Source organism: Salmo salar, chromosome ssa01, assembly GCF_905237065.1.
Source record: "Salmo salar chromosome ssa01, Ssal_v3.1, whole genome shotgun sequence".
Classification (NCBI taxonomy): domain Eukaryota; kingdom Metazoa; phylum Chordata; class Actinopteri; order Salmoniformes; family Salmonidae; genus Salmo; species Salmo salar.
This window is the reverse complement of record NC_059442.1, coordinates 132,965,442-133,253,799: the sequence shown is the minus strand read 5'-3', so window position 1 is coordinate 133,253,799 and position 288,358 is coordinate 132,965,442. Positions and strand designations below refer to the sequence as shown.

Here is a 288,358-nt window from a genome sequence, read left to right as displayed (position 1 = left end):
TTGATGTTGATTAATGGGCATTGTCACCTATAAATAAATAAATAAATAAATAAATAAATATGTATGAATATGTAGGCTATAGTTTAGGTGTATTAGTTTTGATAGGGTACAGTAGGCTATAATTTAGGTGTAGCCTACTGTAGAGCTGCATTTCAGATACACTTGACACCGTGTCATATCTATCTTGTGTTGTTAAGCTATATAAAACGACGGTTGTTGTATGGCTGCATTTCACATACATTTATGTACATTTGAATGTTGCAGTAATAGGAGCTATAGGCCTACAGTAACAATAGGACATTTATTCATATTCTGTCTGGTGCTTTTATTTTATTTTTTTTAATAAAAAATATTTAAAAATCCCCCTTTTTTTCTCCCCAATTTGGTAGTAGTTACAGTCTTGTCTCATCGCTGCAACTCCCATACGGACTCGGGAGAGGCGAAGGTCGAGAGCCATGCGTCCTCCGAAACACAACCCAACCAAACTGCTTCTTGACACATTGCCCATCCAACCCGGAACCCAGCCGCACCAATATGTCGGAGGAAACACCGTACACCTGGCGACCTGGTCAGTGTGCACTGCGCCCGGCCCGCCAGTCGCTAGTACGCGATGAGACAAGGATATCCCTGCCGGCCAAACCCTCCTTAACGCTGGGCCAATTGTGCACCGCCCCATGGGCCTCCCAGTCGCGGCCGGCTGCGCCAGAGCCTGGGCTCGAACCCAGAATCTCTGGTGGCACAGCTAGCACTGCGATGCAGTGCCTTAGACCACTGCGCCACCCGGGAGGCGTGTCTAGTGCTTTTAGAGTTTGAGAGAGAGGGAGGATGATTTTGATGGCTGGCACTGCTCCGAAATGACTGAACTGTTCCCACATGGAGATAAAGAGAAATTAGGATTTTCAGTGAATGTATGTAAATCACAAGGCTCATTTGAAATTTCCTGATGCGCAGGGGGAAAAAATGTGACAAAAGAGTGATCAAATTAAGATCGGACATCTGTAGTATACATATTGAGCAGCTACGACTGTTGGTATTTGTAAGATCAAACACAATGTCAGACTTTCAGCTGGAATCTGATCTGTTGATTGAATGCTAACCTGCTGTTCTCCACTAGGTACATGACAATCTTGTCCAGAAGCTTCTCCATGAGAGCAGTGCGGATCCATAGGTTCCTCAAGCCCTGAGGGGGGAGGTTGGTCACTCCGGGTTGCTTCTGAACACTGCCATTATTTAGTTGAGCCTGTCTGCTGGAGAATACAGAGAGGATTGTTTGATATCCATTTTGTATTAATTTATGGCATATTGGTGTGTGGGGGGGGCTTAGGAGTAATGACTAGCCAAGATCAATGTCTTACTTGGTCTCGATGAGCTGCTCTAGTTCCTGGACCTTCTGACAGAGTTCCTCCGCTGGGGTGAAGCTCTTCCCCACCTTCATGAAGAGTGCTGCTACCTTATTACTGCAAAGGAGGCCCGCTGCTCGCCTCTTCAGCCCATGGAGCACACATGCCTCCACTACAGCTGTAGACACACGGACACACATAATATTGAATATACAGACACCAACAGTACACACAGAGTGGTTTCAAAACCAACTTTCCCCAAAGCGATATTCATTAAGCTATGATTGCATACATACACATGATTGCATACACTGTAAACAACAAGTAAGCCACATGCAGAGTTTGCTAATTAGATTTTCAGGCGCACCCAGTGAACACCCTTGGACAGTCTGAGTGCTACTGCAGGGAAGCAGAGATGGGTTAGAGGGCAGGTGCAGGTGGCTCTCAGCAGGACCAGAAATAGACTAAAAACTGACAAACGCTGTTTACGGTTGCTAGGATATCCATGGATGTGTGGAGGTGTAGTATCAACACCTTTGCATAGTGTCTGCTGTCAGTTAAATGTAACACAGATGGACCTACACATCTCTTATTCTTTACTATGGCTGTGGCCGGTGCCAACCTAAAATCAAGCTGTGTTTGGTTGAGAATGTGACCGTACACAGATTGGGGTAGTAGGAGGTGGCAGGGCTTGACATTTCAACTTCGCAGGATGATGCCCAATGTCACTTGCTCTGTAAATGTCAATGTAGTCATGAGACAAATTAATTTTAAAAAAAACATGTTCTGACTCAGATTTTTTTATGTGAAATTAACATAATGTCTATGGCATTTACCTCCGCTCAATTCAACCAGCAATAATCCACCTACTTTTGACTCCATAATCTTACTGCTGTGCTCTTAATGTAACAATAATCCTATGTGTCACATCACAAGTGTGAAATGTGAGGCTGTGACACCAGAGGGATGGGGTGGAGGACAATTGTGAAGAGATTACAAAGCACTAGTTCAAACCAACTGTGATTCTTTAGTTAACGGAGAATATCAGCACTGCTTGAGTCTGTGATGAGAGAGAAAGGTGCTCTTTGCTTTTAGTTTTTTTATTAACTTATATTTGTAGTATATTTTCAGGCATAGCAATTCCTAATAGAGGTAGTGTCAACATAATTGTCAGTGTCATCATTATTATTGTCTAGCTCCCCTACCCATTCCCCAAACTAACTTGAGTCAGTATGTGTGATCTCCGATCAGCAGCGGGGTCTGGGTCACTGCGTGTCCAGCCCCCATACCCTTTCCCAATCACTGAGGAGATTCCCACTTGGTCTTTGCAGAGTATTACTCTATGTCGTGACAGCAATAGATTGGTATAGTTTTGTAATTTATTAACTACCAGTTGCCCCTTTTTGAGTATTGATAAGATGTTTTTCTATGGGAGAGGGCTCACCCTTCATTTTTACCCAGTTGGGGTGTTTCAGTAAATAGTCTCTTAGCTGTAAATAGCTAAAGAAATCTGACTTTGGCAGATGGAAGTCTGAACTTAGTTCACCGAATGATTTAATTTGGTTGTTCTTCAAGACTTGGTGGACATATTGCAAATGAAGTAATAACCAACTTTGGAAACCTGAATCCAGTGATAATGGGGAAAAATCTGTAAGATCTGCAGTACCAGTTAGGGATGATATGCCCATAGGCAGATGGAGACTACGTTGAACTTTCCTCCAAAACTGGAGCGTATGCTTTGACCACGGGTTCTTACTATCACGGTCTGTCCTCTTATCCAAGTAATCATTGGTTGTAATTGGGTGGCCCAGAAGTACCACCTACATTTTGGTAGATGCTCTTTGGAGATAAGGTTACTTTCATCTCACCCCAAAAAATATAATGTTTTTCTTGCCACGATCTCTTACTTCTTTCTATCCACTCTTCTCTGGCTCTTATTACAATAGTAATGGTCTTCGGTCAAAGATGAAAAACCAAGCAGGTAAGTATCTGTTACACATACTGTAAGCCAAGCAGTCATTAATTGAAATCAACACTTCGACCTACCCAGACCAGCTATGCAGCTAGGCCTGCCCATCAACCATGGCATGCACCCTCCCTCCCATCCAGTTACTAGAGCACAGCACTGCCATTTGGCACTAAAGTCCTTCAGTGGGCTTGTAATAATTAAGTACCTCACTGTGATTGTTTTCAATTTAAATGGTCAAAAAGAACAAAAATAGCTTCTTAGCAAAGAGTTATTTCTCAAGCAAGAATTTTGCTAGGAGGGGAAAACTGAAAACTAGCTGTTATTGGCAGAGGTTTGGAACTCTCTTTCTTATTTGTCTATTAACTAATTTACCATCTGGTGATGTCACCAGGCAGGCCAAAACTCCATCCCACAAAAACAGGGTGAAATTTCAGGTCGTCTTTTTAAACAGCTCTTACACTAGAAGGGAAATATCATCATTTTCACAATATTATTCCAACCTCATTATGTGGAAATATATATAAAACACAAGACTATCACTGTTTTGACTGCACTGGGCCTTTAATTGGGGGTTAACCAACCATAAAAACTCCAAAATGAGCAAGTAAAAACTCCAATGAGCCATATGAACTGTAAATTCAATAAGTAATATATTACTACATGAACACACTCACCACAGAAGGATATGATATGGCTGCTGTCTGCATGCACAAACTTCCGAGTCACTGACTCCTCCATGATCTGTTTCACCTGAGAAAAAAAGAGAGACATAAAGGTGAGGTGGGATTTGATTTGACAGGCACTTAAAGAGACAGGGTCTGACAAGAGGAGGAACAGAAAGAAAATAAATCAAAGTGCAGGAGACAAGGATGGGGAGTGATTTTGCAACAATAGATAATCACGGGTAAGCGGAGGGAGGGTGGAGAGGGAATGCAGATCCTGAGTGACAGACTAAATACAGACAGGGTGGGAGATGTTTATCACTTCAGACAAGACAGAGCTTGACCAGGGTAAAAAGAGCGACTAAATTGTATATTTTCAATGATTTTCCAGTTAAATAACTCTGAGAAAGCTTTTAGGTTGTTTGATGAAGATGCCTATGTTATTTTAGTATCTCATACAACCACAAAATAAAACACGACAAACACAGAATAGTGAAATATGGTATGACCAATTCCCAGATTATGAAATTATACAGTGCAGAGAAATTGCGAGGAAATTTATAAAAATTGAATCAAATCTACTAAAAACGGAAGAAAAAAAGTCTGGGTTTGAGATACAGTATACATTTACTATCACCAACTAGGACCCTCTTCCTTGCTGCATGACCTGGTGCTAGTCATGTCCCTTGTGTGATGTGGCCTCCACATGCAACCGTCACACTCCTGTTTACCCTCCCAGGGGGCATGTGACCAATGATTGCCTTCATAAGACGGGAAGAATTGCTGCCAATAACTTGGCAGAATAAGAGTGTTTCTCTTGCATGTGCCTGTGTGCATGTGTGTGACTGCCTGTTTGCTTGTGTGTGCGTGTGCGTGTGCGTGTGCGTCTGCGTGTGCGTGTGTGTGAGTGTGAGAGAGAGAGAGAGAGAGAGACTGTTTTTCTATCATCTAGAAAATGGCACAAAGATGGACAGGGCTATCCATACAAATTAGAACACAATACAATATGCTGCTAATAATGCCCTTTTACTTTTAGTTTTCTATCAGGGCAAAATAAAATAACATCTCATAAATGGAGCTAGAACAGAGGACACACCAGCATGCAGCTGCAGGGAAAATAAGCCAGACAGGGAGTTGGTCTCTTCTCTCCCTTTCAGGTTCCTGTAGTGCTGCAGCCCAACTATACCATAAGCCAGACAATTTTCCTTTGAAGAATGGTCTGGCTGTAGCTAACAGATAACTGCGAGGAGTCCCCAAATAATAAACTGTGACTTTATGTCACAAGAGCAACATCCTTATCACTTTATTTGGATAGTCCATCTGTAGATGCTCTACAAACAATCTACCAGTAACATTTCAACTTACTATCTACTAATCCTAACCCCAGCCATAACCCTAACCCTACATTTAACCCTTACCCTAACCCTTATTCTAAACCTAACCATAACCTTAGCAAGCAGTTTCTTATCAACAGATAGTTTGTTGATATTATGACCATCTGTAGAGCATCTGGAAGATAAAAATAAAGTGTTACCACTATCTGGACTATGCAAATAAAGTGTGACCACATGCTTTAGGCCTAATTTCTAGACACAGGATGAAGCAAGATATCATCTGATCAATTGATTACGTGTGTTTTATATAAAAGAGAGAGGGGTAATAGGCTATCCGAGATATGAGCATGCCCAGTGAATTGAGTTGCCCTCCATTACAGCATTAGCATTCAGATAAAAGAAAAACACACGTAAGAGCTGTTATCAATAATCCTAATGATGCTGCTCTTGGCTCTGCACTGTGACATGCACACGTATTCACGTCATGCACAGATAACAGATCCATTACTGCTACATTGATCTTGGCGTTATTGCCTAGGCCTACCTACTGATACCAAATAATTGCTATGTCTCTGTATATATACATGTATTTCAATCCATGTCGGCCCTGAACGCATCCTTTATAATAAAATCACGACCCAAAGAATATAATATCCTATTAGGCTACATGTATCCTTATGATACATTTTATTCAAGCTTATACATCAGACTTCCCAGTGTCTCTGTTTTACAATCTTATGTTGGGCATCCAAATACAACAGAACTGCTGCCAGCGATCCATGACCAACGGTTGCTTCTAATAATTTGTCGTTAAAAACATTGCAAATACTGAAGGCACTCACCTCTTTCTTCACATTGCGCAGCAATTTCTGACGCGTCTCGGCCTCTGGAATGAAAAAACATAACGGTATCATTGAAAGTTGGTAAGGCATTCAAGCCAATTTTGATATTTTATAACATAGCCTATTCAAATCGAAAAACCTAATTTACCTCCCATTGCGCTCCGCTGTTGCTGTTGATTCAATCGCACAAGGACAGCTTCAAATGAGTCCCTCTCTTCAATTTACACTCTGGCAGAATGGGAATATGCGACCGAACGCCCCCTTTAAAGCGACACCGTGCAATACACAGCCAATTCTTGATGATAGGGCTTGTATTTGCAGTCTATGGTTGATAAAGAATGCACGGACGCACGCAGGTAGGCTACACACACAGGCAGGTACACACGCACGCTCTCTCACTCTCTTTAACACTCACTCACCCATTCACACAACATAAGGGGTGAAATGTGTGGGTTGAAAGATATTCCACTGTTCCAAGGTATTCTAACTGTCCACTGTTTTATTTTGCAGTGTAATCTGTGATTATCTCCAACTAATATATTATGAGAGTATACCTAATCTGCATTAGGTTTACTAATATTGTCAAAATTACAGCTAATGAAAATTAAGATATAGCCAGGCCTACAATTAGCCTCAATGTACCACTATCTCCATTGTAGTCAATGTGAACATTTGACAAATATAATAGGCTATAATCACGCGGTGTATCAAAATAAATTAGTAGTACTACAATTTGAGGTAAACATATATATAATTTTGGTGTTTGCGTTTTCAATGACAAACCAGATGCCTCTCGCTTTCTGTTGTTGACGTCAGATAACGGGAGGGAGCCAGGGAGGGCTCTTTGGAGAGGGGATCTTGATGATAATGAGATAGCTAGACAGTTAGCATTTTACCTTATCAAATTCTCTGACCTCGTCGTTGTAGCTACAGTAGATACTAGCATAGTGTGTCTCATGAGTTTCCGTTGAATTGAATAGTTTAAAGGGCTTTCTCTATACAACCAGCTAGTTTGCGCGCTAAAGGGATGTCAAAGCGTCTGCGCAACAACAGAGACTGTCAGGTCTGCGCTGATTGTAGCGCCCCGGGTAAGCTAAACGATGGCTGGCTAGCCTTATGAATTTACCGAGCAAGTTAGCCATCTTATGCTAGTAGTTGTATTTCATGGAATGATAACCCAAGCCCTTTTACTCTTTGGTTGCTTGATTTTCACTTTCAATAGGATTCACATTCTTGAAACGTTAGTTCCAGCAATGCATAGCGTTGCTTGCAACTAGCTACATACTTGCTGCTATGACAATTATATATCTACGTTAAAAAAGAAGAATGGGGAAGTCAGCTACAGTAGCCTTAGCTGTCTGTTGCTAGCTAGCGGCTCTCAACTTTGTTATTGTTCCTAGCTAGCTGGTTAGCTTAGCTAGACTTTACAAGAGTCTTTTTTGTTTTAGCTTGCAAGCTAACGTTAGTTGGGGTGTATCTCGTTTGTATTGTGTAAAAGTAAAATAGTTAGCTATGACATTTGTAGCTAGGGAGTTGCTGTCTGGCTGAAATCATAAAACAAGTATGCATGAAGAATGATTTGTACACTCAACCTGGTTACAGAGCATTTCGTTTTATTATGTACGTAAAACCCTTTTTTTGTATGGTTATGTATGGTATGTATTAATTTGTGAATATTTCAGTTTCACCTATTTCGTATGATATGTTATGAATTACAAATCGTATTTTATGTTATGCCTTTTCAAACATACAATATGTTTGGCTCCCAAGTAACGCAGCGGTCTAAGGCACTGCATCTCAGTGCAAGACGCGTGACTACAGTCCCTGGTTCGAATCCAGGCTGTATCACATCCGGCCGTGATTGGGAGTCCCATACGGTGGCACACAATTTGCCCAGCGTCAGCCGGGGTAGGCCATCATTGTAAATAAGAATTTGTTCTTAACTGACTTTCCTATTTAAATGAAAAATATGAATTTGCTAAAGTTTTATATAACAGATTTGCGAACATAAAATATGTTATGTATTTGCAAAATTTGTATGTCACAAATTTGCTAAACGTATACGCTATGAATTCCAGCTAGGTTGCTAACATTAGCGAGCTAGGGGTTAGGGTTAAGTTTAGGAGTTATATTAATGGGTTAGGGGAAGGGTTAGGTAACATGCTAAGTAGTTGAACGTAGCTAAAATGCTAAAGTTGTCCAAGATGAGATTTCAACTTGCAACCTTAGGGTTGCTAGATGTTCGTGTTATACATCCACCCTGACCAACCAACATACTTTCATTTTTGCCTTAAGTAACCATCAGTTTTATGTAACCATACCAAACGCAACATATCACACTAAATGGAATGTCTCAGATTTACGTACAGAATAATATGAAAAGCTCTGAGAACAGGCTGGTGCACTGGATGCATGATTATTTTAGTCTTTATGGTGTTTGTGTGTGGACTTGGAGCCTTTGCGGTAATATTGAGTCTAATCTTGTGTGTGTGTGTTTTCCAGGCCCATGTTGGGGCTCAGTGAACAGGGGTGTGCTGGTCTGTGATGAGTGCTGCAGCATCCACCGGGGTCTGGGCCGACACAGTTCCCAAGTCCGACACCTGACCCATACACCATGGCCCCCCTCCCAGCTACAGGTGAGCACCTCACACAAACTCACACAGCCTCACACAGCAGTACTGACACAAGAACAGTCAGTGGCGTAAAGTACTTTGGTAGTACTTTAAAGTCATTTGACTTAAATTGTTCTTTTGGGTATCTGTACTTTACTATTAATATTTTTGACAAACTTTAATTCACTACATTCCTTAAGAAGATAATGCACATTTTAATCCAAACATTTTCCTTGATACCCTAAAGTAATCGTTACATTTTGAATGCTTAGCAGGACAGAAAATGGTCCAATTCACGCACTATCACGAGAACATCCCTGGTCATTGCTACTGCCTCTGATCTGGCAGACTCACTAAACATGCATGCTTCGTTTGTAAATTATGTCTGAGTGTTGGAGTGTGCCCCTGGTTTGCTGTCTAGTTTGCTTAATAAAAGTATATTTTACTCAAGTAGAATTTTACGGGGTGACTTTCACTTCTCCTTGAGTCATTTTCTATTGTGGTATCTTTACTTTTACCATCGGAGAACAGTCGACTTCTTCAAATGTTGTTTTTCCCCTACTAATTGGTTTTATTGTTTGCTTTCCTTTATAGATGGTTCAGACATTGTACAGCAATGGGTCCAACTCCATCTGGGAGCACTGCCTTCTGGATCCCTCGTCTATCTCGAGTGGGAAACGCAAGGCCAACCCCCAGGACAGAGTCCAGTGAGTGGAACACATTTCAAACTTTTTGTTGAAGGTTAAACAATGGAACTTTCAACAATGTCATAACAAAGCATAAGCATCTAGTCTCGCCATGATCTATCACCATCAGTGTGGGCCTCTCTGTTGTATTAAAGTGCCATTGGGGTGAGGTTTGTCTGGACAGTCTCAGAGGTTTATATGTGTGTGTGTGTCTGTTCCCTTTCCAGTCCCCATAAAATGGAGTTCATCAAGGCCAAATATCAGATGCTGGCTTATGTCCATCGGATGCCCTGTCGAGAGGATGACAGTGTCACTACGAAGGACCTCAGTAAGGTGAGAGATTGCAGCCAGAACATCCCCTGGATTGCAAGCTTCGTTGCCATTGAGCTCATTCATTTGCCAATTTATTATGATTATTTTTTTGAACCGTTAGCTAACCAAACCTCTCTTTGGTGTTGCCTCTAGCAACTCCACTCCAGTGTTCGGACTGGGAACCTGGAGACGTGCCTGAGACTGTTGTCTTTGGGAGCCCAGGCCAACTTCTTCCACCCGGTATGTAAAAAAATTGCCTGAAATGTATCAATACATAATAGAATGATTATGAGCCTGCACATTAATACGCCAGTGCCCACACAGTGTCCAGTGTCTTATTGTGTTGGGGTGGTGGCCTGTTTGTCCTTCAGGAAAAAGGAAACACTCCACTGCATGTAGCAGCTAAGGCAGGCCAGGTGTCACAGGCAGAGTTGCTGGCTGTGTATGGGGCGGATCCCGATGCCCTAGACATGGGGGGTAAGACCCCTATTGACTACGCAAGGTAAAGCAGTCTTCATACTCTTTTATACTGCACGGGAGTAATCCATTACCCCTGATTGTTGCACAACTCTTTCACAGAGACCGGTTTATGAGGCTGCCTAGTACTAAAGTTTATTAGAAGAATATACATGATTACAGATGTGTCAACTCACTGAATAAATTACAACTTTACCACCCTTGGCTTTATTGTAGAGCGGTCTTAAAAATAAATAGTGCTATGGTTGGCATTTACAGTAAACAGAAATTGACCTCACCGCCGCTAATATTGATGTGGAGAAGACTCATAACCTTTTATTCCTGTTCCGCTCAGACAAGCAGGGCACCAGGAGCTGGCAGACAGACTGGTAGAGATCCAGTATGAACTCACTGACTGCCTGGCATTTTACCTCTGTGGGAGAAGGCCAGGTAAGAGTGCAGAGGGAGGGCGGTTATAGGGAGATGGTGATTCATTGATAAATTGAACAATGATGTTTGTTTGTTCTAATCTGACTGTGTTTGTCTACTAGATCATAGAAACGGACAGCACTTCATAATTCCACAAATGGCTGACAGGTAAGAACTGAACCCAACACCATTGCTTGCTTATGGAGTAATAGAATGCTGTTCAGGCATCTTTGTAACATTTTACAAAAACCTCTTCTCAAAGTCTGATAAGCCAAAATGAAATGCATCTGTGTGTATCCATCCAATGGATTAGTAACTGAGGTTAAAACATAATTCCTTTATCACACCATTGTTTATCTCCCTTTGCTGTCATATATTGATGGAAAAGAAATGTGTAAGTATGTCCACTGTTGGCTATAATTTATTGTCTTGCATTTGCTATATAAACTGATGATATATCACACAGCACCAGTCAAAAGTTGGTTGGTTGAGAGAATGCCAAGAGTGTGCAAAGCTGTCATCAAGGCAAAGGGTGGCTACTTTTAAGAATCTCAAATATATTTAGATTTGTTTAACACTTTGGTTACTACATACGATTCCATATGTGTTATTTCATAGTTTTGATGTCTTCACTATTATTCTACAATGTATAAAATACAAAAAATAAAGAAAAACACTTGAATGAGTAGGTGTGTCCAAACTGTTGACTGGTACTGTGTGTGTGTGTGTGATTTATATATTATTATTTTTGTCCACAGCAGTCTGGATTTGTCAGAATTTGCAAAAGCTGCAAAGAAAAAACTCCAGTCTGTGAGTGAAATTAACTTTTTGTTTTATTATGGTCCTTTTAGACATACCAGTGATGTGATGTTACTGTGGCTTGTGATTTCAGCTCACTAACCACCAGTTTGAAGAGCTTGCCATGGACGTTTATGATGAAGTGGACAGAAGAGAAACTGATGCAGGTGAACAGATACAGTGACATTTGATTGTTTGTAGTAGGGTTGTTCTTGAATTGCGGTGGCATTTGGTGGCCCTTGCCTATGCAACCATAAAAAAAAAAACACTTTACAATGACAAATAGTTACACATCACATGTTTGTTTATATTGAACTGTTTATCAAGGATAAAACATAATGCAAGTATTTTTTTTACTGCAAAATGTTATTTAAAGTACTTAGGGTAAGCAAATTGGTTGTCACAGTAGTGACGTGTAGCGTTATGACATGTTTTGGGGATTTAGAGATCTATTATTTTGAATGCTAAAAGGTGAACAAAAGTATTTAATATATTGTATATTTCAATAAAAAATGAGTAATGTCTGTCCCTCAGTTTTATGTCATTGGTGTTACTGCCTTGAAAATCACTCATTAAAGATCTACAAGGACCTTGAGCATTCCCTCCAGCGGCAAACTGTTATCGGGGGAGGGGTCTATATTAAAGAAAATGATTAGCTAATCACACTATCTTTTATCATGTCGTACATTTGAGGATTCCATTGATACTTTGGTGTGTCTGAATCCAAAGTGTCACTTGGTGTTACTCTGTTTTGAATGAAGAGAAATAACAATGTGAGCAAAATTATTAATGGTATCAGTTAGTTAAGGGACCTTAGATTTGGGCATCTGTGGCCTCCATTTTAAGAAGATTTTTAATAACCTAAAATGTCTCATTGGCATTATCATCGTTAGTGTTACTAGCTCCTACTGGTGGCACAATGTTATTTAAAGTAATTAAGCTGCCATATCATTTGACTTAGAATGGAAAGACGTACCCAAATACATTTAAATTAAAACATTTTTTTTCTAAAATGCCATGCCCAAATGCCACTGCAATTCAAGACTGACCCAGTAGGTTTAGCAGAAATTGTGATTGCTTATAAGTGTTTGATAAAGGTATCACTAGGTGTGTTTAATAGATTATTAATATGAAACAAATGATGTATATTTATGGTTTGTCTTTGCTGTATCAGTGTGGCTGGTGACTCAGAACCACGGCACCCTGGTAACAGACACAACTGTGGTGCCTTTCCTCCCTGTCAACCCTGAGTACTCATCCACCAGAAACCAGGCAAGTCAACTAAAAATGGAATTCAATGTTATGTCAAATTGGTGGGTCTCTTTTCCGAGCCTTTAGGTGAGATTTATGCATTTAATTGAAGAGTAAACTTCCAAAACAGCTGCTTCATAATGTTGTCTTGTTTTGCAGGGCCGGCAGAAACTAGCGAGGTTCAACGCACATGAATTTGCAACACTCGTCATTGATATATTAACTGACGCCAAACGTCGGCAACGGGGGAACTCCTGTAAAAGTCCCAGAGGTATAGTACAGTAATCTGAAGCGACTTTACTTACGTTTGGCACTTTAGAACAAAGCTCATTACTGTACCCACCATGGCATGGTTGTTGCGTGGTTCACTCCCCTGACCGTTGCTCTCTCTCCTCAGAGGACATAGAGCTCATCCTGAAGGGAATCAGCAGCCGTCATGGGAGTGATAACCAGGATAATGAAGACCAGCCAGATTATGACAGTGTGGCGTCTGATGAAGATCCGGAGCGGGAACCAGCCTCTGGGAAGAATGGGAAAGATGGCAGGACCAAGGTAATACCATGTTGGTTGTTTTTTTGTTTTGTTTTTCATTACCATTAACATATTATTGGCAAAGACATTATGTGAAACTGACACCATTTTAACTACTTTGCAGATATGAAACAAAGACACATTATCATTCAAAAATATCAAATTCAGTTTGTTACAAAACCAACATTTTCTAAGATGTTTTAAAAATGGGTTCTATTTGCGTAATTCATATAATTCACCAATACATTGCTTGGTAGACTAATAAATATTTATAATAGTTGTAAATCACGGCTTGTACATTGTTTGCTGTCTTCAGCCGTTCGGATGGAAGTAAGGTGCGGGTCTCAACACAAACTAGCCAGGGCAATTATCACAAGTCATAATGTGGCTAGCTTATCTATTTAGCTATGTATTTATTTGGCAAGCTGAAAACACAGAGCCTCGTAGCTAGCAAGTTGGAGGGATGGGATGTCATGTCATACAAGTGGGTGAGTGGCCGCTTCGGTGGCTAGCTACAAGTTGCAGGCGTCATTTGGTTAGCTTGCATGTGACTTGCTTTGCTGAACTTGAATGACTGTTATCCACAGTTAGTGCATATCCCTTAGTTGTCAATCAAATGTATTGGGAATGTTTTTTTTTTGATAGTGTGTGCGGGACCTATGTGTGCACGCCCTTTCATATTTTTTGGGCATAATACTAAAGACGTAATTTAACTGTAAAAAAGTAGGCTATAATACCTTTTAATGTGACATGAACACCACCCGGCATGATGTTTTCATCAAATCACTTCGAAAAGTAGGCTACCTGCGCATGTTCGATCCACTCCATAAGGATTCCAGCATCTAAAACGATGCACTATGCACCCGCCATTCACCTTAAAACACCAAAAGTCGAATGATGTTTATCGATTGTCACTAGGTACACGTGTAGCCTATAATGATTGATTGATTGATTGCGTCCACTACTGTCTGAACACGTTATGGTTCCAGCTAGTCATCTCTGCCTACTCAGGCTACTTTCACCCCATATCATTTCTGACATTTGGTAGGCTATTTGTTAGCCAACTTGTCTATAATTAGACAAGCCTATATGCAGTTTCTCTTCTGTCTTTACTTGTTGCTCTAGAAGACAAAAAAAAACTAATTATAGAATGCAATAATAATAATAATAATTCGCCTAATCAAATTTATTTATTTATTTATTTATTTATTTTTTAATTTTATTTTTTTTTTTTTTTATATAGCCCTTCGTACATCAGCTGATATTCTCAAAGTGCTGTACAGAAACCCAGCCTAAAACCCCAAACAGCAAGCAAAGCATGTGAAAGAAGCACGGTGGCTAGGAAAAACTCCCTAGGAAAAACTCCCTAGAAAGGCCAAAAACCTAGGAAGAAACCTAGAGAGGAACCAGGCTATGAGGGGTGGCCAGTCCTCTTCTGGCTGTGCAGGGTGGATATTATAACAGAACATGGGTTAAAATGTTAAAATGTTCATAAATGACCAGCATGGTCAAATAATAATAATCATAGTAGTTGTCGAGGGTGCAACAAGCACGTCCGGTGAACAGGTCAGGGTTCCATAGCCGCAGGCAGAACAGTTGAAACTGGAGCAGCAGCACGGCCAGGTGGACTGGGGTCAGCAAGGAGTCATCATACCAGGTAGTCCTGAGGCATGGTCCTAGGGCTCAGGTCCTCCGAGAGAAAGACAGAAAGAGAGAAAGAGAGAATTAGAGAGAGCATATTTAAATACACACAGGACACCGGATAAGACAAGAGAAATACTCCAGATGTAACAGACTGACCCTAGCCCCCGACACATAAACTACTGCAGCATAAATACTGGAGGCTGAGACAGGAGGGATCAGAAGACACTGTGGCCCCATCCGATGATACCCCGGACAGGGCCAAACAGGCAGGATATAACCCCACCCACTTTGCCAAAGCACAGCCCCCACACCACTAGAGGGATGTCTCCAACCACCAACTTACCGTCCTAAGACAAGGCCGAGTATAGCCCACAACGATCTCCGCCATGGCACAACCCAAGGGGGGGCGCCAACCCAGACAGGAAGACCACGTCAGTGACTCAACCCACTCAAGTGACGCACCCCTCCCATGGACGGCATGGAAGAACACCAGTAGGCCAGTGACTCATCCTCTGTAAAAGGGTTAGAGGCAGAGAATCCCAGTGGAAAGAGGGGAACCGGCAAGGCAGAGACAGCAAGGGCGGTTCGTTGCTCCAGCCTTTCCGTTCACCTTCACACTCCTGGGCCAGACTATACTTAATCATAGGACCTACTGAAGAGATAAGTCTTCAGTAAAGACTTAAAGGTTGAGACTGAGTCTGCGTCTCTCACATTGGTAGGCAGACCATTCCATAAAAATGGAGCTCTATAGGAGAAAGCCCTACCTCCAGCCGTTTGCTTAGAAATTCTAGGGACAATTAGGAGGCCTGCGTCTTGTGACCGTAGCGTACGTGTAGGTATGTACGGCAGGACCAAATCGGAAAGATAGGTAGGAGCAAGCCCATGTAATGCTTTGTAGGTTAGCAGTAAAACCTTGAAATCAGCCCTTGCCTTAACAGGAAGCCAGTGTAGGGAGGCTAACACTGGAGTAATATGATCAAATTTTTTGGTTCTAGTCAGGATTCTAGCAGCCGTATTTAGCACTAACTGAAGTTTATTTAGTGCTTTATCCGGGTAGCCGGAAAGTAGAGCATTGCAGTAGTCCAGCCTAGAAGTAACAAAAGCATGGATTAATTTTTCTGCGTCATTTTTGGACAGAAAATTTCAGATTTTTGCAATGTTACGTAGATGGAAAAAAGCTGTCCTTGAAACAGTCTTGATATGTTCTTCAAAAGAGAGATCAGGGTCCAGAGTAACGCCGAGGTCCTTCACAGTTTTATTTGAGACGACTGTACAACCATCCAGATTAATTGTCAGATTCAACAGAAGATCTCTTTGTTTCTTGGGACCTAGAACAAGCATCTCTGTTTTGTCCGAGTTTAAAAGTAGAAAGTTTGCAGCCATCCACTTCTTTATGTCTGAAACACAGGCTTCTAGCGAGGGCAATTTTGGGGCTTCACCATGTTTCATTGAAATGTACAGCTGTGTGTCGTCCGCATAGCAGTGAAATTTAACATTATGTTTTCGAATGACATCCCCAAGAGGTAAAATATATAGTGAAAACAATAGCGGTCCTAAAACGGAACCTTGAGGAACACCGAAATTTACAATTGATTTGTCAGAGGACAAACCATTCACAGAGACAAACTGATATCTTTCCGACAGATAAGATCTAAACCAGGCCAGAACTTGTCCATGTAGACCAATTTGGGTTTCCAATCTCTCCAAAAGAATGTGGTGATCGATGGTATCAAAAGCGGCACTAAGATCTAGGAGCACGAGGACAGATGCAGAGCCTCGGTCTGACGTCATTAAAAGGTCATTTACCACCTTCACAAGTGCAGTCTCAGTGCTATGATGGGGTCTAAAACCAGACTGAAGCGTTTCGTATACATTGTTTGTCTTCAGGAAGGCAGTCAGTTGCTGTGCAACAGCTTTTTCTAAAATTTTGGAGAGGAATGGAAGATTCGATATAGGCCGATAGTTTTTTATAATTTCTGGATCAAGATTCGGCTTTTTCAAGAGAGGCTTTATTACTGCCACTTTTAGTGAGCTTGGTACACATCCGGTGGATAGAGAGCCGTTTATTATGTTCAACATAGGAGGGCCAAGCACAGGAAGCAGCTCTTTCAGTAGTTTAGTTGGAATAGGGTCCAGTATGCAGCTTGAGGGTTTGGAGGCCATGATTATTTTCATCATTGCGTCAAGAGATATAGTACTAAAACACTTTAGTATCTCCCTTGATCCTAGGTCCTGGCAGAGTTGTGCAGACTCAGGACAATGGAGCTTTGGAGGAATACCCAGATTTAAAGAGGAGTCTGTAATTTGCTTTCTAATGATCATGATCTTTTCCTCAAAGAAGTTCATAAATTTATTACTGCTGAAGTGAAAGCCATCCTCCATTTGCGAAGGCTGCTTTTTAGTTAGCTTTGCGACAGTATCAAAAAGAAATTTCGGATTGTTCTTATTTTCCTCAATTAAGTTGGAAAAATAGGATGATCGAGCAGCAGTAAGGGCTCTTCGATACTGCACGGTACTGTCTTTCCAAGCTAGTCGGAAGACTTCCAGTTTGGTGTGGCGCCATTTCCGTTCCAAAGTTCTCTTCCATTTCTGCTTTGAGCGAGGATGTGTGGGGACCGGGGAGAAAATACATTAGCCTAACTAAAACAGCAAAAAGATTTTCGCTACAAAACTTTCAAATTACATGAGTTGGACCAGTTTCAAGGATATGAAAAGCTGTGAAAACGATCCAACATGAATCTGATACATTTAAGTTAGACTTGGATGCATATTTTATGTGGTTGAAATAGGCTATTGTCTCCTTTTATTTCGCTGATAAAGACTGCATGTTTGCACGGTCCCTAACCGCGCATTTTCATTATCTGAAGATGCTGAATGAAAACATATTTGTGTTCAAAAAATGTAAAAGAGTTCAAAACACTTAGATCTATTATTATTCCTGAGACAATTTTACATTTGGTGTATAGTTTCACTGCAAGAAATACTATGCTGAACAAAAATATAAACGCAAAATGCAACAATTTCTAAGATTTTACTGAGTTACAGTTCATATAAGGAAATCAGTCTATTGAAATAAATGACCTTTTTAATAAAATGCGTTTAAAAATAAAAAGGTAGGGGCGTGGATCAGAAAACCAGTCAATATTTGGTGTGACCACCATTTGCCTCATGCAGCGCAACATCTCCTTCGCATAAAGTTGACTGTGGCCTGTGGAATGTTGTCCCACTCCTCTTCCATGGCTGTGCGAAGTTGCTGAATATTGGCAAGAACTGGAACATGCTGTCATACACATTGACCCAGAGCATCCTAAACATGCACAATGGGTGACATGTCTGGTGAGTATGCAGGGCATGGAACAACTGGGACATTTTCAGCTTCCAGGAGTTGTGTACAGATCCTTGCGGCGTGGGGACGTGCATTATCATGCTGAAACATGAGGAGATGGCAGCGGATAAATGGCACGACAATGGGCCTCAGAATCTCGTCACGTTATCTCTGCATTCAAATTGCCATCGATAAAAGGCAGTTGTGTTCGTTGTCCATAGTTTATGCCTGCCCATACCATAACCCCACTGCCACCATTGGGCACTCTGTTCACAACGTTGACATCAGCAAACCGCTCACCCACACGACGCCATACACTTGGTCTGCAGTTGTGAGGCCGGTTGGACGTACTGCCAAATTCTCTAAAACGAATGAAGCGGTTTATGGCAGAGAAATTAACATTAAATTCTCTGGCAACAGCTCTGGTGGACATTCATAGTCAGCATTCCAATTGCACGCTCCCTCAACTTGAGACATCTGTGGCATTGTGTTGTGTGACAACTGCACATTTTAGTGGCCTTTTATTGTCCCCACCATAAGGTGCACCAGTGTAATGATCATGCTGTTTAATCAGCTTCTTGATATGCCACACTTTTCAGGTGGATGGATTAGGAGAAATGCTCACTAACAGGGATGTAAATAAATGTGTGCACACAAGTTGAGAGAAATAAGCTTTTTGTCCATCTGGAAATTTCTAAGATCTTTTATTTTAGCTCGTGAAACATTGGACCAACACTTTACATGTTGCGTTTTATATTTTTGTTCAGTATATATTATATTATGCTACAGTCAGTGTCCATATTTTCAGTAACTACAGTAGGCTAAAACACATTTGTATTTTTAGTTCAAAGGAGCTGTTGCACCCTGCAACCCTACTTCCTCCGTCAGCCAGGGCGAGTAGGCTACTATTCCTAATCGTATCAGTGCAATTTGGACTGCCAACTAGGACCATATGCTGAAAAAGTTTGAGCCGGTTTAACCCTCACCAGATTTGAGCAAATTCGTTGTTGATGTGCATACAGTAGCCGACTGAGGGAGAGAGTTTGTTCAATAGAACTGTAAAGTTCTCCAAAGTAAGATGACTCCCATGGTATGTACATACTGTATTTAAAGAAAACCATTAAGGTGGTTTTTGCGATTTGCTTTTTTAATGATCTGAAGTCACGCTGTTGCTGCTCCCTGTAGTGTAAACACACAGTCCAGTTCGAAGTGAATAGCACGCCTTTTGTTTAGGCCTACTGAACTCTGATTGGTAATTGCCCACCAGTCTATGTAGAGTACGGGCCTGGACAAAACAGATACGTTTTTATTTACTGCAGTGTCTATTAATTGCACAGACGCTTTCCCATTCATATTACCATATAATTTTCACAAATACCCGACTCTACGTCATTTCCAAACATTTGATGAATGTACAAAAACAAAGTCAGCATATCTATGTGTTCGCTTGTCTCAAAATGAGAAAAATCTGTCGTAGTCTTCCTCAGGGTGTGTATGAACAGATTTTAATAAAATGGAATGGTGTTAAATCTGCATCTTGTAAAATCTCCATCCCACCATCCTTCAGAGCTCAGAGTCGTCGGACTTGTCTGATGGCCCCATCACGTTACATGAGTTCATGGAGGTGAAGAGCGCCCTCACGGCCTCTGAGGCCAAGATACAGCAGCTGCTCAAGGTCAACTGTCACCTGAGTGAGGAGCTCCAGTTGATGCAGAGCAAGGTACGTTTATGACTTTGGCATTATAACAACCCACCGATCCCACAGTAAGTCTAGTAGCTTTGTGCTGATTCAGATGTTTGCAGACCCACAAGAACTGCTCACTTGTTGTGTTGGTCCTTCTCATGTTTCTTATGTTGTCAATGCAAATAGGTATTTGGGTATTTGGTTGAACACATTCAAATTGTAATCCATACATGACAGGAACCTTTAGCTCATTCAAGGAAGCAGCTGGTTTGTTGTTTTCTCATGAGAAGTTGAGAACAATAGTCTGGGAGTGTCCTTCGTGACCAGACCAGGGCTATTTACAGAAAAGGAAGTGAAAACACAGTGGAAGTGCAGCTGCCTGGTCATGGAGAGTCTGGATAGAGAGATTTTTCTCCATCCAAACCTGCACTGATATGCTCACATCCTCCATGGTATGATTAGCCCTAGGTTTCACACACAGGCCTTTTTTGGGGGGGGGCTATTACACAGAAATAAAGCTGTTCTGAACTTCTGTCCCCTCCAGCTGAACTCCCTGCAGACTGAGAAGTCCTCCCTGAGATGGCAGACACCCAGTGGCCAGCAGCACCCCCAGGACCTCTCCGGCCGCCCCCCTCTCCCCGGAGGCCGCCCCATGTCCATGTATGAGACGGGCTCGGCCATGAGGCAGTATCCCCACAGGGGCGAGCCTCCTCGCCGTGACGACAGCCGCACCGTCCAGCCCCTCCCTACAAACGTAAGTTCAGAGGTCGCTCACACCACTCCCTCCTGGACTGTTCTATGCCATTCACTGTGGACCGTTGCCTTCAGAGTTTTTGGTTTGTGGTAATTATTTTTAAGCATATTTGGTTTGGTTTGTGGCAATTCAGTTATTGTTTGTGCATTTATCCCCGCCCCCTCCTCCTGTAGGATACAGTCAACGCCCTTTATGTAAACTTGGTTTGAACCCTTTCTAGATTGGGAGGGGTCCTTTGGGGAACGCCTCGTCCTCCCTTCCTACCTTCCCCTCCTCCCTGTCCTGGTCGCGGGACGAGCGAGCTCGAAGGGTTAAGTACCGAATCTTCCCTCTGAGAGGATGGGGGCAGCTGCCCCAGGGAAGGGGTGCTATCCCCTCTGCTTTTTCACTTCCGCTCCTCCTGTACCACCACCTCATACTCTATCCTTCAACTGCTGCTGTACCTCACTGCCTCTCCTCTCCGCATGGTATGGCTGGCTGCATGCACCACTTTGCTGCTGCTGTTCTTCACTAACCCTTATTCCCCCAGCCAGCACTGCCGTGTCGAATACCTGAAGAAACTATAGAGCTATACATGGGTGTCTGTGTGTTTTCAAAGGCCCCGAAACACGACATGTACACTGGTGTTTCCATACATCCTGTCAGAAGGCTACAGGGTTGTTGAAACAGACAAGGAATACAGAATGTCATGGTTCATTGTAGTGTGAACAGTGTTTACCAGCCATAGGGGGTGGACAACCATCTGTACTGAAGCCCTTACCCGTACCGCAGGAATCTTGATCTCATTGACTGCTTAATGCCACACAGAGCTGGTCCCTGGTTCAAACGTACTACCTCATTTTCCTCTCTGCTTTTAAACCAGTTGAGGTCTGGTTTAATATGAAATGGCTTTTTAGGTTCAGAGAGCATGATTCTGATCCGTCTGCTTCATCAAGCACGTTCAGACTGTGGTAACGTTTGTGCGGCTGTTCAAATGCTCTCTCACCAGATTCAAAGGTTGTCTGCAAACTAAACTAAGAGACAAGCATCATCTTACTTGATCATTTATCCCATTGTAGGGTTGTAGCCTGGAGGGACAGAGCCGCATGCTGGAGAGTGACTATGACAACACACCAAACCACACAGGACTGGAGGAGTCCGGGTAGGACTTTTGATTTAAAACATTATAGTAGAAAATATTGTATATTTCTGACTTCCGTATGTAAAATGTGTAAGCATTTTAGCAGTCGCTCATATACAAAGTGATCCACAAGTGAGGGAGTGCCTAACCATAGAACCTCTCCTCTCCCCATGCAGTATGGGCAGGAACAGCAGTTGGCTGGGGGACGGCAGTACAGCAGAGCAGGGGGAGGATGGGACTGAGGCTGACTCCACCCTGCCCTGCACAGAGGACGTCATCTGTAAGACGGAGCAGATCACCAAGAATATTCAGGAGCTGCTGAGGGCCGCGCAGGAGAACAAACGTGAGAGGTAAGGTCAGGGGAACACAGAAAACTCAAATCAGCAGTTAGAGAAAAGGTCTCTTGACTTAAAGGTTTGTGTGAAACTTGCCCTATCGGTTCTAAATACGGGAAATGGTGCTGCTCATATATTGTTCCTTCACCTATCCATCCTTCAACCTTCAGTAATTGTGATATTCAGAGGATGTATCCTGTTTTTCTTTCTGTTCTTCTCCTGAGTTCGGTTTTAACTGTCCTGTATTCCCACTCTGTCCTCCCCTTCCTGTCCTTGTGTCTTCCTGTCTGACTTTCTTCCTCACGGTGTGGGCTAGCTCCAGGCCAGGAAGTCTAGGCCACTTCTCTGGCTTGCTGCCCTGCTTTGAGGGGGCCGGCCGCGGACGGACTTGTCTCTACAGCCTGGTGCCCTGCTCTGACAGGGCTGCCCGGGGCTGTCTATCTAACCTGCTGCCCTGTTCTGAGAGTGCTGAGGAGGCCCCTGCTTCCTCTCTCCAGGCCCCCCCTGGCTCTGGCTCCTGGTACTCTGGCCTCGGTCCCTGTCTCCCAGGCACTATCACCGTCTCCTCTGTCTGTATGCTGAGGGGCGGGGGCGTGTGTCAAATGCAGCTGGCAGGAAACAAAGAGGACGATGTCTCAGATTCCCCTTTGGAATGCCAGATACAGTGCATTCGGAAAGTATTCAGACCCCTTCCCCTTTTCCACATTTTGTTACGTTGCAGCCTTATTCTAAAATGTGTCAAATAAAGCATTTTCCTCATCAATCTACACACAATATCCCATAATAGCAAAGTGAAAACATTGAAAAAAATATTTTTGCACATTTATTACAAATTAAAAACTGATACCTTATTTACATATGTATTCAGACCCTTTGCTATGAGACTCGAAAATGAGCTCAGGTGCATCCTGTTTCCATTGATCATCCTTGAGATGTTTCTACAAGTGATTGGAGTCCACCTGTGGTAAATTCAATTGATTGTAGAATTTTTTTAAATATTAGCTGGCGCACACCCAGAAAAATTATTTTATGTGAATGTGCTAACGGCGAATAAACTATAAAAATACAGTCATACACTCCATATATCAACTCCCAGTCATTTATTGGGTAAATCACCAACGTTTCGGCATCACTGTGCCTTCTTCAGGGTCTTTATTTTTATAGTTTTTAAAATTCAATTGATTGGACATGATTTGGAAAGGTACACATCTGTCTATATAAGGTCCCATAGTTGACAGCGCATGTCAGAGCAAAAACCAAGCCATGAGGTCGAATTAATTGTCCGTAGAGCTCCGAGACAGGATTGTGTCGAGACACAGATCTGGGGAAGGGTACCAAAACAGCATTGAAGTTCCACAAGAGTACAGTGGCCTCCATCATTCTTAAATGGAAGAAGTTTGGAACCACCAAGACACTTCCTAGAGCTGGCCGTACGGCCAAACTGAGCAATCAAGGGAGAAGGGCCTTGGTCAGGGAGGTGACCAAGAACCCGAAGGTCACTCTGACAGAGCTCCAAAGTTCCTCTGTGGAGATGGGAAAACCTTCCAGAAGGACAACCATCTCTGCAGCACTCCACCAATCAGGTATTTATGGTAGAGTCCCCGGACTGAAGACACTCCTCACTGAAAGGCACACGACAGTCTGCTTGTATTTTGCCAAAAGGTACCTAAAAGACTATCAGACTATGAGAAACAAGATTCTCTGGTCTAATTAAACTAAGATTGAACTCTTTGGCCTGATTGCCAAGCGTCACATCTGGTGGAAACCTGGAACCATCCCTAAAGGTGAAGCATGGTGAAGGCAGCATCATGCTGTGGGGATGTTTTTCAGCGGCAGGGACTGGGTGACTAGTCAGGATCCAGGGAAAGATAAACAGAGCAGAGATCTTTGATGGAAACCTACTCCAGAGCGCTCAGGACCTCAGACTGGGGGCGAAGGTTCACCTTCCAACAGGACAACAACCCTAAGCTCACAGCCAAGACAATGCAAGAGTGGCTTCGGGACAAGTCTCTGAATGACCTTGTGGCCCAGCCAGAGCCCAGACTTGAACCCTATCGAACATCTCTGGAGAGACCTGAAAATAGCTGTGCAGCGACGCTCCCCATCCAACCTGACAGAGCTTGAGAGGATCTGCAGAGAAGAATGGGAAAACTCCCCAGATACAGTTGTGCCAAGCTTGTATCGTCATACACAGGAAGACTTGAGGCTGTAATCGCTGCCAAATGTGCTTCAGCAAAGTACTGAGTAAAGGGTCTGAATAATTACAGTACCAGTCAAAGGTTTGGACACACCTACTCATTCAAGGGTTTTTCTTGTATTTTTACCATTTTCTACATTGTAGAATAATAGTGAAGACATCTCAACTATGAAATAACAGTTATGGAATCATGCAGTAACCAAAAAAGTGTTAAAACAAATCAAAATGTATTTTGTAATTTAGATTCTTAGTAGCCACCCTTTGCCTTGATGACAGGTTTGCACACTCTCTTGGCATTCTTTCAACCAGCTTTACCTGGAATGCTTAACCAACAATCTTGAAGGAGTTCCCACATGCTGAGCACTTGTTGGCTGCTTTTCCTTCACTCTGCGGTCCAACTCATCCCAAACCATCTCAATTGGGTTGAGGTCGGGTGATTGTGGAGGCCAGGTCACATGATGCAGCACTCCATCATTCTCCTTCTTGGCCAAATAGCCCTTACACAGCCTGGAGGTGTGTTGGGTCATTGTCCTGTTGAAAAACAAATGATAGTCCCACTAAGCCCAAACAAGATGGGATGGTGTATCGCTGCAGAATGCTGTGGTAGCCATGCTGGTTAAGTATGCCTTGAATTCTAAATAAATCACAGACAGTGTCACCAGCAATGCACCCCCAAACCATCACACCACCTCCTCCATGCTTCACGTTGGGAACCACACATGTGGAGATCATCCATTCACCTACTCTGCGTCTCACAAAGACAAGGTGGTTGGAACCAAAAATCTCACATTTGGATTCATCAGACCAAAGGACAGATTTCCACCGGTCTAATGTCCATTGCTTGTGTTTCTTGGCCTAAGCAAGTCTCCTCTTCTTATTGGTGTCCTTTAGTAGTGGTTTCTTTGCAGCAATTCGACCATGAAGGCCTGATTCACGCAGTCTCCTGTGAACAGTTGATGTTGAGATGTGTCTGTTACTTGAACTCTGAAGCATTTATTTGGCCTGCAATTTCTGAGGCTGGTAACTCTAATGAACTTATCCTCTGCAGCAGAGTTAACTTTGGGTCTTCCTTTCCTGTGGCGATCCTCAGGAGAGCCAGTTTCATCATAGCACTTGATGTTTTTTGCGACTGCGCTTGAAACTTTCTAAGTTCTTGAAATGTTCCGGATTGACTAACCTTCATGTCTTAAAGTAATGATGGACTGTCATTTCTCTTTGCTTATTTGAGCGGTTCTTGCCATAATATGGACTTGGTCTTTTAGCCCTATTTGGTATCTTCTGTATACCACCCTCCCTTGTCACAACACAGCTGATTGGCTCAAACGCATTAAGAAGGAAAGAAATTCCTCAAATTAGCTTTTAACAAGCCACACCTGTTAATTGAAATGCATTCCAGGTGACTACCTCATCAAGCTGGTTGAGAGAATGCCAAGAGTGTGCAAAGCTGTCATCAAGGCAAAGGGTGGCTACTTTGAAGAATCTGAAATATAAAATATTATTTGATTTGTTTAACACTTTCTTGGTACTACATGATTCCATGTGTTATTTCATAGTTTTGATGTCTTCAGTATTATTCTACAGTGTACAAAATAGTACAAATAAAGAAAAACCCTGGAATGAGTAGGTGTGTCCAAACCTTTGACAGGTACTGTATATAAATGTGATATTTCAGTTTTTTATAAATTTGCTAAAATTAGTAAAAACCTGTTTCTGCTTTGTCATTATGGGTGTAGATTGAGGGGGGGGGGGGGACAATTTAATTAATTATGGAATAAGGCTGTAACGTAACAAAATGTGGAAAAAGTCAAGGGGTCTGAATACTTTCTGAATGCACTGTACAGGCTTATGGGGCTTTTACATGTCAACACACAGGCAATCCTTGATTCTTATATTTTAGTCTGTGTTTGGGGTGGGGGTTCTGTTTTTATTAAATACAGATTCACACTGGCTATTCATTCAGTGTTTATACAATCCACTTGAATTCACACTGTTGTCTTTAACACAAACCCTCACTATTGGCCCCCGTTTGACTAAAGCTGTGTCATATTTGCTTAGCTTTTTCTCTTGTGTGCCAAACCTCACTCCAGATGGTGACCACAGAACACTGCTGAAGAATTTCACCCTGCCAATTTGAATGCGTCCTCAGTCTACTGGGTTATAACGGAGACATTGTTATTGATTTGAAATGGTGGAAAGTTATGATGTATTCCATTATCTGATTTCTAAGCCATGTGTTGGTTTCAAACAGTGATTCATTGTTGATTATATTTTCAGGGCGGAACAGACTCCACTACATGATATAGTCTACGGGGGAAAATATGGGTGGTTCTTGAATTACGTTGGCATTTGGGCTTTTTTTTTCTTCATTTAAATGTATTTGGGTACATCTTCCCATTTCTAAATTAACCTATAGGGTAACTTAATTACTTTAAATCATTTATACCATTATGATAACATTGTGCCACCAGTAGGAGTAGTAACATCATTGATGGTAACACCAATGAGAAGTTTTTAGTACATCATTTATAAAGGATTGAGCTTCCATTTCAGAAAATCCCAATTTACCAAAGTGATATGAATAATCAATTTGCTCACAATGTTATTTCCCTTCATTTTAAATTGACTAACACTAATGGACACTTTGGGTTTAGACACACCAAACGATCATTGGAATCCTCAAATTTAGACAGACTAAAAGGGTGTGATTAGCTAATAATTTTCATTAATATAGATCCCTCCCTCTAAGTTTGCCGCTGGAGAGAATGCTCAAGGTCTTTGTATAACTTTGTAATCTGTGATTTAAGGCAATAACACCAATGACAGTAAACTGAAAGACACATTGTATTAGTAAAGAAAATCTGTATTTTAATAGCCTTTGATTTTATTGATGTATACAATATATGAAATACTTTTGTTCACTGTCTAGCATCCAAAATAGATCTCTAAATACACCAAAGCATGTCACAATTCGGTTTGGGCGGTATCCAGATTTCATATCATACCGTCCTCTCATCCCGGTATTTACGTTATTACTGGCTTAGTACACAAGAGGGTGGCAAAAAACTCTTAAAAAACAAATTTAGCACAAGTAATAGTGAATTTCCATGGATGCTGCTAGCTAAATATGCTAACAAGCCAAAACGGAAATAAACAAATTGCAAAGACAGGCAATCCAGGTCATAAAGTTATACATGCAGTACCAGTCAAAGGTTTGGACACACCTACTCATTCAAGTGTTTTTATTTATTTTGTACTATTTTATACATTGTATAGTAATATTGAAGACATCAAAACTATGAAATATCACATATGGAATCATGTAGTAACCAAAAAAGTGTTAACTTCTCTAGGGCCAGTGGGACGAAATCGTCCCACCTACTCAACAGCCAGTTGAATCCCGTGGCGCGTTATTCAAATACCTTAGAAATGCTATTACTTCAATTTCTCAAACATATGACTATTTTACACCATTTTAAAGACGAGACTCTCGTTAATCTAACCACACTGTCCGATTTCAAAAAGGCTTTACAACGAAAGCAAAACATTAGATTATGTCAGCAGAGTACCCAGCCATAAATAATCAGACACCCATTTTTCAAGCTAGCATATAATGTCACATAAACCCAAACCACAGCTAAATGCAGCACTAACCTTTGATGATCTTCATCAGATGACAACCCTAGGACATTATGTTATACAATACATGCATGTTTTGTTCAATCAAGTTCATATTTATATCAAAAAACAGCTTTTTACATTAGCATGTGACGTTCAGAACTAGCATACCCCCGCAAACTTCCGGGGAATTTACTAAATTACTCACGATAAACGTTCACAAAAAACATAACAATTATTTTAAGAATTATAGATACAGAACTCCTCTATGCACTCGCTATGTCCGATTTTAAAATAGCTTTTTGGTGAAAGCACATTTTGCAATATTCTCAGTAGATAGCCCGGCATCACAGGGCTAGCTATTTAGACACCCACCAAGTTTAGCACTCACCAAAATCAGATTTACTATAAGAAAAATGTTATTACCTTTGCTGTCTTCGTCAGAATGCACTCCCAGGACTTCTACTTCAATAACAAATGTTGGTTTGGTTCAAAATAATCCATAGTTATGTTCAAATATCCTCTGTTTTGTTTGTGCGTTCAAGACACTATCCGAATGGTAATGAAGGGTGACGCGCACGACGCATTTCGTGACAAAAAAATTCAAAATATTCCATTACCGTACTTCGAAGCATGTCAACCGCTAAAATCAATTTTTATGCCATTTTTCTCGTAAAAAAGCGATAATATTCCGCCCGGGAATCTGTGTTTAGGTTCAAAGACGAATGAAAATAAAAACATGGGGTCGACTCGTGTACGCGCCTCAGCCCATTGTCCTCTGATAGAGCACTTGCCAAAAGCGCTAATGTGTTTCAGCCAGTGGCTGGAATTACATCATTCAGCTTTTTCCCGCCTTCTGAGAGCCTATGGGAGCCGTAGGAAGTGTCACGTTACAGCAAAGATCCTCAGTCTTCAATAAACAGAGTCAAGAAGCTCAAGGAATGGTCAGAGAGGGCACTTCCTATACAGAATCTTCTCAGGTTTTTGCCTGCCATATGAGTTCTGTTATACTCACAGACACCATTCAAACAGTTTTAGAAACTTTAGGGTGTTTTCTATCCAAAGCCAATAATTATATGCATATTCTAGTTTCTGGGCAGTAGTAATAACCAGATTAAATCGGGTACGTTTTTTATCCGGCCGTGTAAATACTGCCCCCTACCCCCAACAGGTTAAACAAATCAAAATATATTTGAGATTCTTCAAAGTAGCCACCCTTTGCCTTGATGACAGCTTTGCATACTCTTGGCATCCTCTCAACCAGCTTCATGAGGAATGCTTTTTCAACAGTCTTGAAGGAGTTCCCACATGCTGAGCACTTGTTGGCTGCTTTTCCTTCACTCTGCGGTCCAACTCATCCCAAACCATCTCAATTGGGTTGAGGTCGGGTGATTGTGGAGGCCAGGTCATGTGATGCAGCACTCCATCACTCTCCTTTTTGGCCAAATAGCCCTTACACAGCCTGGAGGTGTGTTTTGGGTCATTGTCCTGTTGAAAAACAAATGATAGTCCCACTAAGCGCAAACCAGATGGAATGTCATGTTGCCACAGAATGCTGTGGTAATGTGCCTTGAATTCTAAATAAATCACTGACAGTTTCACCAACAAAGCACCTCCTCCATGCTTCACGGTGGGAACCATACATGCGGAGATCATCTGTTCACCTACTCTGCGTCTCACAAAGACAGCGGTTGGAACCAAAAATATTACATTTGGACTCACCAGACCAAAGGACAGATTTCCACCGGTCTAATGTCCATAACTCTAATGAACTTATCCTCTGCAGCAGAGGTAACTCTGGGTCTTCCTTTCCTGTGTCATTCCTCATGAGATCCTGTTTCGTCATAGCACTTGATGGGTTTTGCAACTGCACTTAAAGAAACTTTCAAAGTTCTTGAAATGTTTCGGATTGACTAGCCTTCATGTCTTAAAGTAATGATGGACTGTCGTTTCTCTTTGCTTTATTTGAGCTGTTCTTGCCATAATAAAATGAAATATTAACTTTAATTAAAACAATAGGAAATGTAGCTGGCTACATTCCTTCTAGGATACAAATTAGAAACATGATGTCCATGCATTGTCTTTGCAAAAAATACCTTTTATTTTTCATTTACTTGCCAAATAGCGTTGCACTTCTGTTGTCATCTGAAAATGAAGCTATTGTCCTGCGAATGTTTTGCACTAATCTATTTCTGAGAAGTAAAACTATACTTTCATGTCCTTGATCATTCTATTGAAGCAAAAAAACACTTGACTTTCAATATAAAACGCTACCCATGTCATTTCACAGCTGGACTCACCTGCTCCCTCTTTCTCCCGTTGTGCCATTTTACAAACAAACACGTGACTCGCTCAACTGTTCTGGGGAACTACGGTAAGCTTCATAATGTGACGGGTGAAATGAAGAACGCAATCTGCTAAATCTCGTAACTTATTGCTCAAGTTGACTACAGGTATTTACTTAAAAGTAGCTACAAATATTATAATTTATAGAAAAACTTTAATAGTTTCAACGGTATTTACAGTATTAAATAATCATCTCGTGGCCATTTCCAAATACCCTGGTATATACGGTGTACCGCCCAAGCCTAGTCACTATACTTCTTCACATCAGCAACCTGCTAGCCCCTATTATTTTCTACAGTACTTCGGGGCTGACACCGCCTGAGATCAAACGCCTCAAACATGTAGTGACGCCTCAAACATTGTGATGCAGTGCCTCAGACCGCTGCGCCACTCGGGAGAACTCTTATTAAATAAGTTAAATAAAACAGAAAACACATTAGTCATGTTTTTGTCATTTTTCAAAGTGTTTTTACAGGGTGCCAAAGTCAAGGGACAGCATTTACCGCCATAATTCAAGAATTACCCATACAGTACCGGTGTTCAATTTCCTCAAATGGAGCACATGGTTGCTATTAATGAAGACACTTCAGTATATTCTATTTTGTCTGCTCCATGGTGGACATAACCAGGGCTGCTCATTCTCTCACTTGTCCACTAATAAACCTCCACCAGGACATGGCTTGCTGATTTTTGTTCTTTAAGAAGTGTCTTTATGTAGTAGGGGGATCAATGGCTTAGCAAGCTTCTGGAAACATTCCTAAGTATTCAACATATTTGTTTAACTGTCTTATTGAGAGAAAGAGAACTGCGCCAGAGTTTTCTACTAACACTTACGTTGGAAAAAGGATCACTTGATTATTTGACGTTTTCTTCCTCCTCCCCCCTCAGCTTTGTACCATGCTCAGAAAGGATCCATGTGGCTGTGAGAGAGATGGCCATCCTGTTTCCTAAGGTAAGCTGGGATGACCTCCAACTGAGACACTCCTCCTTTGTATGCAAGAGCCGGAGGGTTGTTTGTTTGGAAAACATGGAAGGGAAATTAATGTCCTGCATCTTAGCTCAGCTGGTGTTCTGTTGTTAGATGTTGCACTCTTTTCTTCAGGGTGGTGAGAAATGTTTATACAATCACACAAACAATGCCAGTAAATCCACTCCTTACCCTGCAGTGTTAATAGGACCGTTAATGGCCTATGTTTTGCCAACAGTACCTCCTGCCTCCTCTCTCCTTTACTCAGAGGCCATGCTCAGACACAGTGCGAGGGTCCCTGCGGCTGCTCACCTCTAGTGCCAGCCGGCTCCATGGGGAGTGCCAGAAGGCCACGCCCCACAACCCTTGCCCCTCTGACATGCAGCTGGTCACGCAGCAGGTCATCCAGTGTGCCTATGACATTGCCAAGGCTGCCAAGCAACTCGTCACTGTGACAACCAAAGAAAACAGCAACTGATTTTTTTTTTAACCCAAGGACTAACATCCCTCTTAGATATTTGATAATATATATATATTATCAGTACTAATTTCAAGTTAGCGTTTATCAGTGTTACCATTGTTATTTGTATGCCACCATTTTTATTTAAAGTACTCAATTGGTCTTAGTAAATTTATAGTGAAGAACGTTTACAGAAAGTGTACCTTGCGAAATGTGGGTCACCCAAGGGATTTGTCCATCGGTTTGTCTGTTAGGCAGGTCATCATACTCTATCAGTATGAGTATATCTATCTGGGATTACCTCAAAAGGAGACATTCACGTTACTAAACAGTTTTGCAACATTACACATTTAAACAGCCTTGGATCAATTTCAGGTGGCTGAACATTTGTGGTTGCTGGGAGTGCTTGCTCTTGGTGCTCTCTGCTACGCAACAAGGACAGTTGGCTGTCCAAAGCTTTCAAACAGTTCGCTTTTAACTTCTTTATTCAAGGCCAAACACATTGGGATCTTGAACATAGTCAGATCCATAATTATTGGCACCCTTGATAATGATGAACAAAAAAATACTAAAATAAATACTTATGACCATAGCACTGCCTGGAGTTTGATAAACGGCATTGGCACTTGGATTGGAACTAGTGCCATTGTCAGATGACATACAAATAGAGCTCTTTGGCCACGCACACCAGTGGTGGGTATGGTGTTTAAAAAACAGAAAAGTACCTCATACCTACGGTAAAATATTGTGGTGGATCTTTGATGTTATGGGACTATTTTGCTTCCACTTGTCCTGGGGCCCATGTTAAGGTCAACAATAATCATGAACTTTACCCAGTACTAGGGCATTTTAGCCAAAAACCTGGTTGCCAATGCCAGGAGGCTGACACTTGGCTGTAAGTGGATCCTCCAGCAAAACAATAACCCCAAGCACTGATGAAAATCCACGAAGAAATTGTTAATTGATCACAAAATCAACATTTTCCAATGGCCATCTCATTCTCCGGACTTGGACACCAGTGGTTTAAATTGAAGAGGGCACTCCATAACAGCACGAGGAATGGTCTAAGATCCCTCCCAACGTGTTCTCCAATCTCATAATGCATTTTAGCAAAAGGCTCAGTGTCTATCCTCACAAGGGGAGGGCGATAGACTATTGAAAACAGGGGTGCCAATAATTTTGACCTATTTATTATTTTTGAGCCAACAATATAGCTCAGTATTTGTATGTATTTGATACAGTATTTTTTTAAATCTTTATCAAGGGTGACAATTATGGGCCTGATTGTAGCTTAGTGGAATACTGAGCCGTGATGTGTCCATTACAACGTTTTCCTCAAGGTATTTTCCATTAATGCCATTTTTATGTTTCATGTCAAAGCCATAAAGGTGAGGACAACTGCCAAGTCAGTTTTCCATTTTTTTAGTTTCTTTTCGTAATTGTTTGAGCTCAAAAGGTATAGCCATACCTCCAATGTAGCCATACCTCACACACATGCCCAATATCAATTTTGTTTTAGTGTAGTGTGTATCTTAAGACGTTTATCCCAAAGGGATACTCAAAACAGCCAACCCAAAATCTATCATTTGTTTTGTAAAAAAATGTACAAACCATCTATTCTGAATTCATACAACCCTTATCTATATTCTATGTATTCATACAATCTCACACTTGACAAATTGTCAACATTCTATTTTCTTAAAATGTTTAACAGTTAAAGTTCCCTCCTATATATTCTGTGCTGTTTTAAGGCATGCAAGTTTTCATAGTGGTGATGTCTTCTATACAGCGTTTGTATTTCAATATATCCACAGGCAATCAGATGTGCTTGTGATCTGTCTCTCTCTGTGTGTGCGTGTGTGTGCTAAACACAGCCTATGTGTGTGTGTGTGTGTGTGTGTGTGTGTGTCCCATGATTTACATTGTCTTTATTGTGCTGCTAGTGGTAAAACATGTGCATCTAATAGGGTTTTAAGATGTGTTAAAAGCATTTGTCCTTTTTATATGTATTATGGGCCATACAGTCATGTGGGGGTCATGTGTTGTCCAGGGATGTAGGAGTGAGGATCAATTGTGTGCCATTGCGTGTTATGAGCCAGACAACAGTCATACAGTTACTTACATTGTGATTGAAATAAAGAACTGCCTTTTAAAGTAATAAACTTGAATTTATAACTCGGACTATTAGTTTGTTTTATATATTACTCAATCTATAAATAATGAATAGGCCTACTTCAACAATTAGGCTACAGTTTGTTCTGTCATATATCCTTCCGATTTTCATGTTCCATTCTTTTTTTTCTTTATTGATAATTTTATCAAAGAGTAATGTTTTGTACAGTAGCGTTGCCCATTGAATAAATCACAGGTGTGTTCCGTGTCTAAACGTGAAATGCCATTCGCGTATTTCATTCAAACATGTTCTTATTTGTTTGTTTTTTAACTCTTGAATGGACGTAAAGTGAGAAGCACTGCCCCGCCAAATTGGTGCGCCTTGCCAAAGTATACAGTTCAGTTGCCTTGCACAGTGAACACGGAAGAAAGCAATTGTGATCATTCAGGTTTGTATTATTTCAGAAAACGATGGCACTATTAATGGATAACCAATTCGGAAAGCTTCCAGCCGACAACGCAGTGAATACAAAGTTGTTACTAGAGTCAGTGGCGTATCTTCCACCTTTTTTGGGTGAGTAGACCACCTGCCTATCCTTGGTCTTCATGAAATTGTAGTCGCTCAAGCTGTCTCAACGATACCTTTGTCTAGAACATATCGTCGCTTCATTCTCTTTCTCTCTCACTATCCATGGTTGTCTAACGACATTTTGAAATAAACTAAACTTACATTGTTATTTAGTCTTAACAAAACACAGGTTTGATATGCCACGTTCATGTCATGTCGGAATTTCTGACTTGCTAACCTACTCGGAAGAGTCAGATCGAGTTACGTATATAAACCTTGGATTGCTCATGCTATGTAATGGCCAATGAGAGGCTTTGAAGCCACCGGCCGGCCATATTGGCACTCCTCAGAAAAGCAGTCTTCCATAGGAATGAATGGAGCTCTACAGTATTTCATTTAAATGTTTAATGTAGACTATTTAAGTATTGTGTTGTAGTGGGGGCAGTAACAGAACTTTATAAAAGTTATACTTTACGCCTCGAGCACTGAGATGTAGTGCCTTAGAACGCTGCGCCACTCGGGAGCCAATGACATAGGTGAATAAATAACAAATTATGTGGAGTGAGTACAGCGTTATAATTACTTGGACAATGTCAGACTTGCAAAGATTACCATCACCCATACTAATAAAGTACCATAATAACCGGTTATGGAATTTTGAATGAGACGCAAATAAACTATCTTTGTGGATGGCTCAATCATAGGCTCATTTTGGGATTTAAATGGGCTATTGTCTGTCGTAACAACCTTGCACAATGTTGTTTTGACAGCTTGGACATTTCAATGAATAGTCTAGGCATAAAGTTTACGAATCTGATTTTAAAACCAAGGAAGGTATTGTATTAAGGTAGTGAAACCAAAGGAGTGAAACCCCAGCGCAAGAAGAACCATGTGAATGTGGGTTTGTATGGAGCTGCTGTAGCCCCTCTCTTTCCTCCCACACTACACACTGCATAGACCTTCTTGTGACTTCAGATTATATGAATGGACCCTTTTCTCTATTGATTGCCCAACAAGAAACAATCATAGAATTCCCATAAGCATTGTGGGAGAAAAATTCAATTTCTAATCTTTCCTCCCCCCAAGAAGGTGCCCAGCTACGTCCAAGATGCTGAGTCTGCATATACTCACAACTGCTTCGTTGCGTTTCAATTCAATGTTTCATTCGTCTCCTTCTTTCCAGACTGCCTGGGGTCAAAAGTATTTGCTCCTATCAAATCAGACATCAGTGGCAATATAACAGTAAGCATGTTTTCCACACCGTAATTGTGCTTTGTGTGTAACCCTACTGCAACTTACGTCTACAACTAATGCCTAAGCCTTTACATTTGGATGGTAATATTTTCCTTCCAGAAAATCCGAGGTGTGTTTGACAAGGACCCTGCCAAGTATGCAACACTACAGCAGATAGTGGAGGCAGAGAAGGAGACACATGGCACAGAGTGGCCCAAAGTGGGAGCCACCTTGGCCCTAATGTGGCTGAAGAGGTGAGCTCAGAACCACCACATCTGAATGTGTTAAACAGAGGTTTGTACTGCCTAAAGGTTGTGAAATTGTGTGCTTATGCCTAGATAGAGATCTACACTTCATGAATAATGGTGGGACTGAAATCAGGTGAGTTAGCTGATTGTCCTCTCCCACAGAGGTCTCTGTTTCATCCAGATCCTGCTGCAGAGCTTGGCAGACGGAGAGAAAGACGAGAACAACCCTAACCTCATCCGTGTTAACATCACCAAAGCGTACGACCAGGCCCTGAAGAAATACCACGGCTGGCTCGTGCAGAAGATCTTTAAGGTAAGACCATGTGACTAAAGTCTTGTGGTAGCATAGTCTTGATCTCCTTTGACCCTTGACCTGGTTTTCTACTTAACCCTGGTTCTCAAGCACCTCTGAGTGTATTGCTTTCATATTGAACTTCATTCACCCAAAGTAAAACATTTATAAATATAATAACTGAAAACTACATAATTGAATTTGAATGTATATGAACTGCTCAGTGAAGGTGTACTAACTATGTAACAGACCTGGGTTCAAATACTATTTAGGGTATTACTTTCAAAGACATTTGGAAGTAAGTATTTAGAAAAGCTTTATTTGAAAAGACAAGTAGTTGAATATGGGAATGTATTTGGAAATACACTTGGAAAGTATTCGAATATACTCAAATACACTGACTCAAATACACTCCCGTGCATTAACCCAGGTATTTGAAAATATACAATCTTCCCGAAAACATCTGAAACCCTATCTCTTCAAAGAAGAGTGTATCTTAAATAATACATCTGTCTTACCCCCCCCCCCCACACACACACAAAAAGGCACATATTTTCCTACTACTACTGACTTTGCCGATTACTTCTTTATTGAGAAAAATGTACTTAATACAACTGTGATATATTGTTGTCCCACCGAGCTATCTTAAGATGAATGCACTAACTGTAAGTCGCTCTAGATAAGAGCGTCTGCTAAATTACTCAAATGTAAACTAATATTTGAAAGAAGTATTTGAAAATACTTTCAAATAGTAGGCTATTTATAGGAAATTATGGTAACCCTTTACTTGACACTCAGTGTCATAACACTTTCTGACACGGTCATAACCATGTCATAACTGACATAACTTGTCATAACCTGTCATAATAGGGTCATAACACTGTCATGACCCATATATTTACACCTGTTGTGACTTATATTGCATTATTTTGTGGCTGGTTATGACACCTACATAAGAGTGTCAAAACTCACATTTCTTTAAATTTATTTTTTCCCTGCCAAGAAGTTTCCTTTCATATGAAAGTTTGTTTCTTAAGGCCTTTGTGGTTGTTTAAAATCATATTTTAAATAAGTTGACACTGTCATAAAGCATTATGACCATCCTGTGTCACTTGGACTAAGAAAATACACTTTATGACACTGTCAAGGATTATGACCATCATAGGCCTGTCTGGCTTATATGATTATCACGTACATGCCCTTATGTCAGTCGTCAGTCATCAAGAGGGTGTCTTGTCCTGCTCCTGAAATCTGCTCCAGCATTCATCCCTGTCATCCGGAACAGAGCATTTGGGTCGGTGCATGTCTGACATCAATGTGTGTGCAATTACAATGATAATTTAATATGGTCCATTTCAGAAAATGTTAAAATAACATAAACATACTGTTGACAAGTAGGCTACGGTGTAATGAACTGTTTGGGCCTTGTGTGGTAGGTTATGTGGGTTTTGACACTCTTATGTAGGTATCATAACCAGCCATAAAATAACGCAATATATTGTCACAACAGTCCTAAATATATGACAGTGTTATGACCATATTATGACAAGTTATGTCAGCTGTTATGACATATTATGACATGGTTATGACCGTGTCATAACCAATGTTCCCTCCAAAAAAATTAGGCACTGAGCAAATTTCAGGTCTGCTGAGCGCAAACTTGAACATTGAGAAAATTCTGTGCAACTTCCGGCACGCGTTTAGGGAAATGGAAAGGGGGATACCTCATCAGTTGTACAACTGAATGCATTCAACTGAAATATGTCTTCCACATTGAACCCAACCCCTCTGAATCAGAGAGGTGCGGGGGGCTGCCATAATCGACATCCACGTCTTCGGCGCCCGGGGAAAAGTGGGTTAACTGCCTTGCTCAGGGGCAGAATTACAGATTTTTACCTTGTCAGCTCGGGGATTCGAACCAGCAACTTTTCGGTTACTGGCCCAATGCACAGTGGCCAAGTAGACTACTGTAGCTATTTGATCATAATGTAGGCCTACCAGAGTGGCCTACCATCAAAAACAATGGAGACAAATGCATCCCATAACATTTTAACATGGAAATAGCTGTTCTATCATTCAGCCTACAGTAGCGGCCAATGTGTGGTGTTCAATGTAGGCCTACATACCATGAGACATTCCATGAGAACATGCAGGGCTTGACATTAACCTGTTTATCCTTCAGACAAGGAGGTGACTGCAAATGTGATGTTTGATGCAAGAAACCACTTTAAAACATTTTTTTAATTATTATTACTATACCATTATTAGAGAGAATCAGACAAATTATGCTACCCTCTACCTATTGTCTATTTAGCTTATTCAAGACCGCCTCAAAATACAACACTACCCCTTTACCTGACTAGTTTTTCAAAGATGGATAGAAATGCACATATTTTGTGCTCCTGTAGGAAGCAATCACTCCCCCATTGTTGACTAGAAATTAGCTATAACTGGGCTAAATAACTCACTAAGTAGCAAAGAATATGAACAAATGTGCACAGGTGGCTACATGCAGCTCTCGCTTTGATATCAAAACAAGCTCATCTACTCGTGACGGCTCATGCTATAAACCCAATCCAGTTCAAAGTGAATGTCACAGATCCATATATGGAAATGGCTGTTTATAGGCCTACTGCAGCTCTGATTGGTTATAGTGCACCGTTCTGTGTAGAGTAGGGGCCTGAGTAGTGCCTGTCACTGCAATAGAATCCTACTCCAATGCACTCTGCCCACATGAAAATCTCTTGCACAGTTAGTTTTGCATACTAAAACTTGCATAGTTCGTTTTGTTTTGGTATGTTACATTGAAAGTGGCTAATATTGCGTTGATTCGACCAAAATTCCCACAGTAGAGCAAAACATTGATAGTGTTAACTAAAGGGGAAAACAATACAAAATTAAGTGAAGTTCAATCTCGTGCTTCTCTGCGAGGGCTGATATTTTTTAGATGTAGATGCTTAGATGTAATATTGGTCATAATGTGTTATGACGTTGGATGTCAAGTAAAGTGTTTGCGAAATTATTTGATAATACTTTAAAATACTGTACTTCCAATATAAGTAGTTGATTCAGGCCATATAATTTGAAAATACTCAAGTACACAGAAAATAATTATTTAAATAACATGTACTCAAATACACACGTATTTGAGTACACACACACAACTGTATTTCTCCCTGTCTACTCCAGGCGGCATTGCTTGCAGCACCCTACAAGTCAGACTTTATCAAGGCCCTGTCAAAAGGTCAAGAGGTCACAGAGGAGGACTGCATGGCTAGTGTACGCCAGTTCCTCATCAATTTCACGGCCACTGTGGATGCCGTCTATGAGATGTACACAACGCTGAATGCAGAGCTGGACTATAGCGTTTGATGTTGTCCCCCAAACCGGACTGCAGCAGCATCCTACTTGTTACTTTCTTTCAGTCTTCTGTTTTTCGTCTTTTCTCTCAGGTGATGGAACATTCCATCTTTTGAGGCTTGAGGATTCTATTTCAAAGAAGACGTTTTTATCCGTGTCACCATTTTTATTATTACTCTTCTGTCCCTCCTTTTAAATCCCTCCCTACTGAATGTTGATAGTTTGACCCCTGATGAGTTGCTACTGGACAGAAAGTGGCATATTCCGTGTTGTATTTTTTAATTTGTACAGGTCTACCACAGCTCTTGGTGCGGTCTGATGCTGTTACACATGATTCACCACAGGTAAGAGACATTCAGAAGTGATATACTGAGATCTGATCAGTGTTATTTTAATACAGCATCTCTTTCTCTGTGGGAGGGGAGAATATTTCTGCTATTGATTCGCGTTGCACATGACTCATCAAATTCCTACTGTAACTCTGCCCTGAAATGTGAGATAGTGCCCTCACTGCCTGGTAGCTACTGGGAAGTCAACTATCCCATGCCTTTATCCCATGCCTTTAGAGATTATAACCACCATTAGTGGTTTTAGTGACTTCAAATCAAATGTTATTAGTCACATGCACCAAATACAACAGGTGTAGACCTTACAGTGAAATGCTTACTTACAAGTCCCTAACCAACAATGCAGTTTTTTTTTAAATACGGATAAGAAATAAAAGTAACAAGTAATTAAAGAGCAGCAGTAAAATAACAATAGCGAGACTATATACACGGGGGTACCGGTACAGAGTCAATGTGAATGTAGGTATGTGCTCATCGGTGGGTTTCGGTAATATGTTCATGTAGGTAGAGTTATTAAAGTGACTATGCATAGATGACAACAGAGAGTAGCAGCAGTGTAAAAGAGGGGGGGGGGGTCAGGAAGCTTGGCCCCAGTGATGTACCTGGCCGTACACACTACCCTCTGTAGTACCTTGTGGTCGGAGGCCGAGCAGTTGCCATACCAGGCAGTGATGCAACCAGTCAGGATGCTCTCGATAGTGCAGCTGTAGAACCTTTTGACGATCTGAGGACCCATGCCAAATATTTTCAGTCTCCTGAGGGGGAATAGGTTTTGTCGTGCCCTCTTTACAACTGTCTTGGTGTGCTTGGACCATGTTAGTTTGTTGGTGATGTGGACACCGAGGAACTTGAAGCTCTCAACATGCTCCACTGCAGCCCCGTTGATGAGAATGGGGGCGTGCTCGGTCCTCTTTTTCCTGTAGTCCACAATCATCTTCTTTGTCTTGATCACGTTGAGGGAGAGGTTGTTGTCCTGGCACCACACGGCCAGATCTCTGACCTCCTCCCTATAGGCTGTCTCATCGTTGTCGCTGATCAGGCCTACCACTGTTGTGTCATCAGAAAACTTAATGATGGTGTTGGAGTCGTGCCAGGCCGTGCAGTCATGAGTGAACAGGGAGTACAGGAGGGGACCGAGCACGCACCCCTGAGGGGCCCCTGTGTTGAGGATCAGCGTGGCGGATGTGTTGTTACCTACCATTACCACCTGGAGGGTTGCCCATCAGGAAGTCCAGGATCCAGTTGCAGAGGGAGGTGTTTAGTCCCAGGGTCCTTAGGTTATTGATGAGCTTTGAGGGCACTATGGTGTTGAACGCAGTGCTGTAGTCAATGTACAGCATTCTCACATAGGTGTTCTTAAGTTGTCTATCAAGTGATGTTTTGTTTGCGTGGCTTTTGCATGCTTGTTTGAACAACTGAACGTTTAGTTGTGTAGGGTTGCACTTCTTTCATGTCTTTTTGTGTTAACGATTTAAGTTTGTAAGAGTTTCCATTTGTGGAATCCATATTTTCAATTCCTTCAATTTTGTCAACACAATACCAAACAGTATTTGGCACATACATTTACATGTCAGTTTCATTCACTATTGGGTTGTCATACTTCATACTATTTTGAAAGCATTTTTTTTTTTTTTTCAGGAAGGTTATTTCAGAAATTGTAATGTATTTGCTATTTGTTGGAAACTGAGCGGAGTCATTCTATAGTGCTGGTGACATGGTTTTGGGCCAATCAAAAGAACAAAGTCAATGCATATCATTATTTATTTGCAAGATACATGCTTGGGTTTGTACTGTATATATACCTGGAATAGGGTTATGTGCATTGCTCACATCACAGTGATTTCAAAGGATGAACTTAATTTATATTGCATTTTAAAGATTAAAATGTGAATTGAAGTATTGTGTATTGAGTCACGGTGTCCTTCGTCACTTTATACCACAAGCCAATGGATAAAACCAGCTACTGCCTACCTGTCATAAGAAGCAATTCACTTGTCAACCTCATGGGGGAGGACATTTACCAAATAAATGTTAATTCATTGACTGCCCTTCTCATGGGATGCAGTTGCAACTTTTATCCAACAGAGGTCACCTTCTGTTTATTTACACACAACATAAAAATTGTGTACATACTTTATGTACTGTAAAGAAAAGGCCATGTATTTGATAACATACTGGAACACTTTCACCCTCTACATTTACTTAGCATTTTTATTGCCAATAGTGTTATGCAGTCAATGTAATGGGGTGACCGCTCGAATGAGAGAGCCTTCCCCTTTTCACCGACCCCCATTATCTCCCCTCTCTGTACCTGAGGGACTGTGGTAGTGCTAAAGGACAGAGTGGCTCCTGTCCCTCTAATCCTTTGTGAGCGTGTGCTGTGCAGGTTGAACAGGCCTCTTAATCCTGTAGGTTTATCAGCACAGCTGCCTCAAAGCCCAGCCAGGAGCCAGGACACAGACAGCCAGGATAGACAGACAGACAGCCTGGGAGGAACAGGAAGGGAAGCCTCCTGGCAGGGCAAACAAAAGATCAAGAACAGACAAAAACACCAGAGACGGGGCCTCACCGACAGCTCCACCTTTACGACAGGTCTACTCAGCACCTAAACACTGAAGAAACAAAGCTAAATCAACAGCCCCTATTCACAGCAGTAAAACATGCGGTCCTGATCTGATTTATTGCGGCCCCATTTGTGCGCCTAACATGAATGAGCTTTTTACATACAGTGCCTTCAGAAATTATTCATATTCCTTGACATTTTGTTGTGTTAGTCTGAATTCAAAATGTATTATATATTTTTTCCTCACACATCTACACACAATACCCCATAATGACAAAGTGAAAACATGTTTTTTGAGATTTGTGTAAATGTATTGAAAATGAAACACATAAATATCTAATTTACATAAGTAGTCACACCCCTTTGCTATTGCACTCCAAATTGAGCTCAGGTGCATCCAATTTCCTTTGATCGTCCTTGAGCTGTCCATACAAGTTGATTGGACCACCTGTGGCCAATTCAATTGTTTGGACAGGATTAAGAAAGAAACACACCTGTCTATATGAGGGTCCACAGTTGACAGTGCATGTCAGAGCAGAAGCTATACCATGAAATCCAAGGAACTGTCCATAGATTTCCAAGATTTATGTTCCAACAGGACAATGACCGCAAGCATACAGCCAAAGCAACGCTGGAATTGCTTCAGAACAAGAATGTTAAAGTCCTTGAGTGGCCCAGCCAATTCCATGGAAAATCTGCTCACAATCTAACTCAACAAAGCTTGAGAAAATCTGCAATGAAGAATGGGAGAATATCCCCAAATCCAGATGTGCAAAGCTGATACATTCCCAAGACGACTCAAAGCTGTAATCGCCACCAAATGTGCTTCTACAAAGTATTGATTCAGGGGTGTGAATACTTATGTAAATGAGATTTCTGTATTTCATTTTTAGTAAATTTGCAAATATAAAAAAATAACATGTTTTTACTTTGTCATTAAGTAAGCACAATGGCAATTTTAGCATGTAAATCTTGGTGGGGCAAAAAAATGTGGGATGCATGCCAGCAAAGCCACTACACAACACAACACTAAACAATACATTAATTGCACCACACCACTGCTACACCAGGATATCAGTTGAGCCTTGTCTGGCAGTGAAACAGTTCATTCAGCCTCATTTACTGCCTTTAAAAAAACATGGCTGATATGTTTGACTTGCTTAAACAAATGTGGTTTCTACTGACAATTGAAATGTACACACTATGGCATAAGGGGACGACAAGCGGATAAGAGGCAATTGACTTGCTTAAACAAATGTGGTTTCTACTGACATTTGAGATGTACAAACTATGGCATAAGGGGACGACAAGCAGATAAGAGGCAATCCGTAATTTTGATAAGACATTTATGAGCATTCTCGGACGGACATAGTCAATATAACTATTTGTTCAGCACTTTTGAAATGTACAGCGACAGAATTCAGAACATGGGCCATTCTTACAGTGTTCTCCCTGTACACCAAGTCAGAACCGTAGGATAAATAAAGGGGACATATAAGCAGACAATGAAAGCTCTTACAATAATCGATGATTACATTTCTCAAAAACAGGTTATAGGCTACATGTGCACCACCAAGTCAGAACAGTAGGCGAAATTAAGAGGTGAAACTTGGTCATTAAGGTCTGGCATTCTCTGGATTTATGGTGCTTTCAAGACAACTGGCAACTCAGGGAAAAAAAGGTTGAATCATGATGACGTCAGTCATCTTCGGGTCGAAGCTCTAGAAAGAGGCCAGAGTTCCCGATTTACAATTCCGAGTTGGATGAAAGTTCAAAATGTATTTTCCCAGTCGTAGCTCATTTTTCCCGAGTTCCCAGTTGTCTTGAACTAACTAAAGTCAGATTTTGCCGTTCCGAGTTAATAGTTGTTTTGAGCGCGGCGTAAATCATGCTTCATTGACAGTATGGCCAATGTTGAATGTTTATAATTTTAAACAAGGAAAAGAGACCCTTAATCTTAGATTTGGGACCACACAGCCACTCCACTGAATAGCAGTCTAATGATTGCTTTGCTATGCTTGCAGTTAGCCACTGATTCCTTCCAACTTGTTGTGTAAGCCTTTATGTCCAATGGCTGATGAGCACCGATACATTTTATCTAACATTTCTCTTCATTATTTCTCTTCATATGACAAGGATTAAAAATCATTTGCCAGTAGATTGTCGACTTGATTCATGATGATGACTGCTAGCTAAGATTTTGAAAGTATGATGTTGTTTGATCCGTATGATCAAAGCTACTGTAGATATAGCGTGATTTGACGTACTTTTATCTGTGTCCAATGACCTTGAGCCTTCTTGGATTGACACTTCTAATGTAACTCAATAGCAGAACTCAAGGGAATTGAATTTTCGAGCTCTACCCTTAGACTTGGCGGTGACGTAGTGTCCCCATGAGTGACAGAACACTAAGCCAATCACAGTGCAATGCTCCGTATCTTCTACTGGCTTGCCCCACTGCCACAGAAAGCACTGAGCAAGGCTGGAACATCTGCATTTTAGAGCTGCCTTACTCAAGAAAACAAAAAAGAGACCATGTTTGTTATGCAGCTTTATTAACTCAATGATTTTTTTTTTACATTGTTTGCAAACTGATATGTATTAATGCCAAAATAACAAGCAAAACAGGCTCTGCCCCACCTGCCCTGAATGACGGGTCAACCACCGTGTAAGCAGAAGTGTTTTTCTTTCTATTTCAGTTTTTTTTTACACTGACATTTAACCCTTTTCCTGATGTTTGCGTTAATAAAAATGGCCAAACTGACTGACATCCCTGATTTACAGGTATCATCAGATCTTTTGTGAGCTGACATTTTGGGAATGATGCAAACCAGTGCTGAAGACACAGAACCTCCGGCTCCAGGCTAAATATTCAACAGCTCAGAATTGGCTCGCCCATTTCTGAAGAATGGGATAATATACATTATTAAAAGTAATATATTCTTGCGCATTTATCCTGAGGAGAGCATGCATTTTTCACACACAAATGCAACACTGCAGGGAGAGGAGTGAGGGAAGGCCTATGGAATTGTATTTCCATATACAGTACCAGTCAAAAGTTTGGACATACCTACTCATTCCATGGTTTATCTTTATTTTTACTATTTTCTACATTGTAGAATAATAGTGAAGACATCAAAACTATGAAATAACACATATGGAATCATGTAGTAACCAAAAAAAGTGTTAAACAAATCTAAATATATTTTATATTTGAGGTTCTTCAAAGTAGTCACCCTTTGCCTTGATGACAGCTTTGCACACTCTTGGCATTCTCTCAACCAGCTTCATGAGGTAGTCACCTGGAACACATTTCAATTAACAGGTGTGCCTTGTTAAAAGTTAATTTGTGGAATTTCTTTCCTTCTTAATGAGTTTGAGCCAATCAGCTGTGTTGTGACAAGGTAGGGGTGGTATACAGAAGATAGCTTTATTTGGTAAAAGACCAAGTCCATATTATGGCAAGAACAGATCAAATAAGAGAAACGACAATCCATCATTACTTTAAGACATGAAGGTCAGTCAATCCGGAACATTTCAAGAACTGAAAGTTTCTTGAAGTGCAGTCGCAAAAACCATCAAATGCTATGATGAAACTGAAAAAGGAAGACCTAGAGTTACCTCTGCTGCAGAGGATACGTTCATTAGAATTAATTGCACCTCAGATTGCAACCCAAATAAATGCTTCACAGAGTTCAAGTAACAGACACATCTCAACATCAACTGTTCAGAGGAGACTGTGTGAATCAGGCATTCATGGTTGAATTGCTGCAAAGAAACCAATACTAAAGGACACCAATAAGAAGAGACTTGCTTGGGCCAAGAAACACGAGCAATGGACATTAGACCGGTAGAAATCTGTCTTTTGGTCTGGCCCAAATCTGAGATTTTTGGTTCTAAACGCTGTGTCTTTGTGAGACGCAGAGTAGATTAATGGATGATCTCCACATGTATGGTTCCCACCGTGAAGCATGGAGGAGGTGGTGTGATGGTGCTTTGCCGGTGACACTGTCTGTGATTTATTCAGAATTCAAGAAACACTTAACCAGCATGACTACCACAGCTTTCTGCTGCGATACGCCATCCCATCTGGTTTGCGCTTAGTGGGACAATTATTTGTTTTTCAACAGGACAATGACCCAAAACACACCTCCAGGCTGTGTAAGGGCTATTTGACAAAGAAAGAAAGTGATGGAGTGCTGCATCAGATGACCTGGTCTCCACAACCACCCGACCTCAACCCAATTGAGATGGTTTGGGATGAGTTGGCCTGCAGAGTGAAGGAAAAGTGCTCAGATAACAAGTGCTCAGCATATGTAGGAACTCCTTCAAGACTGTTGGAAAAGCATTCCTCATGAAGCTGGTTGAGAGAATGCCAAGAGTGTGCAAAGCTGTCAAGGCAAAGGGTGGCTACTTTGAAGAATGTAAAATATAAAACATTTTGATTAAACACTTTTTTTGGTTACTACATGATTCCATGTGTTATTTCATAGTTTATGTCTTCACTATTATTCTACAATGTAGAAAATAGTAAAAAAAATAAATAAAAAATAAACTTGAATGAGTAGGTATCTCCAAACTTTTGACTGGTACTGTATATGACTCTTAAGGTTGCACTAGCTCCAAGCTACCTCAAGCTTTTCCAGCCATTGCAGCTACTGTAATAATAGCCACTGAAGAGAATAGAATCCCCCCTTCCAAAATTAAAAAGCATCCCATTTCCCCAGTCCATAGTAAATCCTTAGACAATGATGCTATAATCATGTAATCGATGTGCCGTTTAAAAAACATTTTAACCTATAATTTTTTTATGGGTTCACACTCAGTGACAGAACCTCAGTGGCCATTAACAGTCCAACCACTTCCAATATGTAGTATACTCCCCCTTTCTCCAAAGCCTAGTGTTACAAAACCAATAACTAGCCCGCTGATTTTGCTGCTCTCATTATGCCAAAGGCCTAGCTACATAGCCTGTAACCTGATTTGATGTGTGCTTAATGTGTGATGTAAGCGTTTGCGCTGAGGTGTTGGTCCAGGGCCAGCTCCTTCTTGACCTCTTGGTCAGCCAGTCCAAGCAGATTATTATTTGTTCAGATGAGGACGAAACATAAATATGTAAAAAAAAAAAAAAAAGAAAACGGCATGTCCAAACTATAAGACTCAAAACCAAAAGGAAAGCCCTCATGGCCACCAAACAAACCAGCAGCCTCACGGCTCTACAAGCTGGCACTCTGACTGACGATCACCTTAATTGGCAGCATCTGATGCGCTTACATGTACTAGATCTACATTGAGATCCAGTACGTGCACTTAGAGATGTGAGCTGGGTTGATTGGGTTGTTAGCAGTTGGGTCATACTGAAATCGGATTAGCCTTTGATACTTAGGTCACTGTACTAAGCCTAGATAATATTTTGAGGAGCCAAATAGGCTCAGAGAAACGGAATGTTTGTGTTGGGTCTTTCTATGTCCCGCACTCCTCAATATTCTTTAACATTTTAATTTTATTATGCCAAGGTGTGTATCATATATATATATATATATATATATATACACATACATACATACATACATACATACACACACACACACACACACACACACACACACACATACATATATATATATATATATGATACACACCTTGGCATAATAAAATTAAAATATTACACTTCAGAGAAAAACTTTTTCTCTCTAAAGACCTTTCTCGCTTGTTTGCAACTGTACTTTATCTGAACGCAGTTGAGTCGAACCGCTTCCTTGCCTGCAGTACTTTAACTTGTGCACCAAAAAACAACAACTGAAACAAAGTGCTGGGTTTAGATTTTTTTATTTGACAATCTTAATTAAGAATAGGGGATTGGATATGGGAGTCTGGGGTCATACATGTACTCATGTAAATGTAGTAATTTCAACATGTTTGTAGAGGCCTCACTGTTCAATATTATAATTGCACTTCATAGTCATTGAGTCGGTTACTTATGTTGTTAACCAACATAAATCCTGACTAACTGGTTGAAGAAAATAAAAAGCAATTATCTTAGACAGTGCTGACAAAGAGATTCTTTATATAGCCATACTTCTCAGGCCATCAAATAAACCACTAATCAAATAAATACATCTAATCTTTAGAAAGAAAACATTGACAGAAAAGCAGTGAATGTATAATGAATGCCTGTTCTCCAGTGATTGTGAAAACAGGGACACCCATCCAGTGAACGCGACTAATTTGTAAATCAAATGGTCTTCCATGGAATTTGATAGTCATGCTTTCACAGTTCTCCTGTCACCGGGAAACTGAGGGACTCCTGCAGATTAAGGTAGTATTTTTGTCATTCAGACCTAAAGGATGAATGTCAACAAAAAGCTAAGAAAATAGCAAGATGTGAACAAATTAGATAATCAAATGGCACATCCTGTCCTCAATGTCTCAATGTTGTTTTGGGTAAAACCTAATTCTGTCATTCCAATAAATTAAATGATCAAACATGAATGGTGATGGCTTGGAGATATCTGGCCTGTGACATGCAGCCTAGCAACAGCCTGGTAACAGACAGTCAGTAATCAATCAAAGATCAGACAAAACATCAACAAAAACAAAAAAAGGTCAATCATTATATAAAATACATTATGCTCCATTAGCAGCCAACACAGGTTATGCCAAACAAAAATACAAACGACAAAATATATTCAAGTTTTTATTTTAAAATAACAGATCCCAGACACCTTTCCCCATGTCTAACCTATTCTTTGCCATTCTTACAGCAGTGCATTATAATCAGTGACCTTTATTGGTCAGTTAAGTGTAAGGGTTAAAGCATGACAGTCTTGAGCCCTGGAGCTGTGCCCTTGTATCCCCTAAGTATAAAATGTTCCAGTTTGGCACTTTGTAAAGGGCAATAGGAGGATTGCCTGCACGTCACCTTTTCCCCATACTTGAATCTACAACATTTTCAAATGGTTTAAAAATTTAACAATGGACAGATGGAAAAATAAGCCCCAAAACACAATTCTGACATAGTGCACAGCACTGGAATCTTCTGAGGAACTTCCAGAAGATGTGAACTGATATGATTGGTTAACAAACCCTCCGAAATGAAAACATTAAGATGTCAAATGAGATGACCCTTTAGGTCATGATTATCATTACCCTTTAAAGGTTTAAAACACTTGATCACATCCAAACCACATAGCCCTCTACCAATACAACCCACACACATACACACTAAATAAAAAGGTACTGTACATTTCTCATTCTGAGGTGGTCGCTTCAAAATGAAACGCTGCATCCATAGAGTTCCTGTTATACAGTATATTTCCTGTTATACAGTATACAGTGCTTTCAGAAAGTATTCAGACCCCTTGACTTTCACATTGTTGTTACAGCCTTATTCTAAAATTGATTAAAAAAATGTTTTCCCCTCATCAAGCTACACACAATACCCCATAATGACAAAGCAAAAACAGCTCTTTATAATGTTTAGCAAATGGGCCTCCCGAGTGGCGCAGCGGTCTAAGGTACTGCATTGCTGTGCTAGCTGCGTTACTACAGAGCCTGGTTCGATTCAGGGTTGTCGCAGCTGGCCGAGACCGGGAGACCCATGAGGCGATGCACAATTGGCCCAGCGTCGTCTGGGTTAGGGGAGGGTTTGGCTGGACGGGATGTCCTTGTCCCATCGCGCTCTCGCGACTCCTGTGGCTGGACGGGCGCATGCACGCTGACACGGTCGCCAGGTGTACAGTGTTTCCTCCGACACATTGGACACACATCCTTTGGCAGCGATTACAGCTTTGAGTCTTCTTGGGTATGACGCTAAAAGCTTGGAACACCTGTATTTGGTGAGTTTCACTCACTCTTCTCTGCAGACCCTCTCAAGCTCTGTCAGGTTGGATGGGGAGTGTTGCTGCACAGCTATTTTCAGGTCTCTCCAAAGATGTTCGATCGGGTTCAAGTCCAGGCTCTGGCTGGGCCACTCATGGACATTCAAAGACTTGTCCCGAAGCCACTCCTGCGTTGTCTTGGCTGTGTGCTCTGGAGCAGGTTTTCATCAAGGATCTCTGTACTTTGCTCCGTTCATTTTCCCCTCGTTCCTGTCCAGTCCCCCAGTCCCTGCCACTGAAAAACATCCCCCACGGCATGATGCTGCCACCACCATGCTTCACCATAGGGATGGTACCAGGTTTCCTCCAAACGTGACACTTGGTATTCAGGCCAAAGAGTTCAATCTTGGTTTCATCAGATCAGAGAATCTTGTTTCTCATGGTCAGAGTCCTTTAGGCAAACTCCAAGCGGGCTGTCATGTGCCTTTTACTGAGGAGTGGCTTCCGTCTGGCCAATCTACCCTAAAGGCCTGATTGGTGGAGTGCTGCAGAGATGGTTGTCCTTCTGGAAGTTTCTCCCATCTCCACAGAGGAACTCTAGAGCTGTCAGAGTGACCATCGGGTTCTTGGCCACCTCCCTGATCAAGGCCCTTCTCCTCCGATTGCTCAGTTTGGCCAGGCGGCCAGCTCTAGGAAGAGTCTTGGTGGTTCCAGACTTCTTCCATTTAAGAACAAAGGAGGCCACTGTGGTCTTGGGGACCTTCAATGCTGTAGGCATTTTTTGGTACCCTTCCCCAGATTGTGTGCCTCGACACAATCCTGTCTCAGAACTCTACGGACAATTACTTTGACCTCATGGCTTGTTTTCTTCTCTGACATGACCTGTCAATTGCAGGACCTTATATAGACAGGTGTGTGCCTTTCCAAATCAATTGAATTTACCACAGGTGGATTTACCACAATTTACTACAATCAAGTTGTAGAAACATCTGAAGGATGATCAATGGAAACAGGATGCACCTGAGCTCAATTTCGAGTCTCATACCAAAGGGTCTGAATACTTTGGAAACATTTAAAAAAAAAATTTCAAAAAGTAGCTAATTTAAAAAAAAACAATTTTAGAATAAGGCCGTAACGTAACAAAATTTGGAAAAAGTCAAGGGGTCTACATACTTTCCGAAGGCACTGTATGCCCTGTGTGGATATGTCCCGTCTTATCGGAACACAGGCAGCTGAATGTGGGTGTGCTGTAGGTTGTGGTCCAGTAGCTGGGGCATCCCCACCGCCTCATAGCCCCGTCCCAGCATGCGCTCCTTAATGCAGGGTGGGTGGATTTCACTGATCAGGCACTCCAGAGACTGCAGGCTGCTGCTCAAAACAGAGGCGTGGCACAGGCTGGTGCTGGGCAGCCCAAAACAGAGGCCCAGGCTTTGGTCTGTGGCATAGGCCTGGGGGTGAGGGTGGGGGTGGAGCTGGCGGTTGGGGTGATGGTTTGGATGAGGGTGGGAGAGCCCCATGTCTCTGGGCCGGACGATAGAGGAGCCAGGCACCAGCTCCTGAGGGTTGTAACAGTCGCTGTCCGGGGTGACCAGAACACTGTTCCAGGGAGGGGCGAAGTACTGGCCCACAGAGAACTCCCCATGCATGGCAGCACAGTTCAGAGGGGAGGAGCTAACCCGGTCCTGCCCTATCCCTGCTCCTGCCCCGTTAGTGCCTGCACTGAGGGGGTGAGGCCTATAGGAGAGCTGTGCCGAGCAGGCCAAAGGGAGACAAGTCTCTGGAGAGCGGCTGACCACGGCACCTCCCCCGCTGCCCATCCGAGCATTGTTGTATATCCTTAGCGCCCCCTGTTGATAGTGCTGCTGATGTTGTTTGTGCTGCCATGTGCTATAATCCACTCTGTCCAGGTAGCCAGCCTTGGCCATGTCTGCACTCTGGGTGGGCAGCACAGCCCCCGAATATGCCAGACTGCTCTGGGGTGCTATTCCCAGCGTAAAGCCAGAGTCTGAGCAGGCTACAGCGGCCACAGCCTGAAGGGAAGGGCTTGGCTGGGCCCCTCCCCCGTGCTGCAGGGCCTGGCTGTGGGTGTGTCTGTTTATCTGCCTCAGCAGGCTCTGGACGTCCAGGTCCGACTGAGGGGCCAGAGTCTGCCCTACCGGGGTGGGAATGACTGACACAGCCCCAATGATATTAGAGGGTACAGACACATTTGGCCCGTCATGAGGCTTGCAGGAGCCTATGCGGTAGCTCTTCTGCTGCCCGTGTCTGTTGTTACAGAAAAGGTTGTATGGTGCCGCTGCAGTTTGGGCGGGGGAATGTTTAGTCCTCTTGCCCTCAGAGTTTTTCAGCACGCCTTTGACCACGGAGACGGAGGCCTTTACAACACCCAGTAGGCCCTGGTAGCCTCCTGAGTAGGGACTGTAATGCTGGGTGCATGTGGTGTCCAGGCCGTTGACCGTCCTGTTCAGCTGTTTGTGCTGCGGCACTCTAATGTTGGATGGGAAGATCTTGATGGACAGGGGGCTGCTGGCCGTCTTCTGGGCAAAGGCATCCAGCTCTGCAGGGGATGGATACCGGGGGCCATTCATGGAGACCAGCTCACCTGCAACACAAACACAAACACACAAAGAAATGGTTATACTTCCATAAGAGTTCTCTCACACTATGTGCCTGGTTATAAAGTACAAGGACAGGCTTGATGATACTTGCCAGCTGGGACTAAAATAAAAACAATCAATTGACCTTTCCACAAAGGCTGTTCTGCAAAAACCCTCCTCGTGATAAATAATCAAACAAATAAACAAAGCATGTCAGAAGAGAGAACACAATGTCCAAGGAGCAGAGCTGAGACAAGACCAATAGACCAATAAAAACACACTTATTGTAATGTCTCCTCCATTTCCCTTTCACAATCTCCAGTTTCACCCCCCCTCGTCAGGAAGATGAACCGTCGACATCTGCATCTCTTATAAACTCATTTGGGGGAGGGAAACACCTACGGCACTGTTTGATCAGTGCTTTATAAAATTAATTTGGACTTATTTCAACCCAGAATCGGATTACCCTGGGAAATCAGGGAGTGGAGCAGGAGGCAGCGGGGGGAGAGAGAGAAAGCCAATTTTGTCGCAGCGGCTCAAGTGGGATTCATTTGGTGACATTTGGCCATGAAACTACCGTCGGATGTACCCGAGTTAAAAGCTGGAGCGGATGGGACTGGAAGTGAAGAAATTACAGCTGTGCTCATGTGTTTATATTGTTGGCCAATCTAAAACAGAAATGTAAAGCTGTTGCGGTTTCTCATACAGTCTGAGAGCCAATATCCTTGAAAAAAATCTGATGAGAAGAATCATGTTTTTATTCCTTGTAATTTCTCACTGTTACATCTTCAAATTTCACTGATACAAAAAACACTCATGTTTTACCATGTAGCCCTATATCCAACCATCTCCAATGTGACTTGAAGATGAAGATCGCTTTCAAATCTTCCAAGGCTGCCTACCTGTAAAGTAAAAATTCAGCTAGCCTCTTACAGACCTGTATTAACTGCAATGTAAAAGCCTGGAGCTTAAACTGTGAGAAGTCAGGGCACACTGAGAAAGCGCAATCTCCACAGGGAAGGCTATTGAATGGTCTACGGGAAAGCTGAGGGGACAAACCAAGATTGGATTTAAAACACCATTATTCAGGCAATTTCATGGCTGCTTAGCTCACAGCGACAAAGGAGACGCGCAAAAGGCGCTCCATTTAAAAGCAATAAATCACCTGACAGAAATTACCACCGCCCCTCTGAACGACACTTATGGAATTCCTGACATGAAAAGCAAGAGTGCTGAAATTAACCTACTCTATCGTCAGCGAAAATCACTGCCACAGCACACAGAACAAGGCATAGAGAGGCGACAAAGGGAGCGTGAAAAACAAAACACTTCATTTCGTTTTCAATAACAAAACCCATTTGAAGAGGCACTTCAGCCGTGCAAGGGAGAACTCACTTGTTGTGCCCGTTCGGAATTGATTGGGGAGTTAATTTCATTTCAGGCCCACAATGAGCCTCCAACTGTGAAAATGATTCAATCTACAAGATCCATCTCATAAAGGAAATACAATTGGGTGTTTAAAATGGAGGAAAGAGGAGAGGTGGAGTGTTTTATCCATTCAAGCATCTCCCAGTGGAGCCAAGGGAACAGAACAGAACAGAACAGCACCGCAGCAGTGCCAGCAGCAGCCAGAGTGAATTCCACAGAGAAATGCAACAGAGAAAAACACTAGTTATTTATGTATCACTATACACAAGTGGTAAAGAAAACAAGGACATCTGGGAGTGTTAAACAGATGCCTACTCAACCTCTAGACGTCTAAACAACCCTGTGATCCTGCATGAGCATCAAGTCTCTCATTAAGGTGAAAAAACTAATTCAGTAAGGAGAATACTTATTGAAGCGGTGGAGTTACTGCCTGGACTTGTCCAATATGAGCAGAGATTTTCTTTTTCCGTTGCAGAATGTTTTGATACAGTGTGCCACACTGAACAGGACCCTGGAGTGTATAAAGAATGAGCTGCCTTTAACTGCCTTCTGGTCAAAACAGGGCGAGAGTTCATGACCCTTCGACGGGTATAACTAGAATAGATTAGTGCTTTCATGTTCACCTGAAAGCGCTAATCTGCTCTACGTTAATGAGTTGACCTACTTCAGTGATATAATATCTATTATAAACCCAGTAGTTTGGGTCCTGGATGCTGACTGGCTGAAACAGCATTTCAGCCATGTGTAGGCTATGTCAGCAAATATACCACGGATATGACGCAAAGATACTTGTTCACTCTTCTATTTAGGTTGGTAACCAGTTTATAATGGCAATAAGGCACCTCAGGGGTTGTGGTATATGGCCAATATACCATGGCTAAGGGCTGCATCCAGGCACAACGCGAAGAACAGCACTTAGCCGTGGTATATTGGCCATATACAAACGTTTGTGGTCATACACACGTCCTTTAAAAACGCAGGTGCTGGGCTAATAAAGAATACTTGGGAAGAACAGGAAGCCCCGCACACTGTTTATGCTCCCAATTCACCGCTTTATGGACCACACACACACACACACACACACACACACACACACACACACACACACACACACACACACACACACCTCAAGACTTATTGGTTAATTACGGAAAACCACTTCAAGGCATCGTCAGCATCTTCCATCACAACACACCAGCATCAATCAGAAGTACTGTACCACACAAAGAGAGATCTATTCTGCTCCGAATCATTTCTCGCACCCAATTACCACAGCGAGATAAATATTGTGAAACCAATCACGGAGTGTCGTTGGTGCCATCCTTGTTTGGTATGGAGTCAATGTTTTGCCCTGATCCCTCCAGATTGGCTTGGTTTTCCGTAAACACTTCAAAACACTCTGAATGCTAACTCATCTTCAAAGGCCGTCTCGCTCCATAAATCCACAGATTACAGCCCTGTCAGCGGCACAAAGACGCAGTGTGGCCATGCCACCACAGTAACGGGCTCATGTGGCAACACACAGGCCTCTGCTGGTTTGAAAATCACCCGCTCAAATATTAAAGTCACTTATCAATTGAATACCATTGGCAGTGGCAAGAATGGCATATCACAGCAGTTAGGGTGGTTCAAATGAATGTGGAAACCTGGAATTATGTGGATTGCTGTGCTGCTGTGCACCAGGAACTGCCTCAGTGTGAACTCAGTGTTTCGGATCCGAAGAGAAGCTATGCCAGAGAGAGAGCTAAAGTCTATTCCTCTAGTTTCTCTAGAATTTCTCCATCCAGAATTAACCACAGGCACATTCTGGAAATCAAATGAACAATTTTCAGCAGCCTGATCCCATGTATCTGTATGTGAGGAGTTGTGTGTGTGTGTGTGTGTGTGTGTGTGTGTGTGTGTGTGTGTGTGTGTGTGTGTGTGTGTGTGTGTGTGTGTGTGTGTGTGTGTGTGTGTGTAGGCCTAATAGTTAAGGTTTACAATATGTCAAACATAAACTGTGAATGAAAAACAGACTGGTGAGATGATGTACACAGCGTTAAGTATTCTTCACCATGCCACAGTCTTTTGTAACCCTGCACCGAATCCACCCCCGTACAATCCCACACCACGCTTTCAGTCGCGGGAAGCTGGCTAATCTTTTTTCCCATGGTCAAGCTTAATGCAATACCCCACAGATCAGAGTGGAGACCTGGTTGTTTTGGAGCGGTTTGAGTTGATCACTGATTAACAGGCAAAACAAGCCCCTGAGCCAGGGCTAAAAGCTGCAGTTGGAGTGGCTCGTTGAATTTCCAGTTCTACAGAACTGCTCTTCTATCTCACAAAACACCAAGACCAACAAAATAACCTTCACATCTCCCTCCATTACAATGAACATGAAAACCAGTAGTGTAGTCCTATGCTTGGTGATTGTCCTTGTGCAACTATCACAAAAAGATCCTTAGCAGACAAATTTGGAAAAACAGGGCAAGAAGCCCAGAAGTCTAGGTTGCACGAAAGGTATTTGGTGTTAAATTCTTTTAAGATGAAAATGTTTGTTTGATAAACATGATTAATAGCTAATCCTCGCTGGGGACGCGCCACACTGCAGCACTCACGGAGGTTAATTAGTGCCGTTCTCAGAAATCACCAGCAAACACACAAAACACTCATTGCCAAACATCGTGTTACACACCAGTGTTTCACGATGGCAATCCAAAAATAATATCAACACCACTATACACTAACCGTACCTACCTGCCTTACACAGACTGTCCTTGACAACTAGGCAGATTAACACATTAAAAACCTAGGCCTCTGCGTTGCCATGACAACCTCTGGTACGAGCACAGTTGGCCCTAATAAGCCCACTCATTAGGGCCCATGTAATTAATTGACCCTGACTCCATTCAGCTCCTCGCGCCAAGGCACTGTAATTGACTACCCCCCCCTGCTGCTCAGGCAGCGCAAGGACGCTTCGTATCGACTATCTGGACCTGCCTCACGTCCCACACAATACAGCACAATACACTATACAGCTCCACATGGTTACTTTACTTTCCTTTCAATTTGACCGAGGCATACAGTAACTGTTGTGAATGAAAATGAAGTCAGAAACCTCATGCATGCATTCAATATCCATGAGGGGAGTGGGGATCTAGGGCGTCTTCTGGATCTTACAGTAGAGCATCTGAATGGTGTCTAGCTGTGCACAAGTCGGTGCCCTTATAAAGCAGAGGTATTGAGATGCAGCGCCTGCAGCGCTCTTCACCTCTGTATCCATATTAACATGCATTAATATTAATGGCGTCTGAGGTTAGCTGGGTCGAGGCTGAGGCCTCCTCACATAGATCTGGAGTGAGAGTAGAGAGAGGCTGGACAGAGCCCCTGTGTTCCAGTCCTCTGTGTGCAGACCTACATACTCAACTCCACTGAGGTTACAATTCCTGAGCTCCTGACCCTGGCAAACCAGAGGCTCATCAGCCCCAAGACACAGAACGAGAGAAAGACAAAGCTGAAGGCACTGACACACACACACACACACACACACACACACACACACACACACACACACACACACACACACACACACACACACAGAGCCTAGCACTCCATTCAGTCTACCGCTCCCTCGCTCTCATTAGTTAGTCCTCTTCGTCCCGGGTGGGACATAAGGCCGCCCGCTCTCATACACACATGAAGAGAAACTGCACTCATTCAACCCATTAACATCCATCCCTCGCTTTCTCTCTCTCGCTCTCTGTAATCTCTTCATGAGGGGTGTTGGTCGTGGAACAGAATAACCTCAGTGGTGAACACTTAGTTATTTGTGCTTGAAGAGACTCAGGCGGGTAACTCTTTACGCGAGTGTCACTCCCCATTTGTCTCTGTGCCACTCTGCTCAGCAGCCCCGGGGAAAGCAGTGCGCCGCTCTAAAAGAGCCCTCCCGAAAGACAGGCCGGCAGCGTGGGAAAAAGCATTCCCGGCTCTGATCTGCCGTTCAGGCCAAGAGCAGAGCACTCATTAACTTTCATCACATAAACTGTCGCACTCAGTCACTCATACACACTTCCTCATATTTAAGAGATGGGTTGGCATTGTCAGGGATTCCTCTGTGAAACCAAACCACAGACATCCATTAGAATGGTTCGTCTATCTAAATCTGTAACCTCTGAATCCTCTGCGAAAGCTTTTCAACAAAAATCTGCGTGAAAACCACTCTTTCAACACAGAATCCCAATGGGAAAAACATCAACTCAAAAACCTTTTAGAGAACTATTCTGGGTCTAATCAAGTCCAACCAGCAGGCTCCAATCAGTAGAGCAGTTTGTTTCATATGGATGTGCTTGAAATGTCAGGTTAGTGCTGGAGGGAAGGGGGGGATGGATGCTGCTCCACACAGACACCACTGGCATCCCCCCCCCCCGATAGCATATGAACACGTCAGAAGCAGTGACAAAAAAAGCTGTAAAACTAACATTTTCTCAGCCTCATTGCAAAATGTGTAGAATTGTAGGAAATTAGCTGTTTTGTAGTACGCCACTGACACTGACACACACACACACACACACACACACACACACACACACACACACACACACACACACACAGAGCTCCAGGAGGGAGGAATGATTCCTGCAGGTAAACAGGATGTGAAAGGCGCCCGTGGTTCTGCCTGAGGCAAACTAGGTCCTTCTGTTCCAGCATTTAGCAGACAAGTGCTCTACTGATTCCCAATTAATATTTAATAATGAGACAAAAAGGGGTGTTTCACCCCGGGAGAGAGATGAGGGACATGGGGATATGAGATAGGGAAGAGAGACTGCTAGTCTCCCAGAGAGCATTAGTGAAAGGTTTCAATGTGAAGGAAAGCTGGGGGACACACAGGATTTGTTTTCATGGCCCAAATCTGACAAGTGAAGCTAGAGAAATACAATATACATTACAAATCCATCAGCTTGCATTTAGTCCGAATGTCTCCACACAATTACTCATCGGCCTAGAGGTTAATCACTCAGACAATTTATGCATTTTTCATAGGCAATTTATATCACCAAAAAAAAAATGGAATATGTTATTACGTTAGCTATGCGGGGATAGGCACGGCGTGATATGCGGTTTCCCATAAATTCATGTCATAAACTTCCACAGAAATCTGACAGAGCAGTATAAAACACAGTGATTAAACATTATCTCTGAATTGAATCATGGAAATATGATACGTAAACTCATAATGCCCTGTGCTGGTTTCATCAGCCGACAACATATACTCTCATTAAATCTGATAATAATGTGCACTGGCAGTGGGAATAATAAACACGGTCTTTTGAAATCTCTGTTTATGACATGGATAACATGGCTCGCAATCACTTATCAACTGATTAACACATGTGCTTGAGCAAGCATTTTCTTTGATCCAAGTTCAAAAGGAAGATCCTCAATTGGTTAGGGAATGAGGTCATCTCTAGCTTATGTTACATAGGGGAGAGCGGGGTAAGTTGAGCCAAAGGGTTAGTTGAGCCATCCTTTGTTTGTAGGAAACAATACACAAAATGAATCATGTGACCAAATATTTAGGAAGAGGTCATTTCATGGAGACTATGAAGGAAGACATGGGAAAAGTGGTAAACAAACGGATTTTCACAAAGTCAAATGAATTTGATGTGTTATAGGTTTCATGACGCTTGTAACTAAACCGAAGTAGATCGTTTTATTCATCAGTTGGGGTCTCTCTAAGCTACAATATGAGGTCCTAAACCTAGCATGAGTGCATCCTTGTAGCTGTCAATGAAGACAACGAACATGTAACTGTGCGAAAGACAGGCTATGATAGAGTAGCAGAGTCACACAAGGTCTTATCTGATTACATGGAGTCTGAATTTGCTAAACATATTAAGAATCTTGCGGACCATTTTAATGAACTTAGTAGCCTCAAATGCAGAAAACTTGCTTACGAATTGGCATATCAAAACAAAAGCCCTGTTCCAGAAATAAGGGTAAGTGATATTGAACAGAGAAGTCTGAATGAAGGCATACAGTAAAGATAGGAATCATGCATCAACACACATGGAATCATGTAGCAACCCCAAAAAATGTTAAACAATTATATTTTATATTTGAGAATCTTCAAAGTAGCCACCCTTTGCCTCGATGACAGCTTTGCACACTCTTGGCATTCTCTCAACCAGCTGGAATGCATTTCAACTAACAGGTGTGGCTTGTTAAAAGTTAATTTGTGGAATTTCTTTCCTTCTTAATGCGTTTGAGCCAATCAGTTGTGTTGTGACAAGGTAGGGTGGTAACAGAAGATAGCCCTATTTGGTAAAAGACCAAGTCCATATTACGGCAAGAACAGATCAAATAAGCAAAGAGAAATGGCAGTCCATCATTACTTTAAGACATGAAGGCCAGTCAAACCGGAACATTTCAAGAAATTTGAACGTTTCTTCAAGTGCAGTCGCAAAAATCATCAAGCGCTATGATGAAACTGGCTCTCATGAGGACCGCCACAGGAAAGGAAGACCCAGAGTTACCTCTGCTGCAAAGGATAAGTTCATTAGAGTTACCAGCCTCAGAAATTGCAGCCCAAATAAATGCGTCCCAGAGTTCAAGTAAAAAGACACATCTCAATATCAACTGTTCAGAGACTGCGTGAATCAGGCCTTCATGGTCAAATTGTTGCAAAGAAACCACTACTAAAGGGCACCAATAAGAAGAAGAGACTTGTTTGGGCCAAGAAACATGAGCAATGGACATTAGACTGATGGAAATCTGTCCTTTGATCTGATGAGTCCAAATTTGAGATTTTTGGTTCCAACCGCGTGTTTTTGTGAAACGCAGAGTAGGTGAACACATGATCTCCGCATGTGTGGTTCCCACCGTGAAGCATGGTGGTGGTGTGATGGTGCTTTGCTGGTGACACTGTCAGTGATTTATTTAGAATTCAAGGCACACTTAACCAGCATGGCTACCACAGCATTCTGATGCGATAGTCCAACTAACTGCAAACCAGATGGGATGGCGTATCATTTGTTTTTTAACAGGACAATGACCTAACACACCTCCAGGCTGTGTAAGGGCTATTTGACCAAGAAAGAGAGTGATGGAGTGCTGCATCAGATGACCTGGCCTCCACAATCACCCGACCTCAACCCAATTGAGATTGTTCGGGATGAGTTGGACCGCCGAGTGAAGGAAAAGCAGCCAACAAGTGCTCAGCATATGTGGGAACTCCTTGAAGACTGTTGGAAAAGCATTCCAGGTGACTACCTCATGAAGCTGGTTGAGAGAATGCCAAGAGTGTGCAAAGCTGTCATCAAGTCAAAGGGTGGCTACTTGGAAGAATCTCAAATATTTTTTGGTTACTACATGATTCCATATGTGTTATTTCATAGTTTTGATGTCTCCACTATTATTCTACAATGTAGAAAATAGTAAAACTAAACAAAAACCCTTGAATGAATAGGTGTGTCCAAACTTTTGACTGGTACTGTATTTGTTAGAAAGAATAATATATTTTCCTTGACGTAGTGATGCTGAATGTAAAAAAAAACTCAACATACCCCACTCTCCCCTATGTCATTTAGGTCTCAGAGCGAGAGTGGCCATGACAACAGGGTTTTCTTTGACCGCGTGCCAGCCACATAATGCAGCAAAAAGCTGCATAAATAGCAGAGAACACCGGAATAATAAACTGTAAGCACTGTGTGTTTAGAGTTAAAATGGCAGAGCGTGCAAGTATGTGTGAAAGAGGCATACAATAAGGTAAGAAGTGTAAAATAGTTATATTGGCAAAAGTTCAGGGCTGACTAGGACAAGGTGGGGGGGGGGGGGGGGGTGCTAGTATGCCCTTGGCAGGGCAAACTCTCATCATCAGCAACAACAACAACAACCGAGCCAGCCAACATAACAGCGTTCCGCTCCATCATTGATCAGTGCTCTTAAGAATGAAATGAAAGAGTGCAAGATGACTACCTGTGATAAGACCCAGAGGATCCACACAGATCTGAGTGGGAGATATCAACCCTGCATGGTTCTCTTCTGCAGGCCAGACAGCCAGGCAGGCAGCGGTAGATAGGCCAAGGTGAACTTGCCCTTCCTCACCACAGAACAGCCCTGTGGTCTCCTGCTCCGTAGCCCCGCAGGCAGGACTCCACACCTCCGATGCAGCATAGAGACGAGCGGCGTAATTGAAGCCAATCAACTCCATCAGATGGAGGCTCATTGGTACAAATGGTTGCTACAGGAGAGTCTGGTTTACCCGGGTGCAACGCTCTACTTCTCTGAACTAAACTACAGTTGTGTGTGTAAAGTGAAACTTTACTTTCCCCCTAAAAATCTTATACAGGGCTTTCTTTCTCGAAATCCGACTACACAGAGATACAAACACAGCGCCACAAATGAAACAAAATGGGTCTCTGTAGTGAAATGTAGAGTCAGAGGCTGTTGTCAAAAGGAGATGATTGTGGACTACAGGAAAAGGAGGACCGAGCACGCACCCATTCTCATCGACGGGGTTGTAGTGGAACAGGTTGAGAGCTTCAAGTTCCTTGGTGTCCACATCACCATCAAACTATCATGGTCCAAACACACTAAGAGTCGTGAAGAGGGCACGACAAAGCCTATTCCCCCTCAGGAGACTGAAAAGATTTGGCACGGGTCTTCAGATCCTCAAAAGGTTCTACAGCTGCACCATCGAGAGCATCCTGACTGGTTGCGTCACTGCCTGGTATGGCAACTGCTCGGCCTCCAACCGCAAGGCACTACAGAGGGTAGTGCGTACGGCCCAGTACATCACTGGGGCCAAGCTTCCTGCCATCCAGGACCTCTATATCAGGCGGTGTCAGAGAAAAGCCCTAAAAATTGTCATTGTTATTTTCTATTTTTCATTAACACTTTTTTTTAAAGCATTGTTGGTTAAGGGCTTGTAAGTAAGCATTTCACTAAGGTCTACCTACACCTGTTGTATTTGGCGCATGTGACAAATACACATTTGATTTGATTTGTCCTGTGCTGCTGAGAGCAGAGACACGGGGACTCACTTTTTCGTGTGCTGGGCTGCTGCTGCGGCGGAGCATCCAGGATCTTGGGGGTGCATACCAGACGCTGAGATGAGAGGTTCTGCTGCCGTCTCTGTAGGCAGGCTAACATGGCTGCTGCTTTTCTGGGGTTCTACAGCCGCTCGGACCTTGGGGGATCCTGAGAGAGACAGAGAGAAAAAAAAACACATCAGTTAGACTTTTGATCATGTATTAAATTATAAGCAGCTGGCAGCTGAACTGAATGCAAAACCTTTTATCCAATCTTAAGTCAAAGCCCTGAAAGCAAACTGCTACCCATGCTGATGGATGTTTTGCCCCTCAGGAGTTTCCTGTGCTCGCTCTCTTTCCTTTTAAGCCCTAAATTTAAAAAAAAAAAAAATCCCACTCGGGTCTGTAACACCATATTCAAACTCAGCAACCCCCCCTTCGAACTACAGAGGCTACACATCTAAGAATGTAATATCACTTAACATCAAGTCAACTTCCCCCACTCTGCTCAGATGCTATGATGGGTCTTTTCTGTTCTCCATCTTACTCTGTTGCAAATAACACAGCGCATTTACAAGGCCTGTTGTTGCTGTCGGCTGTATCCTTTACCCAGTCACTAGCCTGGAGCTCAGGAAGTCTAAAATGTCTATGAATTGATGCTGATCTAGATCAGGAGTGAAAAGCCAAAAGTAGCCCTTTCCCCCAAATGGCTTCAGCACACACAAGGATACACTCCCCTCCATATGTACAGTGCCTTCAGAAAGTATTCAAACCCCTTTACTTTTTCCACATTTTGTTGTTAGCCTACAGCCTGGATTTAAAATGTATTACATTGAGAGTGTCCATGATCTACACACAATACCCCATAATGTCAAAGTGGAATTTTGTTTGTAGAACATTTTAGAAATTAATCAAAAATGTAAATGGCTTAAGTCAATAAGTACTCAACCCCTTTGTTATGGCAAGCCTAAATAAGTTCAGGAATATAAATGTGCGTAAAAAATTGCATAATAAGTTGAATGGACTCATTTTGTGTTCATTAATAGTAGTTAAATGATTTTTGAATGACTGTATCTCACACATACAATGATCTGTAAGGTCCCTCAAATTGAGTAGTGAATTTCAAGCACTGATTCAACCACAAAGACAAGTGAGGATGTGTACAAATAAAAAAAGCAGACACTGAATTTCCCTTTGAGCATGGTGAAGTTATTAATTATACTGTGGATGGTGTATCAATACACCCAGTCACTACAAAGATACAGGTGTCCTTCCTAACTCAGTTGCCGGAGGGGAAGGAAACTGCTTAGGGATTTCACCATGAGGACAATGGTGATTTTAAAACAGTTACAGAGTTTAATGGCTGTGATATCAGAAAACTGAGGATGGATCAACAACATTGTAGTTACTCCACAATACTCACCTAAATGACAGAGTGAAAAGAAAGAAGCCTGTACAAAATAAAAAAATATTCCAAAACACACATTCTGTTTGCAACAAGGAACTTAAGTAATACTGTAGAAAATGTGGCAAAGAAAGTACATTTTTGTCCTAAATACAAAGCATTGTTTGGGGCAAATCCAACACATCACCGAGTACCACTTCATATTTTCAGGAATGGTGGTGGCTGCATCATGCTATTAGTATTCTTATCATCGGCAAGGACTAGGGAGTTTTCTTTGTAAAAAAAATGTAAATATAAATGTAATACAGCCATAAGCACAGGCAAAATCCTAGAGGAAAAGCTGGTTCAGTCAGCTTTCCAACAGACACAGAGAAAATTCAACTTTCAGCCAGACAATAACCTAAAACACAAGGCCAAATCTACACTGGAGTTGCTTACCAAGATGACATTGAATGTTTCTGAGTGGCCTAGTTAAAAAGATTTGACTTAAATCTATGCCAAGACTTGAAAATGGTCATCTAGCACTACCTAGCATAGTGGTTAGAGCGTTGGGCCAGTAACCGAAAGGTTGCTAGATCGAATCCCCGAGCTGACATGGTAAACAGCTGTCGTTCTGCCCCTGAACAAGGCAGTTAATCCACTGTTCCCTGTTAGGTCGTCATTGTAAATAAGCATTTTTTCTTAACTGACTTGCCTAGTTAAATAAAGAAAATAAAGTCAACTTGATAGCGCTTGAAGAACTTTCAAAAGAATAATTGCCAAATATTGTACAATCCAGGTGTGCAAAGACTTACCCAAAAATACTCTGTAATCGCCATCAAAGGTGCTTCTGCAAAGTATTGACTCAGGGGTGTGAATACTTATGTAAATTAGATATCTGTATTTATTTTTCAATACATTTGCAAAAATGTCTAAAAACATGTTTTCAATGTCATTATGGGGTGAGAAAACAATATAATCAATTTTGAATTCAGGCTATAACAGCCAAATGTGTAATAAGTCAAGGAGTATGAATACTTTCTGAAGGCACTACAGAAGCAAAAAATATTTGGCTCTATGCCCCAGAATTTGAGATTTGAGGTAGAATGTTCCATATTAGGCAACAGTACAGAATGTTGAGGGCATTTTCTTACATATCGGTTTTACCGTTTAGAAATGAAAGCACTTACGACCTCTTCAAATGGAGGGGGGGGATAAAACTTAAGTGCTTGGACAAATTAACTTAGTGTATTAAAGTAGTCAAAATGTAGTATTTTGTCCCATATTCCTAGCACTCTGACTACATCAAGCTTGTAACTACAAACTTGTTGGATGCATTTGGCGGTTTGTTTTGGTTGTTCTGGATTGTGCCATTTTGTAGTAATTTCTATTGTAAGTAAGAAAGATGTTCTGAACACTTCTACATCTATGTGGATGCTACCATGATTATAGATAATCATGAATTCAAATCGTGCGTAATGATGAGATGGTTACAGAGGCACAGTGATCACACCCACAAAGAAACACTAACCTCCCCCGTTATTGGTCAATGTGAGAGGTGTAGCCTCTAAACAGCATCTCACTCATCAATATTCATGATTCATTCACGGCATTATCAGGATTAACTTAGAAGTGTTCAGAAACATCTTATCTACTCACTTAGAAAGAAACTTACTTCATTCACTATTCAGTTACTATTAGGCAAAAACACAACTGCAAATGCATCCAACGAGATTCTCGCCACACAAGCATGAGGGTCATTGCGTGCAAAGAATATGGGACCAAATATTGAACTTTTAACTGCTTTGATACACTAATAATGAATTTGTCCAAATACTTCTTCACATGGGGTGGGGACTAGTTGAATAAAGTGCTATCATTTCTAAATGGTAAAACAGAATGAAAATACCTTCAAATAAAAAGGTGAAATATTTTATCTCAAATCCAAAATATTTGAGCCAAATTCACAAATTTAGCTTCATTGTCTAAATACATATGAAGGGGAGTGTAGGTGTGTTTGTGTATGATTGAGAAGTGTTTTACCCCAGTATCTTTGATTGTAGTTATCATTCTGAATACTAGACTTAAGCAGAGTACTATATTCTACTCTCTATAGATAGGTGCATAGGCCTATATACCGGCAACAACATCTAAAAATGGTACTGTATGGTCAGCAAATATTTTACTTCTATCCAAAAAACAGCACCCCTGAAGTTTCAATTCAAGTGAATGTCTTGCACACAGCTGTCTCAGAGCGGCTTCATTTCTTTATTCTTCCCGTCTTCCTCTTTTCTTTTACAATTCTTTGGCTTGTTTTCATTTCTCCCTCAATGTCCACAGGCCAGCTTAAGTGAGTCAGCCACAGGATAGAGAGCTCAGTGACTGGCTACAGAAACATGATTACCTCCACCCCAAAAGAAAGGAGGAACAGAGTGGCTTTCATTCTAGTCAGGTGCCTGAAGAGACCCCCCCCCACCTGCCTCTCCTCTCACAATGTGACAGCCCCACTTCAAACCACCCAGCACAGCCTCTTTCTCTCGCTCTCTCATCTGATCACACACAGCTGACAAGCTAAAAGCCTCTCTATGGTCAGACTCCATTTTGAAAAGAATACCAATTTCACAACAACCCTTCCATTACCACGCATTTGTCAAAAGAGGGTTGAGGAGAAAAGGCACAGAGAAAGAGAAATCTCCAGGGAATGCCTCCACTACTTTACTGTCGAAAAATGAAAGAGACGGGTATCAGAATAACTTCCATTACTCTCCCAATTTTCTCCTGATTAAAAATGCATCAAGGCAGGCATTATTCACAGAGAGAGGCCGCTGCTTTATTTAAGCAAAATTAAAAAAGGAAGCAAGAAAAAGGAAATGGCATGCATAACTGGCAGAATGTTGTTTTCATCCCATCAAAATGTAAAAGTAAAATAAACAGTTATTTTAGGGCTCTAAAAGTACTTTTGCATTCTCAATTAGACTGCCTTTAAAAAGGACAGAGTACAGACAGATCAAAAAGTGAGTTCAGAGAGTACCAGCGCCATTGAGATAAAGGGCTCCTTCTATTGCCTGTCAGACCTTTTTTTTCCCAGCTCCTACTCGCTCAGTGATATCCCCATCAGTTCTCATTACTTTAGATGAGATGCATAAAAAAATAAAATACATGAAACTCAACAGCTCATATTGCTAAAACTGTAACTAAAACCCAAGATATCTGAAGTTAATTGTCTCTGCTAACTGTCAATCACTCAGCCATCTGCCAGCATAAAGACAACTGTCAAGGTACAATGATAGATTCATCGACACAGCTCTACTCAAGCCTTATGACTATGACCCAATTGGGATTTCAAGCATGGCAATGGTCATCTAGCCAATTCCCCACCTGCTTTATTTTTTTCCTTAGCATTGCCGACATTCACAAAACCTCAAACAACTGCTGAGTGCTGACCAGATTTTTCTCAAATGAACCATGCAGTTTAACACCAGCTAATATGTACCTCAGCTCCTGATTTGACTTAAAAACCTCAGCTTAATCCCATAAATCTACTCAGCTCCTCCTCTTCTTCTCCCAACCAATCGCCTGGGAGCTTTATGCTCCCTATTCTTTTGTCTGCAAGGTCTCCACAGTGATGGATAAAAAAATAAATAATAATAAAAAAATTTAAAAAATGGGACAAAGTTTGAGTGGCAAGGACAGTAAATCCTTGCCACTTTGGGGTGACATCAGTGGCTGCGATAAGAGGCGTTATCAGGCGTGATGCAGGTCCGCTGAGGGTATGCCACATTGATAAGACCCCTGGCTCTGCACTCCATCTTTTGTCTCCCAAGGTTTCCCCTGATAAGGACGTTTTGGCAGACAAATTGGCCGCTCCATCAATGATGGGCTAAGGGCTAGTTTTTTTTTGTGGGGGGTGGGTCTGCAGGAATGGCATTGGAAAATAAAATGTCTCATTTTACAAGTTATTGCCTTTTGTCCTGGGCTCAGGAAGAAAGAGGATTGTTTATTGGAAGATAACAAGGTCACTTTGAGAGGGAGAAGGGTAGTGATGGGGAGCTAGATGGCTGTCATGGTTTAAATGAACAGAGGTCTAAAAATGATCCTCTTATATTCTTACTGGATCCAGATGGTCCCCCAAGGACATGTAGTCTATCCTTCAGAGTAGCCTACCCTCGAGAGAGCAATTGATAAGAGATATCAGGTTTATGTGCCTTATCTAGAAAGTTTGCCTTAGATTTACTGAAATCATTTGTCAGGCTGAAAATGTCTTACACCAGGCAAAAATATTTTCCGTTTTCAGAATCACACAGTTAAAGTGACTTAGCCTAATAGTTTGTTTGTCAGACAGTAAACACATCAATTAGGATTATGAGCCAGGAATATTCCTCAAAATTAGTTTGTTTATCTAAACACCAGACAATTGTCCTTTCGGTCAAGCCATGGCTGTTTATCTAGGAACCTGGCAGAAAAGAGTTTCCTCCTCAGCTTCCTCCCTGATTTCTGCATCTATCAACAGTATGAGAGTCAGTTAGCGACTGATGAAGAGTGGGTTGACTTGGTGGCTGGCTGTCATTTGTGAAACACCCCAATGGATGAGGTCAGCGCTTGACTTGTACTGAAAAAGGTTCCAGTACTGTTTATTTAGGTGCAGGAACTCAACAATGGCTTTGACCTAATATTCACATATGAAATTCAGCACCCTGGTTCGGCTTCCTGAAGTGTTTGTGAGAATTCTACAGAATAAGTTTTGCTTTCACAAGATCTTAACATAACCGTTTCAGGTTGCGGTTAGCAAGATGCACATTATGTTAGCGAGCTAGCATGTTTACAACAGGCAAAAAAGGTTCCACGCCACTCATGCTGCCGTATCACACTACCTTCTGGTCTTGGATCCGCTACTCCCGCAGGTCCAGGATTAGTTTCAGCCAGAGTTCGTTTGCATTTCACACATGCTTCATTGAACAGATCAGGGTACCAAATGCTCCAGGATCATAAAAGAATATGTGAAAGCGCCCTAAGAGGTGCAGGAACTCAAGCAGTAGATCATTTGAGGTGCCAGTACTTACTCTGTTGCATTAAGAAAGCTGGCTATGCATTGACACTGGAAGAAGAATATTGATGTATGATCTCATACGGATTAACCTTGGAGTGTCGAAGACTATGGTTTGGACAATTAATGGAAACATTTAATGAAAAATAGTGCAAGATAAATGTAAGAATCTTTCCCTCAAACAAGAACGTGTTGAAATAAACAACCTCAGAAAGTGTGAAAGGCCATTCAGATTTTTTACTTTAAAATGTATGCCAAACAAAAAACATTGATTTCCAAGGTTAACAAACCATACAACTCCATGCACAAGGACTACTTAGAACAATTTACAGAAAACATTTCACAAAAACACATTCACTAAAAGAACTGCGTAGATGCAAAGTTTGTAACAGAATTACAGTAAAATCTCCCTCAGTTTTTTTATGCTTTCATGTTTTCCCAAAGCTCTTAAATATCTGCTCCGAATTAAAGATGCAAATATGTCTGCGGAAAGAATGGGGTGTCAGCAATGACATTACATGACACCTTGAGTTTGAAAAAAAAAATTGTTATTGAACTACAGTAAGTGAAGTGGATTTACACCCGGTAACAGAATTACGGTAACGGAATTTGGTGCAGAATTATATATCATGGGTCCCTGATCTGTACTACACAGAAATGTATAATTATGGATATAAATGCCATTCTCTTCATGGTGACGTATGCTATGCACAAAGTTAGACATATGCAAGAGCATAATTTGCATATATACAGTGCCTTGCGAAAGTTTTCGGCCCCCTTGAACTTTGACCTTTTGCCACATTTCAGGCTTCAAACATAAAGATATAAAACTAATTTTTTGTGAAGAATCAACAACAAGTGGGACACAATTATGAAGTGGAACGAAATTTATTGGATATTTCAAACTTTTTAACAAATAAAAAACTGAATAATTGGCCGTGCAAAATTATTCAGCCCCCTTAAGTTAATACTTTGTAGCGCCACCTTTTGCTGCGATTACAGCTGTAAGTCGCTTGGGGTATGCCTCTATCAGTTTTGCACATCGAGAGACTGAAATTTTTGCCCATTCCTCCTTGCAAAACAGCTCGAGCTCAGTGAGGTTGGATGGAGAGCGTTTGAACAGCAGTTTTCAGTTCTTTCCACAGATTCTCGATTGGATTCAGGTCTGGACTTTGACTTGGCCATTCTAACACCTGGATATGTTTATTTGTGAACCATTCCATTGTAGATTTTGCTTTATGTTTTGGATCATTGTCTTGTTGGAAGACAAATCTCCGTCCCAGTCTCAGGTCTTTTGCAGACTCCATCAGGTTTTCTTCCAGAATGGTCCTGTATTTGGCTTCATCCATCTTCCCATCAATTGTAACCATCTTCCCTGCCCCTGCTGAAGAAAAGCAGGCCCAAACCATGATGCTGCCACCACCATGTTTGACAATGGGGATGGTGTGTTCAGGGTGATGAGCTGTGTTGCTTTTACGCTAAACATAACGTTTTGCATTGTTGCCAAAAAGTTCGATTTTGGTTTCATCTGATCAGAGCACCTTCTTCCACATGTTTGGTGTATCTCCCAGGTGGCTAGTGGCAAACTTTAAACAACACTTTTTATGGATATCTTTAAGAAATGGCTCTCTTCTTGCCACTCTTCCATAAAGGCCAGATTTGTGCAGTATACGACTGATTGTCCATAGGACAACAGTCTCCCACCTCAGCTGTAGATCTCTGCAGTTCATCCAGAGTGATCATGGGCCTCTTGGCTGCATCTCTGATCATTCTTCTCCTTGTATGAGCTGAAAGTTTAGAGGGACGGCCGGGTCTTCGTAGATTTGCAGTGGTCTGATACTCCTTCCATTTCAATATTATCGCTTGCACAGTGCTCCTTGGGATGTTTAAAGCTTGGGAAATATTTTTGTATCCAAATCCGGCTTTAAACTTCTCCACAACAGTATCTCGGACCTGCCTGGTGTGTTCCTTGTTCTTCATGATGCTCTCTGTGCTTTAAACGGACCTCTGAGACTATCACAGAGCAGGTGCATTTATACGGAGACTTGATTACACACAGGTGGATTCTATTTATCATCATTAGTCATTTAGGTCAACATTGGATCATTCAGAGATCCTCACTGAACTTCTGGAGAGAGTTTGCTGCACTGAAAGTAAAGGGGCTGAATAATTTTGCACGCGCAATTTTTCAGTTTTTTTTTGTTAAAAAAGTTTGAAAAATCCAATAAATTTCGTTCCACTTCATGATTGTGTCCCACTTGTTGTTGATTTTACACAAAAAATTACAGTTTTATATCTTTATGTTTGAAGCCTGAAATGTGGCAAAAGGTCGAAAAGTTCAAGGGGGCCGAATACTTTCGCAAGGCACTGTAGGTATTATTTTACATACTGGCTATTATTCTAATGAGTTCCTTCCCCAAACAAAACCAAATTTGTTAGTCAGGAACAGTCCAAATCTGAACCAGTCATAGACGTAACGTGTTACAGCCTTATTCTAAAATGGATTTAAAAGAATTATAATAATCCCTCGTCAATCTACACACAATACCCCAGAATGACAAAGCAAAAATAAGGTTTCAATAAAAAAAATTTTAAACGGAACCATCACATTTGCATTAGTATTTAGACCCTTTACTGAGTACTTTGTTGAAGCACCTTTGGCAGCGATTACAGCCGAGTCTTCTTGGGTATGATGCTACAAGCTTGGCAAATCTGTATTTGGGGAGTTTCTCCCATCCTTTTATGCAGATCATCTCAAGCTTTGTCAGGTTGGATGGGGAGCGTCGCTGCACAGCTATTTTCAGGTCTCTCCAGAGATGTAAGATTGGGTTCAATACCGGGCTCCAGCTTGGCCACTCAAGTACGAGACTTGTCCTGAAGCCAGTCCTGCGCCACTCCGTCTCCCGAGTCGTCCGGGTTAGGGTAGGGTTTGGCCGGGGGGGGGGGGCTTTACAAGTAGGCCATCATTGTAAATAAGAAATTGTTCCCATATTTCCTTCGATCCTGACTAGTCTCCCAGTCCCTGCCGCTGAAAAGCATCTCCACAGCATAATGCTGCCACCACCATGCTTCACCGTAGGGATGGTGCCAGGTTTCCTCCAAACGTGACACTTGGTATTCAGTCCAAAGAGTTCAATCTTGGTTTTATCAGACAAGATAATCTTGTTCCTCATGGTCTAAGAGTCCTTTAGGTGCCTTTTGGCAAACTCCAAGTGGGCTGTCATATGCCTTTAACTGAGGAGTGGCTTCCACCTGGCCACTCTACCAAAGGCCTGATTGGTGGAGTGTTGCAGAGATGGTAGTCCTTCTGGAAGGTTTTCCCATCTCCAGAGGAACTCTGGAGCTCTGTCAGAGTGACCATCAGGTTCTTGATCACCACCCTGACCAAGGCCCTTCTCCCCCGATTGCTCCAAGCTTCTTCCATTTAAGAATTATGGAGGCCACTGTGTTCTTGGGAACCTTCAATGCTGCAGAATTGTTTTGGTACCCTTCCCCAGAGCTGTGCCTCGACACAATCCCGTATTGGAGCTCTACGGACAATCCCTTCAACCTCATGGCTTGGTTTTTGCTCTGACATGCACTGTCAACTGTGGGACCTTATATAGACAGGTGTCTGCCTTTCCAAATCATGTCCAATCAATTGAATTTACCACAGGTGGACTACAATCAAGTTGTAGGAACATCTCAAGGATGATCAATGGAAACAGGATGCACCTGAGCTCAATTTCCAGTCTCATAGCAAAGGGTCTAAATACTTACGTAAATAATATATGTCTCAGCCTCCAGTATTTATGCTGCAGTAGTTTATGTGTCGGGGGGCTAGGGTCAGTCTGTGACATCTGGAGTATTTCTCTTGTCTTATCCGGTGTCCTGTGTGAATTTAAATATGCTCTCTCTAATTCTCTCTTTCTTTCTCTCGGAGGACCTGAGCCCTAGGACCATGCCTCAGGACTACCTGGCATGATGACTCCTTGCTGTCCCCAGTCCGCCTGGCCGTGCTGCTGCTCCAGTTTCAACTGTTCTGCCTGCGGCTATGGAACCCTGACCTGTTCACCGGACGTGCTTGTTGCACCCTCGACAACTACTATGATTATTATTATTTGACCATGCTGGTCATTTATGAACATTTTAACATCTTGACCATGTTCTGTTATAATATCCACCCGGCACAGCCAGAAGAGGACTGGCCACCCCTCATAGCCTGGTTCCTCTCTAGGTTTCTTCCTAGGTTTTTGGCCTTTCTAGGGAGTTTTTCCTAGGGAGTTTTTCCTAGCCACCGTGCTTCTTTCACATGCATTGCTTGCTGTTTGGGGTTTTAGGCTGGGTTTCTGTACAGCACTTTGAGATATCAGCTGATGTACGAAGGGCTATATAAATAAATACATTTGATATATTTTCGCATTGTCATTATGGAGTATTGTATGTAGATTGATGAGGACTTTTTTTTAAATCCATTTTAGAATAAGGCTGTAATGTAACAAAATGTGGAAAAAGTCAAAGGGTCAGAATACTTTCCGAATGCACTGTATATGTATCATCACAGTAGACTAGAGTACAATAAAGTTCAGTATATTATACTGTACTCGTGTGCGCTACTGTACTATACTTTTCTTTACTGTACTCTATTGTGCTTCACATACTGTACTGTCCAAACATGTAAAACATAGACGTCTATGATTGGTTCAGATTTGGTCCGGTCACCAATCATGGACGCCTATGCTTATTCAAGGCCGGTCCAGACCAAAAATCAACGTCTGTAGACGCAGAAATCAAGGCCGGTCCGGAATGACGTCTGTGGACATTGAAATCAAAGCCAGGATGGACTGACCAAATTTCAATGTCCATTGACGTCCGGTGTCGGTCGGTGCTCAGATGCTGGTTACAGTAAATAGAAAGGGGGGGGGGGGGCATGGGTAGGTATCAGTAAGAGCCGGGAGAGTTAATGTTAACTGGAGAGAGGGAGGAGTTGTCCAGAATGTTTTCACACTCTCGCTTTGATGACCATACAACAGAAAGAAATCAGTTATGAACTGAACATAACAGAATGCCAGTGGAAGGTAGGACAGTAGCAGGTGACCCAACTGCGAATACTAGGATTTCCCCATTGTAGCCAATTCAATTGTATTAATTCCATTACTATTTTGTCCGTAATTATGTTACTGAACTACACATTTTAAACACTTAATAATGCATAAACAAAAATTGAGATCAGTAAAAATACTAAGTAATTGGTAGGTCTACCTTTACTTACTTCTGTGAACATTCATTATCCTGTCTCTTCGTGAAGGAGAAAAATTTGAAAATATCTTAAAAGATGCATGGATTTTTTGGTAATGGAATTACAAGGCACAAGGCAATGCTTCTTAAAACTTACAGAAGGCAAAAAAAGTATCCAAAACTAAATATAAGTGCTGATATTAGTTAGCAGCAGGGTTTTCGTTAGCCGTCAATTGCTGGCTTTTGGACCAGCCAAAAAATGTAAAGCTGATAAATGAAACTATTCCCGGCTAAAATGACCAGGAGAAAAAATCCCATTGCAAAATAATTATTTTCATTGATTGATGTAAATACATTTGACCGTCATGCTTATCGGTCTATATCGGTCCACTTTACAATGTGAGGTGGAGGCAGTATGCATTTGGAAACATACTTAATTGTTTGAATGTTCTATTTCATATTATTAGGCATGTCTTACCTTGCTTTAATATAGCCTATTGGCAAAATATGACCATGGAAACGTGGAGGCAATTCATTTATAAAAACACTTCAGAGCGCATGAGTTTCAAGTTTGGGGAAGCTTTATCCTACCATTTCTACCATTCTGCGTACCAGTTATGATTTTCATATGCGCATTTTCGTGGAACAGTTGTTTCAATAATAATATTTTCATTTCTCGAAATCATTGAATTAAAATTATCAAATGTAAAAGTCAACTAATGTGATATCACCAGCCTCTGCCATATGCACACATTGATACACCGTGATCCATTAGTGGCTAGAAAAAAAAGGGGGGCATGGAACTCATTGCCTAAAGGCCTACATCTGCATTGGCCTATAACTTCCATTGCTCTTTCACACCGAGTATTGGTGATTATCAAGAGGGAGATTGCTAGAAAGATTGTTTCAAATAGCTTACTGTGAGGAACTATCATTTTAATATATTATAATTTGCAATGGATGTAAAAAAAAAACACTTTACTACATTTCCAAGCAGGACAGGTACTTCTATGCGTCCTCAGGTGCGTGTGCTCCCTCAACATTAACAGGACAGAGAAACCAGACATGCTCATTGATCACACGGAGTACTCCAAACAAAAGACAATGAAAAAAAATTGAAAAATCTCAAATTATTGTTATGAAATAAACCAAAACTTGCAGAAGTGTAGCAGGTTGTGAACTCTGCAAACAATGTTGACTCAGAATGAGAATTGTAAATGACTGTAATTACATGTATTAACAGAAATGAATGCAACCAAATGACAGGGATTAACGGTAGATTTACTACTTGTGACAAACTCGGCAAAAAAAGAAACTTATTTTTTTTCAGGACCCTATCTTTCAAAGATAATTAGTAAAAATCCAAATAACTTCACAGATCTTCATTGTAAAGGGTTTAAACACTGTTTCCCATGCTTGTTCAATGAACCAGGTCGCAATTGTAAATCACAACTTGTTCTCAACTTGCCTACCTGGTTAAATAAAGGTGAAATAAAATAAATAAAAAAACCATAAACAATTAATGAACATGCACCTGTGGAACGGTCGTTAAGACACTAACAGCTTACGGACGGTAGGCAATTAAGGTCACAGTTAGGAAAACTTAGGACACTAGAGAGGCCTTTCTACTGACTCTGAAAAACACCAAAAGAAAAATGCCAAGGGTCCCTGCTAATCTGCCTGAACGTGCCTTAGGCATGCTGCAAGCAGGCACGAGGACTGCAGATGTGGCCAGGGCAATACATTGCCATGTCCCGTACTGTGAGACGCCTAAGACAGCGCTACAGGGAGACAGGATGCACAGCTGATCATCCTCGCAGTGGCAGACCACGTGTTACAACACCTGCACAGGATCGATACATCCGAACTTCACACCTGCGGGACAGGTACAGGATGGCAACAACAACTGCCCGAGTTACACCAGGAACGCACATTCCCCCCCATCAGTGCTCAGACTGTCCGCAATAGGCTGAGAGAGGCTGGACTGAGGGTTTGTAGGCCTGTTGTAAGGCAGGTCCTCACCAGACATCACCGGCAACAACGTCGTCTATGCACACAAACCCACCGTCGCTGGACCAGACAGGACTGGCAAAGAGTGCTCTTCACTGACGAGTCGCGGTTTTGTCTCACCAGGGGTGATGGTCGGATTCGCGTTTATCGTCGAAGGAATGAGCGTTACACCGAGGCCTGTACTCTGGAGCGGGATCGATTTGGAGGTGGAGGGTTCGTCATGGTCTGGGGCGGTGTGTCAGCATCATCGGACTGAGCTTGTCGTCATTGCAGGCAATCTCAACGCTGTGCGTTACAGGGAAGACATCCTCCTCCCTCATGTGGTACCCTTCCTGCAGGCTCATCCTGACATGACCTTCCAGCATGACAATGCCACCAGCCATACTGCTCGTTCTGTGCGTGATGTCCTGCAAGACTGGAATGTCAGTGTTGGAATGTCAGTGTTCTGCCATGGCCAGCGAAGAGCCCGAATCTCAATCCCATTGAGCACATCTGGGACCCGTTGGATCCGAGGGTGAGGGCTAGGGCCATTCCCCCCAGAAATGTCTGGGATCTTGCAGGTGCCTTGGTGGAAGAGTGGGGTTACATCTCACAGAAAAGAACTGGCAGATCTGGTGCAGTCCATTAGTAGGAGATGCACTGCAGTACTTAATGCAGCTGGTGGCCACACCAGATACTGACTTACTTTTGATTTTGACCCCCCCCCCTTTGTACAGGGACACATTATTTAATTTCTGTTAGTCACATGTCTGTGGAACTTGTTCAGTTTGTCTCAGTTGTTGAATCTTATGTTCATACAAATATTTACACATGTTAAGTTTGCTGAAAATAAACGCTGTTGACAGTGAGAGGACGTTTATTTTTTTGCTGAGTTTATATTATGGGGAATTTATTTAAAAAAATAAGGGCAAACAATTCACACAATGAAACAATGAATGCGAAAGAACAGCTGAGCCATTCTGGAGAGAGAGAGAGAGAGAGAGAGAGAGAGAGAAAGAGAGAGAGAAAGAGAGAGAGAAAGAGAGAGAGAAAGAGAGAGAGAAAGAGAGAGAGAAAGAGAGAGAGAAAGAGAAAGAGAAGGGAGAAAGAGAAGAGAGAGAGAGACACACTCACCTATATCGTTGCCACACACCCTTCTCTTCTTGTCAACATTTGAAATTATACTCACGACACATTATCATCACAGATATTTGATGCTTTTAACGTACAGCCGCAACTCAATAATCAGCTAGGCCTATTGTCACACATGCTGCCCAAATTGCGGCCTTCCCAAATACGCATACGAGCTTGTGATTTGAAACAATCCACAGCTATTTAAAGAAGCAAATGATCATCAATTCCTCTGTGGCTAATCCATGCTTTCTGGTGAAGTATTTTATTTATTTCTGTATAAAGAGGAGTAATTATATAATTTTGGCAAATGTATTTTTCCATTTACTCCACTATTGGACCCACCGCTATGCCATTTCTCTCCTGTTCTATTGGTTTTCATGTAAACTTGATTTAGTTGTCCAGAAGCCAATCCTAGTCATATTAATAACCTATCCTAGTTGTTGCATCTTTAGATCCCCCCCTCTTTTCTTAGTTTTCCCGCGAATTGCATTTTGGCAAATGTTTGAAAATTACATTTTATTGGCTGCTTCATTACATGAGTTGCATGTTCTGTTCAGATGCATTACCAGAATCTACATGTGATTTCTGTCATTCTGAGCACCACGTGTAGACGCCCTAATTTGTTATGAACCCAATGCATATGGGTCCGGAAAATGTCTCAAATAGCCAGTCAATTTAAATATTCCCTGTCACGTTGTCAGGTGCCACATTTTCCTAACAGACACCCTGGTTGGCAAGGGTCGTCGCTTCAACCTTATTGCGTTTTGATGTATTTCTAATAGACGGATTGGTTGTTTAGAAACAAAACCGACACGTGCGCATCTAATGGGGCAAAACAGACAGGGTTGGCGTAGATTGTTGCCAACATGTAAATTATATTTAGTCTCCAAATACATTTGCAAAACGAGCACTTGTTGTCTATCAAATACATCGTCGCTGTTGTTAACTAGCTAGCGAATTTGTCATATTGGCATCGACATAAAATCAGTCAAAACAAGACATGGTATCAAGAATATGATAAAAAAAACTTGCTGAAACGAGCCACCTACGATTCCCCACATGGCAGCTTCTTGTGATCTGACCGTTCAGAATCATAGCAAAGCACAGCTTCCGCCCCATCGATGGGCGCACATCATTTTTCGTGACGTTTTCAGCCAACCCTTCTATCTTTTAATACTTTTTCTGGTAGATGATGTTTTCTAAGACCCCTTTTCCTATCTGTTTGACTAGAAAGTAAAGCCATTAATTATGCCATATTTTTAAGATGGAAAATGGTTGAAAAATGTATCTACAGCGAGGGAAAAAAGTATTTGATCCTCTGCTGATTTTGTACGTTTGCCCACTGACAAAGAAATGATCAATCTATAATTTTAATGGTAGGTTTATTTGAACAGTGAGAGACAGAATAACAACAAAAAATCCAGAAAAACGTATGTCAAAAAATGATTAGCATTTTAATGGAGGGAAATAGGTATTTGACCCCTCTGCAAAACATGACTTAGTACTTGGTGGCAAAACCCTTGTTGGCAATCACAGAGGTGAGACGTTTCTTGTAGTTGGCCACCAGGTTTGCACACATCTCAGGAGGGATTTTGTCCCACTCCTCTTTGCAGATCTTCTCCAAGTCATTAAGGTTTCGAGGCTGACGTTTGGCAACTCGAACCTTCAGCTCCCCACACAGATTTTCTATGGGATTAAGATCTGGAGACTGGCTAGGCCACTCCAGGACCTTAATGTGATTCTTCTTGAGCCACTCCTTTGTTGCCTTGGCCGTGTGTTTTGGGTCATTGTCATACTGGAATACCCATCCACGACACATTTTCAATGCCCTGGCTGAGGGAAGGAGGTTCTCACCCAAGATTTGATGGTACATGGCCCCGTCCATCGTCCCTTTGATGTGGTGAAGTTGTCCTGTCCCCTTAACAGAAAAACACCCCCAAAGCATAATGTTTCCACCTCCATGTTTGACGGTGGGGATGGTGTTCTTGGGGTCATAGGCAGCATTCCTTCTCCTCCAAACACGGCGAGTTGAGTTGATGTTAAAGAGCTCCATTTTGGTCTCATCTGACCACAACACTTTCACCAGTTGTCCTCTGAATCATTCAGATGTTCATTGGCAAACTTCAGACGGGCATGTATATGTGCTTTCTTGAGCAGGGGGACCTTGCGGGCGCTGCAGGATTTCAGTCCTTCACGGCGTAGTGTGTTACCAATTGTTTTCTTGGTGACTGTGGTCTCAGCTGCCTTGAGATCATTGACAAGATCCTCCCGTGTAGTTCTGGGCTGATTCCTCACCGTTCTCATGATCATTGCAACTCCACGAGGTGAGATCTTGCATGGAGCCCCAGGCCGAGGGAGATCGACAGTTCTTTTGCGTTTCTTCCATTTGCGAATAATCGCACCAACTGTTGTCACCTTCTCACCAAGCTGCTTGGCGATGGTCTTGTAGCCCATTCCAGCCTTGTGTAGGTCTACAATCTTGTCCCTGACATCCTTGGAGAGCTCTTTGGTCTTGGCCATGGTGGAGAGTTTGGAATCTGATTGATTGCTTCTGTGGACAGGTGTCTTTTATACAGGTAACAAGCTGAGATTAGGAGCACTCCCTTTAAGAGTGTGCTCCTAATCTCAGCTCGTTACCTGTATAAAAGACACCTGGAAGCTAGAAATCTTTCTGATTGAGAGGGGGTCAAATACTTATGTCTCTCATTAAAATGCAAATCAATTTATAACATTTTTGACATGCGTTTTTATGGATTTGTTGTTATTCTGTCTCTCACTGCTCAAATAAACTTACCATTAAAATTATAGACTGATCATTTCTTTGTCAGTGGACAAACGTACAAAATCAGCAGGGGATCAAATACTTTTTTCCCCTCACTGTATGTATCATTTCCTCAAAATATAGACAGCCTTCATTTGACACCCAATTTGACATCTTATGAACTCCATGTTGGTGCTCATGGGTCCTTTTACATGGAAATTACACAGATAAAAAGGCGGTGATCTGCCTGACCTTCCAGACGCTTCTCTCCTCTGAACGGCCTCCAGGGCCTTGACTGGAGCAGAGTAACATTGCCCTGTGACCCTTCCTTTCAATAAACACTAAAACACATAGACAAAAAAAGACACACACACACACTCGCTAACTCCCCTCTCTCAACCCCTCCACCTCATTCCTCCCCCAATCCTCTCAGCTTGTCTTTGCAGTTCTTAGAATCCTCAGTTAATAATTAGATTATCATGAAAAAAGGTTTAGGCTTAGCGCCCTTTTCACTCTCTAGTTGGATTCATTAGAGTGCTATGCCAACGTCCTTCCTTCCCTAACCACTGACATCCCTGACAGGTCCAAATGCAAAACACAGACACAGGAGGAACAAACTTCATACAGTAACGTTGACCTAATTTAACTTTTTTTTTTTACGTCTCTACACTGAGTGGCCTCCTTACAGCGTTATCACTCTGAATAACAGAGCTACAACCTTGCAAAGAGCGGTCAGCCACCTACAGGCTCTTTACAACCTGAAAGGTATGCAAACCGCATCAACGGTGTTACAGTACACTGGTAAAAACATTGGATAAGACTCACCATTAGTGATACGGTCACAAAGACCTGCAAAACCACAGGTTCTGTTTGGGGATGACAGTAAAAATGGGTATTAAATGACTGCTTTAAAAGCACTGAAAATGCAGAAGGTTTTGTGAATAATTCATGCCAAAAGTGAGCCCTAAAGTATTAACAACAATTTCCATCAAAGACCTGCAATGCCAGACTGATATCTTGCAGTCACACTTAAAGACTATCTACTGACTCTCAAAGGCCTCCTCTAAATGGACGCAGGATCCTGTCAAAGCGATGGAGCCAGGGAGACAGGGCAAGCAGTCTAGTCTGAGTCTAAAACAGACTGACAGACAGCACTGCTACTGCAGCTGCTGGTTTCATCTCTGCACCCCCTCATGCATTTTTAATGGAATCTATTACTCCCGGATTAGCCGATAAGAGCCATCCTGTTTAAATTCTCTAATAGTTTCCATAATTGGTATCAGAACATGGTTGGAGAGAGACAGATTTTTCCTCTTATGCCCTATTTTTTTTTTTTTTTACAAAAAAGACAACAAGGTTGAACTGCAGGACATCCAAACAACCCAGAACAGCTCTGCTCCACACAATGAGCGTGCACAAGGCCTGGGGCCGACAACAATGAGCCTCATTTCCATTGAGATTAGCTTCTATAAAAAGGTATTACAACAGTGTTAAGCAGGGTTTGGAGGATTGTTATTTCTATACAATGCATGCACTTGCTCGAAAATGTATGGAAAATAAATACAATGGGTCGATATGAATATCCCTGGAGAGACTTCTGGCAGATGCATTTTGAGAGAGCCATAAAACCTTTGAGAGCGGGAGGGAATGACAAGCCTAGACTCAGTAGAATGTTCAGATTCATTTAAATGTTTCATTAGACCTAGGCCAAGTACATGCAAAACCCCCCAAAAATACTAAATCGCCAACCAAAAATAAAATTCTCTACTAGAATGAAAGAAAAATATATATATATTTTACCACAGACACATTGTCAACTTGGGGGGGGGAGAGTAGGTAACCTGAACATACAGCCCATGTAGGCTAATCATAAATCCCATGAACTCATTCAGTTCTGTCAGGGCATCATTAATGGTTCTCACAGTAGGGAGCCTTGGTACAGAGCCTTGGGCTCCCTCAACCCTGTCCTTGCACAGGTGCCAAGGTAAAATCACTGCTCATGCTTTGGGCATGGAGCCTGGCAATAGCCGAGGGAGCATAAAAAGTAAACAGGGCCTTATCTTATCCTCATCCCACACACCGACTGGATAACCCTGGGGAACATTGGCCAACCTTGACTTCTAGTGTGTGTGTGTGAGATATATATATATATATATATCTCACACATATATACACACACCTTTAGTGAGGCAGAGTGCACAGACAGATCTCTCCTGTCTGTTGTCCATACAGATGTTCGGCAATAAAAATGCCCCATTCCTGGGCTTCCCGTCCCACACCACTGCCACTTTGTATTGGCTGCATCAGAGATCATTATTTAGTCTGCCTCTATTAATAGCCAACAATAATAGTTACGTCGATACGCCCGCTGTGTGCTCTGCATGTAAATGTCATCATAATATAAAAATAAAACGTATTTATTAATTGTGGACTACCACATTGGATGGCCTTGAATTGAATTGTGAATGAATGCTTTCACGACAAAATAGTTCCTCTGTATGACATGTTAGACTTTGTGCTTCCCATAAAGCCTGCTCTTTTACCATGAACAGTTTCTGACAGGTTTTAAATGGGTGTGGGTGGGCTGACAAATGGGCAGAGAGAGAGGACTGCTCACTGAGGGCACTGACAAGATGTCTGGATCTAATCAAAACACACCTTAAGCTATCAGACCACAGCCCAACAACTACAGCCATAACAGAAGTTTGTTTACAATGAATCAACTTGAGAAATGGTCCATGCCTTACAAAAACATTCATATTATGCTGCAGGTATTCAAGCTTTCTGACAGAAGAAGCTTTGACAAACAAAGAAAATCCCAAGTTATTGCAATGAGCACTGTTCAAAAGCTAGCTAGGGTTAAAACATACACACAACGTCAGAGCAATAACTATCCGTTTTGATCTACAGATGCTTTGCGTCTATGATCCGCCCACTGACTGCCAGTCTCACCTGCTGGGAGTGGAAACCCAAAAAGATGAACCCAGGCAATAATCAAAAGGCCTGTCTTTGTCTTTAATCAGTTAGAGCACACATGGGAGACATGGAAGCTTTTCTAGTCAAAACACAGTGACAGATGTTCTTCTGTCTCTCTATACAGATTAGCATGGTTGGTGAAGAGTCTACAGAACCAGACTAGACTGGACTGGCCTATACCAGACAGGGCAGACTAAAGTCAAGTTAGACCTCTCATGAATATTCTCATAGACCATCTCAAGCAATCATTGTTACTGGGCTCTACAAGTACGTTGATTGAGTTTATGCTCTCAATCTGGCCAAGAACAAATCCTTTAACTAGTCTTTGTATGTCCTTAGGGTTTAATAATCATTTTTCCATCATAATCCTAACTGTTTGTTTTGCTTACCCACCCTCTAGAGACAAAGTGGCAGCTATGCCTGCCTGATGAGATTTTGTCTACAAAGGAAAAACGTTCCTACAGTATAGTTTTGGCTACAGTGCCTTTCATTGCCAAACTCCTCCATACCCACCCACCCACCACTCACCAAGCCCTCCCCTCTCCTGTCAGAGCAGGCAAGGCCATTCATTATGCTGTTAAGGGTCACTGATTCCTTCAAGTCATTAAACATTTTAATAAAAACAGAGAAGTCATGAGAAAAGATTGGCAAAATGCTCCCTGCAGGGTACTCACACTGGAGAGAACTCCTTTTCCACACTTAATGATAAGCTCTGGTCCTCACAGGGCGGCATGGAAAAACCAAACTGTTCTTGGAGAAAGAGGACTTTGGTCCCTGGACTAATCCAAAATGACCTCTGCCTGCTGCCTTCCCAGTAAGGGCAGATAACATTGCTTCGCATGCAATCAGCCAGTATGTGTATTCTTTGAGGTTTCTGAGCACCATAATGTACACAAAACAACAGACTGTTTCAAATGGTAAACACAGCAACGACAGCCTCCCCAGAGCTCCCCCTCCCCATTGACCCCAGAGACCCAATCCTCTAACTCCCACCCTTAACCCCCTGTCTCTTAGCCTCCTCATCCCATCAAAATAAAAAAAAGACCAATTAGGCAGATTTCAAAAGATGGCAGCTAGCTCATAATTACACATGACATTGTTAGGAGATAAAAGGTGATTACTATGGATGCATGGGAGAAACAGCTTAGCAACCAAGCCATTGACAATATCCCTTTAAGCAGAGCAGGGTGATTGGCCGTCCATGCACTCTCTGAGGTCACTTTACCTCCACTGACTCTCTCCATCTCACAAACACAAAAAGAGCAAACAGTCACTGGGCAGGAAACACAAATTCCCAATATTAGGTTGACATCAACAAACCATCTTGGTAATAACAGCCATTTTGTTTTGCCCCATGACTAGGCCGAAAAGCCTAGCTGTGTGTTGGATATGAAGCGCAAAGGACTGCATAAAGGGAAAGACTGGTTGAACATATCAATTCTATCTTACTGTTCACCAGCACATGAGAGTGGGTGGGCCTGCTGCACAGAGTAGGCAATATAGCCTCTTGCAGAGTAACTACGGGATACATAATACAATGTGATATTCATGTAGCCCTACCTGTGGTGGTGCAGAATTATTTTCAATGTCTTTTTTTATCATCACTCTTTGTTTTTAGCCGGTGGAGAAATTTGGGATGTGCATGTCACCTACACACTCCAAAATAATTTCCAAATCTCTTGGTGAAATGATAGTAGCTAAGATATTCATAGAACTCCAGGCTAAAAATGCACACACCTCATTGGTTTGAAACCTAGCAGAGCATAACATGCAACAAAGAGGCATAACATACAATCAATCCAGTATCCCTGCACATTGTAAATATGGTACTGAAACTGACCCTGTATATATAGTACGCTTACTTACTTCATCGTGTTCTTCTTATTTCTTGTGTGTTTTTGTTCTACCTTATGTTATTTTTAGTATTGTTATTGATTACTGCATTGTTGGGGTAAGAGTTTGCAAGAAAAGCATTTCACTGTACTTGTGCATGTGACATTAAAACTTGAGTGGCTAGACGAGTGGACTGGGGGGGGCCAACGCAGAACCTTCAAAAGAGCTACTCCGATGGTGACCTGTATGGAGAGCAGAGGGAAACAAGCCAGCAGATGACAAATCCCCATCATGGAACCGGAGAAAAAATGCTGATGGGTGTGAGGTGATCTGTAGAAAACCCCAGGGAGATGTGCACATGACTGTTTGTAATTCTACCCGCTAGCCTCTGATACACTGACTACAGGCTGGCCAAGCCATAAAAAGCTAAGCCTTTTAACGGTTTCTCAGATCAAGAAAAAGCACAAGCCAAGCCAATATCTAGAATGTTAATTAGAGCAGTGTATGCCGATATATCAGTTTTGCTACTAGGCTACTCAGTAAAATGTCTGACATCCCCACTAGGCCTGGGTTATATCAATCCAGTATAATAAACACAAGGACACTTTCCATCCTCCAACCCAAATGTTCCCCAAAATGAAGGATGTTGTCTGTCAAAACCAATACAGACATTACAGGCAAAGCCAAAGCAATTTCAGAGTAATTACATTGACTTTATGCTCAGTCATATATTAAACATACAGCACTACACACAGAGTGGCAGCTGAAAGTAAGATTTTTTTGCCACTGCTATTCAAACTGCAGACTTGACAGAATTATTAAAGTAGAGCCCAGTCAAACGGATTGAATGTCAACTCAAGATGTGTGAATAAAGCAATTTCCTTAGTGGGGATGTGGGGGAGGGTAAGTCAGAGCATTTTTCATTTAGTTTAATTACATTCGCTCTACTCAAAAGGCCATAATGTTTATTTCATGATTTAAATATATTCAGAGGCAATCCCATAATGATGCTAAATTATGTGAGTGGGCAGGAGTGAGAGCAGGCCCTCCCTAATTTTGTTTCAGATGCTTTATGGTATAACATTTATACAGACAGAGGCCTTTCAGGTACTGAGGCAAGAGACATGGAGACGGATGGAATGAGTTCTTAGGACTATTCATCATCAGTGCTTGACTTGGGCAGGAGCTCACTGGAGCGGAGTACCGGCACCTCAAATGTTCTACTGCTACAGCTTATAGAATATTATCTCAAAAGTATTGTGGAGCTCCTGCACCTAAATATAAACTAAATCAGTATCAGCACTTATTTCAGTCCAAGTCAAGTACTGTCCATCATACATATGGCCTGATGGGCTTTAAAAGACTACACTAAGAACATAAACTGAAAACATTGCATTTCAGACTTAGTCTGGTTAAAATGTGCTTTTAAAAGATGTCTTCAATAAAAAAATGTAAGTTTAGTCACTGGCAGAAATTCAGATAGTAGAGTAAGTTGTTAATTTGCCATGATGTCTCTCTTTTAATGCTAAACCTCAGATGGGAAGGAGATGTGACCACTCTCTACCCAATAAATGATCTGACACCGCCAGGAAAGCATGCAGGATAGAATTTCACACCTCGGCCTATTATCGATGGCCCTTTACTGCGGCCAACCTTCAGCTCTGCCTCTAGGTGCAATGAGGTGTGAGGATTCCTCCTCCGGCTTTGCCAATAGACGTGGAAGATAGCCTTTGGATGCAGCTTTGAAGGGCCAATAATATACTTCAAAGCATTTCCTGTAACCACTGGGTTTCTGACACATAAGTCCTCCTTTATTGCAGGCTGTACATCCACCAAAAAAACATTCTGCTCGCCTCAGAGACAGAGTGGAACTTCATGCCAGACTAGACCCGTTTGGAGCTTTCAATCAGGGACTGGTTCCATAGCGGAGGGAAGTAGTTTGGGGGTGCTGTGCTGAAGACCTCTATATTGGTCCGCTAATACAGGACTAGTAAAAGGCCCAGTAGACCACTTTTTTGGAAAAGTCTGATAATTATCTGTACAAAAAAGTTACTGATAATACTTGTGGAATATAAAAACAATAACTTGATATATGTTTTCCAGTTTCTTGAAATACTTTGCAACTTATTTCTGTGAAAACTGAAATGCCTTATTCATTCCTTTTCCATTTTAGTAGATGCTCTTATCCAGAGCAATTTACACTAGTGAGTGCATACATTTTCATACTGGTCCCCGCAGGAATCAAACCCACAACCCTATCATTGCAAGCGCCATGCTCTACCAACTGAGCCACATGAGTACTCAATTACTGTATTGCACATTGTTTTTCTTCATGGTGATGGAAAGTCTACAGGTACAAACCTAGATGACCAGCCTATGTACAATACAGTAATGTACATTTACATTGTGATTTGTAAAGACGGTAAATTAATACTGCACAAAACATTGTTAGGGTTTTGTTCTTTCTGGATTCCATTAGAATGACAATGGCAGAAAAAAGGACAGGGCAAAAACTAGTCTGCTTATACTAGTAAAAAAAATCTTTATCAAAAAATATTTTTTTAAATAATTTTTTAGGGGGTGGAGCAGTACCCTCCGCACCCCTAATTTCCGCAGCTATGACTAGTTCCAAATGCGCACAAAGGTGGAACTGAAAAATGCTAGTCTAATACTCAACATAAATTTAAAGAATAAACTTAGCAGTTAGGTATCTGGATATGCCTTAAAACGGAGCGGACAATCAAAAACATGAAAGTAGCCTTCCACCCTGTGTCCCAGTCCAATATATTTAATATTCTAGTATCACTCAAATCTGTCCCACAGTCTCTCGAACTAGGTCCAATAGATGCCGCATTCAGGGGCAGACTGTTTCCATAAAACAGTTAATCCAAAGGAAAGTAATTCTAGACTACAGGACAAATAATGAACAAGTCTAGACTGGGTCTGGGACCATACGCATATTAGTGGGCTACTGGTCTCATTGCGCACAAGACATTGATGGATTAACTGAATTAATTCACCTTTATTTGATCCAAGTGGAACAATCTAGGCTATATAAATGCACCACGTTTCATAAAAGGAGATTGATTTCCCTCCCATTCACATCATTCTTAAGGTCTACAAATCTTAACCATAGCCTAGTAAAATGAATGCACCTGCTGATAACCGCAAACAATGCATTAAACTGAATGGATAGCCTGGCGAGATTATGTCAAATGAAGTACTGCAATGAAGACTAGAATAGTACATAAAAACTATTTCTTACATACAGTGTTCAGTGTTAACATAAGGCTTGTTTATCTTTGGCTCGCCACTGCTGGATGCTTGTTCCCCTGTTCGGAAGGCGTATTTCCTTTTCCAAAGAGACGTTGCTGAAGTCCGATGAGACTGGGAATTATCGGTCTGAAAATATCCATGAGAACCACTTTTAAAAAGTATGTTCGAAATGCCAAATGGGTTGATATTGAAAATAAATTAGTTTGTAGCTATATTCAGTTCAATTTGTCTCCCATGTCCTCTTCTCTCCCCAAAGCCGACCGAAATGAAAGATGTCGAAGTGCAAGGAATGAATTCTCCCGACTGCACAAACCGGGCATCCGACCAATCAATTAAGAGTAAATTTGAATATTCCCACGGCTCAACCAATCGTTTGAAACAGAAGGCGGTAACCACGGTGACGCCGCAAGCGTCTAGGTGAGCACGTTGTTATTTCGCGGAAAAACTTAAAGGGGTATTGCATGGCTTCTGTCAGGGTCTCGCTCTACAACAAAGGAGATTAAAATATGTTTAATTTACTCATTGTTGTTCGATTAGCACATGATCGAACACAAATGTAACATACACAAATAGATACATGGTTTCTGAAATAAGACGTTTTGAGTGTCATCAATTAGGCTAACACAAAAATTAAGCCTCTTCTAAAAAGCTTTCCAGCTGGCCTTAATATGGCGTCAGCATGCTTCAGTTCAGCTGGCGCCTAAATTTAGCTAGCCAAACCGAACGAGTGTGCTTGCATACTTCGTTAAAAGACCTTAGCTAAAACATTTTAAAAAGCTACATTAGTACTGTTTGTCCATTTTGAGACCCTGTAGCCAGTATACACTTCCTCAAAATAGTCCAAATTAATCTAACTCAAGAAATCTGTCATTAATTTTGAAATTTTTGAAGTAATTTGAGAAACCAAGGCTGTTGAGTCTGCCGATAAGAATGCTGTGATTGACAGAGTCGAAAGCCTTGGCCAGGTCGATAAATACGGCTGCACAGTATTGTCTTTTATCGATGGCGGTTATGATGTCGTTTAGGACCTTGAGCGTGGCTGAGGTGCACCCATGACCAGCTCAGAAACCAGATTGCATAGCAGAGAAGGTACGGTGGGATTTGAAATGGTCAGTGATCTGTTTGTTAACTTGGCTTTCAAAGACCTTAGAAAGGCAGGGTAGGATAGATATAGGTCTGTAACATTTTGGGTCCAGGGTGTCTCCCCTTTTGAAGAGGGGGATGACCGCGGCAGCTTCCAATCTTTGGGGATCTCAGACAATACGAAAGAGAGGTTGAACAGGCTAGTAATAGGGGTTGCAAAAATTGCAGTGGATAATTTTAGAAAGAGAGGGTCCAGATTGTCTAGCCGGCTGATTTGTAGGGGTCCAGATTTTGCAGCTCTTTCAGAACATCAGCTATCTGGATTTGGATGAAGGAGAAATGGGGAGGCTTGGGCAAGTTGATGTGGGGGGTGCAGAGCTGTTGACCGGGGTAGAGGTAGCCAGGTGGAAGGCATGGCCAGCCGTAGAAAAATTGTTATTAAGATTCTCAATTATCGTAGATTTATCGGTGGTGACACTGTTTCCTAGCCTCAGTGCAGTGGGCAACTGGGAGGAGGTGCTCTTATTGTCCATGGACTTCTCAGTGTCCCAGAACATTTTGGAGTTTGTGCTACAGGATGCAAATTTCTGTTTGAAAAAGCTAGCCTTTGCTTTCCTAACTGCCTGTGTATATTGGTTCATAACTTCCCTGAAAAGTTGCATATCGCAGGAGCTATTCGATGCTAATGCAGAACACCACAGGATGTTTTTGTGCTGGTCAAGGGTAGTCAGGTCTGGAGTGAAAAAGGCTTATATCTGTTCCTGGTTCTACATTTTTTGAATGGGGCATGCTTATTTAAGATGGTGAGGAAGGCACTTTTAAAGAATAACCAGGCATCCTCTACTGACGGAATGAGGTCAATATCCTTCCAGGATACCCGGGCCAGGTCGATTAGAAGGCCTGCTTGCTGAAGTGTTTTAGGGAGCATTTGACAGTGATGAGGGGTGGTCATTTGACCACAGACCCATTACGGACGCAGGCAATGAGGCAGTGATCGCTGAGATCCTGGTTGAAGACAGCAGAGGTGTATTTAGAGGGCAGGTTGGTCAGGATGCCCGTGTTTATGGATTTGGGGTTGGTTCCATGATAAGTTTAGTGAAATTGAGGGCATCTAGCTTAGATTGTAGGATGGCCGGGGTGTTAAGCATATCCCAGTTTAGGTCACCTAGCTGAACAAACTCTGAAGATAAATGGGGGGCAATTCATTCACATATGGTGTCCAGGGCACAGCTGGGGGCTGAGGGGGTCTGTAACAAGCAGCAACAGTGAGAGACATATTTCTGGAAAGGTGGATTTTAAAAGTAGAAGCTCGAATTGTTTGGGCACAGACCTGGATAGTATGACATAACTCCGCAGACTGTCTCGCAGTAGATTGCAACTCCACCTCCTTTGGCAGTTCTATCTTGGCGGAAAATGTTGTAGTTGGGGATGGACATTTCAGGAGTTTGGTGGCCTTCCTAAGCCAGGATTCAGACACGGCTAGGACATCAGGGTTGGCGGAGTGTGCTAAAGCAGTGAGAAAAACATATCTTAGGGAGGAGGCTTCTGATGTTAACATGCATGAAACCAAGGCTTTTACGGTTACAGAAGTCAACAAATGATAGTGCCTGGGGAATAGGAGTGGAACTGGGGCTATAGGGCCTGTGTTAACCTCTACATCACCATAGAGGAGTAGTAGGATAAGGGTACGGCTAAAGGCTATAAGAACTGGTCATCTAGTGCGTTGGGGACAGAGAATAAAAGGAGCAGATTTCTGGGTGTGGGAGAATAGATTCAAGGCATAATGTACAGACAAGGGTATGGACATTAGAGACACAGACACGATACACAGATAGACACATTAGAGATACAGACACTATCAAGAATCAAGGTAAGACCCAGATGCAGACTGTCGAAGTAACAATGTTTATTGTAGTAACAGGGGCAGGCAAAAACAGGTCAAGGCAGGCAGGGGTCGATAATCCAGGGTAAGGCAAAGGTACAGGACTGCAGGCAGACTCAGGGTCAAGCAGAGTTCAGTAATCCAGAGGTGGAGCAAAGGTACAGGACAGCAAGCAGGCTCATGGACAGGCAGAGAGGTCAGGCGGGCAGGTACAGGGTCAGGACAGGCAAAGTTCAAAACCCAGGAGGACGAGAAAAGAGAGGCTGGGAAAAGATCAGCGCTGACAGGAAAACCACTGGTAAGCTTGAACAAGCAAGACAAACTGGCAACAAACAAACAGAGAACACAGGTATAAATACATGGGGGATAATTGGGAATATGGGCAACACCTGGAGGGGGGTGGAGACAAGCACAAGGTCAGGTGAAACAGATCAGGGCGTGACAGACACATTACATAGATACAGACACAGTACATAGATACAGACACATTACAGAGATAGAGACACATTACAGAGACACATTACAGAGATACAGCCACATTACAGAGATACAGACACATTACAGAGATACAGACACATTACAGAGATAGAGACAATTCTTACAAGCTTGTTTGGCTGGTAACTTATTCTTTAGATGTTTGGGGCTACTGGTGAACCGTGATGTGCAGGCATTATCAGTGAAACTGGACTAGCCCACCTGCAAGTCTTTAGGGTGTCTATAACTAGATTTCCATTCAATTGGCAACAGATTTTCATGTGAAGATTCGAAAATCTTCATAAAAGCAATAAGACATTTCAGAATTTCCTTTAGGAACACTTTGTGCCGGTCAACATGACCGGGAATGATTTAATTTAATGGACATCCATATGAATTCAGATCCAAAATGGCGCACAGCGCCATCAATAAATGAGGGATGTTGACCAAATGAGCCACATTTATGTGTCCTTAAAAACAGCCTATAACAAATTACAAAAACAATATTCCTTGTATTTCGATGAGTAGCACATACACATTTTATAATCTATTTTTCTTGGGGGGTTTTAGGCTACTTTCCTAAAACAATAATTGTCCACATCATGGTTCAGCTGTCAGAGATTTGAGCACTAAATGTATCAGGGCACTGCAATGCAAAGAAAGGCCTATAGGCTGAGGTATCCACTGAATGATATTCATATTTTATTATATACAGTTGAAGTCGGAAGTTTACATACACTTAGGTTGGAGTCATTAAAACTCATTTTTCAACCACTCCACAAATTTCTTGTTGACAAACTATAGTTTTGGCAAGTCAGTTAGGACATCTACTTTGTGCATGACACAAGTAATTTTTCCAACAATTGTTTACAGACAGATTATTTCACTTATAATTTACTGTATCACAATTCCAGTGGGTCAGAAGTTTAAATACACTAAGTTCACTGTGCCTTTAAACAGCTTGGAAAATTCCAGAAAATGATGTCATAGCTTTAGAAGCTTCTGATAGGCTAATTGACATAATTTGAGTCAATTGGAACTGTACCTGTGGATGTATTTCAAGTCCTACCTTCAAACGCAGTGCCTCTTTGCTTGACATCATGTGAAAATCAAAAGAAATCAGCCAAAACCTCAGAATTGTAGACCTCCACAAGTCTGGTTCATCCTTGTGAGCAATTTCCAAATGTCTGAAGGTCCCACGTTCATCTGTACAAACAATAGTACGCAAGTATAAACACCATGGGACCACGCAGCCGTCATACCGCTCAGGAAGGAGACTCGTTCTGTCTCCTAGAGATGACTGTACTTTGGTGCGAAAAGTGCAAATCAATCCCAGAACAACAGCAAAGGACCTTGTGAAGATGCTGTAGGAAACAGGTAAAAAAGTATCTATATCCACAGTAAAACGAGTCCTATATCGACATTACCTGAAAGGCCGCTCAGCAAGGAAGAAGCCACTGGTCAAAAACTGCCATAAAAAAGCCAGACTACGGTTTGCAACTGCACATGGGGACAAAGATTGTACTTTTTGGAGAAATGTCCTCTGGTCTGATGAAACAAAAATAGAACTGTTTGGCCATAATGACCATTGTTATTTTTGGAGGAAAAAAGGGGAGGCTTGCAAGCCGAAGAACACCATCCCAACCGTGAAGCACGGGGGTGGCAGCATCATGTTGTGGAGGTGCTTTGCTGCAGGAGGGACTAGTTCTTCGGCTTGCAAGCCTCCCCTTTTTTCCTCCAAAAATTTTCCTCACAAAATAGATGGCATCATGAGGATGGAAATGTATGTGGATATATTGAAGCAACATCTCAAGACATCAGTCAGGAAGTTAAAGCTTGGTCGCAAAGGGGTCTTCCATATGGACAATGACCCCAAGCATACTTACAAAGTTGTGGCAAAATGGCTTAAGGACAACAAAGTCAAGGTATTGGAGTGGTCATCACAAAGCCCTGACCTCAATTCCATAGACAATTTGTGGGCAGAACTGAAAAAGTGTGTGCGAGCAAGGAGGCCTACAAACCTGACTTAGTTACACCAGCTCTGTCAGGAGGAATGGGCCAAAATTCACCCAACTTATTATGGGAAGCTTGTGGAAGGCTACCCGTAACGTTTGACCCAAGTTAAACAATTTAAAGGCAATGCTACCAAATACTAATTGAGTGTATGTAAACTTCTGACCCACTGGGAATGTGATGAAAGAAATAAAAGCTGAAATAAATAATTCTCTCTACTATTATTCTGACATTTCACATTCTTAAAATAAAGTGGTGATCCTAACTGACCTAAGAAAGGGAATTTTTACTAGGATTAAATGTCAGGAATTGTGAAAAACTGAGTTTAAATGTATTTGGCTAATGTTTGTTTAAACTTCCGACTTCAATTGTATATTTATATTTGTATATATATATATATATATATAGACTATAAAAATGAAGAGAATCTTAGGCCAATATGCATTTCTTTATGTCAGATGGCTACTGTGTCTGCTACACAGATATAGACATACAGAAGGAAGGTCATTCGTACATTTTCTATAAGAATATCTTGTATAAAGATAAGCATTATATTGTTAGATTATAGGAGTAATTCTGGTAGTGCTGAAACAGACTTCCTCACCTGAAGTTCAACTGTCAGAGTCAGTTGGAGCGCCGGGGCACACTGCCTTCATATCATAGACCTGCAGTAGCTAAAGCTTAATAATAGCCACACCACACCAAACCTTCACAAACGTTTATACACTTTATTAGGGTAATATAAAAAAGTAAGTCAAGCCATTATTTATAGGGAAAAAACAGAAGCAGAAGAGCGAATGTAAACCAGGGAAAAAACACGCTACAATCCCTAATGTTGACCAATCACCAGCTAAGGGGCGTAGACTTCGGCTCCGATCTTCGACTTCCCTCTCGATAATGTTTTTGTGCCTGAACACCGGAGAAAAAAAACACTCACTGAAGTCCTAAACGAACAAAAACGTCACAAAATGTTGCGTAATATATGCATGAACTCTACCGAACTGTTTAGGCTGGGAAGCACGCGGGCGACTTTATTTAGTACACTTCGAAAGGGCTTTAAAATAAATCTGAGATCAAATATAAAATTTACTGTAGGTAGGCTGGCCTACATAGATAGTATTGTAATATGTGGAATGGGAGCTTTAACTAAACAGTAAACTTCAAGCTTACACACCTGAATGGGAATTGAAGTCAGACGTCTGTCAACCTTTCCATCGCAAATTATAATTTCATCAGCAATATGGCCTTACAGCTTTCATTCAAAACACAGTCTCCATGGTAACTATTGATAGCTGCTTGTTATGGCTTGTTGCTAGAAAATGATTACTTTCTGATGGTGCGAGGGACTTGACCCCCCCTGCTAGATAGAGGTACATTGAATCCTTTTTGTCTGACAGAATTACAGCTCAATTTGAATTTCTCAATCTCGTCATACAGAACTCCACTTCATGCTATCAGAAAATGTGTGAACCCTTGCAGGCGTGTATGTGTGTGCATGTGTGTGCATGTGTTTGAGCTTGACTGAATTGAGCATCAGCTCAAAATGCACCACAGGCCAATCATAAACAGATTGGATTGGATTGTTCACGAGGTCGTTGAGTTCAGCCTGAAGTGCCTCAATCTTTTATACATGTATTTTATTATACTCACAAAAGGTTTGAGTGCTGTGTTCTTTGTCTGGTATGCTGTGTATGTAGGGGTTTCAAGGTTGTGTGATAACTAATTGACTGTAACTGTATTGGCGATTCCAAATGAAATACCACTGGCACAAGCCAAATTGCTCCTACAGTAATTGTAGTATGAACAATTTAGATTTTTCACATCGGGGCTACATGGGGCTATATTTATTGCAAACAGTATTTCCAAGCATATGTAGTATTTGCAAGCTTTATGTGGGTGGTTGTCTTTCATCTCTAATGTTTACGTCTAATGGCAACACAGCAGGGGCTGTCTGCCTGAGGGATCTAGGGTGTACCTGTGTGTGTGTGTGTGTGTGTGTGTGTGTCTGTGTGTGTGTGTGTGTGTGTGTGTGTGTGTGTGTGTGTGTGTGTGTGTGTGTGCGCGTGCATGCGTGTGTGTGTGTGTGTGTGTGTGTGGGTGTTTGTGTGAGTAAGTGTGTGCATGTGTGTGCGTGTCCAGGCCAATGCTCCTGCAGCTCATACTGTGCTCTGCTCTCAGAAGGGACTCTACTCCCACTGGCTGGCTTTTAGGGTAAAACAGCTGCACCCATCTCTGCCCTTAAGCTTCCTACCCCCTACCCCGCCATCCTGCATCTGTGACCTCATTTCCTATTTACGCAGACATGCAGAAACACCTCATGACCACATCATCATTTCATTTGCAGTTGCTCAATTAGCCTTCAAACAGCCCTGTCATTTTATCCACATATTAAGCACATCACAGTTCACTCTGTAGCACAGATAGGCTTACTGCTCACCTCAGTGAATATTTCTAACGCTGTGTGAGCCAATAACACCTTAAAAAAGACATACTTGAAATCTGAACTTTAATTGTGCCCTAAAGTAAATTTGACAGCTGTGTTCTTTAAAAAAAGGAAATTGGACCCTCATTATGCACAATGTCATATAAATTACCATTTGAAACCTACATGTACAGCTGCTTTCATGAAGAATATATATAAATAAGAATATTGAAATATGACAATACCCCTGAGAGTGCCATTCTTCAATTTTAAAAAGGGCTTCCAATGGCAAATGAGGTTACCATGCCAACCCTGGTTCTATATGATATACAATACATGGAGAAATGTTATCCTAGTAACTGTTGTTGCTGCCAGCCTTACACAATGCAAAACACACTAATTAATTTATAAATAAGCGGATTGATCAAAGGGAAATTTCTTTGATCCCCTTGAGCTTGTGACAGCAGAATAATTTGGAAAAGGGTCCCTCTGCTTTTAGTCTATCAGGACTCCTTATGAAAAATGAAAAAATGCTTTTAGGCTTACTTCACTTGTGTTAAACCACAACTTACAGTTGTTACTGACAATACTGCAAATGTTGGTTGTCAATCATAGACAAGGAACAATACACCCTGATTGTAATACATTCTCCAGGTCAGTCTTTTTTCTATAGACATACAGTAAGAATACCCTTGCATAATAAAATTAGTGTAGAAATAGAACATTTACTCTTTGGATGAATTTTAAAATCCTTCCTTTGAATCAATCCATGTGGAAAAAACACAGTGGGTATATTCCTCTTCAGTTTTCTTTTTTTCAATGATCTCCTCGATTTGATGTTTCATTACAAAATAATGACTTTCCAAAGCAGAATGACGTTCATTTAGAAACTAAGCACAACCAGCAAGGGAGAGCATTAAGTGAATTTCAACAGTAAAACTCAAAGAGCAGTCACTCATCTGAACGTGTGTTTAAATTTACATCAGATTCTCAAACAGACTTTTGCAGCATGTTAATTACCCCCTTTCACTCAAAAAATATTCTGCTACAGTATGTCAACATGTTTACAATGCTGTGTCTATTTCCATGTTATTTTGGCAAACTCCAGTTATTCATCCTAATGTTAATCATATGATTTTCTATAGTCTACAACAGAAAATGAAGGGACACATTTTCTGATAGCATGAAGTGGAACTCTACAAAGAGATTGAGAAATTCAAATTGAGATGTAATTCTGTCAGACAAAAAGGGTTCAATGTACCTCTAGCTAGATTTAACACACACACACACACACACACACACACACACACACACACACACACACACACACACACACACACACACACACGGCTGAAATGGTCTATATAAAAAGACAATTCGGTTTTAAATTAATGATTGAAAAAGCGGTGAAAAATCTACATCTTGTTTATATTGTTGTTTTATCCCCGAAAAGAGAAACAAGAAGAGAGACTGAGATCATTTTTATCCAGGAAGCCGCTTAGCAAAAACAATAGCATGTCCAAGTGGGCATACTGAGGGATGTAAATATGGATACATTTTGTCTGGGACATACAGTATAACAAAGAGAAACAACATGCGAAAGCTGCCTGTGCAATCTGTGAAAGTATTTTAGGGAATGCAGGAAAAATGAAATTCTAGATTGAAAACCATCCACGTGATTACTTTTACCCTGAAAGGCTGAGACAGATGTCTTTGTGCTTATATTAATCAATCAAAACATGATGATAATCTAATCACTGCATTACCATGTCAGATTTCCACATTCAAAAATGGGTGTTATAAAAGCGTATATGAATATAAACCAAGCCAGGATCCTAATCTGGCATTTCTGGCAAAATCATATTTATTTCATACAGCAGACAATATCTGCTTGGTTTGAATAATCAACATGATAAAGTATGTTTACAGACTTTTGTTTAGACTCAGGCCTATTCACTGACAGATGTTCTCAAAATATTAACCATGCCCCCCTGTGCTCTCCCAACTCCCATATAGTTACATCCTATCTCAGCCATGCCATTTGCTGCTGCCCTGGACTCTTCCACTTCCGCTAGCTGTCTGTCACCACTGAGGACTCAGGCAGGCCCTCCCTCTACAGAGTGTCCTCATCAGAGCAGAATGAACCTGGCGCTGACACTAATAAAGAATACCATCTGTGCCTGGCAGGCGGAAGGAAAGAGGCGAATGAACCAATGAACTTCTCTGTAGCATCTCCTCTCTCACCACATGCCACTGGCTCCCCTCAGCTCTGTCATGATGAAAGGGGAAGAGTGCAGGGGTAATTCAATTCCAGCAGGGGTCAGGGGCGACCCCGGTAGAACTATCTGTAAAAGGGTCAGGAGAGACATTATGACTGTGAGGTTCAGAGACTAATGGGGGAAGAAGCATTATCTTCAAATTGCGCCTTCTGTCAGACCGTCACATCCAGTTCAATAGGCTATGGGGAGGAAGACAATAGCTCCTAGTCTCAGGTAGTGGAGAGGTGAAGTTGAATTATAGCCTACATTATCTCTGAGAGAAGACTTCTATACATGATATATACATACACAGATACTAGGTCTACATGTGTGTCCATGGTGCCTCTTATTTATTTTCTGTCTTCTTGAGAATCCACTTTCAGCTTAAAATAAAAAATAATTCTCTCACATGGATTTGGGATCATATGAGAATATGATTATTTCATAATGTATATTGCCACCTGCTGGCTAACATTGCCTCTCATAAAATCATACTGCACTCCACAATGACAGTTTTAGAACATTACACATCTTGAATACCGTCTGATTGGAGTGTGGACCAATGGGTGTGGAAAAAATGATCAGAGTTGTATTCATTACGCTGATTCTGATTCTGTTTACTGAAAATGGAAAATGTTTTGCAACGAAAACGAGAGTTTCTATTGGTCAAATGGTCCTCCCCCCAAAAAAGGAGAAAGCACTGTGCATGTACAAATAATCCACGCATTAAGTGGAATGTTATGATTATCGGAGTAGGGAACCGATAAAAGGTGTCATCTGGCGTCTCGATGGATATTAAGCCGTCATGGTTAAAGATGAACATGCCAGGAATAGTTGACGTCGCTTAACACACACTGTGAATGGAAAGGAGGAAAGCCTTTCTCTATAATTGATGTTTGATGAAGAAGTTATCCCAACCCATATAAAGCTGGGATATATGAGATATGCGATGCGAGTTTATGTACAAAAGCCACTTCAATGTCATAAATGTAAAAAGTTTGGCCACTTGTCAAGTGTTTGCAAACGGAATATCATTGTTGAAGAGTCTGAGGATGCACGGTGTTGCAATTGTGATGGGAATAACGTTCCAGAGTTCCCTGAGTGAAGGTCAAATTAGGAAGGATCAGGGCTGTCGAGAAGGTCTCCTATGCAGAGGCAGTGAAAATTGTCGAAGCAGCGAGTAGAGATGATGAATGCAGTGGATGGCCAACAGTCTGTGGATGTCAGTCAGTTGAGAAATCTAATTGTGAATAAGGGAGATTTTGTTGCACAGGAGATAATTGCACAGGTCAAACTTACAAAACATCTAAGGAACTGGAAATCATTGTAAAAGCTGCTGAAAGATTCTTGATCTCCAGGATTTTCACAGCTGAAACATCGCACGGAATACTGTCTAACACACCGACAGCGTCATTGCATTTTGGTACACAAGAATTACATACATTTCTACATTACATTCGGTGTGGTGCAAACGTTGGATTTATCGAACGTATGCGTCAAACTGTATGCATAGACGGCTTGATAGAAATGGTATCAGAAGGTGTATGTTGAACTTTTGTTGCATACATTTCCAGATTATGCTGCATACTATTTTGCGACAAAAACACTGTCGGTTTGTTCGAAGCATATGCACCACACCGAACGCCTGCAACTGCCTCTGCAACGCAATGGTGCAAGGCAAACGCAGCGTTTCATTGGAAATAAACGTAATTTTTGTGTGCCAAAACGCAAATTGCACTATCGGTGTGTTCGAAGCGTCAGGCCCCAGAGCTTGTGTAGGGATCTGAGTACATTTAACGAAGTAGAGTACATTTACTTTTTTTCGTTAAATTATCTACGTTTTTACCCCACCCAGTAGGTTGCGGCAATACATTTTTTGGGATATAGTTCTCCAATAAACCCTTGAAGAAGAAGAAGGTCCCTTCCCCGTTTCGTTTGATCTGTTTGCTTGGTCAGTGCTATCACAACTAGAACAATGAGACAGATATTTCACTGGACGTATAAATGTGAAGCATCCGCATGGTGTTTCCAATCCCTACCAAATATGGTAGTGAGAGAAAGCCCAGTGGCCGGAAGTGGGAGAAGATGGAATGAGATGGATTTTGGCCGACATTCTGCAAATGTTCTTATTAATGAAACATTTGATCTCAGTACAGTTTTCTGTTCCCAAAATTATAATCTGTTTCGAACAGAATGGACAATGTTTTGTAGACTTTACCCTTCGCCAAAGTAAAAAAAAAAAAAAGCGTTGTTTAGAAGGAGTGAAAATGCGAATTGAGTTATTGCACACGCGCACTTCACAGTGCAGGCGTTCCTAACGGAAATATGCAAATGTTTGCTAGAACTCACCAATAGGATCTCGCTATCTCGTGCTTGGCTCTGATCACCTTCTTGTTTGTTCTGCCCACTATGACTCACTGGTTCCCATTGGAAACGACTATCTTAGCTATACAAATCTTTGGTGCTATCCGTTCTTAAACGAGTTCCGTTGCCCGACGTAATGAGTACACCACAGGAGGACTACAAGCACGAGTCTGTGAAGTAAGATATTATTTGAGTGTATTCGAGAACGTTTACGAGTCCATTTAAGTTAAATAAATGTCTGGCACGTAATTGAATCAGGTCTTAGCTGCCATTAGCTAGGGTGGCTAGGGAAAAGTTAGCTGTTGTAGTACATTCCTCAATGGGAATATATGGCCTAGCCTTAGCACTATAAGTTTATCATAACTAATGATTACGGGGCAGATATTGTGAGAATTGGGTCATTATAAGTACGTATCGTAGCCTAAATAATACATATGTAATTATCGATTGTGTACATGCAAATGCCCTAGAGCTTCAGCACGTTGAATGTAATGACATATCATACATTATTACAAACGACAAACTATTTGTGTTATGAGTCATATTGGAAAAGGCGGGGCATCGTTTTGTTTGAAACGACCAATGAGCTCGCGCCCCGATAGGTAAACAACAGGCGTAGGTATACAGAATACGTTCTCCAGCTACATTATTACAATATTCTCCACATGGAATTGTTCCACATCCCAAAATATATATACACGTAGGCTACAATGGCGTGTAGTAAGTCTTCCGTTTTAGACCATCGTTTTGCCAATTATGCATGTGATTTTGAAGAGAACGTGGCCAGAGTGATTCAATAACATTTTATCTTTAGCCTATGACACAAGTGGTTCAATAACATTTTATCTTTAGCCTATGACACGAGTGGTTCAATAACATTTTATCTTTAGCCTATGACACGAGTGGTTCAATAACATTTTATCTTTAGCCTATGACACGACGTACCATTTTATTTGATGGTTATCTGCTGTTTTAAGGCCAGGAACGACGAGTTAAAGTGTCATTTCTGATGCGAATGAGTAGTATGTTTTTGTGCCATTTGACTATGTTCTTCAGAGTATATTTGTAACATGACTCTTCTCTGGGTATGCCACATTTATTTATCCTAGGTAGTGACAGCAACATGGAGGAAGTCATGAGCAGGCTGCAGGCCCTGAACCCAGATCAGCTACGACAGGAGATTATTGGGGCAGGGCTGAAGTGTGGCCCCCTTACCACCACTACAAGAGCCATCTTTGAGAGGAAGCTGGCCAGATCCCTCCTGGAGAAGCAGGGAGGGGATGGAGGGGTGTCTGGTGGAGGTAGCTCCTCCAATGCAGAGTCTAATAGACCCTTAACAGATACAGTAGAAGCAGACCACACCCTGGAACTCAAATCATCAGCAGAGGAGTGCAAAGAGACAGAGGAATTGGATGAACCAGAATCTCCCCTTGTTTACTATGGTGTATGTCCTCATTGGGAGGAGTCAGTGGTCACTGATGGTAAGACCTCTTTTTATCCTATGAATAGTGCAAGATAGAGATTGTCTCTGAGTTCAATGTGTGGTGAATGACTATGTTTTCCCCACCAGACAAAGTCCATGTATATGTGGACAGGAAGAAAGCTCTGAGAGCCATGATGACAATGAAAGAGTCCAGATTTAAGTCCTTCTCAACACGAGAGGAAGCTGAGAAATTCTCAAAAGGCATCAATGAACATAGCCCAGCTTTAGCCAGCACAACTGCACCAGACGGGCCCCAGGGAGTGCTGCAACCTGTTGTCCACACAGGTGTGTCTGCTTCATAGCATAACTTTATCTAATATAGAGCCACTATATAGATAGAAAGCTAGACGGATCATTCACCTCTTGTGTCATGTAAAATTAGCAAGAAAAAGGTTGACCAGCAATGACACTCTTGTCCTCCCAGGAAGCCCTACCGCATCAGGGACTTCACCTGTGAACCTGGAGAGGGCTAATGAGTTCCGCAGCCCCCGCACCCAGGACCTGACAGCCAAGCTGAGAAAGGCAGTGGAGAAGGGGGACAAGGAAGCCTTCAGCAAGCTGGTCTGGGCCAACCCACGCTACCTTATCGGATCTGGAGACAACCCCACCATCGTGCATGTATGCCTTTGAGATAATTATTGTTTCTGTCATTTCCATGGGAGCAGAATGGTGCTTCACATTCTCTGGTGTGGAATAACTCTGTATTCCTGTTTTATAGGAAGGATGCCATTATAACGTCCTGCATGTGGCGGCCAAAGAGAACCAGTCAGGGATGGTTCAGCTCCTCCTGGACACCCTGGAGAGCCCAGACTTCATGAGACTCATGTATCCCGATGACCAGGAGGCCATGTTACACCAACGCATCCGCTACCTCGTTGACCTGTACCTGAACACACCTGACAAAGCAGTGAGAACTTGCAGTATATGAACCGTAACTTTGTAATACAATGGGAGTTGGTAGTCAGCACAGTGCACGCAGAAAATATAGTCTGTTAGCGTTAAAGTGTGTACATAAGGTATTCATGAGATGTATTGAATGTGTGTGATCTCCCTGCAGAGCAATGAAACTCCTCTTCACTTTGCCTGTAAGTTTGGCTGTCAAGACGTGGTCAACGTGCTGTGTTCTCATCCGGCCACTGATAAACACCGGCAGAACAAGTACAACCAGAAGCCCTCTAGTGTAAGCCACATTACAGCTATAAAGAACCACTTCATTTGCACTAAAACCATTCTCTTAGTAAAGCATTCCATTTCTGTTCAGTAAGGTGCAGTATCCCCTGAATTTCATGCCAGAAAAGAGATGATTCTGAGGACTAAATACTTGACTTTATAAATGCCTTTTACAGGTGATATGTGAGAGGAAAAACAAAACCCCTGACATAAAGAAGAAGATCAAGGAATATTTGGAGGGTACGTTTAGATGGTTGCCAATGCTGGCTGTAAAACCTTTTTGCATGTGCAAATGCCAACTTGTGAACACATTGCTGACTTTTTCCCTTTTCTGACAGAACGGTGCTATGTTCCCTTGCTGAGGGATACAGACAACAGCTTCCAGCCTGTGATTGGTTTGCCATGGTCTCCAAGCCCACTGGAGGTGGATTTTCATTCGCAGGGATCAGGAGTGGCTGGGAGTCCCATAGACCCAGTCATGACTGTGAGAGCGTATGTGGGTCCCCTCAGTCCTTCAAAGGTAACCTCAATACCTTGGAGTATTGTACAATGAAAAAATCCATCTATAGAGGCTCATAGGCCTTTGTCTCTAAACCCCATAAACCCGTTTTCTGTTTTGGTCTTACAGGCAGATGAGTTCCATAGACTATGGAGAACTCCACCCAGGGATCGAGCAGAGTATTTCCACCGTATTCTCAAATCCGACCCTGACAGGGGTGCAGAGCGTGTGGGGAGGTAAGTGAACGAACAGTGGACCTGTGACCTTTTATTAAAGGTCAAATGCAGCTGTTTTTATCTCAATATCAAATCATTTCTGGGTAACAATGGGTAACCTTTTTGGGTAACCTTACTGTAATTGTTTTGAATTAAAATGGTTCCACCATCACACCAAAACAGGTTGAAATTTCAGGGGGTCTTTTCAAACAGCTCTTACACTAAAAGGGCATTATCATAACTTTCATAATATTGTTCCAACCGTATAGTGTGGAAATACACTGAGTGCACAAAACATTAGGACCAGCTCTTTCCATGATATAGACTGACCAGGTGAAAGCTATGATCCCTAATTGATGTCACTTGTTATATCAACTTCAATCAGGGGAGAGAAGGACGCAAGTTAAAGGATTTTTAAGCCTTGAAATAATTGAGACATGGATTGTGTATGTGGGTGAATGGACAAGACAAAAGATTTTGAAGTGCCTTTAACCAGGGTATGAGGTGCCAGGCACACCGGTTTGAATGTGTCAAGAACTGCAACGCTGCTGGGTTTATCACGCTCAACAGTTTCTTGTGTGTATCAAAAATGGTCCACTGCACAAAGGACATCCAGCCAACATGACACAACTTTGGGAAGCATTGGAGTCAACATGGGCCAGCATCCCTGTGGAACGCTTTTGACATGATGAATTGAGGCTGTACTGATGGCAAACGGGCATGCAACTCAATATTAGGAAGGTGTCCCAAATGTTTTGTGCACTCAGTGTATATGTAAAGCATAGGCAAATATAGTTTTTGACTGCAGTGAGCTTTTAATAGGCTAAACTCTAAGGAAACAAACAAGCAACATTTTATCAAGTAACCATAAACTTGCTGACGATCGATGAATATCATGTCAAGGAAAAATGTAATAGCTACAGTTGGCATATTTTCTGATCGATCTGATCTCTCTCAACAGGGAGATTGCACATGGCATGGGGCATCCTTGGGCAGAGTACTGGGACTTCCTTCAGAGCTTCACTGACCTGTCTACAGAGGAGGGACTGAAGAGGCTGGAAGAGTATCTGGATAGGAAGGACCGAAGTGAGCTTCCCCGAGAAGAATATGGGAGGACAGAGGAGACCGGTGGTGGATTTAAAACATCAACACCCTCCAAAGGTAAGCACTTCCATAGAAAATCTACAACCTTACAAACATGTTATAACATATTTCATGCTTGAAATTATACAGGGAAATCCCCAAATAATTTCACATTCATGTGTTTGCCGTCATTTCAGAGGAGCAGAAAAACCAGAGCCAAGCCCCGTCTAACCACATCCTGAATGACAAGAACTCAGCACCAGTGGAGAACAGTTCCCAGTCACCTGTGTGTAACCTCCTGCCAGAGTTTGAGAAAGCCAGTCTAAATGTAGCCTCTGGCACTGTGGAGGACCCAGAGAAGGCATGTCTGGCTCCCTCTGTACCTTGGAGAGAAGGCCTGGACCTGGGGGACGGTAGCTTCTGGAGGACCTGGGAGAGGAGTCAGGGGAAGAGGCAGGCGGAGGAGCTCTCTAACCCTAGCTCTGAGGAGTATCTGACTGCAGACGAGGGCTCAGACTCAGAGGGCCCAGATGGTCCCAGAGATGGTCCCAGAGATGGGGGAAACAGGAGGAGAGACTCAGGATCCTCTAGCGAATCTTACAAATCAACGGAAGGAGACACCGCTGAAGACACAATTCTGATGACGGTCACCCCTACAAGACGAAGACAGGAACTGTTTATGGATGGGTAAGTCTTTGTTTATTTACTGTACATCAGTCAACCTGTCAAAATGATCTGTTGCAATTTAAACTCGCACCACAAATGTTTCTTTGTAACAAAATGGAAATGCTAACCAATGTTCTTTGACTCTTTCTTGCAGGGAATTTCCCACCAAGTTGGACAGTGAGGTCCTGTCTGCAATGAATAACATGGAGATTGACCTTGAGAGATACCCCTGCATTACTAAGTGGAAGAACACCATTCTGGCCTATCCCTCTTCACAGAGGCTAAGGTGAGCTAGATACCTATTCTGTTTCTTTATGCTTTGTCAGCAGACATACAGTTGAAGTCGGAAGTTTACATAAATCTTAGCCAAATACATTCAAACTCAGTTTTTCATAATTCCTGACATTTAATCCTACTAAAGGTTCCCTGTCTTAGGTCTGTTAGGATCAACACTTTATTTTAAGAATGTGAAATGTCAGAATCATATACTGCTCAAAAAAATAAAGGGAACACTTAAACAACACATCCTAGATCTGAATGAAAGAAATAATCTTATTAAATACTTTTTTCTTTACATAGTGGAATGTGTTGACAACAAAATCACACAAAAATAATCAATGGAAATCCAATTTATCAACCCATGGAGGTCTGGATTTGGAGTCACACTCAAAATTAAAGTGGAAAACCACACTACAGGCTGATCCAACTTTGATGTAATGTCCTTAAAACAAGTCGAAATGAGGCTCAGTAGTGTGTGTGGCCTGCACGTGCCTGTATGACCTCCCTACAACGCCTGGGCATGCTCCTGATGAGGTGGCGGATGGTCTCCTGAGGGATCTCCTCCCAGACCTGGACTAAAGCATCCGCCAACTCCTGGACAGTCTGTGGCGCAACGTGGCGTTGGTGGATGGAGCGAGACATGATGTCCCAGATGTGCTCAATTGGATTCAGGTCTGGGGAACGGGCGGGCCAGTCCATAGCATCAATGCCTTCCTCTTGCAGGAACTGCTGACACACTCCAGCCACATGAGGTCTAGCATTGTCTTGCATTAGGAGGAACCCAGGGCCAACCGCACCAGCATATGGTCTCACAAGGGGTCTGAGGATCTCATATCGGTACCTAATGGCAGTCAGGCTACCTCTGGCGAGCACATGGAGGGCTGTGCGGCCCCCCAAAGAAATGCCACCCCACACCATGACTGACCCACCGCCAATCCGGTCATGCTGGAGGATGTCGCAGGCAGCAGAACGTTCTCCACGGCGTCTCCAGACTCTGTCACGACTGACACATGTGCTCAGTGTGAACCTGCTTTCATCTGTGAAGAGCACAGGGCGCCAGTGGCGAATTTGCCAAACGTCCTGCACGGTGTTGGGCTGTAAGCACAACCCCCACCTGTGGACGTCGGGCCCTCATACCACCCTCATGGAGTCTGTTTCTGACCGTTTGAGCAGACACATGCACATTTGTGGCCTGCTGGAGGTCATTTTGCAGGGCTCTGGCAGTGCTTCTCCTGCTCCTCCTTGCACAAAGGCGGAGGTAGCGGTCCTGCTGCTGGGTTGTTGCCCTCCTACGGCCTCCTCCACGTCTCCTGATGTACTGGCCTGTCTCCTGGTAGCGCCTCCATGCTCTGGACACTACGCTGACAGACACAGCAAACCTTCTTGCCACAGCTCGCATTGATGTGCCATCCTGGATGAGCTGCACTACCTGAGCCACTTGTGTGGGTTGTAGACTCCGTCTCATGCTACCACTAGAGTGAAAGCACCGCCAGCATTCAAAAGTGACCAAAACATCAGCCAGGAAGCATAGGAACTGAGAAGTGGTCTGTGGTCCCCACCTGCAGAACCACTCCTTTATTGGGGGTGTCTTGCTAATTGCCTATAATTTCCACCTGTTGTCTATTCCATTTGCATGTGAAATGTATTGTCAATCAGTGTTGCTTCCTAAGTGGACAGTTTGATTTCACAGAAGTGTGATTGACTTGGAGTTACATTGTGTTGTTTAAGTGTTCCCTTTATTTTTTTGAGCAGTGTAGTAGTTATTTCAGCTTTTATTTCTTTCATCACATTCCTAGTGGGTCAGAAGTTAACATACACTCAATTAGTATTTGGTAGCATTGCCTTTAAATTGTTTAATTTGGGTCAAACGTTTCGGGTAGCCTTCCACAAGCTTCCCACAATAACTTGGGTGAATTTTGGCCCATTCCTCCTGACAGAGCTGGTGTAACCGAGTCAGGTTTGTAGGCCTCCTTGCTCGCACACGCTTTTTCAGTTCTGCCCACACATTTTCTATAGGATTGAGGTCAGGGCTTTGTGATGGCCACTCCAATACCTTGACTTTGTTGTCCTTGAGCCATTTTACCACAACTTTGGAAGTATGCTTGGGGTCATTGTCCATTTGGAAGACCCATTTGTGACCAAGCTATAACTACCTGACTGATGTCTTGAGATGTTGCTTCAATATATCCACCTAATTTTCCTGCCTCATGATGCCATCTATTTTGTGAAGTGCACCAGACCCTCCTGCAGCAAAGCATCCACACAACATGATGCTGCCACCCCTGTGCTTCACGGTTGGGATGGTGTTCTTCGGCTTGCACGCCTCCCCCTTTTTCCTCTAAACATAACGATGGTCATTATGGCCAAACAGTTTTATATTTGTTTCATCAGACCAGAGGATATTTCTTTGTCCCCATGTGCAGTTGCAAACCTTAGTCTGACTTTTTTATGGTGGTTTTGGAGCAGTGGCTTCTTCCTTGCTGAGCGGCCTTTCAGGTTATTTGGATATAGATACTTTTGTACCTGTTTCCTCCAGCATCTTCACAAGGTCCTTTGCTGTTGTTCTGGGATTGATTTGCAGTTTTCGCACCACAGTACGTTCATCTCTAGGAGACAGAACGCGTCTCCTTCCTGAGCGGTATGACGGCTGCGTGGTCCCATGGTGTTTATACTTGCGTACTATTGTTTGTACAGATGAATGTGGTACCTTCAGGCGTTTGGAAATTGCTCCCAAGGATGAACCAGACTTGTGGAGGTCTGCAATTCTGAGGTTTTGGCTGATTTCTTTTGATTTTCTCATGTCAAGCAAAGAGGTGCGTTTTAAGGTAGGCCTTGAAATACATCCACAGATGCACCTCCAATTGACTCAAATGATGTCAATTAGCCTGTCAGAAGCTTCTAAAGCCATTACATTTTCTGGAATTTGCGAAGCTGTTTAAAGGCACAGTCAACTTAGTGTATGTAAACTTCTGACCCACTGGAATTGTGGTACAGTGAAATAATCTGTCTGTAAACAATTGTTGGAAAAATTATTTGTCATGCACAAAGTATCGGTCCTAACCGACTTGCCAAATTTAGTTTGTTAACAAGATATGTGGAGTGGTTGAAAAACGAGTTTTAATGACTCCTACCTAAGTATGTAAACTTCTGATTTCAACTGTATCTCATCTTCGATTCTCTTACTACAAAGTAGGATTATGGAGTTGTCTTAATATTCTGATGTAATTTTTTATTTTGTAGAAAGATGCGCTTGAAATGGGCATGGTCTAATTGATTTAACAAAATAAAAAACATATTGAAGTTTAGCTTTTTTTTTTTTTTTTTAATGAGCCAGAAACTAACAGTTGATTTTATGGTTAACTCATTGATCCTGCTTTGTTGTATACCCCTCAGGTGGTTAATGCTGCTGTTTTTTATTTCCAGTTGGCCAAGCCCGAAGAGAAGCTTGACTGGGACACCAAACTGTTCTCCCAGCAGGCTCAGCTTTCACAGCCCAGGCCCCACCACCCAGAGCTGTTACACCCAGACCATCCTCTGCAGGACCCTATTCCACTCCCCAAACTGACATAGGAAAACCACAAGCAACAAGATGTCATGTCCCACAATCTGAATGTGGTGCTGAAAATACAACAGAATGTTGGCCAACATCCTGTACCACCACATCAGGTCTATAGTCTGACTTTAGAACCCAGCAGGACACCACTACATTGCCATTTAACAGATTACATGTCCTTATTTTACCTTTTTGCTGGATTCCATTCATGCAACTCTTTTGGCTTTTCTATGCAAGCCACTATTACCTTATCTGGTAACTATTGAGCTGATATTTGCACTAATGCATGTCCTCAATGCAAGCATTCTCTTCTGCCGGATAGCATAGCTACAGATTACACTTTGAATTTACCTAATGGTGTACACTCCTCCCAATGCTGAAGTGATACAGTATGTAATGTATTTACAATTTGCAATGATGCTTTTTCTTATGAAATTGGTTTTATATTGTTAATTACTTATCTTGCTGATTCAAGGTAAATTAAGAGTTTTAAATTATCTATTGTTTTAATGTATACCTATACACAAACGGTTATGATGTCAGTACATTTCCTCATGTTTATTCATAAAATGTAATATTAAAGCATTATCAAATCAATTTAAGAAATGGCACTGTCTGTAAAATACATTACAAATTATTTTTCCATACAAAACTGCAGTCAAAAGAATGATTCCCAACGTGGGCAAAACCATCTTAGAGGAGAAATGATGGCTTCAAATGATGTGGCAGCGGAAGGTCCGGTTACATGGGGCCAGCAGTGTTTAAGGAGTGTCAGGTACGGGTGAGTTTTTCAGGAGGCATAAAGCCTGAGTCGCCCATCATCCTCAGTCCCACCCTGCCACTGGGTCTGATGGTGATCCAGGTGATGCTGCCGTTATTCAGGCCCAGCCGCAGCCAACCTTCTGGGGGAAACTGCAGAGCCCTGGATCAACCAAGAGAAACAGTTCCATAACATTAGATTTGACCTCACAATCAATGCCTAAAGAAATGTGTCCTGAAACCAGGACCTTGGACTATATTATCAGTGTTGAACATTAACAAGTAGATCATGTTTTTCCACACCTTGCCAGTAATCGGTGAACCTCTTGAATGTTCACCTCACCGAGGACAAATCAATCACTATGAATTAGCTGAGCTATGCAACTCCATAGTGTGGTGTTGATGACGTGAGGGACTAACCTGCACACAAAGTAGCGAATAACATTTGCGTGGCAGACGATGATCTCGTAGCTATCCTCTGTCTGCTTGCTGTCTGCACGGTGGATGTAGCGACGGAAAGCTGCCTCGATCCGAGCTCCATCTTCATGATACTGCAGAAACCAAAGCACCAGTACAGTGCGTGAGGGAAAGTTTGACAGAGCCAATTTGGTACAGCACTTTAACAGATTACTTTGAAGCTCAAGCGCTAAATGGTTTGTATCGGTTAAGCCTTTAAGTGAATATCTCACAAGGAAAATAAGTGCAAGTGGGTAATTGCATCCATCTCCAGGACTAAGGATAGCAAATCACTCACCACACAGTCAGGTTTCCAGGAGATTGGTGGCACAGGCTCAATGGGAGCACCCTCTCTTAGCAGGTCACAGCTTACTTTGTCCACCTCTAATGCAGAGAGAGAGCAAAACAAGTTATGGTTAGTACTGTTCAGTTTGGAGGCTTAGAATTAGAGTACTAGTCAAAAGTTTGGACACACCTACTCATTCAAGGGTTTTTATTTTTACTATTTTCTACATTGTAGAATAATAGTGAAGACATCAAAACTAGGAAATAACACATACGGAATCATGTAGTAAACAAACTAAAATATATTTTAGACTTTAGATTCTTCAAAGTAGCCACCCTTCGTGCAAAGCCTTCCTCCAGCAGGTATATCTCTCTGGTCACCCCTAAAGCCAACTCCTCCTTTGGTCGTCTCTCCTTCCAGTTCTCTGCTGCCAATGACTGGAACGAACTACAAAAATCTCTGAAACTGGAAACACTTATCTCCCTCACTAGCTTTACGCACCAGCTATCAGAGCAGCTCCCAGATCACTGCACCTGTACATAGCCCATCTATAATTTAGCCCAAACTACTACCTCTTCCCCTACTGTATTTATTTATTTTGCTCCTTTGCACCATATTATTTATATTTTATCTCTGAACTTTCTTCAAACTACAAATCTACCATTCCAGTGTTTTTCTTGCTATACTTTATTTACTTTGCCACCATGGCATTTTTTTGCCTTTACCTCCCTTATCTCACATCATTTGCTCACATTGTATATAGTCTTATTTTTTTTTCTTTTCTACTGCATCATTGATTGTATGTTGTTTTACTCCATGTGTAACTCTGTTTTTGTATGTTGTCGAACTGCTTTGCTTTATCTTGGCCAGGTCGCAATTGTAAATGAGAACTTGTTCTCAACTTGCCTACCTGGTTAAATAAAGGTGAAATAAAAAATTTAGAAAAAGCTGTCATCAAGGCACTCTTGGCATTCCCTCAACCAGCTTCATGAGGTAGTCACCTGGCATGCATTTCAATTAACAGGTGTGCCTTGTTAAAGTTAATTTGTGGAATTTCTTTCCTTCTTAAATGTGTTTGAGCCAATCAGTTGTGTTATGACATGGTAGGGGTGGTATATAGAAGATAGCCCTATTTGGCAAATGACCAAGTCCATATTATGGCAAGAACAGGTCAAATAACAGAGAGAAATGACAGTCCATCATTACTTTAAGACATGAAGGTCAGTCAATACAGAACATTTCAAGAACTTTTAAAGTTTCTTCAAGTGCAGTCGCAAAAACCATCAATTGCTGATGAAGAAACAGGCTCTCATGCGGACTGCCACAGGAAAGAAATACCCAGAGTTACATCTGCTGCAGAGGATAAGTTCATTAGAGTTACCAGCCTCAGAAATTGCAGCCCAAATAAATGCTTCACAGAGTTCAAGTAACAGACATCTCAACATCAACGGTTCAGAGGAGACTGTGTGAATCAGGCCTTCGTGGTTGAATTGCTGCAAAGAAACCACTACTAAAAGGACACCAATAAGAAGAAGAGACTTGCTTGTGTTACTTGGCCCAAGCAATGGACATTAGACTGGTGGAAATCTGTCCTTTGGTCTGATGAGTCCAAATTTGAGATTTTTGTTTCCAACCGCTGTATCTTTGAGACTCAGAGTAGGTGAACGGATGATCTCTGCATGTGTGGTTCCCAGCGTGAAGCATAGAAGAGGTGGTGTGATGGTGTGGGGGGGGCTTTGCTGGTGACACCGTCTGTGATTATTTAGAATTCAAGGCACACTTAACCAGCATGACTTCCAAAGCATTCTGCAGTAATACGCCATCCCATCTGGTTTGGGCTTAGTGGGACTCATTTGTTTTTTTTACAGGACAATGACCCAACATACACCTCCAGGCAGAGCCCCAAGATGACGCCGAAGGACATGGCTGACGTTTTACATTCTCCCAACAAATTGTGCCGTTTTGTTAGTTTTATTTTGCGTTTTGTGTAACTTATTTTGTACATAATGTTGCTGCTACCATCTTATGACCGAAAATATCTTCTGCACATCAGAACAGCGATTACGCACCGCGGACTGGAAGAAACTTTTTCCTTTAACGAGAAGGATATCCTGCTTTCACTGGAACAGGCCCAGAGCCACGCCTTCTGCGTGAAAACGCAGGAAAAGGGGCCGCAGATCGGGCTGCCTTCTGAGAATCCGTAGGCGAGCGAGTGAACTCCCACTGCCATCCGTTCTTCTTGCTAACGTGCAATCATTGGAAAATAAAATTGATGACCTACGATTAAGATTATCATACCAACGGACATCAAAAACGAACATCTTATGTTTCACAGAGACGTGGCTGAACGACGATACGGACAATATAGAGCTAGTGGTATTTTCCATGCACCGGCAGAACAGAGATGCTACCTCTGGTAAGACGAGGGGTGGGGGTGTGTGTTTATTTGTCAATAACAGCTGGTGCGCAATGTCTAATATTAAAGAAGTCTCGAGGTATTGCTCGCCTGAGGTAGAGTACCTTATGATAAGCTGTAGACCACACTATCTACCAAGAGTTCTCATCTATATTATTCGTAGCCGTCTATTTACTACCACAGAACGAAGCTGGCACTAAGACTGCTCTCAACCAACTCTATAAGGCCATAAGCAAACAAGAAAATGCATACCCAGAAGCGGCGCTCCTAGTGGCCGGGGACTTTAATGCAGGCAAACTTAAATCAGTTTTATCAAATTTTTACCAGCATGTCACATGTGCAACCAGAGAAAAGAAAATCCTAGACAACCTTTACTCCACACACAGATGTATACAAAGCTCTCCCCCGCCCTCCATTTGGCAAATCTGACCTTAATTCTATCCTCCTGATTCCTGCAAGCAAAAACTAAAGCAGGAAGTACCAGTGACTCGCTCAATACAGAAGTGGTCAGATGACGCGGATGCTACACTACAGGACTGTTTTGCTAGCACAGACTGGAATATGTTCCGGGATTCATCCAATGGCATTGAGGAGGACACCACATCAGTCATCGGCTTCATCAATAAGTGCATCGACGACAACGTCCCCACAGTGACTATACGTACATATCCCAACCAGAAACCATGGTTTACAGGCAACATCCGCATCGAGCTAAAGGCTAGGACTGCCGCTTTCAAGGAGCGGGAGACTAATCCAGACGCTTATAAGAAATTCCGCTATGCCCTCAGAACCATCAAACAAGCAAACCGTCAATACAGGATTAAGATTGAATCCTACGCTCTGACGCTTGTCTGATGTGGCATGGCTTGAAAACTATTACAGATTACAAAGGGAAACCCAGACGCGAGCTGCCCAGTGACGTGAGCCTACCAGACGAGCTAAATGCCTTTTATGCTCGCTTCGAAGCAAGCAACACTGAAGCATGCACGAGTGCACCAGCTGTTCTGGATGACTGTGTGATAACGCTCTTGGTAGCCGATGTGAACAAAACCTTTAAAATAGGTCAACATTCACAAAGCCGCTGGGCCAGACGGATTACCAGGACGTGTACTCAAAGCATGCACGGACCAACTGTCAAGTGTCTTCACTGACATTTTCAACCTCTCCCTGACCGAGTCTGTTTCAAGCAGACCACCATAGTCCCTGTGCACAAGAAAGCGAAGGTAACCTGCCTAAATGATTACCGCCCTGTGGCACTCACGTCGGTAGCCATGAAGTGCTTTGAAAGGCTGGTCATGGCTCACAACAGCATCCTCCTGGACACCCTAGACCCACTCCAATTCGCATACCGCCCCAACAGATCCACAGATGATGCAATCTCCATCACACTCCACATTGCCCTTTCCCACCTGCACAAAAGGAACACCTATGTGAGAATGCTGTTCATTGACTACAGCTCAGGATTCAACACCATACTGCCCACGAAGCTCATCACTAAGCTAAGGACTCCATCTGCAACTGGATCCTGGACTTCCTGACGGGCTGCCCCCAGGTGGTAAGAGTAGGTAACAATACGTCTGCCTGGCTGATCCTTAACACTGGGGCCCCTCAGGGGTGTGTACTTAGTCCCCTCCTCTATTCCCTGTTCACCCACGACTGCGTGGCAAAACACGACTCCAATACCATCATTAAGTTTGCTGACAACACAACAGTGGTAGGCCTGATCACCGAAAACGATAAGATGGCCTATAGGGAGGTGGTCAGAGAACTGGCAGTGTGGTGCCAGGACAACAACCTCTCCCTCATTGTGAGCAAGACAAAGGAGCTGATCGTGGACTACAGGAAAAGGCGGGCGACTAGGCCCCCATTAACATCGACGGGGCTGTAGAGAATAGGGTCGAGAGCGTCAAGTTCCTTGGTGTCCACATCACCAACGAACTAGCATGGTCCAAACATACCAAGACAGTCGTGAAGAGGGCATGACAAAACCTTTTCCCCCTTAGAAGACTGAAAAGACTTGGCATGGGTCCCCAGATCCTCAAAAGTTTCTACAGCTGCACCATCGAGAGCATTCTGACAGGTTGCATCACCACCTGGTATGGCAACTGCTCGGCATCTGACCGTAAGGCGCTACAGAGGTTAGTGCGAACGGCCCAGTACATCACTGGGGCCAAGCTTCCTGCCATCCAGGACCTATATAATAGGTGGTGTCAGAGGAAAGCCAATAAAATTGAGAGACTCCAGTCACCCAAATTAAAGACTGTTTTCTCTGCTACCTCACGGCAAGCGGTACCGGAGCGCCAAGTCTAGGACCAGAAGGCTCCTCAACAGCTTCTACCCCCAAGCCATAAGACTGCTGAACAATTAATAAAATCACCACTGGACAATTAACATTGAACCCCCCCCCACACACCTTTTGTATACTGCTGCTACTCACTGTTTATTATCCATGCAGTCACTTCACCCCCACCTACATGTACAAATTACCTCAACTAACCGGTAGCCCCGCACACTGAATTGGTACCGGTGCCCCCTGTATATAGCCTCGTTATTGTTCTTCGTATTTGGTTACTTTTTATTATTACTTTTTATTTTAGCCTACTTGGTAAATATTTTCCTAACTCTTCTTGAACTGCACTGTTAGTTAAGAGCTTGTAAGTAAGCATTTCACAATAAAGTCTACACTTGTTGTATTCGGCGCATGTGACATTTTTTTGTTGTTGATTTGATTTGATTTGTAAGGGCTATTTTACCAAGAAGGAGAGTGATGGAGTGCTGCGTCAGATGACCTGGCCTCCACAATCACCTGACCTCAACCCAACTGAGATGGTTTGGAATGAGTTGGACCTTAGAGTGAAGGAAAAGCAGCCAACAAGTGCTCAGCATGTGTGGAAACTCCTTCAAGACTGTTGGAAAAGCATTCCAGGTGACTACCTCATGAAGCTGGTTGAGAGAATGCCAAGAGTGTGCAAATCTGTCATCAAGGCAAAGGTTGGCTACTTTGAAGAATCTCAAATATAAACTATATATTTTGATTTGTTTAACACTTTTTGGTTACTACACGATTCAATATGTGTTATTTCATAGTTTTGATGTCTTCGCTATTATTCTACAATGAAGGAAATAGTAAAAATAAAGAAAAGCCCTTGAATGAGTAGGTGTGTCCAAACTTTTGACTGGTACTGTACTTTTGATTCGAGCTTAGAATGAGTGGTGTCCTGTTGTCTCTGACCTGGAAGATGCTTGCTGATAATGCTGGCAGTCTCTGTGGCACGGGTCATGGTGGAGTGGACCATGACATCATACTTCAACCCCAGGGCAGCCAATCGCTGACCAGTGTACTCAGCCTGCTCCCTGCCTATAAATCAAATCAAACAATCAATCAGTGCTTCATTGGATTCAATTTACTTCAGCCTCCTCACTGATACTTTTTTAATGGCTACAACACTGTAATCAATGCAGTTCATATACATACCTAGAGGGGTTAGGACCCTCTCCTTGTCCACACTCCCATTCAGGTTGTACTGTGAGTGGCGGATCAGGAAGATGTGACGAGTGGCTTTGGGTTTGTTATTCTCCACCTCTGTGTTCAGTTCTTCACTGGTGATCTCTTTGTCCTTCTTTTTCTTCCCATTTATGAGTGCAAGGGGGTCACGCCTTAAAAATGAATCACATGAAAAAGCAGAGATCAGGTAATTATGAAACATCATGTTTCACTTCATACACAAATTCCCATAATGACAATTGACAACGAATCAACGATTCGATTGGTTCAATCTTACTCCATTTACTGAGAGATGCGCTCATGAGAAATCTATTTAGGCTAATTATAGCTTACTTATCCCAGTTACTGTCCCAGCCATTCCCACTGGCAGTCACAGTGTGGTCATGGCCTGGTGACCACGTCTGAGGCACTGCTGCTTGGAGAACACCTAGACCAGTCCATTTTCTTGAACTTTCGTTATGTTTCGTTTTTTCAAAAGGATATCCTTTCGGTTCAGCCATTGCCACAAGTACTGCTGATCCACCAGCAAGCCCACACACCAGCTTTGTTACCCTCCTGAAAGACATCCTTGCCAGGAAAAGGAGAACAAAACGATATCACCAAATCCGGACGCAACAACTACTGTAACAAACCTAAACTGATTTAGCTACCACATCTGAGACATTAACATTTTAAAGAAATAATCTATGTGCGTGGACAATAACAACAGTGGCGTTTGCACTGAAAAGACGATGCAACTACGGAAGCGTAGGAAGGAAAAAAATACGGAAATAATAAACGCTACCTATCCAAACACAGCTTTACAACCGTAGTACCCATATTTGCCACAGGGTGTCAGTAGATAGCTAGCTATTTTCATTTGGCACAAAAAAACAAACATTTTCTGGCTTTGTCTAGCTCCAAGGCAACGCCGTGGCTTTACTCAGGAGGAGTCAGGATCATTGGGAAGTCTCTCCCGACACAGAAAGCGGAGGGAAATTTGAAAATCTTCGAAATGATGGTATTAAAATTCATTTTTTAAATAATTTTTGTAGTTCGAACTATTGCAGTAATTGTAAACAACAATAATATTTGAATGACATTAGAGATTACTGTTGAGATTAAGTGTAAATATGTTGGGTCGGTGTTAGCGTTAGCTAGCTAACGTTAGCTAGCCAGCCAGCCAACACTTCCTTGTTGTTTGTGGACGTCAAAGTAGCATACATGCTAGCTAGCTACCAGTTAAATCACTTTATCACCACTTGACTTGTGTGATATCTGACCTGTGATATCTTCTCGGCATTTCGTTTAGCTAGCTAGTCCCTAACATTACAGAACATCAACTCGACCTGAGATGATTGAAGATGATGCATGATGATTTCCCCATCAATACCTAGCAAGGGGGTACGCTAACGTTATCGATTAAAGATGGAGCTGAAGCTGGAGGTTGTGTTGTCATCAAGCATCAAACGGAAGAAACCATGGCCACGGTTCTGTTGGCTTGGATTGGTGAGGACACTGAACTGTCAATCATCCACACAGAGATATTGACATCCATCACTAGATAATGCAAATCTTTTGATTGCACAGCTTGAACATGAAATGGACTAGTATTGAAAACGGTAGTATCTGTGCAGTTTGTGACTGTATCAAACGGTTGATTTGACCAGGAGAAGGAGTCTGTTTTCCTGCTGGATGACAAGCGGATCAGTGAGATCAACATGGTGTCTGGACGCACCAAGAAGAAGATCCCAAAGCTGCAGCCCCTGCTCCCCAGGGTGGTAACCATGGCCGCATCCCAGAATGGTACGCTTTCAGTGGCCTTTACATTTCAACACCATTTGATTCCATAGAAACACGGCAGTAATCCTCATTGCTAAATTGTAATTATTTCGCCACTATGGCCTATTTATTGCCTTACCTCCCTAGTCTTACTACATTTGCACACACTGTTATTGACTGTACGTTTGTTTATTCCATGTGTAACTCTGTGTTGTTTGTATCGCACTGCTTTGCTCTATCTTGGCCAGGTCGCAGTTGTAAATGAGAACTTGTTGGTTAAATAAAGGTGAAATATAAATAAATAAATTCCCATTATTCATTTCCGTTTGTAGGTGTGTGGCTTGCTGGATTGCTGGTCTCAGGAGAGATGTTTCTATGGAGCAGGGACAAAGACTTCTTGAAGACTGTGGCAGCAGTCCCGACAGAAGCTCAGCTTGTCACTGCAGCACAGGGTCTGTATGTGCTCAAGCCATTGTTACAATAAGCCATGTTCAAGCTTGCCAACACAGCTCCATGTACTTACTGCGTATGTGTGGGTATGTACACAGGGTCTGGCGTGTGCCTGTCTCTGGTGGTTTCAGGGGATGGGATGCGGGTGCTGCTGTTGACTGTGACAGGCCAGGTGTTCCTGTGGGAGTGTGTGGACGTGCGCGACCTGTCAGGGGTACGGGATGGTACTGCCAGAGGACGCTGGGCTCAGATACAGCACCCTGGAAACACTGCTCTGCCATCCCCAAAGGACAAGGAGGCATCTCAACACAGCATCTTCGTCAGAGGGGAGGTGAGAAGGACTACTCTGTCCACAGGGATAGACATGATCCGGTTGGAAATGTTTGACTAGTTTCTCTAGGGAACGTTTGTCATGCCCTTATCATTTCTTCCCGTCCTTTCCTTGTTTTACCGCCAGGCAGTGGGTGATATCTGCTTGTCAGCTTTTGTTTTCACCTCGGAGGTGGAGCTAAGTGTCACTTTCTTAAAGATCCAATGGGAGGAGGGTCAGAGGAGCAGGTGAGTGGACTGGGAACAACTTCTCAGGGTCAAGGGGTCAATACTGCCGCTCAAGCATTTACACTCCTCTATATACCATTTTTATTGTCATAATACAATCAAAGATCTTTGTTCTCACGTTGCTCATCTGGAACATCTTTGATTGGGATGTATGTTTTTCCTTCAGTCCTGTGGGGTACAGTGTACGCTGGGTCACTAAGACAATCCCCATGTCATGCCTCACACCACCCTGTCGTCCAGTGAGATCCAGGGGGTCACTGGTGCCAGCCTTCTCCCCTGATGGCCTGCTGTTAGCTGTAGTCCTGAACCAAAGAGACCCCAGGGCTACGCAGGTTATCTTTGTCAGCACTCAGAACTTTGTGATTGTCTCCAGTGGACTGGGGGGATGTGGCAGCAAGAAACTCGTCATTCCTTCTAAATATGTGAGGTAGGTACACGACTATAACAGGGAGTATGTACTGTAGACACTATGTGTTTTAGATGATAAAGATGACACCCTTGTGTCTTGCAGGTCGTACTGGGTGGGCAGTGTGAGCTGGGCTGCGGGAGGGCTCTACCTGGCCTGTGTGCTGAAGAGGGGCTCCTTCCTCATGCTGGCTCGTCTGGGGGGGCTGCTCTCTCTGTCTACCTCAGGGTGCAATGTGGACTTTGGCCCTGCTCACTTCCTGCCCCTGCATCCGCTAGTCACTTACAGGTAAACATGAGAATGATTCCATTAATATAAGCAACCCATTTCAAATGTAATGGTCAGTTTTGATAATCCTACATATTGTAGCCACCCTGACCAATTTGGATTTGTTCAAGTGTTTGTTCAAGTTCTCCAACAGGAAATATACCATCAGTGTGATACTCTCTTCATCAATCAGTCCATCCATAGCCATAGAATGTCAAACTGATTTTGAACACACTCTAGATTATTTTCTATCTGCTTTGATCCATTAGTCTCTCTACTTCCTTTTCCTTTCTTCTTCTCTCTCATCTGTAGTCATCCTCTTTCTCTATTTCTTCGCTGTCCTCTTCCAACATGGTCATTGTGTCCTTTTTCTCATGTCAGTATTGATACTCCACACAGCACACTTGCGCTATCTCCTAAACAGAATTCACTTTCTCACTAGCTTGATGGCACTTGAAACAAAATAAATCACTGACATTTCTGATGATTATTTCTACATAGTTGGTACAGTGCATTGGGAAAGTATTCAGACCCCTTGACTTTTTCCACATTTGATTACGTTACAGCCTTATTCTAAAATGCATTAAATAAAACATTTTCCGCATCAATCTACTCACAATACCCTATAATAACAAAGCGAAAACAGATTTTTAGAAATGTTTTCAAATATATAATAAAATAAACTGATATCTTATTTACATAAGTATTCAGACCCTTTGCTATGAGACTGGAAATTGAGCTCAGGTGCTTCCTGTTTCCATTGATCATCCTTGAGATGTTTCTACAACTTGGAGTTCATCTGTGGTAAATTCAATAGATTGGACATGATTTGGAAAGGCACACACCTGTCTATATAAGGTCCCACAGTTGACAGTGCATGTCAGAGCAAAAACCAAGCCATGAGGTTGAAGGGATTGTCCGTAGAGCGCCGAGACCAGATTATGTCGAAGCACAGATCTGAGGAAGGCTACCAAAAAATGTCTGCAGCATTGAAGGTGCCCAAGAACACAGTGGCCTCCATCGTTCTTAAATGGAAGAAGTTTGGAACCACCAAGACTCTTCTTAGAGCTGACTGCCAGGCCAAACTGCGCAATCGGGGGAGAAGGGCCTTGGTCAAGGAGGTGATCACTCTGGCAGAGCTCCTCTGTGGAGATGGGAGAACCTTCCAGAAGAACAACCATCTCTGCAGCACTCCACCATCGGGCCTTTACGGTAAAGTGGTGGTGGCAGCATCATGCTGTGGGGATGTTTTTCAGCAGCAGGGACTGGGAGACTAGTCAGGATTGAGGGAAAGATGAACGCCAAGCACAGAGAGATCCTTGATGAAAACCTGCTCCAGAGCACTCAGGACCTCAGACTGGGGGTGAAGGTTCACCTTCCAACAGGATAACGACCCTAAGCACACAGCCAAGACAATGTAGGAGTGGCTTAGGGACAAGTCTCTGAATGTTCTTGAGTGCCCCAGTCAGAGCCTGAACTTGAACCAAATCAAACATCTCTGGAGAGACGACTCAAGGCTATAATTGCTTCCAAAGGGGCTTCAACAAAGTACTGAGTAAAGGGTCTGAATACTTATGTAAATGTGACATTTCAGTTTTTTATGAAAATCTGTTTTTGCTTTGTCATTATGGGGTATTGTGTGTAGATGGATGAGGGGGGAAAACAAATTAAGCGATTTTAGAATAAGGCTTTAATGTAACAAAATGTGGAAAAAGTCAAGGGGTCTGAATACTTTCCGAATGCACTGTACATGCCTATCCCCTTGAAAAGCATGTTACTATACTACTATAATATACACATGAATGGTTATGCTTTTTCCCGTCTTATATTAATGTCTCCCTCATCTCCCCTCACTTTCCCCTTTCCCAATCATCTCTCACCCTCCTCTGTCACCCCTCATCTCTCCTCAGACCTCCAGTCTCTGTTGGGGGGGCTGGGGTTGACCCCCTGTCCAGCTCCAGCCTGTCTGTACGGGATGTCCTGAGACAGCGCTACTCGGTGACCTGGCACCCACGGCTGCCCTACCTCATTGTGTCTGATGGCTACATGGCCACAGTGCTGCGGGTACCTGAGCAGCCCTCCCCCGCCACCCTCCTCAGGGCTCTGCTGCACGACACCAGCCAGGGCCTGGAGCGTGCCAGCCGGGCACTGGAGCGAACACAGGTGAGGGGAGCGAGTTGAACGTAATTGGCTCCATTTCATTGTTTTGCTGTTGTGTAGTTGCTGAAATGCTCAATAATCTGGTCAATAGCTAAGATCAACGGGCCCGTATATTTCTCTTGTTTGCTCTTTTTTAGTGCTGTCTACCTTCTTTTTTTTCCCAGCCCCATGCCAGGGCGTGGCTGGAGTCCATTTCCTGTCTGAATCCTAGTAGCAGTCTGCAGGAGCTGAGAGCCAGGCCCACACCTGTACCTACCCCAACAGCCACAGCTACATCCACCCTGCCCCTCTTCCTGCAGGACCAGGGAGGCCTGGGGGACACCAGGGAGCTGATCCAGAGAGTTCAGGTCTGTCCATCAGCTGATTCTCTCTCACACACACACACACACACACACACTCAATGTTCTCTTCTCTTTGTCATAGTAAATGTTAATCTGTGTAAAGGTGTGTGTGTTTCCTTAGGCTTTGTTTGAGGATGACTCTGATCTTGAAGGACCGCCCGCTGGTTCACATGTGGAGGACCGAGGTCGGCTGGAGTTTGCCTCCATGTTCGACACCCTCCATGCCCTCTCAGACACCCTGGCTGATCTTGACCCCAGTCCTCGCCCTGACCCTGATGCTAGCTCTGCGGACTCAGAGAGGAGTCCCCCAACCCTCCCTCCTGCGCTCCGGGGGGTCCAGGGCAGCTTGCTGACAGCGTGGGCTCTGGGTGTGTCATTAGGTGGCGTTGTGGAGCAGAGAGAGTGTCTGCTGAAGCACACGGTCCGCTGTGCGGTCCGCTTCGCTGCTCTCCTCCGTCTAATTTCCATCCCCAGCCCCCACACGGGAAAGAGAAAGAACAGCACCGTTCCCTTCTCCTCCCGCCTCCTCCACCTCCTCAGAACCCTTCTCTCTTTCCTCCCCTGGGGTGCCCCTCACACAGGGGGGAGGAGTTGCCTGGGTTTGGTTGTGGAGCTTACTCAACAGCTAGTGGGCCTGCTCCTCTCCTCGCCCCCTGACCTCTCTCAGACTGGCCAGGCTTGCTCTGAGCCCTCCTCCCAGACCCTGTCCACAGCCCTGCTCCTCCTGCAGCTGACCTCCCACAGTATGGACCACACCTACAGCCTCCAGCAGAAATGTGCCCACACAGATGTCTACTGTGTGCTATTCCTGCAGGAGGAGGGAGGGGGGCCAGGGCCATCACAACAGGATTTGCCTCTCCCCCAGCGGCCCTCTAGCAGGTAGAGTCAGTCTCTTGTGCGTGTGTATTCATGAGAGTGGGCGTGTGATCGATTTTAACGTAGTGTCATTTTTGGCTCTTTAGTCTGATCGCTCTCTCTCTCTCTCTCATGTCCCTCGGACATTATGACTCGGCAGGTTGAGGGGAGCGTGGCGTGCAGTATACAGGCACACCCTGCAGTACCGGGAGGAGCTGAAGTACCGTAGGAGCGGTACGGGCTGGGAGGAGGAACAGGGCCGTGTGTCTGTCATCCTGTCCCAGATCCAGGCAGCTCTACAGGGGATGGGAGAAAGGCTGGAGGAGGGGCCCACTCTGCTGAGCTACACAGGTAGGATGAACGGGAGCATGTGTGAGGACTATAAAGCTGGGGGGGTCGTCTGGTTTCTGTACATTGAAGTGGTACTGTATATAAGTGATGATTCAAATGTACAACCTTCTTTTGGGTCCCCAGGGGAACAGCACTTCCTGTTTGGTTCCTACTCAGAGAGTGCTCAGGCTTGGAGAGCTGAGCTGTGGGCAGAGAGAGAGAGAGGTGAGAAGGATAGTTTAGTTGATATGTTTGGTTTTGGGGGACAGTTTGAATCTAAAGGTGTCACCACCTGTTCCCCAGATGGGCCTCGGAGTGCGTTCTTGGAGACACGCCTGTTGCTGTCCCTGCTGTATGGACTGCTGTTCCAGTACCGTCTGAAAGAGGCCCAGGGGCTGGGGGACCACATGGCCCGTCTGCTACTCCATCAGGCTGGACCACATGAGGACGATAGTGCCCACAACGCTGGTGTGTGGATCTTGGTCAATCCAGGTTCATTGGAAGAGATTACCCCCCCCCCCAAAAAAAATGATACTTTTGGCTTGCCATAGCGCTAAAAATTGGCTTAATATCTTGCCAAGAGACTGTATCTATCAGTTTTAAAAGTCATGTATTGTTGCTTGTTGATATTGACTTTATTTATCTGTTGGTTGTAGAGGAGGCTCTTCCTGGCTCCTGGCTGCCTGAAGAGGTCCACAGGGAGGCAGCCTGTGCTGTAGTACAGACTCTGGGAAGGTTCATGGCCTCATATTTCACCAACCAGCCCCTTCTCATCCTGCCCCCTCACAGTGTGGATGTACTGCCTCCCCTACACCTCCCCCGTGGTAAAAACTTCTCCATCAAAACACACACATTATTGGTCCATACAGGCCAGTGTGTTGGCCAGTGTGTTTATATCTATGTCTGTGTGTCCACTCTCTCCAGCCCCAGGTGTTGGGCGCCTGGTGCCCCTGTGCCAGGAGGGCGTGGCGGGGGCGGTGCGGGGTCAGCAGCTGTCAGAGGTGTGGACGGTGGGCTATGCCCTGGACCTGCTGCTACAGGGGGGGCTGCTGCCGGAGGCCACCTGGCTGGCTCATCGTCTGGGGGACTGGAAGACTGCAGTCTCCCTGGGCCTGGCTTACACCACCTACTCCACAGAATACTGCGACTTCGCCGGGTCAGTGTGTGTTTGTCTGTAGGTGTTAGAGCTGCCAGCTCCTCAATTCACCACTGAGACGTGTATGTGGATTGTGATGATTAAGTCAATGAGCTTTTGTGAGTTTCTGATGGTTGTCTGTTGCCATCTCAGGCTCAGGTGGCGAGAACTACATCTCCCAGCAGCCCTTGAGCCTGTGAGCCTCTTTCAAGGTCAGCTGGAGTCTCTACTGGGCAGGAAGGCCAGGTCAGAGGATACCCAAGGAGACGAGGAGAACTACAAGAGCTTCACAGGTGTGTTGTGCCTGACGGTGGACCTCGGCTACTCCATTCTACAGTACAGTTTGCCTCCACATCTCTCTCTCTATCGCTCATATGCACTTTTCTTTTTTCATCGCCTTTATCATTCTCATCTCTCTCTCTTTCAGACTCTCTGGAGGGTGAGGACGTGGAGTTGTTGCAGGGTTCAGTGCAGGAGATCCTGAAGGCATCAGTCATGGCTGGGGTAGATGTGTTGTCCCAACCCCTGGGTGCTCTACTGGACTCAGCCAAAGACCTGTCCTCCTGCCTTCCTGCTCTGGTGCCTATGGGCCTGTACCTGCCTGCACCGCCACTCTACTGCCCCCAGCCTGCACCCAACACCCAGGTACTACAGAGCACAGCGTTTCCCCAGAATGTTGTAACAAGATGGTGCTGCTGAGTAAGGCTTGGGGGGTGCCCAGAGATGTCAGAGATGTTTGCGTTTTTGAACACCTGTAACTGCCATTTCCTGCGCCTCTCTTACATTCTTTGGGGAGAACCCTGGAGTACAACCACACCCAATTTGAAGGGAGGGGGACTGAGACAATGTTCCACCACTATTCCAAACTTAAAATATAGAAATATCTAGAAATGGAACCTTTTAGGTGTTATTCTATCTATATATTTGGGATTTTACTAGGATCCCCATTAGCTGTTGCAAAAGCAGCAGCTACTCTTCCTGGAGTCCACACAAAACATGAAACATAATACAGAATGACATTATACAGAACATCAATAGACAAGAACAGCTCAAGGACAGAACTACATACATACATTCATACACACAAACTATCTAGGTCAAATAGAGGAGAGGCGTTGTGCTGTGAGGTGTTGCTTTATCTGTTTTTTGAAACCAGGTTTGCTGTTTATTTGACAAATATGAGATGTAAGGAAGTTCCATGCAATAAGGGCTCTATATAATACTGTACGCTTTCTTGAATTTGTTCTGGATTTGGGGTCTGTAAATGGATCCCTGGTGGCATGTCTGCTGGGATAAGTGTGTGTGTCAGAGCTGTGTGTAAGCTGACTATGCAAACAGTTTGGGATTTAACACATTAATGTTTCTTATAAAAAGAAGTGATGCAATCAGTCTCTCCTCAACTCTTAGCCAAGAGAGACTGGCAGGCATAGTATTTATATCAGCCCTCTGATTACAATTAAGAGCAAAACGTGCCGCTCTGTTCTGGGCCAGCTGCAGCTTAACTAGGTATGTCCTTGCAGCACTAGGCCACACGACTGTAGAATAATCAAGATTAGACCAAACTAGAGCCTGCAGAACTTGCTTTTTGGAGTGTGGTGTCAAAAAAGCAGAGCTTTTCTTTATTACGGCCAGACCCCTCCCCGTCTTTACAACCATTGAATCTATATGTTTTAACCATGACAGTTTACAATCTAAGGTAAAGCCAAGTAATTTAGTCTACTCAACTTGTTCAACAGCCACACCATTCATTACCAGATTCAGCTGAGGTCTAGAACTTAGGGAATGATTTGTACCAAATACAATGCTCTTAGTGTTAGAGATGTTCAGGACCAGTTTATTACTGGCCGCCCATTCCAAAACAGACTGCAACTCTTTGTTAAGGGTTTCAGTGACTTTATTTGCTGTGGTTGCTGATGCGTATATGGTTGAATCATCAGCATACATGGACACACATGCTTTGTTTAATGCCAGTGGTAGGTTATTGGTAAAAATAGAAAATAGTAGAGGGCCTAGAGAGCTGCCCTGCGGTACACCACACTACATGTTTGACATTAGAGGAGCTTCCATTAAATAAAACCCTTTGACTTCCATTAGATAGCTAGCTCTGAATCCATGATATGGCAGAGGTTGAAAAGTCATAACAAGTTTTTTTCAACAACAGGTTATGGTCAATATGAAAGGCTGCACTGAAATCTAACAGTACAGCTCCCGCAGTCTTCTTCTTCTTAATTTCTTTCAACCAATAATCAGTCATTTGTGTCAGTGCAGTACGTGTTGAGTGCCCTTCTCTATAAGTATGCCGAAAGTCTGTTGTTAATTTGTTTACGGAGAAGTAGCATTGTATTTGGTCAAACACAATTCTTTCCAACAGTTTGCTAAGAGCTGGCAGCAAGCCTATAGGTCTGCTGTTAGAACCAGTAAAGGTCGCTTTACCACTCTTGGGTAGCGGAATTACTTTGGTTTCCCTCCAGACCTGAGGACAAAGACTTCACTCTAGGCTCAGATGAAAAATATGACAGATAGGAGTGGCTATAGTCAGCTACCATCCTCAGTAGCTTTCCATCTAAGTTGTCAATGCCAGGAGGTTTGTCATTATTGATCGATAACAACAAAAAATCCACCTCTCCCGCTGTAACTTTACAAAATTCAATCTTCCTATGCTTTTCTTTCAATATATATATGTGTATATATTGTGTGCTGCTTGGTTGAAGCTATGAACCCATAGGCTTGGCTCTCTCATCCCCTCCAGGCTTCTGGGAGGGAGGGTGGACAATGAGCCTGTCATAGCGGATGTAAGCAATGTCCTCACACACTCTGGCAGCTTTCATGCCTGGGATCAGTTTTTTTCCTCTTCTGGCGCACAGCTTCAGGATAGTCCTCGTTGAGGAAGATATATGTTCCTCTCAAGTTCTTGGCTCTTTGCAGAACAGCTACCTTGTCTTTGAACCTCTGGAACTTGACCAATATCGGCCTGGGCCTATCACCTGGGCCGGTGGTGGGTTTTCCAGTCCTGTGGGCGCGCTCCACCTCAGTCTTCCTGCGGTCCCTCTTCAATTACTCAGAGATCATTTCCCTCACTTTGTCCTCGGATTCTGCAATTCCGTTCTACAACCATGTTGTTCCGCCTTGATTGTCCCTCGAGAGAGTCTGATTTATCTGTCATTGTTACTTAGGACCCGTCAGGGGGGTTTGGGCAGCTGTTGGAGGGGGCGTCCCGTCACAGGGTGTCAGGGGTCCTCCAGAGGGTGCTGCTGCTCCTGAGGTCTGCCCGCTGCTCCCGTCCAGCTGCCCAGTGGTACATCAGCCACCTGCGACGCTCCCGACATCGCCTAGACAAGGTATTTCCTCCATTTCTCCTACACAAGGTACTGAACCCTCCTATCCTGTTCTTACCCCTGTCTCCAGCCCTCTTCCCCCACACCCTCTAACCCCCCCCTATCCTGTTCTTACCCCTGTCTCCAGCCCTCTTCCCCCGCACCCTCTAACCCCCCCCATCCTGTTCTTACCCCTGTCTCCAGCCCTCTTCCCCCGCACCCTCTAACACCCCATCCTGTTCTTACCCCTGTCTCCAGCCCTCTTCCCCCGCACCCTCTAACACCCCATCCTGTTCTTACCCCTGTCTCCAGCCCTCTTCCCCCGCACCCTCTAACCCCCATCCTGTTCTTACCCCTGTCTCCAGCCCTCTTCCCCCGCACCCTCTAACCCCCATCCTGTTCTTACCCCTGTCTCCAGCCCTCTTCCCCCACACCCTCTAACCCCCCATCCTGTTCTTACCCCTGTCTCCAGCCCTCTTCCCCCGCACCCTCTAACCCCCATCCTGTTCTTACCCCTGTCTCCAGCCCTCTTCCCCCGCACCCTCTAACACCCCATCCTGTTCTTACCCCTGTCTCCAGCCGTCTTCCCCCGCACCCTCTAACCCCCCTCCTATCCTGTTTTTACCCCTGTCTCCAGCCCTCTTCCCCCCTGCTATCCTGTTCTTACCCCTGTCTCCAGCCCTCTGTCTCCAGCCCTCTAACCCCCCTGCTATCCTGTTCTTACCCCTGTCTCCAGCCCTCTAACCCCCTGCTATCCTGTTCTTACCCCTGTCTCCAGCCCTCTAACCCCCCTGCTATCCTGTTCTTACCCCTGTCTCCAGCCCTCTAACCCCCCTGCTATCCTGTTCTTACCCCTGTCTCCAGCCCTCTAACCCCCCTGCTATCCTGTTCTTACCCCTGTCTCCAGCCCTCTAACCCCCTGCTATCCTGTTCTTACCCCTGTCTCCAGCCCTCTAACCCCCTGCTATCCTGTTCTTACCCCTGTCTCCAGCCCTCTTCCCCCCCCTGCTATCCTGTTCCTACCCCTGTCACCAGCCCTCTGTCCCCACACCCTCAAACCCCCCTGCTATCTGTTTTATAGAATAGATAGTCACCTTCATACAATCTTTTTGAGTGAAAGGAGATGATTTGGAGAGTTATGCTGAGTCTTGTGGGGACTAACTTGTTGGTCGGTCTTTAGATCCGTCAGAAGTACTCCCAGCAGCAGTGTGTGACCAAGGCCTTCCCAGAGGCTCTGATGAAGTTTGTGACCCGCAGTGGATTCTTCAGACTGGGACCCAGTGGGGACGGAACCATGGACTCTGTCACCATACAAACTATCAGTAAGATACGTTTTTTACTGTTTGTCACACCATTGAACTACATTCATCCATTGAAGCGTGGCCTAATTCAGAGCCTTTTTCCTCCAGTCTGCTTCAGGGAGCTGTGTGGCCTGTGTTGGATGCTGAATGTCAGAGACCAGCTCTCAATGTCTTGCAGGAAGTATCAGGCTGCAAGGAACCATGGGAGAGATCCCCAGGTACCACACAAAGGCCTTTTTCCTGTGTTGCTTGGTGTATCTTCTTCAGCCTGTGTGTGTGATCCTCTATAATCAATGATCTGTTAACAACCTGTTTATGTGTGTATTTCATCCTGTAGGTCCAAGCAGATGACAGCGAGGTGACCGCAGGCTGCGAGGAGGCTCTCCGCTGGGCCTGTCGTTTCCTTCCCTTCTCCCGATTCCTCAATGCTGAGGAGATCCTCCAGGACACCCTCCTCAGCTTGGTCTCTGAACTACCCCCTGTAACCCTGGTAAACCTGGTCACCTCATTCACAGGCATTCCTATTCGGTTCATTGTGTTTTTCCCGCGTCCCACACAGGAGAGGTACAACGTAGAGTGGAATCACGTCTCTTACCCCCAGGCTGTTGTCTTCTTCCAGGTGGCAGAGACTCTGGTGCAGGCCTTCCCAGAGGAGGAGGAGTCAGTCAGGGTCCCTCTGAGAGAGAAGTACAAGTCACTGATGCAGAGACTGAGGCACTGCACTGTCCCAGGTAACCACTATCTACTAATGTCACCGCTCGTCACCTTTCTGCCCAGCAGAACGTAAAGAGACTACAAAATAATGTCATTTAGCAGACACTTTTTTTAATCAAATCTGACTTAGTCATGCGTTCATATGTTTTACGTCCGGGTGGTCCCGGGAATCAAACCCACTATCTTGGCATAAGGTAATGCTAATGTTTCTTACTAATCTTCATTCTCTCCTTGACCTTCTCTTTCTCTCTTCTAGCCTCAGGACAGAACGGTAAGAAGAGGGATGAGGAGGAGGGAGAGGAGGTGATGATGATTCTGGTGCAGGAGCGGCTCAGACAGAGGAGGAAGGACCTGAAGCGTCTGGCCAGGCACCTGGCTCCCCTGGAGCTCTACCTATGGGAGAGGGAGGAGGAGCAGGACAGGGGGGGAGGAGGGCAGGGGGCTGTAGCCCTGCTAGAGAGATTCTCCCTGGGGGCCAGTCTGAGTAACAGCACCCTGACGGACTGTGGGCGCCCCCTGGTGTACAGCGATGGAGACACGGCCGAGAACTCCGTGGCTCTCTCTCCTGACCTGCACAGCAGGCCTCCTCACAGGTAGACTCAGGCTTTCCTGATGAAATTTGTAGCTGTCAGAAATATTTGTTAAGAAATCAATCATTACTTTTAAACATTGTCCTTTTATGGCCATTGTGGCAACGGCAGGCCAGTTGATTGGACAAAAGTTGCTCTTTGGCGGAATTTGTGGTGTGAACTTTCTTGTTTTCAGCATCAGCAAGAGACTGAGGATGCAGGACCGAGCAGACAAGCCTGGAAGTCAAGTAGTTGAGGGTGGGAGCATCCAGGAGGAAGACCAGAGCTGCACGGGCCCAGCCCAGGACCCTGCTGTGGGGGAGGACAGCCCCTCTCTGACCCTGCCCGTGGTGGGGACCTGGGAGTTTGAGCTGGAGGATGAGGAGTACCTGCGTTTCCTGGAGCTCTTCCTCAGCTACGTGTTGGAGAAGGACGGCCCTGACCCAGACGCAGGCTGTGACCCTCCCCTGCTGAAGGGCTTCTGTAGCCAGCTGAGAGAGAGGGAGCTGCATTCCCTCACCTTCGATGTCCTCACCACCCTCCGCCGTCGCCAGAGAGATGGGCGCCAAGCGACCAGGAGGCAGGGGGGCAGTGACGCCCCCGTGTTCAGAGCAGGACACTGCTACAAACCAGTACTCGTTACCACCCCTTCGTTTCTCCACAGTGAGCCCCCTACACCCAGACCCAGCATGTCTGTCAGTGTCCTGTCCCTTCCTGGGCTCAGGACTGGCAAGCAGCAGGGGTTGTTTGGCTTCAGTCTGCAGGCCAGGCCAGCCAGCCCAGCTCCAGAACCCACACCTCAAAGAAGCCGCCTCGGCTCGAAGTCCAGCCCCAGTCAGAGTTCTGTTCCCTGGGAGCAACCATCAGAGGGCTGGGCGTTCGGGCCCCTGAGCTCCGTGGAGGCTGTAGAACTGCAGCAGGAGCTGGAGCCCAAGCTGGAGGCCCAGTTCCCAGGGCTGGGCAGGCTGCTGGAGTGGATGGTGCGCTGGGCTGATAAGAGGGTGTTGCTGGGACAACCCAGCCGGATGAAGGAGAGGGAGGCGGGCGGAGTAGAGGGAGGTGGGGTGGTTATTCGGGTCAAAGCCTCGGCTCCTGCGGTGCTCACGGCCCTCAGCATGTTGGAGCACAGGTACACCGCCGCCCTGCTAGGCATGGACCACTACAGCGCAAACTTACAGGTGAGTCGATAGTGTTCTATGAACTGTTTATTAACCAGATATAGAGATGTGCGTGGGCTGTGTGCCATGAGTGATGAGAACCACCAGACTTGGCATAGACCAGAATTCTCTGACAGGTTTCCTTTCTTCTCATTATCTCAAATCAAATGTTATTGGTCACATTCACGTGATTAGCAGATGTTATTGCGGGTGTAGCGAAATGCTTGTGCTTCTAGCTCCGACAGTGGAGTAATATCTAACAAGTAATATCTAATAAAGTACACAACATATACACACAAATGTAAGTAGGAATGAATTAAGACTATATACATATGGACGAGCAATGTCAGAGCGGAACGTACTAAGATACAGTAGAATAGTATTGAATACACTATATACATATGAGATGAGTAGTGCAAGATATATAAACATTATTAAGTGACTAAGATACGTAGAATCGTATATACATACAGTATATACATATGAGATGAGTAATGCCACATATGTAAACATTACTAAAGTGACTAGTGTTCCATTTATTAAAGTGGCCAGTGATTTCAAGTCTAAGTATATAGGCAGCAGCCTCTAATGTGCTAGTGATGGCTGTTTAACAGTCTGACGGCCTTGAGATAGAAGCTGTTTTTCAGTCTCTCGGTCCCAGTTTTGATGCACCTGTACTGACCTCGCCTTCTGGATGATAGCGGGGTGAACAGGCAGTGGCTCAGGTGGTTGTTTTCCTTGATTATCTTTTTGGTCTTCCTGTGACATCGGGTTCTGTAGGTGTCCTGGAGGGCAGGTAGTTTGCCCCCGGTAATGCATTGGGCAGAACGCACCACCCTCTGGAGAGCCTTGCGGTTGCGGGCGGTGCAGGTGCCCTACCAGGCGGTGATACAGCCCGACAGGATGCTTTCAATTGTGCATCTGTAAAGGTTTGTGAGGGTTTTAGGTGACAAGACAAATTTCTTTAGCCTCGTGAGGTTGAAGAGGCTCTGTTGCACCTTCTTCACCACACTGTCTGTGTGGGTGGTCCATTTCAGTTTGTCAGTGATGTGTACGCCAAGGAACTTGAAGTTTTCCACTGCGGTCCCGTCGATGTAGATAGGAGGGTGCACTCTACTGTTTCCTGAAGTCCACGATCATCGCCTTTGTTTTGTTGACGTTGAGTGAGAGGTTATTTTCCAGGCACTACACTCCCTCACCTCCTCCCTGTATGCTTTCTCGTCATCGTTGGTAATCAAGCCTACTACTGTTGTGTCATCAGCAAACTTAATGATTGAGTTGAAGGTGTGCTTGGCCACGCAGTCATGGGTGAACAGGGAGTACAGGAGTGGGCTGAGCACGCAACCTTGTGGGGCCCCAGTGTTGAGGATCAGCGGAGTGGAGGGGATGTTTCCTACCTTCACCACCTGGGGGTGGCCCGTCAAGAAGTCCAGGACCCAGTTGCACAAGGCGGGGTTCAGACCAAGGGCCTCAAGCTTAATGATGAGCTTGGAGGTTTCTATGGTGTTGATCTATAGTCAATGAACAGCATTCTTACATAGGTATTCCTCTGGTCCAGATGGGATAGGGCAGAGTGATGGAGATTGCATCGTCTGTGGATCTATTGGGGCAGTAAGCAAATTGAAGTGGGTCTAGGGTGGCAGGTAAGGTAGAGGTGATATGATCCTTGACTAGTCTCTCAAAGCACTTCATGATGACAGAAGTGAGTGTTTCTGGCCCGATAGTCATTAAGTTCAGTTACCTTTGCCTTCTTGGGTACAGGAACAATGCTGGCCATCTTGAAGCATGTGGGGACAGCAGACTGGGATAGGGAGAGATTGAATATGCCCGTAAACACTCGCTCTCCTTTCTCCCCTCCACTCCCAGGTTCCAGAGAGGCAGTGGACAGTGGCTCCAGTGTTGCAGCCTGAGGTGGGCTGGAAGCTGGAGAGGGAGAGCAGTGTGTATACAGGTTACCCTGCATCAGCTGGCACACCCATTACTCTGCCAGACCAGGACCCCCAACACTGCCAACTGTCCGAGTGAGTGTGTGTATGAGTGTTTTATCATTTTCTTATGGCTCAGAGAGGATCTTAATATATTTCTGTTCTACAGTGGGTCACAGACTGAGGGGGTGGAACGAGTGACATCCCAAGAGACCTCACAGCTTTCTGACCCTGTGGGAGTGAACTTAAACCCCGAGAGTGGGGTGGCAGACTTCCCAGACAACAAGCTTGACCTTTCTGCTGAAAAAGAAGGAGAGGACAGCAATGCTGACGAGGCCTTGAGGTCATCAGCCTCTCTTGCCATCCCCAACATCTCTGTCCACATCAAGAGCCTCCGTCCAACACTGAGCCCACCAGGCCAGGTGGGCACTGCCAATCACACCATGAGCGTTCCTCTATGTTGCTAGATGAAGTGTTTGGTTGGCACCTGGTCACTAAGTTTGTCTATCCTTTCTTCTCCTCAGGCCTTAACGCTGGCAGATCTACGGTGCTCAGAGAGGGAAGAGGACATTGTCAGCTCTCAGTGAGTTCTGGGTGTGGGAAACACAGGGAAAAGTTTTTTTTCTTCTTCTCATTTACTATTTGACACCAGAGCCAAAGGCAATCGTGGCTGCTTGGCCAAGGTGAGTTGGTAGGCTACTGTTACCGTGGCGATAGTAAACAGAAGCTACAGTTTGGTATGACAGACCATAGAAATGGATTCTATTCATTCTATTTCTATGTGACCGACACTGTGGATTGTAACCAAAGCAGCCAGTTACTAGAGGGCTTGTTTTATGTCTCTTTGGAAAAGTTATTTCACATATTGTTTATGTTTACATGAATGTTTGTGTGTACTAGAGAGGAGGCAGAGAATCTGCTGTCTCATGGCTCCCTGAGAAGACCATCAGATATTACTGAAGAAGTGACAAGAAATATGTAAGTGAGCCCAAACAAAAACACACAGTGTATATTGCTTTGTATTCCTTTAGTTCCATATAATAATATTACAGAGGTACTTTGGTTCACTTCCCTTCAAATCTGCATTTGTGACATTTACTTGGTCTGTTTTCTCCTCCTCAGAACTCCGTGTGAGGGTTCAGGATCAGGTGTCCCTCCCCATGCCAGCTTCCAACCCCTTCCCGGGGCAGGGCCTCAGGCTGGGGCTCAGGCAGTAGACTCTGCCCCTAACGGCGGACTGCCCCAGGGGAGCACCAATACAACCCCTGCCTCTGCTCCCATCCAGACCCTGCCTGCCCAGGCAGACCCTGTCAGACAGCTCTTGCAGGATGAGCTATTCAGACTGGTCCAGGTGGATATAAATATGAGAGGAAAATACATAAATGTATGTATGTAGCCACGGACTATTTCATGATTGCTTCGTGTTTCTCTCTTCAGTTGCAGCAGATCAACTTCATGAGTCTGATGCAGGTGGTCGGAGCGTCGTTTGTCAACCTCCCAGTCTCACAGAACAACACACTCCCGGCCCAGTCCAATGTGCCCCTGTCCCACCCTAACACTCTCCTCCCTCACCTGAATCTGACCCCCTCCCAGAACAACATGTCCCCTATGCCCCAGACCCAGGCTGGTTTTCCCCAGAGTACGGTTCAGGCTCCTCTAGCCTCGGAGCCCCCGTCTGGGGGAGACAGACCCACAGACCAACCCCCCATCCACGAAATGCAGCCATTGGCCATCCACCCTGAGCCCTTGAGAGATATCCAGGGGGAGACCAGGACGTTGATCTCATCCTCTCATGGGCTTCAGACCACTGTGGACCCCACCTGCAGTGCCCCTCTGCTACTGCCCTCTGGTGGTAGCTCACAGGTTCCTGCTCCCTACAGCTCAGGACTGAAGCTCCTTCAGCTGCACCCTCCCCTGCTGTCCCTCCAGCGGCATGGTAACACGGCCCCTGTACGTGAGGCCTGGGGACCCCCGTCTGAGAGGAGACCCAGCACTACTGTGCCCCCCCCACCTGAACCCCAGCCAGTATGACCCAGCCGCTCTGAGGAGGGCAGAGGAGAGAACGAGGGAGGCAGAGAGAGAGTCCACCGCACCACCATCACACCTCCATCTGACACAGTATGCCCACTATCCCTCCAACCAGGCCCCCAGGAACACACTGCCCCCGCTCCAGAATCCAGAGACCAGGGTGGAGAGGTCCAGAGGGGCTGAGCCCCCTCACCTCCCTCCTACCCTCCCATCCCACAGACCTCCCCCTGTCCACGGCCTCCCCCTCCTCCGCTTCCACCCTGATCCACGCCCCCCTACGACCTTCGCCCTCATACCCCTCCCACACTCCTCCAGACCCCTGACTGTCACCCCAGCAGCCACGGACCACAATCCCAGACTACAGTTACTCCAGAGAGACCCAGACCCTCCTAGGATGATGCTGCCCGAAGCCACCCCTCCGGCTCGCGTGCCACGTCTCATCCCTCTGGGGGAGCTGATGGGCTGGGCTGCAGGGAGACAGAGGGGGGCAGAGGCCAGACTCCAACTCCTCAGAGTGGACCCACAGGCACAGAACCCTACCCCAGCAACACCCTCCACCAGCACCAACTCCAGCAGGAGGCAGAAGAGACGAGTGGAGAGGTTGAGGAGAGAGGGAGAGAAAGCAGAGGTCACATTTAGACCAGAGGACTCCATCATACTCCCGCGAGAATGCAATGAGGACGAGCCTGCAGAGCCTGTTCTTGTGGAGGGCTATGTCTTTCCTCTTGGGACCTTTGACTCCGTGCTGACTGGTCAGGGATTGGTGGACAGGGCACTGTCTACTGCAGCTGAGCTCCATGCTTTTGCCTCTACACACAAGAGGCCTCCTGAGAGTCACGATGCTTGCACCAACACAGACCCAGCTTCTCCTCACTCGGATACAGGCATTTCTGCCCAACCTAATGTCACTTCTACTGCTTCTGGACCTACTGACACTTCTACTGCTTCTGGACCTGCTGCTCTCCCTCCTGAATTGTTCCTGAATCTGCAGTTCCCTAGAGACCCTCCTGTCCACGACACAGAGACATCGGGGGAGAAACGACCAGAGAGAAACACGGTGAGAGGACTATTTAATGACAAAATCGAGTGGACCGTTCAGTACACCGGTACAGATCATATATACTGTTTCAGGCATTTCATGAAATTCTACTTAATGGTCTTATATCTCTCTCTCCCTGCTTCTCCGGATGCACAGGGTCGTCAGTTCATAAATGTGATAGATCTGGAGGATGGGGCTCTGCTACAGGAGTTGCCATCGTGCCCTGCGGTGCGGGATCATGATGTCAACCCCTCTCCCCCCACCTCAGCACAGCTCCACCTGCTGGCAGCCTCCGTCACCAACTCAGCCCCTTCGGAAGTCACTGCAGACACCAGCACAGAGGACGACCAACCCCAAGCTCAGCCAGGTGGTCTGAGTCAATATAATCGATTCCCTCTGCTAAAACAACAGAGTTGTACTCCGTATATTGTCTCTGTCTGTAATATGTCCTGTGTCTCCTCCAGGTTTCTCTGTAGCGTCCCCTCCACCTGCCCACCCTGAGCCCAGTGGAGACCCAGTGACTCGCAGTCTGCTGCAGGAGAGGAGAGCCCCAGGCCGAGCCCTGGAGACCCATCGCGGAGCTCCATCCAGGGCCCCAGTGATCCAGGTGTCTGCCCGTCTGTCTGAGATGGACGCCCAGCTAGCTGCCTTGCAGAACATTGCAGATCACATGGAGAGAGAGTTTGCCAATACCAGACTGGTAACGTAGCTTTGGGATTTACATATCTACACCTCATCCTGCCTGTGTCCACTTGTCGGCCTGATGATTGGCAAGTCGGTGAGTCTGCTGATAGTCCGTATCTGTAATATGAAGTATTCCCTCTCTTAGCTGGTGAGCACCATTGAGACTCTGGGTCCTGCCATGGCTCCTGAAAGGGTGGAGGGAAGAACACCAGTGAACAAGACAGTCACTCTGGCCGTCTCACCAGAAGGTCAGCTCCACAGTTAAAGCGTCTGCATACAGAGGTTAGGTTTGCTCCTAGCAGAATTCGGGCTAGGCGACACGGACGCCTCTGCTCGCATACTCCTTTCAAAAACGTGCATGGAAACTAGTTGTCTCCCCGTCCATAGTTCCCACTCCTACTCGGAGTAGTACTTTTGACCAGTCACAGAAGAAGGGGCGTGGACTTCAGCTACTGAACTTCGACTTGTGTGCTCAAACAGCCCCCCCCAAAAAAACTGCCATACTCCAAAAACGTAACCAAACGTTGCCATAATATATGCGCTAACTGTTACGACGTGGAAGCGTGCGCCAGGCTTAAAACGCTTGACAACAACAGTTCTGCCATACCCCCCCTGACTCTGTATGTGTGTGTCTCCTCTCCATTTGAGCAGGGTGGAGATCACGTCTGTCCGTGCACCATGACCCTGAGCTAGCGGGTCTTCGACAGGAAGAGGAGGAGCAGGAGGAAGGACCTGATAGTGTTGTAGACAGCTCTGCTCCTTGGAGTGTGACACAGCCCATCTCTCTTTCTCCTCACGCTCCTGCCATCCAGAGCACCTCGACCCTGCACCAGCCCACACCAACAGGTATAGCAGCACTCTCCAGCAAGCATTCCAACTGTGGGAATATAGTTGTGCTAGTAAAACAATTCTTAACATGTGTCAACAGATCGCCATTAGCTTACCTTGTCATGGCATTGTTGATACATTATTGGCCATTGGATCCAATGGAAATATCTCCCTAGTAGATAATGGTGAGCCACGATGGCGTTAGTGTGATTGTAGTTCTTATGAGTCCCTAATGGTTCGGCAGGTGGTAGTGGTCTGTTGTGCCGTTTCCAGTTACCAGGCTACCATCTAATACTCCTGTTACTGGCTCACCACAGCTGTATCTTTAGTGTCTGTCTACCCGAGCACCACACATCCCTGCTTTGTGCCTCTAACCAGGCTGCCTGACCTGAGGTCTATAGTATATCAACTGGGGGATCAGTCTGGGTAGAATGGCATCTCTGTCTGTTGTTGAATGGCATCTCTGTCTGTTGTTGAATGGCATCTCTGTCTGTTGTTGAATGGCATCTCTGTCTGTTGTTGAATGGCATCTCTGTCTGTGGTTGAATGGCATCTTTGTCTGTTGTTGAATGGCATCTCTGTCTTGTCTGTGGTTGCAGGCCTGTGGTTGTCTCCCGTCAGACCAGAACCAGAGCAGCGTGTGTGGGACATGGGTCAAGGTAAGAGCCAGCCGTCTCAACACACACTGTCACACACACCTGGCTGGGACTCAGTGCTGTTACCTAACTCTGCATACACACTCAGTGCTGAAACCGATAGAGACTGCGAGTGGACACCTGCTACATCCCACATACAGGCAAGCTCACCTTGTAATGGTACACCTGGTACTTGCATGTCTCTGGTTTGTGCTAGTTTGTGTTTCAGGTCGACATACTTGGAAGAGACATTGGACGGCTGCACAACTCAACCCCTTACAGCAGCATTCAGATCTGTATCATCCTATTTAGTAAGCTGTATGTTGATTGTGTTCCTCTTGCAGATTTGACAGACACTATGTATGGAGCACCTGGAAAGTAAGTATTTGAAAACTGATACCGGTAATCTATTTCGGAACATGTTAAATGACCACTGTTGGTTACCCTCTGTGTGAGCATTTTTCCTTAGATGTGATTGGGGTTTGAACTGTCGCATATTATTCTCCTCCTGCCGTTCCTGTCTTCCTCAGATGGGCAGAGGAGACTCTGGGTCTCAGTGGGCTGAGTGATGTGGCAGACATCTTGGCGGAGTTGGTGAGGGAGGGAGGGATCTCCCCCACGGCCCTGGGTTTGTCGCACACCCAAGCTGCCCGTCTCAACGGGTAGGAACCTGCACAGTGAACAGTTCTAAACCTACTCCTCTTCTGAATGGCTACCTGGACTATTTTCATTGTGTGCCCCCAACCCTTCTTTTACGCTACTGCTACTCTCTGTTCATCATATATGCATAGTCACTTTAACCATATCTACATGTACGTGCTACCTCAATCAGCCCGACTAACCGGTGTCTGTATATAGCCTCGCTACTGTTATTTTTCACTGTCTTTTTACTGTTGTTTTTTATTTCTTTACTTACCTATTTTTCACCTAATACCTTTTTTGCACTATTGGTTAGAGCCTGAAAGTAAGCATTTCCCTGTAAGGTCTACACCTGTTGTATTCGGCGCACGTGACGAATAAACTTTGATTTGATTGTGACAATCTCGAACACTTTTGACTGGCTCTCAGCAGTGATGTGTTTGTGATTGACAGCAGGCTGGACCAGCAACAGAGCGACAGGGCGGGACAGAGGGGCATGCGAGCAGAGGAGGAGAGGCGAGAGCTGAGGGTTTGGATGAGAAGGAAACAGAGGGAGAAACTGGTCGAGTACCGCAGACAGAGGGAGGAGAAGAGGGAGAGGGAACACAAACCCTTCTCGGCCCCTGCCACACTGGTGAGAGGCTTCTGACTCGCATTTACATTCTGTGTTCTGATTCGTTTTTCAGTGCCTTCATTCAGACACCATTTCTCTTCACAGAAACCAACATCCAAAGATATAAACATCAATAAGAAAATCAAGGAAGAGAAAGACAAGTATGAACACAGATACAGACATACAGATGGATACACTACCATTCAAAAGTTTGGGGTCACTTAGAAATGTCCTTGTTTTTGAAAGAAAAGCACTTTTTTTGGTCCATTTTTAAAATTAACATCAAATTGATCAGATTGTTAATGTTGTAAATGACTATTGTAGCTGGAAACGGCAGATTTGTTTTTTATGGAATATCAACATAGGTGTACAGAGGCCCATTATTAGCAACCATCACTCCTGTGTTCCAATGGTACGTTGTGTTAGCTAATACAAGTTTATCATTTGAAAAGCTAATTGATCATTAGAAAACCCTTTTGCAATAATGTTAGCACAGCTGAAAACTGTTCTAATTAAAGAAGCAATAAAACTGGCCTTCTTTAGACTAGTTGAGTATCTGGAGCAGATGCCTCAAGTCCTCAAATGGCAGCTTCATTAAATGGTACCCGTCTCAACGTCAACAGTGAAGAGGCGACTCCGGGATGCTGGCCAATAAAAGTAGAAGATTAAGATGAGCAAAAGAACACAGACACTGGACAGAGGAACTCTGCCTAGAAGGCCAGCATCCTGGAGTCGCCTCTTCACTGTTGACGTTGAGACTGATGTTTTGCGGGTACTATTTAATGAAGCTGCCAGTTGACGACTTGAGAGGCGTCTGTTTCTCAAACTAGACACTAATGTACTTGTCCTCTTGCTCAGTTGTGCAAAGGGGCCTCCCACTCCTCTTTCTATTCTGGTTAGCCAGTTTGAGCTGTTCTGTGAAGTGTTGTAACGAGATCTTCAGTTTCTTGGCAATTTCTCGCATGGAATAGCCTTCATTCTTCAGAACAAGAATAGACTTAAGAGTTTCAGAAGAAAGGTCTTTGTTTCTGGCCATTTTGAGCCTGTAAACGAACCCACAAATGCTGATGCTCCAGATACTCAACTAGTCTAAAGAAGGCCAGTTTTATTGCTTCTTTAATCAGGACAACCGTTTTCAGCTGTGCTAACATAATTGCAAAAGGGTTTTCTAATGATCAATTAGCCTTTTAAAATGATAAACTTGGATTAGCTAACACAACGTGCCATTGGAACACAGGAGTGATGGTTGCTGATAATAGGCCTCTGTACGCCTATATTCGATTAAAAATCAGCCGTGTCCAGCTACAATAGCCGTTTACAACATTAACAATGTCTACACTGTATTTCTGATCAATTTGATGTTATTTTAATGGACAAAGAAATGTGCTTTTCTTTCAAAAACAAGGGAATTTCTATGTGACCCCATACTTTTGAACGGTAGTGTACATGCAAGTGTTCCAAGTATTAGAAGCGTGTATGTGTGTTGATATGTTGTGTGTTTGGACTGTTAGGACGGTACTGCTGGAGCACCACAATCAGCGTGCCCGCGATGCCTGTAGTCTGATCACAGACCTCCTCACCACCCCACTGACCCTGCCCACTAACGCCAACCGTACTCTGAACCTACCCTCCACCTCCCCACGACCCTCTTCCACACGACCCCTTACATCTCAGACTGTCGGCAGCGCCCGCAACAGCCCCAGGTACACCTCGTAGGGCATTCACATCTGGGTGGTTTTTAAGAACAATTCGATTTCAACGAATGTGTCTAAAACTGTAATGAGAGGAATGGAGGATGATTCTTGTCGTTCTGTGACGTCCCAGAGGTCGTAGTCTGTCTGTTGGGGGGAGGAGGAGGACCAGCACCAAACCCCAGACTGGGAGAGCCCGCTCCCTCTCCTCTCCAGGGGTGACACCACGTTCAGAAAGACGGCCTGCGTCGTCAGGGGGGCAGGAGACACTGACTGCCAGATTGGGACTGCACAGACCAGGTTAGGGCTTCCACCATCCACTAACAATCTCTTTTGATTTCGGTGTTCTAAAAAAATCTAGGGGCTTACGGTAAGCAAAATGTATTAATATAATATATTATGATGACCTGGGATCCATAGCATGTAGAATGTTGTCCAGAATGCAGTGACTGACCAGTGTGTCTGTTTCCTGGTTGTTAGTGAGTTTTCTGCCAGGGGACCGTCTCTCTCAGGTGACCCGGCGGGGTATGATCACAGACCTGAGGGGCAGGACTGGGCCTAAGACAACCAGCCAGCAAGGTGAGACACTGCCAAGCTGTTGAGTAATCTTAGTAGCCATGTTTAGGCAGGGTTGGGGAGTAACGGATTACAAAAACCCGGTAACTGTAATCTGTTACCAGCCAAAGTATTGTAATATTGAAAAACTAGATGATTACTTTTAAATTCAGAAATGTTTGAGAGAGAAAATAAATCATTAACATTTCTCTGTTTACTCAATAACATTCAAATCAGCATTGAAAAAAGTGAAAGTTTAAGTTTGTTCCACCTGAGCGAGTCTGACCACAAGTCAGAGACCACTATGATGACACACCAAATGTGTTTGATGGATCGCAGGAATAGCCATATATACACTACAGTCCAAGCTATGTCTTCCAATGGTGCAACTGCTGTCGGCATCCAAAGATTATCCAACTTGTATAAACGCTTTGTGGTCTACGACGAAACGGATATCACTTATTATTGATATCTTCATTGCGCATTGATGTGAATCACACTGCTGCTCTTTCATTTAGCTATCTGCTCCTTACGGATTGTGGTTGTGGTGGATGGCTGTTCACAAATATAAATGTGTATTTGAACCCAATAATGGTTGAATTCAAGAAGTTGAAGCTGTCTATCAATCATTGTTTTTGAAACCAGTGGACAGCCAGTGAAAAATGTGCTCTTGCCACAGCTGCATAGTGCGGATCCCAGCCAATGGAATAAAAGTGGGGTGTTCAATCTAATTCATGCTGATAAAAAATGTAAATAAATCCATAGACCTAATAGACACATGCTCAAACTCGCACACTTTAGTATAGACTTAAAGAGGCAATCTGTAGTTGCTAGATCCATTTTTGGATTTCTAAATGTAATACATGCATACATTGTCAGTACCAGTCAAAAGTTTGGACACACCTACTCATTCAAGGGATATTCATTATTTTCACTATTTTCTACATTTTAGAATAATAGCGAAGACATCAAAACATAAAATACACATGTGGAATCATGTAGTGAAACAAATAGTGTTTTTTTATATATGAGATTATTCAAAGTAATTATTCAAAGCCACCCTTTGCCTTGATGACAGCTTTGCACACTCTTGGCATTCTCTCAACCAACTTCACCTGGAATGCTTTTCCAACAGTCTTGAAGGAGTTCCCACATATGCTGAGCACTTGTTGGCTCCTTTTCCTTCACTCTGCTGTCCAACTCATCCCAAACATCTTAATTGGGTTGAGGTCGGGTGATTGCGGAGGCCAGGTCATCTGATGCAGCACTCCATCACTCTCCTTCTTGGTCAAATAGCCCTGAGAGAGTCCCAAGTGCAAACCAGATGGGATGGCGTATCGCTGCAGAATGCTGTGGTAGTCATGCTGGTTAAGTGTGCCTTGAATTACAAATAAATCACAGTGTCACCGGCAAAGCACCATCACACCACCTCCTCCATGCTTCACGGTGGGAACCACACATGCAGAGATCATCCATTCAATTACTCTGCATCTCACAAAGACAAGGTGGTTGGAACCAAAAATCTTAAATTTGGACTCATCAGACCAAAGGACAGATTTCCACCGGTCTAATGTCCATTGCTTGTGTTTCTTGGCCCAAGCAAGTCCTTTAGTGGTTTCTTTGCAGCAAGTCTCCTCAGAACAGTTGATGTTGAGATGTGTCTGTTACTTGAACTCTGAAGCATTTATTTGGGCTGCAATTTCTGAGGCTGGTAACTCTAATGAACTTAATCTCTGTAGCAGAGGTAACTCTGCGTCTTCCTTTCCTGTGGTGGTCCTCATGAGAGCCAGTTTCATCATAACGCTTAATGGTTTTTGCGACTGCACTTGAAGAAACTTTCAAATTCCTTGAAATGTTCCTCATTGACTAACCTTCATGTCTTGAAGTAATGATGGACTGTCATTTCTCTTTGCTTATTTGAGCTGTTCTTGCCATAATATGCACTTGGTCTTTTACCAAATGGGGCTATCTTCTGTATACCCCCCCTACTTTGTCACAACACAACTGATTGCCTCAAACGCATTAAGAAGGAAAGAAATTCCACAAATTAACTTAACATGGCACACCTGTTAATTGAAATGCATTCCGGTGACTACCTCATGAAGCTGGTTGAGAGAATGCCAAGAGTGTGCGAAGCTGTCATCAAGGCAAGGGGTGGCTACTTTGTTATTATCTACGTTATTTAACACTTTTTTGTTTGTTAACTACATGATTCCACATGTGTTATTTCATCGTTTTCATGTCTTCACTATTATTCTACAATGTAGAAAATAGTAAAAATAACCCTGGAAAGAGCAGGTGTGTCCCACATTTTGACTGGTACTGTATATCCATTGATTTTTGAAGAATATAACTTATAAATGCCTCATGAGCTTAGTTCAACTGTCACACTCCATGAGGACCCACAATATAAGCTTGTGTTTTTCCAATGTTTGTATAGCCTCATAACATGGTTAAAACAATAATTTTGATGTCATGGATGGTCAGTCCTTGTATCCATAGCTCTGTCTATTAATCTGAGAGTGGTTACATTTCTCCAGGCCCATCCCTCAGCTTTTTACCAAAACAGAGGTGACCGTTTTGTTATTGTTTCATCTGTGGATTTGCCCTTTAAACAGCTGTTTTCTCTGCTACCGCACGGCAAGCGGTACCGGAGCGTCAAGTCTAGGACCGAAAGGCTCCTCAACAGCTTCTACCCCCAAGCAATTAGACTGCTGAACAATTCATAAAAATCGCAACCGGACAATTTACATTGACTCCCCCTCCTTTCTTGTACACTGCTGCTACTCGCTGTTTGTTTATCTATGCATAGTCACTTTGCCCCCACCTACATGTACAGATTACCTCAACTAGCCTTATTTTAACCTACTTGGTAAATATTTTATTCTTCTTGAACTGCACTGTTGGTTAAGGGCTTGTAAGTAAGCATTTCACTGTAAAGTTTACACTTGTTGTATTCAGCGCATGTGGCAAATAAAGTTTGATTTGATATTATCAAAGTGTCACCATCAAAAAGGTAAACAATAGGCCTATAGCAAATGCAGCATATGGCATACATTTTTCACATGTAAATAGCACTTTTCAGTAGTGCTCAAAGCATGCCGTTCCATGAGCGCAGCATTTATTTTTCAACTCGACTCAATGACCCCAATCAGTCCTCCATGACAAAATCATAAACAACACAGTAGGGCTGGCTAATAAGTCCTTTGTTTTGGGGTTATGCTCAGGTAAAACAATTTGGCTAACCTATACTTCCATATTTCTAAGTCCTATTTTTGAAGATCAAGAATATATAACCAACCCATAAAGTAACATTTTACATCAATATATCGCCAGCTATGTAAACTTTAACATTGATTTATCCTGCAATAGATGTCGTTCAATTGGTAACATACGTTTTTGTCTTCTTCTAATGCCTCTTAAAGGGAAAGTCATTAAAAGTAACTGAATGTAATCAGATTACGTTACTGAGTTTGGGTAATCAAAAAGTTACGTTACTGATTACAATTTTGGACAGGTAACTGTAACGGATTACATTTAGAAAGTAACCTACCCAACCATGTGTTTAGGTAATACAGATTAAAGTTATACCCTGTTTCGCCCTGTAGAGTGGAGAAGAGAAGTGATCCAGTCGTCACCTGGACGAAGAGGTGGAGGAGCAAGGGAGCAGAGAGAGACTGAAAAGAGGGAGGAGGAGGTGGTGAGCCCATGGAACCCCCCTCCAGAGATCTGCAGGTTGCTGGGGCTGGAGAACTCAGAGGGCCAGGGTGGTGTGGTGGCTAGAGCTGGGGGAACAGGGCTGGACAGACTGGATACCCTGTCAGAGAGCACTGGCAGCATCCTCAGCAAACTGGACTGGGCTGCCATTGAAAGCATCGTGGCCTCGGAAGGGGCCATTTGATTGACTTTGAGCATCCCCATCGTCATGCAGAGACGAGGATGACTATCTTGAGGGACAAGAGGAGCACAGGGTCACAAGGGAAGGATCACAACATTAAAACCATTGATGTGCCTATACGCTGTGATATTACTTGAAAGCGTCTCAACTGTTCATGGGCGCATGTGGAGGGCAGTCAGTACTGTGTGTCTTGTCATGCATCCTCTTGGTACCAGCTTTTACCAGAGAATCAGCATCATATTGGTACTCATGCCATATCTTTGTAGTGTATTGTATGAGTTTGTCAGGTCTATTTTTGGAGATCCAGTGTGTGTATATGACATTTTTGTTTTGGGTCTTAAATACCTGCTTATTTATTTTTGTGTGAGCTTATATGACCAGTTGATGTGGGTGGCAGGTAGCCTAGTGGTTAGAGCGTTGGACTAGTAACCGAAAGGTTGCAAGATCGACAAGGTAAAAATCTGTTGTTCTGCCCCTGAACAAGGCAGTTAACCCACTGTTCCTAGACCGTCATTGAAAATAAGAATTTGTTCTTAACTGATCTGCCTAGTTAAATAAAGGTAAAATAAAGAAAAATAAAATGTTGATTTCCACTCAGGAAAAAAGTGAAATATAGTTTGAATGTAGTTAGTCATTGCTTTGTGGCAAAGCTCAACATTTAAAAAAAATATATTTTTATAAATTCCTTGATAGTACTAGAAAGGGTAAGGGCGCCTCTTTTTTTTGGAAGATACAGAATCTGCACAAATGGTCAATGACTGGAAGTGACAATATTATCAATAACTAGAAATGACCACTATTTGGCAGTATTGGCGCTTTTGTTGAAATATTGAAGTAGCTTCCGGGTCACAGTTCAAGTATACTTAAAAAAAAAAACATGGATCCTAACAAAACGGGCAACGGTAAATGTTACGTTATTAGCTGTTTTTTGGGGGTCAATTTTATAATTAACTGAATAAATGGTTGCAGAGGACAATGTTAGCAGCAAGCATGATTATTCAATATAACGAATGTGAGAGAAATCATCCTGTTGTTGTTGCTGCTGCTAGCTAGCTTGTTTGGTAGCTAGTTAGCTACTACAGCATCTCTGCTACGACTATTCTTTCAATGAACAGTGCACTCCTAAATGTTTTCTTAATTAAACGGGTCCAACTGCAAAGTAGCTCAACCGAACAGAAGTTTGTGTCCTCGTGCAGTTTGTAATGCGCTAGGTAGTCAATTGTATGTGTCATATGCACAGGATACACATGTACACAGACACAGTAAAATGACACGCTTACTTGCAGGTTCACCTCAACAATGCGACAACAGTATAATATAAAAAAAATAAGCAATAAAGATCAAATAGAAATTCAGTGAAAATATAATACAAAGGCACTCAAACATGTACAATAGTTGCATGTGCGATAGGGGATATGGTCAGCAAAGTGTTTAAATTGTGCAATATTTTTTGCAATAGAAGTCGTGTCGTATGTGTTTGTGCATAAGATGTACAGATGTGTGGGCGTGGGTGAGTGCATATGTGAGCTGGCTTGTGAAATACAATAGACACACTGGTGTAGTCAGTCTATCAGTAAATAATGTATACAGTCTGTCTGATTTTTGGTTGGTTCTTGGTGTGACAATGGTAACATTAAGTATTGACAATGGTAGTGATTTCATGTTGAGAGAAAGTAGTGAATGAATGAAGCAGCTAGTGTGATTGAATCCTTTTCTTGTCTTTTAGCATCTGACCAGAGTGATGGAGATATGGCCTCTGTCATGGGATTCTCTGGTTTTGGTAAGTGTTACTTCCATTGGCCTTCATATCAACCTGACGTCAACATATTCACCAAAAAAGTATTTTAATAGGTGAGTACAGCATTTTCATACCACCGTTCCGCTCTTCACTCCAGGAAAGAAAGCTCGCACCTTTGACCTGGATGCCATCTTTGAGCAGACCCGAAGAACAGCAATCGAGAGGAGTCAACTAGTATTAGGTTAGTGACAAATAGCTACGTGCCCTTTAACTCAGTCTGTGTGTGTGTGTGTTTTAAGTGTCTAACCTCAGCCTTCTCCAGAGGAGAGGCAGAAAGAGGAAATTGGGGAGAGCTCCCATACAGCCAAGGCATCAAGCGCCAAACAGAGAGACAGAGCCCCTGCCCCTGCACCCAGGTAACACAAACAATCCCATCCATCCTAACTGACCAATGACTTTCATATGCTCAGAGTGAAATTAACTGTGTGGGAGGGTCATTTCAAATTGAGTGGTATTACCAGTATGCGGATTTGGCTAGATTATTGAAACCCATGGGTCTCTATTACATACTACCCAACAGGAAGAAGGAGGAGAGCAGTAGTGGCAGTGGCAGCAGTGACTCAGACTCTGACTCAGACTCAGAGCTTATTGGCCCCCCAGTGCCCAAACAACTGACTGGTCAGGAGGATGATGAGGACTTAGTGGGGCCACCACTACCACCAGGGTACAGAGGAAGCACAGCTGACGATGAAGACGATGATGATGATGATATGCAGGATGATGAAGATGATGTAAGTCTGTTTCCACTTATGACACAAGGAAACAACTAAACATTTTACAGTAGATTTGCTTGAGGCTAAAAACATCTGCTCCCATACTGTTGCTAAACCTTTACATAAGTACATACATTTCTGTCTGCAACAATAAACAATTTACATAAGCAGACCAAATAGGTTCATAATTATGATCTTTATACATTTCAGTCTGCAACACTGAACATTTTTTACAGTCCTGAAGCCACATATTTATTTACATGGTGTGTTCTTACTATGTTATACCACTGGAGGCCAGTACACTCTTAACATTTCATGAGACTTGCTTTATCATTCCCTTTTACACAATAATGTATTGTGAGTCGACCCAGTGCAATCTTGGTGTACTGCTTGGGAAAGCAAGAGTTGGCTTTCTCACATCACCTCCTGATAAACCATAACAAAAAGCCATCATTTTAAAGTATGTAGGCCACCGAAATGCACCGCCCAAAGACACTTGGCCAGATGGTTTTCTCCTTAAAAAAGTGTTGTCCCCCTCTCTCTCTCTCGAAGTAGTAAAAGTCTCTTTGCTGTGTGTATGTTATGGGTGATATAGGCCAGACACCCAGCGTTCTCAGAGCAGGTGTGATTTGAGGCCGCTGTGGGGCTATGTGATGGATGGTGGCCTGTGACATGTTGGCCTCTGGTAATAACACGGCCCTCAGGCCAAATGCAGCCCTCCCATTGGGTGTAGGTGTAGTTAGTGGACCCTGCTGTGGGAGAAAACCAGCCTATCACACAGCCCATTAAAGCTGAAATATTGTGTATGACAGAGTGCCAAGCAGCCCACTCCACCTTCATCCACACATGTATGACAGGCAACTTCCTGTCCCTCTCTCTCTCTCAGAATCCAGTGAAGAAGATTCCAGACACTCATGAGATTACTCTGCAGCATGGCACCAAAACGGTAAGCATTTTCCAACTTTCCTCTCTATAACCCCCCCTCTATATTTATTAACTGCGGTGTTATATAACCTTTCCAAAGTGGATTCCAAACTGCTCGTTGTTACTCATTGCACTCATGAGCCCGTTTAAATATAGCACCCATTCATTTGCATATTTCCCTCCTAGGACTCATTAACAATAGAACTGCCTGGCCTTTCAGTCTATCAGTACCTGCTAGAGAACGTTACCGGGCGTATCCTTTAGCATATGCATCAGATGCATAGGTGCAAGGTGCAGCAAACATAAGCACCAACGCTTGATAAATAGTGCATAAACTATTATAAACATATTATTTGTTTACGGGGTAGATCAGCTTCAATATTGCAGATAGATTGTCGCTTCCATCATTGTAATTGTCTGCATCATTTCCAATTTCCCATTTATTTTGTTGTTGTATGTACAGTACTAGTCAAATGTTTGGACACACCTACTTGTTCAAGGGTTTTCTTTATTCTTTACTATTTTCTACATTGTAGAATAATAGTGAAGACATCAAGACTATGAAATAACATGTGGAATCATGTAGTTACCAAAAAAGTGTTAAACAAATCAAAATGTATATTATATAGTAGCCACCCTTAGCCTTAATGACAGCTTTACACGCTCTTGGCATTCTCTCATCCAGCTTCATGAGGCAGTCATCTGGAATGCGTTTCAATTAACAGGTGTGCCTTGTTAATTTGTGGAATTTCTTTCCTTAATGCATTTGAGCCAATCAGTTGTCTTCTGACAAGGTATTGGGGGGTATACAGAAGATAGCGCTATTTCGTAAAATAGGAAGTCCATATTATGGTAAGAACAGCTCAAATAAGCAAAGAGAAACGACAGTCCATCATTACTTTAAGACCTGAAGGACAAGTTAGAGTTAACTGCACCACAGATTGCAGCCCAAATAAATGCTTCACAGAGTTCAGATTAACAGACACATCTCAACATCAACTGTTCAGAGGAGACTGTGTGAATCAGGCCTTCATGGTCGAATTGCTGCAAAGAAACCACTACTAAAGGACACCAATAATAAGAAGAGACTTGCTTGGGCCAAGAAATGCGAGCAATGGACATTAGACCGGTGGAAATCTGTCCTTTGGTCATATGAGTCCAAATTTGAGATTTTGGTTCCAACCTTCTATCATAGGGGAACGGATGATCTCCGCATGTGGGGTTCCCACTGTGAAGCATGGAGAAAGAGGTGTGATGGTGTGGGGGTGCTTTGCTGGTGACACTGTCAGAGATTTATTTGGAATTCATGGCACACTTAACCAGCATGGCTACCACAGCATTCTGCAGCGATACGCCATCCCATCTGGTTTGCGCTTAGTGGGATTATCATTTGTTTTTCAACAGGACAATGACCCAACACACCTCCAGGCTGTATAAGGGCTATTTGACCGAGGAGAGGGATGGAGTGCTGCATCAGATGACCTGGCCTTCACAATCACCTGACCTCAACCCAATTAGGATGGTTTGGGATCAGTTGGACCGCATAGTGAAGGAAAGGAGCCAACAAGTGCTCAGCATATGTTGGAACTCCTTCAAGACTGTTGTAAAATCATTCCTCATGAAGCTGGCTGAGAGAATGCCAAGAGTGTACAGAGCTGTCATCAAGGCAAAGGGTGGCTACTTCGAAGAATCTAAAATATATTTTGGTTACTACATGATTCCATATGTGTTCATAGTTTTCATGTCTTCACTATTATTCTACAATGTAGAAAATAGTAAAGAATAAAGAAAAACCCTTGAATGAGTAGGTGTTCTAAAACTTTTGACCTGTGTGTATGTATGTGTGTGTATATATGTATGTTTATATATATATATATATATATATATATATATATATATATATATATATATATATATATATATATACCCTTAGGTTGGAGTCATTAAAACTCCTTTTTCAACCACTCACAAATTTCTTGTTAACAAACTATAGTTTTGGCAAGTCGGTTAAGACGTCTACTGTGTGCATGACACAAGTAATTCTTCCAACAATTGTTTACAGACAGATTATTTCACTTATAATTCACTGTATCACAATTCCGGTGGGTCAGAAGTTTACATACACTCAGATGCCTTTAAACAGCTTGGAAAATTACAGAAAATGATGTCATGACTTTAGAAGCTTCTGATAGGCTAATTTACATCATTTGAGTCAATTGGAGATATACCTGTGGATGTATTTCAAGGCCTACCTTCAAACTCAGTGCCTCTTTGCTTGACGTCATGGGAAAATCAAAAGAAATCAGCCAAGACCTCAGAATTTTTTTTTGGACCGCCGCAAGTCTGGTTCATCCTTGGGAGCAATTTCCAAACGCCTGAAGGTACCACGTTCATCTGTACAAACAATAGTAAGCAAGTATAAACACCATGGGACCACGTAGCCGTCATACCGCTCAGGAAGGAGACACGTTCTGTCTCCTTGAGATAAACATACTTTGGTGTGAAAAGTGCAAATCAATCCCAGAACAACGGCAAAGGACATTGTGAAGATGCTGGAGGAAACAGCTACAAAAGTATCTATATCCACAGTAAAACGAGTACTATATTGACATAACCTGAAAGGCCGCTCAGCAAGGAAGAATCCACTGCTCCAAAACCACCATAAAAAAGCCAGACTACGGTTTGCAACTGCACATGGGGACAAAGGTCGTACTTTTTGGAGAAATGTACTCTGGTCTGATGAAACAAAAATAGAACTGTTTGGCCATAATGACCATTGTTATGTTTGGAGGGAAAAGGGGGGGACTTGCAAGCCAAAGACCACCATCCCAACCGTGAAGCACAGGGGTGACAGCATCATGTTGTGGGGGTGCTTTGCTGCAGAAGGGTCTGGTGCGCTTCACAAAATAGATGGCATCATGAGGAAGGAAAATTAGGTGGATATATTGAAGCAACATCTCAAGACATCAGTCAGGAAGTTAAAGCTTGGTCACAAATTGGTCTTCCAAATGGACAATGACCCCAAGCATACTTCTAAAGTTGTGGCAAAATGGCTTAACGACAACAAAGTCAAGGTATTGGAGTGGCCATCACAAAGCCCTGACCTCAATCCCATAGAAAATTTGTGGGCAGAACTGAAAAGGCATGTGCGTGCTAGGAGGCTTACAAACCTGATTCAGTTACTCCAGCTCTGTCAGCTTGTGGAAGGCTACCCAAAACGTTTGACCCAAGTTAAACAATTTAAAGGCAATGCTACCAAATACTAATTGAGTGTATGTAAACTTCTGACCCACGGGGAATGTAATGAAAGAAATAAAAGCTGAGATAAATCACTCTGTACTATTATTCTGACATTTCACATTCTTAAAATAAACTGGTCATCCTAATTTACCTAAAACAGGGATTTTTTACTAGGATTAAATGTCAGGAATTGTGAAAAACTGAGTTTAAATGTATTTTTGGCTAAGGTGTATGTAAACTTCCGACTTCAACTGTATAATATATATATATATATATATATATATATATATATATATATATATATATATATATATAATAAAGGATTAATTTAATAATTATTTGTGGAAATATATCATAAAAAAAAACAATACACAATAGAAATTTGTTTTGAGTCAAGAATATGTTTTGTATATTTCTACAATGACCTAGAAAATACTGAGGCCTGTAGCCTACATTTCATTGTAATCCATTTGAACAACTTTATTTGTAGATGTGATTAGTAATAGAGTAATCAATTAATAGTATAATTTGTTTGGAGGAAAAAGGGGGAGGCTTGCAAGCCGAAGAACACCATCCCAACCGTGAAGCACAGGGGTGGCAGCATCATGTTGTGGGGGTGCTTTGCTGCAGGAGGGTCTGGGATAGGATAAAGTAATCCTTCTAACCCCCCCACAACATGATGATATAGATGTACTATTGTAAAGTGGTTGTTCCACTGGATATCATAAGGTGAATGCACCAATTTGTAAGTCGCTCTGGATAAGAGCGTCTGCTAAATGACGTAAATGTAATGAATTAGTATAGTATAATGAAATAGTAGAATTAATTAATGAATAGTATCATTAAATAGTATAATTAGTATTACTAGTAATCGGCCAGGTTAAATGATTTGCTGTATTCCTAAACAAAAGTGTCAGTGCATGAACAATTGTAAAGGATGAATTGCATAAATAAATAGCATATTTGAATTTTAAATTCATTATGTTACTAGTTTTTGCATCGTAGCCAGAGCAATGCTACTGCACGTGTGGTCATGTGATGAGCACATGGACAGCACTGATATTCTTGGAAATAGAGCTGCACCTCTTGAATTATGAGAGTTATTAGACAAAGGTAAGTGTAATAGAAATGCCAGAATATCTTCTTTCAGATACTGTATAGAAATCAAAGTGTTTTACCTGCATGTGACTCTGAAGGAGGATTCAATAAAGTGATGATCCTTTCCCTGCATTTGTAAATTACAAGATGCGCCCATCTCTTCATGTTCAATTTGACAACTGATAGGCCTAATATTGTCACTCATCAGATTATTGAAAAAATGTAATCCTGTCTATTGGCTAACTCTTATGTGTGCAATTAGTTTGGGTATAGTGTGTAGTTTCGATGGCCGGTTGTGCAGGCTGACTGGCATCGTTTGTTTCCCACTCATGAAGTTGGATAGAGTAAAGGATATGTTTCGTATTATTCTAAAGAACAACTCCAACACACAGCATGTTTTCATTTCCCTTCCAATACATTTGATTAGTAATAGAGTTACAGTAAATAAAACAGTCCCGTAACAGCTTCTTTTTACAAAGTAAAATGTAAAAGAGAACGGTATCAACTCACAAGCAGCACGGTCAAAATAACATAAGCTCCAACGCTGATAAATAGGCATAACACAAACTCATCATTACACCATTTTTTCACAATTAAATCAACTTCTTCACCCTCCTTAACATTCAGTTGGTCCTAATTTAAATTCAATTGTGAAGCAACGTGCACAATTATCGGCCATTCATTCATTTGTCATTCATTCAGTGAGGAGAGAGAGATGCATTAACGCCTGGCTGGGTACCAACATCCTACAGCACATTGTCTTGCAGGTTAAGTTAGGAGTAGGTGTGGGAAAAAACTGAGTAAAAGGCACTAAATACTTCTCTGTGGTTTCAACATTCTGACAATTGAGCTGTGTAAAATACAACCATTTAGAAAAAGTCAGGGAAGCAGCAGGACAAAGCTTTTTTGGGGATTGATTTCTTTAATTTACTAAATCAAATGTCAGTGGCCGTTGGCCTATGGCGGTTCTAGTGTTAAAAGACTAGGCAATGCACATCCAGACAAACTACTGGGACCCTCAGCCAAGATTGTGTCCATTGTACACTAAGCTGGCTGGTTAGGTGGTGTGCTGTTAACCTAGTAGCAACTAGGTGTTAGTTAGGTGTATAAGGTCCCCGGCAGGTGAAAGTAACCTCTGTTTGTTTGCTCCCTCCCTCCTCAGGTGTCGGCCTTGGCATTGGACCCCTCTGGAGCCCGTCTGGTCACCGGGGGATACGACTTTGACGTGCGCTTCTGGGACTTTGCTGGGATGGATGCAGCTCTGAATTCCTTCAGAACAATACAGCCCTGCGAATGGTGTGTCCTCCACCTAGACTAGAACATACACATGCCTATCAAACAGAGTGCATTGGGAGCGTAACCCATTAGGCCGTCCACCCATGCAGCCAGAGCCATCAATAAACGAGGGATATTGGCCAAATGAGCAATTTTTACCTTAAAAAAAAAGCTTATAATGACAAAAACACTTCCTTGTTTGTGATGTGTAGCGTATACAAAACTTTACAGCCAGTTGTTTTATTGGTTTTTACTTTCCTTAAACAATAGTTGTCCACATCACGGTTCAGCTGTCGGAGATTTGAGTGATAAATGCATCAGGGCATTGCATGCATACACCTATAGGCTTAGGAGTCCAATGTATGATATTAATATATATGAAGAAAGAGAAACGTAGGCCTAGCCTCAGAGAGAGAGATGGCGGCAGCATGCTACGACACCGACATGTATTTCTTTATCCTTGCCAGATAGGCTACTGCGTCTGCTATACAGATATAGGTGTACAGAAGGAGGCTAATTCATGAATTTTTTTTGCAGAATATTTTTCTTTATTAAGATAAGCATTATATTGGTAGATAATAGGAGTAACTCTGGTCGCAATTGCAGCAATTACTAAAAAAAGGCTAGTGCCTACTGTAATCAACAAATGATAGCAATAGGCTAATAATATTAATTTTACAACAAGCCTACTTATAACCTTAAACTAAATATGGGGCACACAATTATAAAGACAGATTAAACTTCATTTAGCCAACCAAAATGTCTCAACAGAATGAAACAAAACACATTCAGCATTATTAAGGAGCTGGTTTAGATCAATAAATAGGCCTACAATAATAACAATGATATATTGTAATAATGATATTTTGTTTAAATTATTAATATGAAAAAATAAGTTAAAAAAATAGCATCCTACCTGAATAGAGAGTTGCACAGTAGCCTGCATTTGGCTGCGCCAACGTTCTTCTCATATTTGTCCACTACAATATTAAAACGTATCCCCTTGTAGGCTTTTCACTATGGGGGGAATTCAGACCCGAGTTAAGTAAACGTAAATGCAACGTAATTCCCTTTCTATGCACTTTTCTCTCTGTTCTGACCTTGAATTTAAGCATGATAATAGCATGCTATTCACCAGCTATTTGTTTGGGGTGGAGATGGAATAAATAAAGGTGTGGTGGTGTGTCTAGAGATATGCCATATTCTGACCTTGACTTAATTCCACCACCTTTACACGCGAGGAAACCATGAGTAAAGTCTAGTGAACCTACCGGTTCCAAGTGGAAAAAAACATGGACTGAATGTTTGTAGATATTAAAAAAACACCATTCTCCATGCACTTTAATTTACACTAAGTTGCACCCCCTTTTGCCCTCAGAACAGCCTCAATTCATCAGGGCATGGACTCTACATGGTATTAAGCATTCCACAGGGATGCTGGTCCATGTTGACTCCAATGCTTCCCACAGTTGTGTCAAGTTGGCTAGATGTCCTTTGGGTGGTGGACCATTCTTGATACACAGGGGAAACTGCTAAGTGTGGAAAAACCCAGCAGCATTGCAGTACTTTACACACTGAAACTAGTGCACCTGGCACAAACTACCATACCCAGTTCAAAGGCACTTGAATATTTTGTCTTGCCCATTCACCCTCTGAATGGCACTCATACATAATCCATGTCTCAATTGTCTTCAGGCTTAAAAATCCTTCTTTAACCTGTCTCCTCCCCTTCATCTACACTGATTGAAGTGGATTTAACAGGTGACATCAATAAGGGATCATAGCTTTCACCTGGTCAGCAATGTTCTCTCAATTTTTTGGGGAACTGAGCAAATTTCAGGTCTGCTGAGCCCAACTTACAGCACACGTTTACTGTGAACCCTGAGGCTGTACCCGCTTGAAGTTACAGTTTTAACAGTGGCCAAGTAGGCTACTGTGGCTACTTGATCATAATGTAGGCCTACCAGAGTGGCCTACCATAAAAAACAATGGAGAAAATGCATCCCATAACATTTTAACATGGAAACAGCTGTTCTATCATTCAGCCTACAGTAGTAACCAATGTGTTTTGTTCATTCCATGAGACATTTGAACAAAACATGCAGGGCTTGACATTAACCTGTTTATCTACTTGTCCTTCAGACAAGGAGGTGACTGAAAATGTTGTTGTTTGATGCAAATAAAATGCATTATTATTACAATACCATTAGTACAGAGAATCAGATAAATTATGCTACCCTCTGCCTATTGGCTACTTAGCTTATTCAAGCCTATGCAACATTAACCAATTAACCAACTGTACCATAGCAATGAGGTTTGTGCAGTAAGCTATAGGCCCAATACATTATCACCGCATATTGACTTTGCTTGAATTGCCCTGCCAATGCATTGTTGTTCGGGCCATTTTTAGCTCAAAATATAAGGTAGGCTATATGATCACACCGGTAATAGATCCATTGTTGTGTTACCTGTGAGGCACACCTGAGTGAGCATCCATTTAAATAATTAGCATTTATTTTTTATTTTACCGGGCTGATGGTGCCTGCATCTTATGGTCAGTCTCAGCAGAGGGAGAGAGCAGCAGACTCAGGGTCTGCCTTTCAACATCCCTCCGCTCTCCCTTTCCTCCACTGACACTGACCAGAAAGGGACATCGTCTTCCAACTGATGGCAAAACTCGAGTCGCACCGCATTATTTCTGCCTCATGCACAAATTCATGTTGTTACTCCTATGAACAGAGTAAGTGAAATATTCCTTGATATTAAAAAAGACCCAAGCCTCTAATATTAACAACAATGCAAGCCTATAGAAACACTTTCCTACTCGTTCATTACTGCTGCAGTGACACAAAGTGTTGACAGTGCTGAGTAAGAACTTCAACATAAACAGCAGCTCTTTGCTGTATTCGTTGACAGTCTTCTCTAGTCATGGTTTTAAATGTTTTGAACTCTCACAGAATCAACTTTGCTGTAGCTTTTGTACCTTCAGACAAATGAAATGGTTCTAAATGGCAACAGTTGCCTTCCCTGCGAGCAGGGCAGCTGAATCGGGTTCACTTACGGCCAACAGCCCAAGACGAAAAAAAATATAATTGGCTTTATATATATATATATATATATATATATATATATATATATATACATTTTTTTTTACAGAACAGTTTGCAGATCGACCAGGACTCCCTTTGAGATCGACCAGTTCAATCTCGTGTAAATACCTGTGTGCTGATATTTATTCTGAGCTGCGCGGGGCAGTCCCGGGGGAGCGGCGCGGGACAGTCCCAGGGGGAGCTGCGCGGGACAGTCTCGGGCTAATGTTTTGTACACTCGGTGTATAACTTGATAAGAGCGATTGATAAATGAGTATCTGTTTGGATAAGGGAATTGTAAATATACATTCCACTTTTAAATCTATTTTATCTTATAATCGCTGGAGACAAATGTGAAACCACTCATATGGCAGCAACCTGAAGCATATCGACTTAAAGTAAAGTTTTACATTTAAATTGTACAGCATTTTAACTTGCACTGATGGGCACTCTTAATTATAGGCTACCCGGACGTTCTCTGTTTTCTATTTGTATCAAGTGAAGTATTAGCCTCTATCAGTATCGACCGTCAATAGGCCTAATAACCACACATATTCAACTGCCATTTTACTGTTAGTTCTTTTCAGTTGGTATAGCCTACATCATTCCATTTAATGACATGTTTCGTTTACCTTCATTTGCTTCCTCTGTAAACGGCGTCACGGCCGTGTGGTTGTTGCTGAGGATCATTAGTAAAAAAACATGTAGGGTGATTAAATCGTTATGTAGCGGAGAGCAGACCAAGTCGTAACAGTTTGAACCCGACGCATGGTGCAATAATTAATTGGCCGTGTCATCACACAGTTCCGTCGTTAGTGCAGGCAATAGACAAGGATGTTGCCTACTATTGTACGCTATTCTCCCTATTATAATTCTGTGTACACTAATCTTCCAACATTAACATGGGTTGAAGAGTTGAATGTGGCAATTTTCCATATTATGGCCCGTATTATCAGGTATGCTATTAGCAATGAGCATTACCATCTGTAGCCCAACTGATGCAGCATAGGCTGAAGCATGGGGTTGCCTATCTGCTTTCACCCTGTTGGGCTAATCATTAGTTAGATCCCAAATGTAATCTTTTAACTAGTTAGCATCCTATTGATGAATTTTATGTCCCAAAAATCTTGCATAAACACAGTGAATTTAATGTAAGCCTATATGTTTAGGTAACTTGGGGTAAACCGCCACCCGGGGTAGCACGTTCCCTGTCTGTACTTCTCCAAGAAACCACTTCATAGGGTGGCGTTTTAAGTCCAAATTACTCTACAATTGACCCGTTACAGTTAGCCCTACTCTCCCCTATGCACTCACAGGGATTTGCAGAGGTGTATGGTGCTTAACCATGACACTGCAGTTTGCGCATATTTAGGAGTTGACAAATAAAGTAGGAATGGAAAGCTGGGATTGCCTTCTTTTTAACAAAGGCCATTTAAACTGCTATTTTCCCCACGATTAAAGGAATTGTTGTGCATTGACTGCTTGTCAGAATGCAGGTTTCCCTCCCTATGGCACTCGTAACTTAAATGCGCCTCGAGAGGAATATATATCTCACATAGAACACACAACAACTAGCCGACTAGGTAAATAGGTAAACTATTCTACAATGGGGTTGTCTGATTTGTGGCCTGTTCTAGCATATTCAAAGTGCGCCACGACAGATGTTTTTTCACGTTCCATATTTTTTTGCCATGGAAGCAATGATTGTGCCGTGGCGCAGCGCCACAGTTAAATGACTGCAGCGGAAACACTGTTCCAATATCGCAACGATCAAACTTGAGATATGGCAACTTTCAGGATGAGTCAACCCACTGGATTTTTTTATTCATCAATATATTTAGTGCGTAAAGGCTCTAAACCTTTTTTTATGATTCATAAATACTTTCCCAACCCTAAATAATCTACAAAATCAGAGTATTTTTAAGTCTACCAATTGGTGCTGAAGCAGAGACGAATATGCATATATTTAGATGGCTTAATTTCATTTATCCCTAATATTCTGAACCCGTTCTTTCAATATATTCTATTGAGTCTGATATGCACCCCGGAACAATTTGTCCTGCTACAATTGTATTTATCGGCTTTTAATTTATTTTATTGGCCAAAAAACGGCAATTACCAGCTAAGGAAACCCTGCTATCAAAATGCTCATACACATGCACAAACATGTTGTTGTATTGCTTCAGCGCACCTCATGTTAACCTTAGTACCTCATGTCAGAGGAATGGATCTTCTCCCTTTAATTAAATGGACCTAACCTAAATACTGTATACTCGGATGCAGATGAGAGAAGAGCTTGTGTATGTGTTTGTGTACATGTGTATCACTGTGCGTATTTAATGTTTGTTTCGTGGAACCCATCAATGAATACATTCTCTCAGGGGTTTTGAGAACCAATGGGCTGAGCTGGAGCGGGCTTTCCCTGAATCTTATTAGCAGAACTCTACGCCACATTTAGCCTGATTACAGAGCTGTCCAATAGTCTCTGCGGTCACTGACACACTAGGCCGTATTTGGAGAGCCGTGTGAAGCCCACTGTTTCTCCATCGACCTGCAGGGCACACGAGTTAAAAACGAGGGGTTATTTCCGCTTAATGAGGAACCTTGATTGGTTCAGTGTTGTTGACTCTTCCTCCGAAGGAAATGTAGTGATGGCTGTCTGTGCTCCAGCCCCTGGAGGTAGGAACAGAGATGTTAACCCAGTTTTATTTCACTATGGTCCCACTCCCTAAGCGTTCTGCTCCCCGCACGAAACCTGGCTGGCCCCTCTACCCCCTGCTGTGTTAATGCAGTTTGATATTGACCTGAATTGCTATCTGCACTTTGGGAGAGTGGTTATGTGTGTGTGTTGCGTGACACGTGTGGTGTGCGTGCTTGCATGGAGTAGGAGGTAACAGTAAGAGTTCAGCGCATGGATTGGCATTGTGAATGGGTTGCTGGTTAGGCTAAATCCCAATCTTTGGGCTCATATTTAAACCTCTCCACTCCTTTTCTTGCTGGAAAGAAGAAACCCAACTATGTTTAGTGCAGCCAAGGTTAGCCGCAGTGTGTTCCATTCTTCTGTCCCAGTCTAACAGACCTTTCATTGTGTTGAGTCTGAGGGACAAGACAGAGAGAGGCCCAGACCTAGACATCTCCACTGTTGGTCTGTCTGGTCCAAATCTAATGGGCCGAACGTCTGACCGTTTCCGCTAACTCTCTGTGATGTGTGTTGTCACGGTTCCTATGGTAACAGGTTTTTGTCTAAAACTGCTTCGGGATTTAAAGCTGTTATATGACATCGCTGTAGCTCTGATGCCGTACACGTTCAGACCTAGCAGATGTCTCTCACCAATTCAACAGAAACTCCCACAAAGACACTTACCGCACGCATTTCAGGAATGACCAATGGTAGCCACGGGAATGATAAGTAAAAAAGCTTTGCCTTTCTCATCCTCTCCCATTGTGTCCCCTCTCAGCCACCAGATCAGGTCCCTGCAATACAGCATCACTGGTGATGTCATCCTGGTGGTCTCTGGGAATGCCCAGGCCAAGGTGTTGGACCGAGACGGGTTCCCGGTTATGGAGTGTCCCAAGGGAGACCAGTACATCGTGGACATGGCTAACACCAAGGTACACACTCATCCACCACCTACTCTCTGATATGTGCTTCCTCTGTTACTGAGAAGGGAAGAGATATAGCCATCGGACACTATGGCCTTCCCCCCCTGTCGGTGGCCACTCAAACAAGCATTCGGGCCTGGACCTTAGCTTTGTGTCAGGGATGACCCCTGCACTGTATGTTCTGCAGCTGCAGGTTAGTTTGTGTATGGGGGTAATGATGTGTACTGTACTTCCAGCTGGGAGCAGTCAGAGTAGAGTAGGAGAGGGTCACGATGACATTCACAACTAGATCATGCCGTGGTGAGCGACCACTGACCAAGGTCGCGTTCATTCAATGCGTCTTGGGTGAACAGTTTTTGCTGTCTAAAAGGCCGTTGCTGACTGTCCATTTGCAGAGCATGTTCTGCATGGTGGCTGAGACGCCTGTGAGAATGATGTGATAGAGATGACTTCCCCAGTAGGATAACTACTGTAGGGTGTCCCTCTGTCTCTCTACATTCCTGTGGATCCAATGCTCCATTGGGGCTGTAGCTGGCAGCAGGGTTCTGGGTAGTGAAGCTCTGCTGAAGGTGACCCAGCTAATTTAGTGTGTCCAAAACCAATTCTCTCACATCCATACATCACCACCACACACACACACACACACTAGTCTCTCTCTTTCTCTCTCTCTCTCTTCTGCTCTGTCTCTTGCACAGCACCCACCCATATGCTCACTCACTCACTCACTCACTCACTCACTCACTCACTCACTCACTCACTCACTCACTCACTCACTCACTCACTCACTCACTCACTCACTCACTCACTCACTCACTCACTCACTCACTCACTCACTCACTCACTCACTCACTCACTCACTCACTCACTCACACACACACACACACACACACACACACACACACACACACACACACTGTGTGTGAGAGAGAGGACTGGGAATTATCACAATACTTTGGTTAGCGATACGATATGCATTGCAATTTTCACGATTCTGTATGTATTGCGATTCGATACTGATTTTATTGCGATTCGATGTTCCAAACATACTGCTCATCATGTCTGCTGCAGAGGGACAAGAGAGAGCCATGATCATTTTTTCATTTATTTTTTCACCCTGTTTCACTCCAATTTCGTGGTATCAAATTGGTAGTTACAGTCTTGTCTCATCGCTGCAACTCCCATACGGACTCGGGAGAGGCGAAGGTCGAGAGCCGTGCGTCCTCCGAAACACGACCCGACATGCCGCACTGCTTCTTGACACAATGCTCGCTTAACCCAGAAGCCAACCGCACCAATGTGTCTGAGGAAACACCGTACACCTGGCGACCGTGTCACCGTGCATGTGCCTGGCCCGCCACAGGAGTCGCTAGAGCCCAATGGGACAAGGACATCCCGGCCTGCCAAGCCCTCCCTTAACTCGGACGACGCTGAGCCAATTGTGTGTCGCCTCATGGGTCTCCCGGTCTGGGCCGGCTCCGACACAGCCCTGTATCGAACCCGGATCTGTAGTGACACAGCTAGCACTTCGATGCAGTGCCTTAGACCACTGCACCACTCAGGAGGCCCCCATGAGAATGAGTCATGGAAATAGAAGTACTGAAATCTATTTAAAAAATAAGATGGCGAAAAATATTGGAGTGTTGGTGCTGGTACAGCCAACTAGCGCAAAAAGAATATTGCAATATTTTTATAACGATACAATCGATATATAATCAACAATTATATCCTGATATGTAACTGTATCGATCCCCCCCTCACTAACACACACACTAAAGGCTTTCCATGGTTTCCTAGTATCAGTGAGGCTGATTTTTCCACCCAGGTTTCTGTTTGTAATTAGGCTTATTCTTTTTGAAGTGGTGTTTACTGTCAAGTGTGTGTGTCAATCTGGTTCTAATTAGGCATTGGCAGTTGGCTGTCCTCTCCTGTTCTGTTGGGGAGGAGGGGAATCAGAGCTGCATAGCAACGGTAGTTCCTCCAGTCCAATTAAGACCGTGAACGACCGGAGCTGTTTGTTTTGATGCCTTTTGCCAGAACGTGGAAGTAATTCAGTCATTTACAAAACCATTTAAGCGCTAAACATACAACACCGTTTATGGACTGTACCCTAAGCATTACAAGTATAGGTTGAAATACTTTTTTGTTCTCCATCTGTGAATATTCAAAGTAGTCCTTGTATTTTACAGTATGGAGAGAGATATAGCTTTTAAATGCTATAAATGAGCGAGAATGACGGTTTGATAAGTCCTGGTAAAGGGGAACATGGTACAGTGGAAGCCGGGCCGTGTCCAGTCCCATGGTAAAAGGGCCAAGGGGATCTCACAGTGAGCAGGCAGGTCTCTCCACAATTCACACACTGATGTCATTTTGCTCAACTCCTGTCCTCCCTGTCAGGTTGAGATATGTCATGTCTGAACACTCTTTGCTGCACGTCGGAGAAATCCCCTGCCCTCTCGGTGCGAGAGGGCCTCTCTCTGGGCAGTCGCTCTTTGAAGATGTTATTTGTTATGGCTATTTCTGCGCGCATTCTTTTTTACCAGAGGAGAGCCCTGCTGGAGGTCACAGTGCTATGAGCTCTCAGTTTTGAGGCAGAGGGAGCTCCACTGGGCCTGGCTGGCTCTGGTGTTTAGGGGGTTCTCCTTCCCTGTAGGTTTATCTCTTTTAGCTGGAGAAGGACCAAGGGCTAACTAGGAGCAGTGAGATCAGGCTGCTATGCAAGATGTGCCACTCTCTGTAAAATAGATGTTTGGTCGTTACTTGTTTAAATCCAGATTCCTCAGTGCTGATTGGGTAAAATTATAGCCATTTAACTACGTTTCTGTCTGTCTTTTTATTTCAGGGTCACACTGCCATGCTGAACAGCGGCTGTTGGCACCCCAAGATTAAGGACGAGTTTATGACCTGCTCCAACGACGGGTGAGTTGTGTGTGTGTGTGTGTGTGTGTGTGTGTGTGTGTTTCTCTGCTGGTGAATCTGAGATTCACAGGGACAGACAAACGCACTGGTACAAGCTGGCAGTGGTGAGAAAAGTACTCATTTGTCATACTTGAGTAAAAGTAAAGATATCTTAATAGGAAATGACTCAAGTAAAAGTCACCCAGTAAAATACTAGTTGAGTAAAAGTCTAAAAGTATTTGGTTTTAAATATACTTAAGTATCAAAAGTAAATGGAATTGCTAAAATGTACTGAAGTATCATCTCATCTTCTTCCAAGATGGCGTAGCAGTTCAGACGTCCTTTACCCTCCTCTTGTCGTGTCCCGTGTATATATATATTTACATATTTTTCTTCGCATATCTTTTTACATTTTTTTCTTCTAAAAACTCAACCTCAAAGCACTCTCCTGCAACCCGCCTCACCAATTTAAAAAAGAAAGTATTATTTACCTCAAATCTGAAATCCACAACAGAAGTTAGCCAGAGGTTAGCCATTTTCACTGGCTAACGTTGGAGTTCAGCTAGCCACGGTTAGCGGTCATCAGATATCCATTAGCTCGAAAAGCTATCGCCAGTCTTTGTACAGCGCGACTCAGACCAGAGCATACCGGACCTATTCTCTCTCCTTTCCCCGGATTTCTACCAGCTAAATAGCTGCTACCTGAGTGACTATTGGCAACGTCGGTCCCGGAATTAACACACATTATTCCGGAGCTAGCCAGCTGAAGAGTTCCGTCAGCCACTCCTGGGCTATTCCTGAGCTAGCCAGCTGAAGTGTCTCCTGGGCTACAATCACCTATCCGGACCCGTTTTACTGCCGATGCAGAGCCCCATCGGGCCTTCACGACTGGACCACCGACGTTATCTGCCGAGGGAGTTATCCAACTGGCCCCTCCGTCGCGACGTAACCTGATCGCCCATTCTGCGGCCCGCTAATCGTTAGCTGTCTTTTCGGCTGCGATCTGAATAGGTCTATCGGACACTTTTCTTGGGCCACTATAACTAACTATTTTTGCCAACTTGGACTGGTCCCCCCTTCCACACGGAACCCCACTAATCCACAGACGGAAACGCACGAGGTGGCTAAAAACAGACCTCCCTCCATCTTCCACCAGCTTGCTACCTATGGCCCGGCTAGCTGTCTGAATCTCACTGGACCCTTTGATCACTCGGCTAAGCATGCCTCTCCTTAATGTCAATATGCAATGTCCATTGCTGTTCTGGTTAGTGTTTATTGGCTTATTTCACTGTAGAGCCTCTAGCCCTGCTCATTATACCTTATCCAACCTCTCAGTTCCTCCACCCACACATGCTATGACATCTTCTGGTTTCAATGATGTTTCTAGAGACACTATCTCTCTCATAATCACTAAATGCCTAGGTTTACCTCCTCTGTATTCACATCCCACCATACCTTTGTCTGTACATTATACCTTGAAGCTATTTTATCGCCCCCAGAAACCTGCTCCTTTTTCTCTCTATTCTGGACGTCACAGACGACCAATTCTTATAGCTTTTAGCCGTGCCCTCATACTCATTCTTCTCTGCTCCTCTGGGGATGTAGAGGTGAATCCAGGCCCTGCAGTGCCTGGCTCCACTCCTACTCCCCAGGTGCTCTCTTTTGATGACTTCTGTAACCGTAATAGCCTTGGTTTCATGCATGTTAACATTAGAAGCCTCCTCCCTAAATTTGCTTTATTCACTGCTTTAGCACACTCTGCCAACCCGGATGTCCTAGCTGTGTCTGAATCTTGGCTTAGGAAGTCCACCAAAAACTCTGAAATCTTCATCCCTAACTACAACGTTTTCAGACAAGATAGAACGACCAAAGGGGGCGGTGTTGCAATCTACTGCAGAGATAGCCTGCAGAGTTCTGTCCTGCTATCCAGGTCTGTACCCAAACAATTTGAACTTCTACTTTTAAAAATCCACCTCTCTAAAAACAAGTCTCTCACCGTTGCCGCCTGCTATAGACCCCCCTCGGCCCCTAGCTGTGCTCTGGACACCATATGTGAACTGATTGCCCCCCATCTATCTTCAGAGCTCATGCTACTAGGTGACCTAAACTGGGACATGCGTAACACCCCGGCCATCCTACAATCCAAGCTTGATGCCCTCAATCTCACACAAATTATTAATGAACCCACCAGGTACAACCCCAAAGCCGCAAACGCTGGCACCCTCATAGATATCATCCTAACCAACGTGCCCTCTAAATACACCTCTGCTGTTTTCAACCAAGATCTCAGCGATCACTGCCTCATTGCCTGCACCCGTAATGGGTCAGCGGTCAAACGACCTCCACTCATCACTGTCAAACGCTCCCTGAAACATTTCAACGAGCAAGCCTTTCTATTCGACCTGGCCCTGGTATCCTGGAAGGATATTGACCTCATCCCGTCAGTAGAGGATGCCTGGTTATTTTTTTTAAATGCCTTCCTCACCATCTTAAATAAGCATGCCCCTTTCAAGAAATTTAGAACCAGGAACAGATATAGCCCTTGGTTCTCCCCAGACCTGACTGCCCTTAACCAACACAAAAATATCCTGTGGCGTTCAGCATTAGCATCGAACTGCCCCCGCGATATGCAACTTTTCAGGGAAGTTAGAAACCAATACACACAGGCAGTTAGAAACACCAAGGCTAGCTTTTTCAAACAGAAATTTGCTTCCTGCAACTCAAACTCTAAAAAGTTCTGGGACATTGTAAAGTCCATGGAGAATAAGAACACCTCCTCCCAGCTGCCCACTGCACAGAGGATAGGAAACTCTGTCACCACCGATAAGCCCACTATAATTGAGAATTTCAATAAGCATTTTTCTACGGCTGGCCATGCTTTCCACCTAACTACCCCTACTGCATTCAACAGCACTGCACCCCCCACAGCTACTCGCCCAAGCCTCCCCCATTTCTCCTTCTCCCAAATCCATTCAGCTGATGTTCTGAAAGAGCTGCAAAATCTGGACCCCTACAAATCAGCTGGGCCTGACAATCTGGACCCTTTCTTTCTAAAATTATCTGCCGAAATTATTGCAACCCCTATTACTAGCCTGTTCAACCTCTCTTTCGTGTCGTCTGAGATTCCCATAGATTGGAAAGCAGCTGCTGTCATCACCCTCTTCAAAGGAGGTGACACTCTTGACCCAAATTGCTACAGACCTATATCCATCCTACCCTGCCTTTCTAAGGTCTTCGAAAGCCAAGTCAACAAACAGATTACCGACCATTTCGAATCCCACCGCACCCTCTCCGCTATGCAATCTGGTTTCAGAGCTGGTCATGGGTGCACCTCAGCCACGCTCAAGGTCCTAAACGACATCGTAACCCCCATCGATAAGAAACAATACTGTGCTGCCGTATTCATTGACCTGGCCAAAGCTTTTGACTCTGTTAATCACCACATCCTCATCAGCAGACTCAGTAGCCTTGGTTTCTCAAACGATTGCGTCGCCTGGTTCACCAACTACTTCTCTGATAGAGTTCAGTGTGTCAAATCGGAGGGCCTGCTGTCCGGACCTCTGGCAGTCTCTATGGGGGTACCACAGGGTTCAATTCTTGGGCCAACTCTTGTCTCTGTATACATCAGTGATGTCGCTCTTGCTGCTGGTGAATCTCTGATCCACCTCTACGCAGACGACACCATTCTGTATACTTCTGGCCCTTCTTTGGACACTGTGTTAACAACCCTCCAGACGAGCTTCAATGCCATACAACTCTCCTTCCGTGGTCTCCAACTGCTCCTAAATACAAGTAAAACTAAATGCATGCTCTTCAACCGATCGCTGCCTGCACCTGCCCGCCTGTCCAGCATCACTTCTCTGGACGGTTCTGACTTAGAATATGTGGACAACTACAAATACCTAGTTGTCTGGTTAGACTGTAAACTCTCCTTCCAGACTCACGTCAATCATCTCCAATCCAAAGTTAAATCTAGAATTGGCTTCCTATTTCGCAACAAAGCATCCTTCACTCATGCTGCCAAACTAACCCTCGTAAAACTGACCATCCTACCAATCCTCGACTTCGGCGATGTCATTTACAAAATAGCCTCCAATACCCTACTCAACAAGCTGGATGCAGTCTATCACAGTGCCATCCGTTTTGTCACCAAAGCCCCATATACTACCCACCATTGCGACCTGTACGCTCTCGTTGGCTGGCCTTCGCTTCATAATCGTCGCCAAATACATTGGCTCCAGGTCATCTACAAGACCCTGCTAGGTAAAGTCCCCCCTTATCTCCGCTCACTGGTCACCATAGCAGCACCCACTTGTAGCACGCGCTCCAGCAGGTATATCTCTCTGGTCACCCCTAAAGCCAACTCCTCCTTTGGTCGTCTCTCCTTCCAGTTCTCTGCTGTCAATGACTGGAACGAACTACAAAAATCTCTGAAACTGGAAACACTTATCTCCCTCACTAGCTTTAAGCACCAGCTATCAGAGCAGCTCCCAGATCACTGCACCTGTACATAGCCCATCTATAATTTAGCCCAAACTACTACCTCTTCCCCTACGTTATTTATTTTGCTCCTTTGCACCATATTATTTATATTTTAACTTTGAACTTTCTTCAAATAACAAATCTACCATTCCAGTGTTTTACTTGCTATACTTTATTTACTCTGCCACCATGGCCTTTTTTGCCTTTACCTCCCTTGTCTCACATAATTTGCTTACATTGTATATAGTCTTATTTCTTTCTACTGTATCATTGATTGTATGTTGTTTTACTCCATGTGTAACTCTGTGTTTTTGTATGTTGTCGAACTGCTTTGCTTTATCTTGGCCAGGTCACAATTGTAAATGAGAACTTGTTCTCAACTTGCCTACCTGGTTAAATAAAGGTGAAATAAATAAATAAATAAAAAATCAGAAGTTTAAATAATTTCAAATTCCTTATATTAAGCAAACCAGACTGCACCAATTTATATATTTTTTATTTTTATTGGTGGATAGCCAGGGGCATACTCCAACACTCAGACATCATTTACAAATGAAGGATTTATGTTTAGTGAGTCCGCCAGATCAGAGGCAGTAGGGATGACCAGGGATGTTCTCTTGATAAGTGTGTGAATTGGACCATTTTCCTGTAAAAATGTAGCGAGTACTTTTGGGTGTCAGGGAAAATGTATGGAGTAAAAAGTACATTATTTTCTTTAGGAATGCAGTGAAGTAAAAGTTGGCAAAAATAGAAATAGTAAAGTACATATACCCCCCAAAACTACTTAAGTAGTACTTTAAAGTATTTTTACTTAAGTACTTTACACCACTGCAAGCTGGCTACCACCCTGTACTCAACCTTGCCCTATGTACATAGTCATTGAAAACTGGTCACTTTAATAATGTTTACATACTGTTTTACCCACTTCATATGTATAACTGTATTCTAGTCAAGGCTCATCGTATATATCTACTGCTGTACACTCCTTTTCTATTCATATACTGTCCATAATGTCAATACACACCATCATATACATACAGTATATATTTATATTCCGGACTCTGACATCACTCGTCCTATTTCAGTATTTATTAATTCCTTTATTTACATTTTTGGGGTTTGCATGTATTGTTTTGCATTGTTAGTTATTACTGCACTGGTAATAAGAGTCTCGGGCCGACTCTCTTCTCTCTACATTTTGTATAAATCAATGATGTTGCTAGTGCTGCTGGTGATTCTCTGATCCACCTCTACGCAGATGACACCATTCTGTATACTTCTGTCCCTTCTTTGGACACTGTGTTAACTAACCTCTAGACGAGATTCAATGACATACAACTCTCCTTCCGTGGCCTCAAACTGCTCTTAAATGCAAGTACTTGCTCTTAAATGCAAGTAAAACTAAATGCACGCTCTTCAACCGATCACTGCCCACACCTGCCCGCCCGTCCAGCATCACTACTCTGGACGGTTCTGACTTAGAATATGTGGACCACTACAAATACCTAGGTGTCTGGTTAGACTGTAAACTCTCCTTCCAGACTCACATTAAGCATCTCCAATCCAATTAAATCTAGAATCCGCTTCCTATTTCGCAACAAAGCATCCTTCACTCATGCTGCCAAACATACCCTCGTAAAACTGACTATCCTACCGATCCTTGACTTTGGCGATGTCATTTACAAAATAGCCTCCAACACTCTCCTCAGCAAACTGGATGCAGTCTATCACAGTGCCATCCGTTTTGTCACCAAAGCCCCATATACTCCCCACCACTTCGACCTGTAAGCTCTCATTGGCTGTCCCTCGCTTCATATTCGTCGCCAAACCCACTGGCTCCAGGTCATCTATAAGTCTTTGCTAGGTAAAGCCCCGCCTTATCTCAGCTCACTGGTCACCATAGCAACACCCACCCGTAGCACGCGTTCCAGCAGGTATATTTCACTGGTCACCCCCAAAGCCAAATCCTCCTTTGGCTGCCTTTCCTTCCAGTTCTCTGCTGCCGATGACTGGAACGAATTGCAAAAATCACTGAAGCTGGAGACTCATATCTCCCTCACTAGCTATAAGCACCAGCTGTCAGAGCAGCTCACAGATCACTGCACCTGTACATAGCCCATCTGTAAATAGCCCATCCAACTACCTCATCCCCATACTGTTATTTATTTTGCTCCTTTGCACCCCAGTATCTTTACTTGCACATTCATCTTCTGCATATCTATCACTCCAGTGTTTAATTGCTATATTGTAATTACTTCGCCACTATGGCCTATTTATTGCCTTACCTCCCTTGTCCTACCTCATTTGCACACACTGTATATAGACTTTATCTATTGTGTTATTGACTGTATGTTTGTTTATTCCATGTGTAACTCTGTGTTGTTGTTTGTGTCGCACTGCTTTGCTTTATCTTGGCCAGGTCGCAGTTATAAATGAGAACTTGTTCTCAACTAGCCTACCTGGTTAAATAAAGGTGAAATAATTTATTTTTAAATAAAAAAAACTGCTGGAGCTAGGAACTTAAGCATTTCGCTATCCCGCAATAACCACTGCAAAATTGTATTTGATTTAAATGAACACAGCACTGGGCTGTCTCCTACAACTGGAGGGCTCTATCAGAGCTGGGATGAGTGGCTTAATTGGTTTGAGAAAGGCAGTAATGAGCTGAGTAAGGGCGCACTGCCATGTCTCACTGGTTTCTCAGAATGGCACCGTGCAACTCATGCCTACTTGGTCACTAATCTTCCTAACAGCAGGATTATGTGGATCAGGACCCTCACCGAAGAAGACCCTAAACGATTCTTACAGGGAATAAACTAGTCGGATAATCTCACCAAAATGTAAGGACAGCAATGCCGGTGTATGATCACTAGAGTCTTCGTTTGAGCTGGGGTACAGTGGCTTATCCAGGATCAGCCGGAGGATTGCAAATTAACATATCCCTTTAAGACTCATTTTCATTGAGAGCACCTGGGCATCAATATGGCCCTCTGAAGTCTATTTCCAATTCAACAGTTACTAGGCAGTACAAGTTTGAGCTTCCAAAAATGCTGGTTTATCATTGCTGACAATATAAACTCAGCAAAAAAAGAAATGTCCTCTCACTGTCAACTGCGTTTATTTTCAGCAAACTTCACGTGTAAATATTTGTATGAACATAACAAGATTCAACAACTGAGACATAAACTGAGCAAGTTCCACAGACATGTGACTAACAGAAATGGAATAATGTGTCCCTGAACAAAGGGGGGGGTCAAAATCATAAGTAACAGTCATTATCTGGTGTGGCCACCAGCTGCATTAAGTACTGCAGTGCATCTCCTCCTCATGGACTGCACCAGATTTGCCCGTTCTTGCTGTAAGATGTTACCCCACTCTTCCACCAAGGCACCTGCAAGTTCCCAGACATTTCTGGGGGGAATGGCCCTAGCCCTTACCCTCCGATCCAACAGGTCACAGATGTGCTCAATAGGATCTTCGCTGGCCATGGCAGAACACTGACATGCCAGTCTTGCAGGAAATCACACACAGAACGAGCAGTATGGCTGGTGGAATTGTCATGCTGGAGGGTCATGTCAGGATGAGCCTGCAGGAAGAGTACCACATGAGGGAGGAGGATGTCTTCCCTGTAGCGCACAGCGTTGAGATTGCTTGCAATGACAACAAGCTCAGACCGATGATGCTGTGACACACTTCCCCAGACCATGACGGATCCTCCACCTCCAAATCGATCCCGCTCCAGAGTACAGGCCTCGGTGTAACGCTCATTCCTTCAACAATAAACACGAATCCGACCATCACCCCTGGTGAGACAAAAGCGCGACTCGTCAGAGAAGAGCACTTTTTGCCAGTCCTGTCTGGTCCAGCGACAGTGGGTTTGTGCCCGTAGGCGACGTTGTTGCCGGTGATGTCTGGTGAGGACCTGCCTTACAACAGGCCTACAAGCCCTCAGTCCAGCCTCTCTCAGCCTATTGTGGACAGTCTGAGCACTGATGGAGGGATTGTGCGTTCCTGGTGTAACTCGGGCAGTTGTTGTTGCCATCCTGTACCTGTCCCGCAGGTGTGATGTTCGGATGTACCGATCCTGTGCAGATGTTGTTACACGTGGTCTGCCACTGTGAGGACGATCAGCTGTCCGTCGTGTCTCCCTGTAGCGCTGTCTTATGCGTCTCACAGTATGGACATTGCAATTTATTACCCTGGCCACATCTGCAGTCCTCATGCCTCCTTGCAGCATGCCTAAGGTACGTTCACGCAGATGAGCAGGGACCCTCGGCATCTTTCTTTTGGTGTTTTTCAGTCAGTAGAAAGACCTCTTTAGCGTCCTAAGTTTTCATAACTGTGACCTTAATTGCCATTCCACAGGTGCATGTTCAGTAATTGTTTATGGTTCATTGAACAAGCATGGGAAACAGTGTTTAAACCCTTTACAATGAAGATCTGTGAAGTTATTTGGATTTTTACACATTATCTTTGAAAGACAGAGTCCTGAAAAAGGGACGTTTCTTTTTTTGCTGAGTTTAGTTTCCCATCATCTCACTTGTCACCAGCAGGGAGTCCTCTAGGCTAAGCTACGCCTCTGGGACCGTTGGTCTGTCCTCACCTCTCTCACAGTGTGGAGTCACCTCCTGGAGCTTTCATTGGGGAAAATCTCTGTTTTCAGAATACAATGGTAATACAATACAGAATTATCCATGTAACCTACTACACTTTCACAAGCCCTCTGTTTGTTATGTTGTCCTCTAGCCAATTGGTTTCCCCATAGCGCTTATCTCAGGGGCTGTAGTGTTTCTATGTTTAGGGGCGGGGTCCATCTGTGTGTTTCTCTGAACATGTTTATGTATGTGTGTGAGAGGGAGAGAACCCCAGTGATGAGTCTAAGTGAGTGTGACAGGCAGCGGAGCAGAAACCCAACACCATGATCAGGACTGAAAACAAGGCTGAGGAGGGTAGGGGTTGAGACCAGTGTTGACCGCTGACCGTCTCTTCTCGCTGCCAGCTCTCCCTCCCAGATGTGGCGCGGGGGCTAGCTGCTTTATTTAGCTTTACTTTGGCTTCTGGGAATCCTCAAGTGGCACGTTTGCGCTGGGGGTTGCCAGCCCAGTTCTGGGAGTAGAGCAGATCAGAGCAGTGGACAGAGAGCCGTTTGCAGCCGCGACCAGCTGTAGATGTGAAGGGTCCCCGGTGGGAGGGTCCAGAGCAGGTCACTACAGCTCCCTGGGCCACAGGGACCAGGAGAGGAAGGGAATGCCCAGTGGCCTGCTTTCGGGAGGTCCCTCTTCTTTCAAAGTCTCTCTCCCTCTCCTGCCCTCCATCCTTTCCGTGTGTCTCCCTTAATCTTACGTCTCACTCTAAAGGCCTCGGGGAACGGATGACTGTCGGGCGGATGTTGTGAAAGGGGATGTTTGGGACTTTCTATGACTGCCTCTTGTGAGCGAGGTGAGGTACACTGTTCATTATGAGTAACTGAGGTCAGAACTGGAAGGGACTGAATGAGGCGTACGGTGAAGTGTTAGTTTCAGTGAATTGCCGCTGACAGTAAGAAACAGTTCATGCGTCATCATTGGGTAATGATGATCAGCATGGGAGGTACACTCAGTAGACCTCACAGCACAGGGAGCTGGGCTGTAGCCTGGGTTTTCACCCCGTATGAAAATGTATGCGCTCACTACTGTAAGTCGCCCTGGATATGAGCGCCTGCTAAATGACTAAAATGTAAATGTTGTCTCTCTCTCTTTCACTCCTGCACTCCCATTCAGTGGTCCCAGTGGGGAGCCTGGATGTCTTGGCTGCTGTGTGTGTGGCTCTGTCTGACAATGGGCCAGATAGACTAGGACCCAGGGCTTCTATTTCTGAAGTCCAGAGGAGGGCCAGCCGTACCGCCTGGTGCCTGGTACTGTTCGTCTGTCTTCCTGACAACAGACCAGTGTTACCACCCAGGTTTAATAGGTTCTCTCTCTCTCTCTCTCTCTCTCTCTCCCTCTATTGTTCTGACGCCGCTTTTGATGTGCTGCTTTCGATGCTTTAATGTACTAGCTCTTTCAGGGCTCTACGCTGACCGTTTTTTACAAGGAGCACGTGTGCCCCTAAGTTGAAATATTTAGAAGCACAATGACAAATATTTAAGATAACAAGCAGTTTTCTTTAGCAATGGTGCAAGCATGACGGTCATGTATCTGTACTCAGTGTATTCTCCATGGCACTCGGGCTGCGGTACAGTGAAGTAATCATTGCAACAGTTATCATCTAGGGGATTTTTTTTGCACCTAAATTAAAACTCCAGGTCGCACAGCAAAATATTTAGGCGCATATGCCGAGTCAAATGGTCGCACAGTAGAGCCCTGTCTTTACCCACACGAAAAAATACAACAAATTACTATACAATTCTTTAGTAAACTGTAGTATACTATACTACGCACTGTAGTGTCTCTCAATCATGTGAAGTACTTGTTGTAGAATACTATACTAAATACTACAGTAATGTGCGCAAAAACACCACAGTATTTAATTAGCATATACCCTGCCCTTTCTCCTCCCCCATATCCCAATTTGTGCCACCCATTAGTGGAAAACCTACGTGCCAAGTGTACAGTCCATTCGGAAAGTATTTAGATACCTTGACTTTTTCCACATTTTGTTACGTTACAGCCTTATTCTAAAATAGATAAAATAGAAAATGTTCCTCATTAATCTACACACGAATCCCCGAGCTGACAAGGTAAAAATCTGTTGTTCTGGCCCTGAACAAGGCAGTTAACCCACTGTTCCTAGGTCGTCATTGAAAATAAGAATTTGTTCTCAACTGACTTGCCTAGTTAAATAAATAAATAATAAAAGGTACAAGGGTACCAAAAATGTTGTGCAACATTGAAGGTCCCCAAGAACTCAGTGGCCTCCATCATTCTTAAATGGAAGAAGTTTGGAACCACCAAGACTCTTCCTAGAGCTGGCCGTCCGGCCAAACTGAGCAATCGGGGGAGAAGGTCCTTGGTCAGGGAGATGACCAAGAACCCGATGGTCACTCTGATTGAGCTCCAGAGTTCCTCTGTGGAGATGGGAGAACCTTCCAGAAGGACATCCATCTCTGCAGCACTCCACCAAACGGCCTTTATGGTAGAGTGGCTAGACAGACCACTCCTCAGTAAAAGGCACATTACAGCCCACTCAGAGTTTGCCAAAAAGCACCTAAGGACTCTCCAGACCATGAGAAAAAGATTATCTGGTCTGATGAAACCTAGATTGAACTCTTTGGCCTGAACGCCAAGCATCACCTCTGGAGGAAACCTGGCACCATCCCTATGCTGTGGGGATGTTTTTCAGCGGCAGGGACTGGGAGATTGTTCAAGGGAAAGATGAACAGACCAAAATACAGAGAGATCCTTGATGAAAACCTGCTCTAGAGCGCTCAGGACCTCAGACTGGGGTGAAGGTTCACCTTCCAGCTGGACAACCACTCTAAGCACACAACCAAGACAATGCAGGAGTGGCTTAGGGATAGGTCTCTGAATGTTCTTGTGTGGCCCAGTCAGAGCCTGGACTTGAACCTGATCGAACATCTCTGGAGAGACCTGAAAATAGCTGTGCAGTGAAGCTCCCAATCCAACCTGACACAGCTTGAGAGGATCTGCAGAGAAGAATGAAAGAAGCTCCCCAAATACAGGTGTGCCAAGCTTGAAGCATCATACCCAAAAAGACTCGATGCTGTTATCGCTGCCAAAGGTGCTTCAACAAAGTACTGAGTAAAGGGTCTGAATACTTATGTAAACGTGATATTTCATTTTTTATACATTTGCAAAAATGTCTAAACGGTTTTTGCTTTGTCATTATGGGGGTATTGTGTGTGGATTGATGAGGGATAAAAACGATTTAATATATTCTAGAACAAGGCTGTAACGTAACAAAATGTGGAAAAAGACAAGGGGTCTGAATACTTTCCGAAGGCACTGTAGACCATATGTAGGCCATATATTGTGTTCCTTACAGCAGGGGTTCTCAAAGTGGGTTCCACAGCCAGCTGTCTAAATAAATGAATATTACTAACAACACAAACAACTTTTGGCTAAGGGATTAATGGAATACGTTTAAGTGTGTAATGCAATACAATGTAATATTATTATGTTCTTAATTAACCCTGGGCAACATGGACCTGGGAGGCTCACATGGGTATTGGTACAAAATGTTATCTTCGATGCTAAGAAATGGACCAAAATATAGAAATTTGCCAAACATATAGAAATCTGGCCTTTGTGATGCATTTTGCATCATATAAGCCAGATTTCTGTATTTTGAAAGTTACATATCTTGATTGCTAACATGCAAAACATTTTGCGACAACATCAACAATGGACTTATGAAACAAATACCAAAAGATAGTTTTTGGGTGGAGTTTTCCTTTTCCTTTAAGGCAGCACCCCCACACCTTTCTGATTGAGAGGCTGGGTTAAATTCGGAGGACACATTTCGGTTGAATGCATTCAGTTACTGATTAGGTATCCCCTTTCCCTTAACCCTACAGTATATACTAGAGTTTTATTTCTGCTGTAAACTGTAGTATTTAACTGTAAATACTACAGTAAATATTAGTATTCACTGTACTGTTTTCATAGACTTTCTACAGTGAATACTACAGAACAGTCTGCAAAAACACTACAGTGAATACTATAGAATTTATACTATAGTATTTTTTAATTTTTTGATGTGGGTTATTAGGCCTAAGATATACAACATATTCTCTGGTTGTCACATTCTGTGGATTCCTCTTCCCATGGCTGTAGCTGTCCTCTTTAAGTGTGACTAAACTATCCCGACATATTTCTATCAGAGGAATGTGACGAGAGATGTCGTTTCCCGATAAAGTAGCCCCGTGGAGCAGCAGTTGGAGTTAAACTGTATTGAAGCCCCTTTCAACATTCTCTTGTTTGAGATGAAATTGGCATACATGCTAAATAGCACGCTACCTAAACGCAAAGTAAGTGATTACTCATATTTGAAGCATAGGGCCCAAATACCTGCTAAGTGCGGTGTTACTTAAACAAATTCTCTGCTGAAAGAACACCTGTTTGAAAGCCTCAAGGAGAATAATATGTTTCAGGCCAAATAGTTTGCCCCTGGAAAGTGTAAAGACTTTGTTCCTCTGTGGGAGTTTGTTCCTCTGTGGGAGTATTTCTTGCCAAGATTGAGCTATGGGTTTTACTAAGTAAGACATGTTTTGACACAGATTAATAGGGATGTAGGCACACACACACACACACACACACACACACACACACACACACACACAAACAATAACCCTAATAACTGTGAGGAATGTTTTGCTGGATGCCAGGGATAACCTACGTGCTGGGCTGCAGGACAGGACTGGGATGTGGATTCAGACTGGCCCCAGAGGAGAGGAGAGCATGTCCCTGTCAGCCCCTGTCCTGGAGGTTCACCTGTCTGCTGTCTTTATCATACAGTACACCCGACCATTCCATGCACCACCCAAACATACAGTATATGATCTACACTGAGGGAGGGGGGTGTCTTCAACTCAATATTACAAAGGGGTTCTTAATGTTTTGTACACTCAGTGTATATGGCACATTATGGAATCACCATTGTTCATGATCTTTCTGGAAATGGACACCATTATGTATCTCCTTCATGCTCTCGGGTCACACCAGTAGAATAACCATGATAAAGGATGTGTGAACTGAGCGAACCCCGTAAATCATTGCTATGGGGTTTCTCACACTTTAACAGCCTCTGAGTTGAGCTCTCTCACAAGTGTTTTGTGTCCCGTCTCGATGTAAACTGACACTCCTCCCTGCTCTTGAGATCATCCCACTATCTCTTAATTGTTCATTTCTGGCATACTGTGCTTGTCAAGTGAGTATTTTTCCCATTTTTCTATATGTAACCCTAGGCTCTCAGCCCAAAGTATGGAGCTTGGAGATACCCTAATTTGGGCTTTTTGGAGGACTTGTGCAGGATCACAGGGCTATTAATTGTGATCTCCATGGCAATACGGAGATGTGGAGTGAGAACAGACCGATGTCCCAGGGGTCTGAGAGAACATCTCATCCTCTCTGGGCATTGACACTCAGACACACCAGGTTCATCCACAGTCCAGCGCGTCTCTCACACCACGTCTCCCAGCGCCCGGCACCCCGCCTGCCTTACGGAGCTAGTGTTCCATATCCTGCTGCCCTGGAATGTAATTCAATGAAGGAAAAATATGAACACAACATGCAACAATTTCGAAGATTTTACTGAGTTACAGTTCAATAAAGGAAACCAGTCAATTGAAACATACAGTTGAAGTCTGAAGTTTACATACACTTACGTTGGAGTCATTAAAACTCTTTTTCAACCACTCCACAAATTGATTGTTAACAAACTATAGTTTTGGTAAGTCGGTTAGGACATCTACTTTGTGCATAACACAAGTAATTTTTCCAACAATTGTTTACAGACGGATTATTTAACTTATAATTCACTATCACAATTTCAGTGGGTCAGAAGTTTACATGCACTAGTTGACTGTGCCTTTAAACAGCTTGGAAAATTCCAGAAAATGATGTCATGGCTTCAGAAGCTTCTGATAGGCTAATTGACATCATTTGAGTCAATTGGAGGTGTACCTGTGGATGTATTTCAAGGCCTACCTTCAAACTCAGTGCCTCTTTGCTTGACATCATGGGAAAATCAAAAGAAATCAGCCAAGACCTCAGAAAAAATATTGTAGACCTCCAGAAGTCTGGTTCATCCTTGGGAGCAATTTCCAAATGCCTGAAGGTACCACGTTCATCTGTATAAACAATAGTATGCAAGTATAAACACCATGGGACCACGCAGCTGTCATACCGCTCAGGAAGGAGACGCGTTCTGTCTCCTAGAGATGAACGTACTTTGGTGAGAAAAGTGCAAATCAATCCCAGAACAACAGCAAAGGACCTTGTGAAGATGATGGAGGAAACAGGTACAAAAGTATCTATATCCACAGTAAAACGTTTGACCCAAGTTAAACATTTTAAAGGCAATGCTACCAAATACTAATTGAGTGTATGTAAACTTCTGACCCACTGGGAATGTGATGAAAGAAATAAAAGCTGAAATAAATAATTCTCTCTACTATTATTCTGACATTTCACATTCTTAAAATACAGTGGTGATCCTAACTGACCTAAGACAGGGGATTCTTACTAGGATTAAATGTCAGGAATTGTGAAAAACTGAGTTTAAATGTATTTGGCTAAGGTGTATGTAAACTTCTGACTTCAACTGTACATTCATTAGGCCCTAATATATGGATTTCACATGACTGGCTATAGGCCCACCCACCTGGGAGCCAGGCCCAGCCAATCAGAATGAGTTTTTTTCCCTCAAAAGGGCTTTATTACAGACAGAAATACGCCTGTGTTTAATCAGCTGTCCGGATGACTGGTATCATACGATCCTGCAGGTGAAGAAGCTGGACGTTGAGGTCCTGTGCTGGCAGGGTTACATGTGGTCTGCGTTTCTGAGGCCAGTTGGACGTACTGCCAAATTCTCTAAAATAACATTGGAGGCGGCTTATGGTAGAGAATTTAACATAAAATTCTCTGACTACAGCTCTGGTGGACATTCCTGCAGTCAGCATGCCAATTGCATGCACCCTGAAAACATCTGTGGCATTGTGTTGTGTGACAAAACTGCACATTGTAGAGGTCTTGTACCCGGCACAAGGTGCACCTGTGTAATGAATGCTTTTTAATCCGCTTCTTGATATGCCACACCTGTCAGGTGGATGGATTATGTTGGCAAAGGAGAAATGCTCACTAACAGGGATGTAAACACATTTGGCACAAAATCAGGGAAATAAGCTTTTTGTACATTTGGAAAATTTCTGGGATCTTTTATTTCAGCTCATGAAACATGGACCAAAACGTTTTTTGTTCACTATAAATACCACAACCAGATACGTTCAAGTACAGACTGTTGTCTAGCAACACAGAATGAATTGGATGTTGAACTCAGTAACCTCGACCTGTTGCTACAGTGAGGCTACTCCTGTTTGTTGGAGTGTAAAGATACTTTCATGGTAATTTCCTCCTGTGCTACTCCAATGGGATCTAGGCTAATGGCTTACTTAACTTTTCAACCAATCAACCAATCAACCTGGATGAGCTACAGTCTATCATTTGGTCTTTGGATGCAGATGCACTGCCCTACTTATTGAGCTTAATGAGGATCCATTAAACCAAGCTGACAATATTGATAAGCTTTTTATCTCACTATTGAGGTGGATTGAAATCCAGTGTACACACAGGAATCATAGCCGCAGGAAGTAGGGTGGCGGTGGGGGTGCAGCGTTTTCTTTGCCCAAGCTGAAGACGTCTATATCGGTCCGTTAATACAGGACTAGTAAAGGCCCAGTGCACTTCTTTTGTGGAAAATGTTTAAACCAAATGTATTTGAGTTTACCAGCATTTGTAATTTGAGTCTGATAATTATCTGTAGAAAACAGTTAATCTGATAATACTTGCGGGAAAAAAAAATACTTTTTACAATTTCTTGAAATACTTTGCAAATGCATCTTATTTCTATGTGAAAACTGATTGTCTATTCATTCCTTTTCCATGTTAGTAGACGCTCTTATCCAGAGCAACTTACAGTAGTAGTGAGTGCATACAGTAAATTATTACTGTACAAAGTGTTTGTTTTCCAAGTTATAAAAATATTTAATTTGATGTGGCTGTTTTGTCTTTGTCTGTAACTTTGCATCTTTTGATGTGAATGTTTGAGGACAGGTTTTTTTTGTTTTAATGAATGCCATTAGAATGACAATCGCAGAGAAAGGGACAGGGCACCAACTACAATTACAGCTATTAAATCCTGCAAGATACTGTTCTTAGTTATACAACAACTTTTTTTTCCGAAGTGGAGATGCTGAAAAAATGTTTTTGCCAGCGCTACAGACGTTTATATCGGTCCGCTAATACTAGTAAAGACCCATGGCACTACTTTTTTGTTGTTGTAAAAAATAAAATATATTCTGATTTTTCAGGGGGTACTTCCCGCTGCTATGACAGGAATATCAAATAATAGCAATGTTCTGTATATTTTATTCTGTATACTATGTTTGTGCACTAAGTTGGTGCACTAACATCTTATCCGGCCTCACCTGGATGTCTGGTTGAACCTACTGTGTTCATCTATGTCTCTTGACTGCTCCACTTCCTATTTGACAGCCAGCAGTTACTTTCCCCTTCTTATCTTGTACATCCTCAGAGATGGAGTAGCTTCCATTTTCCTCTCTAATCCCTATCAGTGATTATAACAGAGCCTCAGCGGACCCCACAGCCGGGCCCCCTCCCCGGGCCCCCAGCCATTCTAACACAGCCTGACACACAGAGGCCCCTGCGCTTTGATCAGCCTGTCCTTTATTCCTCTCCTCCTTATCCCTCCATCTGGGGAGCTTTCCCATAATCCCAGCCACCCGGCCCTGGCAGACCTAAAGACTGTCCCACAGATAGCATCTGAAGGCAGAGAGGAGGTGGGGGAGAGGTGGGTGGGGCCTAAACCCTGGGTTGATGTGTGAACGGCTGTGTTACCCAGTAAACCACACACGCATGACTGAGGCTGTATGGCTCTTGTCTTTTATCACGAATGCCCCTCTGGGTCTTTAAGCGCTTACACAGGGAAAGGGGAGCGCTGATTGAGGCGAAAACAGGCTTGTTGGGGAAGGGAAAGAAAGGGTGGCGTGATACTTTGTGTGCCCCTCCGTGTTTTGGTTTCTTTATTATTCTGTACATGAATGTTTTGTCACTTCATTGAAAAGAATTGAGTTGCGACTTGTGAGATGGTTGCTAAGTTGTTCGTTCATCACACAGGAACGTAGAACCCTTCTAAAGCGGGTGATGTTAGAGGGTCACCAAAATAATAATTAGAAGAAACATGAGGTGCAGCACCTAAATAACTTGAGTGCACCTGTAGTTTACAATCCACTAGGTTTTGCATTACTTTGCTGCCATTCCTTGAATCCCTACAACTTCCCACCTAATTTGTGGTAGAGCAGCCTCACCGTACGCTGCTTCCTTCCCAGCTTCTGCTTGCCTAGCTGCTGAGATGTGTGAGAGACCCAGGATCGGCCCAGCCGTGGTGGGGTGGCGGTGGCCTCTGCTCCTGCCCTGTCAGCCATCAGGGCCATGTTTTGGAAAGAGGCTGGCTGAGATGAATTGAATTCCTGGTGTTGTGTGCTGCTACGTGAAAAGTTCTGTTGTCTTTAGTGTCTGGACAGACGCCTAGGCTCCTATGTAAACAGAATACAGACGTCTGTGAGCGAGCAGGTGGAACGATCTGTCACCCTGCACACTCCTGTCATCTACAACACGTATGCAATGCGTACACACACACACACACACACACACACACACAAATGCAACATTCACATACAAATTCACATCACGCACTAAACATGGTCACTGTTTTGTTGCTAGTATGAGGATCAGCCTGAAATCACTTTGTGCTAGCAGCATTATTAAACGCTTGTAAATTTGTGAGGTTTATTAAACAACTGCCAATACTCCCTCAGACGATCTGTCTTTGGCTGGCATCTGTGTCACCTTGTCAAACTTATCTAAACACAGTTGAGTGTGTCTCTGACTGTTGTAGTGTGTAGTGAGCCGTGGAGGAATCCATGCCTGGCTGTTAGTAGCAGCTCTGCCACTCTGTGTGTTTATGCTCCTCTCCTGACCCTGTGACCCCCAAGGGTCAGGCCTGTTGAAACAGGCAGTGGGTCAGAGAGACACACACGGGTCAGAGAGACATACATTGGCACGGCTGGTCTGCTAGGCTGACACACGGCACCAGGCGCCTCTAGTGTCTACCCTCTGACTCATGTTTGTGCTAGTCGGCTTCCACTTCCCCATCCTCCTTTCCCCTCTTTACTGTCCCCTCTGTCTCTGCTCTCTCTCTCTACTCCATCTCTATCTCTCGCTCTATTTTCTCTCATCCTGTACTCCCTTTTCCTCCCCCCTCCTCTTGTGTATCTCCTCAACCTCTTTAGAAGGGTGAACTACTGAGCGTCTGTGTTAAGTGAGGTGAAGGTTATAATGTTGAGGTGTATGGAACTTACCTCCTTAGGGCATCCTTAGGATGGGAAACCAACCGTGTTGGTGAGGTTAAAGGTTACACTTCCTTTCCCCTCTGACCCTACAGGCCTTGGTGGTCCCAGTCGCATGACTGTCCAATGTCCACTTTGGTATGTTTTAAAAGCTGCAGAATGCCTGCTTTGAGCCTGTCTGACACGTATACATATTTCAGATCAAATTTATGGTTTGTTACCTGTAGAAAAAAATCTGGCAATGTTTACATGACACCCTTTCAAACAGTCATTTCTTTTCACCACTTTAGCGGCATACTTCTTTTATACATAGCGTTGTGCAGCCCGGCACGGTTGACGGGTGGGAATAGGGGTGTGCAGATGTGGGTGGCCGTCTATTTTAATAAATCCATTGAATATACACCATCACAAAGAAATGCGTTATTAATTCATTCAATCAGGACCTGATCAGTCAACATACATGTATTTTATAATAAGAATATAACAAAATATTAGTAATATTTTTCCCCAACTACGCAGGAACATGTGGAACCCGTTATTCTTCACAAAGTTATATTTTTTAACAGAGACCATGCCCTTGTTTTTTGAAAGTTTGTAGGTGCTTGTACATGCTTTAGAAACCTTAGAATTTCTAATCTGGGTAAAATTGTGTAGGATGATTTTAATGTATTCTTTTTTTTTTAATCACCTTTTCAAGGAATTACAGAGAATATATGCAACCTCCCTCAATATGCCTCCATTGACTTGTACCACCCTGTCCCTGTATCACTCCTCTCCTAGTAGCCAAGTCAATATTTGGTTCAACACTTAGAACTGACTCAACCGTATACAACCAGCTCCGCTGTGTTTGTGTACATATCGGTGTTAGTAATATGTATGTTTGTTTTTTAATTCTTCCCATCCTGCGGCATCTGTCTGCAGCACGGTTCAATAATGTGTTGAGCAGATGTAGGGAATGAAATCAGGACTTCATGGAGGCTTCAGACACGCCTGTCAAGCTGATCTAGTGTTCTGTCTCTCTGCTCCGTTCCATAACCTCTCATCCTTCAACACATATCTGGCTGATACAATATGGAGGGGTATGGGAAGGAGGCTCAGAGACTAGGGAACATCTATATGATGTGAGTTACTGGCTGATAGGAATTGTGGAGTTGTAATAGGAGAGTTGTCAGAATACTTGGATGATAATGGAACAGTGGTATGTTGTGATTGTTAATGGATTTGAGGAATTTCTAGTCGGGGATATTGTGCACAGAGGTTAGGGCTACTACTGATACAGTGCATCCGGAAAGTATTCAGACCCCTTGACTTTTTCCACGTTTTGTTACGTTACAGCCTCATTCTAAGATGGATTAAATTGTTATTTTCCCCTCATCAAATAACACACAACACCCCATAATGATACATTTTAGGAAACTGAAATACCACAAGTATTCAGACCCTTTACTCAGTACTTTGTTGAAGCACATTTGGCAGCGATTACAGCCTCAAGTCTTCTTGAGTATGACGCCTCAAGCTTGGCACACCTGTATTTGGGGAGTTTCTCCCGTTCTTCTCTGCAGATCCTCTCAAGCTCTGGAGCAGGTTTTCATCAAGGATCTCTCTGTAATTTGCTCCGTTCCTTTTTCCCCTCGATCCTGACTAGTCTCCCAGTCCCTGACGCTGAAAAACATTTCCACAGCATAATGCTGCCACCACCACGCTTCACTGTAGGGATGGTGCCAGGTTTCTTCCTGATGTGACTCTTAGCATTCAGGCCAAAGAGTTCAATTGACCAAATAATCTTGTTTCTCATGGTCTGAGTCCTTTAGGAGCCTTTTGTCAAACTCCAAGTGGGCTGTCATGTCCCTTTTTTACTGAGGAGTGGCTTCCGTCTGGCCACTAGCATAAAGGCCTGATTGTTGTCCTTCTGGAAGGTTCTCCCATCTCCACAGAGGAACTTTGGAGCACTGTCAGAGTGACCATCAGGTTCTTGGTCATCTCCCTGACCAAGGCCCTTCTCCCCCGATTGCACAGTTTGGCTGGTTGGCCAGCTCTAGGAAGAGTCTTGGTGGTTCCAAACTTATTCCATTTAAGAATGATGGAGGCCACTGAGTTCTTGGGGACCTTCAATGCTGCAGAAATGTCTTGGTACCCTTCCCCAGATCTGTGCCTCGACACAATCCTGTCTCGGAGCTCTACAGACAATTCCTTCGACCTCATGGCTTTCGTTTTTTCTCTGACATGCACTGTCAACTGTGGGACCTTATATAGACAGGTGTGTGCCTTTCCAAATCATGTCCAATCAATTTAACTTACCACAGGTGGACTCCAATCCAAGTTGTAGAAACATCTCAAGGATGATCAATGGAAAATGGATGCACCTGAGCTCAATTTCGAGTCTCATAGCAAAGGGTCTGAATACTTACATAAATAAGGTATTTTTGTTTTTAATTAATGTTGAACAATTTCTAAAAACCTGTTTCCACTTAGTCCTTATGGGGTATTGTGTGTAGATTGATGAGGATTTTTATTTATTTAATCCATTTTAGAATAAGGCTGTAAAGTAGCAAAATGTGGAAATATTCAAGAGGTCTGAATACGTTCCGAATACACTATGTTAATATTATGTGTCGTTTGAGCATCTGTGTGTTGGTTCATAAACCTCTCCTCTCTCTCACTGTGTTCTCAGTACTGTTCGCACATGGGACCTGAGCTCTAACAAGAAGCACAAGATGTGCTTCAAACCCCGCTCCCTGCAGGGGAAGAAAGTCACGCCCACATGTTGCACCTACAGCCGAGACGGGAAGCTGGTGGCAGCCGGCTGCCAGGATGGAACCATCCAGATCTGGGACAGGAACCTCAGTGTGAGTCTCTCTGTCTCACGCGCTCGCTCGCACACGCATAAACGACCACACGCACAAACGAACACACACACACACACACACCCACTACCTCACCATTGTCTTACACTGGCGTACGCACACACTGTTAGTCACACAAGAAGGACTCCGAGCAGGAGGCCAGGGGGTGGAGTCAGAATTCAAAAGGTCCCCAACACTAAGCAGGACCCAGCAGTAAATAAAGCCATAGGTGGGAAAGTGACGTTTGTGTTTGATAAATAGCCTTAATTCAAACTATCCTGTCTGTTTTTTTTCTTCCATCTGTCTTGTATCTGGTGTGATATAGGATGAGGGCAGTGTGGTATACAGATGGAGAGGTCTCTACGTGTGTGGGGGGGGGACATGGTTGGAATAGAATGTGTCATATGTTAGTGGGACAGATGGTTAGGTTTGATCCTCATTGCTGAGATGGAGGATTGTTGGTTGTTAGGCAGACATTTATTGTTTTCGGTCACTGGGGTGGGGGTAACTGTTTACATTACCTCTAACCCCCCCCAAAAAGAAAATATAGGGGGAGGTATGCTGGTGTATACTTTACAGTGAAGTGCTTGTTTATGAACCATTCCAACAATGCAGAGTTTATAAAATAATACATTTAAATAGTGACTAACATGAGGAATAAAACAGACAATAATGGGGCTATATACAGTACAGGGAGTACCAGAGATCAATGTGCAGAGGTACAAGGTAGATATGTACATGAAGGCAGGGTAAAGACTAGGCATCTGGATAGATAATAATGAGTAAAATAAAGAACAGAGTAGCAGCAGCAACTGATGAGTGGATAAGTGTGGGTATGTATGTGTTTTTGTTGTGTCAGTATGCGTGTGTGTGTTGTGTGTTTGTGTGTATGTGGTGTTTGTGAATGTAGGAGGGTTTTGTGTAAGAATGACAGTTCAGTGTGTGTGAGCGAGTGTGTACAGTTGAAGTCGGAAGTTTACATACTTAGGTTAGAGTCATTAAAACTCGTTTTTCAACCACTCCACACATTTTCTTGTTAACAAACTATAGTTTTGGCAAGTCGGTTAGGACATCTACTGTGTGCATGACACAAGTAATTTTTCCAACAATTGTTTACAGACAGATTATTTCACTTATAATTCACTGTATCACAATTCCAGTGGGTCAGAAGTTTACATACACTAAGTTGACTGTGCCTTTAAACAGCTTGGGAAATTCCATAAAATGATGTCATGGCTTTAGAAGCTTCTGATAGGCTAATTGACATAATTTGAGTCAATTGGAGGTGTAACTGGATGTATTTCAAGGCCTACCTTCAAACTCAGTGCCTCTTTGCTTGACATCATGGGAAAATCAAAAGAAATCAGCCAAGACCTCAGAAAAAAAATGGTGGGCCTCCACAAGTCTGGTTCATCCTTGGGAGCAATTTCCAAACGCCTGAAGGTTCCACGTTCATCTGTACAAACAATAGTACGCAAGTATAAACACCATGGGACCACGCAGTCGTCATACCGCTCTGGAAGGAGATGCGTTCTGTCTCCTAGAGATAGACGTACTTTGGTGCGAAAAGTGCAAATCAATCCCAGAACAACAGCAAAGGACCTTGTGAAGATACTTTTGTACCTGTTTCCTCCAGTATCTATTTCCACAGTAAAACGAGTCCTATGTCGACATAACCTGAAAGGCCACTCAGCAAGGAAGAAGCCACTGCTCCAAAACCATCCTTAAAAAAGCTAGACTACGGATTGCACCTGCACATGGGGACAGAAATCGTACTTTTTGGAGAAATGTCCTCTGGTCTGATGAAACAAAAATAGAACTGTTTGGCCATAATGATCATCCTTATGTTTGGAGGAAAAAGGGGGAGGCTTGCAAGCCGAAGAACACCATCAAACCGTGAAGCACGGGGGTGGCAGCATCATGTTGTGAGGGTACTTTTCTGCAGGAGGGACTGGTGCACTTAACAAAATAGATGGCATCACGAGGATGGAAAATGATGTGGATATATTGAAACAGCATCTGAAGACATCAGTCAGGAAGTTAAAGCTTGGTCGCAAATGGGTTTTCCAAATGGCCATTTTTATTAAAAAAAATTTTATTTCACCTTTATTTAACCAGGTAGGCTAGTTGAGAACAAGTTCTCATTTACAACTGCGACCTGGCCAAGATAAAGCAAAGCAGTGCGACAAAAACAACAACACAGAGTTACACATGGAATAAAAAAAACATACAGTCAATAATACAATAGAAAAAGTCTATATACAGTGTGTGTAAATGAGGTCGGATAAGGGAGGTAAGGCAATAAATAGGCCATAGTGGCGAAATAATTACAATATAGCAATTAAACACTGGAGTGATAAATGTGCAGAAGATGAGTGTGCAAGTAGAGAAACTGGGGTGCAAAGGAGCAAAATAAATCAAATAAATAACGGTATGGGGATGAGGTAGTTGGATGGGCTATTTACAGATGGGCTATGTACAGGTGCAGTGATCTGTGAGTTGCTCTGACAGCTGGTGCTTAAAGCTAGTGAGGGAGATGAGTCTCCAGCTTCAGTGATTTTTGCAGTTCGTTCCAGTCATTGGCAGCAGAGAACTGGAAGGAAAGGCGGCCAAAGGAGGAATTGGCTTTGGGGGTGACCAGTGAAATATACCTGCTGGAGCGCGTGCTACGGGTGGGTGCTGCTATGGTGACCAGTGAGCTGAGATAAGGTGGGGCTTTACCTAGCAAAGACTTATAGATGACCTGGAGCCAGGTTAGAGGCCACGGAAGGGGAGTTGTATGTCATTGAAGCTCATCTGGAGGTTAGTTAACACAGTGTCCAAAGAAGGGCCAGATGTATACAGAATGGTGTCGTCTGCATAGAGCTGGATCAGACAAATCACCAGCAGCAAGAGCGACATCATTGATGTATACAGAGAAATGAGTCGGCCCGAGGCTTGAACCCTGTGGCACACCCATAGAGACTTCCAGAGGTCCGGACAACAGGCCCTCCGATTTGACACACTGAACTCTAGCAGAGAAGTAGTTGGTGAACCAGGCGAGGCAGTCATTTGAGAAACCAAGGCTGTCGAGTCTGTCGATAAGAATGTGGTGATTGACTGAGTCAAGCATTTACATTTACATTTAAGTCATTTAGCAGACGCTCTTATCCAGAGCGACTTACAAAATGGTGCATTCACCTTATGATATCCAGTGGAACAACCACTTTACAATAGTGCATCTAAATCTTTTAAGGGGGGGGGTTAGAAGGATTACTTTATCCTATCCTAGGTATTCCTTAAAGAGGTGGGGTTTCAGGTGTCTCCGGAAGGTGGTGATTGACTCCGCTGTCCTGGCGTCGTGAGGGAGCTTGTTCCACCATTGGGGTGCCAGAGCAGCGAACAGTTTTGACTGGGCTGAGCGGGAACTGTGCTTCCTCAGAGGTAGGGGGGCCAGCAGGCCAGTGGTGGATGAACGCAGTGCCCTTGTTTGGGTGTAGGGCCTGATCAGAGCCTGAAGGTATGGAGGTGCCGTTCCCTTCACAGCTCCGTAGGCAATCACCATGGTCTTGTAGCGGATGCGAGCTTCAACTGGAAGCCAGTGGAGAGAGCGGAGGAGCGGGGTGACGTGAGAGAACTTGGGAAGGTTGAACACCAGACGGGCTACGGCGTTCTGGATGAGTTGTAGGGGTTTAATGGCACAGGCAGGGAGCCCAGCCAACAGCGAGTTGCAGTAATCCAGACGGGAGATGACAAGTGCCTGGATTAGGACCTGCGCCGCTTCCTGTGTGAGGCAGGGTCGTACTCTGCGAATGTTGTAGAGCATGAACCTACAGGATCGGGTCACCGCCTTGATGTTAGTGGAGAACGACAGGGTGTTGTCCAGGATCACGCCAAGGTTCTTAGCACTCTGGGAGGAGGACACAAGGGAGTTGTCAACCGTGATGGCGAGATCATGGAACGGGCAGTCCTTCCCCGGGAGGAAGAGCAGCTCCGTCTTGCCGAGGTTCAGCTTGAGGTGGTGATCCGTCATCCACACTGATATGTCTGACAGACATGCAGAGATGCGATTCGCCGCCTGGTTATCAGAAGGGGGAAAGGAGAAGATTAATTGTGTGTCGTCTGCATAGCAATGATAGGAGAGACCATGTGAGGATATGACAGAGCCAAGTGACTTGGTGTATAGCGAGAATAGGAGAGGGCCTAGAACAGAGCCCTGGGGGACACCAGTGGTGAGAGCGCATTGGCCAGGTCGATGAATACGGCTGCACAGTATTGTCTCTTATCGATGACGTTTATGATATCGTTTAGGACCTTGAGCGTGGCTGAGGTGCACCCATGACCAGTTCGGAAACCAGATTGCATAGCGGAGAAGGTACGGTGGGATTCTAAATAGTTGGTGATTTGTTTGTGAACTTGGCTTTCGAAGATCTTAGAAAGGCAGGGGGATGACCGTGGGTGATGAAGAGGGGGATGACCGTGGCAGCTTTCTAATCTTTGGGGATCTCAGACGATACGAAAGAGAGGTTGAACAGGCTAGTAATAGGGGTTACAACGATTTTGGCGGATAATTTTAGAAAGAGAGGGTCCAGATTGTCTAGCCCAGCTGATTTGTAGGGGTCCAGATTTTGGGCAGTCAGGTCTGGAGTGAACCAAGGGCTATATCTGTTCCTGGTTCAAATTATTTTTGAACGGTGCATGTGTATATAAGATTGTGAGGAATGCACTTTTAAAGATTAACCAGGCATCCTCTACTGACGGAATGAGGTCAATATCCTTCCAGGATACCCGGGCCAGGTCGATTAGAAAGGCCTGCTCGCTGAAGTGTTTTAGGGAGCGTTTGACAGTGATGAGGGGTGGTTGTTTGACTGTGGACCCATTACGGACGCAGGCAATGAGGCAGTGATCACTGAGATCCTGATTGAAAACAGCAGAGGTGTATTTGGAGGGCAGGTTGGTTAGGACGATATCTTTGAGGGTGCCCGAGTTTACAGATTTGGGGTTGTATCTGGTAGGTTCATTGATCATTTTTGAGATTGAGGGCATCAAGCTTAGATTGTAGGATAGCCGGGGTGTTAAGCATGTCCCAGTTTACTAACTTCACAAGCTCTGGAGATAGATGGGGGACAATCAATTCACATATGATGTCTAGGGCACCGCTGGGGGCAGAAGGTGGTCTATAGCAAGCGGCAGCGGTGAGAGACTAGTTTCTGGAAAGGTGGATTTTTAAAAGTACAAGATCAAATTGTTTTGGCACAGCCCTGGATAGTATGACAGAACTCTGCAGACTGTCTCTGCAGTAGATTGCAACTCCGCCCACTTTGGCAGTTCTATCTTGTCGGAAAATGTTATAGTTAGGGATGGAAATTTCAGGGTTTTTGGTAGTCTTCCTAAGCCTGGATTCAGACACGGCTAGGACATCCGAGTTGGCCTAGTGTGCTAAAACAAACTTAGGGAGGAGTCTTCTAATGTTAACATGCATGAAACCAAGGCTTTTACGGTTACAGAAGTCAACAAATGATAGCGCCTGGTGAATGGGAGTGGAGCTAGGCACTGCAGGGCCTGGATTAACCTCTACATCACCAGAGGAACAGAGGAGGTGTAGAGTAAGGGTACGACTAAAGGCTATAAGAACTGGTCGTCTAGTATGTTCGGAACAGAGAGTAAAAGGAGCAGGTTTCTGGGCACAGTAGAATAGGTTCAAGGCATAATGTACAGACAAATGTATGGTAGGATGTGAGTACAGTGGAGGTAAACCTATGCATTGAGTGACGATGAGAGAGATATTGTCTCTAGAAACATAATTTCAACCAGGTGAGGTCACCGCATATGTGGGAGGTGGAACTAAAGGGTTAACTAAGGAGTATTGAGCAGGGCTAGAGGCTCTACAGTGAAATAAGGTAATAATTACTAACCAAAACAGCAATGGACAAGGCATATTGACATTAGGGAGAGGCATGCGTAGCCGAGTGATCATACGGTCCAGTGAGTAGCTGGACGGGCTGGAGACACGGTGATTCAGACAGCTAGCGTGCCGGGGCTAGCAAGCTAGCAGAAGGGCCTTAGAGGGACGTCGTGACGTTTGAAGTCTGTTGTAGCCCCCTCTTGCTGTTATGTCGGCAGACCAGTCGTCATGGATCAGCAGGGCTCCGTGGGGTTAAAGGGTCCAGGCCAATTGGCAAAATCGTTATAGTGGCCAAAGAATTCGTCCGATGGGCCTCTTCAGCTAACAGTCCGATATGCTCTAGACAGCTAGCGGGCCGCGGCTAGCATGCTAGCAGATTGGCATTCAGGGGACGTCGCATCGGAGGAGCCAGTTGAAAAACCCACTTGGGCAAATTACGTCGGTAGTCCAGTCGTGATGGGTCGGCGGGGCTCCGTGTCGGCAGTAAAAGGAGTCTAGGCCAATTGGCAAAATAGGTATTATAGCCCAAGTGGCTGATGGACCTCTTCGGCTAGCCGGGAGATGGGCCTAGCAAGGGCTAGTTCCAGGCTAATTGGTAATCAATGATCCCAAGCATACTTCCAAAGTTGTGGCAAAATGGCTTAAGGACAACAAAGTCAAGGTATTGGAGTGGCCATCACAAAGCCCTGACATCAATCCTATAGAAAATTTGTTGGCAGTACTGAAAAAGCGTGAGCGAGCAAGGAGGCCTACAAACCTGACTCAGTTACACTAGCTCTGTCAGGAGGAATGGGCCAAAATTCACCCAACTTATTGTGGGAAGCTTGTGGAAGGGTACCCAAAATGTTTGACCCAAGTTAAACAATTTAAAGGCAATGCTACCAAATACTAATTGACTGTATGTAAACTTCTGACCCACTGGGAATGTGATGAAAGAAATAAATGCTGAAATAAATAATTTGCTCTACTATTATTCTAACAGTTCACATTCTTAAAATAAAGTGGTGAACCTAACTGACCTAAGACAGGGAATTTTAACTAGGATTAAATGTCAGGAATTGTGAAAAACTGAATTAAAGGTGTATGTAAACTTCAGACTTCAACTGTATATGATGTGTATTTCAATTCTAGTGATTGTGCGTAGGGTCTGTGCAAGATAGTCAGTGCAGATTGTTTGGGTACCTTTAATTTACTATTTAGCAGTCTGGCTATTTAGCAGTCTTATGGCTTGGGGGTAGAAGCTGTCTCGGAGCCTGTTGGTCCGAGAGCCGATACTCCGGGTACTGTTTGCTGGACGGTATCAGTGTGAACAGTCTGGAGTCTTTGGCAATTTTTCCGGCCTTCTTCTGACACTGCCTGATATAGAGGTCCTGGATGGCAGGGAGCTCAGTCCCAGAGATGTACTGGGTTGTGAGCACCACCCTTTGTAGCGCTTTGCAGTCAAGGGTGGTGCATTGCCATACGAAGCGGTGATGCAGCCAGTCAAGATGCTCTCGATGGTTCAGCTGTATAACTTTTTGTGGATCTGAGGGCCTATGCCAAATCTTTTCAGCCTCCTCAGGGGGAAGAGGCACAGCCGTGCCCTCTTCATGACTGTGCGGGGGTGTGTGGTCCATGTTAAGTCCTTAGTGATGTGGACGCCAAGATGGAGGAAGAGGATAGCTAGCTATAGCAAGCTAACGTTAGCAGCTGCCTCTTCAACAAGAACAAGAAGCAACTGTGACAACATTGATCGTAAGATCCAAAAATAAACATTCCCACTGAGCAAAATCCACCCCTCCAAGCATCAAATTTCAGTTTAGCCCACACTCGGCAGGCTATGTAGAAAACTCCCCCGGAGCCACAGAAATACCGAATTATCGCAATGCGCAGCCCCCACAAACACCTTGAAAACTTGCTTTATACAGTAACAGTGACCACCATCACAGCCAAAACTACGTTTTCCCTTAAGATTGTACTGTTTATAGTATGACAGCATCAGTAGTTAGCTACGAAGAGCTGGCAGACATGTTTACATTTGGTTCATTTTATTTGTGTTATTTACATGGAAGACGTGAGCTAAATGCGCTCGCTAACATTAGCAGAGAGGTAGCAAGTTAGCTCTTTGACTTTTACTTACCTGATTGACTTCCATGCTGACTGTAACCCATGATAATGCTTGGTCTCTGCTGTTGCTGCTGACTGTTTGAGATGCTTTAGAAGTGACGTTGATGGTAGGGACAGCATCCACTTTGAGAAGCAACTTCTTCCTGAAGCACTCTTTCCAAGCACTCTTTCCAATTTGCATTACCCTGCAAATTGACGAGTAGACGCCCAATTCGCCTTTCTCATTCTCACAAATGATCCACATTTTTACAAATATCAGATTTTGGTAACACTTACAGATTTGTGCTTGTGGCTAAAACCACATTAACCTAGTGCAAGTGAGGACATTTCAAATAATTGTTCAATTTTAGATAGTGTGATGATGACCACGGGGCATTGTGGGATTTCTTCTGAAGTTAGAGCTGATTTGCAGAGAACCTCAAACCCAGCTTTTTGAACAACTTAATATAATAACCATTTTATTTAAGAGTTTGTAATTTGGGAATGTTTTCTTGGGGTGATCTACTACTATATGCGTTTCTGTCATTGAGAAATAAGTGCTACACCTGGGGTTAATTCCTAGAGTGATAATGTCACATTCGAGGGTTCAACTAATGGTGTGAACAGCTTGGCGGAGAGGATACTGTGAATTACTAGCTAGATGGAGGATGCTTCCACTGAAACAGTAAATCAACTCATAGCTTAGTAGACTTGCTATACAACTTTATTTGGGTGGCCCTAGAGTTTCGCCTAATGTTATTCATGGCGAACTGAATTTTCGAGTGCATGTGAACTGCACAACAACAGAAGAGTAACATATTCCACCTGGGGTTTTAACCTCAGAAATAGCCTGCATGTTTTGGTCAACAGTCCGCTATTACACAATACTGCTGCCTGATTCTGACATAACTCAGCCTTGGCTGTAGTAAAGTATATAACCTAAGCGAAGCTCCACAGGCTATCCGTCATCCTAAACCTAGCCCAGTGAAAAATAGCCAGTGATGTAATAAGAGTCTGTCTGTGGTGGGGTGTGATGATTGAGTGGGCAGACATGGAGGTTGCTGGGAGGCCTAATCAAATCCACTCTCTTCTGTACTTTTCCACTATTACTTAATTAAGTAATCAAAGTGTGCATTCCATCCATCTCTCTGATCCCGACTGCACAGTTAATTGTGTATTTTGGATCCTGGGAAGCGTTCTTCACATTTTCCTGGCTGTTCAGTTTTTCTCTAAAGATACGTGAAAAGCATCACAGTTAGGACCTTATCAAATCTGCGATGTGGAGAACGTGGACGGAATCACATTCAAATGAAATTCATCAATATTCAAATATTTATTGAACTTAGTAGGGAATCAACTAAATGTCTTGAAAATTAATACGTTTGTCCAAGTTTATCATAAGCATGAACAGAATGCATCAGTGATTCATATTTCCTGCAACTTTCTGAAGAGGCAATGGCAATGGTGTGCATTTCTATGGTGTGCATTAGCCATTAGCGATGATGCTAATGAAAAGTCTTCTGTTAGATGGAAAGGCTTTCCCAAAAAACCTTCTCAATTAAATATTAACTACAAAGTAGCCTATGCTTACCTGGGAGAAGCATATAATGATTATTTGCATCAATCCAGTGGGTGTTTGTTTGTGCTCTACAAAAACACTGCTAAACATCCTCTTGCTAGGTGCCCACTGGAATTAAAGGGTAACTACACCCAAAAGTTATATTTCCCCAGAACTGAAAAGTGGTCTCCTGATGTCGTTTAAGCATTGTTTGTCTATTAAAAAGGTGTGATTTTGAGAGCAAAAACCTGAAAAAAAAGGGGGGAATGGAAACCTGTAAAAACAGAACTGATGAAACGGAATTTGGGGGGAAAAAACTGAGCCCTACACAGTGGATGAAAATGACCTGCATTCAGCACTTGGGTATGTCTCAATCTGCTTGACTCGAGTGTCTCTCATGGAGTAGAATTTCCTGCCTGGCTACAGACTGAGGAGAAACAGGCCTTTTTTTCCCAGCTCAGATGGTCAGTCGCATCTTCACTTCTCCTCTTCCCGGACTCTCCAAGTCCTGCCCGACCGTCTACCCATGATCCTACCTGCCTGGGGGCTTTTGCGGCTGGTGTGTGACACGTCTCTGGTCTGTGTCGGGGTGGTGGGAAGAAATGACACGCCGCAGCTTCCTGTGGAGGGATCAGTGGAGAGAGCAGGTTTGGCAGTCTATCGCTCACAGCCTCACTTACAGCTGTCACAGACAGACCTGACCCCCGAGAGGGGGAAAGAGAGAGAGGGGGAGAGAGAGCACTCGGGACCTGGCAAGAGGCCTACTGAGGCAATCTCTTTAAGTTTGAGGAGGTGTCAGAATGTCAGGACATCACTCCAGTTTGATTTCCTCCTAGTTATGTTCATTTCCTTAGTGTTTGTTGCCAGGTTTCACAAGTCTTGTTATCCCACTAGAGTAGACTATTCACAAGGTACTCTAGTATCCAAGGCTCAAACATCTCTTTATTTATTCTTCCCATGTTAGCTTTTGCTTTGTTTTCCCCCTTCTATTTACTCTTAACCAAAACAAAATCAGGACAACATTAATCCAAATGTTGACCGTCATTCATGCTTGTCTGCCTTGCTAACAGCTAAATCCTGGACAGTTGTAATTGGCTGAAGGAATGTTAGGAGATGATACAGTGCATATGGGTTTTCCCTTACACCTCCAGCAGCTCCACCGATCCCTACCTTCCGCTGAGGACCTTTCTGTGGACAATGTTGAGTAGCTCAATGTGTGTGACGTGACTGTTACTTAGTGTGAGGGGACGTCTGTGAGACAGTGACAGGCAGGCCTGATATCTGCAGGCTCTCTGTGCAGTGAGTCAGGAAACAGGGCTCAGACAAATGACGGTATTTGTTTAGAGATTATAACATCTTATATTCACAAATGTAACAGTACTTTTTAAAATTATTACGACCCATGAACCTTTGATTTTATCTGTACCAGGCATGCTTTCCGTTTCACATTTGGTCACTACTAGTACACATTTTCTCACGTCTGCCAGAGAGTCTGTGAATTGAGTGATGCTAGTGAGTTTCTGTTGCTAGATTCCTGTCCTGCCAGCCCTAACAGAGCCTAGAGACTTGCCCCCCCCCCCCATGGCTATAACAGCAGGCTCAGAGAGATTGAGTAAAAGCTCTCTAATTTATTACTGGTTCTTCTCCCAGACTAAATATTTACCCAGCATCCCATAGCAGCTTACAATAACACTGTGTGTTCTCTGGCCACCTGGGATGGAGGGGCAAGTTTTCACTGAATGCCCTTTACCGCTACACGTTTGTAAGAACCCTAGCCCTGGGACAAGCCCAGGACATTTTTGTGATTTAAATAGAGGAACCCAGAAAACGTTATGACAAAACATAATAAATTTAACTCTTATCACTCTCATAGATTTAGACCCACTCCCTAGCAACTCACTACTGATGCCTTTTCACTGCTACTCCTCTTCACTCTGAAGAGGTTAGGATCAAGTCCATCTCTTGCCGTATCACTTCTATTACTCATGGGCAGAAAATGTCGACAGACAATATCAATTATCCAGCCGACCTTGATCTAGTGCTCGGACCGAAGAAGGATTATTGAGGATGACAGATCAGGCTCCTGAACCCTGACGTGGGATTGATTGATCCTGTGATGGGAGTCAAGAAGGTCTCAGCCTTGCTGCTGTAGGGTAGGCAGTGATTGCGTGGCTTGCTGTTATTACTGCATTTGTGCCAAAATGACCCAGTTTCATGTCCAGGGTTGCCTGGTAACGTGCAGTGGTACTTTAGGGTGCTGCTGGGAAGCCTTTCACACTAAGAATGGGTGACGTACGGGTGAAAGCAGTGCGCGGAGACGCTGGCCTCGGTTCCAGAACATTCCCACAGAGACGTACGGAATGTTATGTCGTCAGTGTTCTCCTCCAAGCCCTCCAGAGTACAAAGTGCGTCCACTCGAGGGGTGGTTTCAATCAAGCAGTGGTCAGTGTTAGTGTAGTACAGAGCCGTTACGAAACGTCTGTGCAAAGTTCTGCACACCATAATGAGGAGGAACATACAGTCCTTTGTGATATTCATGTTTTCAATCCATACTGTTCATATGCATTGTGACAGCATGAAGTCAAATTTGGTGATAATCCTTCATCCTGTTTTTATTCTAATCACACACTGTATACCTGCCTGGGTAAATGGACCAGAGCTGGCCAACACATCATTTGCAGTCACCGGCCTAATGGGACCTCAACGCAGCAGCAATGTGACTCTGCACAGTGTCACTGTAAACCAGTAAATCCCGGGGCCATAAAAGATAGGGCCAGGGAGATTGGCTAGGAACTGCCTGCAGAGGTCTAAAAACACAGGCCCAATGAAAATGTTTCAAGGAGAAGCCCAGGCCCTGACAGAAAGCTGGAGCAGCTACTCAGCTTTACGAGCCTGTCTTCAGGGAACCCTTTGGAGTGTGAACAAACTGCCCCAGCTGGGCCTGTCTGGCTGGCTGAATGCATCCTGCCTCCTACAGACACAATACCACAATACCACAGCCTCCATCACAGCTGGGACTGGCAGCCAGCCAGTCAGGGAACTGGGAGATTTGCCTTGTGGCAAAGGAATGCCACTGACAGCCTCCAATATGGTTCTTACTCTGTTTCTACATTCTAAAGTGAAGAGATTTTATTCCCTGCATTTTGGCTAAGGCTTTATGACTTAGAGAAATGTTTTGTGGGGGAGATGGAGAGATAAGGTAGAGGAGATTGGCTCAGAAACACACTGACATCTTTCTCTAAAACACACACACACACACACACACAGAGAGTAGCACTTGTTGATTTCCATGAAGGATCAAAGCAGCTGTTCAGGGCTGGAGTTGGGCAGCTTGATCTTCACAACCAGCAAGAGTTCAGAGCCTGATCGTAAGGCTGACTGGACAGAGGTCCTCACAAGGTGGCTCAGGAGTGTGTGATTGTGTGTGGCGGTTGTAATATTGATATAATACTACTCAGATAACATGGTCAGGAACAGTTGTGCTTGTGGTAGATCTTTATCAGACCCTTCCAAGGATGAAACCTAGCCCATCTCCTGTGGTCTGACTCTGAGCCTGGTCATACACCACAACACCCCCAACCCTTGATGAAAATGTGTGAAATTTCTGGTGATGTCCCAGGGATCAGCATTGTAGGTAGAGGTCGACCGATTTATGATTTTTTTTTACAACGCCGATACCGATTATTGGAGGACCAAAAACAGCCGATACAGATTAATCGGCCGATTTGTTATTTATATATTTGTAATAATGACAATTACAACAATACTGAATGAACACTTATTTTAACTTAATATAATACATAAATAAAATCAATTTAGTCTCAAATAAATAAGGAAACGTATTCAATTTGCTTTAAATAATGCAAAAACACAGTGTTGGAGAAGAAAGTAAAAGTGCAATATGTGCCATGTAAAAAAGCTAACGTTTAAGTTCCTTGCTCAGAACATGAGAACATATGAAAGCTGGTGGTTCCTTTTAACAGGAGTCTTCAATATTCCCAATTAAGAAGTTTTAGGTTGTAGTTATTATAGGACTATTTCTCTCTATACCATTTGTATTTCATATACCTTTGACTATTGGATGTTCTTATAGGCATTATAGTATTGGCATCCTAATCTCGGGAGTTGATAGGCTTGAAGTCATAAACAGCGCTGTGCTTCAAGCATTGCGAAGGGTAGCTGGCAAACGCAGGAAAGTACTGTTTGAATGAATGCTTACGAGCCTGCTGCTGCCTACCACCGCTCAGTCAGACTGCTCTGTCAAATATAAAATCATAGACTTAATTATAATATAATAAACACACAGAAATACGAGCCTTAGGTCATTAATATGGTCAAATCCGGAAACTATCATTTCGAAAAAAAAACATTTATTCTTTCAGTGAAATACGGAACCGTTACGTATTTTATCGAACAGGTGGCATCCCTAAGTCTAAATATTGCTGTTAAATTGCACAACCTTCAATGTTATGTCATAATTATGTAAAATTCTGACAAATTAATTACGGTCTTTGTTAGGAACAAATAGTCTTCACACAGTTCGCAACGAGCCAGGCGGCCCAAACTGCTGCATATACCCTGACTCTGCTTGCGCTGAACGCAAGAGAAGTGACACAATTAGTTAATATTGCCTGCTAACATGAATTTATTTTAACTAAATATGCAGGTTTAAAAATATATACTTTTGTATTGATTTTAAGAAAGGCATTGATGTTTATGGTTAGGTACATTGGTGCAACGACAGTGCTTTTCTTCGCGAATGCGCTTGTTAAATCATCACCCTTTTGGCGAGTAGGCTGTGATTCGATGATAAATTAACAGATACCGCATTGATTATTTGCAACGCAGGACAAGCTCGTTAAATTAGTATTATCAACTATGTGTAGATAACTCGTGATTTTGTGAAGATTGATTGTTTTTTATAAGATAAGTTTAATGCTAGCTAGCAACTTACCTTGGCTCATTGCTGCACTCGCGTAACAGGTGGTCAGCCTGCCACGCAGTCTCCTCGTGGAGTGCAATGTAATCGGCCATAATCTGCGTCAAAAAATGCCGATTACCGATTGTTATGAAAACTTGAAATCGGCCCTAATTAATTAGCCATGCCGATTAATCGGTCGACTTCCAGTTGTAGGCTCTGAGCCCAATCTGTTTTCATCCATGCATGTATTTTAGTGTGTGTGTGTGGGACAGGGATACATAGAGAGGGGCCACCTATTGCTCCATGCTGAGGAAGGGGAGAGCGAGAAGTGTGAGACAGGCTTCAAACGAAGAGTCGAGTTTCACAACCTGGTGCAGAACAGGAAGCTAGGCTTAACACGGGAAGCAAACCAACATCAGGAAATGAACACATATTAAAACCTGTAAGAATGTAGTCGGCAAATACACAGTATAGGATTGGATGGTAATAACACAAATGCATTGTGTTATTTATTGGTACAATGACGGTTGATACTTCCCATGACTTAGGTGGGATACCTATAAGTCAGTGTGATTCTGTTCCTAGGCCGTCATTGAAAATAAGAATTTGTTCTTAACTGACTTGCCTAGTTAAATAAAGGTAAAATAATAACAAATAAAATAATTATAGATCACTATTAGGAAGGTTCTTTCTCCAGCCTGAGGAGTGAAATGAGAAGAATTTGGTGCTCTGCTGTATCTCAGCAGGGTTCCCAGTTCTCAGAAGACCCTTTCCTGGTTGAAGCTGTAACTATGTCGCCCCCCACCCCCCCTCTCTGTCTTTCCCCTCACCTTTCCCATTCCTCTACTGAGGAGAGCGGTGCAGGAAAAGGGATGAATATGTCATGTCAACAGTAATCAAATCTCCCTGTAACAAGGCTTACCTCATGTCTGTGTTTTGGGCTGGGAGAATAACGACCCCAGTTCCCAAAGCTCAACCAGGGGTCACATTGCTCTGTTTAGCAAAAGTAGGGACTTCTTAATTTGCAAGAATATTTAGGTTCTCGTAAGTGAGATCATTTGACCCAAAATATGAACTTAGTGCTTGGTTTTCACATTCATTACAGCTTGAAAAGCGAATGTATTTTTTGTGGTATGCAAAATGAATTATTTGTAGGTTAAAAAGTGTGCTGGGCTTCCAGATGTTGTCTTGGTCATTCCTCTCTCTGTGTAGAGATTTGTCCCCTGTTGTTCATTTAACATTCTAAACTTTTGAACATGAAAAAACAAACATATAAAAGTGAAGCTTTTAGCAATCACTCTTCAAAAACCATTTGCCACAGAGAATATGAGAGAATTGAGAGATAAAAGAAAATAAGTAGTTGAGTCCAAATGGTAGAGAGGACTGGAATAGACGGAGAGAGACGTTGAGTGATAAAACGCAGTGAGTGGATGTGTGTGTGTTATCTGAAGCTGAAGGTATACAGCAGCGTTATATCTCTTTCCCAGCTTAATAACTTCCCACCACTTACTATGGTGCTTATGGCCCTGTTCCCTCTCTCTCGTCAACACAGCACCACCTGTTTCATTCCTCTGTCTCCTTTTCTGGCAATATTTCTCTTTCTTTCTCTAGCTCTCTTATCTTTTCCCTCTACTTTATCCCATCATCCCTCCATTTCAAATTCCTTCTCTCGCTCTCTGACTGAAATTCCTTTGTTGCTATATTTAATTTACCATTGATGTATTTGGTTATCGTTTAGAGTTGAAGTTTACATATATAAATCCAGGTTGTGTATGTTTGAGTGCTGGGAAGTCCTTTACGTCAGTGCTGAAAGCTGTCTGGTTGTGATTTATGTGGGTAGTCTGGTTGTACTCAGCACAGGTAAAGCTGAGATTCGCTATGATATACAGTAATTAAGCAATAAGGCCCGAGGAGGTGTGGTATATGGCCAATATACCACAGCTAAGGGCTGTTCTTAAACACGGAGTGCCTGGATACAGCCCTTAGCCGTGGTATATTGGTCATATACCACAAACCCCCGCGGTGCCTTAATGCTATTATAAACTGGTTACCAATGTAATTAGAACAGTACAAAGTACTATTTTGTCATACCCATGGTATACGATCTGATAAACCAACATTCAGGGCTCCAACCACCCAGTTTATAATATATCATATCATTCTATTCTGGTAATCTACAGTTTTAAAAAAAAAACTATGTGCTGGGTTGTGCAAATGTGTTCCTCCTCTGTGTTGTTTCTCATCGGTCTGAGTGGCTTTGGTTTAGTGCTGTGGAGCAAAAGCTATAACTCTCTTTGCCATTCCATGCTGAAGGCACATTGGGGCATTGCCAATAGTGCAGACCTGTGGACCTTGACACACAGCGCCTCTGCCACAACAGGAGCTGATGCAGACGAGCACACAGGAACCGGTCTGCTTCAGCGTGGACATGGTTAGGGAGCTGAGATGAATGTTGGTGGATAAACTTGACTTCACATGGCCACTTGCCAGTCTGATTGGCTTTTATCTAAATAATCTGTAGCTTAAATGTACTACATGTCAAAACCACTTTACCATAACCCCCCCCCCCGAGACTCATAAACCGCTTTTCAATAGATGATCTATAAAAGCACTACTCTTTAAAGTGAAATTCTCTTGTATTGGCGTTTTTAACCTGTGAGGGAGTTTTAGCCAGCATTAGCACTGTCAGGCCGTTTGAGAGCGCTCAATAGATATGACTCTGGGCTGAAAAATCATGTGGCTTCCATGGTGCGAGTGGCACGTGTTGATCACGTCACATGCTGCAATGTCAACCGTGTTTTCGTTTTGGTATTGATAGGTCTGTGCAAATGTATGACGCTCCTGACACATGGTGTTTACAGTGTTATTGACATCACTATGACTGACCCCAGTCACATGTAAAGTCTTGTAAGCTTTCCAACCTAAATGCCTTGAAAGGGTTAGGACAAAGTGGTTTATCTGCTATGTGGTGGGGGACATACGGCTTGAGTTATGATTATGTGTTTTGGATTTAAATCGAGAAAAATAAAAGACTAGTAGTCAGGCAGCTCAGCTTGCCAAGGTAAACCCCCAGAGTCTAAAATCACACGCCGTGTCTGTACCGTCTGCAAAGGTCTGAGTGTGTCATACAACATGGTGGTTTTGAGGGTATGGTGTTTTAGGAGCAAATGGAAACCGTATGTTGTCTTGAAGAGATGGCGCATGAATAAAGTCTTTATGTTACTGGAGTGGTAAGAGTTCAACATCCGTTGGTGAAAGAAAACTTCTAGAAGAACGTTTAGAAGTTCACCAAAGGTGATTGACAGTCTAGGGAGCATGCATTTGCTACAGCGCTTCAGTCACTGAGACGATGTCCTGGGATGTTTCAATCTGATACGATGTCTATGTGAATGTTGGGTCACCTTTTACTTGTCATACTTTTTTACCTCTATCTTCTTCACCCTCAGGTCCACACCAAGTTCCACTGTCGCCAGGCCCACGCCCCAGGAACAGACACCTCCTGTCTCACCTTCTCCTACGACGGGACAACGCTGGCCTCTCGAGGAGGTGGGATCTATCAGCCTGCCTCACTACTTACCTGATTCCCCCTTACTACAGTACACCACCAGTATAACATGGACGTCAGTGTTGCCTGACTGTGCGTTCTACAACACTGTACTGTAGCTCTGTGCCTGTGTGTGTATACATTGGAGCGAGTCCCTCTGCCCCAGCCCTGACCCCGTGCTTTCAGGGGAGATGTAATGTCTGAACACGCATCCACAAGTCTGCTGTTTCAGCGGGGAAAGAGCTCATCTCTTCCCCAAAGTGCAAATAAAGACAGCCAGTCTGTCACCATTAGCGAAGCTGTGCAGCACACATGCAGATCTTCCATACACAGAAGCAGAGGGGTTTCCTCCGTCTTAGCGTGTGTTCTGTTCTAGCCATACGTCCCTCTGAGTGGGCTGTAATGCTTGGCCCGTGATGCCTCAGCCTTAGATCATGCCTGTGTTGACTCTCATCAGGGTGCCAGTGTTCCTTAACCATTATAATTTCCTGGAAGGTCACTGTTGAGTTAAGAACAAACTGTCTTTTACTGTACATGACTGACCAGACTGTGTGACCTATGGTACGTAATACAGGAGAGAGTTGTACATCAGTGCACCGTGAAATAATTGCAATAGCTCTTGAATAACTTCCATTTTCTCTGCCAGGTGATGACACTCTAAAGACCTGGGACATCCGTAACTTCAAGAAGCCTCTGAATGTGGCTACAGGGCTTTCCACCTTCTTCTCCATGTGAGTGCTCCTGTCATTATTCCCTTGATTAATCATTGGTGATTTGAACACCCTTTATGGGATTTCCTGTGATTACTTTAATATAACTGGTTGGTACTACCTACATGTGCAGGGTACAGTTCCTGAGAACAACTGAAGGACATGACTTATAAAAAATAAAAATAACGTGCTTCTCTAGTATCATCTGGCTGAAGTGTGGTGTGTGTGGCTGTGTCCCGAACAGGACGGACTGCTGTTTCAGCCCGGATGACAAGCTGCTGGTGACGGGGACGTCGGTGAAGAAGGACGAGGGCAACGGGAAGCTGGTGTTCTTTGACAGAGCCTCCTTCCAGAAGGTTTACGAGATAGATGTCACCAACGCGGTGAGAAACATTCTTTAACTTTGACTGCAACAGTAATAATTACTGACCAGAATGACTACATCGTATCCTCAGGTTCCAGTTAACTGTGTTGGTTCAGACATTATAATAAAAACATGTACATTGATAATCAAACAGTAATAATTGGTTGAAGGGGCAACATTCATTTATGTACATTGCAACAGAGGCAGTAATGTAGACTTACCTAAAAAGTCCCTAAAATGTCATTTCCTCTCAGGATTTGGGGTTTGTCCTTGTGTTCCATCTTTAAACTCTCTTATATCAGTCTAAGCTCTCATTTGGGCAGGAAATAAGTCTTGTCTGTTCAGATTAAGGGGTTTAAGGTAATTTCCCATTTAACCCAAGATGAATTATCCTCAGCAGGGATTAGAGCTACTTTACAACCACTACTGTGACTGTACAGGCAGGATAGGAGGGTTATCCTGGGGAATACTGCACAGTGCTGAACTCTATTAGTCAGTTCTGATACTGTAGATACTGCTGAACTCTATTAGTCAGTTCTGATACTGTAGATACTGCTGAACTCTATTAGTCAGTTCTGATACTGTAGATACTGCTGAACTCTATTAGTCAGTTCTGATACTGTAGATACTGCTGAACTCTATTAGTCAGTTCTGATACTGTAGATACTGCTGAACTCTATTAGTCAGTTCTGATACTGTAGATACTGCTGAACTCTATTAGTCAGTTCTGATACTGTAGATACTGCTGAACTCTATTAGTCAGTTCTGATACTGTAGATACTGCTGAACTCTATTAGTCAGTTCTGATACTGTAGATACTGCTGAACACCTAACTTAATCACTCAGGCCTGGTGGCTACTGGTTCTGTTGCCTTGTGTCAGTAGCAGTGAGGGTTTTTTGATGGCCAAGTTCTGTTTTAACAGTCCTGCTGTTTGAAAATGTGTATTATTATAGAGGCCCATCCAATATGTGTTCCTGTTGATATGAGATGTAGATTTCGTTAGGAACAATTCATGGAACAAGGGACCTTAAGCTTTGTATCACGTCGTTTAATTCAAGCCATGCATGTGTGTCTGAACATCAGAATTAGCCTACACGTATCCTTGCTGCATTTCAATAGTGTTAGCCTTTTCTCTTCAAGCATCTGACTTGAGTTATGGCTGTGGGTCTAAACATGGCCACCTGTGCTATCTCTGAATGAGAGCAGAATACTGATGTTTCCCCCAACTCTGTGGTTTGCCAGTGGCACGATCATCTTTCAGTGCAGGGACAACTTGAAAACCCAGCTCAACCCATCCAAGCCAAGCTAGGAGAAAAGAGTCAGGAACACGGTTTGGGGCCTAGCCAAGCCAAGAAAGAGAGGCGAAAAATGTAACCCTACTCTCTGCCAATCATCCCCGTCAAGTGTTGGCAGAAAATGCTTTTCCGATTGACTCAGTAAACATTGGATAGAGAATTAACTGGTCTAACTAGCAAAACATTGTGTAGTCCATTCACATACACATATTAATGTACATGTGAAGTAATGTACTCTGCAATCTAGCATATAGGGAACCTACTATACATGCTACTTGTTGCCAAGGCAAAGGGCACGTAGGTGTAAAAATGATCTGCTAGAGATACAGCAGCTCCAGACGCTCTTCTCACCGACACTCCACTGCAGCGTCTGTCTAGCATTAGCTGATCAGAATAGCTCTCTTCACCAGGGTAGATGGGGATTCAGATCAGAAGGCTGCTGAGAGAGAGAGAGAGAGAGAGCTCTGTCTGTGGAGAATTGAAACCACACCGCCAGCCCCTGGTTGAAAGAATGTTCTCTCTGTGTCATGTGGTACAGTACAGTATGCGCAGCGCAGCTCTTTTTCCATTCTCCCCTCTTCTGCCAATCCCTTTCCATCTCTCCTTGCTCTCTCTCCCCCCCACCCCGGCGCTCTCCAGTGGATTTATCAGAGTGTATGTGTAGTCAAAACAGTGAGGTCTGACAGAGGCTAACTCAGTATCCCTCTGGTCCAGGCTTGACAGCCAGGTTCTCCAATCCTCTGGGGGTTTACAGCGGCCATGTTGCACCCTACCTGCCAGCCGGCTGCTGTCTCTTCTCCATGTATGTTTGACAGCCGGCCTGGCACAGCCTACAGAGAGAGAGAGACAACTCTTAAGTGCATGTACCCATGTATATTTAGTACCTTCCCCATTCCAAATCAGAAAAGCAGAGCTCTGTGGTGTTAAACGTTTGTCTTTGCAGCAGATGTAGTTATTTCTGGGGCGACGTGCACTCGGGGGACCTGACCAATGAGCTGTTTACTGTGTTTATACCAGCCGTCCCCGCTCTGAGATGGGTTAAGAATTTAAGTGCAGTCTTTATGAAACGGTGTACCAGGCGGTCAAGTGAAAGGCAGGGTTACCAATCATCTCCGACTAAACAGTCTACATAACCCCTGGACCCGGGGCATAGGCTGTGCTATGGCGTGGAGGAGTTGTTAGCCTGGGTTAGGTAAATACTCCAGCCACTCTAAGCTTATCTCTGTCGATCACAACGGCCATGAAGCAGGTGAGGACTCAGACTCACTCCAGCCGAGGTACAGTGGGAAATACCTCTGAGAAACACCTATCAGTGAGAGTACTGGTGGATGTAGCAGTCCTGGGAACCCTACGGTAGATTCTTCTGGGGAGAGATGGCAAAGACCCAGTGGGTGTAGTGGGTATTTACTTCTGGTGGCTGGGTGTTGTGTGTCGGTGAGGCATTGTCCCAGCCTCACATTCTCATAGTGTGTGTCACATCTGTGTGTTGATGTCTGCACTCGCTACACTTCACTTCTCACGCTTGATGGCTCTCAAACAGTAGTCTGCCTCTCCCTCTCCTGCTCTTTGATACAGAGGCTTTCATCTTTAGTGTGAGGAGGGTGGAAGGTGGGACAAGGGCCATGATAGTTCTCCTCTTTGTGGCTCAGTACGTTGCTCCTCCACAAGAGCCTATCTGGAGGTCATTCTGATTTCAGTTATGGGGTGCTGAGGCAAACTTGGACACTTTCATTGAGATTTTCTCGTTTGATGGCACCAACGCTAGATTTCTGTCTGCTGTGGGTAAATAGTCAGCTGTGGCATTGGAAAAAGGGGGGTGGTAGTTAGGCTTTGTATGGACGTGTCCTTACAACCTTGTGTGGAGTAGGAGTGTAAACAATGTATTCCCCACACTGTAAACACACAGCTCTGAATATCCACATTAGTACCCTCTACTGCTCAGCGAGGCTACCACATAGCTCTGCTGGCTTGGGCTGGGCCATACCTGGCTGGGCTCAGTCAGTTGGGTTGGATCGGACTTGTTCTTCTGGTCATGGTTCTGCTGATCTTGCCTGTGTTGGGCTGAGCTCTGCTAGGCTCGGTTCTACTTGGTTCTTTCCTGTGTTGGGATGCTGCTTAGTCAAGTCTCTGAGCTATGATTGAGCTCCACTGGAGTGGAACGGAATTCCTCAATGCTATGCATGTGATGTGATATATGTGCTCCGGTACCATAGCGACCGTGATAGGCTGTTTTACACACTGCCCATTGATTGTCATTGAAGCATCTCTACAAGGGGCGCTTTGGTTCATTACGCTATACACACACACACAGTTCTGTCCAGATACGTTTGTGCAGCATGTTTACACATTTCACATTTCTTTAAAGTTCTGATTGGGAGCATTTTCTAGATCTTCCTAAATCATCAATTACTTCACCACATGGTCAGTGGGGCAAATTAACCCTGACATGTCCACTACACTCACTCACCCGTCACCACAGAGCTGCTGGAGGTGCCTCGGGGGTCTGCTAGGCAAGTCTTTGAGGATCTGGCATGTTGTGGTGAGGGGCTGTTTGGCTGACTGTGTTTATGTAAGTGCATGATGTGTAATGCCTAGGTATTGTGGGAATATGTGAGTTCCTAATAGTATGTGTGTGTTTTAGTTGCTGTGTGTTGGTCCCCTTACCAACTGGAGCCCGGTGGGAAGCTGAACAGCTGGGCGTTAAGCAGCTTTCAACCTGTCACAGACCCTCCCCACAGCACGCCACCCCTAGTCCTAACCGTCCCCATCCTGTCCCATCCCCCACTGGGCCACTGATTTCCACATCCACACTAATACTCCATCCATGGTCTCTGCTTGTAGTACTGCCCACTGCCCAGCATCATTCATAATTTATTTTAATACAAAACGCTATCCTTCGTGAACTAAGAAATCATCATTATTCCTCCCTCTCTGTCACACAGTCATGCATAGAGGAAATTGCACCTCAGTGTGAGTGAGTAGGGCTCTGACGGTCATGGAATTTTGGATGACGGTAATTGTCCAGACAAATGACCACAGTCTATGTACATTGAACACAAATATAAATGCAACATGCAACAATTTCAAACCTTTTACTGAGTTGCAGTTCATATAAGGAAATCAGTCAATTGAAATATGTTCATTAGGCCCTAATCTATTGATTTCACGACTGGGAATACAGATGTAATACAGATACCTTAAGAAAAAGGTTGGGGCGTGGATCAGAAAACCAGTCAGTATCTTGTGTGACCACCATTTTCCTCATGCAGCGCGACCTCTCCTTCGCATAGAGTTGATCAGGCTGTTGATTGTTGCCTGTGGAATGTTGTCCCAATCCTCTTCAATGGCTGTGCGAAGTTCCTGGATGTTGGCAGGAACTGGAACACGCTGTCGTACACGTCGATCCAGAGCATCCCAAACATGCTCAATGGGTGACATGTCTGGTGAGTATGCAGGCCATGGAAGAACTGGGACATTTTCCAGGAATTTTGTACAGAACCTTTATCAAGCTGAACCATGAGGTGATGGCGGCGGATGAATGGCACGACAATGGGCCTCAGGATGTCAACGGTATCTCTGTGCATTCAAATTGCCATCGATAAAATGCAATTGTGTTTGTTGTCCGTAGCTTATGCCTGCCCATACCATAACCCCACCGCCACCATGGGGCACTCTGTTCACAACGTTGGAATCAGTAAACCACTCACCTACACGACCCCATACATTCATCCGTGGAGAGCACACTTCTCTAGCATGCCAGTGGCCATCGAAGGTGAGCATTTTCCGACTAAAGTCAGTTACGATGCCGAACTGCAGTCAGGTTAAGACCCTGGGGAGGACAACGAGCACACAGATGAGTTAACCAAAATTATTTGGTTGATGTGCAAACTAGAGGTCGACCGATTATGATTTTTCAACGCCGATACCGATTATTGGAGGGCCAAAAAAGCCGGTACCGATTAATCGGCCGATCTTTTTTTTATTTATTTATTTGTAATAATGACAATTACAACAATACTGAATGAACACTTATTTTAACTTAATATAATACATCAATCAAATCAATTTAGCCTCAAATAAATAATGAAACATGTTCAATTTGGTTTAAATAATGCAAAAACAAAGTGTTGGAGAAGAAAGTAAAAGTGCAATATGTGCCATGTAAAAAAGCTAACGTTTAAGTTCCTTGCTCAGAACATGAGAACATATGAAAGCTGTTGGTTCCTTTTAACTTCAATATTCCCAGGTAAGATGTTTTAGGTTGTAGTTATTATAGGAATTATAGGACTATTTCTCTCTATACGATTTGTATTTCATATACCTTTGACTATTGGATGTTCTTATAGGCACTTTAGTATTGCCAGTGTAACAGTATAGCTTCCGTCCCTCTCCTCGCTCCTACCTGGGCTTGAACCAGGAACACATCGACAAAAGCCACCCTCGAAGCAGCGTTACCCATGTAGAGGAAGGGGAAACAACTACTCCAAGTCTCAGAGCGAGTGACGTTTGAAACGCTATTAGCGCGCACCCGGCTAACTAGCTAGCCATTTCACATCGGTTACACCAGCCTCATCATGGGAGTTGACAGGCTTGAAGTCATAAACAGCGCAATGCATTGCGAAGGGCTGCTGGCAAAATGCACAAAAGTGCTGTTTGAATGAACGCTTACGAGCTTGCTGGTGCCTACCATCGCTCAGTCAGACTGCTCTATCAAATCATAGACTTAATTATAACATAATAATAACACAGAAATACGAGCCTTAGGTCATTAATATGGTCGAATCCGGAAACTATCATCTCGAAAACAAAACGTTATTCCTGTTACATTGCACAACCTTCAATGTTATATCATAATTACGTACAATTCTGGCAAATTAGTTCGCAACAAGCCAGGCGGCCCAAACTGTTGCATATACCCTGACTGCGTGCAATGAACGCAAAATGACACAATTTCACCTGGTTAATATTGCCTGCTAACCTGGATTTCTTTTAGCTAAATATGCAGGTTTAAAAATATATACTTCTGTGTATTGATTTTAAGAAAGGCATTGATGTTTATGGTTAGCTACAGTCGTGCAACGCTTGTGCTTTTTTTGCAAATGCGCTTTTGTTAAATCATCCCCCGTTTGGCGAAGTCGGCTGTCTTTGTTAGGAAGAAATAGTCTTCACAGTTCGCAACGAGCCAGGCGGCCCAAACTGCTGCATATACCCTGACTCTTTCTGCAAGAGAAGTGACACATTTTCCCTAGTTAAAATAAATGAATGTTAGCAGGCAATATTAACTAAATATGCAGGTTTAAAAAGATATACTTGTGTATTGATTTTAAGAAAGGCATTGATGTTTATGGTTGGAGCAACGTGTACCTAAGCGATTATATGCAACGCAGGACAGGCTAGATAAACTAGTAATATCATCAACCATGTGTAGTTAACTAGTGATTATGATTGATTGATTGTTTTTTATAAGATAAGTTTAATGCTAGCTAGCAACTTACCTTGGCTTCTTACTGCATTACTGCATTCGCGTAATAGGCAGGCTCCTCGTGGAGTGCAATGTAAAGCAGGTGGTTAGAGCATTGGACTAGTTAACCGTAAGGTTGCAAGATCATATCCCTGAGCTGACAAGGTAAAAATCTGTCGTTCTGCCCCTGAACAAGACAGTTAACCCACCGTTCCTAGGCCGTCATTGAAAATAAGAATGTGTACTTAACTGACTTGCCTAGTTAAATAAAGGTTTAAAAAAAAAAAAAAGGGCCTAATCGGCGTCCAAAAATATCGATTTCCGATTGTTATGAAAACTTGAAATCGGCCATTCCGATTAATCGGTCGACCTCTAGTGCAAACCCACAGTTTCGTCAGTTGTCCGGTTGACTGGTCTCAGATGATACCGCAGGTGAAGAAGCCGGATGTGGTGGTCCTGGGCTGGCTTGGTTACATGTGGTCTGCAATTGTGAGGCCGGTTGGATGTACTGCCAAATTCTATAAAACGACATTGGAGGCGGCTTATGGCAGAGAAATGAACATTAAATTATCTTGTAATAGCTCTGGTGGACATTCCTGCAGTCAGCATGCCAATTGCACACGCCCTCAAAACTTGAGACATCTGTGGCATTGTGTTGTGTGACACAACTGCACATTTTAAAGTGGCCTTTTATTGTCCCCAGCACAAGGTGCACCTGTGTAATGATATGCCACACCTGTCAGGTGGCTGGATTATCTTGGCAAAGGAGAAATGCTCAGTAACAGGGATGTAAACACATTTGTGCGGGAAGTTTGAGAGAAATAAGCTTCTTGTGCGTATGAAGCATTTCTGGGATCTTCTTATTTCAGCTCATGAAACACTTGACATTTTACTGTTATGAAGGATATTTTATTTTCATGACGGTCTTCGTCCACAACCGTCGGCTACACGGTTGTATGCTAATTGTGCAATGCGTGAGAGCAATGCATCCTCTTCCAGTCCTCTGTTTTGGCCCCTTTGTTACAAAGAGGGTCTTCAAGAGAGGGACGAAGAGAGCTCAAAAAAGCCTGAACATTCTGCTCTACATTCAGAAACATCCCAACATCCAGCCGCTACTGTGTTAGCTGCCACACATCTGCTTTGCAACTCAGAATTTCAAACAAATTGACTGGAAGTCTCCTCACACATGCTCTCGTAGGTGCTTCCTCACTGCTAAACCCACACACACTTTTGCGTACACACACACACACACTCTGGATGAGCGTGGTCACATTTGCCCTTGGCAGCGAGCCATCTGTCATACACAGACTGAAGGATCCAGGCCGCGTCCTGACGACCAAATATAGTCAGCTAATGCAGCGACCACTCCGACAGTTCAAAACCTGCCTGTGTCCGCTCCTGCAGTTTTCACTAAGAATGTTTTTAATCTCATGTTACAATCAAATATTCACCATGTTTCTGAAAAGCTCATCTCCTGTCTCTGTTTCTCTTTGTGTCTTTTTCAGGGTGTGGTGCGGTGTCTCTGGCATCCCAAGCTGAATCAGATTATGGTGGGGACTGGAAACGGACTGGCTAAGGTCTACTACGACCCTGTCAAGAGTCACAGGTACGCTGCGCTGAGAATGCTTACCTTTAGCTGTGGACGGAAGTTGTGTTTTTCATGACGAGTTTTTAGCTGTCCTGTACATTATCAGTCTTTTTCTAACTTCACTGTACAAACTCCCATTGAGAAATGATAGTGTGTATATTTGATAATAGGTTTGAAGTAGTGTTGCACGGTATACTGAAACGTCGGTACTTTTTTGATACTAGAACATGACAAACGGGTCGGTGCTATAATTTTTGTTACTTTCGATAGTTCTGTCATATGTGAGTCTCACGTCATGTACGGATTGAAAGGGATTGAGTCTGTCTAGTAATTTGTCTGAGTCTTCTCAAGGGGGCAGTAGTAAGCTAGCCAGGCTACTTGCGCTTGTGCATGCAGCTGACACAGCGAGAGCCACTTTTGGGAAGCATGCGAGGGGAGAGAAAATGCCGACAGCATGGCTTCTTCTAACGAAAACATACCTCCATGCCCGCAGCTTGTTGACAAAAATGACTCCTGAAGCGAAATATGGGAATACTTTCCTTGCAGAGCAGATGAGGGCCAGCCCACCCAAACAACTATGCAAAAAGTGTTACAAAGCCGTGCAGTGCAAGGAAGTTTTAGTTCCAAAACTACTTAAAAAAGATATGTATATTCACACATGACATTTGCATTGTAACGTTATTCTACTAGTAACTACAGTGCCTTCAGAACATTTTCACACCCCTTGACTTTTTCCACATTTTGTTGTTTTACAGCCTGAATTTAGCCTAAATTGAGATTTTCTTTCACTGGCCTACACACAATACCCCATAATGTTAAAAAAAAAAAAAAGCTGAAATGGTTTGAGTAAATAAGTATACAATCCCTTTCTTATAGCAAGCCTAAATAAGATCAGGAGTGAAAATGTGCTTAACAAGTCAAATAATAAGTTGCGTGGACTCTGTGTGCAATAATAGTGTTTAACAGGATTTTTACCTAATCTCTGTACCCCACACATACAATTATCTTTAAGGTCCCTTAGTCGAGCAGTGAATTTCAAACACAGATTCAACCACAAAGACCAGGGAGGTTTTCCAATGCCTCGCAAAGAAGGGCACCTATTGGTAGATGGGTAATAAAAAGCAGACATTGTATATCCCTTTGATTTCACCCTGAGGCCAATGGTGACTTTAAAATAGTTTGTTTAATGGCTGTGATAGAAAACTGAGGATGGATCAACAACATTGTAGTTACTCCACAATACTAACCTAATTCATAGTGACAAGAAAGAAGCCTATACAGAATAAATATATTCAAAAACATGCATCCTGTTTGCAACAAGGCACTAACATAATACTGCAAAATATTTGGAAAAGCAATTCACTTTTTGTCCTGAATACAAAGTGTTATGATCGGGGTAAATCCAATACAACACATTATTGAATACCATTCTCAATATTTTCAAGCATAGTGGTGGCTGCATCATGTTATGGGTAGGCTTGTAATCGTTAACAAATTGGGAGTTTTTCAGGATAAAAAAATAAATGGAATGGAGCTAAGCACAGGTAAAATCCTATAGGAAAATCTGGTTGTCTGCCTTCCACCAGACACTGGGTGATTAATTCACCTTTCAGCAGGACAGTAACCTAAAAGGCCAAATCTACACTGGATTTGCTTACCAAGAAGACAGTGAATGTTCCTGTGTGGCCGAGTTACGTTTTTGACTTAAATCTACTTGAAAATGTATGCAAGACCTGAAAATGGTTGTCTAACAATGATCAACAACCAATTTTACAGAGCTGGAAGAATTTTGAAAAGAATAATGGGCGAATATTGCACAATCCAAGCTCTTAGAGACTTACCCAGAAATAGTCACAGCTGTAATCGCTGCCACAGGTGCTTCTACAACATATTGACTCGAGGGTGTGAATACTTATGCAAATTAGTTATTTCTGTATTTCATTTTCAATACATTTGCAAACATTTCAATACAATTATGGGATATTGTGTGTAGATGGGTGAGAAAAAACATACACTACCATTCAAAAGTTTAGGGTCACGTAGAAATGTCCTTGTATTTGAAAGAAAATATTTTTAAGAAGTCCATTAAAATAACATCAAATTGATCAGAAATACTGTGTAGACGTTGTTAATGTTGTAAATGACTATTGTAGCTGGAAGATTTTTTTAGGGAATATCTACATAGGCGTACAGAGGCCCATTATCAGCAACCATCACTCCTGTGTTCCAATGGCACGTTGTGTTAGCTAATCCAAGTTTATCATCTTAAAAGGCTAATTAATCATTAGAAATCCCTTTTGCAATTATGTTAGAGCAGCTGAAAACTGAAACATGCTGGCCATCAAGGCAGAGTTGCAAAGAAAAAGCCATATCTCAGACTGGCCAATAAAAATAAAAGATTAAGATGGGGAAAAGAACACAGACACTGGACAGAGGAAGATTGGAAAAAAGTGTTATGGACAGATGAATCTAAGTTTGAGGTGTTGGGATCACAAAGAAGAACTTTTTTGAGATGCAGAAAAAATTCAAAGATGCTGGAGGAGTTCTTGACGCCATCTGTCAAGCATGGTGGAGGCAATGTGATGGTCTGGGGGTGCTTTGGTGGTGGTAAAGTGGGAGATTTGTACAGGGTAAAAGGGATCTTGAAGAAGGAAGGCTATCACTCCATTTTGCAATGCCATGCCGTACCCTGTGGACGGTTGGAGCCAATTTCCTCCTACAGCAGGACAATGACCCAAAGCACAGCTCCAAACTATGCATGAACTATGTAGGGAAGAAGCAGTCAGCTGGTATTCTGCCTATAATGGAGTGGCCAGCACAGTCACCAGATCTCAACCCTATTGAGCTGTTGTGGGAGCAGCTTGACCGTATGGATACGTAAGAAGTGCCTATCAAGCCAATCCAACTTGTGGGAGGTGCTTCAGGAAGCATAGGGTGAAATCTCTTCAGATTACCTCAACAAATTGACAACTAGAATGCCAAAGGTCTGCATGGCTGTAATTGCTGCAAATGGAGGATTCTTTGACGAAAGCAACGTTTGAAGGACACAATTATTATTAAAAATCATTATTTATGTCCTTGTCAACATCTTGACTATATTTCCTATTCATTTTGCAACTCATTTCATGTATGTTTTCATGGAAAACAAGGACATTACTAAGTGACCACAAACTTTTGAACAGTACTGTATATTTAATACGTTTTGAATTCAGGCTGTGTAACAACAAAATGTGGAATAAATCAAGAGGTATGAATACCTTCTAAAGGCACTGTAAATTCAAATTATTTTTGAGTGACAATGACATGAACATGCACTGCTCAAAAAATAAAGGGAACACTTAAACAACACAATGTAACTCCAAGTCAATCACACTTCTGTGAAATCAAACTGTCCACTTAGGAAGCAACACTGATTGACAAATTTCACATGCTGTTGTGCAAATGGAATAGACAACAGGTGGAAATTATAGGCAATTAGCAAGACACCCCCTATAAAGGAGTGGTTGTGCAGGTGGTGACCACAGACCACTTCTCAGTTCCTATGCTTCCTGGCTGATGTTTTGGTCACTTTTGAATGCTGGCGGTGCTTTCACTCTAGTGGTAGCATGAGACGGAGTCTACAACCCACACAAGTGGCTTAGGTAGTGCAGCTCATCCAGGATGGCACATCAATGCGAGCTGTGGCAAGGTTTGCTGTGTCTGTCAGCGTAGTGTTCAGAGCATGGAGGCGCTACCAGGAGACAGGCCAGTACATCAGGAGACGTGGAGGAGGCCGTAGGAGGGCAACAACCCAGCAGCAGGACCGCTACCTCCGCCTTTGTGCAAGGAGGAGCAGGAGAAGCACTGCCAGAGCCCTGCAAAATGACCTCCAGCAGGCCACAAATATGCATGTGTCTGCTCAAACGGTCAGAAACAGACTCCATGAGGGTGGTATGAGGGCCTGACATCCACAGGTGGGGGTTGTGCTTACAGCCCAACACCGTGCAGGACGTTTGGCATTTGCCAGAGAACACCAAGATTGGCAAATTCGCCACTGGCGCCCTGTGCTCTTCACAAATGAAAGCAGGTTCACACTGAGCACATGTGACAGACGTGACAGTCTGGAGACGCCGTGGAGAACGTTCTGCTGCCTGCAACATCCTCCAGCATGACCGGTTTGGCGGTGGGTCAGTCATGGTGTGGGGTGGCATTTCTTTGGGGGGCCGCACAGCCCTCCATGTGCTCGCCAGAGGTAGCCTGACTGCCATTAGGTACCGAGATGAGATCCTCAGACCCCTTGTGAGACCATATGCTGGTGCGGTTGGCCCTGGGTTCCTCCTAATGCAAGACAATGCTAGACCTCATGTGGCTGGAGTGTGTCAGCAGTTCCTGCAAGAGGAAGGCATTGATACTATGGACTGGCCTGCCCGTTCCCCAGACCTGAATCCAATTGAGCACATCTGGGACATCATGTCTCGCTCCATCCACCAACGCCACATTGCACCACAGACTGTCCAGGAGTTGGCGGATGCTTTAGTCCAGGTCTGGGAGGAGATCCCTCAGGAGACCATCCGCCACCTCATCGGGAGCATGCCCAGGCGTTGTAGGGAGGTCATACAGGCACGTGGAGGCCACACACACTACTGAGCCTCATTTTGACTTGTTTTAAGGACATTACATCAAAGTTGGATCAGCCTGTAGTGTGGTTTTCCACTTGAATTTTGAGTGTGACTCCAAATCCAGACCTCCATGGGTTGATAAATTGGATTTACATTGATTATTTTTGTGTGATTTTGTTGTCAGCACATTCAACTATGTAAAGAAAAAAGTATTTAATAAGATTATTTCATTCATTCAGATCTAGGATGTGTTATTTTAGTGTTCCCTTTATCTTTTTTGAGCAGTGTATATTCAGCATGACATTCATGTGAGCATTATAATATGACAACCCAAAAGTAATGTGAAATGCACTCAACTTATGACAGCAGTATATTTAGAGTACTTTGTTTGTCTGAACTTGTGGGCTTGCTAGCAGTAGCCACTAGCCCACCAGCAGCCCTGGGTGGAGCATTGCATCCTGGGATTTAAAATGTACTCTGGGAATCATAGTATGCTGTGCAAAATTATTTGTATTTCTATGGTAGTTTTTTTTGCAAGAGGCCTGGCTACCCCTATCCCGGCCAACACCTCAGCCCCCCCTGCAGCAACTTGCCAAAGCCCCCCCCACAGCTGATGTTCTGAAAGAGCTGCAAAATCTGGATCCCTACAAATCAGCTGGGCTAGACAATCTGGACTCTCTCTTTCTAAAATTATCCGCCGAAATTGTTGCAACCCCTATTACTAGCCTATTCAACCTCTCTTTCGTATCGTTTGTGATCCCCAAAGATTGGAAAGCTGCCGCGGTCATCCCCCTCTTCAAAGGAGGAGACACTCTAGACCCAAACTGTTATAGACCTATATCCATCCTACCCTGCCTTTTCGAAAATCTTTGAAAGCCAAGTTAACAAACAGACTCAATATCCTTGGCTTCTCAAATGACTGCCTCGCCTGGTTCACCAACTACTTCTCAGACAGAGTTCAGTGTGTCAATTCGGAGGGCCTGTTGTCCCATCCGGACCTCTGGCAGTCTCTATGGGGGTGCCACAGGGTTCAATTATTGGGCCTACTCTTTTCTCTGTATATATCAATGACATTGCTCTTGCTGCTGGTGATTCTCTGATCCACCTCTATGCAGACGACACCATTTTGTATACATCTTGCCCTTCTTTGGACACTGTGCTAACAAACATCCAAATGAGCTTCAGTACCATACAACGCTCCTTCCGTAGTCTTCAACTGCTTTTAAATACTAGTAAAACTAAGTGCATGCTCTTCAAACGATTGCTGCCCGCACCCTCCCGCCCGACTAGCATCACTACTCTGGACGGTTCTGACCTAGAATATGTGGACAACTACAAATACCTAGGTGTCTGGTTAGACTGTAAACTCTCCTTCCAGACTCACATTAAGCATCTCCAATCCAAAATTAAATCTAGAATCGGCTTCCTATTTCGCAACAAAGCCTCCTTCACTCATGATCCCAAACATACCCTCGTAACACCCTCCAACACTCTACTCAGCAAACTGGACGTAGTCTATCACAGTGCCATCCGTTTTGTCACCAAAGCCCCATATACTACCCACCACTGTGACCTGTATGCTCGCGTTGGCTGGCCCTCACTACATATTCGTCGCCAAATCCACTGGCTCCAGGTCATCTATAAGTCTTTGCTAGGTAAAGCCCTGCCTTATCTCAGCTCACTGGTCACCATAGTAACACCCACCCGTAGCACACGCTCCAGCAGGTATATTTCACTGGTCATCCCCAAAACCAACACTTCCTTTGGCCACCTTTCCTTCCAGTTCTCTGCTGCCTGTGACTGGAACGATTTACAAAAATCACTGAAGCTGGGGTCTTATATCTCCCTCTCTAATTTTAAGCATCAGCTGTCAGAGCAGCTTAGCGATCACTGTACCTGTACACAGCCAATCTGTAAATAGCACACCCAACTACCTCAGCCACATATTGTTACTTATCCTCTTGTTCTTTTGCACCCCAGTATCTCTACTTGCACATCATCATCTGCACATCTATCACTCCAGTGTTAATGATAAATTGTACCTATTTTGCCTCTATGGCCTATTTATAGCCTTACCTCCCTACTCTTCTACATTTGCACACACTGTACATATATATTTTTTCTATTGTGTTATTGACTGTACATTTGTTTATGTGTAACTCTCAGCTGTTTTTGTCGCACTGCTTTGCTTTATCTTGGCCAGGTCGCAGTTGTAAATGAGAACTTGTTCTCAACTAGCCTACCTGGTTAAATAAAGGTGAAAATAAAAATAGAAGCTTCAAAGTGTGTGTTTTATGTCGTTTTGGCTCAAACTATTCATATTATACATTCAATTATTTGCGTATAATGAATGTCATTTGACCCAATATTATGGCCATAGATGAGCAACTTCAACTTAACGTGTATCAAATTATATTTTAAAACCGTTTAGATGTACTTTTTAAATGATTTTTATGTCTGGTATGGTTTTGCATAAGGAAGATGTAAGATTCTTCTGTTATTTAATATGGTGTTTTATTATTTCAAGCAACTTAATATAGAACGGAAGATATTTTTTTTTTTTTTTTTTTTGTTCTACCATTTATCAACATATTGTTCAATGTTTAAAAACTAAAGCCCAGTGGTTATTCAGTGACTTAAGCTAATACGCTTTCTTTTTTTGCTGTGGTATTGTTTCAGTATCGAGTATCGTTTTGGTATCGAGTATCATGATATTAAACCTGGTATCAGTATGGAAGTCAATATTCTGGTATTGCGACAACACTAGTCGGAAGTGGGTTGTCTAGACTCCATCCTGTTAGGAGCAGATCAGAAGAGACTGGCCTGTACTGTATCTAACCTACAGTCACCCACGTTTGAGAACGGTGTATAAAGCTGACCGTGTCTCCCACATAATGAAATATGAACTCTATGGTGTCTCCTCTATCTCTCTGTGTGTAGGGGAGCTAAGCTGTGTGTGGTGAAGAGCAAGAGGAAAGAGAGGCAAGCGGAGACACTGACGCAAGACTACATCATCACACGTAAGTACCTCAACACACACCTGTGCATTATTTAGTATGAGATCTACAACACACCTACCATATACCATCCATGATCACTTAATTCTTTCCTAACTAGTAGCTCCTTGTAGTCGTAACTCAAGTTAAACAGTAGCTGTCGGTCCTAACACTGTCATATAGGCATTATAGACCCTCTTTCCCTCAGGGTAAGTCGTTGTGAAAGGCATACAATTTAGTCAGTTTACGAGGTGGACAATTACCAGAGCAATTTGGCTTAAGTGCCTTTCTCAAGGGTACTACAGCGGTAGGAGCTACCTTGAACCAGCTACAACCATCTGGTCACCAGTGACCTGCACCCTCCCATATGTCACGGAGTTCCAGGAAGGACAGCCATCCTAGTCTAAAACGCACTGCACAGAACACAGAAAGCCACCGCATTACTGCATGATGTGGAATGGGGGGGGCTTGTGAAAGCTTGTTAGACAATCGGAACACTATACACACATACACCAGGGTTTCCGTTGGGAAAATGTAGCGCTGGACATTTGACCGTTCTTCTTACTGAATTCCAATGCGTACTTTGAAGATGTTAAAATAACTGTCCACATGTACTTTTCCTCAGACAACAAGACCAGTAACGATCAGCAAAATCACTAGCCTATGTCAATCTACTATCCCCCATAGTAGAAAAGTTGACCTGTTCTTTTGGTCAGCTTGTTGAGAAAGAAATAGCCTATCCCGAATGAATAGAACCAGTAGGCCTAGGCTATACACATTATTTATTTATTTTTTTTACGTTAAAAAGCATTGAGGCTGATGCAACATTTAGCTTAAAATGTTGATAAACTATTATTTCTTCAGTAGGCTATGCACGAATGTTCGTTCCACACTGCACATGCTAGCGGTTTCATGTGACAGAGATGAATATCCGCTAGAAAGAGGGGAGATCTAAAGATGTAAGAACTAGCATGGGTTGCTAATATGGCTAGGATTGTGCCTTTGGCTACTGAACGGTGAAAGAAAGTTGATTTGAAAACCAATAGAACATGAGAGAAATAGGCTACTGGTTTCAGTGACATATGGAAGTCTTTATAAAACAATAGGTTACTGGTTTTAATGGCATCTGGAAGTCTTTATAAAATGATTGCCTCTACAGATATCGTCAAATTTTGGCAAGGGTACTTTAAAGAAAGGTAAGACATGCCTCATAATATGTAGTAAAACGTTCAGGTTTCAAACAAGTATGTTTTCAAAATCCATACTGCCTTTAGATCATTGCAAAGTGCTGTGTGACACGCTGATGAAGCTGTTTGAGGAGCTTAGCCGCAACGAAGAGCTGTTTGAGGAGCTTAGCCGCAACGAAGAGCTATTTGAGTAGCTTAGCAGCAACGAAGAGCTGTTTGGGGAGCTTAGCAGCAACGAAGAGCTGTTTGAGGAGCTTAGCAGCAACGAAGAGCTGTTTGAGGAGCTTAGCAGCAACGAAGAGCTGTTTGAGGAGCTTAGCAGCAGCTCTCGCGCTGTCTGACAGATTTTCCGCTCAAAGGCTTTTTGTCTGTAACGCTGTGCGCATGTGATAAATAAGATGCATACCGAATGTACCCATGCGCCATTTTGTATTCCACAAAATTATGCAAATGAACCTATAGACCGATAAGCATGACCTGTCAAATGTATTTCCATCGACTGGGATTTCCATCAATGAATAGGCAAAAAAAGCATTGTTTAGCAATGCAAAAAAAAAATATATATTCTCCCAGATAATTGGCCGGCGCCAATTTTATTTATCTGCTTTTCAAAATGTTTGCGTCCAAAAGCCGACTATTACCGGCTAACGGAAACCGTGACACACACACACACACACACACACACACACACACACACACACACACACACACACACACACACACACAGCTTTCAGAGGCAGCATCAGCGAGTGTTGCCATTAGCTGATGGTGTGGGGTGAGCGTGAGTGAACAGACAGCCACAGGGCATGATGCCACGTGTCAGCCACCAGGGCTCCAGTCACGCCAGGGACAGCCACCTCGCCCCGGCAGCGTGATACCCCCGCTAACACACACACACTCCCGTCTCATACTCCCACTCACCCCTCTCCTGAATCAACACACTCCCCCCCTCCCTACAACCCACCACACTTGACCATTCTTTAACCCAGCCAGTCTGTCATTTCCACACGAGTCATTCAGCTGCACGGTGCATGGACGACGTGTGGCTCTCTCAACCTCATACAGAAGACCCTCTCACTTCACTGAGGTAATGAATGAACAGTAACTGGAGGACAAGACACCTGGCTGAGCCGTGATAGACTAGGAGGGAAACACAGCTTATTGTTTAGGTGACAGAACCCTTCTCTAATATCCATCATGTGATTTCATCGCCACCCCGACAAGCTGAGAGACTATAGGCCGGTGTCTGATGACCGCGGTCGCTGAGTGACGCACTTGTGCCCTTGTGCTGGAAAATTAGAGGGGACAGGAAGCGTGGTGATGGCCCATTGAGAAAAGAGTGGGAATCTGTTAACAGTAACCTTTTTGCTTAATGTAGCATGGAGGAGAAGAATTAACACTGAGCAGTGACAACAGGGGCTCCTGAATGGAAAATCACTTCATCTAGCCCACACTGTGTCCCTTTGTAACCCCTGAGGAAACACACACACACACACACACACACACACACACACTGGTACTTACTCAGTTATACAAGCGTACACATACTGTTGGGGAGACACACGCAATAACTCAGGTATAGACATAGAATACACACTTACGCTGTAAAGTTCCCCAGACATGCATTGGGGTGGTGTTCAGCAAACTGTGAAATATAAACATGGACGTGACAGTGTTGGTGTCCAACATGGCAGTAGGCAGAGTGCTATAGACCTCGCGAGAGGTCACTTGGTGTGTTTGAGTGTTTGGCTTTTATGCTATGCTCTGCACTTAGGCTTATTGAAGTGTTTGTTAATGTATGCGTTTTCTACTCGTTTTCTGTTTCTCCCCCTCTCTCTCTCTCTCTCTCATATTTTATCATTTCTTCTCTCCCGCCAGCCCATGCTCTTCCCATGTTCCGCGAGGCCCGGCAGCGCAGCACTAAGAAACAGCTGGAGAAAGACAGACTGGACCCAATGAAATCCCACAAGCCTGAACCCCCTGTCACTGGACCAGGTAACGTTACACGGAAAATTCCACTACATACATACATATATATTATACAGTATTCACACCCCTTGTTCCGCATTTTGTTGTGTTAAAGCCTGACTTTAAAATGGATTACATTTAGATTTTGTGTCACTGATCTACACACAATACCCCATAATGTCAATGTGGCATTTTGTTTGTAGAACGTTTTAGAAATGAATACAGATGTAAAGCAAATAAGTATTCAACCACTCTGTTATGGCACACCTAAATAAGTTCAGGAGTAAAAAATGTGCTTAACAAATCACATAATAAGTTGCACGGAGTCATTCCGTGTTCAGTAATAGTGGGTAACATGATTTTTGAATGACTACCCCATCTCTGTACCCCACATATACAATTATCTGTAAGATCCCTCAATCGAGTGGTGAATTTCAATCACAGATTCAACCACAAAGACCAGGGAGGTTTTCCAATGCCTCACAAAGAAGGGCACATATTGGTAGATGGGTTGAAAAAAAGCAGACTTTGAATATTCCTTTGAGCATGGTGAAGTTATTAATTATACTTTGGATGGTGTATCAATACACCCAGTCACTACAAAGATACAGGTGTCTGTCGTAATCTTCGTCGTCTGAAGAGGAGAAATCATCGGACCAATATGCAGCGGGTATATTGCTCATCTTCGTATTTATTGAAGAAAAAAAAAAAACACTTACACAAAACAAACGACGAAAACAGTCCCGTAAGGTGCTCAGACTATACTAGGAAACAACCACCCACAAAACACAAGAGAAAACTAACCCAACTAAATATGGCCTCCAATTAGAGGCAATGACAACCAGCTGCATCTAATTGGAGGTCCTACCAAAACCAACATAGGCATAGAAAAGCTAGATAGAAACATAGAAATAGAAAAACTAGAACATAACCCAAAACCCCCGAAACACACAAAACAAACACCCACTGCCACGCCCTGACCACACTACAATAACAAACAACCCCTTTTACTGGTCAGGACGTGACAGCGTCCTTCTTAACTCAGTTGCCGGAGTGGAAGGAAACCACTCAGGGATTTCACCACGAGGCAAATGGTGACTTAAAAACAGTTACAGAGTTTAATGGTTGTTATATGAGAACTGAGGATGGATCAACAACATTGTAGTTACTCCACAATACTAACCTAAATGACAGAGTGAAAAGTAGAAAGCCTGTACAGAATATAAATATTCCAAAACATGCATCTCGTTTGCAAAAATGCACTTAAGTAATACTGCAATAAATGTGGCAAAGAAATTAACTTTTTGTTCTGAATACAAAGTGTTATGTTTGGAGCAAACACAACACATCAATGAGTACTATTCTTCATATTTCCAAGCATGGTGGTGGCTGCATCATGTTATGGGTATGCTTTTCATCAGCAAGGACTAGGGAATTTTTTTAGGATAAAAATAAACGAAATACAGCTATAAGCACAGGCAAAATCCTAGAGAAAAACCTGTTTGTCTTCTTTCCAACAGACACTGGGACACTAATTCACCTTTCAGCAGTACAATAACCTAAAACACGAAGCCAAATATACAATGGAGTTGCTTACCAAGAAGACATTGAATGTTACTGAGTGGCCGAGTTCAATTTTTTACTTAAATCTATGGCAAGTCTTGAAAATGGCGCTATAGCCATGATCAACTATCAGCACATAGAGCTTGAAGAATTTTTTAAAGAATAATGGCCAAATATTGTACATTCCAGGTGTGCAAAGCTCTTAGAGAAGCTCCCGGGTGGCGCAGCAGTCTACTCTGCATCTCAGTGCTAGAGGCGTCACTACAGACACCCTGGTTCGAATCCAGGCCATATCTCAACCAGCCATGATTGGGAGTCCCATAGGGCAGCGCACAATTGGCCTTTCGTCGTCCGGGCTTGGCCGCTGTAGGCCGTCATTGTAAATAAGAATTTGTTCTTAACTGACTTGCCTAATTAAATAAAGGTACAAAAAAAATATATATATATATACACACAGTTGAAGTTGGAAGTTTACATACACTTAGGTTGGAGTCATTAAAACTCGTTTTTCAACCACTCCACAATTTCTTGTTAACAAACTAGTTTTGGCAAGTCGGTTAGGACATCTACTTTGTGCATGACACAAGTCATTTTACCAACAATTGTTTACAGACATATTTTTTCACTTATAATTCACTGTATCCCAATTCCAGTGAGTCAGAAGTTTACATGCACTAGTTAACATTTAGAGACTTACCCAAATAGACTCACAGCTGTAATCACCGCCAAAGGTGCTTCTACAAATTATTGAAAGGGGTGTGAAAAGTTCTATTTTTGTATTTAATTTTCAATAAATTTACAAAAAATATAAAAAACATGTTTTTACTTTGTCATTATGAGGTGTTGTGTGTAGATGGGTGACAGAGATAAAACATTTCATCCCTTTTAAATTCAGGCTCTAACAGCAGAATTTGGAATAAGTCAAGTGTATAAATACTTTCTGAAGGCACCGTATATGGAAAAATACAGCCCTATTATTATTCATTATTTATTTATTACGGTATTGGAAATCATACCGTCTATATTTCAAAATACCCCGGTATACGCTATAAACGGTATGTCGCCCAAACCTAATTCTGAGTGATCACTTTTAACCTATGGTGATGAATATCTATCCTGATGGGAGTGGTCTCTTCCAGGATGAGAATGCCCCCATCCACAGGGCACAAGTGGTTACTGAATGGTTTGATGAGCACGAAAATAATGTCAACCATATTCCATGGCCGTCTCAGTCACCAGATCGCAACCCAATTGAACACTTACGGTATGGGAGATTCTCGAGCGGCGCCTGAGACGGCGTTTTCCAGCATCGTAAACACACTAAATGATCGAATTTCTTGTGGAAGACTGGTGTCACATCCTTCCAGACACTTAGAGAATCTTTGCCAAGGCACATTGAAGCTGTTCTGGCTCGTTGTGGCCCAACGCCCTATTGAGACACTTTATGTTGGTGTTTCCTTTATTTTGGCAGTTATATACCACTACATATATCTACTGTTATTAATGTTACACGACCAATACCGCCACTATATCTGTCTACTAGTGTTATTACTGGTGGTAGGAACACTTCTTACCCAAGGCAGGTGCATCCAGGGGCTTGACTGTTGGAAGTGTTATCCTCTTGAAATGAATTGACTCGATCATTCTTAGCTTTCCAGACGGCAGACACATTCATCCAAAGCCACTCATACCCTAGATTAGATTTTCTACGGTAATACAGCTGCAGTTCGGCGTCACACAGCAGTATAGATTTTCACGCTGTTATAAATACTTTTCACTCTAAGCCCCTGTGGGCTTTTCACTCCTAACACGTTTGGCCACTGTGTCATTTCCCTAACTGCCTAGTGATGCTGCTGCACTAAGGTGAACTCCTATGTCCACGCTGCATACAGTCAACCTCTACGCTCTACCTGACCCTCACTCAATAAGCTGAGGTGCGGGCACAACCTTTCTGGACTAAATGTCTCCCAGCTGTCTGTTTAGCTGTGATGCGATGAGAAAGTTTACACCCCAGCTTTCCTCTTGAAACGTTCCCATATTTTCTTCCTCGAGATGGAGAAAGTGGAAGAAAGAGGTAGAGACAGAATGACTTGTTGGCTAATTCACTGTCATTTGTTTATCATCCTGATTAACCTACCTTTTAATGTAGTGTAATGTTTGGGATTTTGGCTGGTTTCTTGCAAGAGGACCTCCTTCAACCCTCCCTTAACAGCCACCCCTGACACCAACCCACTGGAGACAGGATATCACTGGAGTCTCCTCTTTCAGCTGGGCCTCTGTGTGTGTGTGTGTGTGTGTGTGTGTGTGTGTGTGTGTGTGTGTGTGTGTGTGTGTGTGTGTGTGTGTGTGTGTGTGTGTGTGTGTGTGTGTGTGGGTGGGTGTGTGTGCCAGTCCATGTTTAAACGCAACATAAATACCCTCTTACAGAGACGAGGATGTTTTTCCCAACGTTCTCATGTGTGTATGTTTTGGCGGAAGAGGAATGTGTTTCCTTGCATGTCACTACATTTGTGGTAGACTTTTTCTGACATCTATGTTTGGTGGTGTGTATGCTTTTGCTGGTGTGTCTGCCTCACTGCCTGTCTGTCTGTGCTTGTGCATGAGTTCCGTGTGTTCCTAACCCAGTGGTTGTCGTCTCCTATCAGGTCGTGGTGGTCGCGTGGCAGCCCATGGAGGTACTCTGTCCTCTTTCATTGTCAAGAACATTGCTCTGGACAAAACAGACGATAGCAATCCTCGCCAGGCCATCCTCCGACACGCCAAGGAGGCCTCCGAAAACCCCTACTGGGTCGCCCCTGCCTACACCAAGTAAGACTGGCCACACGTACAGACACACACACACAGACACACACACACACACTCCTGGGATGACGCAGACAGACAGTAAGGTGAGTCTTCACTGGGTGTAGTTTATGGCAGGGTGGCTGTGCTAAGGTTCCAGCCTTCCTGCCTGGCTGGCTTGGTGACACATGAATGTTTAAAAAGCTGCAGCCTAGGCCTGGAGGCCCACTCACAACCAATCAGCTACCTGAGAGGGCTTGTGTTTCACCTCAGTGTCCACAGACACGCTGGCTAAAGAACGGGGCTATTCTTGGCTGAGGATCTAAAGGTGTTGAAGGAGAACTTCCACATTCATCTGTAGACGTATCGGACCCCTTGATGGTATGAGCAGGCCCGTTCAATGTAATTCATGGCAGGGTGTTTGGCAGGAGATAAGCTCACAGTATTTTAGTTGGAACAGTAAATGAGTGAATGAACTTATTGTGGTTGACAGTTTTACCTTATATAACCTTTTAACTCAATTTAATGATCGAAAATCTAAAATGACCAGGCGTAAGAATAGGTCACTCCCCTGAGAGAGATTCCCTCATGTTGATGCTATTGCTCTAGAGGTTGGAGTGTAGCCTGGCCCAGGTTTGGCCCTCTGGGAGTAACAGCAACAGTCACACCTCTCTTGGCTCTGGTCTCTGCTTGTTTGGGTGTTCACATGCATTATGCATCAGTCTAATTCTAGCGACACAATCACAATAGATTGTCTGTCAATAGCTTATCACCTCACCAGTGGACAGGTGCAGAGATGAGTTATGGAGATGTTATCATCATCCTCTTCATCGTCATCCATACAGGTACATGTAACTGCCGAAATAAAAGAAACACCAACCTAATAGGGCGTTGGGCCACCATGAGCCAGAACAGCTTCAGTGCACCTTGGCATAGATTCTAAATGTGTCTGGAACTCTATTGGTGGGATCTGACCATAGAAATCCTGCTAATTACTAGAGGGGCTATGTCATAAATCCTCAAAAGTTCCAGGATGGGGTGAAAATGATGGTTGATGGTGTTGGAAACCGCTGTCTCAGGCGCCGCTCCAGAATCCCCCATAAGTGTTAGATTTGGTTGAGATCTGGTGACTGAGACACACACTTTAAACCCCCTATGCTCCTTTGAGATCCCTCTTTAAAAGTCACTGATATTTCTTTTAGCCATGGTAGCCAAAATAATGGGAAACTGGACATTTGTATACAGTACCCTAAGCACGATGACCCTAAGCATGATGGGATGTTAATTGCTTGATTAACTCACCAGTTTGGAAGCACCTGCTTTAAATATACTTTGTATCCCTCATTTACTCAAGCGTTTCCTTTATTTTGGCAGTTACCTGTATGTGTGCTTAGAAAGTATTTAGTGGTGTAGTCAGTAGGGTAAGACACTCCAAGGTGCCATAAGATCAAATCAAACTTTATTTGCCACATGCGCCGAATACAACTAGTGTAAACTTTACCGTGAAATGCTTACTTACAAGCCCTTAACCAACAGTGCAGTTCAAGAAGAAGATATTATCAATATTAAAATATTTACCAAGTAGGCTAAAATAAAAAGTAATAATAAAAATTAACACAATAACAAGGTTATATACAGGGTGCACTGGTACCGAGTCAGTGTGCAGGGGTACAGGCTAGTTGAGGTAATTTGTACATGTAGGTAGGGGGTGAAGTGACATTGCACAGGTAACAAACAAACAGTGAGTAGCAGCAGTGTACAAGGGGGGGTCAATGTAAATTGTCCTGGGGGTAGAAGCTGTTGAGGAGCCTTTTGGTCCTAGACTTGGCACTCCGGTACTGCTTGCCGTGCGGTAGCAGAGAAAATAGTCTATAACTTGGGTGACTGGAGTCTTTGACATTTTTTGGGCTTTCCTCTGACACCACCTATTATATAGGTCCTGGATGGCAGGAAGCTTGGCCCCAGTGACGTACTGGGCCGTTCGCACTACCCTCTGTAGCGCCTTACGGTCAGATGCCGAGCAGTTGCCATACCAGGCAGGGATGCAACCGGTCCGGATGCTCTCGATGGTGCAACTTTTTCAGGATCTGAGGACCCATGCCAAATCTTTTCAGTCTCCCGAGGTGGAAAAGGTTTTGTCGTGCCATCTTCACGACTGTCTTGGTATGTTTTGACCATGACAGTTCGTTGGTGATGTGGACACCAAGGAACTTGAAACTCTCGACCCACTCCACTACAGCCCTGTTGATGATAATGGGGGCCTGTTCGGCCCGCCTTTTCCTGTAGTCCACGATCAGCTCCTTTGTCTTGCTCACAATGAGGGAGAGGTTGTTGTCCTGGCACCACACTGCCAATTCTCTGACCACCTCCCTATAGGCCATCTCATCATTGTCGGTGATCAGGCCTCCCGCTGTTGTGTCGTCAGCAAACTTAATGATGGTGTTGGAGTCGTGTTTGGCCACGCGGTCATGGGTGAACAGGGAGTACAGGAGGGGACTAAGTACACACCCTGATCTAGTCTGGCCTAAGTGAACCCCCTGATCCATGTAACCCTACCTGTAGCCTCTCATCTGAGTGGCCTGGTTCAGCCAATTGACCCAGTATGGGGAGATCACTCATTACCACTGCTAATTGCAGTGGTAATGAGTGAACTAGTGAAAGTTTTGGAAGAGCATATTCTTAATTTCCGTACTCCTTCCTATAGTCCAACCCTATGTGTGTGTTTTTTCCGCGTACGTCTGTGCACGTTTCTATGAGTGTGTGTCACATCCCCTCCGTAACTCACACAGGACAGATGTTGGCTTTTAATCACTGCTCAGAATAGACAGAGTGATAAAAATAGAGGAATGTTTAATCTCATCCTGTCCTGCTGCACTGGTTTGTGTCCTTTCCCTTTCACTACTCCTCCGTTCTCTCTCTTTATCTTGTCCCTTTCATCTCCCACATCTGTTTTCATTGTCTAGTGAGGGTTGACCCTGAATTCGACCCTCTTATTTGGATTGAATAAGGATGGTTGTATTGTACTGTACCAAAGTAAAAGATGTGTAGTAAGTTGTCTCCCCTTCTCCCGGTCTTCTGCCAGGACCCAACCAGATGCCATCTTTCAAGAGGAGGAAGAGTCTGATGAAGAGGCTGACAAGGAACCAGAGTGGAAGAAACGCAAGATCTGAGCCGCAGCAACCCCTTTGTGTGTGTTTGTGCGAGTGTGCACAGGTGTGTTTGGATATGTGCATGTTTTTGTACTTTACTGTACTTGAATCAAATGTAGTGTCGTTTATGATCTCCTGAGAAACAGTAATAAAAGGGACAGTTCATCCAAGTCACACTCACAGTACTTTTACCTCATTTTACCTCATCTCATTGATGCTTATAGCATTGTCTTTGGGCCTGCAGAGTCCAAGATCAACCCAGATCAAGATTTTATTGTGATGCAATATCCTCCACTTAGAAACCAGATAGATCAAGATGGATTCTATCAGAGAGTTCACCCTCTTGGACGTCCACTCAGTCTTAGTCATGGACTGAAGGACGTGCATGTGTTTCCTTTGTGAGTCACTCCTTCAAATAAATATTTATACTAGTGCGTTTCACTTGCAGGACTCAAACATTCCTAAATATTGGTGGGAAAAGTGAACATTTTGCATGAAAATGAATGATTGCGTTCGGAAATACCAAGACAACTCCATGCCATGTGGTGTAACTTCCGATCGATCATGTTGGAGAATAGTTTGGGGGGTATGAATTGACTAGAAGGTTATGTTTCTGTCCATATCAGCAGGTAATATATCTGTTATACATACCCAATAGAACTATATGGGTAACAAGCTGCTGCATAGCTAGACATTTTTTAAATATACTTGAATTGCTTCCTTTCGCCTCACCCGGAAACTAGATAGTGACGACAGTCAGCAGTGTTGTCCTAAATCTCTTGTACATCCTGTAGTGTGTATAATTACGTTAGTGTGACAGAAAAAGCTATGCCATACAGTTCATGGATCACATGTTTGTGTTCATTACAATCCCATGGAATGTAGCCTCTGGTTAACCCACCAAACAGTTGTGTGGGATTGAGAAGACCGTTCAGTTTCAACAAGCACTACTATAGTGCCTTTAGAAAGTGTCCGACGTCTTTCACCAGTGTGACCGAATACAGGCATGGAAAGGGTTTCGATTTGTCTTTCCTTCTTAGTCAATCAAATCGCAAAGGGTGTGCTGTGCTTTGGCCTGCACAAACAATCATCCCAAGAGATCTGGACTAGAAAATGTGTTCTAAACACAAATCCTCGAAAGCTGCTCATTATCTGGGCTGTGGCCAGATCGCCATGAAAAAGCCTCAAACGTCCAGAAAGCCGTAATAACTCCCAAAGGAGCGTGGCTTAGCCAATCCCCAATCCTGCTGCCCAGCACTACTATTCCAAATGCTGATGTCACCAGCCACTGGCTCCGGCAGTGTCTGTTACTGGCCCGGGAATGCCACAATGTTAGAATGCAGGAGAGCCATGGGTGATGTCACAGTCCACCCATGCCCAGTGTGATCATCTGCCTCCTTTAGTAGTGGGCAAAGGGTGTGTTGGGGCCCTGTTTGGCACTACGGCCCGTATAAGTCATGGAGAAGTCAGAGGATCAAATCTCCTCTGTTTTAGTCTCAAGTTTGTCCCCATCTCCTTGCCGCCATTAGTTCAAGAGAGGGGCAGGTTTTGGACTAAAGGAATCTGGTTGGCCGATAGTCCAGGCGTGAAGTCTTGATCCTCACAGGACAGTTGTGTGTACATAATCAGTGCTTTGGTTTTATCCACTGTAAAAATCAAGGTACATAAACCTTGGTGTATACACACCGGCAGAGGTTGACTGACTCACTCCGCCTGGCCAACTGTGCCATTTTTCTCATCAGCGTTTACATATCTTCTCTGCACGGTGGAAACATTCCCGCTGAGTGCCTCGATTTACAGCATGGTGTCGCTTTACAGCCAGCTTTTGTTTACCGCACAACCCTGGGACAGCGTTCAGGAATGCACAACACGAGGAGTAAAGCACTAGAGAGCCTCTATCTCCTCCCTCGAATCCGGTCCTACGACTCCCTACACACACCTACAACCCTCAACCACCCACTCCCCTGACCTGCCCTAACTTCAAGTGCTGATGACAACCTCCAACAAGATGATAAATTATTCCACAATGAGAAATACTTTTGCACTCGCCTTGCTTACATTTTCTCTTTATTTTCTCCACAAATGTATGTCGGGGAGAGACTACTTATGTTATGAAAGACCTTTCTGGCTGGCGAGAACCTGGCAGTCTTTTTCAGATTCTACAGCTCACTGAAGCAACAAGCATTTAGTATTCAATAGCCATCAGACAGACATTTTGATAAAAATGAGTTTAATTCTGTAAAAAGTTATAAAATGAATATTGTACAAAAATAAAGTTTGTTGAGGGCTTTGGTTCAGTAACACAAAACATTACACCTTTTCTTTCACAGGCGATTATAACACAAACATGGGTCTGAAAACAAAAAATGCAATCCTTTCTACATGGTGTTTGCACTGGAGATTCCTCTGCCTTTACACACACCTTACCTTCACAAAATAACTGCCAGCGTTATGAACACACAGGAAAAGGAACACTGACAGTTGAGGAAACAACAATGTGTAAAGACAGAGGAGGAGTGGTCAGCCACAGTTCACACACACTTAAAAGTAACATACGGAAGGTTAAGGGCCCAAGAGGCTGCCGGAAAGGCTTACACCGAAATCAGTTATTAAAGGGGATGATGATCCAATTGATAAAAGCATGCTGTGATTAAAGGGGTCGATCTTTCTCTGACAGTGGCCTAAATCCATCTTGATGCCGCGGATTTGTTCTGTGTGCTGGGGGAGATTATGGGGCTAAAGCTGGCTTGGTTTCTGTTGGGTGAGCACAGATACTCTGGTCCATAATCCATGCTAACATCAAGGCCTGCTCTGGGGCTCCCTTTCTCTGGGTTTCACTCACAAGCTCCTCTATATGAACATGGGACAAGGGCATAGTACTGTAGTAATATGCTTTGAAGATTCCTCTGTTCGTGTTCTTTTTTTTCTTCTGTTGAGTAGTTGTTTTGGGTGAGGATTGATGGTATACTGTATAGTGCTCACACTGAGAATGCCTGGTTACCCCAGTGCTCCCCTCTCTCCCCTTTAGTAATGTCACAATCTATGTCCGTCTCTTTGTTGTACTGTCTGGCCCTAAGACATGTATGTCGGCTTGGCTAAGAGAGACAGAGCCAGATCTCCCTTAAATGGTTTTAAACACCAGGGTGCCTTTGCCAGTGGGAGTAGTGGGCTAAGCTGCATGTTAGAGGATCGTTTTCAAACTAACCCCAGATCAGTGAGAAAGACCTGTGTCAGAGCAGACAACAGAGACGGAGACACTCCCAGGAACGCTAAAGCCTACTGGGACAGTAACCACTACAAAGCCTTTGCCCAGACTTGGTGTAGAGCCAGGACCAGGCTGAAGGGTTGAGATATAAGACCCTGGCAGCCAAGCATGCATGCATACCGTCAACTTCTGCACTGTGATGGCCAAAGGACACTGGGTTCATTTTCCACACCTCAAGGTTTTCACTATGATATCAGAGATTTTCTGTATGATTTTTTTTTTTTTGTGGTCTTTTGTAAAGCGGTCAGTAAAATATTACTTTACAAATGGTGTGATTGAAAGAGAATGAAAGTGCGTTGAAAGCAGTGGACCTGGAGGCTGCCCATATCCAACCTGTCCTGTACCTCCTGAGGTCCTTTTGTTATTCTGTCTATAAAAGAAGAGAACGTTGAATTAATGTGGGGAGTATCATTGTAGGGAAGGATGCACAGCTGTCTGGGATAACCACCGGCAGTACGACTTTATTCTGCCCTAAAAAAAAAAAAAAACAGAGAATGCAGGGTTTGTATGCTCCTTTGTAAACATATAATGGCATGCCATGGTTTGTTTACCCCTTTACTTTGATAGAGTTAGGAGTGAGGAGCAGCTGACTGGTCTCTCCCAGGCCCTCAGCCCCTAACGTCCCAGGCCGCTCCATCCTCTCTGCTTTCCATTAGTGACAAATGAGGAACACTGTCAAAGACGCTCAAACCTGGCATACTTCAAAATGATCGGAAAGCAGAGATAAGATTTTTTTGTTTAGAAAAAGGTTGAAATTGGTCCACTCCGAGCTGTCTTTCTTTCTCTCTGCTTTCCCTCCCTAAACCTGATACCTTATGTTATTCTCATAAATCCATGATGTTTTGGAATCAGCAGTGGGTTTAGGATTATCTACCATGGAATTCGGATACAAACTGTACAGCGTTTTGAAACATAAGGATGAGTTTGATTAGTTATGGCTGCACCTTGAACCCGGTTGTTTCAGCACAATCTGATTTCCCTTAGAAAACATATGCTCTGCTTTGGCACTATCCAGGACAAAACAAAGCTCAAATAAATAAGGAAAATCATAAAATGGACTGCAATAAATAACAATAAATTAATTCAATCTTAATAAATACATCTCATATATAATTTGAAATATTTGGGATTTTACATTGATGTGTTGCACCAGACAGCCTGCTGTAGGACTAAGCCAGTCGACAGGTTGAAGAGTCCTCTCTACTTTTTTTTTTTCTCCCGTTCCCTCGTTCATTGTGAATGTAAACTTTAAGCTCCAGTCTGTGCAGTGGAACCAGAACGCACTGGACTGCAGCTAAAACTGCTCTCACTGTTCTCACTGTGTGCCTCAGGAGCTGACTAAGTTCCTGGGAAAATAGATGCTCCCAGGAGAATCTGGCGTTTTGAGGAACAGACCAGCTTTCAATATCCAGATTTCCTCTGTCTGGTTCTGTCTCAGCAACTCCATTGCAGGCCAGCCTTTGAGTCTAACAGCATGGTTCAATAGGTAAATGAGACCGTATCCATGTAGGCCTCCAAGGACAGGATCCAACCATGAAGTGAATACTGAGCTGAATTGACAATGTCTCTTTAATGGGCTGTTAAACTGAATTTCGATGTAATTTAATGTCAGTCATAAACTGTCGTTAGAACATAGAGGAGTCCCTTCTCCACTGTGACCTGACTTGGGCTCTGGATCAGCTTAATCACTGGAGGTTTGGGGACGACACCATCCCTGTTCAACCCTTTGCAGCTTCTCAGGAGTAGGACAGGACACGCTAACACTGGCCATGGGTCCTAAGACACCACTGGAGTGGACTATCCGTCTCACGTTACGTTATTTTGCCTTTCTCTTTTTGCCTTTCTCTCTCGTTTCATCTCTCCCAGAGTCAAACACAACCACATTTGCGGGCGGAATGCTTCTGCAGAATGTGGTAGTCCTCGTTGTTGTCATCCAGGAACGACAGGTCATCGTCAAAGGCGATTGGTCGACAGCAGGTGCGGGAAGGTATGTCCTTGACCAGCTTCTTGTTGTGGGTGAGGTTGTTGAGGATCTTGTCATAGTTGGTCTCTGCGTCCGAACAGGGGCCACTGCAGTACCGGAAGATCAGCTCCTCTTTGGTCTGGTAGCCCAGACCTAAGTCTGTCACGTTGAGATGGACCTCTTTTAGCAAGCAGCCACGGCCTTCAACCGGCTTCATCCGCTGCTCCCCTCTTTCACTGCTCCTTCCTTTGCCCCCTCGCCCCCGACCCTTCTTCTTCTCCGCGCGTCCTCCTCTCGCCCGTCCTCCTCTCCCCTCTCCTCTCCCTCCTCCTCCTCGGTCCGCGTTTGCTGCTCCTCTCTGTCTCTCCTGCTCTCTCTGCTCCCTCCTTTCCCTTGAGCCGCCGGCGGGCTCTGATGATCTCCTCAGTCTGCCAATGGTAGCCTTGATAAAATCCATTACATCATCAAACTGGTCCGGATATGGGCCTGTGATGTCATCTATAAGAGAGAGAGGATGCAAAGAGGAAATGACTGATAATGCAATAGTAAAGTCAATGTATTAAAGTGACAACATATACTGTAGTAATAAACAATAGAAGTAAAAATAGTGATGGCAACAATTAGAATGTTAAATCAATATAGTTTCCCCGTGACAAGGTAGCGATGCTTCAATAACTGTAACAGTTGACAGTTCCATATAGAAGATTGTTTTAGTATTTCTTAGTAATTGTAGTTATACTTCTTGGAACGGACCACCTTCTCGTTCCCTTTTTAAAATACTGAATCAGAGCTTCAAAGCACCGCTAGAAGGGAATCATATGGAGAGAGACGATTTCATCTCTCTTCAGCACTTATTCTATTTCAAATTCAAAACATGCAGGAAGCCCTCCGCCATCTGCAGAGGGAAACAAAACCCCAGAGAGCCCTTTGATCCTCATGTAATACACGGTGATTCCATTATAGTGTAAACTCCCCCCTCCTTCTCCGCATCGCTTAAACGTCTGGCAACCCACTCAGAAGATCACAGAAAACATTATTGTTAAATGACTCAATTAGTATGACACTAATCATATTACCCAATATGAATGTCAGGTGTATGATGTTTTTTTATGTTTTAATGTGTGTGTATAAGTGTGTGTGTGTGGCTAGCTTTTGTGCGTGTGTGTTCGATCAGTGGAGGTGGGGTTAGTAGAGAAGGAATGCCCTTAAAGCTGGCCTTGGCATGATTTACTCCAGGCCTCAGTGGACTGGCCTGTGTGTGGCGGGCACAGGGCACCCAGTCAGGTTGTGTAGTGTGTCTATCTGCCAGGCAGAGGTGTCAGTAGCCCAGCCTCTTCTTGCCGTTGGGAGTCACCTGTCTCACCTGTCCCACTGCCAGCGTACAGGTCATCTGATCCACCCAGCGCCACGGCTGATTGGGCCGTCGCGGCGGTATCGGGTGAGCCAGGGACCAATCTGTTTAGACACCCTGTGCCCTTTGATTTAAACACCTTCTATTGTGTGGCTATCAACTGATGGACGACAGAGTAGACAGACAGGGATAGCACCTATTCTACGCCAGCTGACAGACACAATTGTTCCACAGCCCAAACGACAGCAACACCTCCCAGCTCTCCCCGTGCACCTGTTTCAAATGTTCTCCATAATCACGTTTGTTATGATTTAGCGATCAGTTCTGTAGTCTGCCGGGTGTAACACTTCACTGAGAACAAAGTGAAGTCCTGACAAGGCATACAAAAAGATTTTTGTATTAAATACTTCACTTCACATAGTTTTCTAGCCTAGTGGAGCATGCACCAGAAGCCAGACACAAGTATCTCTAGAGGCAGTGGATCAGCTGCAGAGACACTTGGCTCCAAAGGTTACTTGGAACTGGTACAAGATTCATCGCTTACCACAGACATCGCACCCGAAACAAAAGGCCAAACCTCCCATTGAGTTCCAGGGTTGTTTACACCTTGGTGCATTGTTAAAGGTCTGAAGTTACAGAACAGGCTGAGGTGATGTCACTCACCGCCGCTAACTGAATATGAGGTGAGGGGAAAAACATTTATCTGTTCTAAATGTTCCATGCCTTATCTAGAGCGCTGCACAGTTTACTACTGTGTAAAGTCAAGACTGTTATGTTCTTTTAAACAAATGGAATTCCTTGCCCTCGAAGATGCTAAAATGAGCCTGAACACAATATTGCGCGCGCCCTTGTTGGTTTTGACTCTGCCGTATTGTCCAGTCTTTCTCCTGTGATCTGCATCTGTTTCCATGTTCCTTTACTCTAACTTGGTTAGGGATAAAACACAACACGCTATGTTTTCCTGACAGGGAGAGGGCACAGGTCCTGCAGTCCCAGAGAGACGGGGGTGAAGATAAACAAGCAAAAGGAATGTCAGCGCTAGCCTCTGTGTTTGGAACTGAGGAGCCGCACTCACTATTTCTTGCTCCTTCTGCCGCATGGATGTTTTTACCATCAGCGTGATGCTGCCCACCGCAGTAGATGTTTTTACCATCAGCGTGATGCTGCCCACCGCAGTAGATGTTTTTACCATCAGCGTGATGCTGCCCACCGCAGTAGATGTTTTTACCATCAGCGTGAAGCTGCCCACCGCAGTAGATGTTTTTACCATCAGCGTGATGCTGCCCACCGCAGTAGATGTTTTTACCATCAGCGTGATGCTGCCCACCGCAGTAGATGTTTTTACCATCAGCGTGATGCTGCCCACAGCAGTAAATGTTTTTACCATCAGCGTGATGCTGCCCACCGCAGTAGATGTTTTTACCATCAGCGTGATGCTGCCCACAGCAGTAAATGTTTTTACCATCAGCGTGATGCTGCCCACCGCAGTAAATGTTTTTACCATCAGCGTGATGCTGCCCACAGCAGTAAATGTTTTTACCATCAATGTGATGCTGCCCACCGCAGTAGATGTTTTTACCATCAGCGTGATGCTGCCCACAGCAGTAGATGTTTTTACCATCAACGTGATGCTGCACACAGCAGTAGAGAAAACTGTTTAATTAAACCTGTTGCTAGACAAATTGCTCTGAAGTAGGTAGTCAGCAGGATTTATCAATGACTGGTCTGGCCCCATGGGCGCCTCAGTTTAAGTGCCCTTCAACAATTAACAAGTAGGTGAAAAAGGTAACTCAAATAACCAAATTCAACCTAGCTAATTTCCGATTCAGGCAAAATTGTTTGACTACAGAGGTAGCAAAACTGTACTTCAAATCTATGATACTCCCCCACTTAACATACTGCTTGACCAGTTGGGCCCAAGCTTGCTGTACAACATTAAAACCCATTCAGTCTGTCAACAAACAGGCTCTCAAAGTGCTTGATAGGAAGCCCAATAGCCATCATCACTATTACATCCCCAGAAAGAACAAAATTATTGTGCAATACACTGACGCATGTCTTGTATTCAAGATCCTAAATGGCCTGCCCCCCACCACTTAGTACTTTTGTTCAACAGAAAACCCAAACCCATGGCCGCAGATCCACAAGGTCTGCCATGAGAGGTGACTGTATAGTTCCCTTAAGGAAAATCACCTTTAGTCAATCTGCTTTCTCTGTGAGAGCTTCCCATGTCTGGAACACACTGTCATCAACTGCACCACCTATAGCACCTTCACACAAAACATAAAGACAAGGCTAAAGGCCAGTCAGACTTGTGAACATAATCCCTAGCTGTGTATTATATCTTTCCATCTAGTCTGTAGCTTGTGAGCTGTGGAAACAGTTGCGTTTATGTATTTTGTTTTGTAGCTTTTTGTGTTATGTTGTTCTGTCTGCATGCTACGTGTTGATTGTCCTATGCTGCTCTGCATGTGCTCACTGCTCATTGTTTATCTGTATTGTATTGTTATTGTCATTATTTTGAATAACCTGCCCAGCAACTGCGGTTGAAAATTAGCCAGCTGGCTAAACCGTCACTTTTACTGAAATGTTGATTAATGTGCACTGTCCCTGTAAAAAAAATATTAAAAATCAACTCAAACAATCAGCCCTCAATTACATTGACTCCCTTTATTTGGGATAAGCTTGCCTTGCTAGTTGCTACAATATGATCCATAGCAAAGGTTCATGGAAGACTTTAACCCAAGTGTGAACCCAAGGAGAGCCTGTTCCTACCAAGGGAGCAACCCTGACTCTATTTAAAACACATAATACTGTATGTGCAATACGGAACACATGGCAACCTCTGGCCATCACATAAACATATGTATCCTCTCTGAGGTTTGGGTTACATGTTTGGGCTGAGTATGTCCCGTTTGTTTTGGTAATCAGGCCTTTGAACAAACTAAGTGCCAAACCATAAATGGTATGTTGAATGTGCATTTTCCAGCGGCCGTGTTTGTCACCCTCTTCAAACCCATATACACTTCAAGGAACTGAGAACCAGTTGACTACTCAGTACTGCAGTCACTTTATTGCCATGGTTTTGCAACAGAGCCTCATCAAGCAGCTTTATTAGCCTTCTGTAAGAGAATCCTTTTCTAGAACACGGTCTGATCTTAAAGCTAGAGTCCTTCATTGAATTAGCAACAAAGCAGTCACCCCGCCTCTGTTTTATTAAAAAGCTGAGGGATTGGCCTGGAGAAATGTAAGCACTCACAAATTAATATACAGAGCAATGGATACAAGGACTGACCATCCACGATATAAATATGATGGTTTTAACCATGTTTTGTGGCTATACAGTGTTTGTTTACATTTACATTGTAAACAATGTAAAACAAGCTTATATAGTTTTATTTTTTTATTTCACCTTTATTTAACCAGGTAGGCAAGTTGAAGTTTACATACACCTTAGCCAAATACATTTAAACTCAGTTTTTCACAATACCTGACATTTAATCCTAGTAGAAATTCCCTGTCTTAGGTCAGTTTGGATCACCACTTTATTTTAAGAATGTGAAATGTCAGAATAATAGTAGAGTGAATTACTTATTTCAGCTTTTATTTCTTTCATCACATTCCCAGTGCGTCGGAAGTTTACATACACTCAATTAGTATTTGGTAGCATTGCTTTAAATTGTTTAACTTCGGTCAAACGTTTCGGGTAGCCTTCCACAAGCTTCCCACAATACGTTGGGTGAATTTTGGTCCATTCCTCCTGACAGAGCTGGTGTAACTGAGTCAGGTTTGTAGGCCTCCTTGCTCGCACACACTTTTTCAGTTCTTCCCACAAATTATTTATAGGATTGAGGTCAGGGCTTTGTGATGGCCACTCCAATACCTTGACTTTGTTGTCCTTAAGCCATTTTGCCACAACTTTGGAAGTATGCTTGGGGTCATTGTCCATTTGGAAGACCCATTTGTGACCAAGCTTTAACTTCCTGACTGATGTCTTGAGATATTGCTTCAATATATCCACATCATTTTCCCTCCTCATGATGCCATCTATTTTGTGAAGTGCACCATCCCCTCCTGCAATAAAGCACCCCCACAACATGATGCTGCCACCCCCGTGCTTCACGGTTGGGATGGTGTTCATCGGCTTGCAAGCATCCCCCTTTTTCCTCCAAACATAAGGATGGGCATTATGTCCAAACAGTTCTATTTTTGTTTCATCAGACCAGAGGACATTTCTCCAAAAAGTATGATCTTTGTCCCCATGTGCGGTTGCAAACCGTAGTCTGGCTTTTTTTATGGCGGTTTTGGAGCAGTGGCTTCTTCATTGCTGAGCGGCCTTTCAGGTTATGTCGATATAGGACTCGATTTACTGTGGATATAGATACTTTTGTACCTGTTTCCTCCAACATCTTCAGAAGATCCTTTGCTGTTGTTCTGGGATTGATTTGCACTTTTCGCACCAAAGTACGTCTATCTCTAGGAGACAGAACGCGTTTCCTTCCTGAGCGGTATGACGGCTGCGTGGTCCCATGGTGTTTATACTTGTGTACTTTTGTTTGTACAGATGAACGTGGTACCTTCAGGCATTTGGAAATTGCTCCCAAGGATGAACCAGACTGGTGGAGGTCTGCAATTGTTTTTCTGAGGTCTTGGCTGATTTCTTTTGATTTTCCCATGATGTCAAGCAAAGAGGCACTGAGTTTGAAGGTAGGCCTTGAAATACATCCACAGATACACCTCCAATTGACTCAAATGATGTCAATTAGCCTATCAGAAGCCTCTAAAGCCATGACATCATTTTCTGGAATTTTCCAAGCTGTTTAAAGGCACAGTCAACTTAGTGTATGTACTTCTGACCCACTGGAATTGTGATACAGTGAATTATAAGTGAAATAATCTATCTGTAAACAATTGTTGGAAAACTTACTTGTGTCATGCACAAAGTAGATGTCCTATCCGACATGCCAAAACTATAGTTTGTTAACAAGAAATTTGTGGAGTGGTTGAAAAACGAGTTTTAATGTGTATGTAAACTTCCGACTTCAACTGTATTTGGGGCTCTGATGGGGTATGACAGTTGAACTAAGCTCATGAGGCATTCATATGTTATATTCTCCAATAACCAATGGGTATATATCACAAGTCCAAAAATGGATGAGGCACCTAAGAATTTTACCTTTAATCAGAAGAAAGTATATTTGACTCACACTTTAGCAGGTGAGAAAACACTATCAGAGTCTTGACTTACATTTATCCTCCATGGAAATTTCCTGCAGGCTGTGAGACTCTGACTGGAACTCTGGCTCTGGTTCCTCCACAGACAGGGACAGAGAATCACTGTACCGATCCGAGTAGTGAGCTCTCTTGGCTGGCTGAAGGTTTTGGTAGAGGGGGCGTGTGGAGACGGAGCTCAGGAGCAACAAACACGTGGCCAAAACATCCCATAACTTCATCTTAGACTCAATTCCTATGAAGGAAGCTGCAAGAAAACAAAACAGGTGTGTGAGTTGGATCAACCTTTGAAATAATCCTACATTTAAAAATTTGATTGAAATGTAAAAATATGTGTAGGCTGTAAACATGGGACATGGTGCCAAAATGGGCTTAGTTTGGTCGTCTTTTGAATAGCAAGAAAATATTACAAGGATGAATATTTGATGTTGATACTATGAAGGATGGGAAAAAGGTGTAGTAGATACTGTAGCTCAGGACTGGCACATTGTTGACCTGCTTTGATACAGTGCTGAAAACAGTCTTGAGTCATGATGACATCTTTGGAAATTCATTTGGCAATAGCAACCATCCTTCATGTCAAGAGGTTATGCCCATTCAACAACAGTGAAGCAAGCCAACTTGCTGTATGTATGATGTTTTGTTGGCTGTTGTGTTTTGGCACAGCTATTGGGGATCCAAATGAACAAACTTCAGAGACCATTATTTACATTGTATATTTTTCAACAAAAAGGTCAAATATAGCTAGAAAGTTCTAAACGCTATATGTAGGCTAAATATAAACTGTTAGCCCATGGTCTTTAGGTTGACATGGCCTAGATATAATCTATTAATATGATTTCATACTGAACTATCCTATTACTTTTAGGGACCTCCATAGCTTCTACATGATTCAAAATATTGATATTACAATGTCGTTTTAATTATTGTTTTTGTATATGATGGACATTCTTATCCAAAGCACCTCGATTACAACACATTTTTGACGTATTTGAGTGATAATTTACGAGTGCGTGTTACTGAAATGGGTGGCGGTCACAGGCAAAGGGTGCGCCTTTACTCCAAAATTCGTTTATGGACGCACCATGCATCGAGCATTGGCTGGTGTCCAGTAGAAAGGCTACAGTAGCCTTCATGTTGGCATCTATTTGCCAGATGGTGAATCTCTATTGCTTATGTGACTATTGTTAATTGAGCATTGGCTGCAGCTAAAGTATGTCCATAGGGTGTACTTTTTGAATAGGCGTATAATGCGTAAAATAAATTACTTCCGATTTGCAAATAATACCTATAAATATTTGGCACACTGTTAATGCGTGTTAAAATATATTTTTTCCTTTTTTTGTATGTGTTTTATCCATTGGGAATGCTTACTTTATAGGCTGATCGACATTCAGAATAGGTCTGATATCCTCAAAATTCCTTCATCAATACTATAGTAGGTTAACAGCCTACACAAGTGCATCTCACTTACAATTTTTTTTATTGCACAATCAATAACTGTGAATGGAATGTGCTTACCTTAAATCTGGCCCTTGCAGACCTGCAATTGTATCGGTATTAAAGTCCAACACACAGCGATGCATTTAACGTTCCGTGGTGAGTTAGAAGTACTTGTATCCAAATGATATAATCAGACTGTACAGTTTTATCTGATTACATAAACAAGATCCGATGCGTTCAATTTAAATGACAATGTCAACAAAAAAACTATAAGTAAAAATGCCACTCAGAATTAATGGAATTCTGTAGCCTACAGAGCGCCCAACCATGCGTCTGCCCACAGGTAGGCTACACGCTTAAGTGGCTAGCTGGCCAAAGTGCCTCTGCGCTGTCTATCCAGGCGCTCAATCGCAAACTAATTGGATGCTGGTTTCCACATTGGAAATCCGAGAGAGATCCACCATCACCAACTGCAAGGAGTCAAATGAAGACATCAGCTTTACCGACGCAGGGAGCAGAGCGGTTTGCCAAAGCCGAAGCGCAGGGAAAACGCACCGAATCGCGCTTCAGAGAGACAGTTTATTACGTGTTACCATACACTTTTTTAATGAGAGAAAATCAAACCAAAAACGACTGTAACATCCACCAGACCAACATATGGTCAAGAAGATTTACTTGCTGTTTTCATATCCCCAATGGACTTGGTATTCTAATAAAAAACGAGGGCAATGTGTATTCTCCATTATATCCAAGTGGTGTCCGCGCAAGGAGTCCACATGCGGGCTCTGTATATTCTCTCCAGACTGGCACTGGCAGTACAGATGTGCAGCCACGCTGTAGAGACGCAGAAGACGGTTTGGATAGATTTATAGCTTTGAGCGCGCTGACGTTTCGAAGAGTCCGCCCTTCTTTTCTCGACCTCTGCACAACCAAACAGCAAGTACAAACAGAAGTACACGCAAACTCACGTCTCCAAAACACCCCTGGCGCTCCATTTGCTGGGTCGCAGTTTTGGGATCTCTTTAGGAGTATGTCACTTTCCTAATGTCCTGGGGTTAGATTTCAGTAATGCGGAAGGCGATTTGGAGAGGTTCGTTTGCTATACATGTTCCTTGTATACACTGATCTTTACCGCGCGCGCTGGGTGTCGGGTTCCAGCTACTCATAGATCAAATTAGGATGCCCACCACACTTATTTACTAGGACAGACTTGTAAATAAGTGTGATGGGCATTTGTGGGTAAAGGTGAAAATATGTAAGTCCTTTTAACATGTTATGCATATGGCACACTATATAATACTCCACAATATAATGCACTGCAGCAGCTGTAGAATACCCATTACATAACCCACTGGGCACACACTGGTTGAATCAACATTGTTTACAGTCATTTCAATTACATTATGTTGAACAAACGTAGAATAGACTTTGAATTGAAGTCTGTGGCCAGTGGGAAGTATTCAGATGCACACTATAGCTTGGAGCAAATGGTCACTTAATAACCAGTGTTTGGTGTCCTTTTGCCTGCAGGGGTCTGTGTAGCCCACAATAGAGGGCCTATAAACCCCCTGTGATGTGGTACCTGAGAGGCCTGGTCCATTAGCCCTCATTGACACTCTAGATCTCTTTCATCTTCAGGATAGCTACATTCTTCCTGGTTTTACCCAACTGTTTATGAATTCAACTAATTTCAGCGTTGACGAGTGAGAATACACCCAGATATTTTACACGTTTAAAAATAAAACATTCAGAGAGAAGGATTTTATTTACGTTTGACAGGCAAATTACAGAGGGCAACATTCTGGCTGTGACACAAGGGATGCAAATTCAACGGTTGACACTGTCAGTCTAAGGTGACTGGTGATGTGATTTAGCTCGTTTTGACCGTTCATTGGCATATTTGTTAGCTCCAGGACTGGGATCACACGTTAATGCATGTGTTCTCTAATCTGTTTCTTTGTGTGTCTGCCTTGGTTACCATCTGTGTCCTCTTGGTATTGACTCCTTTCTACATACACAATACTGTAGATTCCTCACTGTCATGTTCTCTTCAGAAGCTATGCACTTCATTGTTACTGGATCAGTAACATTCTGTGAGTAATGGGCGCTCCAATAACCGGTCGAGAGGTATACAATTGTCTAAATCCGTGCCTTTAAAACACACCTATGGCTGACTGTGTTCTGCTTATGTTGCATCTCATAATAATGCCTGAAACACAGCATAACAATTTTTCCTCAGTGAATCCCTTTTAAGTGTAGTGTCTGTTTGTCAGTCTGTGTCAAAATGTAAGATGTTTTAAAAGCCAAGAGAGGTGATGTCCTATACAACAGAACACTTGACCAGCCAGTACTTTCTAAGTGCAGGTGCAGGCTAAGGGAGTTTACAGTATGACATGTTAATGTTGTTTTTTGTTTTTACAAAAACGACAGTAAATTGATGGTGGATGGGTGGGATTCTCCTATTTTTACGTTCCTAGTATCGCCTCTCCTCTGTCCCTCTCTTGGTGTTAGCTATAAGGATTTGCACAACCCCCATTAACCTGCTTTTCCTCTGTTTAGAACCTTTGACATCTAGGATTTCATGGGAAGGGGTTAAATGTGATCTATTCTGCCTGTACTTACTCTGACCCTGAGAGAAATCATGGCCTAATCTGCACTCTGGATCAATTTAACTGACCTGAACAGTCTAGTCTACCATCCACAAGCTCAACAAAATGTACTTACTCTGACCCTGAGAGAATTCATGGCCTAATCTGCACTCTGGATCAAGTTAACGGACCTGAACAGTCTAGTCTACCATCCACAAGCTCAACAAAATGTGCTCTGTGTCCGGATGATCTGTATTCACTATTTGTTTCTGTTGGTGATCCAAATGGTTGTTAGATGCCATCAGAGTCACTGACTGATTCATACCATGTCACTGGAGGAACGGTTGATAGTCAGGTTACAGTACTACAACTTGTAGTAGTATTGACAGTAAATGATGGCGGAACCATTTAACCACAGGCTGATAGAAGAACCATGTGTCTCCTGTGGGTGAATCAGTTGACATTTGAAGGGAGGCACTCATTCCGTAGTGAAGTCCTATCTCTTGCTCCTCCATTGAGATATGTGAGTGGGGTTATATTTAAGCGGTCCAGTCATAATTGGTGCTCTGCCCAGCCCCTCTGATTTAGGTCTTGTCATGAGGAATCAACTTAACTGTTGGTTTCCTGTTCTATCTCCTCTGGGTGTTATTGACAGTCGGAGCTGTGTGTGCCTCTGTGATTCTCTGGGTTTGGCCAAATGTTTAGCTTGGCGCTGGTGTCTCCAGGAATGATGCCCATTGGCCATGGACACCTAGATGCATCACTCATCCTTTATGGAAGCAGCGGTTACTAGTGGTTACTAACAGACCATGACAAACAAACACTACCATAAAAACAAGAATAAACAGGATTGCATAATGCCCCTTTTCCCCCTTACGGTCAACGAGAATATCAACAGTAATGACAACAAGGATTAACATGCTGTCTGCTACCAACAAGCACAGTAATGTCATAGTTGTGTCCAGTAACAGATGGGAACAAAAAGACAACATATAAAACCAACAGTGGTCCTGAACTACAGCTTGGGTCTTTAAAGAAAATAAGTGATTTAAAGTGCTGACATTGAGAGCATTTTTTAAGGGGAGGGGCTGAGAATTCTACAGGTGAGGGGGGGGGGGGTTGTACTGGAGAGAATAGCTATCCCCTGTGGGGGGGGGGATTAAGGAGACCAGGGTCAGAGCTCAGGAGCTTTTATGAAGTGATAACTGAACAACCAGGCAGAGAACTACATCTTTGGGAAATATCAAAAAGCTTCCTCTGGCTGGCACTGGGAAATTGTGTCAAAAGTTTGCATGACTGGCGTGAGTACATGTAACAGCAGTGTTTATGGTTGGAGATAGTCATGCCAGTGTACAGAGCCAGTAGGGTTAGAAGGGAGGGAATACCAAAACCTTGTCACAGAGAACTGAGCGAAAGAGATCGAGTAATGACTCCACTGGGATCCAATCAATCCATATCATAAAAAGCAATCACTCTCTTTCAGTGATGACTGGTCTTTTCCTTTTAGCGGCGTTTACAAGGGAGTGTGTCACAGAGCTCTCTGATGTCACAGACTAGTTGAACATGGACAGCTCATGGCCCAGACAGAGTGTGTTTTGTTATGTGGACTTGTCCCGTGTTTCCCAACTCCAGTCCTCTAATACCCACAACAGCATTCATTTTTGTTGTAGACCCGGACAAGCACACATTATTTAACTTGTCAACTAATCGTCAAGTCCTCCGTGAGTTGAATCAGGTGAGTTTGTCTGGGGCTACAACAAAACGTGTGCTGTTGGGGGTACTGGAGGACTGGAGTTGGGAAACACTGGACCACACTGGGGTAAACTGGGGTGACACCAAAGACTCCCTCCATACTACCGTTTCTCTGGACCTCTGATACTAACATAAACGAGGTAGTAATGGCTTCCAAACATAGTCCCTGTTTTAGAAAGCTCCTTTGTGTGAGAACACATCACAGGCTGAGGGTGTCATTCACAGAAGGGACCAGTCACTGAGATGGAAGTGCCTTCTTCTCTCATTAGGCGTGCAGTGCGACGGGGCAAACCACTTTATTTTGAATGCCAACCCCTCAGAGCACACAAACAGCCTTATCTGTCTGAGGAGGAGGGTGACTCTTCGTTGACCTTTTAGAATTCAAACTCAACCCCAGGGTTTAATAGTGCTAGTCACTGGGAGTTTGGGGACATTTTTTTTGGACAGCTTTGGGTCTCGTTGTGTGGTGGTGGGTGTCATCGTGTGTGTGTGTCATAGAGGACAGAGGAATGCGGAATAACAGGGGTCATCATACTAAACTCTGCAGCCGGTTGACAACTCATGATGTCAATGTTGATCCGCTTGAATCAAATACACAATGAACAATCACCATGTCACACACGTACATTAAAGATATTCCTAGAAGGCTTTAGTATGATCCACCATTGTGTTTATCACATGGCTGACATGTTAACCACTCATCAGCCTGTTGAGAGTTTTGTCTGGTGTGTTTCACGGTCCTGACCACAGTAGCCACTCCAGTGATATGTGGGCTTGTCTAAAAGGTCGGCATGTTCGCAGGATTATCAGGCTAGCACATGGAATTCACACACATCATACACCCCTCACTCCCACTACACCCATGGAGTGGACCTTATGTTCTGATGTGATCCGTGACACTGTATACGGTGACAGAACTCGAGGCCACTGCAGTGTGCATTTCTGTCCCAACTTCAGTAGGCCTTTGATGGTGATGACTTGATTAAATCAGTTGAGACAGGTGTATTGACCTGCATCCATATCATGTGATGAAAACAAATGCACAGTTTGGGGGCTTCAGCAGTTTGTGGGCTTCATTTGAACTACATGCTTGTGAAACAACGTGGCATGATCACTGACAGTACCACCACCCACTTCCTGAGCTGCCGAGCGAGCCGACCCTGACCAGGTCCCACCCTAGCCAGATAGTATCAGGCAGTGTTTGTTTGATGTGGCTGTGGGACAGTCACATGGCATTGCATAGTGGTCCTGTCTCTAAATCCCCTCTGGAACTCTTGATCAGCCAGGACAAGGGTGGAATTTGAGTCTCTATCCTCTGCGGTGTGCCTGGGCACTAATACCCTGGAGGGCAGTGTCACGACTCCACTAATACCCAGCTGCCACAGGCACCCACCCTGGATAACCCGTGGAACCAACAGGTTCCTGTTGAGAGAGCAGTATGTGACAGTTAGAGCAGTATGTAACAGTTAGAGCAGTGCAGTATGTGACAGTTAGAGCAGTATGTAACAGTTAGAGCAGTGCAGTATGTGACAGTTAGAGCAGAGCAGTATGTAACAGTTAGAGCAGAGCAGTATGTAACAGTTAGAGCAGTGCAGTATGTAACAGTTAGAGCAGAGCAGTATGTAACAGTTAGAGCAGTGCAGTATGTAACAGTTAGAGCAGAGCAGTATGTAACAGTTAGAGCAGAGCAGTATGTAACAGTTAGAGCAGTATGTGACAGTTAGAGCAGAGCAGTATGTAACAGTTAGAGCAGAGCAGTATGTAACAGTTAGAGCAGTATGTAACAGTTAGAGCAGAGCAGTATGTAACAGTTAGAGCAGAGCAGTATGTAACAGTTAGAGCAGTGCAGTATGTAACAGTTAGAGCAGAGCAGTATGTAACAGTTAGAGCAGTGCAGTATGTAACAGTTAGAGCAGAGCAGTATGTACCAGTTAGAGCAGTTAGAGCAGTATGTAACAGTTAGAGCAGTATGTGACAGTTAGAGCAGTGTGTAACAGTTAGAGCAGTATGTAACAGTTAGAGCAGTATGTAACAGTTAGAGCAGAATGTAACAGTTAGAGCAGTATGTAACAGTTAGAGCAGTGCAGTATGTAACAGTTAGAGCAGTAGGCGATTCTTATACTACTGCTCACTGTGCCATACAGTGCTTCATCTCCACCTGTTCTCTCCCATTAGTTTTATCATACACACAAGGTGGTGTATAGGTATTACTGACACAATCTACTGTATATCATGTTACTCTATGAGAAACCGTCTAGGTCACTTACAGTAAGATACCACCCAGTATCATCTGTGCTTTGCTGAAACAGCTGAGGTGTTGCAGAGAGAGAGAGAGAGAGAGAGAGAGAGAGAGATGTATATGTGTGTGTGAGTACACAGTATCACACTGCAGGCAGGACTATGACACCGTTATTAATAGAAGTGAGGAAGTGCAGGTTAAATCCTTCAAACGAAGAAATGTAACATATAGAGAGAGATCACATTTTAAAAACCTACGCACCACTCCGTCAAATACCGTCTCTCTTTTCCAATGCAATATACTGTAGATGAAATGTGTCAAAGAATCCAATTGACACATTTATCCAAGAGGAGATGTGAGGGTGAAGATCACCATTCCCATCCTTTCACTTTTTGTCCAGCTGTCTTCTAGCTGTGCCTCAGGGCTCTGGAAGATTGTAAAGTGGAGATAAAGGCCAGTGATTGATCTGTCTGACTGTTATAGAGCAGCCTGCTGGGGAGGTCTGGGAACAGCTCATTATTGGTCAAGGGTGAATTATCACCTCATGAGAATCAAAGGAGCTTAATACAAGGCCAAAATAATATGGCGCGCATAGGCTTCTGATGGACATTTTTCAAGGTCCTTGATTAAGGTGGTGGAGTGTGCTGAATGTGGTTTATAATCAAGGGGTGTTGATTGATGTGCCTTTCGCAATTGTTCACCTTTTACTTTTTGTAATGAAACAGAGGCTTCCTTTTGGAGTAGCATGTCCTATAACAATGACAGAAATGTGGATGTAGAGTCTGGACTAGGGTAGCATAACTACTCCAAATTTTGGTGATTAACACGTAATCTATGGATATTTTGGTAATTTATATTTAAATAACTTTCATAAGTATTCAAACTTTATAAACAGCATAATTAATGATGAAAGCATCTAGTCAACAATTACGTAATTTCCAATTAACTCTGCAAGTCCTCCAACTATTTACTTTTTTCACAACTGCCACCAGTTTGGCACCAAAACATTGACAACAAAATACATATTGACAAGGTAAAATAAAGAAAAGTGTGTAAAAAAAAAATATGATATTTTATGCTGAAACTAAATACTGAACAAAAATATAAATGCAACATGCAACAATTTCAAAGATTTTACTGAGTAACAGTTCATATGAGGAAATCAAACAATTTAAATAAATTCATTAGGCCCTAATCTATGGATTTCACATGACTTGGAATACATATTTGCATCTGTAGGTCACAGATACCTTCAAAAATAAATGGGCCTCAGGATCTCATCACGGTAGTTTTGTGCATTCAAATTGCCATCGATAAAATTAATTGTGTTCGTTGTCCGTAGCTTATGCCTTCCCATACCATAACCCCACTGCCACCATGGAACACTCTGTTCACAACGTTGACATCAGCAATCCGCTCACTCACACGATGCCATACACATGGTCTGCGGTTGTGAGGCCGGTTGGATGTACTGCCACATTTTTTTAAATGACACTGGAGGTGGCTTATGGTAGAGAAATTAACATTACATTCTCTTGCAACGGCTCTGGTGGACATTCCTGCAGTCAGTATGCCAATGGCACACTCCCTAAAAACTTGAGACATCTGTGGTGTGTGACAAAACTACACATTTTAGAGTGGACTTTTATAGTCCCCAGCACAAGGTGCACATGTGTCATGATTATGCTGTTTAATCAGCTTCTTGATATGCCACACCTGTCAAAGGGATGAATTATCTTGGTGAAGGAGAAATGCTCACGAACAGGGATATAAACACATTTGTGCTTGCAATTTGAGAATAATAAGGGTTTTGTGCATATGGAACATTTCTGGGATCTTTTATTTCAGCTCATGAAACATGGGACCAACACTTTACATGTTGCATTTATATTTTTGTTCAGTATAAAACACCAACGGTATTCACTAAGTAGATTAATTATTTTTAGGATAATGTTAATTGTCTTCATTTATTATTTTATATACTTTATATGTTATGGAAATTCTATAAAATCTTGAGAGTTTCCAAAATTCCAGTAGTATACTGGTAAACTCAGAAAGTTACTGGTAATATACCCTATCTTTGTAACCCTAGTCTGGTCATATGTAATGCAGCTCTGTTAATTGATGCATAATCAATTAATCAAACTAGGACTCCCAGGAGATTTCTGCAGGGTTTGTACGGCAGTCAGGCAGTGAGTGGCGTCTGTGCTGAGTTTGTCTACTGTTTGGTCCGCTGTGTGCCGGCTCTCTAAGCCTTCCTCAGGCCGTCAGACACACCGGCCTGCAGCTGCAGTCAAGGGCACGCGTCTATGGTAGAGCTGATAGTGTTCCAGCAGGGCCTTTTAATTCAGCCCACAGCCAGCCCTAAGAGGGTCTCTGTGGGCCGCCAGCATGCCTTTGGGCTGATACGGTACCTGTGATGGGCTTAACCTCTGACCTTCAGCAGCTGTCAGTGTGAAGAACCATCTCATAGAAGACATGTGGGACGGTCCCCAAGGTGGCACTGTGTTAGAACCGACGTTGGCTTTACGACTTTGACCATTCAAAGAGAGTCCGCCGTGCCGGCCCCTCTTCCTACTGCTGTTACTAAACAAACTTGGATGGGCGAGAGCGCTGAGCAGCACTGAGTAGCCTCACTGGGCTTAGAGTAAAACATCCCTGGGGAAAGGAAATGATTACGCTGCTTGTTGTCCTGCTGCTTTATACACTATCTCTTTACAGAGCTGAGGAGTGCTATTTTAATGATAACCTCTAGCCTTCAGGCTTGCTAGCCTGCTGCTGCTGGCTAAAAGCGTTGTACAGGCGAGGGGCTCGGTCTTACCTTTCACAACGCGTACCCGTCCCAAATGTAACAAGGTCGCACTAATTGGAGGAGGAAGTGCCGAGGATGTTTTTGGGGGAGGGGTAGTGGCCCCGGCGAGAAATTGGAGAGGGGGTCGGATCCTGTTTCTGCTCGCCTCTGCTCTGGTTCCCGTATCTAATCCAGCCTAGCATGTGTTGAGAACAGGGTGGGGGCCATTGGCTGTGTGCTTCCATCCGGTGGCAGTGCAAAGAGAGTCGCTAACGCCATACTTCCTCCAATGCTTCGCTCACACTGGACACAGAGAGCACCTGATGGATGTCAGGCACACACAAACTCATACACACACACACACACACACACACACACACACACACACACACACACACACACACACACACACACACACGTCAGTTTATACCCAGAGGATATTATGTCTCTCTCTCAGCAGACTGAGCAGCTGGCTCCCCAGGCCATGACAGTAACACTGGTGTCAATCAGCTTACATGCTGCTTACAGTCACTGTTACATTGATCAAAATCAGATATTTCAGCAAATAAATAATGCTTCCAGGTGCAATGTACTACTGTATATCATCAGGAAAAACAGCATTGTTTTAGATAAATGGATCTGCACCTGGTTACCCTAAATCTTTGAGTACTTGCAGAAAATTGTATTTACTCATTCTGCAGCCAGCAGTACAGTCTATGACCACCAATGTGGTAACACTCTGAGACTAATTTGCCCATCTGTATATCATTGCTAGTGGTCCAGTTGGGATCAGTTTTTATCTATTAATAACAGGGCTAAATTTGTCTCACTATCACAGTGAGGAGACTGGGTAAAGAGGAGACCTGACACCAATCCAAAAGGGTCACTAGTCCACATAAATCACTGACACAGAACAACAGTGGGACCAGCCATTCCTATCTATACTTCATAGGCTAAATTGGGAAACCTAAACACACTTTGATCCCAGCCAGAAAGGTACATTATGCCCTAATGCCAGTATTGTTACAGCTGGATGTCCTTCCCCGCTGTATATCATGGCAGCCGCTAGGTTGAGAATGTTGTTTTACACGTTCAAATTAGGTGAGCAACAATTATGTGAAATTACAATTACATAATAGAGCTGAGGAATTCATGAAAAAAATGCAAATATGAGCTTCTCACATTACCAGCAGTAAATTTGGTCATGTATGGTGTTACAAGTTGGTGGATACTGGGGATATACAGTATGTGGGGTTATCTTGAGCCTAGACTTGGTGCTTGAAAAGGAGAGAAATGTATGTAATTCTAGGCCATTTCTGCACCTGCTGTTCCAATACAGAGCTGTTGTTCTGGGTGGAGACGGAAGCCGTACAGTACTGTAGCTCAGCAGTGATCAGCCCTTGTGTGAATCTCCCTGCGTTTCCCTTAGGGTTCTGCCAAATGGAATGCTCATGATGGGTCAATGGAATGCTCATGATGGGTCAATGGAATGCTCATGCTGTGTTAAATGTGGCCACAGCCTTGGACATCATTCATAATGAAGTTTGCCAAGAAACAATTAAAATAACTAACTTTTGGGACTGTAACTGTTAGGGATAGCCTACGTATAGACAGCAATGCTGCAATTCAGTACAGGGGGAAATAGTGCCTACTGCTTTGATGGGCATCTCTCCAAGCGGCTCCGATAAATCTGGAGGCCATGGAGTTGTACTGTAGTAAATCACCTGGAATGGAAGGATCAGACGTGGCCTAATTAGATGTTGTAATAAGAGTTGCTAGGCCGGGTTAATTTAGCTTGCTACTGGGCTCCCACACCAAACAACTACAGCCCCATGCAAACAATAGATTGGGAAACATGAAACCCTTTTAATGGAATTTCACAGGGATAATATTTAGACATGGAATTAAACCGCAGTAGCTGGGTCTGGGTCTTAAAGGGGATTAGGGTGCCAACATTGGACAATGTAAATACATTTGTTGATGAAAGGAACAACAAACACAATGTAGTCTGCTAATCAGATAAATTAATGGGATGCAGGCTTGGTTTATTACCACATCTGTTTACTTTATCTGAACAGGGAGGTCAGGCTGATCGCTGCATGTTCTCCAAGGACGGTGACCCTGACTATAACCTGAGGAAAGACCATGATTAAGAGCAGTCAATCACCAGTGAGTTTGCAGTCACACTTGTACTGTATCAGACGTGTTTTCTGACCGTAAGGAGAAGCTGACCAACTGATCAGGGAATTAGGTTCAGGGGTCAAGGTTCAGGTGTCACAGATTACTCACGGTGAGTCAGGGGGTGGATCTGAAGTTCTGAACCTTGAACGGCTTAAGGATATAGATTTACTTATAGCTGCTACAGTACTTCTGTACGGCTCCTGTGCCCATACATTGTTCGTTGCCAGTCCATTTCCCTAACCACTGCTCCAATGACCTGTGATAGAAGATCGGACTGACAGAGGGTTGGAACTGCGGTCTCATGTGTCAAACAATTGGTGTCTGCGGTGCAGAGCAGCGGCCTGAACCTATGTAGTCCTATCTAATCAGGGGCGTCCCTGTATGTAGCCTACAACACAGCTGTTATGTGGCGTGTAGAAACAGCTGAAAAATACTATGATAAAAATGACCTGTGATTACTCTGTGGTCCAGAAAGGGAGGGATGGATGGATGAATAGACAGATGAAGAGAGAGAGCTTCGGAGTGATCTGAGTGGAGGGAATACTCTGGCAACAAATGCATGACACTTGACAGCATCTTTATTTGCATGCACTGGAGTAATCTGGATGCATTTTCTGAACATTTAAGATACTGTATTTGTGTTTAAGAGAATGGTGTAACACTAAATCTTTATTTCTATTTATTTTCCAAGACAGGTGTAGGTCAGCCAACCAAGGGGTCAATTATGCAGCTCCCAGGTAGGATCAACATGCTGTATTCATGCATTCCATTCTGCTTTTCTTCTGCATGTCAATGTTGTGTGTTTTCAGCAGGGGATTGGTGTCACTACCACCCAGAGGCAAAGGCTTTGGAGAGACAGACACAAACCTGGCCTTCGTGGTGAAACCGATGAGGAGCGCAATTATTTTATATTTCTACACATTGCTATTACAACCGAAAAGAGCTATCCCTTCAACTGTCTGCATGCCAAAAAGCAATATTTCAAATGCGATACGTGATCTGTGTGTGTGTCAAAGGGAATGTGCTGTAAGGGGTCATTACAGAGAGAGAAAGGCCTGAGTCTTTTAAGCAGATGGGGCTTTATCGTTGTGGCCGGGGGGCAAGAAGACACAGAGCGGGGGGACAGAGAAAGGAGACCACAAGAAAGGTGGAGAGGGGACTGGACTGTGACACATGTCTCAGTGCGAGTGGGGTGGGGCTTTTACTCACCTCTCCTTTGTAGGGTCATCATGTTACCAGCCTTGTGAAGAGCAGTCCTCCCCTGCACTATATTGTATTATAGTGCATGTGGGCTGGGGAATAAAAGAGACTAGACAATGCTCCTGACAATAGAGCAGATGGTGGGAGTGAGCCTTGTCCCATTGTTGCTAATGTATCTTTGAATAAACCGAGAGATAAAGCTGATCGAATGGCTGCACGCCCCTGCACATGTTGCATGGTGGAGGTGGCGTTCCTTTGAAGCAATGTAAATGTGGCGTGCAGACTATGTAAGTGTTGAAGATTTGATAAATTGCTCACCCGTCGTCCTTTTATATCCACATTAGCAATGGACAAAGACACACCTACAGGACCAAATTGATGGCTGGACTTCGTGTAGTTACCTTGCAGCACCTGTGCTCTCTTTTGACTTTTGACAACCTATTCTTTACCTATCACCATCTCACCATATTCAAAGACATTTAGAATCTATACTTTGTGATAAGCTTTCATGCAAGAGTCTCCTGCAACAAAGAAATACTTTTCTTTTACGTTTTAGTGAAGCCATTGCTAAACCTGTTACTACCATCACCTGCCCCTGAACAAACATATGGAGGTCTTGAGGGAGATGTCTGTGTCAGTTTAAGGTGAACTTGGAAACAGCTGGTCTGCTGAGGGCCTCGGTGTGTGTGCGTGCGCTTTAAGTCCAAAATGAGCAACAGCTACAGTCCATAGTATTTGTTTCGGATGATTTACAATGACGTAAATAAATGCCTCTTCGGGGATTGGCTAAATAGTTAGTCTGAGCAAAATATAGGGCAAGGCATGGTGAGGGCACCTTTTGAAACTCATCTCAATGATCAAGAGATATCAGCTGAAATAATGAAAAACAAGCAGTGTGTACTGAATGAGAACAAGCAGTGTGTACTGAATGAGAACAAGCAGTGTGTACTGAATGAGAGAGCTGCCCTCTCAGACTCATCTTACATCTCAAGCAAAAACATTTCTTTATTTGGATATTTTCCTGGATTTGACCAAACTCTAGTGTGACTGATTGTGACAGTAATTTAGGATTACAACAAACCTGTTAAACAAAGTTATGAAGTATGGCATGTGTGACATGTGTAACACGTGTAAAATACTTAGACATATGATATCCTTTAAGGTCAGAAATGAATAACACAACCTACCCTCTAATGTACCATCCACTTTGAGAGTGGTACCCCTTTAAATATTGTACCAGTCAAAAGTTAGGACACCTACTCATTCAAGGGTTTTTCTTTATTTTTTACTGTGTTCTGCATTGTAGAATAATAGTAAAGATATCAAAACGATGAAATAACGCATACGGAATAAAAAAAAGTGTTAAACAAATTAAATTGGTTTTAGATTTGAGATTCTTCAAAGTAGCTACCCTTTGCCTTGACAGCTTTGCACAATCTTGGCATTCTCTCAACCAGCTTCACCTGGAATGCTTTTCCAACAGTCTTGAAGGAGTTCCCACATCTGCTGAGCACTTGTTGGCTGCTTTTCCTTCACTCTGCAGTCCAGCTCATCCCAAACCATCTCAATTGGGTGGAGGTCAGTTGATTGCGGAAGCCAGGTCATCTGATGCAGCACTCCATCACTCTCCTTCTTGGTCAAATAGCCCTTACACAGCCTGGAGGTGTGTTGGGTCATTGTCCTGTTGAAAAACAAGTGATAGTCCCGCTAAGCGCAAACCAGATGGGATGGCGTATCGCTGCAGAATGCTGTGGTAGCCATGCTGGTTAAGTGTGCTTTGGCTGATTAAGTGTGCCGTGTCACCAGCAAAGTACCATCACACCTCCTCCTCCATGCTTCACAGTGGAAACTACACATGCGGAGATCATCCGTTCACCTACTCTGCGTCTCACAAAGACACAGCGGTTGGAACCAAAAATCTCAAATTTGGACTCATCAGACCAAAGTACAGATTTCCACCGGTCTAATGTCCATTTCTCGTGTTTCTTGTCACAAGCAAGTCTCTTCTTATTATTGGTGTCCTTGGTAGTGGTTTCTTTGCAGCAATTCGACCATGAAGGCCTGATACACACAGTCTCCTGTGAACAGTTGATGTTGAGATGTGTTTGTTACTTGAACTCTGTGAAGCATTTATTTGGGCTGTAATTTCTGAGGCTGGTAACTCTAATGAACTTATCCTCTGCAGCAGAGGTAACTCTGGGTCTTCCATTCCTGTGGCGGTCCTCATGAGAGCCAGTTTTATCATAGCGCTTGATGGTTTTTGCAACTGCACTTGAAGAAACTTTAAATGTTCTTAAAATGTTCCGTATTGACTGACCGTATCTTAAAAGTAATGGACTGTTGTTTCTCTTATTTGAGCTGTTCTTGCCATAACATGGACTTTACCAAATAGGGCTGTCTTCTGTATACTAACCCTACCTTGTCACAACACAACTGATTGGCTCAAACGCATTAAGAAAGAAAGAAATTCCAAAAATGTACTTTTAACAAGGCACACCTGTTAATTGAAATGCATTCCAGGTGACTACCTCATGAAGCTGGTTGAGAGAATGCCAAGAGTGTGCAAAGCTGTCAGCAAGGCAAAGGGTGGCTGCTTTTAAGAATCTCAAATATATCTTGATTTGTTTAACACCGTTTTGGTTACTACATGATTTCATGTGTTATTTCATAGTTTGTCTTCACTATTATTCTACAATGTAGAAAATAGTAAAAATAAAGAAAAACCCTTTAATGAGTAGGTGTTCTTAAACTTCTGACTGGTACTCTATAAGGAGCTGTCTGTCATGTGTCGTAAGGTTGAGGTTGTAAATCTTTACAGGGAGATGGAGTGAGCTCTCTTCTCTCAGTTAGTATGAGGGAGGTGATGGGAGATCAAGAGCAACCTTCCACCAGGTGGAAAAGCCAAGCTTTCAGGGGTCAGAGACACAGGAGTGGTCAGACACGTGTCAGGACATTATTTACAGCTGTAGAGGCCCACCAACGACTGCCCTGCTCTACAGTCCATCAGTATAGCTGACCCTTTGGAAGCGTTTGCCTCCTGGGTCCACTAGGTGGGAGTAAACATCAAGACATAACAATGTTCTGGTAGTCTAACTAACATAGTGTATATCCTTTACCGGCAGTTATGTGCAAAAGTTTGCTCTTTATTTTTCTGAAACAGCTGAGAACTCTGCCCTTTTTATGTTATTAAAGTGTTATACGGTAAGCAATGCTATTCAAGTGTGTGCATGTGTGTTTGCATGTTCGTGTGTGTGTGTCCATGTGTGTGTGTCCGTGCATAACTTGGCCTTTATTTGAAAAAGAGTCCATCACCTTTGGGGTTGGGAGGGAGTTAAGGCCAGGGTCAGTGTGTGGGTAACAGAGATGGAATGTGTTTGAGTTGCCTAGAGCTATGACTTCCAGATCCTACATTTGTCATTCAAATACTGAAAATAGAAAGAAAAAAAACTCAGTGTGCAATGTGAGAACACCAGCTCTTATTCCAGTGCCATGAATATCTTAGCGTGCTTAATATGTTCCCACTGACCAAATGATCTTACACTCTGACCTTGGTAACGAAAACCTTTATTGATAGACCTCGTGAATTTCAATCTACTGCAGACTTTAATCTCAAATGTCCTCCGTAATATTGAATATAGTGGGTTGATTGTACATATCCAGTTTAGTTGTAAATATGTGTTACTAGAGGGCCTATATTAAGTAAGTAAGATCATTTTATAATGAAGTGATACTTAAAACCAAGCTTTCATTTACAGTACATTCTGAAATAGTTAGACATCAATGGTGTTACCCAGAGTAGTGGCACTGGCAAAGCCCTGGACAGTAAAAGATGGTGTTACCCAGAGTAGTGGCACTGGCAAAGCCCTGGACAGTAAAAGATGGTGTTACCCAGAGGAGTGGCACTGGCAAAGCCCTGGACAGTAAAAGATGGTGTTACCCAGAGTAGTAGCCCTGGACAGTAAAAGATGGTGTTACCCAGAGTAGTGGCACTGGCAAAGCCCTGGACAGTAAAAGATGGTGTTACCCAGAGTAGTGGCACTGGCAAAGCCTTGGACAGTAAAAGATGGTGTTATAATCTTGGTTCTGTGTGATGGCAGTATAGGATGACTTTACATCAGTTGACCCTGGTTTAATGAATACTTCCAAACTGTAGGAAGCTTTATGGATTGAAAACAAGTGTCTGAAATAACATCAACAGTCAAATTCCAACCTGGCTTCCTGTCTAGAGGGTTAGTGGATGAATGTCACTAAAATGGGAGCCTGGGGTTGTGAAAGAAACCAGTAAAAAGGTTATTGATCAATAGCGGGAAATCAGATAAAGCCTGATACGAAGTCTGATAGAGGCGCAAGATGTGCCAAGAAACATTATGTCCTTCTGGGAATCTTCTGGGCAGAGACGCATATAGCTCAGGGACTGTTCTTTGTCAAATTGTTGTTGGAATACATGACCAGTAAATACATAACTGGTCATGTATTTACCCATGGTAACAGTCCATAATAAATCATTTATCAATTGTGTATTTACCATTTATTAATCATTACTGTAATACCCTGCTAAAACCATGCATTAGAAACACGTTTTTACTACAGCCTTTGAGCCTGTGGTTTTGCATTGCATCAAATACTTGTTTCTTTCATGTGCAAACTTCAAAGAAACAACCTGTCAGTCATTGTTGCTTGAATTATCTAATGTACCATCCACGTAATTAGTTTGACCTTTTGCATTGATGCGAACTAGAATGGCCAGATTTGGTTTAGCCAATTAGCAACCATATGGATTATGTACCAGCTGCGTGCGCCATCTGCCTTCTCTGTTCTGCTTCACGAGGTGAGGGAGAAGGAAGACATGATTCAAGACGAGAATTGTGATGTCACTACAAATACTGCTGCAACCACAGAAGCTAACAGTGCAATGGAGCTGTTGAGAAAAGATCTGAATGGTTTGAAAATTGAGATGACTCGTCTTAGGTCTGCTGTTGTCGCCACAAGTAAGCATGACACGCCCACTCAAAAGTCAGATTCCGCTGTCAAAAAGAAGAGCACTGATCCATCAAGGTCCTACCAAGGATGAAGGCAGACCTGGTATCTTCTGCTATAAATGTGGAGAGTATGGATACTTCAAATGAGACTGAGGGTCTGGAAAATCAACAAGTGTCTCATCAGCTAGAAACAGTCGATGGGGAACTACAGAGGGACCCAGTAAAGGAGCGTCCTGAAGTCCCGGTGAAGATACAGTATGTTCCACCAAGTGCAAAAAGAAACGTGAATAGATAATACATACTACTTACCAGTTTAAAATGGGCCCTAGCTCTATTGTTCCCTTAAAGATTGAATACATCGAGGCTAAAGCTTTACTAGGTAGTGGGTCTCAGATTACTCAACTTTACAGGTCCCTTTACAACAAGTACTTGACTCATCTGCCATTAAACACTTGGAGATTAGGGGGCTTATCGCAGAAAAAAAACCCCAAAGATGGCTATTTGTCACTGAAGTTGGAGTTCACAGGATCAGTAGTCGGTGTAGCGGAGACCATTGAAGCACTTGTGTTGGCATGTCCAGACCCGGCCATAAAAGGTGAAGTCTCTATGCTGGTTGGTACGAAGACTTCTTTGGTTAGAAGGCTGATGACGGCATGAGAAGAAAAGGGAGGTAAAGACTTCCTGAGCACACCGAGTTCATCCTGCCATCAAAAAGAGGTTTATGAGAAAATGAAAGAGACCCCAACTGATGTTGATGACCAGAAAAGAGGAATAGTTTGGTTCTCGCAGACAAAACTTTTAACATTGCCCCCCTGTTGGACTAGCAAGAGTAACTGGAATTCAGAAGTTACCTGGATCACCTTGTACCCAGAAATTCCTGGTGGATAGGGATGAAGAATCCCAGTTTCCAGAATAACTTCTTGTGAGACCTGAAATGCAGACGTCTACGGCTGTGTCGTCTCGAAGAATAACATTTGCATTCAGGAATGTATCATCGCGGGAATTCACCTTAACATGTAGCATGCCCATTGCTTACTTGTTTCCTGTAGATGTGTACTGTAGTAGCTCCTGCTGGGATAAGGGCAATTTACCGGAGAAGCTGACTCCTATTTCATTCGACTTGTGATTCAACTGTGTATCTGAAGAATGGAAGAAGAGGTTATATCTGACAAGATGCGTTCGACTCACCATACCATCAGTCACTGATGACACTGTTTAGGGAGAAGTCTCGACAGCTGGCCCAGCTGATGTGGAAGAAGTGAGAAACTACTAAAGAACGCTGAAATGATCTATGCATTGCAGATTGTGGTGGTGAGGAAGAAGAACAGAACCATACGGATGTGTGTGGACTACAGGACACTCAGACGTAGTTCCTGACCAATACACAGTTCCACGGATTGAAGATGCCCTGACCAGTTTGAATGGAATCAAATGGTTCAGCGTGTTGGATCTCAGAAGTGGAAATTATCAAATTCTGATGAGTGAAGCTGACAAAGAGAAGACTGCTTTCATTCGTCTATCTGGATTCTAATTGGTGTGAGAGGATGCCGCAGGGTATGTCTGGAGCACCAGCAACTTTTCAATGTGTTATAGAACAGACCTTTAGAGACACGAATCTGCTCTAAGTTCTTGTGTACTTAGATGATCTGACTGTGTTCTTCCAGTATTTTTACAAAAGACTAAGCGAGGCTTCTTGAAGTGTTGGATCATTTAAAAGTTGAAGCCCTGAAGTTGTCTTTGAACAAGTGTCAAATCGCAACGATGTTGGACACATAGTATCCCAGGACGGAGTGGCTTCAGATCCATCAAAGATCGAAACAGTAACCACATGGCCGAGACCAGACACTGTCTGCTCTGCGCTCTTTCCTCGGCTATAGCACACACACACACACACAGTTTGGGAAAGATTACTCAAAAGTGAGTTACCCGTTGAATTAACTCCTGCATGGTTACCTTCTCTCAATTGAGAAAGGAAGAAAAATACTAGGTGTACTTTAAGCCCTCAAAACCCTTCAGATCTAGGTGGGATGAAAAGTGTGAAATGGCCTTTGAGAAACTGGAAAGCCTCACTAAAGCCCAGGTACTGGCTTTTGCAATCCCTGAACAGCCATATATACACTGCTCCAAAAAATAAAGGGAACACTAAAACAACACAATGTAACTCCAAGTCAATCACACTTGTGAATCAAACTGTCCACTTAGGAAGCAACACTGATTGGCAATAAATTTCACATGCTGTTGTGCAAATGGAATAGACAACAGGTGGAAATTATAGGCAATTAGCAAGACACCCCCAATAAAGGAGTGGTTCTGCAGGTGGTGACCACAGACCACTTCTCAGTTCCTATGCTTCCTGGCTGATGTTTTGGTCACTTTTGAATGCTGGCGGTGCTTTCACTCTAGTGGTAGCATGAGACGGAGTCTACAACCCACACAAGTGGCTCAGGTAGTGCAGCTCATCCAGGATGGCACATCAATGCGAGCTGTGGCAAGAAGGTTTGCTGTGTGTCAGCGTAGTGTCCAGAGCATGGAGGCACTACCAGGAGACAGGCCAGTACATCAGGAGACGTGGAGGAGGCCGTAGGAGGGCAACAACCCAGCAGCAGGACCGCTACCTCCGCCTTTGTGCAAGGAGGAGCAGGAGGAGCACTGCCAGAGCCCTGCAAAATGACCTCCAGCAGGCCACAAATGTGCATGTGTCTGCTCAAACGGTCAGAAACAGACTCCATGAGGGCCCGACGTCCACAGGTGGGGGTTGTGCTTATAGCCCAACACCGTGCAGGACGTTTGGCATTTGCCAGAGAACACCAAGATTGGTAAATTCGCCACTGGCGCCCTGTGCTCTTCACAGATGAAAGCAGGTTCACACTGAGCACGTGACACAGTCTGGAGATGCCGTGGAGAACGTTCTGCTGCCTGCAACATCCTCCAGCATGACCGGTTTGGCGGTGGGTCAGTCATGGTGTGGGGTGGCATTTCTTTGGGGGGCTGCACAGCCCTCCATGTGCTCGCCAGAGGTAGCCTGACTGCCATTAGGTACCGAGATGAGATCCTCAGACCCCTTGTGAGACCATATGCTGGTGCGGTTGGCCCTGGGTTCGTCCTAATGCAAGACAATGCTAGACCTCATGTGGCTGGAGTGTGTCAGCAGTTCCTGCAAGAGGAAGGCATTGATGCTATGGACTGGCCCGCCCGTTCCCCAGACCTGAATCCAATTGGGCACATCTGGGACATCATGTCTCGCTCCATCCACCAACGCCACGTTGCACCACAGACTGTCCAGGAGTTGGCGGATGCTTTAGTCCAGGTCTGGGAGGAGATCCCTCAGGAGACCATCCGCCACCTCATCAGGAGCATGCCCAGGCGTTGTAGGGAGGTCATACAGGCACGTGGAGGCCACACACACTACTGAGCCTCATTTTGACTTGTTTTAAGGACATTACATCAAAGTTGGATCAGCCTGTAGTGTGGTTTTCCACTTTAATTTTGAGTGTGACTCCAAATCCAGACCTCCATGGGTTGATAAATTGGATTTCCATTGATTATTTTTGTGTGATTTTGTTGTCAGCACATTCAACTATGTAAAGAAAAAAGTATTTAATAAGATTATTTAATTCATTCTGATCTAGGATGTGTTATTTTAGTGTTCCCTTCATTTTTTTGAGCAGTGTAGTAAATCAAATCGTATTTGTCACATGCTCCTAATACAACTGGTGTAGACCTTACAGTGAAATGCTTACTTACAAGTCCTTAACACTTATTTTTCTTAACTGCATTGTTGGTGAAGTAAAAAAATTGATTAATTTAGAAAAAAAAAATACTAAAGAGCATCAGTAAAATAACAGTAGCGAGGCTATATACAGGGGGTACCGGTACAGAGTCAATGTTTGGGGGTACAGGTTAATCGAGGTAATATATACATGTACTGTACAGTAGGTACCAGTCAAAGGTTTGAAAACACCTACTTATTCAAGGGTTATTTATTTATTTGTACTATTTTCTACATAGTTGAATAGTGAAGACACCGGAATCATGTAGTAACCAATAAACTGTTAATCAAATCAAAATATATTCTTCAAGGTAGCCACCCTTTGCCTTGATGACAGCTTTGCACACTCTTGGCATTTTCTCAACCAGCTTCATGAGGTAGTCTGTGCTAAAGCTATGCGCTATAGACTTTCTTAATATTTAATTTAGTGCATTATGGGTCAGATACGATTCAAACGTCCAGCGGGCACAAGACTGCGCCCGTTCAAAAAAAATGTAATAATGAAACATTGTGTGAGCAAACACACGAGTGGAGAGAGAAAACAAAAATCTGGTAAAGCAAGCAGAGGATGGGTCCCGCGAGCGCAGGCCAGCTTTGGAAACACCGCATCCCGACACCAATTTTCGAGATCTCTTCAAAATACATTTTGCTCTTGCAACTGATTACAATAATTATATAACATGGGGGAATTGTAGCCAATGAACATAGCCTGTAGCGGTCTACTGAAAGGCAAATCGGTCAGGTTTTTGGACTACTCACGGCTTGACTGCTCTCTAACCGGAGTTTTGACCATAGAGATGATAGGGACGGTGAAAGGTGAACGATGGCTAACAAAAGAGATCATTTTTCAGTAGAAACCTAAACCCACTAGCTAGCTAATCGACTATGATTTCAATTTTGAAGTAAGTAGTCATTTAATCTTCTGTTATTAAAGCAGGCTATTGATGAGGCAAGCTAGGTTAACGTCAGGTAGCTAGGAAGCTAACCATGTGGTTTAACCAAAGCCAAGGTGGTTTCTATACCGTCTCTGGTTTACTAAAAGCAGTGTACCTAAGTCGAGGAGGGGTTTGGTAGAGGAGGACTTGGAAGACCAGCATGACTGGGTGGCAGAAGGGAGAGGCAAGGTGAGAACAGACAGGGAAGACCCTCACTGAGGAGCCAAGAGGTCAGACTCTGAACCAAACCACAAACCGCATACTTTGTGATACAATCCGATTGAAAAAGATTTGATAACTTTTAAATAATTGAGAATGACCTCAAACCATTTCTCTCTCTCCATCCCTCTTGCCATGCAACTCTCCTGGAGGTGTGTTTTCAGTCACTGTCCTGTTGAAAAACAAATGATAGTCCCACTAAGCTCAAACGAGTTGGGATGGCGTATCGCTGCAGAATGCTGTGGTAGTGTAACGCAAACGCTGGGAGTCGAGATGCAAGTACAGGGGGAATTTAATAATATAAACATGGAACAATACAAAACAAGAGTAGCGTCTGGACATGAGACACAACTAATACTGCCTGGGGAATGAACCAAAGGGAGTGACAGATATAGAAGCGATGGAGTCCAGATGAGTCTCATGAGGCACAGGTGCGCGTAACGATTGTGGCAGGTGTGCGTAATGATAAGAAAACTGGCAACATCGAGCGCTGTAGAGGGTGTAGACATGACATTACCCCTCGCCGAAACACAGCTCCAGTCGCAGGACGCCGCCGACCAGAGGGACGGTCCCGAGGGGTGGAGTGGGCCGGTCGCTTCTGTTGAGGTGAGGGAACCGGTCGAGCCAGCTGAGGCGTGGGGGCCTATCGAGCCAGCTGAAAATCCCTGTTGCTTCCATTTGTTGAGGCAGTATTCAGTCACACAGACGCTGGGGGTCAAGAAGCAAGTACAGCGGGTGAATTTAATAATACAATAAACATGGAACAATACAAAACAAGAGTAGTGTCTGGGACATGAAAAACATAACCAATACTGCCTGGGGAATGAACCAAAGGGAGTGACAGATATAGGGGAGGTAATCATAAAGTGATGGAGTCCAAATGAGTCTCATGAGGTGCAGGTGGGCGTAACGATGGTGGCAGGTGTGCGTAATGAGTAAACTGGCAACGTCGCGCGCCGGAGAGGGAATAGACGTGAAAGGTATCCATACTGGTTAAAATGTGCCTTGAATTTTAAATAAATCACAGACAGTGTCACCAGCAAAGCACCCCCACACAATCACACCTCCTCCATGGTGAGAACCACACATGCGGAGATAGTCCGTTCACCTTCGCTGCGTCTCAAAGAGACACGCGGTTGGAACCAAAAACCTCAAATTTGGACTCAGACCAAAGGACAAATTTCCATCGGTCGAATGTCCTTTGTTTGTGTACTTGGCCCAAGTAAATCTCTGCTTCTTATTGGTGTCCTTTAGTAATGGTTTCTTTGCAACAATTTGACCACGAAGACCTTATTCGCACAGTCTCCTCTGAACAGTTGATGTTGAGATGTGTCGGTTACTGGAACTCTGAAGCATTTGGGTTGACATTTCTGAGCCTGGTAACTCTAATGAACGTATCCTCTGCAGCAGAGGTAACACTGGGTCTTCCTTTCCTGTGGCGGTCCTCATGAGAGCCAGTTTCATCATATCGCTTGATGGTTTTAGTGACTGCAATTGAAGAAACTTTCAAAGTTCTTAACATTTTCCGGATTGACTGACCTTCATAACCTCTTACATCTAGACGTTCCGCTAGCGGAACACCTGCTCCAATGATGGGCGTGGCGCGAAATACAAAGTCCTCGAAAATCCAAAAACTTCCATTTTTCAAACATATGACTATTTTACACCATTTTAAAGACAAGACTCTCCTTTATCTAACCACACTGTCCGATTTCAAAAAGGCTTTACAGCGAAAGCAAAACAGATTGTCAGCAGACTACCCAGCCAGAAATAATCAGACACCCATTTTTCAAGCTAGCATATAATGTCACAAAAACCAAAACCACAGCTAAATGCAGCACTAACCTTTGATGATCTTCATCAGATGACACTCCTAGGACATTATGTTATACAATACATGCATGTTTTGTTCAATCAAGTTCATATTTATATCAAAAAACAGCTTTTTACATTAGCATGTGACGTTCAGAACTAGCATACCCACCGAAACTTCCGGTGAATTTACTAAAAATACTCACGATAAATATTTCACAAAAAACATAACTATTATTTTAAGAATTATAGATACAGAACTCCTTTATGCAATCGCGGTGTCCGATTTTAAAATAGCTTTTCGGTGAAAGCACATTTTGCAATATTCTGAGTAGATAGCTAGCCCGTGATGGCGAGCTATTTTGACACCCACCAAGTTTGGTACTCACCAAACTCAGATTTACTATAAGAAAAATTGGATTACCTTTGCTGTTCTTCGTCAGAATGCACTCCCAGGACTTCTACTTCAATAACAAATGTTGGTTTGGTTCCAAATAATCCATAGTTATATCCAAATAGCGGCGTTTTGTTGTGCGTTCAAGACACTATCCGAAGGGTAACGAAGGGTGACGCGCCCGGCGCGTTTCGTGACAAAAAAAATCAAAATATTCCATTACCGTACTTCGAAGCATGTCAAACGCTGTTTAAAATCAATTTTTATGCGATTTTTCTCGTAAAAAAGCGATAATATTCCGACCGGGAGTCGTTGTTTTCGTTGAAAGACTGAAAATTTAAACATGGAGTCGTCTTGTGCACGCGCCCCCAGTCTCATTGTTCTCAGATCGACCACTTACCAAATGCGCTACTGTTTTTCAGCCATGGCCTGCAAAGTCATCATTCAACGTTCTGGCGCCTTCTGAGAGCCTATGGGAGCGTTAGAAAATGTCACGTTACAGCAGAGATCCCCTGTTTTGGATAGAGATGATCAAGAAGGCCAAGAAATGGTCAGAGAGTGCGCTTCCTGTTTGGAATCTTCTCCGGTTTTGGCCTGCCAAATGAGTTCTGTTATACTCACAGACACCATTCAAACAGTTTTAGAAACTTTGGAGTGTTTTCTATCCAAAGCTAATAATTATATGCATATTCTAGTTTCTGGGCAGGAGTAATAATCAGATTAAAATCGGGTACGTTTTTTATCCGGCCGTGAAAATACTTCCCCCTATCCATAACAAGTTAACCTCTCTAGGCTAGGCGGGACGAATTCGTCCCACCTACGTAACAGCCACTGCTATCCTGTGGCGCGATTTTCAAAACCTTAAAAATCCTATTACTTCAATTTCTCAAACATATGACTATTTTACAGCCATTTAAAGATAAGACTCTCGTTAATCTAACCACACTGTCCGATTTCAAAAAGGCTTTACAACGAAAGCAAAACATTAGATTATGTCAGCAGAGTACCAAGCCAGAAATAATCAGACACCCATTTTTCAAGCCAGCATATAATGTCACCAAAACCCAGAAGACAGCTAAATGCAGCACTCACCTTTGATGATCTTCATCAGATGACAACCCTAGGACATTATGTTATACAATACATGCATGTTTTGTTCAATCAAGTTCATATTTATATCAAAAACCAGCTTTTTACATTAGCATGTGACGTTCAGAACTAGCATACCCCCGCAAACTTCCGGGGAATTCGCTAACATTTTACTAAATTACTCACGATAAACGTTCACAAAAAGCATAACAATTATTTTAAGAATTATAGATACAGACCTCCTCTATGCACTCGATATGTCCGATTTTAAAATAGCTTTTTGGTGAAAGCACATTTTGCAATATTCTAAGTACATAGCCCAGGCATCACGGGCTCGCTATTTAGACACCCGGCAAGTTTAGCACTCACCATAATCATATTTACTATTATAAAAATGTCATTACCTTTTGTTGTCTTCGTCAGAATACACAGCCAGGACTGCTACTTCAATAACAAATGTTGGTTTGGTCCAAAATAATCCATCGTTATATCCGAATAGCGGCGTTTTGTTCGTATGCGTTCCAGACACTATCCGAAATAGTAAAGAAGTGTCACGCGCTTGGCGCAATTCGTGACAATAAAATTCTAAGTATTCCATTACCGTACTTCGAAGCATGTCAACCGCTGTTTAAAATCAATTTTTACGACATTTTTCTCGTAGAAAAGCGATAATATTCCGACAGGGAATCTCCTTTTCGGCAAACAGAGGAAAAAATCCCAAAGGCGGGGGCGGTCGGGGTCACGCGCATAAGCTAGTGTCTCTTGATGGGCCACTTGAGAAAGGCGATAATGTGTTTCAGCCTGGGGCTGGAATGACGACATTCTGTCTTTTCCCGGGCTCTGAGCGCCTATGGACGACGTGGGAAGTGTCACGTTAGAGCAGAGATCCTTAGTAAATGATAGAGATGGAAAAGAAGTTCAACAAATGGTCAGACAGGCCACTTCCTGTAAAGGAATCTCTCAGGTTTTGACCTGCCATTTGAGTTCTGTTATACTCACAGACACCATTTAGGGTGTTTTCTATCCATATGTAATAAGTATATGCATATTCTAGTTACTGAGTAGGAGTGGTAACCAGATTAAATCGGGTATGTTTTTTATCCAGCCGTGTCAATGCTGCCCCCTAGCCCTAACAGGTTAAAGTAATGATGGACTGTTGTTTCTCTTTGCTTATTTGGGCTGTTCTTGCAATAATATGGACTTGGGTCTTTTTCCAAATAGGGCGATCTTTGCTATACCACCCTTACCTTGTCACAACTGATTGGCTCAAACGCATTAACTTCTTCGGGATAGGCGTCCCTTTAAGAAGGAACGCAATTCACAAATTAAGGCACACCTATTAATTGAAATGCATTCCAGGTGACTACCTCCTGAAGGTTGAGAGAATGTCAAAAGTGTGCAAAGCTGTCAAGGCAAAGGGTGGGTACTTTTAAGTATCTCAAATATAAAACATATTTAGATTTGTTTAAAACTTTTTTGGTTACTACATGATTCCATATGAGTTATTTCATAGTTTTGATGTCTTCACTATTATTCTACAATGTAAAAATAAAGAAAAACCCTGAAATGAGTAGGTGTGGCCAAACTTTTGACTGGTACTGTACATTAAATAAAATATATAAAAATGTCTCATCAAACAAACTTCGTTACACATGTGTCCTTCACTAAAAAAGGTGCAAAAATAAAAATAAGCTGAACTATTTACAAAGAGCATTTGTGTTTGTTTTACATCCCAGGTGTAGATGATTCGATTTCACTTTCACCATAGCTTGTGCATGTCCTGATAATCTTTGAAGCAGTCCCTCTATGCCAAGAAACAAAAAGCGAACTGGCATTTTCCCTGTGTTTGTGCAATGCTTACAGTTCTTCCTTTTGTCTTTTGGCATGTGTGTTGGATAGTGGCGCTCACCTTGAGTGAGGGGGGGGGGTCTTGTGATGGTTGTGAGGTTGCTTTGGGCCCCCAATTCAGCCATTTCCAACACCAGCTGCTCTCGGAAGGTCAAATTGAAGAGAGGGGTTTGACCTTTTGCTTTGACCATCTGCTTGTGGAGAACGAAAGCATTTACTATAGCAATGTCCACAAAGTGGTAAAAAAAATTATAGCTTTTCAACGCCGATACCGATTATTGGAGGACCAAAAAAAGCCAATAACGATTAATCGGACGATTTTTATTTATTTGTAATAATGACAATTACAACAATACTGAATGAACACTTATTTTAACTTAATATAATACATCAAAATCAATTTAGCCTCAAATAAAGAATGAAACATGTTCAATTTGGTTCAAATAATGCAAAAACAAAGTGCAATATGTGCCATGTGAAAAAGCTAACGTTTAAGTTCCTTGCTCAGAACATATGAAAGCTGGTGGTTCCTTTTAACATGAGTCTTCAATATTCCCAGGTAAAAAGTTTTAGGTTATTATAGGACTATTTCTCTCTATACCATTTGTATTTCATATACCTTTGACTATTGGATGTTCTTATAGGCATTTTAGTATTGCCAGTGTAACAGTATAGCTTCTGTCCCTCTCCACGCCCCTACCTGAGCTCGAACCAGGAACACATCGACAGCCACCCTCGAAGCATCGTTACCCATCGCTCCACAAAAGCCGCGGCCCTTGCAGAGCAAGGTGAAAAACTACTCCAAGTCTCAGAGCGAGTGACGTTTGAAACGCTATTAGCGTGCACCCCTCTAACTAGCTAGCCATTTCATATCGGTTACACCAGCCTAATCTCGGGAGTTGATAGGCTTTAAGTCATAAACAGCGCAATGCTTGAAGCATTGCGAAGAGCTGCTGGCAAACGCACTAAAGTGCTGTTTGAATGAATGCTTACGAGCCTGCTGCTGCCTACCATCGCTCAGTCAGACTGCTCTATCAAATCATAGACTTAATTATAACACAGATATACAAGCCGTATGTCATTAATATGGTCAAATCCGGAAAATATCATTTAGAAAACAAAACGTTTATTCTTTCAGTGAAATACGGAACTGTTCCGTATTTTATCTAACGGGTGGCATCCCTAAGTCTAAATATTGCTGTTACATTGTACAACCTTCAATGTTATGTCATAATTATATACAATTCTGGCAAATTAATTACGGTCTTTGTTAGGAATAAATGGACTTCACACAGTTCGCAACTAGCCAGGCGGCCCAAACTGCTGCATATACCCTGACTGCTTGCACGGAACGCAAGAGAAGTGACACAATTTCCCTAATTATAAGAAATTAATGTTAGCAGGCAATATTAACTAAATATGCAGGTTTAAAAATATATACTTCTGTATTGATTTTAAAGAAAGGCATTGTTATTTATGGTTAGGTGCAACGACAGTGCTAAATCAGCCGTTTGGCGAAGTAGGGTGTGATTCGATGAGAAATTAACAGGCACCTCATCGATTATATCCAACGCAGGACACGCTAGATAAACTAGTAATATCAACCATGTGTAGTTAACTAGTGATTATGTGAAGCTTGATTGATTTTTATAAGTTTAATGCTAGCTAGCAACTTACCTTGGCTTCTTGCTGCCCTCGCGTAACAGGTAGTCAGCCTGCCACGCAGGCTCCTCGTGGAGTGCAAAGTAAGGCAGGTGGTTAGAGCGTTGGACTAGTAACCGGAAGGTTGCAAAAACGAATCCCCGAACTGAGAAGGTAAAAATCTGTCGTTCTGCCCCTGAACAAGGGAGTTAACCCACCCTTCCTAGGCCGTCATTGAAAATAAGAATGTGTTCTTAAATGACTTGCCTAGTTAAAGGTGTAAAAAATAATGTACAAAAATAAATAGGCAAAATCGGTGTCCAAAAATACCGATTTCCGATTGTTATGAAAACTTGAAATCGGCCCTAATTAAAATCGGCCATTCCGATTAATCGGTCGACCTCTAATACCAACTGGTGAGTGAACGTGGGAGTGGAAATGATGAAGGTAATGGGGTCCAGGTGTGAATCAATGATTCACAAGTGAGCGTCATGATGAATCCCAGGACCGGTGGTCAGTATTCTGGTGACTTTGTACACCGGAGGGGAGGAGCAGACGTGGCAATAGATGAAAAGGTCCCACGTGTAGGCAGAATTGGCTAGCACAAAGAGCATTTGGTTGGCTTATTTTTAATATATTGGTTCAAGCCAATGTACTCCTCTATAGATCGATTTTAAGCAGGCTGGAAGTAAATTTTGCATGCCTCCACCATGTCATGATAAAGGGGCTTGACTCTTGCAAGACGATCATACCCTGCAGCCCCCTTCTTCTGGTCATTCTCCTGATCCTTTTGTGTGTCACTCATGTGAAGAGTACGGTTGATGGCCAAGAATCAGTTTTCACTCATGATGGAGGTGGGGAACTCGAACTGATAGAGTGGGGACTTGCTCCAGTTGTCAACTAGTCTTGATACCTTTACCAGTCCCATGTAAATCACCAAGGAAATGTAGTTGAGCATGTCACCTTTGGTGACAGGTTTCCAGGACATCTTCCTTCCCCCTGTTGCATCTTGTCCCCATACTTGTTGGTATTACTACTTTGTGTTCCCAGTAGAGGTGGTAAAGTAGAGCTGAATCAGCTGTAAGGTGGTGTATATTTCATCACTAACCAACTGTGGGCCTTCAGGTCATTTGGGTTTATACCTAAATTGTTCTGGACCCTCATCTTCAAGGACCCTATGCCACCGGTCCTCAGTCTCATCTCCCTCTGCATCTTCTCTGTTGAGGCCTAGAGCTCTTCCCTGCCCCCACGCCTCCAGATGAACTTGCAGAGGGGAGTGTGCCAAGGCCTGCATTGGGGGTGGTTGAAGAGGAGTGGTGGATGTAGAACCATCAGACGGGGTGATTGACATGGCAGTGAGGACCTTGACCGGCGGGGCGCTTGCTGTGGAGGGGTGGCTCCCAAAAGTCATCATCCAAATCCTCTGCGGTGAATACATTGTTGTAAGACACAGAATTACAGTTTACAAAATGTACAAAACCCATTACTGTAAAGTAAAAACACCAAGCCTAAACTTTACCTGTACAGTGACTCACATAGGTGTTTAGCACAAACACACACAATGCAAACAGTAACACTTTGGAGACAAATGCATAGGTGAGAACCACAAATAAACAAACAATGGACTTGAGAGTTTAGTGGCCTCTCCTAAGTTAAGGATGAAACTTAGAACAGCAAACAGTGAACTAATATGAAGAAACAGACAATAACTACTTTGGAATTATATAACATTGAAATTACTTGTTACATTGGCCTATGTAAACTAAATTCAAAGCACAAAAAGCAGACAACTTAAAAAAAAATACATTGAGTAAATTAGCTATATAAAGTCATGAAAATAATTTACTTACAGATCTAAAACTGGATCCAATCCTTCTAGAAAGCAATCTTTGTCTGCCGAGAAGAAAAATCTGAGCCAGGTAGCAATTGTTTGCATTATGCATGTGAAAAGAGTCACTTGGTGAACATTCGATGTTGACATTAAGTAATACATCAGATAACATTCGCAATAGGCTAGATTTGTTCCTACCAACCTAAGGATTCATTTGATAACCCAATGCAGCTATAACTCAAACAGACCAAATCGAAGCTTACCTTGTAAGATGGTTGCTGTTTGGTGAAAACGTTATGTAAAATAAACATTTTGACTCTCTTGGCTGGTGATCAATAACGGTAGGTCACAGGCAAACAATAAGATATCCTCGTGATCTGTGGAGTTCCGGCTTTTGGTGTGTATCAACGTATTCCGTGTTTATTTCGTTTATGCTTCACAACACTAACCGGAATGTAGATAGCAGCCATCTTGAAAGAGGTCATCGGCCTTACAAATTCGTATGCCCATATATGGTAGTAAGTCAAAGATTTGAAGGCACTGATCAATAGCCAAGATACTCAGCTTTCCGCAGACACCCTGCTTTTGCAGATACTGTAGGGGCTACCATTCTGATCACAAACTGAATTGAATAAACGAAAACAAATAGGGTTCCCAAATATTGGGACTATACATTTAAGAGGGGATTGAGGCCACTGTGTTCTTGGGGACCTTCAACGCTGCAGAACTGATTTGGTACCCTTCCCAGATCTGTGCCTCAACACAATCCTGTCTCAACACTCTCCAGCCTTCGACCTCATGGCTTGGTTTTTGCTCTGACATGTGTTGTCAACTGTGGGACCTTATATAGACAGGTGTGTGCCTTTCCAAATCATGTCCAATCAATTTAACTTACCACAGGTGGACTCCAATCAAGTTGTAGAAACATCTCAGGGATGGTCAATGGAAACAGGATGCACCTGAGCTCAATTTCGAGTCTCATAGCGAAGGGTCTGAATACTTATGTAAATAAGGTATTTCTGTTTTATATATTTTTTTATACATTTGCAAACATTTCTAAAACCTGTTTTTGCTTTGCCATTATGGGGTATTGTGTGTAGATTGATGAGAAAAAAAATGTATTTAATACATTTTAGAATAAGGCTGTAATGTAACAAAATGTGGAAAAGAAGGAGTCTGAATACTTTCCGAATGCAATGTATATATTTCTTGTCTGTATATTCTGTCAATCATTTGTATATTATATTCAAACTACTGTTATACTTATTTTTTTAAAGGGGGACATACTGACAAACACAATTTACCAACATTGTCTCTAATGACTGGTGAATGAATGAACCCGTGTTGTTATTATTCGATAACCTGTGATCAGTCACATAATTAACCCACATGCCGCCTACACCAACCTACCTGCTCACTACCTGGCTGCACTGATAGAAGGTGTTGTCAAAACTGTAGCGTCCGACACTGGAGTACAGTACACGCCCACTGTACTGGTAGGCTACTGAAGATAATTCACGCCGATATGGTCCAGATACGCTGTGGAGAAGGCTGTCCGGTATCATCATCATCATCCGAATGTTGATCGTCTCGCTTGCGCATACACACACCTATTCTCGGAAAACATTTGCAGTTTGCAACGGGGTGCACACTCGCTCAAACGCATTCCTCAAAGTTTTATCCTCTGTGTTTACATTTAATTAACTTTTTCTGAGTTATGGATGTCTTGAGTCAAAAGATACGCATGTGCTTTATTTTGTTGGCGTTACTGAACGCGGTGGGGATATCTTTTGCTGTCAAAAGGACGTACGTCAGAAGATCCGGTAAGTTAATGTCCTCACCTGCATTAAGTTGAAGTTCTGATATTTTATTCAAGTACTTGTTGTGTAGCTTAGTATTTGTTTCATTATGATGTAGCCCAATTCACCCAATAAAAACCTTTCAGCATTGTTATGTTTAGGCGACACATAGACTTTGGTGACTTTTGGAATGCGTTAGTTTATCGGCTGTTATTCGTACCTGTAGCCCGTATATGTTAATGGATGAACTTCTTTTCCCAGTAACGTAATATAGCTGCCGCGGAAGATAGCTAGGTAATATAGGGATGTGAGCTATGCTGTCAACTCAGCAGCTCTATGGGTTTGAAAGCATCCTATAGTACAATTTCCAGTGGACAAAATTGTTAAATACAATTATAAATGTCACTGTCTTTGTTCACTTGGTACTACTGGGTTAAAAATAGTCATGTTTTTCTTGGTTGTGCAGAGCGTCTCCATCCACCTCTGGACATTGAGCTGGAGACGATCAACTGCACTGCAGTCCGGGTCAAGTGGAGGTTACCCTGGAGACACGTCAGTACTGTTACAGGTTACAAGGTAAGATCTACTGTGTGTCTGTCTCACTTGTACACCTCTGGAATGATGATGTTTGAGTGTTGTAAGGAAAACCATATCTGATCTTAGTAAAGTTCTCATGAAGAGAGAGCGACTGACCCCTGCCTACTCTTCTCCCAACACTAAGAAAATAGTTTGTTTTCAATTGAATTTATTCCAAATCAAATTTCCTCCCTTGGTATATCTCTAGTAGACAGAAACCCCATTGTCATGTGAAACTGTGCGAGGTTTGCTTCCCACACACATCATTAGCTACTGCAGTTTTCAATGTACTCTCCCAAGGGGAAATCAGAAAGGATTTGTTTGCTTTTAGTCACTGTTTATATTCAGACTCTTAGTTGTAATACAGAATTGTGACAAGGCCCTGGGCCTGGGAGGAGATGATTAAATTAATAATCCATGCTTAGAGATCCACATGACAGCTTGTAAAATCCTGTAGTCATTTTGTCATCTAGTCAAAGTCATTTTACCCCCAGTCAGTTTCCCCCAGGGGACAGCCTACAAAGTAACTGTGTCTTTATGAGAGTGTTCAATTCTGTCAGATTTCTGGTCACTGCTACCTTTGAGATCCAAAACAAGCCTGTCTTTACTGTATTTTAGCAGATTGTTTGTTAACCGTTTACACTCGTGGGATAGTACCAAATTGAATTGTTTCAAACAGAAGAAAATATGAGAGACCTATGCATAACCATGGTAGCAATTGAAAGGGAACACTTTGGAGATTATGGGGAAATTATCAGACCAAAGGTGAGACACATCACTTCACCTGACACAAGACTGAATACGAATATTACACTTGCTTTTATGTACATTTTGCATTTACTGTTCTTTTCGCAGGATTTGTCGATAATGAAATCAGAAAATTCTGTGGATACATTCAGTAACATAATAACGATATTCATGGTAAATGAGGGGTAGGTGCAACATAAGACCAAAAAAATGACAAGTGTTTGCATAAGAGGCCACACACACCTCTCCAAAGTGTGCACAGTTACTAAATTATTTCAATGCACTTTCATGACTCAAGGAAAGAGCCTTCAACTATGAGGTGCTTTTTTGAGCTCTCCTAGCCAAGCACACTTGTATTTTTTTGTTTGGAAGATAGCCCTGCATCGAGATCCGTTATGCCCAAGACACAAGGGCACATGCCCCCTCAGATTTGCCCTGTTTAAAAAAAAAAATTCTTATGTAAAATGATTTACTAACTTAATTTTTAAGCCCACTTTTTATCATAATTATTTATAAAAATATCTGTAAGCAGTATTTGCTTGGGGGGGGGGGGCACACTGACTGGACCTGCATCCCCACCATCACACAATACTGCTGTTTACGCAATCCAAAAACGGTCCATTATAAATCGCAATCTGGGTCAGGTGGGCATCATTTGAAAGATTATTCTATTGTCAACATGACTAGCTAAGTTATACAATCTTATAGTGTTAAGTTTTCACAAGGCACTTTGGTGCGTATAGAATGGATTCATGAGTGCATTCAGGTGAGTGTTCCGCAAATATGACAAACATAGGCTCATTCTGTTCAGAACAACCCAGGGTATGATGCCATGTTATCCTTATAACTGTACATCGAACATATGCAATTATAAACATTAATGCTGTAATTTACATTTGTTTTATAATATGGAAATGTGAAGTGCACATTTGGACTCGGGTGTGTGGTTTGCTTGTATGACATCACAGCAGTATTTATTATAATCTTCAACAGCTTCGAGTTCTCCTGATTTACAGCATTCCCCTCTCAAGCATAAAAAAATATGCAAAAGTAGCCCAATTGGCAGGAGGGATGGGGGCATCTTCTTGTTGTGCTTGGTGCTGCCATTTAGAATGCCTGTCAGCTGAATCCCATACAGCGCTGTAAAGCGGAGAGTCAAACTCTTAGCGCTGACATGTATAGCATGTTAGCCACTGCGGTCCAATTTAGGTGCTTATCAGTGACCAAATCTGCCATTTTCAAACCGCATATGTGTTATGAGTGTAAAGAGCTGCCAAGGTGACTTGTGTTGTGTATATGATATGATTTAGCAAGGAAAGCCTGTCATGAAGTGTCTTTATGCACATAAAGATGCAGTCCAGTATCTTAAACAACACATTTGTAACATATTGTACGAATTGGATTCATACATTTTTGTATATTTTTTTTGCAGGACGTAACGTACAGTATCATACGAAATGGATGACGTAGTACACAATTGGATGACATAGTACACAAAAACAGTGACCTGTTTTGGCTCGTGAGCATCACTTTTTAAATTACTGGCTGAAATTATGCAAAAGTTTGGGAGCATCACTTTAATGAGGAGAAAGATGCAAACAATTAATACTGAGAAGGATATTTTATTGAATTAAATATACAGTCCCCTAATTATGATATTATTTTACATTTTTTGGGTGGGGCTCTATACTCCATCATTTTGGATTTGAGATCAAATGTTTCATGAGGTGACTGTACATTAATGTCACCTTTTTATTTGAGGGTATTTTCATACATATCTGATTCACTGTTTAGAAATTAAAGCGCTTTATACAGTGCATTCAGAAAGTACTTAGACCCCTTGACTTTTTCCAAGTTTTGTAACGTTACAGCCTTATTCTAAAATTGATTCAATTAAAATGTTCCCCTCAATCTACACACAATACCCCATAATGACAAAGCAAAAACAGGTTTTTAGAGCTTTTTGCAAATTGTATAAAAAATTAAAAAAACTGATATCACATTTTATATAAGTATTCAGACATTTTAATCAGTACTTTGTTGAAGTACCTTTAGCAGCGATAATAGCCTCAAGTCTTCTTGGGTATGACGCTACAAGCTTGGGGAGTTTCTCCCGTTCTTCTCTGCAGATCCTCTCAAGCTCTGTCAGGTTGGATGGGGAGCATTACTGCACAGCTATTTTCAGGTCTCCAGAGATGTTCGATCGGGTTCAAGTCCGGGCTCTGGCTGGGCCATTCATGGACATTCAGACACTTCCCCCCCCGAATCCACTCCTGTGTTATCTTGGCTGTGTGCTTAGGGTCGTTGTCCTGTTGGAAGGTGATCCTTCGCCCCCAGTCTGAGGTCCTGAGCGCTCTGGAGCAGGTTTTCATCAAGGATCTCGCTGTACTTTGCTCTGTACATCTTTCCCTCGATCCTGACTAGTCTCCAAGTCCCTGCCGCTGAAAAACATCCCCACAGCATGATGCTGCTGCCGCCATGCTTCACCGTAGGGATGGTGCCAGGTTTCCTCCAGACGTAACGCTTGGCATTCAGGCCAAAGAGTTCAATGTTGGTTTCATCAGATCAGAGAATCTTGTTTTTCATGATCCGACAGTCCTTTAGGTGCCTTTTGGCAAACTCCAACTGGGCTGTCATGTGCCTTTTTACTGAGGAGTGGCATCCGTCTGGCCACTCTACCATAAAGGTCTGATTGGTGGAGTGCTGCAGAGATGGTTGTCCTTCTGGAAGGTTCTCCCCTCTCCACAGAGGAACTCTGGAGCGACCATCGGGTTCTTGGTCACCTCCATGACCAAGGCCCTTCTCCCCCAATTGCTCTGTTTGGCCGTGAGGCCAGCTCTAGGAAGAGTCTTGGTGTTTCCAGACTTCTTCTATTTAAGAATGATCGAGGCCACTGTGTTCTTGGGGATCTTCAATGCTGTAGAACTTTTTGGTACCGTTCCCCAGATCTGTGCCTCGACACAATCTGGTCTCGGAGCTCTACAGACACGAGACGTATGTGGCAGAGTCTACAGACAATCATGGGTTACAAAGGGAAAACCAGCCATGTCGTGGACACCGACATCTTGCTTCCAGACAAGCTAAACACCTTCTTTGCCTGCTTTGAGGATAACACAGTGTCCCGCCGACACGGCCCGCTCCCAAGGTCTGTGGGCTCTCATTCTCCATGGCTTACCGCCCCAATAGATTCACAGACGATGCAATCGCCATCGCACTGCACACTGCCCTATCCATTTTTACATTACATTTGAGTCATTTAGCAGACGCTCTAATCCAGAATGCATACATTTCATTTTATTTATTTTTTTTCTCTCCATACTGGTCCCCCCGTGGGAATCGAACCCACAACCCTGGCGTTGCACACACCATGCTCTACCAACTGAGCTACACGGGACAATATACCATCTGGACAAGAGGAATACCTACGTCAGAATGCTGTTCATTGACTATAGCTCAGGCTTCAACACCACAGTACCCACCAAGTTCATCATTATGCTCTGGGCCCTGGGTCTGAACTCCACCCTGTGTAACTGGGTCTTGGACTTCCTGACGGGCCACCCCCCCTCAGGTGGTGAAGGTAGATAACAACACCTCCACTTTGCTGATCCTCAACACAGGGGCCCCACAAGGGAGCAACAGCGCCTCTTCAACCTCAGGTGACTGAAGAAATTTGGCTTGGCCCCTAAGACCCGCTGAAATGTTTAGATGCACAATTGAGAGCATCCTGTCGGGCTGTATCAACGCCTGGTATGGCAACTGCACCGCCCGCAACCGCAGGGTTCTCCAAAGGGTGGCGCGGTCTGCCCAACGCATCACTGGGGGCACACTGCCTGCCCTCCAGGACACCTATATCACCCAATGTCACAGGAAGGCCAAAAAGATCATCAAAGACATCAACAACCTGAGCCTCCACCTGTTCACCCCGCTATCATCCAGAAGGCGTGGTCAGTACAGGTGCATCAAAGCTGGGACCAAGAGACTGAAAAACAGCTTCTATCTCAAGACCATCAGACTGTTAAATAACTATCACTCGCCGGCTACCACCCGGCTACTCAACCCTGTACCTTAGAGGCTGCTGCCCTATATACATAGACAGGGAATCACTGGCCACTTTAATAATGTTTACATACTGCTTTACCCATGTATATACTGTGTTCTATTCAACTGTATTTTAGTAAATGCCACTCCGACATTGCTCAACCTAATATTTATATATTTCTTAATTCCACTCTTTTACGTTTAGATTTGTGTATTGTTTGATACTACTGCACTTTTGGAACACAAGCATTTCGCTACACCCACAATAACATCTGCTAAATATGTGTATGTGACCAATAAAATTTGATTTGATTTACAGACAATTCCTTCGACCTCCTGGCTTGGTTTTTGCTCTGATATGCACCGTCAACTGTGGGGCCTTATATAGACAGGTGTGTGCCTTTCCAAGTCATGTCCAATCAATTGAATTTACCACAGGTGGACTCCAAGTTGTAGAAACATCTCAAGGATGATCAATGGAAACAGGATGCACCTGAACTCAATTTTGAGTCTCATAGCAAAGGGTCTGAATATTTATGTAAATAAGGAAAATCTGTTTTTTATTTTTAATAAATTAGCAAAAATGTCTAAGAACCTGTTTCCACTTTGTCATTATGGGGTATTGTGTGTAGATTGCTGAGGCTGTAACATAACAAAATGTGGAAAAAGTCAAGGGGTCTGAATACTTTCCTGAAGGAACTGTACAGGACAGGAGTTTATCCTTAGAGGGTTAATGCCAACACTGTGTAGTACCAACACAGGCTCAGGGAGGATGTTTGGAAGTAAGAAGGACCAGGAACACTTCAATCCTATTAGACATGTGAGTGTACTGCTGGCGCCTTGAACAATCTGCTAATGTGCTGGGAAAGAGAGGTGCGCACATTGATATGGCATATTGTAGTTTGTGAGGTCCTGGTTGTGGCAAGATGCTAATTCAATTGAACAGACTGCAAGCCTTGAGATATTTTTGAGTTATTACAGCTCTTTGTCTCATTTGGAGTTCTGTTGTCTGCTTTTAATAGCGTGACAGAGATATTGTTCAGTGTGGCAGTAATCATATCTTGCTGTGGTTGAGCAGGCAGCTGTACACTAATTGTTCTACCGTAAAACAACATGCAGTTAGTGTTTCAGCTTTGACTATGGCTTGTCATTGTAATGGGCCACATTGTTAAACGATGAGCTAAGTCAGCCCAGAAATCTGATACAGTTCAGTGGGCTACAGTAACTTAGACTCGGTTCTGTTTGTCTCTTATGGGCTCTTTTGTTGTCCTCTGCTATCCTCAACTACCCCCAGTCCTTTAGAGCTCACTTTTGTATACTGACAACCACATGGTTTCCTTGACTGTTTTACAATAGAAATGATCCCAGAGGTGATTAATCTGAGGTGTCCTGAGATGTATACAGATATGTATATTTATAATGTATAATTCTACATGCAGTATTTGTGTATTCACGTGTGTTCTGTTGTAGGTGTTTTACACTGAGATGAGGAATGGCCGTCCAGCAAGTTCAGCAGTAGCAGTGAATGTTCGTCTCAGTCTGGACATGTTGGCTACAGTGAGCTATTTCTCCTTCTATATTGAATACGTTATATTTCCAAGTTATTCTTTCGACAATTTTTCTCTGAAAATCCTTTATTTTTTCCCCCAGGTAAAGTTCAATGGGCACACCATTTTTGTAAGTGTATTTTGCATTGCATGTTCAACTAATATCATTCAACTGAGATTACTGGTAGAATGAGCACAAAATGAGATTCAGTGTTTGTATCTTCCTATATATATTTTTTAAATCTTCCTGTGGCTGTAAGGATGTAGAAATTGGCAGTTTGAAGATGGCAGCTCAGTATGTGTTTAGTGTCGGTGCTTATGGATGGGCAGGAGAGGGACGACACAGCGTGCCACGGAGAGTCAGCACCTTCCAACCAGGTAAGTGGATGGAGCAGAGGGACTCACCTTGGCCAGTCTAGTCATCCTGAATGAGGCGAAAACCAGTGAGCTTACTGCCTGTAGCAATGAATATGGGGCTGAATTTACTGAATGTTTAGAAAAGAGTGGAATGGTAGGAGATGGCACTTTGACTACAAATGGCTCTTCTGGGAATGTCATTTTCAGTTCATTCACTGTACTGTACAACAACAATTTGATGCTGGTGTTGAGGGGATGTTCATGCATCATGGAACCTACTGAATGACCCTTTGCTCCACTGCCCCTGAATGCACCCACGCTTTGAGTTAATAACAAGTACGTGGAATTCCAGAGAAAAGATTTCACATCTTTGATTGTTTTTGTATCTTTCCACACTCCACCACTACCCTCCACAGAGATGTGCATGCCCCCCTCGGCCCCCTCACAACCAGCCGTAGGGGCCGTTTCAGACACTGAAACCGAGTTGTCATGGAAA

General features: G+C 43.3%; 10 protein-coding genes across 22 annotated transcripts in view; 6 read left to right on the top strand and 4 right to left on the bottom strand.

Annotated features, from left to right (window-relative positions):
- sgsm1b (small G protein signaling modulator 1b) overlaps window positions 1–6,509 on the bottom strand; it is a 21,092-nt gene extending 14,583 nt beyond the window's left edge. The window contains exons 1-5 of the mRNA XM_014130221.2: window positions 6,296–6,509; window positions 6,148–6,191; window positions 3,984–4,059; window positions 1,356–1,518; window positions 1,098–1,247 (exon numbers count right to left, since the gene is read on the bottom strand). Coding sequence (XP_013985696.1) covers window positions 1,098–1,247; window positions 1,356–1,518; window positions 3,984–4,059; window positions 6,148–6,191; window positions 6,296–6,302 — 440 coding nt within the window. The 5' untranslated portion in view covers window positions 6,303–6,509. The remainder of the gene's footprint in view (window positions 1–1,097; window positions 1,248–1,355; window positions 1,519–3,983; window positions 4,060–6,147; window positions 6,192–6,295) is intronic.
- Window positions 6,392–33,850, top strand: LOC106564195 (ARF GTPase-activating protein GIT2). Of its 12 annotated transcripts, XM_045689892.1 has the most exons (21): window positions 7,853–8,055; window positions 8,650–8,783; window positions 9,354–9,466; window positions 9,673–9,778; window positions 9,911–9,997; window positions 10,129–10,259; window positions 10,569–10,663; window positions 10,765–10,810; window positions 11,031–11,036; window positions 11,401–11,452; window positions 11,535–11,607; window positions 12,615–12,712; window positions 12,851–12,962; window positions 13,089–13,243; window positions 19,759–19,911; window positions 20,420–20,629; window positions 20,850–20,939; window positions 21,688–21,770; window positions 21,926–22,099; window positions 31,131–31,194; window positions 31,478–33,850. In XM_045689892.1, the coding sequence occupies exons 1-21, from the start codon at window positions 7,881–7,883 to the stop codon at window positions 31,685–31,687; spliced, it is 2,367 nt and encodes a 788-aa protein (XP_045545848.1). In that variant the 5' UTR covers window positions 7,853–7,880; the 3' UTR covers window positions 31,688–33,850. The 12 variants fall into 12 exon arrangements, with proteins under 12 accessions (XP_045545839.1, XP_045545843.1, XP_045545845.1 ...); XM_045689883.1 differs by lacking the exons at window positions 7,853–8,055; window positions 31,131–31,194; window positions 31,478–33,850 and adding exons at window positions 6,392–6,503; window positions 22,401–22,847; XM_045689887.1 differs by lacking the exons at window positions 7,853–8,055; window positions 31,131–31,194; window positions 31,478–33,850 and adding exons at window positions 6,956–7,235; window positions 22,401–22,845.
- A 291-nt stretch (window positions 33,851–34,141) lies between these two features.
- Window positions 34,142–40,391, top strand: LOC106565790 (glycolipid transfer protein-like). Its single transcript, XM_014133321.2, has 5 exons — window positions 34,142–34,355; window positions 35,533–35,591; window positions 35,703–35,836; window positions 35,993–36,143; window positions 39,312–40,391. The coding sequence occupies exons 1-5, from the start codon at window positions 34,253–34,255 to the stop codon at window positions 39,492–39,494; spliced, it is 630 nt and encodes a 209-aa protein (XP_013988796.1). The 5' UTR covers window positions 34,142–34,252; the 3' UTR covers window positions 39,495–40,391.
- A 10,437-nt stretch (window positions 40,392–50,828) lies between these two features.
- LOC106564165 (protein FAM222A) lies at window positions 50,829–89,152 on the bottom strand. Of its 2 annotated transcripts, none has more exons than XM_014130205.2 (3): window positions 88,849–89,152; window positions 63,258–63,414; window positions 50,829–52,814 (listed from the first exon to the last, which is right to left on the bottom strand). In XM_014130205.2, the coding sequence occupies exons 2-3, from the start codon at window positions 63,364–63,366 to the stop codon at window positions 51,427–51,429; spliced, it is 1,497 nt and encodes a 498-aa protein (XP_013985680.1). In that variant the 5' UTR covers window positions 63,367–63,414; window positions 88,849–89,152; the 3' UTR covers window positions 50,829–51,426. The 2 variants fall into 2 exon arrangements, with proteins under 2 accessions (XP_013985680.1, XP_013985670.1); XM_014130195.2 differs by having other exon boundaries at window positions 50,831–52,814; window positions 88,853–89,150.
- A 12,191-nt stretch (window positions 89,153–101,343) lies between these two features.
- Window positions 101,344–110,900, top strand: LOC106564143 (ankyrin repeat and LEM domain-containing protein 2). The gene is made up of 13 exons (XM_014130161.2): window positions 101,344–101,532; window positions 102,465–102,836; window positions 102,926–103,123; window positions 103,263–103,456; window positions 103,557–103,745; window positions 103,896–104,018; window positions 104,185–104,248; window positions 104,347–104,528; window positions 104,637–104,743; window positions 105,684–105,883; window positions 106,003–106,492; window positions 106,626–106,757; window positions 110,174–110,900. Exons 2-13 carry the CDS (start codon window positions 102,479–102,481, stop codon window positions 110,313–110,315), a joined length of 2,379 nt encoding a protein of 792 aa, XP_013985636.1. The 5' UTR covers window positions 101,344–101,532; window positions 102,465–102,478; the 3' UTR covers window positions 110,316–110,900.
- pgam5 (PGAM family member 5, mitochondrial serine/threonine protein phosphatase) lies at window positions 110,842–118,459 on the bottom strand. The gene is given in 6 exon segments (NM_001141588.1): window positions 110,842–111,225; window positions 111,483–111,613; window positions 111,817–111,902; window positions 117,453–117,578; window positions 117,696–117,877; window positions 118,059–118,459. Coding segments are annotated over 6 exon segments (909 nt in total). The 5' UTR covers window positions 118,292–118,459; the 3' UTR covers window positions 110,842–111,074.
- Window positions 118,460–118,566: 107 nt separating this feature from the next.
- cplane1 (ciliogenesis and planar polarity effector 1) lies at window positions 118,567–147,934 on the top strand. Its single transcript, XM_014130102.2, is given in 45 exon segments — window positions 118,567–118,725; window positions 119,017–119,213; window positions 119,375–119,510; window positions 119,819–119,938; window positions 120,035–120,267; window positions 120,394–120,494; window positions 120,661–120,921; window positions 121,006–121,188; window positions 123,078–123,330; window positions 123,492–123,674; window positions 123,790–124,547; window positions 124,684–124,874; window positions 124,998–125,078; window positions 125,157–125,321; window positions 125,510–125,677; window positions 125,778–126,009; window positions 126,142–126,281; window positions 126,416–126,633; window positions 129,162–129,326; window positions 130,483–130,624; window positions 130,712–130,821; window positions 130,941–131,093; window positions 131,223–131,334; window positions 131,574–131,910; window positions 132,083–133,064; window positions 134,910–135,064; window positions 135,138–135,390; window positions 135,493–135,551; window positions 135,869–135,946; window positions 136,091–136,319; window positions 136,406–136,998; window positions 137,000–138,053; window positions 138,192–138,402; window positions 138,500–138,735; window positions 138,865–138,967; window positions 139,371–139,565; window positions 140,147–140,206; window positions 140,527–140,560; window positions 140,713–140,844; window positions 141,275–141,455; window positions 141,540–141,595; window positions 142,946–143,137; window positions 143,259–143,425; window positions 143,606–143,704; window positions 147,289–147,934. Coding segments are annotated over 44 exon segments (9,885 nt in total). The 5' UTR covers window positions 118,567–118,725; window positions 119,017–119,132; the 3' UTR covers window positions 147,582–147,934.
- A 220-nt stretch (window positions 147,935–148,154) lies between these two features.
- On the top strand, window positions 148,155–234,450 carry wdr70 (WD repeat domain 70). The gene is made up of 18 exons (XM_014130171.2): window positions 148,155–148,480; window positions 149,305–149,358; window positions 149,474–149,557; window positions 149,639–149,732; window positions 149,897–150,107; window positions 150,976–151,035; window positions 156,514–156,647; window positions 163,174–163,327; window positions 166,158–166,234; window positions 188,452–188,626; window positions 206,518–206,617; window positions 207,262–207,346; window positions 207,570–207,708; window positions 215,952–216,052; window positions 223,573–223,652; window positions 226,694–226,810; window positions 230,992–231,154; window positions 234,210–234,450. The coding sequence occupies exons 1-18, from the start codon at window positions 148,456–148,458 to the stop codon at window positions 234,295–234,297; spliced, it is 1,941 nt and encodes a 646-aa protein (XP_013985646.1). The 5' UTR covers window positions 148,155–148,455; the 3' UTR covers window positions 234,298–234,450.
- A 2,039-nt stretch (window positions 234,451–236,489) lies between these two features.
- On the bottom strand, window positions 236,490–248,387 carry LOC106564161 (glial cell line-derived neurotrophic factor). The gene is made up of 3 exons (XM_014130183.2): window positions 247,609–248,387; window positions 246,104–246,334; window positions 236,490–240,002 (listed from the first exon to the last, which is right to left on the bottom strand). Exons 2-3 carry the CDS (start codon window positions 246,306–246,308, stop codon window positions 239,410–239,412), a joined length of 798 nt encoding a protein of 265 aa, XP_013985658.1. The 5' UTR covers window positions 246,309–246,334; window positions 247,609–248,387; the 3' UTR covers window positions 236,490–239,409.
- A 31,599-nt stretch (window positions 248,388–279,986) lies between these two features.
- The window catches only part of LOC106564089 (pikachurin), an 11,414-nt gene continuing 3,042 nt past the window's right edge, over window positions 279,987–288,358 (top strand). The window contains exons 1-6 of the mRNA XM_045689838.1: window positions 279,987–280,621; window positions 281,064–281,173; window positions 287,429–287,515; window positions 287,609–287,635; window positions 287,766–287,883; window positions 288,279–288,358. The exon at window positions 288,279–288,358 is cut by the window's right edge and continues 56 nt beyond it. Coding sequence (XP_045545794.1) covers window positions 280,516–280,621; window positions 281,064–281,173; window positions 287,429–287,515; window positions 287,609–287,635; window positions 287,766–287,883; window positions 288,279–288,358 — 528 coding nt within the window. The 5' untranslated portion in view covers window positions 279,987–280,515. The remainder of the gene's footprint in view (window positions 280,622–281,063; window positions 281,174–287,428; window positions 287,516–287,608; window positions 287,636–287,765; window positions 287,884–288,278) is intronic.

Coding starts and splice junctions, on each gene's coding strand:
- LOC106564195 (XM_045689879.1), top strand. CDS start 7,845: ATGATATGTTATGAATTACAAATCGTATTTTATGTTATGCCTTTTCAA. Junction 8,056..8,649: donor TTTGCCCAGCGTCAGCCGGG/GTAGGCCATCAT, acceptor TGTGTTTTCCAG/GCCCATGTTGGGGCTCAGTG. Junction 8,784..9,353: donor GGCCCCCCTCCCAGCTACAG/GTGAGCACCTCA, acceptor TTTCCTTTATAG/ATGGTTCAGACATTGTACAG.
- LOC106565790 (XM_014133321.2), top strand. CDS start 34,253: ATGGCACTATTAATGGATAACCAATTCGGAAAGCTTCCAGCCGACAAC. Junction 35,837..35,992: donor GCCCTAATGTGGCTGAAGAG/GTGAGCTCAGAA, acceptor CCTCTCCCACAG/AGGTCTCTGTTTCATCCAGA. Junction 36,144..39,311: donor TCGTGCAGAAGATCTTTAAG/GTAAGACCATGT, acceptor TGTCTACTCCAG/GCGGCATTGCTTGCAGCACC.
- LOC106564165 (XM_014130205.2), bottom strand. CDS start 63,366: ATGTTAGCCTGCCTACAGAGACGGCAGCAGAACCTCTCATCTCAGCGT. Junction 52,815..63,257: donor GCAGCCCAGCACACGAAAAA/GTGAGTCCCCGT, acceptor TTTGTGTTGCAG/GTGAGCTGGTCTCCATGAAT.
- LOC106564143 (XM_014130161.2), top strand. CDS start 102,479: ATGGAGGAAGTCATGAGCAGGCTGCAGGCCCTGAACCCAGATCAGCTA. Junction 103,746..103,895: donor TGAACACACCTGACAAAGCA/GTGAGAACTTGC, acceptor ATCTCCCTGCAG/AGCAATGAAACTCCTCTTCA. Junction 104,529..104,636: donor GTCCCCTCAGTCCTTCAAAG/GTAACCTCAATA, acceptor TTGGTCTTACAG/GCAGATGAGTTCCATAGACT.
- wdr70 (XM_014130171.2), top strand. CDS start 148,456: ATGGATCCTAACAAAACGGGCAACG. Junction 149,359..149,473: donor CATGGGATTCTCTGGTTTTG/GTAAGTGTTACT, acceptor TCTTCACTCCAG/GAAAGAAAGCTCGCACCTTT. Junction 207,347..207,569: donor CTTTCCACCTTCTTCTCCAT/GTGAGTGCTCCT, acceptor TGTCCCGAACAG/GACGGACTGCTGTTTCAGCC.
- LOC106564161 (XM_014130183.2), bottom strand. CDS start 246,308: ATGAAGTTATGGGATGTTTTGGCCACGTGTTTGTTGCTCCTGAGCTCC. Junction 240,003..246,103: donor AATTTCCATGGAGGATAAAT/GTAAGTCAAGAC, acceptor TCTCTCTTATAG/ATGACATCACAGGCCCATAT.